Raw genomic sequence first — 279,549 nt, 5'->3', positions numbered from 1 at the left:
CACTGCACCCCGGCCCCGGGGCTCTGCCGCTCCGACTCCCCGGCACCAGCACCTCCCCGCGGGCCCCGAAACTGGGGTCACCCCAAGCTGTGTGTCGTGTCGGGGCCTGGGCTGATGCTCAGCTCCATCCATGGGGCAGGAGGGGACTGGGGTGGGGGGCAGAGACCGACTTTGCAGGGCCCCGTGAGGACAAGTGAATGGGAGGGGGAAAAAGCCAGGGGTGGGCATGGCTGGGGAAGTGGGCAAAAGCATCTCTCAACCTGTAATTTGGGTGGGAAACACAGGCTGAAACACTGAGCAGCTGCTGTAATTAAACAGGGGGGATAATTCCTGAGGGATGGCCACACTCACCCCACCTCAAGAGCCAGGTATGAAGGGGATATTGGGGTGCAAGCAATGGCATTACCTTGGCTGGAGCAGAGCTGTTGCGAGCAGTGGTAGGACTGCTCCACACCACGGTAGTGCAAAACTCATGTGCACAGGGCTGGGGCTCCCAAGCCCCCCAGCAAGCTGCCTCACTGCTCCCTGCCTCAGTTTCCCTGGCTCCAAGGAGCAGGGGACCCAGCATGCCTTTGCAGCACAAACATGCTGTGCATTTGTGTCTTGCTCCTGCTGCTGTGCCGGGGGGATCCCACAGCCACTCCCCTCCTCCAGGCGAGGAATTTGTGGGATTTGCTTCCCCGGTGAAGCTCAGTCAAAGCAAAGCATTGCAGGACTCCTCGAAGGATCTGGTTTCCTTCACCACACTGCAAAAATCTGCTTTTGCTTTCCAACACCCTCCTGCAAATTCGTTCCGGGCTCTGGGGCTTTTGCTCAGTCACGTTGCGAATCCAGCCATGGCTAACGATGGAAAATGCGCCAGGCTTTGGCCCCCCTAAATCCACCTTTGCCGGCCAAACCTCCCCTCCAGCCCCCCGCCGCAGAGGGGGGTTTCCTGCCGGCTCTGCCTTCGGCCTCGCCTCCCGCTCCCCCTCCATGGCCCCCAGCCCCTTGGCTCAGGGCTGCCTCCCTCCCCAGCTCCCCTCGCCCAGCCCATTGAGCGCGGTCCCTGCATGCCGCAGGTTTTTGGGCCCCGCATCCACGAGTCGCGGAGCAGCTGGGGCTGCAGCTGCTTTGGGAGCCGGAAAAAAGTCAGGGGGAGCTGAGGTTTTCCTACATGCACCCCCAGAGCTGGTTCACAGCCTGAGCAGAGAGGGGACAGGCTGTAGGTGGCCCAGCCAGGGGTGCTGAGCCCCCTGGGCTGCCCCCCATGCCCTGCTTCCCCGCCTTGGGATGAGGCATCGCCTGTGCGTTCGGGCATCCCTGCGCCAAGCGCACCCTCGCCTGCCCCTGCGCCACGCAGGGGACAAAGCAGTGGGGTGAGCCTGGCCCCAGAGGCCACCTTCAGCCCACACGGCTCCTGGCTGGCACAGAAACAGAGCCAGCGCTTAAATCCCAGGCACTGCTGAAAAGGGGGGCCAGCGATGGTCCCCGGTTGTTTGCTTCTCTTGCCCTTGGCAGGGGCCAAGGGGGGACAGGCCCCGATGCTGCTATCCTTCCCCACACACAAGGGCCCCAGCCGTGGCTCCTACTCCCATGTGCCATGGCCCAGGTGCCTGGTGTGTCCCTGTCCCCATGGGGTTACCATGGCCTCCGGGTGGCCAGATTCATCTGAGCATCACTGCAGCATCTGCCACTTGCAAGATGGGGAGAGGCCACATCTCCAGATGGAGATCCCCTGGCCGGAGGTGAAATCCAGCCACAGATCTGAGCGGGGAAAGCTCCAGCCGCAGTGCAACACAACCCAGCACCTGGAAACCATGGCCAGCACAGCTCAGTGCAGCTAAACAAGATGGAGCTCAAAGCTGGCAGGTAATTAAACCTCCTGCTTAATGAGACTGTTGAATGTGCTAATAAATAGTAGCAGCTATGAATGAGGGGTGGAAGATCTAACCTGTGCTTAATAAGGAGCTGTGCTCAATCACACCTCAATTCAATCAGCATGGCCCCTGGCTGTGCCCGAGGCTTGTGGCTCTGGTTGCTGGGAGCAGATCTGCGTGGCCTGGCACTGGGGTAAATCACATTCTCAGCTCCCCACCCCTGCTGGCCAGTTATCCCTCCTTTCTCCTCACTTGCCCTGAGCCCAGTAAAGCTCCTAAAATTGGGCTTTGAAAGTGCAGCAAGCCCTGGTGGGTTGCTCCCCATCACCTTTTCCCCCTCCCCTCTGATGGTCCTATTGAAGCCAGGAGTCTGTGGATGCTCCCAGCAGACCCACAGCTATGGCATCCCTCCAGAGCTCTGTCATCAGGATATGCCCTGACAGCAGAGCCATCACAGCTGGTCTGGGTTGCCCCACTGCTCCTGGCCCCACTGACCCCTCCCCGGCCCCAGGCTGATCTCCTGGACCACCCCATGGGGATCTGGGGCTTCCAGCAGTCGAGGCCAAGGAAAAAAACCCACCCTGGAAAAAAAGCCCTGGGCCAAGTGACTCAACGCATGTCATGTCAGGGAGGGTTGGCAAGCGGCGTTGGGGCTGGCGGGGATGGGAATTATGGGTTATGTCACGGCAGAAGCAAATGTCACCGGGACATGCTGGGGCAGGGGGTGCTGCCGGCACACTGCCTGCGGCCGCGGGAATCTCGTTCTGATAATAAACCAAATCTCCCTGGTTTCGGCTCAAACCTCGGCTCCTCTCTGTTTCCCGCTGTTCGGAGCAGCCTGACACAGTGAGGATCCAGCCAGCCGACCCCAAGGCCACACAGATCTCGGGGGTCCCAGCCATGTCCCGGGGGTCCACCGTGGGGACAAGGGACGGGCAGCAGGCAGGTCACTCCCGCCTGCCTGCCAGGCAGGACCTGCGCTGGGAAGCAGCCAGGCTCAGGTTTCTCCAGGATTTTCCAGAGTAAATTCCTCCCAAGAACAAACCCGTCAGCAAATTCTTGGGGAAACGGTTGCAGCTGCGAGCAGGAGGGACGGGGGTCTCTCAGGCTGGCCCCCAGGAGCGGTGGCCGGGCGGCGAGGGATGCTCCGGTCCCCAGGCTGCCGCGGTGTCCCCAGGAGCCGCGGCTCGGCGGGACTGGATGCGGCTCGGCTCCTTCCCCGCAGGATTTCCCCCCGCTTTCGCTGGGATTTTTCCACCAGCCCCATCCAAGAGCAGATCGTATAACCCGGGGCCAGGAACCAAACGGGCGGGGGGGGGCTGCATTCCCTGGGATGCCCGTCCGTCCCCCCCCCCCCCGGTGACACGGCCGTGCCAGCTTTGACACCTCGGGGCCGGCTTAGCGCGGTTCCCAGCGCCCCGCGACGTGCCGGGCGCCCCCCGCACCCCTGACCCCGCAGCAAACAGGAGCACCCCCTAAACGCCCCTACCCCCCCGCAGTCCCTGCCTGCCCGCCGCACCGCCTGAGAGGAGAAGAGTGGCAGAAAGGTGCAGGCAGACGGTGCAGGCAGGCGGTGCCGGCAGCAGGCTGCGGGGTCTCTGCTGCCACCTCCAGGGCACTGCTGGCCTCGTCCCCGTCCCCTTGCCGTGACACTCTTGTCCCTGTACCTGGGGCCTGCAGGTCCTGGAGCAATGCATGGCCACCTCAGTCCCCCCATCTCCCTGCACCCCAAAACAAGCCCCCCCCCCCCCGCCATGAGCCCACCCTGGGGACCCCTAATGCAATGTAGCGTCCTGAGGGGCTTTGGGACCCTCCTGGGGTGCAGGGACCCTCTGCTCAGCCTGTCCTGGGTACACGGGGCTGCACAGCCCCCCAGCCAGGGAGGGTGCTCCAGAGGGTGCTGCCAGCTCGGTGGCACGGTGCCCTGTGCCTGCTGTCCCCTTTGCCGCCCTCCCTTTCCCCAGCCTCCAGCAGTGCCAGCGGGGCTGGGATGCAGCCAGGGAAGGTGACCCACTGCCAGCGTCCCAGCACCCCCTGCCACTGGGGATGGGCGCTGGGAGGGGGAGCCTGCCCACCCCCCTTGCAAGAGGCTGCCCATTTCCAGGCGTCATTAAAGAGCAATTAGCTGGAAATTAAGCTGAGAACAAGTATTGATTAGCTCATTAAGGCTGGGGGAGCCGGCTGTGGCGGTAGGAATTGCTGCTGCTCGCCCTCATTATGGGCAAGGTTAAAGCTTGCGGTCGGGCAGCTCATTAAAAATGCCAGGGACCAATCGATGTCCCCAGCCCAGCGCCACCCAGCACCCCCAGCACCCCTGGGGACACCCAGCCGCTGCCTTTCGGGGACTGGCCCGTGACCTCTGGGATGAGCCGGCTCAGGAAGGGACCGAGCATCCTTGCTCCCCCGCATCCACTGCTGCATCCTGGGCTCCCCCGCAGAGGCAGCAGTGTTGCCTTCGGGCTTGTCAACCCCCTAAAACTTGCCAGCCAGGGGATGATATTTCTCTCCCCCCCAACCAGGGGACCCAAGGGGACAGGTTCCTCCTAGCCCAGTGAAGTCACCGAGTCCATGGGCTCTCAGCAGTGCTGCCAGCTCTGGGACAGAACAGCCAGTCTGGCTGGTTTGCAGGGCAGCGCCCCAGAGCTGCTCCCCACCACAGCTGAGTTTGTCAGGTCTCAGCCTAGCAGTGCCAGTTTGTACAGGTGGGGAACAGGCCAAAGGGGGTCTCAGGGGTGGGACGAAAGCAGTTGGAGATGCAGGGACAGGCAAAAGCCACCCAGAGACTCTGCAGAAGTGTGCTGCTGTGCCACCCTGCCCTGCAGCCTGGTTCCACAGCTCTGGGGACTCTTGGGGTGAGCCCAGACCCTGCCTGGCCATCTGGCCAGATGCAGCCACCCCAAGCCCCTGTGTCTCCAGCCTCCTGTCCCCTCCGGTGTCCCTCCCATCCCCATCTCTGCCTCTCGCAGCCGCCGGCAGCTCAGGGCCAGCTCCCAGCCGGTGCACGCACGGAGGGTGTCCCCGCGCAGGCTGGTGGTGCGGGGCGGGGCAGGTGTCATCATTATTTTTGTTTTCTTTGCACTGCCCTGGAAATATATTGTATTCTCAGCTAATCCCGTTCAATTACACCACAATAAAACACATAATAAAAACGTAATTCATTTTTCCCGAGCGCTCCATCTCCCTGTGTCTTGGCAAGCTATTAAAAATTTGTCTTCATTTTTCTGGCAAGAGCCTTGTACCTTTTCATCTTTAATTTATGAGAGCAGAATAGCTACTGACAAGCCCTTATTGCGCGACGAGGGGCTGCATTATTTATAAGCCGCCAATGGCTGGCTCAGGGGAGACATTTGCAATATGCCGGGGCCGGCAGAAGGAGGGGGACAGATCCCCGATGCGCCTGTCCCAATCCGCTCCCCCACCCTGGGTGGGTGCTGGGTGCAGGTGTCCTCCTGGCTGCCCCCGGAGGGAGCACCCCCTGCCCTCCCTCTGCCAGCCCCTGCCTGCCAGGGAAGCTACAGCACAGGGTGGCTCTGGGCTGCCTGGCCCCTATCTCACCAGCTGCTGCATCTGCCCATCTTTGGCTTTGCAGTGACTCTCGCTCCTCCGTCTCGGCTCAGCACAGGGGCTCTGCAGAGCGTGGTTGCCTCCATCCCTCCTCTCCTTGCATGGACATCCATCGCTCCTTTTGACTGCCCTGGCCTGTGGGTGACACAGCCGCTGCCTGCAGGCTTGCCAGGGTCCTGTGACAGCAGCGACATGCTCTCCGATAGCCATGCATAGAAAGTGGGATAAAAATATCCTCGCTGGAGAGGCAGGCGGAGGCCTGGGGCTGGGATTGAAGCAGAGCCGCCTGTGAGCAGGCTGCGAGAGGGGGTGGGAGAGTGGGCAGAGCCGGGGGCACGCTCCGGTCTCTCCAAACCAGCAGCATCCAGGACAGCAGCTTAGCAGAGCCCTCTGTGCCGTGGCGAGGTGCAAAGCCCTCGATGCTAAAAAAAGCCCTCCCGACAGCTGGATGAGCTTAACCACACACTGAGCCAGCCGGTGCCGCTGCAAAGGCAGCTGGCTGGAAAATGGGGAGCAGAGCCCAGCCCCGGGGGGCACAGGGGCACCCCGGCAGCTGACCTGCCCGTCCCTCCTGCTCCCATCCTCACCCTGATAGCAGTCTCTTTCCACGGTATACAAATTGGCAAGCAACATGCTTGTCTGCTTTTGGTTTTGTATAAACAACCCGCCTTTATTATTTGGTATATATAGGTACATTATATGTATATCAAAAATAACTAGAGGAAACCATGGTGCACTTAAAGCTATTTGAGAAGGTCCACCTGAAAGCAAGCGCTCCAGGAGGGGTAGAGTGACTCCTCAAGGGGAGCCCAGCCCTGAACAGAGATGGCGTTAAAATGAGAATATAAAGGGGGACTCTGCTGGGATTAAAATGTGCCATTTGCTCTGGGGATGGAAGGAGCAGAAAGCCAGATTAAATCCATAGAGCAGCCCAGAGGAGAGCAGAGGGTGAGCTGAGAGCGCACACCCGGGCTGGGAGAGCCCCCCCCTGGGTTGGAGCCACTGTGTGCACTTGAAATCATTCACCCTTGTTTTTTTAGGGGGGCAAGTTTTCCTCTCCAGGAGCCACTCTGCCATCCCCAGGGGCCAGCCACCGAACCAGTGGGGAATGCGGGCGCCCGGCACCATGGGGGATGAGAGCGGGGGCTCGGCACAGAGGGATTCAGCCCTCAATTGCTGCGATTGTCTGCTGCCTCCTAAAGCTGGGGAGCACCGTTTTCTTCCCCACCCCACATCCCCGCTTACAAGATCCCTGGTGCCACTGCCCGTGCTCCCCTGTGTGCTCCACACAGGGTGGGCACGGGAGAGATGCATGGTGGTGCAAGCCAGGAGGTCCCCAGAGCGGGGCTGAGCCCAGGCCTGGGGATGGGGTTCGGCGCAGTGCGGTGCTGTGGGCATCCCGGGAAGCAGGGCTGAGCGCCTGGGACCTACGGACACACGACGGCCAAGGGAAAGCGGCGGTGGCCCCGAAGGGATCCAAGGGGCGAAGCTCAGCAACGCGCTGGCCCGGCGGCTCTGCAGCACGCATTTCGGCCACCCCGGGCCACCTGTTCAGAGCCCTTTGTTGAAGTAGACGGTCTCCAGCCGTGGGTCTTTCTCCCGGATCTGAGCTTGGACTTCAGGCTCCAGGCGGCTCACGGCCATTGAGCTACCAAGGGGACATGGATACAGAGGATGGAGAGGGGATACCCACCGGTGGCCTCGGGTTGGGAAACCACCTGCTGCCACCCCTTCCCCACCTGCACCCCATGGGGACATTGTCCCCATGGCCCAGCGCAAACCTTTGGGTCCGCACTACTGCGTGTGCAGAGGGACATGTGTGTGCAGTTTCAAGCCTCTGACTGCTTGAAGGAGCAAAAGCATCTCTTGGGAGTCAGAGAGCACAAGGAGCTCCCACAGCCCCTGCCTGCACCCCATGCCCTGCTCCACAGGAGCCACACATGCAGGCAAGGTGCCCGTCCTTACCTTTTCTGCGGGAAGAGCGCACAGCACAGCGGGGTCGCGAACACCAAGCTGCAAGGGAAAGACATGGAGAGGAGAAGCTGGGCTGTGTGAATCACCTGCTCCCACCCGTGGCCTGACCCCAGAGCAGCAAGGAGGCAGCCCAAAGGCATGCCGGGTGCTCAGCCAGGAAAGGGGTAAGGAGATGCCCTCTCCAAGCTCCAGACCCTGCATTCAGCTCCTGAAGTGGGGCAAAGCCTGTCCCCCCATCAGTGTGGGGGAACAGCAGTGCTGACCAGGCTTTAGAGACACCAAGATGGAGCAAAACAGCTCCCGGCCCCAGGACCTCATATCCCATCCCATCTGCCTGGGGGGCACCAGCCTCGCCGAGCTCCGGCATCCCCCCGAGGAGCTCTGGGGTGGCTCTCGCCTCCCCTGCCAAGCAGACCCCCAGCAGCACCACTCCCCATACCCAGGCTTGGTCTGCTCCCAGGACAGTGATGCCTGTCAGCGAAGGGTGACTTACCAGAGTCCCACGAGGCCGACCTGCAGGGGAGCGTTCAGGTACGGGTACCGCTGCCGGCGACAAGGAGAGGCCATGGATCAGTGGGGCAGATGGGGCGGGAAGGCGGCTGCTCCCCAACAGGGTGCCAGCCCCGAGGGGTGCCAGCACTGTGACAAGCTAGGGGGGTGTCCCCCTGCCCACCCTCCTGTCCCAGAACCACCAGTACCTTCAGGAAAGCTCTCTTCTCCAGTGCGTTCATGATCACCGGGGGGATGGCTGGGGCAGAGGGGAAGGAGATGAATTCCCAGTGCTCACAGCCCCCTGCCAGCCGTGGGACCCTGTCCCGTGCTGCCAGGGACCGGCTGCAGCCCCCAGACACAGGTGGAGGAGGGGACACTCACCCATGGCCGGGGCTGCCATGCCGATGCGGGACACCACCACCTGGAAAATGGCCTTCTGGGCTGCGGCCGTGGACTCGCCCAGGCGGTTCCCGTTCTCATCCGTGACGGGGATCCCCAGCTTGAGCTCTCTGCAGGGAGAGCGGGGGTGAGGGGGCCCCAGGGCACATGGGTGGGGGGGGATCAAGGGACAGGGCAGGGACACAGCACAGGGCCACATCTCCAAGGGAGGTTGGCATCCTCCTGTATTCCCCGTCCACTGCCTCCATAATAAGTCGGGGGGGTCTCAGGTGGACCCACATTCACACTTGGGGTGTCCTCAACAGGGCTGGATGGGGATGGGGAGTTCACAGCCGGCTTAACCGATAACCCCTTGGGATGTAACCAGGTGTTTGTACCCTCAAACCAACCCCCCAGGGTAAGGGGTGCCAGCAGGGCCGGGAAGCAAGTCCCCCGCAAGCCCAGGGCACTGCTCCCCACGTCCCCCACCAGTGCCTGGTGAACCCCGATGTGAGCCCAAGCACCCCATCCCAGCCCAGGGGCTCACCTCTGCCTCATCAGCGGGATGTTGATGCAGTTGGCAGCAGCCACAGCTGCGAAAGGCACGTACCGGCCGATGATGGCTGGCAAGTGCTGCGGGGCAAGCAGGGAGCACGTCACGCAGAGGGTCTGGGTGCAGAGCTGTCCCCAGATCTGCCACCGCCCCCCTCTAAGACCCTGGTGAGTCCCAGCCCCACCAGGGCAAACCGTTCCCTCCTCCCCTGCAACTCCCAGCCAGGGAAAGCTGCACAGCCCATGGGGTCCGGGGGGTCCCATGTCCCCCCTCAGCCCTGGAGGGAGGCTGAGGGGTGAAAGAAGCCTGGAGAGATCCAGCTGGGGATGGAGCGGAGATGGAGGGACAGACCATTTCCAGAGCCATCCCTGGGGAGAGGGGCTGCCCCCAGGAAACCCCTTTCCTCCATTTTCTCCCCTGCCCCAGGTGATGGGGTGAATCCCTTGCTCAGCTCAGAGCTCAGGGAGACCCCATGGGGAGGGTCCAGGTGCCCCGGCCAGTGATGGGTCACCTTACCTTGGTGAGAGACTTGAGCCCCAGTGCTGTGACAACTGCCCCCGTGGTCGCGCTCACATAGGCTGTCCCCAGCTGGCTGCAAGAGCAGGAGGTGACACTGATAAGCCAGGGTCCCCCCATCCCACACCCCCCCCCAAAGGAGGGGACAGCATGCCCTTCAACAGCATCAGGACACCCGACACCATCAGGGTTCCTCTCCCAGCTCTACCACTAACCCTGACAGCCCCACTGGTGTCCATCTCTGGCTCTGCCAGCTCCCCAGCATCCCATCTCACAGCCCCCCGCTATTGAAGAAGTTTTGGGGTGCCTCAAGGACCTGGTCAGAGGGACTCTTACCTGGGGGTGATGGGTGCATCCCCACTACGGTTGGTGTAGTTGACAATGGCATTGAAGGACTGGTTGACCCACTGCCAGAACAGCACGGCCGGCGTGGTCCTACCAGAGAGAGGAGAGTGCTGGTGGCACTGGGGGATGCCACCCATGGGTGCACTGCTGGGGATGGGACGTGTGTCCCCTCCTCAGCCCAGGGCTGAGGAGGGGACAGGTACCTGTAGAAGGTCAACATGCAACCGGTGATGGTCATGTTCATGGGGACCTGGGCGGACATGCGTCCCACGAGGAGCATCTTCTCACCCGTGTCGGGGTGGAAAGCTGAGTCGTAGATGTACTTCGCCCGCCAAAGCTGGTCCTCCGTCAGCCCCGGGGGTACCGTGCCCGCCCTGCCAGGTAAGGGTAGCACCCGTTGGGAGACCCTCTGCCAGCACCTGTGCCCTACCTGGTCCCCCACCCCATGTAGGGCCGCTGGGAGACGCCTTAGGGACCAGCCAGGCAGTTTGGGGGGCTGGCTTTGGCCAGGGGGGGCCAGCACTGCTCCCGTTCCCACCCCTGGGGGTACACCGCCCCCCGGTACCTGTACTCCTCCACCACCCGTCGGGCCTCCTCCAGCGTGGCCCCCGAGAGCAGCAGGTTCCGGGGGTCGGTCACCATGAAGAAGTGCTTGGCCCGGCCCTGGAAGGTGCTCTGGTCCCAGCGGGGCTCCCGGATGTTGATGGTGGCAGGGAGGGACGGTGGCATCTTCTGGGGGGGGACACGGCTAAAAGTGGGATGCGCTGCCCATGTCCGTCCCCCCCCCATCCCTGCTGGGGCGGCTCTGGAGCTCTGAGCACCCCCCGGGTGGGGGACAGGGAGCCCCTTTGCAACGGAGCTGCGTGGGGACCCCCCAGCCCACCCAGCCGCCGGGGCAGCTCCCGGGGGGGGGTGTGTGTGACCACCCCTCACCCTGCAATCTGCCAGTGGGGACCCCCCAACCCGGCTTACACCAGACGAGACAGGGACCCCCCCGCCCCAGCGGGGAACCCGGTCACGGGTGGGGGGACGGGGACCTGCCGGGGGCCAGCGCTGCTGCCAGTCACGGGGGGGCGAGGGAGGGCACGGGCGGGAGGCACCCCCCCTCCGGGAAGGCACCGAAACACGGCCCCGCCCCGTTCCCCGCCCTTCCCCGCCAGAAGCGGGGCTCTGCTGCCGAGCATCCCCCCCCCCACGCGTGTCCCCCCCCCTAAGGGCCCGGGGCACCCCACGCACTCACGGCTTCCCGGGCAGCGCCCGCCGTGCCCGCGCCGCCGCCGCCACCGCCCCGCTCCCTCCCGTCACGCTGACGTCCTGCCTCGTCACGGGGGGGGGCGCGGCCCCGCGGCCGGGGGGGAGCCGGGCGGCGCCGCGCGGGGGGCGGCGGGGGCCACGCGGGACCGGGACGGCGGCGGGGGGGGCGGTACGTGCCAAGCCGCGCGCGGCGCCTGCTCCCCCACCCCCGCTTGCGCGCGTGGGTGCGCGCGCGGGAGTACTCGCGCGTGGGCGCGCGTGCTCACGTGGGCGTGCGCGTGGGCGCTTGCGCGCGTGTCTGTGCCCGCGCGTGTGCGTTCACGTCGGCTTCCGCTCGCGGCGGGTGCTCGGGTGTGTTTTCACGTGGGTGTTCGCGCGCGTGTTCCTGGGCGTGGCAGCGCGCGTCAGCCGGGTGTGCCCGCGGGCTCACGCGGGTGCTGGTGCCCGCGCCAGCCGCGCGCGTGCTTGCGAGGTCGCGCCCGCGCGCGCCGCGGTGGTGGTCACGCGTGGCACGGCCGCTGCGGGCGGGCGCGCGCGGGGCAGCGCCTCTGCAGAAGCGGGCGGCTGCTTGCGCGAGGGGCGGTGCGTGCGGGCACACGCGTGTGCCCCGCTGTGCCCGCGTGCGTGTGCGTGTGCGCGAGCGGGGCTGCGCGCACGCGTGTGCACCGCTGCGCGTGCAGCGGCGCTCCGTGGGTGTCTGTGAGTGCGCGCGCAGGCGGGCACGGCCGGGCTTGCACGCGTGTGCCCGCGCGGGGGTATAAACACGCATGTCGTGGGCGTGCGCGTGCATGGGGTGCGTGTGCGTGTGGGTGCGTGTCCCCACGCCGGCCGTGCCCCCCCAGCCCCTCCCCCCGGCGCTCCCCCCCCGCCCGGTGTCCGGCGGGGCTGCCCCAGGGCGCAGCGCGGCCCCGGCCCGGGTGGGAGTGGGGGGACCCCCCCTCCCCGCTCCCGGGCCCCGCCGCCGCCGCCCCGCCGCCCTCCCCCCGCCGCCCCCCCGGCCGCCCCGCATCACCTGAAACCGCCGCGGTGTCGGGTTCGCCCCGGCGGCGCCGGGCCCCGCCGGGGGGGGTCACGGCCAGCCCGGGGCGGAGGCGATGCCCCCCCGTGGGAGGGGGACACGGGGGGACACCGGCTCGCATCACCGGCCTGAGCGGGGGACGACGCCACACCCCCTCCCGCGGCCGTGCCTCAGTTTCCCCTGTGCGCCCCCGGCACGCTCCGCGCTAAGGGACGGGCTCGGGGGGGGGCACCACATCCCTCGCCCCACGCAGCCCCGCGTGGGGACGCGCCCCCCCCCAGCCCCACCACGCCGTGCCCGTGGGCGGGGGGCACACACACAACGCTCCCCCCCCCGCCCCAGCTGCAAGGCCGGCCCTGGCCGCTCTTGATTGACAGCTCCCGCACCCGATGGCCGCGCCGGTCCCGCAGGGGCAGCCAATCCCCGCGGGCGGGGGGGCGGGAGGCGGCGCTGCCCCCCCCCGGCCTCTCCATCCCCCCCGCGCTGCCCGGTGTCTGTCGCAGGTGGCACCATGGGGACAGGTGAGGAGGGCACGGGCCGGGGGGGACAGGGCGGTAGGGGGGTCCCCAGCGCCCCTTCGGGGAGGGGGCACAGCCGGCTGGGGCCGGGGGGAGCTGAGGGGGGGGCTGGCGGGCGGCGGGGACATCGGCGTGTCCCCCTGGCCGGGGCCATCACTTATTTATTGAGGTCAGGCTGGGGCGAGCGGGGGACAAAGCGGGGGGGAGGGGACGGGGGACCGTGGTGGCGTTTCACCCACGCCTGGAAAATCCCCGCGGGAACTGCCCCGGGGGGCAGCGGGCCCGTCCCTTGCCCCATGGCACCTCCGGGCGGTGTAAATCCGGAGGGGCTCCGGGGAAGGGCTCTCTCCCCCTCCTGCTGCAAAGCCTCCCCAGGGAGGGGCCGGGGGGTCAGGTCCTGCTCTCCACCGTAAAGCTGAGGTCTCCGCGTCCCCTCTCTGGAGCCTTTCTGGATTTACACTGCCAGGTAAAGCCCCTTTGCACCCCATATTCTGGATTTACGCTGCCAGGCAAAGCCCCTTTGCACCCCCTATTCCGGATTTACACTACCAGCTAAAGCCCCTTTGCACCCCCTATTCCGGATTTACGCTGCGAGGCAAAGCCCCTTTGCACCCCGGCGTCTTTGCCCCAGGGCCAGGCAGCCCGTGCCTGCCATCCCCATAGTGGTAGCCAGGAGCCCTGCAGCAGTTTGGCCCCCAGGGTGCGATAGGACAGGAGGGGACAGGGGTGGAGAGGGGGTCACGAAGCTCCTTGTCCCCCCAGGCTGTGCCGCTGTGCCCGGGACCCGTCCTGCCAGCGCCGAGCACCCACGCCAGCCGGCCCCAGCATCGCGCTGCTAAGAGGGAGCAGTGCCCGAGCCTGGGCATGTGCTGCTGGACTATGCCATGTCCCCCCTGGGCTGGCGGGCAGCCCCGGCCCCGTGAGGACGCGGCCAGCCCCGAGCCAGACGCCGGGACGCCGCGGTGCCCAGTGCCACCATGGCGCAGGGCTGGGACGCGGCGCTGTCGGGGATGACGGTGGGCAGCCGGTCGCAGAGCTCCAGCAGCGAGGCCAGCCTGGCTCCCCGCTGCCTCCTCAGCAAGCAGAGCCGCCTGCTCAACGGGGCCGCCCGGGGCAGCCGCACCGCCTCCCCCATGGGCCGCGTCATCCTCATCAACACCCCCATCGAAGGTGCGTGGGGCGTCCCCCCAGCCCTCTGCCCACCCGCATGGCCCGGGGGGCCGGGACACCTGGGTTCCCCGGGGTCTGGGGGCAGGGAGAGTTGTCCTGGGGCTGGGGACATCCCCAGCAAGAGAGACACCACCACCGCAGTTGCTCACACCCAGCCCCGGTGACACGTCCTGTCCCCCGTCCCCACAGCCAACAGCAATGAGAGCGACATCATCAACGCCATCACGGTGGAGAAGAGCGTGGACGGCAAGTTGGGCTTCAGTGTCCGTGGCGGCTCCGAGCACGGGCTGGGCATCTTTGTTAGCAAGGTGGAGGAGGGCAGCGCTGCCGGTAAGTGGGACGCGGCAAGGGATGCTGGTGGGGACAGGCATGTGCCAGCACGACCCTCTCGGGAAGCTCCCAGTGACACGGTGCCGCAGCAGCAATGCCACCCTTCATGGTGGCAAGCCACCGTTCGCTCCCTGCCACCTCTGGCCATGGGGTTTTCAGGCTGCCCATGGAGAAGGGCTGGGGACGGGAGTGGGCAGCCCTGTGCTGATGGCTCTGAGCTCCATCCCCAAGCCACAGCGAGGTGACAAGCCCCCTGTGCCTGCCACGGCCTCGGTGCGATTGCCAGGCATCCCCGCCTCTGTTCCCATGGGGTTTGGATCAGGCTGGGGACACATTTAGGGAGGGGACACCAAACAAGGACATTGGTGCCGGGTCAGGTGCTCAGCCGAGCCGTGTGCCCCTCACAGAGCAGGCTGGGCTGTGCATCGGTGACAAGATCACGGAGGTGAACAGTGTGAGCCTGGAGAACATCACCATGAGCAGCGCCGTCAAGGTCCTCACCGGCAACAACCGTCTCCGCATGGTGGTCCGGAGGATGGGCCGCGTGCCAGGCATCAAGTTCTCCAAGGAGAAGACGGCATGGTGAGCAGGGTGTCCCTCATGCCAGCACCCCAAAGCCCAGCCTCATGGAGGGCATGGTGGGGAGGCTCGGTGGGGGATGCTGGGGAGCAGGGAGGGTCCCAGAGCTGGAGGACCCCCACGGTGGGGGGCATTGGAGGTCTCTGACAAAAGTGGGGAGAGCCCAAGGTGGGGCACAGGATGGGATAGGAAGGTCTGGAGCAGGCAGGGTGGGTGCAAGCCCCATCCTCAACATCCCCCATCCCCATCACCCCTCTGCTGGGTGACACCAATGGCCCCATCCTGCTGTAGGATGAGAGCCGGAACCCCAAGCTCCCCCCCAACACTGTGCCCATGCTCCAGGGTGGACGTGGTGAACAGGCGCCTGGTGGTGGAGAAAAGTGGCTCGACGCCATCGGAGAGCGGCTCCGAGGACGGGCTGCGGCGCATCGTCCACCTCTACACCACCTCTGACGACTACTGCCTGGGCTTCAACATCCGCGGCGGCAGGGAGTTCGGCCTCGGCATCTACGTCTCCAAGTACGGCTGCCCCGGGGGGCACACGGCACCCCGATCCCCGCTGTGCCCACAGTGGGGCTCAGCACCCCCTCCCTGGCTGAGCCTCCCACCCTCATGACTGTGAGCAACCCCACCGTGGGTGCTGGGGCACGGGGGCCACCCAGGTGGAGGCGTGGGGCAGGAGCAGGGCTCCGACGAGGGCTTGGCCCCATCCTGCCCCCCCTCTGCCTTCCCTAGTGTGGACCCCGGGGGGCTGGCGGAGCAGAATGGCATTCGGGTGGGAGACCAAGTCCTTGCAGCCAACGGAGTCAAGTTCGAAGACATAAGCCATAGCAAGGCAGTGGAGGTGCTGAAGGGGCAGACCCACATCATGCTAACCATCAAGGTACCCACACCCGGCCCCGTGGGACCCCTGGGTGAGGTGGGGGGGTCAGTGTGTCCCCGCGCTGGCGCTGCCCCAGCTCGGCCCAGTGCCCGTGGGGCTGGCACGGCTGCCGGCTGGTTGGGTTTCAGGTGGGTGGGAGCAGGGGGGATGCATTATTCATGGCTGGCACCGGATCAGGTTCACCCAGGGCGGCCGGCGTGCACTGACCCCCACATCCTCTCCCCCTGTGCCTAGGAGACCGGCCGGTTCCCTGCCTACAAGGAGATGGTGGCCGAGTACTGCTGGCTCAGTCGCTGTAAGGGCGGTGCCGCATGGGTACTGACAGGGACACTGGGCTGGGGCATGGCGGAGCTGGGATCCCCATGCAAGGGGCATCCAGCCCTGGGGGGGAGGGAGAAGGTCCTTGTGCCATGGGGTCCCATAGCCTTGGAGGGGGCATGAAGCTCCCCGTGCCACAGTCAGCATCCTCATGGTCCCCATGGCCTCGCAGGGTCCCACCTGTCCCCCATTCCTCTAGGGGACATGAAGAGCCCCATGCTGTGGCCAACAGCCCCATGGTCCCTGTGATCCTGCAGGGTCCCACATGTCCCCATCGTTGTGGAGGACATGAAGAGCCCTATGCAATGGCCAGCAGCCACCTGGTCCCCACAGCCTTGTGGGTCTCCACATGTCCCCTGTCCTTGGGGTGGAAGTTGAGCTCCCCGAGGCCCTGTCGTGTGTCACCCCATGTCCCTGCTGTGCCTTTGCAGTGACCAACGGGCAGCTGCAGCAACTGTCTCAGGCCTCAGAGACCAGCTCCTCAATCTCCTCCTACTCCTCGGGACCGGTGCCAGGGGCAGTGAATGGGCTGGGGACGGCCACCCTGGGGCCTCCCACCCGCACTGTGGACGTGGCCATCTCCACAGAGGATGGGCCACGGCGGGGCTGGGCGCGGGAGCGTGCCGAGCGGGCCATGCAAACCGAGCCGGCCACCGACGGGCTGCCAGAGACACGGCGCACAGTGCGGCCCCCTGAGCTGCTGCGGGACACAGCCATCCGGGGCCAGGGCACTCGCGAGCCCCCTGGCACCCACCCACGCCGCACCTTCGCCCACTCGCCCAAGACGGCACTGCTGCTGGCGCTGAGCCGGCCCCGGCAGCCCATCACGCGCTCCCAGAGTGACCTCACTGTTGCTGGTAGGCACCGGGGCACGGCCCCATGCATGGGACTCACCCCTGGCTGGGGTCCCCCTCCAAACCTGCACCCCCAGCCCTGGGCATCCTGTAGCTCAGCCTCTGCCCCACACGGAGCCTATAGCCCGTGACCCACATGGACACCTGCCCCCCCACTCCTGGGCATCCTGTAGCCAAGTCCCTGGCCCCTAGCCCGGTACCCTGTAGCCCCCACCCCATGTGGACACCTGGCCACTAGCCCTGGGCATCCTATAGCCCTGCATAGCCCCAGTCCTGTCCTCGGGGCTTGCAGGGCACCCCCAAAGCCCAGCCCCATACCACTGGAGACCCCCGGCACCCCACAGCAGGTCTCTCTTCCAGTCAGTGTCCCCCAGTAGCCCCCCCACCCCCCCAGGTTCCCAGCCCAGGCCTCTTCCCAGCCCCCAAACACCATTTGGGGTGGCATCCCCTGACCCCTCCACTCTAACCCCCACCTCCCTCCCCAGAGGAGAAGCGGAAGAAGGAGAAGCCGGAGGTACAAGGGGCACGGGGAGCTCCCCCGGGGCTGCACCGCTCCAAGACCCTCGTCAACCTCTTCTTCAAGGGCGGCCGTGCCACCAACCAGAGCTGGGCCCCACCCAGCCAGGAGCCCCCCGCCTCCGACCGCCGGGCACGCGCCAAGTCCCCGGGGCGCCCTGATGGGGACAGAGGTACTGGGCTGGGGGACAGGGCGGAGAGGGACCCGACCTGGGACTGGTCCCACCTTCCGTGGGCACCATGGCCCCATTGTGGCATCCTTGGCACGAGGGGGCATGGGGAGGGGGTCCCCAGGCATGCTATTTTGGCGATGGGCAGCGATGGTGCTGGCCCCCCCCAGATGCTCACCCCCTCTCCCATCTCCCTTGCAGTAGGCGCTGTGCAGAAGTTTGTCATCCGGAGCCTGAAGCGGGGTAACGGGGGTACCCGTGTGCCCGGGGGGGTTGCGGGGCAGGCTCTGCATGCGCCTGGCCCCGTGCTGCGTCTGTGTGTCTGACTGGTTTGGATCAAGCTGGTGGGGTGGGGGGTGTAGGGGGGTTTGTGGGGTGCCCGGGGTGGTCCCTGCCCCGCTGGCCACCCCTCCTTGCTGTGCCTCCCCAGAGAAAAGCCGGCGTGCCAGCATCCTGGGCCCCACGGGCATCGCCACCCTGCAGCCCAACGGCAGCGACCCCGAGGCCCGGCTCCCGCACATCCAGGACACCGCCGCACGCCTCCTCAGCCCCGACGAGGTGACGGCCGTGCTCCGCCACTGCTCCCGGGTACGGTGCTGTGGGCAGGGTGCAGGCAGGGCATGGGCAGGGCAGCACCAGCAGCTCCTGCATCCTGGGGGGGCACTGTAGCCAGAGCTACGTGCCCACGTTAAGCTCTGGGAGGTAAACTGAGGCATGGCGGGGAGCACCCGTCCGCTGACACCCCTCCTGCTCCCACAGTACCTGCACGAGGGCAGCGTGGAGGATTTGGTGCAGCCACTGCTGGCCATCCTGGACCGGCCTGAGAAGGTCCTGCTGCTGCGGGATGTGAGGTGGGTGGTGCCGGAGGGTACCCCGGGGTACCCCAATACCCCCAGCTGGGTGGGACAGACCCAGAGCCCCACATGCGCTCTTTGGCCCCAGTCACGCTCCATCCCAGAGGTGGCCACAACCCGTCCCCCCTCCTTTGCCCTGGCAGGAGTGTGGTGGCCCCCACGGACCTGGGCCGGTTTGACAGCATGGTGATGCCCCTGGAGCTGGAAGCTTTCGATGCCCTGAAGAGCCGCTCAGGTAGAGCCTGGCACCTCAGGGACCTTGGCCAGTGGCGGGGCAGCGGGCAGGGGTGGGCACAGCCTGGGGAGGGTGACCGGTGGCTCTCCCTGCCCGCAGTGCGCTCGCCTGCCCTCCGCCCAGCCCACCATGACATCCCCCCCAAGAGACACCTCATCACACCAGTGCCTGGTGAGTGCCACCCCATGGGGTCTGCCTGGCCCCCCCGGCTGCACCGTGCTGGGGGGGCACCAGGAAGGGGTGGGGGGTGCAGGGTGGAGGGGGTACGGGGGCAATTTGCAGGAGGAGAAAGAGAGGTGGGATGCCTGGGTGCAGGGAGTCCCAGGGGAGAGGGGGTCTGGTGTCCCTGGGTGTCCCTGGGTGCTGGGAGGTCCTGGAGTAGCAGGATCTGTGGACCCTGGGTGCCAGGGGGTCTTGGGGAGGAGGACCAGGAGTCCCTGGAGAGAGATGGGGTGCCTGGGGGTCCCTGGGCGTCAGAGGTCCTAGGGAGGGGAGCCAGGGTGCCTGGGCATCCCTGCAGAAGGAAGATCTGGGGCCCTTGGTGCCAAGGGGGTCTCTGGGTGGCTGGGGTCCCAGGGAGTGGGGCTTTGGGGTCCTGGGGGGAACCCTGGGTGGTGGAGGTCCCAGGGAGCAGGGCTGTGGGGTCCCAGGGGGATCCCTGAGCCCCTCTCGTTGCAGACTATCGGGGTGGGTTCCTGCTGAAGCCAGCAGGGGCCCCAGAGCTGGCAGAAGCCGGGAGGCTGCAGGCGAGCCCGGCTCGGCCACGAGCCTCCCCGAGCCCCCGACGGCTTCACCCCCGCACCTACACCCCGCTCCCCGACGTGCCAGTGGACGCCTACGCCTGCGCCAGCCGCCCCCCACCTGCCGCCAGCCCCCAGCCCCCCAACTGGTTGCTGGCCGAGCTCCCCCCGGGCGAGGGGCGTGGGCGCTCACACAGCCCCCGGCCCACCTGGCACAAGGAGCCCCCGGGGTCGATGCCTGACGGAGGGGCCGACATGCTGGGGAAGCCCCGGCAGGCACGGGCCCCCCTCGCTCCCCTCTTTGGGGGGCCAGGGGGTGAGGCAGGGGCTGAGGCAGCCACCAATGGCCCTGGGCATGCTGGCAGGGAGGAAGAGGAGGAGGAGTACCAGTTGCTCACCGTCACCCTCTCCAAGCTGAAGCACTCACTGGGTGGGTGGCATGCTGGTGGAACCCCAGGGGTGGGGATGGGGTGGGGACCCTCCTTCTGGCACCAGCATCACTGGGATGGGTGGGACCCCCTTGGCACGGGGCACCCCATTTAGGGGATAGGGGGGCAAACCTCCAGGAACTGCCCCTACCTACTCCTCCAAAACTAGATGGGGAGGAGCTGCCACTGCCCAGTGCCCTTGTCCCTGTAGGACCTACCAAAACAGGGCAGGACAGAGGCACAGCTGCCCAGGGCAGGGGGTGCCGTGCCCAGGAGCGGGTGGGGGTCCCAGCCTACCTGGGTGCGAGGGTCTGGCGGCTGCCTTGCAGGGATCAGCATCTCTGGCGGCATTGAGTCACGGGCACAGCCAGTGGTGAAGATCGAGAAGATCTTCCCCGGGGGAGCTGCATTCCTCAGTGGCGTCCTCAAGGTACAGGGGGAACCTTGGGGGGACCCAGCACACCCCAGGGGGTGGACAGGCATCCAGACGCCCCCATCCTGCGGTGCTGCTGGGTGCTGGCAATCCCCTGGCACCCCAAAATTGGCTGTACTTAACCCCACTGCCTTCTCTCACGGGGGCCAGGCCGGGCAGGAGCTGGTGTCGGTGGATGGGGAGAGCCTGCAGAACGTCACCCACCAGCGGGCCGTGGACATCATCCGCCAGGCCTACCGCAACAAAGCCAAGGAGCCCATGGAGCTGGTGGTGCGGGTGGCTGGAGTCCCCTCGGAGTGACGCTGCACCCCCCACTTTAAGGAGCCATCCCACGCTCTGGAGGAGCCGGAGAGCTCATCCCTGCACCAAGCTGTGGCCGGTCTCAGCGCAGGCAGAAGGCATGAGAAGCAGAGCTGCCCCATGGGCATGCAGGAGCTGCCTGCAGCAGGACCCGAGGGGGAGGCAATGCTGGCGAGGCAGGAGGGGGACAGGCAGCCCCAAGCCCTGCTCTGGACAGACGGACGCAGCCTTGAAAAAAACACAGCCAGGGGCTTGTTTTTAATGGGCGTTTCCAGGTGGTACACAGGTGAGCCGGGCTCTGGGAACAGGACACAACCAAAATAAAGTACAAAAATACCCCCCCGGAGCTGGGGGCGACCAAGCCAGAGCTGGGCACAGCTAGGCTTTTCCTTTGGTTTGACTCCCCTTGGTGCCCAACTGGGCCCCCAACCTCTGCCCACCCCCAGCATGTCCCTGGGGTGTCCCCAGCTGGCACCCCTGGCACCACACCCCTCTCCCCTTCTAGGCTGGGCATCACAGGGGCATGGGCCAGGCTTTTTTTGGGGGGCAAACAGAGGGATGCCAGGGGCAAGGGCGTGGGAAAGGCACTGAGGGCAAGCTGCCCCATGGCAGGGGTGAGAGGGCAACAGGCAGGCGGGGTGTGAGCTGGGAGAAGGTGATATGTTTTGGTAGGTCCTATAAAAATAGAGTTATTTAAAATGGCACAGAAACCAATCCCCTGACAAACACACGGGGGCCGGGGGGGAGGCTGGCACGGGCAGGGACAGGGCATATGCCATCCCCTCTGGAAGTGGCTGGGTAACAGTGCCCAGCAGGGACGAGAGGGAGGGGACAAGCCAGCCCTCCCCCTGCCCAAGGTGACCCTGGCTGAAGCCAGCGCAGCTAATCCCCTGGGCGCTAAGAGGATCAGCGGGAACCAGCTCCGGGCGGCTCTGAGGCCAGGACTCAGCACCCACCTGGCCCCGCATCCCACGGGCACCCCCCTGCTGCAGCGGGTGCTGACGCACTCTCGCCCCAACAACTCCATGCTGGGGAGGGGGCAGTGCCTGCGATCCCCTCTGCTCCCTCCCAGTGCCAGCGGTCTCTGCAGAGCTGGGGGGAGAGCCGGGATCCCCTGCAGCCCCATGGCTCCCAAAATCCCAGGGGCTGGAGGCCCCCCACCCTCCGAGCACAGGGTGAGGGCAGGCAGCGTCTCAGATCTCGGTGGCCGTGATCTCCTCGAAGGGCGGGTCAGGTCCAGGGGGGTCGCAGGGCTCAGGCAGGGGGTCCTCGCCCTGGAGCCGGAGATGCTGGAGCCGCTGCTCGAGCCGCCGGTTGCGGCGGTACATCTGGATGTAGCTGTATTGCAGCTGCTTCTGGTAGCGGATGACCCGCTCTTTCTCGCCCTGCCACGTGCCGCGCTCCTGCTCGAAGGCATCTCGCTGCTCCTGCCCACGCCGCCGCTCCAGGGCCACCTCCGCCCGCAGCCGCTCCAGCTGCTGCCGCAGCCCCGCACCGCTCCGGGGCTCCTCGCCGGGTTGGGGGCATCCCTCGCCGGGTGGGGGGCATCGCCCATGGACGGCTTCCCGCAGCCCCGCCACCTCCTGCTCGAGCCGGCCGGCTTTGGCGCGGAAGAGGTCGGCCTCGCTTTTGCGGCGCTGCAGTTCGTTGGCGCAGACCTCCAGCTCCAGCGCCTTCATGCGGGCGGCCTCCTGCAGCCCCTGCGCCCGCCGCTCGCCCGCCTGCAGCTGGGCCCGCGCCTCCCGCAGCTGAGCCCGCAGGCCCAGCAGCTCAGCACCCCGCTGCGCCAGCTCCGCCTGCGCCTCCTTCAGCTGCTGCTTCAGCAGCGAGATCTCCCCCGACTTCTGGCACACCTGCGGGGACGATGGGGCTCAGGCGCTGGCTGGGACCACCCCCCAGCTGGAGCCTGAACCCCCCAACTTGCCCAGCGCCATCGGGCGACTCACCTCCCACTTGGTCTCCTCCAGCCGGGGTGCCAGCTCTGTGCGCTCGCGCTGGAAGGAGGCGCAGCGACGTTCCAGCAGCTCCCGCTCCTGCAGCAGCTGGGCGAAGTCCTCCTGCAGCTGCTTCTTCTCCTGCTGCAGCTGCAGCACCTGGAGCTGCAGGACCTGCTGCCCTCGCTGCGCCACCTGGGCCGCCTGCCGCGCCTGGGCCGCACAGCGCTGCCGCAGCCCCTCCAGCTCCTGCTCGCAGCGCCGCTGCTTCTCCTCGTACACCTGGGGCAGGAAGGATGGACATGCTGGAGGGGGCGGCACAGAAACCGCCCCCCACTTCTGCTGCCCGCCCCAGGATGGGCACCCGCTACCCATGGGGAGGTGGGGCTTCATGTCCCCTCCTCAAGCAGAGGGGTCCAGAAGGGGTGCGATGTAGTGGTGCCCCCCCTCCTTGTGCTCCCCATCCCTCAGCATGCTGGTCCCCCATGTCAGCACCCCCAGAGTCCATAGGGCTCGCCCAGCCCCACCACTAGCAGGGAGAAGCTCCAGGTGCAGCCAAGAGAGGGCACCCCAAGACAAGGCACCCCAGTCTGTACAACTGGCCCCCCAGACAAAATGAGGGTCCCCCAGGGACTATATAGGACCACCCACGAGTGGGGAAAATCGCCATTCCCAGACCACAGAAAAAAGTATCCCCATACAAGGGTCCCCACAGGGGCTCCCCCACCCCCAACCGGGGGGGACATCCACACAAGATGCCCTGGGGAGGGGGACAGGGACAGGACAGGGGGACGCCAGAGGCGTACCTGGCAGATGGCCACCTCGTTCTCGTCCAGGCTGTCGCGCAGGAGCTGCAGCTCGGCCTCCCTCTCCCGCAGCTTGTCCTCCAGCTCCCGCACCAGCATGGCCTCCTCCCCGGGCAGCGGCGAGCGCCCGCAGGAGCCGCTCTCTGAGGAGGGCCGGCCCCGGCCGCTCAGCGAGCCTGTGCTCTTGCTGGAGGATGAGCGCCCGCTGTCCGAGTTGGAGGGGCGGCAGCCCCCCGGGGGGTCGGGGGGACCGTGGGGGGTGGCCGGCAGGGCACCCGCCTCGGGGTGCTGGCTGCAGCCCGTGCTGCAGGTGGGCAGGCTGGAGAGGGAGTTGCGCCCCGAGTCCGAGAGGGTGCTGGCGCGGCAGCTCAGGGAGCCAGGCTTCTCAGCACCCAGCAAGTGGGTGAGGCTCACCTGGCTCTCCGAGAGCCCCGGGCGTGCGCCCGGCTGGGCGCTCCGGAGCTTGGGCACCACGGGCTTGAAGGCCATGGGGCGGATCAGGGTCTTCTCCACATTCTGCCAGGGGAAGAGGGGAGAGTGGGGCGGGCTGGGGGACACCCGCTGCCCTCCCAAGGGGCTGCCTGGGGTGGTGACAGGGGGGTGCCCCCAGCCCCGATGCCTTCGCACCCAAAAGGAGACAAGGGCCGGTCACTGCCCACTCTGTCCCCCCTCCACGGGGTGCCCAGGTAGGCTCCCACACACACCCCCGGCATGAAGGAGGGGACATCAGGGGCACAGAGACCACCACATTCCCAGGGACACCAAAAACGTGGGCATGTGGCCCAAGCGTGGCACAGGGAGCAAAGCTGAGACCCCAGCACGCACCCACCCCACTGCCGCCCCCCCCTCACCTCCTCCAGCTTGCCGGAAACTGGGACGAGCTTGGGGGGTGGTCCCCGGAGGTGGCCGCTCGCTCGGTCATCGAGGGGCTCATCCGAGTCGCTGCAGGGGCTGGTGGGAGAGGGGGCGTCGAGCCAGTCGCCGCAAAAGCCCCCGTTGGCATAGGCGTGGGTGACACTGGGCATGGCAGCGCAGGGCTCCTCGGGGGACGGGGGGTCCTTGGGGGTGGCCCGGAGCAGCCCCTCCTGCTTGCGGAAGGAGGCGGTGGGGGGCCCCCCGTCACAGGGCTGGCCAGCATGGTCGTGGCGGGGCCGACCGGGCAGGAGGCTGCCAACGCTGCCCATGGTGGCGGGGGGCGAGTGGGCAGCGGCACGGAGCTGTGTGGTCCCCTCAGCGGCGGCCTCGAGGGGCACCGGCAGCGTCTGCACGATGGCCATGGCGGGGGGGCCCCCGGTGGGCAGGAGCGCGCAGGCAGCCTGCAGGCAAGGGAGACAGGGGGTCAGAGCAGCAGGCACCACCAGCCATGCCCTGCCAGCATCCCTGGCTGGGCACGGGGGCACCCCTGAACCCGTCTGCCCTCCCCAATCTCGTGGGCATGGGCTGGCCTGAAGGGAAGCAGGCAGTAGGAGATGCCAGATGAACCAGAATAAAACTGGGATTAGCTAAGGGGGTGGCATCAGCACCCCCCAAACCCGGCTCAGCACCCCAGGGGTGCCAGGGGCTGCGGCATGCCGGTGGCACCGTGGGGCAGCGGTGATGCGGTCCTGCCCCCCGGTGTGCCCCAGAGTGACCCCTCCACAGGAAGCGTGCCAGGGCTGGAGGCAAATCCCGAGAGGCCCATGGAGAGCCGGCTCCTGGGCAGCTTGCCTGCCTGCCTGCCTGCCTGCCCCACGGCGCCTGCCAGCGCAGCTCCCATGGAGAGTGGGAGGCAGCCCCACACACTGGGGAGAGCCACTTCCCCTACCCCACAGCCCCCACCTCTCTGCAGTGACCCCACAAAGGGTGTCCCCCACCCCCAACCATCGACAGTTGGGTGCAGGGTCCCCCAGAAAGCCGCCAGCCCCTGCCCATCTCCTCGCCAAACCCCCACCGCCCGGAGGGCCAGGCAGGGGGTCTCTCCCCTGACCCACCACCAGGGTGGGGGGGCCACACCACGCAGCCCCCTCTGCTACCAGGGTACCAAGCAAGTGGGTTGGAGCCCACACAGAGCAGCACAGGGCAGGGGGCTCTGCCTTAGGCACCCCCTGCTCGACCCTCACCGGCCACCCTCTCCACTGCAGGGGCAGCTGCTGGTCCAGGATGCAGGCACCAGGCTCTTTCCCAGCCCCAACACATGGGTGCCCCTCGTTCTTGCCCCACACGTCCCCCTCCAGCCAGGGGGGCTCTGCCAGTGCCCTGCTGCAGCCCCCCCTGCCCCAACCCACACCATACGCCTGCGTGACGTGAGGCAGCCGACGGGCCGGATCCGTCCCCCGCTGCCTCATCGCATCTCGCACATGGCTGCAGCTGGCACAGGGCACGGGCAGGGGGGGCCGCTGCCCGCATGGTCTTGCCTGCCGAGCTGTCACCTGAAATCAATCCGCCTGCCAGCACCCGGCAGGGGGGGCAGCAAGGAAGAGATGCCAGTGAGCCAGCCCCCCCGCCACCGTCGCCCCCACCGGCACGTGCCATCCCCAGGCACCGTGACCTCACGCCGTGTCCATGACACCCCCGGTTGGGAAGGTGGGTGACCCCCCCCCCCACTCCCCGCACCTCTCCAGCTGCTGCCCATCCGTCCGGTCCGCTCGGGCCCCCGCACCACGAACACGGCTCCGCTGGCCCCTGAAGTGGGAAGGAGAAAGAGGAGGGAGTCAGGGTGCCAAATGGCAGCAGGGGTCCCTGTGCCCCCCACAGCCCCCCCCTGCCCAAGCGCCCCGGCCAGCGGGGCCAGGGTAGGCAGTGCCAGCGTGGCACAGGGGGCGGCAGGGGAGCCCAGCAGCAGGGACACTGCTCCCAGCGCTCAGGGAGGGCTGCGGCCACACCGGGAGGGGTGGTGGGGACAACGGCCCCCTGTGGGGACCTGATGCTGCCGGAGGGACAGGAGCAGGGATCAGGGACCAGGCAGGGACATGGAGACCCCTGTCCCAAAGGGACACCTCGGTCTCCCCCAGCTGCAGCCAGGCAAGGCGCAGCACCCCACCCCAGCGAAACCCCCAGGACGTGTGGGTCAGGGGAACCCGGACAGCCACAGAGGGGACACTGCCACCGCCGGGGCCCTGCGCTCGGCGGCCGGGCTGGGAGGCAGTGGGAAGGGACTCCATCTTCTCCCTCCCGCAAGCCCCAAGAGCCTGCCGAGAGGGTCCCACCGCTGCCCGAGGCGGGGGCAGCCACCCAGCCGGCTGCCAGCGCCCTGCGAAACCTCCCTCCAGCCACCCAGTAAAACCAGTCAGCGACTGGGGCGGCGTCACCACCAGCCGCTCCGGCCGGAGCGCAGCAAAGCCAGATCCCACCGTTCCGACCCCGAAACGGCAAGGGAAGGCTCGGCCTCTGCTCGGCCAGACCCCGACCCTGAGCTGCTGGGTGTTTTGGGCCTCCGGGGACCCCCACACCTCGATGGCACCTCAGGACCCCCCCCAGGGCAGGGGGAAGCAGCCCCTTATCCCTCCCCACACACCCGGCATGTGTAGGGTGGACACCCCAACATGTCCAGCTGTGCCCCCCCTTCCAGGCCCCCCCCCATCCCAAGGCTCCCCAAGTGATGCTGCCTCCCTTGTCTGCCCCACGCCCCCCCCCCTCCCACCCACCCCCCTGCTGCCCCACGGAGCCCTGCAGCACCCAGCCTGCCCCACAGTGCTTCCACCCTGCCCGGCCCCATGGCTCCCCTAAGTGCCCCATGGCACCCCTCGGCCCCCACTGCCCCACAGCTCCCCCGAAGTGCCCTAAAACACCCCCAAAAGTTCCCCCATGACACCCCCAAAGTGCCCCAGGGAGCCACGGGGCCCCGTACTGCCCCACAACACTCCCATACTGCCCCACGACACCCCCAAAACTGCCTCACAGAGCCCTTGGGCTTCTGCTGCCCCACAGCTCCCCCAAGTACCCCTAAAGCACCCCCAAAGCGTCCCACAGAGCCTCTGGGCCTCTGCTGCCCCACAGCTCCCCTGAAGTGCCCCTAAAGCACCCCTAAAGTGCTCCAAAACACCCCCAAAGTGCCCCAGGGGGCCCTCGGGCCTGCACTGCTCCGCAGCTCCCCTAGAGTGCCCCTAAACCACCCCCAAAAGTGCCCCGCGACCCCCTAAAGTGCCCCACAGCACCCCTGGGCCTCTGCATCCCCAGGACACCCCCAAAGTGCCCCTGAAGCACCCCCAAAGCGCCCCGCGGCCGCCGCTGCCCCACAGAGCGCCCCGGACCCCCCCCCCGCCAGGCGTCCCCCGCGGGGGCCCGGCCCCCCCAACACCCCAAGTGCCAGCAGCTCCCCCCAAGCCCCCCCCGAAGAGCCCCCCGGGGCCCCCGCGCCTCGGCGCGCCCCCAGCGCCGCCGCAGCCCCCCCGGCCCCGCGGGACCCCCCGGCCCCGGCCCCGGCCCCGGCCCCCCGCACTCACCGCGGCCCCGCTGCCGCCCTCCCGCGCCGCGCCCGCGCCGCGCCCCGCCGCCCCGCCCCGCGCCAGGCCCCGCCCCCGACACGAAACCACGCCCCTCCCCGCAGCCACGCCTCCCCGTGGGGCACCGCCCCCCTCAGTGAGGCCACGCCCCCCGGGCGGGATGGGGGTACGGGGGGGGGCTGCGGGGTGCGTGGGAGCCCCCCCCCCCGTGGGTCACCCTCGCCCCGCACAGCCCCAGTCACGTCGGTCCCGGGGGACCCCCGGGCTGAGCGGGGCTCATCCCCTTCCTCCCCCCCCGGGGGTCCCCATCCCCCCAAGCAGCCCCAGACCCACGGGTGAAGGTGGCCCCCGAGGATGTGACCCCCCCCAAAGTTGTGTGGGGAGCCCAGCACGTCGCCAAGGGGGCTGGGGAGGGTCTGCCCGTCTGCTGCCTGCCTCCCGCCATGGGATGGTGCAGCTATTGCCACCCCTGGCTCTCCGACTGCCCCAAATTGGGGGGAAACAGAGCGGAAAAACCCCGCATCAGCCCACCCGCAGCCCAGGAAGCCGTGGGTGCCCACCCGCCCCGCGGGGGCTTGGCATTACCCAGGATCCCCCCCCCAGGCTCGGCTCCATCACCCCATCCCAGCCCCAGGGAGGGATGGGTGGGAGATGGGGGTGCCGGCCTTTCCCACTGCCCCACTTCCACTCCACAGCACTGTGTCAGCACCCACCCTGGGCTAAACCGGGGAGAGACGGGGGCCGGGGAGCCGGAGGGGCCCCCGGGAGGACACCCGCAGCCCCGACCCACGCAAACCCTGACCCAGCTGTGCTGGTGGCCTGGCTCCCCCCGCCCTCCCCCCGCCTTACCTCCGCTTCCCCGGGACCCCCCTCTGCCATCCCCCCGGGCAGCCCCGGGTGGGGGGCTTGCACCTGCGCCGACAGCACCCAAGGGTGCTCTCCCGGCCCTGGAGAGCCGGAGCACCCCGGAAACCCGGGGCTGGGTGTGTACCGCCTGCCCGCCCCGGCCCCTCATTATGGCTCAGGTTAAAACTATGCCCGGCGCGGAGGCTGGTAATAACCCGTGTGCCAGGGCCGGGGCGGGATGCGCTGCGCAGCTGGGAACCTCCTCTGGCACCGCATCCCCCCAGTCCTCCCCAAACAGGGCCCCCCCCAGCCCCTGGGTCCCCCAGTCACAAGGACAGGGGCACAGGAACAGCACTCACATTTCGGCTTTAATAAAACTGGGGGGGGGGGGGGGGGGAAGAGGGATATTAGACCAAGATCCGGCCGCGGATTCATCCTGCCACGGCCGGGACTGGCCAGGTCACAGTATTTGCTGCCCACAGGCCAGAGGGCACGGGGGTGGCCACCCCCCAGCCCAGCAGAGCAAGGCAGGGCTGCTCCCCCCGAGATTTAACCGCTGGTGATGCTCCCCGGAGAAAGGGGCCGGGGGAGACCCTGAGCAAATGGGGCTGGGGCTGGTGTCAGCCGAGCCGGCAGAGCCGGCGAGCACCATGTTGCACAACGCTGCCAGCGCTGCCTTCAACTCGCCGCAAGCAGCAGTGCCACAGGGGTCCCGCGCCCACCCTCCCACCACTTCCCACGGAGAGCGCACTGCTCCACCCACAGTCTCCCATGCTTCCCTCCACCACCTGCCCCTCGCTGGCTCCATCCCAGCCAGGATTGAGCCCAGAGACCCCTCCACCCATGACGGGGGGGGGCGGGTTCCCCACCATGTGTCCCTCCCACCAGGATTTCAGTTCCATTTTAGCCACAATTTAACAACCTGCCCTGGATCCAGAGATCCCCAAGTCCTGGGGCTGCAGGTCACTGCCCCCCGTCGCCCAGCCCACGCTGACTCCACTTCCCTCCCCGTGCTCCCAGCACTCAGCACCAGTACGGAGCAGCCAGCGTTTGCCAAAGCACCCTCCCCTGGCCGCTCTTCTCTGGAACGAGCCCACTCCTCCTCTCACAGTGGCCCTCCATCTCAGAGACACCATGCTGGTGGCCAAGAGGCTTGTTCATGCAGGAGAAAGGGCCGCTGCTCCCAGGGGAGAGGTGCTGGCATACCCAAGCCCTGTGCTCCCAGCACCAGTCCTCATCCCTCCTGACGGACCGAAGAAGAGACCTGCCGAGCTCATGGCTTCTTGGAGGTTCCCGAGCCTCCCGGAGCCTTCTTGGCTAAAACTGCCTTCTCCTCCTTCATCTTCTTCAGCTTGACCTTGCTTTTGCCAGAGGATGAGAAGGTGAGTGAGGCCTTGCTGAACTCCAGGGGGAAGACGCCCACGTCCCCGTCGAAGCGGTTCTTGGATACCTGCAGGTAGCGCTTCCCTGGCCCCGTCACCAGCTTACGGTCCTGCAGGATGAGGACGTTGTCGGCCTCCTGACTGGCCTGCGGGGAGGAAAACATCTCCAGGAGGGTGCTCGGGATGCAGCCAGAGTCACAGGGCTCAGAGGTGCTCACGGGCTGCCTGCCCAGCTCCTTCGACTCTGTTACGGGGCATCCCAGGCCACGGCGACTCCAGCACCTCCCTAACACCAACCCCTTGTCCTCCCCCGGGACATCGCAGCGACCCGCCGGGCAGACAGGCTCGAGCTGAAGCCGCAGCACACCTGGGGGAACAAGGGAGCACGGGAGGGCCATGCACACTCACAGAGCACCTCCTGCCCACCACTGCAGGGTCGTTCAGCATCACAGCAGAAACTAGAGCACTGGGAGAGCCCATCCCTGCACCCTCCCTGGCTCCTGTTTTAATTATGTCATACTACATCCCACTCACAGTCAGTGAGCATTAATTAACTGCACCTAAAGCCGCAACAGAACTTTAGCCGGCAAAGGGTTTGCTCCCTGTCTGCATCTCCCTACCAAGGCTTGGCCAAATCGGTACTCTGCACGTCTTCAGCAGGTGGCAGGAGTCCTGGGGACATCCTGCCCCTCACAGCACCTTTCAGGTCCCCAGCCATGACTCAGGGTGCTGGTGGGAGCTGCGGACAGCTGCCAAACGTATCCCAGCCCCTTCCTGGGAACACGCTGTGCCCGAGGGATGGGAAGGGCCACCCTGGCCCAGCTCACCTTGGCGGAGCCAAAGATGGAGGCCGTCTGCAGCTCCTTCTCGTCATCCTCCTTGCGGGGATGGATGACCAGTGTGATGTGGCACGTGTTGTCCGTGGCGAACTTGCGGAAGGCACCGACGATGTAGTCCTGGGCAGCGAGCCTGCCACAGCAGTAAGAACAGAGTCAGGGGCTGGCACTGCTCGTCGTGGGGGACAGCAAGGTGCTGCCAGGTTCAGCCCCACAGCAGGAAGCACCCAGGGGTCCGGGCTCACGCTCCGTGGGGCAGCCGTGCCCACGCGGGCAAAGGGATGGGGCATGACAGGGATCGCAGGTAACCAGCTCACCCTTTCCCACCTCTTCCTCCCCAGGGCAGTGATTGCCCTTCAACAAAACAGGGCTGCCAGACAGGACTAAAGGGGACACCCTGTGTGGGTCCCCAGCCCCTGCCGTGACACATGACAGGGCCAGCTCCAGCAACGAGGGTGGCGGAGGAAGGAGGGGACAGCTTGGAGAAGGGCTACCTGTCCACAGAGAGGTGCTCATGTCCCATCATGAACTGGAGGTTGTCAACAACCACGTGGGTGATGTCGTACATGTAGACAGCATGCTGCATGGTGTCAATCACCGTCCTGGGTGAGGGGAGACTGGGATTAGCCACAGGGATTAGCAGAGGCAAGGATGGGAATGCTAAGCCAGGCACAGGGAGGGGGAGAGGCAGAGTGGGGAGGCACCAGGCTGGTGCCGATGGCAGCTGGCCGCTGACCACCAGGCCCTGGGCACGTCCCACATCCCATTCGTCACAGGATGGGGGCAGCCCCGTCCCACAGGTAAGGGCAGCTGGATCAGGAGGACCCAGCTGCCGTCCACACAGCCCCTGCCCACTGTCCCACGATCCCTCCAGTCCGTGGGGACACTCAGGGCGCATGGGGATGTGTGCAGGCACCACAGCGCCTAGTGAATAAAAGGAGTTGGATGTGCCCATCCTCCCTCCTCAGCAAAGAGCAGCGCTGCCAGGCGAGCAGGGCATGGGGGGACACATCCTGCCAGGGGCAGAGGTTGGTTTTGGAGCAGCCACCTAGCACAGGGACAGGTCCCCTTCCTTCATTCCCACCCCAGAAGGAGGCTGTCACAGTCTCCGCGCCAGCAGGGATGTGGCCAGTTGAGCCACGCAGTCCCCATGTGCCAATTCCAGGACTTGACCAGCCCCAGCATGCCTCCTGCTAGCCCCAAATCCGCAACCCACTGTGGGAGAAGAGCCCCGGCTCCCCAGGGCCCCGCAGCACATGCCGTGAGGGGTAAACGCCACCAGGGACGAAGGTGTGGGACCATACTTGATGTTCTGCTGGCCGTGGAAGGTCATGAAGTAGAGCGGGAGGTCCTCGAAGCGATCAGCCCACTCGTCGTACAGCTCTAGCTGGTCCTCCAGGCGCTGCGCAGCAAACTGCGTCAGCATGATCTTGGCCAGGCGGACGTTGTTAATCTCAAAGCTGCCCCACAGCGTGCACACCCCCTGCATGCACAGGTCCAGTGCGTACTCGCTGATAAAGGTCGTCTTCCCGCTGCCCGTCGGGCCTGGCGCAAGGACAATGATGGGAAAAATTAGCTGGGGGAGAAGATCTGACCTGTCTTGAACGCACCAGGGTGTTGTTTAGAGGTGGAAGCACCAGGGAGCAGACTAAGAGTGGCGCATCCACAGCACTCCCACCACAAACACGCCAGGATGCGTGCCCAGGCATATGCGTGCCAGCTCCAGCAGCCAGCAGGTCCCTGCAGGGTGCAGGGAAGGGCTGGGCAGCCAGTGGGGGGGCACAGAGAGGGCTCAGACAGGAGGTAGCAGATGGGAGCAGGGGGAAGGGACACCCCAGGAGTCCCTGTGCCGCCCGAGGCACGGAGCTCACCCTCACGCCGTTGTGCCTGGCCCCACCGCACCCAGAAACGCGCCCCAGCCTCCCACGCAATACCACGACAGGCTCAGCCAAAGCCATGAGCAGAAAGTGACCAGGAAGACTCGTGAGGCGTCATCCCCAGGAGGGTGAAGCCACCAAAGAGCCCTCTGCTCCTCCTGTCCACCAGCCATTTGCCCATCACCTGTGAAGACGGTGAGCTCCCCTCTGCGGTGCCCTTTGAGAAGCTTGTTGAGCTCGGGGAAGCGCGCCCACTTGACACCAGCCACCTGCTCGGTGTTGACCAGCTCCCCGAACACCTCCTCGCGCAGCTGCCGGAAGGAGACGATGGATTTGTGGCTGGCGGGCAGGGCGGCACGCAGGATCTTGGTGAGGTTCAGGCCCTGGTTCAGAGCCTCCAAGGGCCGGGGCTGCAGGTCACCAGGGCGCACCAGGGAGCAGCGTTTGAGGCTCAGCTTGCGGGCAAAGAGCTTGGCGGCTTCCCAGGAGCGCAGGTCCTCGCCCAGCCACAGCGTGATGCGCTTGAACTGTTCCAGGTAGGGGAGGAGGGCGGGGGGCAGGCAGGTGGCCCCCCGCGGCAGGGCCAGGCTGGCCACCCCCGTAGCTTGGTGCAGGGCCAGGGCGTCCAGCTCCCACCCAGTTAAGACCAGCTCTGTGTCTCGGCGGCCGATCAGGGGCAGCCCAAAGAGATTGCGATAGGAATCAAAGCGGGGTAAAGTCTCTTCCACGTAAGTTATCGCATCCCCCTTCTTCTCCACCCTCACGAGCTTCAGGCCTTTCAGGGTCGCATCGCGGGGGCTGAACCAGGGGAAGACGAGGGACTTGGCGGTCCTCAGATAACGCACCCCGAAGCGTTTCAGGGTGGCGTCCGTCACCAGGGAGATACCGAACATGGCCTTGGTCTTGTTGGTCTCATCCTCGTCCAGCAGCTCCCAGAGCGGCAGCGCCCGGTCCCAGATGCAGCGGGCATCCTCACGAGCCCGTCGCGTGTCCTCCTCCGGCTCCTCCGAGCTGGCGGGGGGAACACCGCGGTGCCGCAGCTCCACGTTGGCCTGGAAGTCCTGCCAGGTGCCCTCGGCCAGGGTGGCCGTGCACAGAAAGCTGCCCGTCGTCTTGTCAATGAAAAGCGTGTAAGGGGCACTGGCAGCGGCTGCCGGCGGCTGGTCCTCCCGGCCGTCGGTGAAGAGGCTGGGGGTGTGGAGGCAGCTGTAGCCGTCGTGGAAGGGGATGCCCTGGGCCCGCAGGTACTGCCGGATCTCGGTGATGGAGACGGAGGGCACGGGCCCCTCGGGGGAAGGCAGCACGTCCTTCTTGTAGCGCCGCTGGGCGAGGCGGCCCGGCACCCCGGGGCCGAGGGAGGCCCCCTTGCTCCTCGCCCCCCCGCACAGCAGCGGCAGAAGGCGGCCGGCGGCTCTGCAGGGCCGCAGGGGCACCACCGCCATCCCGCCCGCCTCCGCCCGGGCCGCCCCGGCACCCGCCCGCGCCTCTGCCGATCTGCATCGGCGGCGGCCCCGCGGCCCCCGCGGTCCCCCCGGTCCCCCCCGGCCCGGCGCCGCTCAGGCCACCCGCCTCACGTGGAGCTCCACGGACGCCGCCATTGCTGACCCCGACCCCGCCGCCGCCGCGCTCTGCGCGTCACTTCCGCGCGGCGCCGGAAGCGGATGTTCTCCCCTTCCCGGCGCGCTTCCGGGTCCGGGTGAGGGCTGCGCCATGACGGGCCGCGGGTCGCCCAGCCGGTTCCTGGCGGCCGTTCTGCACAACGGCGTGGGCCGCTACGTCCGGCAGCTCCAGCGCCTCCAGCTCCTCTTCAGCCCCACGGCGGCGGACGCCCGCGGCGCCAGGTACGGTCGGAGGCACTGTGACCCCTCCCCTCCCCTGGGCGGGGCAGCGGCGACCCCACCCCTGACCTTTGCCCCGGGGCGGGGGCTACGGTGACCTCCGCCCTCTGACCCCGCTGGGGCTGACCGCCCCCCCCAGGCAGTTCGTGGAGGAGGCGGCGCTGGACTTCGCCCGGCGACACCCCGACGTCGTCCTCTATGTCAGCCCCCGCTCCGGCCGGGCCCCGGTGCTGGTGGCCGAGTACCGTGAGTGGGGCGGGGGGCTCGGGGGGGCGGGACGGGGGAACAGCAGCTGCCCCCCCCCCCCCGGGGGGGGCTGCGGGGTGTGGGGACCCCGGCCTGACCTTCCCCCCCACACACCCCGGTTCTGCCGCAGTGAACGGGACAGTGCGGGAGGAGCTCATCGCCAGCAAGACGAGCGAGGAGATCGTGCAGCTGGCCACCAAGCTGGCCGGCCAGTCCGGCCTGGACATCATCCGCATCCGTAAGCCCTTCCACACCGACAACCCCAGCGTCCAGGGCCAGTGGCACCCCCTCACCAACAAACCCTCTGCCCTCACCGTCCGGGGCCCACGGCTGCAGCCCCAATAAAGCCTCCGCCCCACACCTCTGTGTCCCTCTCTCTTCTCCCGCCGTCCCGCGCCTGCAGAGATGCCACCATACCACGTCCAGACAGAGCCGCGTTTATTGCCAGGGGGCACGTGGGGCTGTGCACGGGGGGTGCCGGACATGGAGGGTGATGCCCCTCCTTGGCGGAGGGGTGTGCTTGGGGGTGGCTCATCCCCCTCCTTGCATGAAAAACAAGGGTGGGGGCAGGATGGGAGAGCCCAGGCATCCAGCTCTTGCCTTTTCCCACTGAGCCTCGCTCTGCTGGGGCAGCAGGGCCTGGACTCCAGCCCATTATGGACCCCTGGGGCTGCCCCCTCCTCCTGCCCCCCTGCAGGGCTGAGCTCCAGGCGATGTCCTGATCCTGGAGGTGCCAGCAAGGAACGCAGAGGGGAGGACACATCTCGGAGCAAGTCTGTCCTTCCTTGGCTTCTCTGGTGTCACCTCCCTGTCCCCAGGGTATGAGATGCTCTTGTCACCCCAGTCCCTCGGCTTCCCTCAGGAGGCGGCAGGAGCAGAGGTAGTTGGGGGGATTTCGGGACAGTGGCTGTCCCCAGAAAGTGCCGTGAAAAGCAGGAGGCCCGGGAGGGAGGCAGGTCCTGGTCCAGGGCTCCTCTTCCTTGCTGTGCCAGGATGTTTCCCCTGCCACATGTTGTCCCACGGGGACAGGGCTGCGCCTGAGCCCCAGTTCTCCAACGGCACCACGCAGGAGGGCAGAAACACGTGGTGCCAGGGGCCACGGGGGCACTGCGGGCATCAGGGGGATGCGGGTGCTGCGCTGGTCCCTTGCCACGCTGCAGGGCATGGCGGTGGCTGCTCGTTCTGCTGCCAGTGCATCTTGTGCCTGCTGCTGCATCCCACTCTTACCCTGCAGCGCCCTGGGGAGAGGGGGCAGAGCCCTGTCAGGGTGGGAAGCCCTGGGGGTGCCACCTCCCCAGGGCACCCAGCCCTGCCTTTCACCTGGGGCCTCCTCGCAGAGGGCACGTGCCGCTCCACCAGCTCCTCCGGGGTGTATGGGGACGTGGGCTCCTTGCCCCGGCTCCGTCCCTCGCCGAATCATCCTCTCCCGGAGAGGAAACCCTGGGGGGGCAGACGTGGGAGAGCGGGCAGGGGCTGGCAGCCACTGAGGCCACCCCCCCCGCCACGTGAGATGTGTCCACGGCCCCTCTCCTGCCTGCGAGCAGGCAGCTGGGGGAAACCCCCCCGGCTCCGTGCCGGGAAGAGACCCCACACCCTGCCAGAAGTGCAGGCAGCGCACGGCAGCCCCCCTCACCCACCTCTCAGCAGCCATCTGGCTCCCGTGCGCTGAGGGACGCCCAGCAGGGCAGGCGGAGTCCACGCATCCACAACAGCATCTCTCTCGCACGCCTGGATGGACAGACAGACAGAAACTCTCCCTCCCCCCGGTGTCCACCTTCAGCCAGGTGCCAGCTCCTGCCTCCAGCTCGTGGCCACCGTCAGTGGGTTTTTATACATAAATAGAGCTCCCAAATTTAAATAGCTTCTCTTTCTTTTCTTTTTTTTTTCTCTGTACAGCGAGTCTCAAAAGTGAGTGAAAAGCCAAAGGAACGGCCGAGCCCGGGCCCGGCCCGGCTCTGCCATCCAGGAGGTAGTTTCGCCTGAGTCTTGTAACACTGCTGGCAGGGGGTGGGAGAAGGGGCCGGAGGGGAGGACAGTCCCACTGGCAGGACCCCCCCCCGGCCCCTACACGGAGCTCTCATCCAGCTTCTCCACCAGCTGCGTGTGTTTCCGCTTCTCCAGGATCTTGCTGAGCTCCTCGGTGAAGGACGCGCTGTAGAGCGGCGAGGCCAGCGGCTCCTCCTGCTGCTGCAGCAGCATGTAGCTGTTGCCGTTCATCTTGCGGAGGACGTTGGGCAGAGCCCCCACGCCGTTGGTGAGCTCGGCCGGCAGTGGTGGTGGCGGCGGCAGTGGGGGCACGGCAGCTGGCAGCTCCTTGACCGGGGAGGTGGCAGCCGTGGGCGCCTCGCCAGGGATGATCCGCAGGCAGCCGTCAGGGTAGGCCAGCTCTTCCTCCTCCTCCTCCTCCTCCCGGCGGCCTTTGCGCAGGCAGTTGGCCGAGACAGTCTGCAGCTCCACGCTGGCTGGCCGCGGCTCCCCCAGGACATACTTGCCCTTACGCTTCTCCAGGCAGGACACATAGAGGAGGACGGTGCTGAGCACGGCGCACAGCACCACCAAGGCGACGATGGCAGAGATGTAAGCCACCTTCATGTCGTTGGCCGCCTGGCTGGCGGCGTGGGGCCGAGGGACGGCCGTGGGGCCGTGGGGCAGCTCGGGCAGCACGGTGAGGCTGTAGGCAGCCAGCAGCGTCCGGAGATCCCGCTCCTCCCCGTAGCAGCGGTACTCGCCGCTGTGCTGGGGCAGCGTGTCCGTCACCAGCAGCCCGTCCACCCCCACGCGCAGCCGGTCCTGCCCCGCGCCCGGCACCTCGCTGCCGTTCAGCAGCCAGACGGCTCGGGCTAGGTTGGAGCGCTGGTCACAGGGCAGCAGCACGTCGTCACCCTGCAGCACCGTCCGGTTCTTCGACGGCAGGAAGCCTGCGGGGACATGCACCGCCTCGCACCCGTCCCGGCCACCCTAAGGGACGCCAGAATCCCCTGCAGTCCCGAGGGACGATGCGGACTCACCCCGCCCGGAGCTGCTCCGGCATCCCTCGTTGCCGCTCTGAATGTCTTGCACCAGCCCTGTGCTGCAAGATATGGGTGGCTTCAGCCACACAGCCCCGGCTGAGCCCACCCTTACGGGGTCACGGCCACCGGCAGACCCTTGGGGGTGGCACTGGGGGGACTGTGCCAGGGGGTGATGTGCAACAGCACGAGATGGGGCAAGTGGAAGGCTCACGGGGACCGCGCCGGGGACGGGCAGCCCATCCCTACCTGTCGGCAGCGGCGGTGGCGCGGCAGGCCCTGCCGTCCCAGGCACAGTAGGGGTCCCGGGCGAGGATGCAGTCGTAGCAGGAGGCGTACCTGGCGCAGGAGGCCAGGGGCACCTGCAGGATCCCGCTAGCTGCCCCCACGTACAGGCTCCTCTGGGGGAAAAGGGCTGGCTCAGCACTGCCCTGGCCCGGTCTGGCTGGGCTGTGGGGTGCCTCGCGGTGCCCAGAGACCCCTCCCAGCCCCACAGCACAGCTCTCCCTTGGTGGGGTGCACGGGGAAGGGCCCCCAGCTCCAGTCAGTGCTGACGGCTGCAGCTGGCACCTGGCAAGGAGGTGGGGGCCAGGCTGGTCCCTTTCCCAGGCTGCCTGCTGGGCTCTGGCACATATCCCGAGCTGGGGTGACCCAGGAGTCGTCCCCCCCCATCCCCCAAACAGTCCAATGGCAGCTTCACAGCACAAACGTGCCCCATATGCGGTGTCCCCCCACTTCTTCCACCCCTCACCTGGGCGTGCGAGATCACCAGGCTCTCCACGGGCTGCGGGTCCCTGAATACCTGCACCTCCTCCACGATGTGGATGCCGGAGCCCAGCACCACGGCCTTGTGGATCCAGCCGTCCCCTGGAGAGCAGAGCGGGGGGTCAGGAGGGAGTGTGGGGTGTCCCCCCTGCTCAGCAGAGACCTGGAAAACTCATCCCATGCTCACCCGTCCCCATGAAGAGCACATCGTAGGAGTGGCCGTCGAGGGCCTGCACCCTGTCGACGGCCAGCTGGCTGTACGCCACGCTCTTCTTCACCAGCAGCGGCTCCCCGCCGGCTGGCTTCACCTCCTCGAACATGAGCGGGTGCAGCTTGACGAAGTCCAGGACACTGTTGGGCAGGTCCTGCGAGGAGTTGTAGCCCTTCCTGCGGGAGCGGTCCGTGATGCACTGCCCAGGGGAGATGGGGGTCAGGGGGGGATGCAGCCGCCGCACACCCCCCCTGCTCCACACGCCCGAGCACTCACGGAGCCGGGCCGGGGCTCGGGCACTGCACCATCGTAGCGGGACCACTTGCGAGCCGAGTCCTGGTACTCCATGTAGGGGCCCTCAAAGGCGTGCTGCACTGCCGAGATGCTGTAGCGGCACACGGCTGAGGCCTCCATGGTCCTCCTGGGGGACAGAACCCCACCTGAGCCCGGACAGACACATGGGTGCTCCCACTGACACACCCCGAGGTGCTCAGCACCCGCCTGCATGTCTCCTTGAGCATCTCCGGTCCCCCCTGCGCCACAGACTTTTAGCCCCAGCAGTTTTAGCCGCTGCCTCGCTCACCACTGTGCTGAGAGGGTGAAGGCGGCGTAGAAGACGGTGCTGGCCCAGCCGCCCCTGTCCAGGCTGCAGACACTGCGCAGCACCTCATAGTAGGGGATGTAGCAGACCAGGCGCGCCTTCATGAAGGACGTCCACTTGCGCTGCAGGATCTTCTTCCCCCCCACGTCGCTCTGGGAGGGTGCAGGGAGCATTTCTGCACAGGCTGGTGGGGGGGCGTGTGTCCCTCTGCCCGTGCCTCAGTTTCCCCCAAGGTGCAGGCACACAGCCCCCATGCCGGGAGGAGCAGTGTGTGGTGCCCTGTGGCTGGGGACATGCCTACCTTGCAGACACGGGCCACCCGCGCCACTCGGGCCACCTGGCTCTTGTCGAAGAAGGACGTCGTCTCCTCGCCTGCCCGCTCCGTGAAGAAATAGTAGATTTTGTCATCGTCACCCACGGGGCTGTCCTTGCTCTCCCGGACCAGCACGGAGGCCACGAACTCGGCATCTGGGGGATGCGGAGCGAGAGGTGGAGATTGGGGACCCACCACGGGATGGGAGATCCCTCCCTGCCTCGGTTTCCTCTCGTGGCAAACCACACGGGACCCCGGGGCCACCCCCACCCCTGCTCCACGCTCCCGGAGGCGATGCACGCCGTCCCACGGCCTGTTACGCCAGTCCCGGGGAGGGAATGGGGACGTCTCACCATTCAGCCAGTGCAGCGGAGACTCCTCCGTCTTCAGTGGCCGCTGGTACAGGTTCCTCCGGATGTCAGGAAGGCTCCGAAACTCGTAGCGCGTGGCCGTGTACAAGCCGCCATCTGGGCAGGGCAGGCACCCGTCAGCACGGCTCCGCACCCCAGGGACAGCCCCAAAAGCCATCAGCATCCCCATGCCCCAGGCAGAGAAGGAGGAGGAGGACCAAGTCCTGGCTTGCTAAGGCCCCTGCATGCAGAGCCCACCTGGCTGGGGACCCCCCATGGGGGCACTGGGGATGGGGCCAGGGTCAGTGGCATCCCACATGTCCCCACCAGCCCCGGGAAAGGTGCCGCTTACCCACGATGAGGCCAGTGTAGCCACGGGCAGGGTCGTATGGGCACTTCTCCTTGCCTTCCTCAAAGTGGGACGGCAACGTGAACCTGTTGGCATCCTTGAGGGGGACAGGGGACCGGATTAGACAGGAGGGGACAGACCCTCCTTGCCTGCCAGCCCCAGGCTCTCTGCGGAGGCTGCTAGTGGGGACAAAGCGATGCCCATGGCTGTGCCCTTGTCCGGGCAAGACAAACCCCCTCGGGCACCCTCTAGCTGGTCAGAAACCACACGGACAGCCAGAGCCCCCAGCCAAGAGCAGGAAGAAGGCTCGGGGTGAATGGGAGCCCCAGCACCCCACTTTGGCATCGTGTGGGCACCAGGAAGGAGCCAGCCAGTGCAGCCGATGTTCCTGGGATGTGCTTGGCCAGCAGACGCTGCCCAGCTGGGCTGGGTCCCCCCGGGTGATGTCCCTGTCATGGCAGGAGTTATTTTCTTTGGGGTTTGCAGTTCAAAGTGCGTCAAATAATGACGGGGCCCTTCCAGCTCAGCAGCTCCTCCACCTCACTCCCAGGGCGTGCAATGGCCAAACCAGACTAGTGGCATGGCCGTGGGAACGGGCACAGTCCCTCTGGGGCTCCCTGACCACGCTGGGGACATGGCCCCAGGCCCCTTTGCCCCCCAGCTCAGGGAGGGAGGTGGGCAAAGGGCAGCCGAGTCACCGAGGAGCCACCGCATGGGGGTGAAAGTCCCACTGCCGGGCGACATGGCTGCCCCCGGCCGCTCTGCTGTGAGTCACAGCCACACAGGGACCCCTGGCCTGGCCCAGCCCGCGAAATCCCTGGGGAAGAGCCGCTGAGTCAGCCCTGCCACTGTCACCCTCCCTGCCACCAGCCACCATCCAGTCTGCGGCCCTTGCTTTGGGAAGGGACCCTGCAACAGCAGGGGCTGGGGACCAGCTCCAGTGCTGGCACGTCCCACACTGCTGGCCCCGCTGAGCCCACGTGTCCCCCCCACAGCACTGATCCACCCCCAGCCATCTCGCTATGGGGTCAGAGTCCAACCCCAGCACCAGGGTGGGGACTCTGGGCATCTGCGTCACAGTGGCTGTGTCCCCAAACTGATCCACCCCAGCCTGGAGGTCACTGGCCTCCCCCCTGAGCCGGGGAGGGGCTGGGACAGGGGCAGAAAGGGAGTGGGGATGCGAGTGGCGATGGTGGGAGAGGACAGGGGCTGTGCCACCCCGGGGTGACATGGTGGCAGGGGACAGGTGACAGCCACGGGGCCGAGCGGTACTCACGATGGCAGCGCAGAGTGGGTGGAAGGCGTAGGTCCCGCAGGCATAGAGGTGGGTGCTGTTCAGCCTCTGCAGAAACCGCACGTGGTTGAAGCACTCGGTCTGCAGAGGGGGAGGACAGCCGTTACAAGCCGGGGAAAGCGGCAGCAGCCCCCTCAGCACCCGGCACCCACCCACCGGCTCTACCTGGTTGTTTTTGCCCTTCTGCAGGCAGTCCATCTGCTTCTCCGGGGAGGCTTCCCAGTGGATCTGCAAGGGGAAGAGGGACTGCCACTGCGTGACCCCCCCATCACTGCGTGGTCCCCCCCGTCACTGCAGGCTCCAGCCTCTGCCAGAGCAGTCAGAGATGCTAAAATCCTCTCTTTTATTTAGAGAGGGGACAGCTGCTCAGATCATGAGACAGCACCCTGCCCACGTCCCCCCCAGCCCAGGGCGAGAGCGGTCCCACACCCCAACCTGCGGGCAGAAACCCCATAGCACCCACAGGAGCCTGGAGGATTTTGGCGTGTCCTTCCCAGGGGGAGTAAAGGGGTGCCCTTCCCCTGCCACCCTGTCCCTCTAAGCTCGGGGACGTCTCCCACCACTGTCACCATGCTGCCTGGCTGGGGAGAAGGACCAGGCGTCCACAGGGGATCTGGGGACAGACCTGGGGACAGCACCACCAGGCAAGACCCGAGATGGTGAGTGGGAGGATGAGCAGGGATAGGGGGGCCACAATTTGGGCAGGGACCAGGCAGTGTGGGACAGGAGAGGACAACCAGCCGTCGGCGGACAGAGGCCGGGCTCACCGTGCGGTGGGAGCCGTCGGCCACGTCACTGGAGTTGAGGGCGAAGATGGCTCCCCTGGCACCCACGTAGAGGATGCCCCGGTCGTCCTCCAGCAGCAGGGTGCTGTAGTTGAGGGTGTGCGCGCTGAAGCGCCGGACGCCCGACAGCTCTGCAAAGGGAACAGGGGGCTGAGGGAGGACCCTGGGGCAGGCACAGCGCGAGCCACCGGGGAAAAGACAGAGGATGGAGCTGGGAGCGGGTGGGAAGGCACCCACCGAGGTTATCAGGCAGATGGTGCCGGGTGCCAGCGGTTACAGTACGAGGAAAGGAAGAGGGGAGGTTTGGTATGAGGCAAAAGGCACTAATTGGGCTCAGGCTCACAGGGGAAATTTCTCCCTGCTAATTAAAACAGCAGCTCAGGCGTGGGAGCTGCAACGTCCATGCCCAGCATGGACCTGACACGCTGTTTGGGGAACTGCTGGAGGAAGCGAAAACATGCTGGCAGTGACCCCGGCTCGGAACCGAACCCAGCCAGCCCAAAAGGACGCAAAAATCCTGAACCAAAACTGCCGTGCAAGGGGAGGGCTTCTGCAGCAAGGCTGGGCTCTCTCTGCCCACTGAGCCAGAGAAACCATCCAATTTGGGGTGCTGAGAAGTGTGAGGAGGGACTCAGCCCTGGCCAGAGGGACCCCAAGCCAGGCTCGGACCCTCCTGCTGCAGGAGGAGAAAGTCCCGTGGGGCTTGGGACCCCAGAGGCAGCTGGGGAGGGAATGACCCCCCCGAAAGGAGGCATTGCCTGGGAAGAAAACGACACCCCAGCTGCAAATTAAACCCTCTCCTGCCGTCAACTGCTGAGCTGGGCTTCACTAACAAGGTCAATGAAGTCGTGTGGATGCCCAAGGCACGATGACACTACAGGGCTGGCTGACACCACAGAGGCTGGAGGCCAAAAGCCCAGTGGCAATTAGAGAAAATCACGGAAGAAAGCTCCCTGCCGACTATTTGGGCCAGGAGAGCCCAGCCCGGGTGTGATGCCTGGCTCAGCACACCCCGCAAGGGCTGCTGGGCAGGACCAGGGGCTGGCCAAGGCTGGCTCCCTGCAGGTCCTTGTTCCTCCTTGGCTTTTGGGGAGATGCCTTTGCCCAGCTCCATCCCTTGGGGCACATCAACTCCAGGCACCCAACAGCAGACAGCCACACAGGCTCTGATTTCTGGAGCCCAGGGGAGCGGAGGCCCCCCTGTAGCCACCCCCCCATGCTGAGACCCCACTCTGGGGGGCTGGCGAAAGCTGGATGCGATTCACCAGACCCGGTGTCAGCAAGATCCCAAACCTCACCGCCACCACCTAGACCCACACTCCCTTACCATCAAAGGTGACTGTTGTCCTGGGGGTGGCATCCAGGTCGGTGGCAGACCGCCGTGATGGGTAGCCCATCGCTGCTGCCACCGCCATGAAGAGAGCCGTCAGGAGCTGGGCCGTGCCTCCGCTCATCTTCCCGCTCCCCCGGCGAGGGCAGCCGCCCAGCCCGCTGCTGCCGGGCTGGCACAGCCGATCCTCAGGATGGGCTCCCCAGCTTCCTGGGATGGGGCCGGCCACCAAACCCTCCTGAAACACAGAGCACTGGGTCAGACACTCCCACTGTCCCCAGCACCTCACAAGCAAGTGGGCTTGGGAAGGAACCAGCCGTGCACACGCATGGACGCTTGACCAGGCACGGCCTCAGCCTGAGGATGGCTTCAGGGAAAAGCAAACCCTCATTTGCCAAAGGGGAAACTGAGGCACGGCACAAGGCATCAAGCCTGCAGCCAGCACAGGGCAGGGAGGGGAGTTTGAGCGGAGCGACCCCCCCGCAGCATCCCCCTGGCTCAGCCTCCGCTCCCTCGCAGCAGCGGCAGTCGCTTGCTGAGCGCTTGGTTCGGTTGCTCAGAGGCTCATTTTCCTCCAGGTTTGCTCTGAGCTCCTCCTTCCTTTGCTCCCAGCCATCTCTTCCTGCAGCTCCCCCTGACCGAAGGATATGCTTCGGCAGAGCCAGCTGATCCCCCATTGCACTTTCACACCCAAAAAGCGGGCACATTTACCCCCCCAAAAGCAGAGAGCGGGACTCAGGGCCAAGCCCCTCTGTGGGTCTCTTGGCACACTGGAGTACCCTAAGCCCCGCTCCCCGGAGCGGCTGCAGCAGGACGGGCAGCAGGACGGCTCCCGGGGAGCCCAAGGGCTCCGCTCCTCCTCAAGAGCACAGCTGGCCGTCTCCTGCCACGCAAGACACTTGTCCCCAAAGTTTTGGCCCTCCTGAAATGACAAGACTCCCGAGGACAGAGGCATGGGGAAGGATGCTTCAGGCACGCAGGAAGCAGGGTGAAGGAAAACCCATATAGGAGCCGCTTGGCATCTTCATCAAGTCTTTTGACGCAAGAACAGTTTTTCCCCCCAGCATTTTTCCGCGAGATCTGTTTCTCTTTCATCCCAAACTGCCTTGAAGCTCAGCATCTACCTCAGCTCTGGCTTTCCTGCATCTGATCCCTCCCAAATAACCCCCTGCCTCTCCCGGCTGCATCGAGCAAAGCCACCAGTTCATTTTGCAGGCGCTGAGGAGGAAGGAGATGACTGGGTATCTCCAAGCAGGAGAGCTCCCCATAAGCAACCAGCACCTATATGTTTGCATAGGGTTTTTTATATATATATATATAAACCAAATACCTGGCCCTGTAGAGAAGCTGTTCAAACACGCTTTCTGCAGATGGTTTCCCTGAAACAAACACCTCGCCGAGTCTCAGGCAGAGGGGAGATAAAACCAAAGTGAAACGAAAGTGAAAAGGGCTTTGGGGCTGAAAAGGAGAAGCAAGGGGCCAGATGTGGGATCCAGTCATAGTCCTGGAGCCTGCATTAAACCACTGTTTACTTCAGGGGGGGTTCAGACCCAGACCTTGCACCTGTGCTGGCCGTTGCCCCATAGCATCCCGGGAACAGGGCAGAGGGGAGGTGTCCCCCCCTGCTCCCCCTGCCCCCCAGGCGCCGGCCCAGTGCAGAGCACCCATAGAGCACCCAACCCCGGGAGCAGGCAGGGTGCTGCCTGCAGAGCTGAGCTCCCCAGGGAGCAGAGGACGACAACCCGGAGCACCCTCCCTCCAAGGAACTCCTGTTCCCAGGACAAGCCCTGTCCAGACCGAGGGCCACGAGCGATGGGCCTGGCAGGGCGATGCAAGCAGGTGAGTGGGGATGGAAGTCAACGGGAAACAAATTGCCTCAGTGGCACCATGTCTGGCATGAACCAAACCCAGCAAGCCTTTTGGGCAATGCAAGTGGCAGGGTCACATCTGGAGCACCAAAGCACCTGAAAGCCCTCCGGCCAGCCCCGTGCTGACACTTCTCCATCCCACCAGCAGGACCAGGGCTACCCCAGCAGCTGTGGGGACCCTTCCCCAGGCCTCCGTACAGGGACATGAGCCCAGAATCACACACAAGCCACAAGAGCTGCCACGCACCTGGGCTGGGAAAGCAGAGAGGAGGAGAAACCTTCTTACGACAAGGCAAACAACGATTTCTAATAAATGAGTAACAGCCCTGTGAGCTGCCTGCATGCTGCCAGGCGTCCTCACCTTATCTTCCCCAAACAAACAAGCCCTGAACTTTGCCTGCTGCCCGGCTCCGGGCATGACGGGGACTGGAGCCAGGAGCTGGGTAGGGAGGCAGGGACGCTGCTTATTGCAGGGCAGCATTTAACCAGCGTGAGCACTGAGCCAGCACAGTGGGGAAAAATAAAAATAACAAACTAAGCTGTGGGGCTGCGCAGGGTTCCCAGCCGGGCAGGGGCGGGGGGAGCAGCCTCCTCTCCCACCAGGGCCGTGCTCCTCTGCTTTTTCCAGGGGAGCAGCTACACCCATTTCCAAAGGCTCCTTTGCCCAAGATCAGATGTAACTTTGTCCTAAAGGACATTTAATCACTTAGCAGGAAGAGCCAGTTAATATTTTACTTGAAGGGAAGGGCTGATCTGAGCTTCTCTTTTTCTTTTTATTTTTCATACCTAGGGTGGGGGAGAAAGAGCAAGAAGGAACTAAAACCATCCTTGGCCCCGCTCAGATCATCACCCTGGGCTGCAGCTGCCCCAAACCCCCCCAAACCCATCACCCTCCCCTCAGCAGGGTGCAACTTCAAAGCTCTGGGCAATGGCAAGGGCTGGGGGCTGAGGCGGGAGGCAGAGGAGGTCTCGGTCCATGGGACCTGCCATTTGGGCTGGGGACAGTTGGTTGGCTCAAGCCCAGCTCTTCCATGGCAAGCAGGGAAAAGCCAGGAGGGGAAACACCGCAGAGAGCTTTCTCCAGGGGAGGGAGACAAAACAGGGAGAGGAAGAGGCTGAAAAGCAGCAGCAGCTCCAATGAAATCTGGGGTTTACATGAAAAACTGCCCAGAAAAGCCCACGCCATCCCCAGGAGCGAGCTCCCAAGCCCTTCGGCTCCTCACCTACTTCCCAGCACAAGGGGGACCAACATAGGACCCGAAATACAGCCTCAGCTCCCACCCTGGTCGGCGACACTGAAGGAGAAGGGTGACAGAGGCAGGATTTGGCCACAGGGCTGACGGCTTCCCCGGGAGCGGGGCAAAGCCAGGAACCGGCCGCTCTAATCGCAACATACAATGTCTACGGGGGCCAGAGCCCACCCTCCTACCGCCGGCTACCGGGGCGCCCGTGGGATGGAGCCGCAGCTCCCGGCACGGAACCAGGCAAGCCAGACCCAGGCACCAGCTCCTGCCGGCGGGACAGGTTTGCTGGTCCCCTGGGAACGCCAGGAAAGCGGCGGGGCGGCGGAGGCGTGCGTGAGCGCGCAGGGGAGCGAGCGAGCGAGCCCTGGTCAGGTCTGACTGGGTTTACTGGGTCACGATGGAAGCTCTGCGAGCGTGACTGTGCTGGCCTCAGCCTCCCACCGGCAGCCAGCCGGCACAGCACACCCAAACGAGCCGGCCCAGTCGGCACCTCCTTAAAACCCCCACGACCAGCGTCTCTGGAGGCACAAAAAGCTTTTGATGAGCGAATTTCCTGGTGGCAGGTCTCACCACCCTGGATCTGGCCAAAGAAACCAGCAATGCCATGAAGCTGCCACACCCCTCGACGGCCACTGTGCCAGGCACTTCTGCTGGCCACAGTGGCCCGTTCCCGCTGCCCCGTGGTTCTCAAAGCCACGAGGCAGCAAAACCTGGGAGCAAGAGCTGGCTGCAAGCCACGGTGCAGGGAAGCTGCGCTGTCAGTGGGGCTGGCAAATATGGAGGGACCCCAGCCAGGGTCTTATGGGCCCCCCCCCAGCTGTCTGCTCAGCGGCACAGTTGGAAAGCAATGCTGGCTTTTTAATTTAAAGCGAACCCAGGAGAAAGGATGGAAACGCCAGGTGGGAGCAGCCCTTCTCTGGCTCACCCCCAGCATCCATCCTGGACGGTGGGACATAGATTTGCAGAGCGGGATCGGATGCTTCCCCATCCTGCCGCTCTGTGGACAGCTTGTGGTTGCTTCACCGAGCTCTAGCAAAGCCCAGGCAGGCTCCCGGACCATTCTCCCCTCCTCATGGGCTGCCCCCCTTGGCATCGTGCACTCCTACAAGCGAGCGCTGCTGGCTTCCCAGTGGGGGCCAGGATTTCCAGCGGGTCTCCTGCGGCTTACGGGGTTGCAAAACAGCCTTAACAAAATTCCCAGCAAGGACTGCAGCAGAAACTACCATTTACACCTTGCTTTTTTACAGCAGCCCAGCCCAGGTGCTCCAAACCCCGCGTGGCCGATTCAGCTTTACTCATCGGGGCCAAGCCCAGCACGTGATCCCCCCCGGCCCCCTCGGCTCCCCCGCCACTCGCTCCCCCAGCCGCATTCCCACTGGCCCAGCAACATTTTACCCCCCCAGGGACCCACGCAAGTTGCCCTCGGGTTCAGCCGAAACAGCCTGACCCGTTCCTGGCGCGGCAGGGGGAAAAGGCACCCGCCCTGGGAGACGAGGCGGGGAGAGCTCCCAGCTCCCAGGCGCGGGAAGAAGCCAAGGAATTACAGGAAAAGAGCCATCCCCAGCGAGAGGCGAGCCTGGCCCCTGCCTGGCTGTGAGCGCGGCGCGTTTTGGGCCCCCCTTCCCCAGAGCCGGCAGACCTTGGGTGGGAAATCCTACGAGATGCGGGAAGAGGAGCCGGGATGGAGGTTGCCAGGCAACTTTAATTCAGCCCTTGACGAACTTCCAGCACTTTGCTTCTGCGGCGCAGTCCAGCCAGCAAATGATAAAACATCAGGTCCACCTCAAGCCCGCGGTGTCTGTCCATCCATCCGTCCCTCACAGGGGCTTGCTCATGGCCCAGAGCCCGGGCTGCCCTGCAAAGCAGTGGGTCCCCCCCGGCAGCATCCCTGAAGGCCAGCCCAGGATGAGCTGCCCTTCCCGGCAGAGATTTGCAAGGGCAGGATTTGACCCGTGGGACTGGGCTGGCGCTGCCGCACGGATATTTCTCAACCAGCTGGGATTTTTGTCAACAACAGCAAGAAAAAAATGCTAACGTGCTGGAAGCCCTCTGGGAAGAGGGGATCCGTGCTCGGTTTGGGGGCTGGGGACAGGGGGGAAGGAGCACAGTGACCTCCTGGGAGCCCCTCAACGAGTTTATTTTAGTTCCTTTCTTTAAACAAAACCATGCTTGACCCCGAGGTGCTTCAGCAGACACGCACGAGAGCTTTGGTGATTCGGAAAGCAGATACATCCCTCCTTTACCCAAATTCGGGATTCGGGCACAGCAGAGGGGAGGGAGAGCGGCGACATTGGCTCCTCTCAAGGAGCACCCTGCCCCACTCCCACCGCAAAGCCCCCACGCATGGCACAGCCGCCGTGGAGCCAGGGGGGCGGGCAGTGGGCACCGGCGGGCCGTGGGAACGGGCTCCGAATTCCCCCGGGCTCCGAATGCCCCCGGCACGGCACAGCCCCCATCCGCCCCCGGCAGAGCCCAGCGCATCCAGCAGAGGAGAGAGCCCAGCTCTGATCCCGCCAGCGTCACGGCGGGGAGGAGGCGCGTCAGGAGCAAAGTGATGGATGGGAGAGCAAGCGGGGCCGGCTGGGGACATGGGCCTGTTTAAGGGGCACTAGTGCCGGCAGGAGCCAGACATCTAAACATCCCTGAAAAGACAAGCCGATCCGTCAGCAATAAAACTAACAAGAGCCCAATTTCCGACAGATTTGCCTCGCTGGCCCCTCAGCACTGTGCCTTTATCTCCGTCCCCCTGCAACATCCCACTGGGGGATGCTGCCTGCCCAGCAAGGGGCAGGGCCCAGCCATGGTGTCCCTCTGCATGGCTGCAGGGATCAGGGCATTTTAGCTTCTCCCCAGCTCCCCGTTTTCACTGTTCTTACAAGAACTTGTTCCTCTCCTCCATCAGGTCAGGTCTGACATGGGGCGGGAGGTTCAAAGGGGCTGCCAGGCAGCGACAGAGCTCACTGGCAAGTCCCCGTGAGAGCTGTCCTGCCATTCCCATCCAAAGCCACCCAAAAAGACCCAAGTGAGAAAATAGGAAAAGCTGCTCCAGCCTGTGCCATGGGCAGGCATCACCTGCCTGCAGCTGCCTGCCAGGCACAAGGACGGCTCCTCTCCAGCAGCTCCCAGAGCGCCGCAAGCAGATGGCGAGAGCACGGTGCCCAGGATGGCAGGACAGAGCGCTCCTCCGCTCCCCATCCACATGAAAAACCCATCAACACTGGCCATAAGTCAAAACAGCTCCATCACCCCAAAAGCCTTACTCAGAGCTGGCCTGGGAAGGAAGGGTGCAAGGAAGGGAGGCTGAAGGGCAAACCCTTGCAGCTCAGCAGCAGGACCGGGTGCACTAAGGGATGCCCCAGCCAGCCCAGACCTGGCACCCCTGGGCATGGCAGCAAATCTCCCCTCGCAGGAGCAATTCCCCACATGCCGGAGGCTGTCTGGCTCTCGCAAGCCAGCGGTGAGGACACAGTCCCTGCGGCTTTTCCCTCCCATCCAGCACGTCTGCCCCTGCAGAAACCCCACAGCAGCAGCCCTGGGTTGGCCCCGCAGCCCAGGAGTACCTGAGAGCTCAGCCGGGAGCCACGCAGGAACTGGGAAGTGAAACCAGAGGATGCCGAGACGCAGTGGCCTGACTCTGACTTCAACCCGCTGCCAGCCCAACCCCACGTCCAGGCCACAGGGGAGGCAGAGTGCGGCTGCCAAGCCCCAGGACGCGGGGTGCAGACCCTCGGCACACAAGGCAGACCCCCGGGGCTCCCACCTCCTCCATCGCGGGGAAGAGGCACGCTCGGCGCTAGCAACATCACCCCCAAACCCCAACATTTTCCATCCTTTCCCACCTCCGCTGCAGCAGGCCAGGCTTCGTCGCTTGCTGGCAGCCCCTCGGCAGCCTGGATGGACAGATGGACAGATGGACGACCAGCCCTCCACATCACAGCGAAGTTTCCCAGCGAGGGGGCGTTCGCATCCAAGTGGCTCAGCACTGGATACGATCTGTAATTCAGCCTTCAAAGGCTTTGTGGCTGAAGCACATTGTCTCCACGGCAGAAGCAGGAAAATAATTGTAAAATTAAGTTCCCAGGAAAAATTAGAAAGAAAATGAGAAAAAATCCCAACCTTAAATGTAAAGGGACATTTCAGAGCCAGCAGATTTCGGGGCTTTTTGATGCAATTGAATCCATTTGCTCGTCGCCGTGACTGCACAGTGTTTCATTTCACTGGGCTCATACAATGCAAGACAAGGAATTAGCTTGGGTGTTTGTTTAGAGCCGGTTTGTCTTCCAGTTTTTTTCCAAAGCCAGGTTTGAGTTTCAAAGACGTTTCTTGGCAGTGCCCGGGGTTCCCACCGTCGGCCTGGTGCAGGGTTTCCCCGAGGGGAAACCGAGGCTCAGAAATTTCGTATGACCTGGGGTCCCCTCTGAAGCGGGGCGAGAGCTGGAGCACAACCCAGCTGGCCTGCCGTGAATGCGGGGCTTTCTGCTGCAAGCATGTCCCTGTCCCTGTTATTTATTCCAAAGATAAACTGTTTTCATTTCAAAAGTCCAGCAAAACCAGATGACGGGAGCAGTTTTATGGGTTCCAGCTTTAACAACCTCTTCTTGTTTTCTTCGCTTTCCCTCCAACGAAGCTTCAAATTTGGGGTCAGACTCAATTTGATATTCAACTTCGCGTTCAAAACTGCACGGTGCAAGGCAGTAGCACCTGGCCTTTCCCATAGCCGTTTGCATACCGCCAGCTTTACTGCCCCAAAATCAGCTCCCCACCTTATTTGCATGTGCTGGGCTTTGCAACAGGCAAACGAGAGCCCTCCATCAGGTAACGGGAGGTGGGGTTGTACCTGGTGGCAGCTTTTAAGCAACAAGAAGAGCACAAGCCGGAGCACACCCTGAATCACCAAGCTGTGTCCCCACACCAGTTGGTAACATGGTGCCCGAAACCCTTGGCTTCCTTTGGCTCTGGATGGCGGAGCTCGGCCCCCAGGGGTGGGTTTGGTGATGCCCTTGCTATGACAAAGCCCTCGTGCTTGTAAATCACCAGGAGCGGTGGCACAGCCAGGCAGGGAGGGACGGCAGCAGCGGCATTTCCTCCCAAGAGCCAGGAGGGCAAGGAGCTCTCACCTTTGATCGGGACCAGGCGCCCGGCCAAGACCCGCAGCAGCAGCTGGCCACTGCGGGGGGGACTTTCACAGCAGGGGAACATAAAAAACTCTGTAGGCATTGTCCCCCCTACCCCCCAAGAGGCAGCAGGTCCCCCAGGACCAGCTCCCCCCCCACCAAACCACCCATCAAATAAGCTGCTTCCCAACAAGTCCCATCACGATGCCAAGCGGAGCCGGCGGGCAAGCGCAGGGAGGGAAATTCCCCGCACGCAGCCAGGCGAGGCTGGCGCTGCATCTCCACTGCACCCGCCGCTGCCCTCCTGCATGGGTGCCGGCAGAGCCCCCCCTTGCCAGCCTCGCCGAGCACACCTGGATGCTTTTTCCCGGCACACGACCTGCCAGATTTGCTGAATAAACCTCCCGGCTCCGGCAAACCCGCTGCATTCCTGGCGGGGAAAGTAGTGAAAGGTTAAAATGGATGTTGGAAAAGGCAAGGGAGGGGAGAACAAGCTTACGACACAAAGCCCTCATCTGCAGGAACCGAAAGGGTTGTTGGGGTTTGTTTTTTTTTTCCCCTCCGGTTGCAACACAAAAACAAAGTCAAGATAGGGATCACGGCATGCTGGGGGCGCAGCTCCCTGCCCCTCATCCCTCCGGGCAGAGCGAGCCCGGCCAAACCGAGACGAAGCAGAGACGCATCCCGCGGGACACGCGCGCAGCATTGCCGCGGCCGTCCCACCTGCGTTTGGGGTTCAGGCAGGGGCTCCCAGCCTGCGCCCGCCGCGGAGGGAGGCAAAGCAGCCTCCCGCGGTGGTAGGCCAACTAGCACAAAAAATGCTGTCGTTGTTATTAATAATTTCCCTGCCTCTGAGGGAACCTGCACTCCTCATCCATTTTGGGCAGTCTCTTTGTCTTTGGAGACTGTTTTCCTTGGCACCTGAAGAGCCCTTTCGTGGTTCCCCCTCCCACTTCACGCTCTCGGTTTTAAAGGCCAGGCACAAGCCACTAGCCCCACTGCGTACTGCTGGGGAGGACAGAGAGCCCCAAATCCCAGAGCTGCCTGGCAGCACGGCAGGTCCCTTCTACCCTTGGATCAGCAGATATGAAGCTCAACCCCAACGCAGACAAGCCCCCAGCACAAGCCGGTCCCCTCCACCTGGGAGCATCTGCAGCCCCCCCAGCGATGCACCCCAAGGAGATGAACCCCAAAGAGCCAGGGCTCAGGCAAACCACATCCCACAGCCCCCTGCCTCCCAAGGGGAAGCAGGGGGGAGGCAGGGATTGCACTGCACCACCTGCATCAGTTTAGTGTCTTGTCCCAGCTGGCTGAAACGCCAGCTGCCCCCAGGTAACACTCAGCCTCCCCAAATACTGCCAGCAGTCCCCATCCACGCAGACCCCTGATCTGCTGGGGATTGGGGGGGCTGTACCTAGCCCTCCCCACAGGAGCTGGTGCTCTTTGTGGCTGCAATTCCCACCATCATCTTCCCTCACCCCCTCGGCATGTCCCCCCGTCACTCCTGCTCAGGTCCCCCAACCCCGCCTCACCCCAAACCTGCCCCCAAAGCCAGCTACCTGCACTGCCACCAGATCCTGCATGTCCCCGCCTCCCCTCCAGCTTCTCACCTGCATCAGACCTCCCCTGAACCCCAAGGCTCTGCCCCCCTGTTTCCCCCAAGGCATCGTTCCCTGGACTTCCACCCCAGCCAGTCAGACCCCTGCTCCCCCTTCTCCAGATCCTGCCTGAGGACTCAGCACCCAGACTCAGCACCCCAAACCCTGCCTGCAGAACCAGACCTGGACCCGGACCCAGCACCCCAGGCCCTACCAAGGGACTCTACCCCCAGATCCAGCACCCCCAATCCTGCCTGTGGACTCGGCACCCAGACCCAGCACCCGAGCACCCAGAGCCAGCACCCCCAATCCTGCCTGTGGACCCGGATCGAGACCCAGCACCCGAGCACCCAGACCCAGCACCCCCAATCCTGCCTGTGGACCCGGATCGAGACCCAGCACCCCAAACCCACCCCACCCCGACCCTGCCCTGTGGACTCAGCACCCAGACCCAGCACCCCCGATCCTCCCTGTGGACCCTTCCTGCGGATTCAGCACTCAGACCCAGCACCCCCGACCCTGCCCTGCGGACTCAGCACCCGGACCCCAGCACCCAGCGCCAGCTTTCCGGATCCTGCCTGTGGACGCGGCGCCCAGACCCAGCCCTCCCGGCCCTGCCTGCGGACCCGCACCGGGACCCGGCACCCCGGTCCGCACCCAGCACCCAGCCGGCGGCTGTCGCCACTCGCGTCTCCCCGGCACTTGCCTGCTGCGGTGCGGCGCGGTGCTGCTCGGCGGTGCAGCAGGTGCGGGCGGACCGGCAGGGACCGGCGCGGCGCAGCGCAGCCCGGCGGTGCCCGGCCCCGCCGTACGGAGCCGCCCGCACCGCACCGCCCCCTGCCGGCCGCGCCGCGCCGCGGAGGCTCCGGTAGGCGGAGGCCGCGGTGGCCGGCCCCGGCCCGCAGCAAGCCGGCCGCTCGCAGGGGTCCCGCGGAGGAGGAGGAGGAGGAGGAGGAAGGCGGGCGCGGCGGGGAGGGGAGCCGGGGCTGGGCTCCCCTCTGCCTGCACGGGCAGCCCTGCCTGCGCTGGGTCTCCCCAGGAGAGGCTGGGGGGCAGCGTCTCCCTCAGCGGAGCCGGGGCAGGCAGCGAGGCCGCCGCGCAGCAGCCGGGGCGGGCTGGGGGTTCGCTCAGCACGGCCGGGTGGGGTTACACAGCCCCAGAAGGGCCCCTGGCAGAGCGGCCTGGGTGCAAGCCCTTTGCAAGGCCAGGGAGGCAAAGGGCTGATAACTTAGGCTTGTGACTATAAAAAAGCGTTACCGAATGCAGGTAGGCTTCATCCAACACAGCACAGGTGCTGTCACCACACCACAGCCACCCAGCCGCTGCCGCCGTGCCCCGCTGAGGCTCCTCGCTCCCCAAACCCACCCCGGCTCCTCGCATCCCGCGTCGCACACCCGACCGGGGCGCCGTGCCCCATCTTCACCCTCCTGTAACACATCTCTCCCCATTTAGCCTGTGTTTACCCACAGTGGAAGCTTGTTTCGAAACATGGGCAGGCAATGGTTTCTCTAGGGCCCCGTGCGGAGCCTTTTTGTCCTGGGTGGCTTCTGCGGCTCCTCCCCACGGGCAGGAGCTGCCAGGTTCGGGCCTGTGTTTGCTTACCTTTCGCAAGCTTTCAGCGCCTGGCCAACCCTCTCTCCTCACCCGTCGCAGGAGGCGGCAGGCCTCCCGAAAGCAAAACCCCGAGTGCTGTATGTAATCAGCAGGTTGGATCTAGGGCAATTGGAAATCAGCTGGAGCGGGAGGCGGGGAGATGCTGTACCTGCGCACGCTGGATCACAGCTCCTGAAGCTGGCGGGGTGGCCGGGTGCTGCCGGCCCATGGTCACAAAGCCACGCGGTGCCCAGTCCCAGTGCTGGGCTCATCCCCGCTGCTCCGCACCAGCCCTCCGCGAGGGGCGAGGCCTCCAGGAAGGGGACGAGGGTCCCCCCGGCCCCTCACCCTGCAGAACCAGAGCCGGACCCACGGCAGGGCTTAGTGCTGAGTGGGTTGCGCTGAAGTTGCTCAGCACCATCCAGGTATGAGGGTCAGCCCCGGCTGAGCCCTCCCCATCACCTGGACCTTTTGCCTGGGGAAGGGCAGCAGGGACAGGGTGCTCCCGTGGGGATCCCAGCTGACATACCACTCTCGGGACCGCTAGGTGCCTGGTCTTGCCTCCTAAAAACACTGTGGGTGCGAGGGAGAACAGCGGGGGCTTGAATCCCCCCAGTCCCCACACATTGATGGGTCTCAGCCAAGGAGGGACCCATCTGGGCACTCCTGTGGACGGGGTGGGTCCCATCACCCTCTCACACGTTCACCAAGCAGCCACCATCCCCTCGCCCGGCACAAGATGCCGGGACCTGTTCACTGTCCCCACTGCCAGGGACCCCAGGAGAGCAGAGCAGAGACGATACCCACCTCCTCCAGCGCTCCCCGTCCTCCCGCCCTCACCTCCTGTACGCTCCAGCAGCTAATTACCGTTTCCTTCTGTCCTTGGGCAAAACCCAGCGTCTCCTCCACGCCTCGCCGTGCCTCGCCTCTCCACCCACCCCGCGGAAGTGGGATGCCCACACACCACCGGGAGCCGGGCTCACCCACAGCCCTACCCGGCCGGACCCGGAGCGCTGCTCGGGCAGCAGGAGGGCAGGCTGAAGCAGCAGGCGCTGCCCGCAAGGCAGGGATGCTTTTGGCCAGGCTGTCTTACCCAGGGATGGGGGGTTTGGGTGCTGTGAGGTGGCCGGTCCCCCGCAGCCACTCCGAACCCCATCCCCTGCCTTAGCAGAGGCGCAGCTGGAGGCTGCAGGGCCAGTTATGGGGAGAACTGGTCCGTGAGCACTGGGGAAGGGGGTGCCAGGGCTGGGAGGGGGCTGCCCAAGGCTCCCTCCCTCTCCAGGGCGCCGTGCACATCCCATCGGGCAGCAAAACTCCCTGCCCGTGCTGGCAGCGCAGGCAGGAGCCCTCCCACGTGGCTGCAAGCCGAACCCGGCACAAATTGGAGCCGGTTAGCTCCTGGCCTCGCAGTGGGGTAATTAGTGCATGAGCAAAGAGTGAGCAGAGCCTGGCGCGTTCAGCACTGCGTACTTACAGGCCCGAGCTTGCGAGGCTTTAATTAATTAACACGAGTCATCGGCAGCTGGAAACAGATCTATTTTCAGAGCCTTCGCCTGCTCTGCTGCCCCCGTGAGATTATCTAAAGGAATTTAGGGCCCCGCGAGTTTGAAGGCCAGGGCCTTGCTCTTATTTGTACGGCTTTCCCAAGAGCCAGAGCGGGATGCAGGCGGCAGCAGGCAGGAGCCGAACCAGACCCGACCCCCTCCCACACCTGCGTCCCTCTGCCCCGCAAAGCGGTGCTGCCGAGCGGGGAGGTCTTGCTTGTGCCCCCACCTCAGCCCAGAGCCAGCAAAGCGCTGGAAAGGGAATTTCCCATTGGAGCAACCCTGCAGCCCCCGGGATGGCCTGGAGCAGGGGGCCCTTTGGGTCATGCCACGGCACCTTGGGAAACTGCCCTCCGCATGGCCATGCAAGGAGATTTTATGCCTAATACTCTCTTCTCCCTGTTAATCCAAACGGCCTTTAAGAAAAGGAAATGCTTTAGTGCCCTGATCACCAGCCCAGAGCCTGGTTACTGTTTAATTTCTTCTTGTTGTCACTTAAACACCTCGTCCCACGGACAGAGGACTGGGCAGAGCGGGTTTGTCCCGTAGGACAGCCCCATCCGCACCAGGGCCAGCTGCCCTTCGCCAGCGCTGGCAGCTGCCCGTCACAGCACAGCCCCACTGCTCCGGCACACGGCCAAGCCAGGCAGATGCCCATGGTGCCCACGCTCAGCCGGCATGTTTGGGTTTGCCCACCTCTGCCAGATAACCCCTACCCACGGCAGTGGGTAGAAACACCTGTGGCCAGCCCCTTGCACCCCTCTGATGCCCAAGGAGCCAGGGTGAAGCCACAGCAGCTCTCGTGTTTCACTTGGCACCGCACCCCCATCCCAGCCGGCATCCCAGATGACATGAGGAATTATAACAGGGCCAGAGCGCTGTGAAATATTGATGGGATTAGCATGGATCAGCTCTCCCAACACACATGCCACACTCACCCCGAGCTCCAGAGCCGGTGACCCGCACGTGCTTGGGTTGCAGCTCAGCGCCGGGGCGGCAGCGCTGCCAGGTGCTCCCTGCCCAGCCCGCGGCAAGAGACATTTTTCCAGCCACCAGCCTCCCTGGGGAGGACGTGGGGGACCCCGTTACAGCACAAGAAGACATGCATTAAGTTGCTTAATGCACGACACCCCTGTGCCTCAGGCTCTGCTGGGGCTGGTTTGGTTGTAGCTCAGCACACCCACTGCCACCCTGGGCCCCAAGGGACCCCCACCCTGCCTGCAGCCCCAAAACATGCCAGCCCCCAGGCTCCATCCCCTCCATTCCCCTTACCCCCTCTCAAGTTCATCCCACATGGCCAGGACCATAGGGGATGCCCCATGCATGGGGGTGTCCCAGGTGGCTGGCAGGAGACCCCTGCCCTCCCCACCACTGCATGCTCCCGCTCCCACCACTGGGAACCAGGTTTGGCTGGGAAGAGGGTTTCATTATGGATCACAGTGGCATAAATACAAACAACTTAGCAGGATGGAATAACAGCCAGCATTAAATTGGAAATACGCGGGCAGAGGTGCACACCACAGCAGTGGCGTGGTACGAAGCTCCCCGTTTTGGGGTTGCAGCGCTGACGGGGTATCGGTGCCTATCAAACCCAGGATCTGCAGCCTTTGGTAGGAAACTGCTTCCCGGGGCAGGTCTGGCTCCTCCCCAGCAGTGTCTTCAGCCTGCCTTTCCCTCGCCCTGAGCAAGAAAAGCGAGATAAAATCCCAGCATCTGGGACTTGGTTTGCCAGCCTCTGCGGTCCGAGGGGCAGCAGTCCGCTGACCATTTCAAGCTGCTCTCCAGACTGGTTTGAAAGCCAGCTGGGAGTTACAAAATCATGGCACTCCAGGAGCTGGGGATTTATGAAACCCGCAAAAGAGTTGTGAAACTTATACTAAAGCCATGCCAGCCCGCACCGTGCTGAGAGGCATGTTATAATGTCAAAACCCCCGGTGGAAAACCGGGTACTTTTCCCTTTTGACATGAGAAAGTAACAACGAGCAAAACAGCCTTTCTCCAGGCCCCCTCCTTCCCCTAACCACACTGCGAGACCCGCATCGCCACTTTGCCTGCCTCTGCGGAGGAAAAGCCCAGTGGCAAGCACACCAGCCCCACACCGTGGGGTCGGTCTCACTGCTCCAGCATCCATCATCTCAGCGGTCCCCTCTGCCCGCCCCAGGACCAGCCTGCCCAGGCTCCGGGCTGGCAGTGCTGCGTGAAGCAGAGGAGCAGAAAGAGCCGACGGCGATGCCTGGAGCCCGGCGGCGGCACTTGGGGCTTCCCAGCAGCTGAGTACACGCTTGCCAGGCTTGGCTTTGTTTCTTGAGAGCGTCATAGACTCATCAAGCCAAGCGTGATGCTCCACAGATTAGCCCCAGGGAAAAAAAAATATTCCAGCAGGCACAGAGCATGAAAGGCTCAGGAGCCTCTTCCCTTCAAGTCATTGAGCAAACTTTCCAAACCACTGTTTCTTCGGGCTGAGAGCCAGCAAGGAAAATTACAATTGCAGAAAAATTTGTCTGAGAAAGTTATAATGAGCTGGAAAAAGGCAGGGGCAGGCCAGAAGGCAGCCGAACGGCCAGCCCGTGCTGCAGCTGCTCCAGCACAGGGCTCGGTTTTGGGTAGGGATGGGACTTTTTCCCCCAGCTCAGTACAGCAGTGGAGTTGCTGCCCCAGCTTCCGGCAAGATCAGATGCTGGATTTCTCCCCTGTAAGTGTTTGGCAGTGGAAATTGGGATGTTTTGCCCAAGGCCATTTTGTTGATGAAGGCTGCCAGGTGCTGGCAGCCCCAGCCGCGGAGCCGAGCATGGTGCCAGGGCGGATTTTCTCAGGGGAGAAGCAGCTGAGTCACAGCAGCCTCCGATCTGTTCCCACAAGCCCGACTGCGAGAGACGCGCGGGAGTTCACAGAGGACAGGCACTCGCACGGGGAGCCGGCAGGGTTTGGTTTGCTCGTCTGCAAACCTCTCCGAGCCGGCGGAAAGCATCTCCCTGGCTCGGGATCTGTCGGCAGTGCACCTGCGGGGAAGGGCTGGCGAGGCTACGGGAGGGCAGGCTCCTGACCTGCTTTTCAACCGAGCGGGGCTGCTTCGGGATGCTCCTGCAGCATGGGGGGCAAATGTCAGCAACCACTGGGAATCCCATGGGAGAGGTGAGGGTGGCGTTTTGGAGCCCGACGCAGGGTCTTGTCCCAGCTCTGGGGCAGGACCTGGGCGGCCGCAGGCAGGGAAGGGGCAGAGCCACAGCTCCAGCCCCAGGAGGTGATGCGTGGCTCCAGCCCTGGGAGAAGTGTCTGGCTCAGCTGGACATCGGCAACTGCTCTGCCCACCCCAGCTGCTCCCAGTAAAAGTAGGTGGGCTCCAGCCTGGCCGGCGAGCGTGGGGGTCTCTCCCTGTGTTTCTGCATCCCCCTGCGTTTTCCCCAGCATGGCAGGTCGTGTCCCTGGCACACGCTGCCAACAGCACCAACACACAGCCCCGGGGATGCACAGGGGCTGGAGCAGCACTGGTGGCTTTTAAGAGCTGCCCTTTTGGGTGAGCTAACCCACACACCCCCAGAGCTAAAGCCAGGAGGGTGTAATGGCCCCCAGCACCCTCCCCTTCTGGGCCCCCAGCACCCACCCTCTGGCCAAGCCACCAGCCAGGATCCACATCCCCACGGCTTCACCTTTTGGCCATCTGAGCCCCCGTGCCCAAGCCACCTCTCCCCACCCCTGCCTGTGCCAGCCCAAAGCTCGGCTGACCCGCGGGCAGCCTGCCTCTCTGTCCCAGGCACCAAACCCCAACGCTGCCATTGCCGTCACCGAAGAAGAAACAGCCCAAGCAGCGCAGTAAATAACCCCCCACGCACAGGCAGAGCGCTGGCAAGCGGAGCCGGGCGCATCCATCACTCTCACGGTTTTTCTTTGGCTCTGACACTTTGATAGGGGCGAGGGGGTGGGGGAAGGAGAGGAGCTTCCAAAATTTATGAGCTCGGATTTAAAAATACATCTCCTAGAAGTGCTGCAAAACCCGGAGATGGCGAAGGCGAGTGGCTTAAAAGCTGCCTTTGGGAACAAATGGGAAAGCTGTGCCTGCCTCGGAAAGAGAGATTTGGGAGACCAGCGTGGCTGATGTTGCAAACGGTGTCCCCGTTGGGATCGTTTTGCAAGTCACAGCTCTCCGTGCTGTGCATTGCAAGTGAAATGAAAGGTAGGGATAACAAATGACGGGTTAAAATCCCTCCAGCCCTATGGTAATGTCAACCTTAGCACAGACAGGATTTGGACTGTCACCTTCAATCTCCCAGAGTTTCTCTTCTACATCCCTGACCTCCCGCTGCTCCACACATAGCCAGTCTCCCAGCTCCATTTGGAAACAGATCCTCTTATGCAAAGAAAAGAGCTCATAGCTGTAAATTTAGCTGAAAACATCTCTACCTCAGGGAATCACATATCAAATAATACAGCCAAATGAACATCAGGAAGAACTACCACGATATCAAAGTCCTTGGTCTTTACAGATGGACTCTCCCTCAGCAGGGTGCTGCAGAATAAGCAGCTGAAAAATGTTCCCCGGTCATTAAAAACATCTAAAAGTAATTTAGCCTGAGTGACAATGATGCTCAAAGCAAGTTATCTGTCTGATGAGATAAAACAAGCTATTTCAAGCTTGCCTTTTGTTGTAGTTTTCTTTTAACGTCGGAAAGAACTGAAAAAACGCTGAGCTGACAACCTCCCCGGCAGAGCCCTGGCGCTGCGGCAGTGGCACGGCGAGCATCACCGTGAGCTGCCCTGATCCCCGCAGCTGTCGTGGTCCCACCTCCTCCAGCAGGATGCTCGGAATGGACCGGGAAGATGGTCCCCGGGGCCACCGCCACCTCTCTGCTGAGTTACAGTGCCATTTAGGATGATGGTTTTGCCATGGAAACATCTCTCTCCTAACAACAGATCTATCAGCACATGTCCCAGAAGCAGCCCAGCATTCATTACATGGTAATTTTTGCTTCCCTGTGAGGGAGGCCGGAGTCTTACTCTTCCCATGCTTTTCCTTTTTTTTAAAAAAAAAAAACCAAACTCAAACTTCTGGGTTAACCCATCGAAAGCATTGTATGAGCCCAAGGTTCCTCTAAAATCTCCTCATAAGGAGATTTTTGGTGGGCTCTTTAGATACACAGAGCATTTCAAATGCCCAGCGTTAAATATTTCAGGTGAAACATAACTCTTTCACTCTTTCACTCAGGTGAAACATAACTCTTCTAAGTGTAGCCAACCTTGCTCTGAAGCTCCAGGTCAGTGAAATTTCTCTGCAGCCTTTGGGAATTGATTTGCTTCTTGCTGGTACCTTCTCCCTGTACTGTTCAACTGAGTTAAGGTATTCCAAAGCTTGATATTTCCCCCCCCCCCCGCTACGTAATCAGATTTTGGGAAGCTGTGGTGAGATGCCTTACAAGCAGTTTTTGTCCTCAGGTTTTTCCAAGGGAGCTGCATCCATCACACCCTGATGTTTTAGCACATCTCTGTACAAATGGTACGCTCAAGAGTCAGCTGAATTCCTTTGATTCATGTTCCTGCATATCCATATAGTTAATTTACCTTTATAAAAAAAAAAAAAAAAAAAAGAAAGAAAGAAGACAAGAAGAGGGAGCTATTAAGAAGGACAGTGTCAAAGCCAGCAGAGCGAGCGCCGGAGGGCTGGGTTAATGAGCTGCGTGGCCGCTGCTGTCCGAGCACCCAGGCTGGCTGGAGCCAGGAGCTGCTCTCCCAGCAGGGCTGACCCAGTCCTTCATCGGGCAGAAACAGGCCGCAGACTCCTGCACCCCTCTTTCGGCTACCCCCTAAAGCTCCAGGGTCCGTGGTTAACCCCGCTCGCTCCAGCCTCCTCCGCCGGTGTTTTCCTGGGGGAGTTCCCCCGTGCGTTGGGCTCGGGCCAACCCAGCCCCAGCTGCATCCCTGCGCTGCAGGGAGAAGGTGAAATAGGAACAGGGATAAATTGATCTGCCCTCGCATCTCACGCAAAGGCTGCTCCATTCACCTCCCGCGGCCGGACAAGCGCGCTGCCTCCCCCTCTGCCTGCGCCAGCAATGTCACCGAGCTGCTCCCTTGCAAGGACACTTCCAAGGCGAGGGAGCGGGGATTTGCAAGATACCCGTCATGATCATTTATTCTTGTCATTTCTGACCCTCAGGGTAAGAAGAACATCAGAGCACTGCAGGCACTAAACAACAAGCTTTGTAGGTCATATCAGCGGGTAAAGTACCATTAGGAACCACAGCACGAAGCATGAATAATACTGCCTGTATTCCACCGTATACCTCAACGCCCTTTAAATAAATGCAAATGGTTATTTATGGACAGGGTTTGTATGAGATGCCTGCTCAGGAACACAGGGCTAAAACGGAGCTGGAGCAATAAGTTTGCTGTCTCCCCTATATACCAGTAACCGCAGGGCTGATAGGCTTAGTGATAGTCCAAGGGATCCCGAGCAAAAGAAGAGCAGGGAGATAATTGTAAATCTTCCTCGCACAGATTTATGGGCTATCCATTAAACTAGAGCCGCAAAACACACGTCCTTCCCTGCCGCCCTCCTCTCTGCGAAGGACAGCAGGGCAGGAAAAACTTTGAAGGACTCCAAGCCTGAAAAGGGACCTTCAAGAACCAATTGCATCATTTCTGAAAAGCCACGAACAGTCAACCTCGACGGCTTTCCTTAAATCCTTTCAGCAAATAATGACCTCGATTGCCAAAAATGATCTGATAATGCAAAGGCAGCGAGAGATGCCCAGTGAGTCGTCATCTCCCCAGCGCTGGATTTCTCTGTGCAGGGACAGAAGCCACGCTCCCCGCTGAGCGGGGTGAGGTTGCCCCCAAGAGGCAAATCTGACACAGCAACTAGAGAGGGAAAATGCTGAGTTCTCTTCTGAAGATACCACATAGGATGTTTTTTTTAAAAAAATTTTCCTCCTATGCCCTTATTTTTACTGTGCCACCAGCTGAAAACATCTATGGATGGGGTGGGAGGGGAGTGGAAGGAGGTCAGCTTTGGCATGTGGTTGGTTGGGTGTTACTGTGTTCTGCTGGAGCTCCTGAACCACACGACTTGTTTTCCTAGTCCCTTGCAGTGTCATTAGAAAGATCAAAAAAAGTCACTGGGTTTTCTTCAGCCACGCAAGGCATTTGATCCCATGCACCTCACTGGGCTCCTTCTGAGCAAGGGCTGGCGGCACCTTCAACAGCAACCTCTGTCTCGGGAGTGGAAGGAGAGCCACAATCGTGGACGCGACAGTTTGGAAACTGCAAGAAGGCATGACATGAAATCCCTCAGCCGTTCACATAAAGCATGCAGGCAACCACCCACACTGGACCAAAAATCCTAGCGCCGTGCAGGGGGTGCAGGAGCAGGACGGACGCCTGGGGTGCCGCCCCGGCACACTCGCTCTCACCCTCCGGGAATCAGCAGCCTGAAGCTTTCTCACCCAGGGACGGCCGCTTTGATTTCATAGACCCTGATGGATTTTTCTGCTGCAAAATGCTCTTTGAACCTCTAAGCTTTTAGCATCCACGACATCCTGAGGCAAGCAGCTCCCCAGCTCCTGTCTCCTTTTGGTTGCTTTGAGCCTTCCTCCTAATAAAAGAACTACAGAGTCTGAAGCCAAATTACAGAGCGCCATTGAATAACTTCTCTCTGTTTACCCTTTTTGAGGCCACTTGATCGTCGAGCTCTCCATCTTACTTTCCACATTACAACTGTTTCCGAGCAGGAGAGACTCAGCCGACTTAGGGCCACTGCAATTTGTTCCTGTCCTATACACACGCATGCAGATTCCCTCCCAAAGGGCTAAACCTGTGATATAATCCAGACTTTAACCATTCCTGGAGCTGCTTTACAAGAGGACACGGACAGTTTAAATCCCTCAGCTGAGATGTACCCAGGGTACTCACTTCTCCAGCGCCAGGCTCCTCGTGGGTCCCCCGGCCCCGCTCAGCCGGAGAACATCCCCTCATCCCAGGCACCGAGCCCCTGCCGCAGCACTCCGGCTTACTGTCAGCTCCAAACTGGAAGCGTCATCTCCAAAATGACTGTCGCGCTGGCTCCTGCCAGACTCTTAATTACGAGGAAGGCTGACACAGTTTCTCGGCAAACGGCGTTCACATACTGTGGGGAAAAACAGAACGAGGGCAAGAGGAAAAATAGGCTAATAAGAGAAAACCAACTGGAGGGAAAAACACGTTGTGCTGTGCAAACCTTACCATAAGAATGCTGGAGCCCAAAATATTGGAAAAAAAAATAGGTTAGTACACAGGGGAGGCAGGCAGTGCTCCACAAACATGGAGGAGAGCTGACACGCAGCGCGGCACCTCGGCATCCTCATCTGCCAGGCCTCTCCCCGCAGCTTGGGTCAGGGCAGAGGGGACAGGTTCGGTTTCCAGCATGCAGATCAATGTGTCCGGGAGCCCACACCCGCCCTGCATGATTTACATCGCCTTTATAAAAGCCTGCAGCGTGAATAAAGCATGAAACTTAATGCCTGGCCATCCTCTCCCCACTGCTGAGCCTGGCAGCTTTAAGCTATTATTTTTATTCCAACCGCAGCCTGGTGGTCGGCCCGGAGAGGAAAGGGACCCCCTGCTCCTGCCTGCGCTTCCAGAGCCAGGGCTTTCATCTCCAAGCAGGCTTTGAGAAAAGAAATCCCGAGACCCAGAGGTAAAGCCGTGGAGCCTGCAAGCTGAGCCCCAGCTCACAGCACTCACCACTCGGGTGAAGGATGCTCACCCAGTAGCACAAAAGCAGCAAAAATCTATTTACCCTTTCTGCTTTTCTCTGCGAGAGGGAAGGAGCATCGCTGGCCCGGCGTCAGGCAGCTGCAGTGGTGCATGCCAATCCGAAGGGAAGCACTGGGAGAAGGGTGTGTGAAAATGGCCCCGTATCCCGTGGCCAGGAGCCCTCCCCTGCACACCATACAGGCCAAACCTGCCCTGAAGAGCTTTAGGTCTCCCCCCAGGCTGATGGCAAAGACGCCTTGATGACAACGAAGGGAACAATTCCAGTTTCCATCCCCTCCCCTATGGCCTCCCTATAGGGAACTGGGAGGTGGCAGGGAAGCTGAGGATGAAACACCTCCCCACGCAGGGACAGGGGAGGCATCCAGAAGAGTACGACATATCCAAATGCTGCTTAAAACTCACCTGAAAATACACCTTAACCAGCAGCCTGGAAATCTGGGGACCAGCTTTCAGCACCCAGACTAAAATATCACAACGGGAAGATGTGAATGTTTTTCCTCTCTCACCACCCAGCGCTACTTTTGATACCAGATAAAATATTCCCTTTCAAATTCCTTACGGCAAAGGCGAAGCAACGCTGGCTGAAAAAAGCAGCAGTCAGGCAAAACTAAAAGCACCTCCGCAAGGAGAAGCCCTTCCAGGAATTTACTTTCTCCTGCTGATCCTCCCCATCAGCAGCCCGGCACTGAAAGCCCTTTTCAACACTAGATAAGAAGGGGCCCCACCAGTAATGCTGGCAAAAAATTCACAAGGCAAACCGGCAAGGTATTTCACAGCCCCGGGGGAAGATGGGAAAACAGCAATTTGAACGTCATTAAATGCGTTCTGATAACTTAAACCACAAGGAATGAGCTAAATCCACTAATGATTGTCTGACCTCTCTGGGCAGCTCCTTTGGAGCTCCAAGGGCAGATCCCGCCGCAGCTGCCTTGGCTCCGACAAGCTCCTCAGGCCTCTCCTCCGCTCCCCACACAGCGCCCAGCCAGTCCCGAGAGCCTTTTCTCTTTGTCGGGATGCTGAAACAAGCTCTGATGTGCCTGTGCCGAAAGCCGCCCCTCTGGCACGGCAGGGTGTTTCCCACTGGGGAGCTTTTGGTGAGAAGTAGTTTCTGAAGAGCTCCTAAGCCCAAGGACCAAGTCCCCAGAAGAACAAGGAGGGTCATCTCCAGCAGCACCCTTTCCAATTTGCCCCTTCCAGTGTAAAAGAAAGTCACGCAAACACTAAAAGCCACTGGAAGGGAAAAAACCAAGCCAACAAAACACAAACCCAAGCCGTGCTACGCTGTATATACAGTTCTCCTGGGAAAGAAGGAAAACAAACATACAAGACCAGCGTTCTTGAAGTATTCCTGCTAGTGACAGGGTCAGCAGAAGAGTCCTCTCTGTAGCCTAACGACCCAGAAGCACTTGCCTGAATCTCCAAGAGAGCATAGTCTCTCTCGCAGCCCACGTGCCCAGCGCCCACCCCGGGCTCGGCCACCTCTGAAGACCCAAAGCTGGCTGCTTGATGATGCTAAGCACGGGCAGCTTTGATGGAGACAGAGCTGGCTTGTCTGTGCTCAGAAAATTACCACTGCAGTATCCATCACTCATTATTAAAAAGGTCTTTTTCCACCCTGAAATGCTACCTCTAAAGTCCTATCATGCGGCAATCTCACCGGCCGCTCCGCCGATAATAACGGCGCGCTCCACGTGTTTGTGCCAGTCATCTGCTTCTCCCGGACACTCTCGGCTCAACGACCAGCGCTGGGGACTTCAGAGAGCTCCTGCAGCCACCGCGACAGCGAAGCGTACGTGTCCTACTGACCTTCAGCCAGACCTACCTGCACGTCGTTAATCACTTCTGAAATCCCCATCCATTACCAAGTTCCACAACAGGAACAGGGAGAATGAGATGTGCGAATAGTTTCGCTGGCAGGTTTCTTCACCTTAAAGCCAGAAGGGTTCGGCTTTTTTTAAGCCATACAGAGGCTTGTCAGAAAATTTAAAAAAAAAAAAAAAAAAAAAAAAGGCAAAGAGCCACAAATGTATATTTTATAGTCAGCCTTTAATTTTTTGTCTGTGATTACTGCAATAAAGTGCACCTAATTTCACATGAAATGAGATAACATGGCTCTTAATACAGCCAACATAATATCAACAGATAAATCTCAGTGCAAAATGCTTATCTGAAGACAACCAAAGCAGTTAAGACATTTACTGTGCAAACAGCCTTTTCCGATGCACGTAACTTCTGGCTGGGGGCCAGTAAATGAGTCAGCGAAACGCAACGGCAGCGGGTTTGCTACTTCATTTCCAGGAGTCCTGAAGCACTGCTCAGCTCAGCAGCCCCGTGTAGAGACTCTGCAGCGGTGCTTTGGGATCATCTCTGTAAGGACACCGATGAGCTCCGAATTCAACCCACACCGAGACTTAAGCAACTGGGGAATTACTACTCGGCTACAAAACAGATGGAAGAAAAGTCCAGACAAAGCAGGAGGGGGAGAGAGAGGGGGAAATGCCAGAATGGATACACAGGCACTCAGCATGAAAACACGGGACTGGCTGAGCTAAGAATTACTTCAAGACCTTCTCCATGTATAGTAAGCTCATCAGCTGCGAACGCAAGAACTACGACGTGTGCTGTAAGACCAAAATAGTACCCGCAGCCATTTTTTTTGTGAAGCAGCTGAGGCATGACCATTTTGTGTAGTGACATTTAATTAGAAAAGCAGAGCTGGTTTTATTTTTTCATTGTTCTATTAAATAAAAGTAAATATCAAAGTGGTTATTTCATCTGGAAAAAAAAGCCAGCAGTTTCAATGTGCTTTGAACTGCAGTACAAAAACTGTTCATCTCAACCCCTCCCCTCTCCTTCTCCAAAATATACAGGACAGCAACTTCAACTTCAACTTCACATGGTAAGAAAATATATACACATTACATACAGTAAACATATTCTGCCTTTTTTTTTTTTAAACTTTATACAACATTAGTGAGGAAAAATATAAACATTAATAAAATTACATACAATATATTCAACATAGTAAGCAACTGCTACCAGAGCAAAGGTTGATACACTATCAAAAGACAGCCAGAGGAAAGGATAGTGTTGCCATACCAATATAACGACACATCATTTTTTTTAATAGCTTAAAGCAATTCTATTGCCAAAGAAAGATACCCTTTGAGGTAGATTCTTCCAATTCTTAAACAACACGTTGAGATTAAAAAAACCAGGGATTTTCTGCCCCCCTCCCCCGAACAATGTCACGAGCATAACTTTTGTTTGAACGAAGATAAGCTGATTATCCTGTGAAGCGCAGAGACGCTGCAGTCTTAGGCTAACTCTCTAACACTTGAAATGAAAGACAAAACATCTAATACAAATTTCCAAATAAAATACCTTCCCTGTAAGACACGTGTCCATAATACTTCCTTTATATGTAATATACATACTTAAATTTGAAGGGTTTGGGTGGCGTTTTTTCAGCCTTATTTTACATTCTCATCTGGGAAAGTTGTAGGGAATTTATCATACAAGACAAGACAGGGTAATCTACAAAAATTAAAAGGAAACAGTATTATAAAATGCACATGTTGATATTATTAAAAATCTCACTTCTTAAGGGAGTCCCAATTGCTGCTTCTACACGATACTTTAACTTTCTGTTCATATATACACACATCCTACAGACAAACCACAGTGTAGGGTTTAAATGATGGCATTTTCACAGAAAGCACAAAAGAAGATGACATCTTCCTTTGATTATTTCTCAAACAGCTCTCGGAGCTTTGCGCACATACAGCGTGTGCGGCAAGGCTTCACACAAAGGAATTCAGACCTCATACGGCTTCCACAGTTTTTACATATGTGGCCAAACGCTGTTCTTCTCAAATCTCCACTGAGCTGGTATGTCAGGAATAGTATTTTCTCCATTTAAAGAAATTGCTGAAACCAGATAACAAATACAGACGTGCTTGTTTCTTAAAGAACAGCACAACGATACTACTGGTGTAATAAGATCTCATTTGTAACTTGGTCATATAGAAACACTTCCTGTGCAGTCACATTCACTGCATGAATAAATTCATGTCTGAAGATGAGGAAGTTAAAATGAATGCATCGCTGTAACAACAAATTCTATTTTATTTGATAAAACACAGCCACAGAGCAGAGGCATTCACTTAACCTGTTTGGGCACAGCCACTCTTAAGCTCTGTTTCCACCCTCAAGTAAACGCGGGAGCAGTCACTTGTTCACATTCAACTGCTGTATTTTTTATTTTTAGAGACATTGGAGGGTCATACCAATTCTGCTTTGCAGATTAACATGTGCAGGCAATTTTGTTCTTCAGCCCACTTTTGAACCACTTCCTCACCTGCTCGCATCAGGGGAGGTCTAATACTGTTTCTGAACTCACGTTCCATGTCACAGGGCAGTTCTTTCCCAGCCATCCTAAAACAACGTTTGCAGGTGTGTGCTGGCAAGAAAACTCATACATATGGTTTTCAAATACCTCTTGTGATTAACGAGAAAACTTCCCTCATCTTTCAACGTGATACAATATTTCCAGCCAACTCAGACAGGGCTATAGAAATAGCTGGGGGTTTTTTTCAGTTTACCCACTTCAATTTTTGAGAAGTAGTGTATTTGCAGTAAAAGCAATGTTAATCAAATTAAATCCTTGTGTTGTTAGTATTTGGCTGAATCAAGCTCAAGTTCTAACTCAGGTGATTGATTTCTTCTGTTCTGACCAAGGTGAAGCTGCATTCATTCTACACCTTCCTTGGTTTCAGAGTTTTTGCTGTTATCTTCCCTGAACTAGGCAAGATTTCATGAATCTGGCTCCCAGAAGTCATGCAGTTTTCCCTAAAGAGCAAAAACAAAATAGTAAACACGTCAGAAACCCAACAATAGAAGTAAAGAGTAGAGTAGGCAAGTGCTTAGCTTGAGATTGCCACAATGTGTTGCAAGTCCCTAGAATTTTATTTGGAAACACTTGCTAGTTTCCCCACATGTGGATCAACTCCAAATATCTCTGAAAAACCAGCTCTGAAAGAGCAGCATCATTATCAGCCTTCACCAACTGGTAAGTAGCTTCTGCAGTTCCCTTCCCCCTCTATAACAAGAAATGTCACACGCACTATGAATTTTGTCTTTTTTGCACATTGCTGGGAACGATTAATAGTCTTTACAGACAAATGGTTGACTACCCAGTTTTTAACCGAAAGCAATACTAAGCATATATGTATGATTTAAATTTTATGTAAGTGGAAAGCTCCAAGCTTTTCCAAGACAGGTAGCTTTATATTCCAAGACAGGACTCAAACAGTTGGTCTGATCACATTACAAAAGAAACCTTACAACCCTAGACTGGAAGAAACAGCTCTGAACTCTGGGTATCAATAGAAATTATCCACCTATTCCACCAAGGCCAGCTAGGTATCATGAAGGCAAATATTAATGAGACTAATCATGACATTATTTACTACTGCACACTTTTACAGAGCATGAAAGGCTTTTCCTAATCATTGCATGAAATTCAACACATTCAAAGAGGAAGGAGTTATCAAGAGCCGTTAAACATATGCAGATAGAGCCTTGGACCCAAGCAGTCTCAAAGCCACACGCCGCCAGACCACAGCAGGAAGTGCATCACTGCATTCCTGCCCCAACGTCCTTTTCGAAGCATGTGCTAATAACTACAGAGACAGGCCCTGTGACTTGACTCAGTACTAGCATTTTAGTGTATTACGCAGGCCATTTACAAAAGCAGCACTTTTAAGGATGAAGATGAAATCTTGGGTTTACCGAAGCCAGCAAAGTAAGAATTTTAATTAAAATCTATTCTAATACATCTAAGTGTATTCCACAGCCATGCCATTTATGAAGAAAAAAAAAAACTCCTTAAAAGAATATGCTATTTTCAAATGCTAAAAAGCGAGTTAAATGCACCCTGCAATACGAAAAGAGAGAAAAAGGTTTCATTACAGTACCTGAGTAGGCCGAGTGGTTTGTATCATATCTTGCCATTTGCCATATATCCTAGCAACTAAGTCTTTCACCTGCAAATTCAGATTGATTAGTTTAGCCATTTACAGAAAAAAAAGCCAAAATCATACTTCCTGTCTCCCCCCAGCCCCAAACCCACGAAAGCCCGGATAACCCAACACCCAAGGTTTACTGGAAGGGAACAATTTTACAGCCAGCACAAAGTATCACCACCTCAACTCCAACCAGATCCCTGTAATTTGGGGCTCTGAATTCAAAGTCATGTACTCCACACAAACACATTACAGGCACACGACTCCCCACGTTAAGTGCTTGGAATCAGCACACAAGCCTCTGGCCTCCAAACACCCACCTCATCCTTTGGGTGAGTTAGGCTTGTTACACAAGTCTGACTGTACCTAGAAAAGGTGCCTGCAACTGCAATCACAAGAAGCCAACTATGCAGCACTGTCTGCTACTGAAATTAATTCCTTATACATAAAAGTGTGCTTTTTCATAACCAAATGACAAGCAGGTGTTTAATCCAAGCCATTCAGAACTGAGACTTGCTTCATATGCTCTGTTAAAACCCAGCACAGTGGCGTCCTCTGGAAGTTACCGTAGGGGAAAAACAGAGTAAGATTTTCCCCTCTCAGTTCAAGGGCAATAGAAACAAAAGTGAAAGTGACCTGAGATACAAAAATCCAAGGCAAGAGTAATTAACTTGTTAAAAGGATCCATGCTCTACTAATCTGGCTGAATAAAAAAGAATCTTCTTGAGAGGTAAGGATGCACACAACCACAAGTGTTCGATTTAAAGCTGAAGAAGCCAAGGCTTTCCAGAGTTCAGGTCAGTCACTTTACCACTGATCTGATTTAGCTTGCTATGACAGCATGCAAAGCATGAAAGTCACAAAATTAAGACTATCGTTAGTAAGTACCACACCACGAAGCAAATGAAAGGCAATTATCCAAACTTGATGCTACATCACATACACTGTTAGCTTAAATCCACAACATTTTTAACTCATTAATTTGAAAATAAAACAAAAACACGTGCAAGATAGGATAGGTTTTCAGTCCTCTGTATCCTGTCCTGGATGTAGCCTCTGCTCTTAAAAAGTAGTCAACTATCAGTGACTACCAAGAAAAGAAACGGAGCAACTCTGTGGGTCTAAAAGTTGAGATGCCTGGCTAAAAGGAAGACAAGCTCACATTTTACAGTTGTTGAGAGTCCTGTTGTTAGCAAAAGGAGCATTTTCAGTGCATTAAAATGGGCATATGCTTACGTACATGCAAAGACATGATGCAGACAGAGAAACCAGAAAAAAAACAAAACCATGAGGAACTCTTAGAATTTCCAGGGCTGGGATGAGGGAACAACACACATCAAGAACAGTAAAAACCACTCTAAAACAAACAAAAAAACCCCAGCTTACATGTCTTACCTTAGTTCGATAAAACAGCCTTGCATCTTCTCTAATATCACATTTTATATGCTTATCTAAGGCACCACAAAGCTTCAGTAAGTGTTGCTGAATAAAGACAAAAGTGTACAGCTATTTAAAACCTCCATGTCAAAAATAAAAGCTTTCTTCAAATATTATTTCAATTTAAAAATTATATGCTTCAGATTGCATTTTTCTCAGAAATATACAGTAAGGAAGGGGGAAAAGAAAGAAAACAAGATCACAAGATCCTCTATCACTTGCTGGTATGCACCCGGTAAACCAGGTCTAAGAGCTTTAAAAAATAGTCTCAAAGTATAGCAGAGCTATGCATCGCAAATTTTAAAGTTCCTGCTAGCTAATTTGTAAATCTTCTGTCCGAAGTAGCAAGCGCAGTGCCATTCAGATCTTTTATCAGCGAAAAAAGTTCTGAAGTTACTACAGATAAAAATAACCTTTTCAGTAATCATAACTCAGGTCATTTTCTTTTGTAGGGATTGGCTGAGCATGTAAAACATATCCAAGGTTTATGCACTGATCTTTTATTTCTCTCTAAATTTCTGATTACTTTTATTAAAGCTGTTTTGCAACTTCGTAATCTTTTGATAATGGCTCCTAAGATCTTTCACATTCTGTGAATTTCTTCATAAAATTGCTGTTTCCAGTCCCTCACTGAACAGCTGCAAAGAGGCTCTGCTCTGCAGAACAGGTGAGACATGCTGAAATTCTACTTATAAACATTTGCTGGTGTCTCAAGACCATGACAATTTACCCCATCTAACTGGAAGACAACCAGAAATGAAAGAGTTATATCAATCTTATACAAAGTCTAGCCTGGACAATATTCAGCCACACCTCTCCTGCCACTTGATGGCTAACAGGTCAGTGAATAATGGACTCTTTCCTCATTAAGCAATACAGAGACGTTAAAAAAAAAAAAAAGATCAGGTTCTCCACAGATCTTCAGAAAGACAGTTGTAAAAAACAAATCTCAAAAGATCATCACAATATAATCATTTTCTTTACCAAAGATGATTTTGTTTCAGATTACACTCTGTGATTATCTTTTTGCATTGAGTAGGAAACTGAGACACTTAAGCCCTGAAATGTAACCAAACATTACTGCTTTACCTCTCTCAAACATTTCATATGACAGATTTCTTAAAAGCCAAGAGTGATTCCATGGGGCAGAAGGTGTACACAAACACCTTGCAGCAAGCAACTCACAGCAAACGATCACAGAAATCTGAATAGGATTACTGAAAGGCTAAGCAGAAGGTATTACTTAACATGTTCACATCACGTGGCACAAAGGAACTATCACTGCAGAGAACAGAAGAGATACAGTCCTAGCTTTCACTTGCTGCACGGCTGTACTCCAGCACAGAAAACCATGATGTGTTTCAACGTATTTTACTGCATATTTTCAAAGTGGTTTTCTTCTAGACTGAAAAATTTCAACCCTACTTCGAAAATTCATAGGATCATTGCACTTCTTAGAATTTCTGTGTTGAGTTAACCTCCGGTTACTTTCTGAGAAAGACTAACAAAATAGATTTCTGCTGATCCACAGCCTTACATTTTAAGGTAGTTCCATTTGCAGAAATGCAGAAGAGGTTTCTTTCTCTGCAGTAAGTGCAGAGAAAGCTCTTCTGCATTTACTTTGCCCCGGAACAAAAGTTTCCCCCAGTGTTATTATCCACTGGTGATCTTCTATCACATGATAGCTCTTACCAAAATAGACCAAGTGTGCACGATAAACAGTCTTCTAAAATCTAAAGATCGAGCCACTGAAGTTACTTACCCTTTGATTAGAATTTACAACATCAAAGAAACTAGCTTCACTGACTAGATGAAGGAGGATGTAGATTAGGTAGTATGCCTGGAGAGAAATCAAGAGCTTTAGCTGTCAAAGCACAATCATACCTCTTCACATCTAGATACAGCACTATCTTTGCTTTCTGGAATGATTTCTCCAACAGCCAAATCAATGGACAAGTATGTCTACACATTTGCCTAAATAACTGATTTGAAACAGGACATTCATATGTTAGAAACATTTTAAAACAGTATTACACTGTTTTAAGTTACCTAAGTAACATAAAAAACTTTCTGTAGTTTTAATTACTGAAAATTAAATTCAGCCATCGGCTTTATTTTCCCATCATCTACATCCAGATCAAAATGCTTGCTAAGAGATTCCATGATAGGTGCAAATAACCAAACCAGCATTCAATTTTTGGATGGATGGAAATAGTAAATCTTTCTAATATTTCTTTATGAGAAAAGGTTCATATAAGATTCATAAATCTCTTTTTGAAGCCTGCAGGTGAAGGTCTGGCTCAGCATCAGCTTCCACTGGTTACATCAGAAGGAAGAGAGGATGGTCCTCTGATTACAGAGGACAGGACTCATGACATCCATGTGACTTAGCCATTCAGAAAATCTGATGATTTCCCTGTTTGTAAAACAGCCTAATACAGCTTCCTCCATCACATGCTACTTCTTTCCTTCCTCCATGACTATAATCAAAATTGAACACGAGTAGTATTTTAATTATACAGATGAACAGCGACAAAATAGCGTACGCACAATTCCACGTACAGAACCGCCCTCAGTTAACAGAATTAAAAGAAACATTCTCAAAATTGTAGAAGATGCATAAAAAGACCAATGCAAAAAAGCACTATCAGCTATGTACCTCCTGTTCTAGTTCTGTATCAAGGTGGTCTCCATTGGCATTCTGCTGCTCCAGTCCTTCTCCCATCTTCTTTAGTAGATTAGAAGGTTTCATGTACACCAGAAACTGATGCAGAAGAGACATCTACAGATACAAACATTAATGAATTGGACTGGTTTACTGGCAACAGAAAATTGGAAAGCAAGTGCCACTACACTATTATTTGTCCACTAAGACAAGAACATAAAAGGGATTTTTAATTAAAATGGAAGTTTTCATGCTTTGGGTAATTTTTGATTATTCACAAACTAAAGCATTTGTACATTGCCTCAATAAAAGATCAGCCGTACGAAAACAAAGAGTGACTCTACATGAACACAAAAGGAAGACTGAAAGAGGTGTAGACCTCTTTCCAACATCCAAAATGAATGTTTAGGCAGATAAACAATACTACACTTACAAGCTGCAGAACACTCAGGTTACACATGTTGCAAATATACTTTTAATACTAACCTAAACTAAAAATTACTAACTGGTCATTTTGCAAGGTTCTTGAAAATAGGCTTACATTATTAAAACATAAAACCCAAACACAATAATATACATGCTTTCTAAACTTTCAAATTATACACACAAAACACATATACGCAGTACCTGCTTGTCACTGTCATCAGGTATTTCTATATCCTTTTTATTAAGAAGCTTTGAAATTATCACTAGGCTAAGACGTCTTCTTACTTCCCTGAAAAACAATTAAAAAAATTATTTCCCAGAGAATTTCTTACATCTACAGGTTTCTACAAAGTGTATGAGGCTATGCATGGCTTCCTTAGACATAAACTTGCCTACAACTATTAAATTAGATTTTCTGAATATAGGTGCTATTAAACTAGTAAAAAGGCTAGTAAAATATAAGTACCCTTATCTCATTGCAGCTGTTCTTCTGCACAAGTAACACTGTTAGATGCTTGCCTCCAAGCCTGAAATTGAGGACCCAATTCATTCTCCTCGCTCAGATATGTTACAATTTACTCATTTCAAAGATACAAAACTCATAACAGATTGACACTTAAAAGCAGACATAAATCACCCAAAGAGAATTTAATTTTTAGTCATTTAGACAAGAATTAGAGTAGGTGATGGTTGTCAGAATCTGAAGTTTTTAAGTCTTTCTTTACTATAGGGCATCAGGAAGTCCGCAGCCCAGAAAACTACATATAGAATGTAAAATAACCCTTTTCCACAGCAGAGGTGATCAAGAAGCTATATATACACACAATAAGAATTGCATATACATCTGTAATACATGAGAAAACCCAAATACTTTTTTTTTAAAGCACCATGTAATACCTATTGCATTTATCAGACTTTGAGCTTATACAAATAAATCAGCTGTTAATGATACAAATAAATTAGTTGTTAACGATACTACATATTTCTGATGTTACAGTGTCATTACCGTCCACGTATTATCCAGCTAGGCACCAGCTGAACTAGCCACAGGAGATTATGGTGATGACTGGAGAGTTCACTCACTGCCAGGCAGAGCTCAGGCATCTTTAAAAGAACAACAACAAAAAAATCCCAATACTGAAGAACGGGTATCGTGGGCATTTGTTTTATTTGTAGAGGAGTACACATCTACTCCCTAGAAACATACACAGCACAAATGTCAAAAGGAATTGATCTAATAAGAGATGATGTGCATAAAACTATTTCTGCATTGCACCCATAGTTAAGTCTGCTAAATACTATTTTACAGTAGGATAGTTGAGATCAGATTGCTTTTAATGATATTTTATCAGTTTGGTGCAATCACTTCTTCGTTCTTTCAGAGAGCAATTTTAAACATACAGCTATTTTAGTAAATACAAGATGAAGTTCAATACAACAGTCCCCTTGCAGAAGGGGACAGGCAGGCATAATGTCACATGACAAAAAACCTCTCAGTCTACCCACCCGCTTCCTAAATCTCACACAAATCCAAAGCTCCCAATTTTTTCACATTACATTTTCAAGCAGTATTTTTCTGATATGTCAAGAAAAAATGAGAACTTCAAACCAGAAGTTTCTTGAGAATTAAGTTCCAGTTTCATAAATCTAGTACAAGAAAATTATTTATGAAGTTACCTTTGTATCCCAGTCTTTGATACTTATCAGAAGCTTTATGAAAAGGCACTGAAAATCCACCAAAGGAATTTGCTTTAACTGTTTCTCCAAGCTTATTTTAAGTAGCAATAGAAGCAGCAGCAATATATCTTGATCAGTATATCCACCTTGAATTACTGTTGTACAGAAACCTAGAAACTTTAAAAGAAATAAAAAACATTAAAATCTGAAATTGGTTTAGCTTGTTTTAAAGTATGATGAGAACTTAAGTTTTCCACCCTCACATTACAATGCATCTCAAATGATATATTGTTCTTGCAACACTTGTGTACTAACATCTCCCCATCTCCCAGTAACTGCACTCTTTTTTTCAATACCTGCTGAAGGCTCATCTTCTGAACAATGGCAATATTCCCTGGACATTACAGGAGTAGGAAAGATCTTTCTCCACTGCACAGATGATTCTCATCTAACTGAATGAAAGACTGACAGACTTTCTAAATACACAAGTAATACTGAAAACATAAGCAAGGGATTTTTCCCAACCCAAGTATTATCACATGGGTTACTTACAATATGGGATGTGTGTACAAATGAGAACACAAATTAATCAAGATATGTGTACTCTGTTTCTAGTGGAGATGCTCCAAGTGCTTCCTCTTCAACTAAGTGACTTTATAGTTAAGAATCTCTAAAGAAATGATGTTGGGAGTACTTCCACAAGGAACTCTGAAATCAGTTATAAAGTCAGTATTTTCACCATACAGCCTTAATCACAGAGAACTTGTGAAGTGTGAGCAGCACTTAGTCAGCCGACGGTCTCACGGGACACAGTGCATGGATCTAACAGCTCACTTCCACAGGAGAGTCACAGCTCCGGCTGCCCTCCATGAGCTCTCACCTCATTCACCTTGTGCTGCACAGGGACTAACAGTGTACCTCAGAGCTGCACCAATGCTCTGAGGCAGCACAAAACATACCACCCAACATCAACTCCCCTTCCCGTTTCCACTGGAACACAGAAATGGATAGTTTCTTCTACACGAGGGAGCAAAGACATTTGGTAAAGTGTCACATCGGGAAAAGGGAGGCAGCAGAACTGTGCAGCTGTGAGTGAAGCCAATGGAAGTCAGGAAACTCTAAAGCCTGCAATAATCTCTGCTGAATGTGAAGCTGAAACCCCAGGATAGCATCTACTCACAAAACATGGCCAGGACTAGATTTTTTGCTAAAAAAAACAGAACAAAGCAAAAAGCCCCACCACCACCACCCCCCCAGAAACCCCACCCTCGCGAAATCTCACCTTAATCACATTAATTAAATTGTTTTCTGGTAGACTGGAGAAGGCTGGACTGGCAGAGGTTAGGTCTCCTCTTGGCTGTTGTTTACTCACTGTTTCTTGCATCTGACTTCTAATAAAAGAGACACTAATCTGAGCAATAAATCAACAATTTACAAGCCCACAAAGGCTTATTTACATCAAACTGAAGAAAAAAAAACCCCTGCACCTTCAAATCAAAACAATCCTGAGTTACAGAGCACGCACATCTATCTCAACTTGTGACTGATTACTTACAATTTTGCCCAGCTATTTAGGCAACAATGTGGAGGACAAAGGACAACGCTCTGGTTTGCTGAATCCTTACCTGGCAGGCATTGTTTGAAGTTCTGGCTTATTTACTCTTATTAAGACCTGAGCTGAGAATTTAAAGAAGAGCATGGCTTGATGGAAGGGGGGGGAAATAAAGGAGAACCTTCTGATTCTACATTCTAAGCACAAGGCTTGCTTTCACAGGATCTAAGCAATAAATATCAAAAGGAAAACACTTACAAAATATCACACTCGTTAAAGTTGGGCTGAAGATGCTGCAATGGAAAGAGAGATCTAAACGCAACACCCATATTGACAAAAACAGCTGACACATCAGCTAGTGAAGGAATCCATGGTTTAGACTGTTCATCACTGATGGAAGCTACAAGTAAAAGACATGGAATGGATTAGTTTTAAATTTAGTTCTCAGCATTAGTTCCTTTTAAGGGAAACAAATAAGCTCAGCAGTCTGCATCAATTCTACCAGCTCTCATCTCAGAAGAGCTGGTATGTTGAACGATATGCTTATTTTCAGAACGATAGGGCAAGGGGGGGAATAGTCTAGCACAGTATTTTACACTAGAGAAATATCTTGCCTACGTAACAGGTGAATTACTTTAAAATTCCACTCATTATCCCTTACAGCTCTCTTTCATCACAAACAACAGAATAAGCAAGGAGGCATATTTACTTTTAAGAGAATACATAAATTACCCTTCTGTGTAAGTGCAGGTAAGAGGGTGTTATCATAGTAGGACTGGAAGTGGAGCGAAATAAGATTTGAAAACAGGCAAGGTTTCTAGAACAGAAGTGCTAAACGGATAGAATTTATTTATTTGATAGAAATAAGAAACAATGCTCACTGCAAAAAGGACTGATTTGTATGATGACTTGTATCTGAAAGTCTGCAAACTGTACAGAGGATTCTCTATAGGACATTAAACTAGCACAGTAACATCAAACTAGATGTAGTGTTTTCCAAACAGTGACAAAAGTTACTAGAATTCTGAATTGGGTCAATTTTGCGTCTTAGAGCTAAGTTTGCAAGGAAAAAAACAAATATAATGGAACATAACACTCCAGACACTGCAGGTTCAGGTTTCAATGTTCAGTAAAAAAACAACAACAAAAAAGATGCATCCTTAGTTAAGCACTGGAACAGAATGTCTCAGAATGGTTTAAAGACTATGCAGTGGGCAATTTTAAAGTGGTTAGACAACTTTCCAGGAGCAACTGTAGCCTATTTGATCCTGCTCTGAGGTCAGAGATCTGCTGGGATCTCTCCCAGCCTTAATTCTTTGAATTCATCAGCTTGAACTGTTCATTCAGAATCAAGCTTAATGCCAGCAAAGCACAAAATAAAGGAGGCTACATTCCCTCTCGCATCAGCTCACAGACTGATTTCAAACAAGATTCAAAGTATGGGGTACAATTTGGACAGACCTGAGCAAGTACTTCAAGAGAACTACATTACTTTAATGATGTTAACTGGCAGACTTAAATGAATTAATGACTTTTGATGGATCTGAATAAAGTGAAGACATGGAGAACATACAAAGGAACTTGCACTGGAGAAGTACTCGAGAGTACAGATGAAGGAAGGCAAAACACACAAGACACGAGCAGCAGTGTGGGCTGAAGCAGATCCTTGAAAGTGTTTTTGTGCAGGCGTATGATTCTTTTCACTTTTGCCATTTACCTGGAAAGTAAACTATGCAGTGCTACATACTGGGTATGACTACGTGAAAAACATCTTGTAGTCCTTAAGCTATGAAATGAATGTCTGCATCTTCCAAAGTAAAAGATGGAAAGGAGAGTAAACTTTTGAGCAGACCGGTCTCCTCTTCAGGTCAATTCTATTTGTGAAATAACAGAAGCGAGTTTAAAAGGCTCTGTACCGGACGCACTGCTTTGCAAATACATGCCAGGACCACATCCTGTGGCACAGCCTGCACACACTCAGTGAAAACCAACTCCTAGCATTTGTGCATTACATAAGTAATAGAAGAGCCTAAATTCATGCCAGAATCACAGAACAGAGACAGTGCCTTTTACTTCCTCCCCAATACCTTTCTATACTTAACAGAAGGGAAATGCCTGCAATCAGGTGGTCAGTTTCCCATCCTTCAAATACTCACCATTTTTTAGTGTTATCTCCATCAATCTGTCTAAAATCTGGGTGGAAACACAATAGTCAGGATGAACAGACATCATCTGTGGAGAGAAAAGAAGCTACATGTCAAACACCAAGTTGCATGACGGCATCAGTTTTCTTTTAATTAAAAAAAAATAAACGAACTCTTTGGTAAAATAAAGAAAGAAACAGTAACAGGAAAAAAAGAGCTCCAAAGCCTCTAAGGCAAGATACACCAAGGAGAACAAAATACTGTGAATATTTATTATTTCAAGCAGTGCACAGATGCTATGAATAGTTTAAAATGAATTATTTGCAATATCAGAATGCTGTAACCCCACACTGAATCTGTTGGTCCATAAGAAGGTACTGAGGGTTAAGAGAATGGAAAGTATCATGTATCCCTTTGGAACCCATTTGCATCTGTGAGCAAGCTGAGCTCCTTGATCAGGAGCAGGGGCAACAGAGTTCACTACAACGTTTTCCAGTCATGGGCAAGTTGAACATATGCAATACTAAACCAAAACAATGAATTCTTAGTTTTTCATAGAACTCTCAACTACAAAAACACAACTACAAAGTACAGTTCAGGCTTCCTGGAGCACTTCTCTAGCCCAGCAAAAAACTCTTCTTTTTCTTCCCCAAGTGCTGGGCAGTTTCCTGCTCCGTAAGTGAGCTGAATTGGCTCACACTTCCTCCTTATTAGAGGAACACCAGGGCTCACAGAAGGGGTGGAAGGCAATTTTTTACTGGCTGGAGGGAAGGACACAGAGGTGCAAAATGTTTCCCTTTAGGCAAAAGCAGAAAGCCAGTCAACAGACCCAGGCTGCAATTTGACAGGTGGTCATCCAGCTTTCTTTTTTGTTTCAGGCACAGTTAGAATGTAGTAAACAAAAAAGAATGGAGATTGGAAAGGGGCATTTTTGTGAGTAACAGAACAATGTAAATTCCTGGGGATTTAGACATGGACACAGCTATCTAGAAAGCAGGCAGCCACCACACTTCCTTTTAGAATGGCTCGACTTTTTCCTGAGCCATAGTGCACGTTGACCTTTTCCAAATGAAAATTATCGATAATGCAGGCATCTCTGATGATTTACAAGGTGATATATGCAGAAATGGTACTTTTGCAAACTGGAGCATGTTGGGGGGGGGGGGTGTTTGTTGTTGTTTTTCATGGGTGGAAGGAAATAAGATTAACATTTGCTTGTGATTTGGCCCACACTATTATATCGTGAAATCTCTCCTCACCTAGCATGTACTGTGCCCTTTTCAAATGCAGTAACACATATGAAGATGCACAGGCATGTGCAGCTTTGCAGTCACTCAGAAAGTGTGGAGAAAAGTTATCCCTAGTGTTTTACCCCTAATGACAATCAAAGTATTTCAGATGGGAGAACAAATCAGAACCCAGAAAGAAAGATTTTTTTTTACTTATTTAAAAGTTGTTAACCTAACGCAACAGATTCACAAACTTGTTCTGATTATTCCTCCTACAACTGGCTTCCAGGAAGAATATTATATCTGGACAGAATATAACTGCATTAATAGTATAGCCTTACCTGGAAAAGCCACTTCAGAATTGGTATGGGACACAAGATACAACTGTAAGCACAACTTAGAAAACCATTAATAGCTAAAGAAAGCTGCTGTGTTACACCAGAACTGTAAGACAAAGATGGGGGTGGGGAAAGAGGAGAAAAATCAATTAGTGGTTGAATCAATACTTTCACAAAAGCCTAAGAACTTCCCCACCCCTCAGATCATCATCAACAGCAAACAAAGATCTGAACATCCAAAACAGATATTATTCTTACGCTCTTACCTATATGAAGTACTACAGTAATTAAACCTTATTTGTTATTTAGAACAACTATCTTTTTCTCCAGAATGCCATACTATAAAATTTGGAAACATTTGAATTATTAGATAATAATAGCTGCAAACAAACATTGATTTACACTATTGTACTATGAACCATTATGCCTGTCTACACAGATGGACTGCTATGCCCAATGAGACCAGTGAATAAGACTGTTTACTGTCCAATGACCATTGCCAACACTTTCGGAAGAAAAGAGAAAAAGCTTTCTTTGAAATTTTTAAAATAATCTTTGAAATTAAGAGTCTGGAGGCAAACTAAAGCAATTAAAATCAGTCTAATCTCAGTGCGCAAATTTATGAGGTGCAAAAAGTAGCTGTTGGAAGAACAGAAAATGTGTCATTTTTATTACTGAATTATTTTAGCTTTAGTCTTCTTTTGAAAGTCAGGTATGTCATACACAGCTGAATTAATGCTATCCAGTTTCCCACACACCCTACCTTTGGTCTGCTCTATTCTCAGTATCTACTAAAACAGGTAGCTCTATTGAGAGATCTGTGTCCTAACTTCTCCATATACCCTCTACTTGTCTGACTGAGCAAGTGGCTAGGAAGACATCCATGTGCCAACTGGACAGTCAGTACACACCAGCTGTGCCAACTGGGCAGAACGCGTAAGCAATCAAATCGGAATTGCCTTCTGCAAGGGATGATTCTTTTAATTCTCATTCCTCCACTCACTGACTTACAAGATACTTTTGAAGCTTATATCCTTGTCATCTTCAAAACATTATTAATAAGAGGCCTGAAGGCAAAGGAGTATTTCACAAACATCACCTCAAGAGACGAGGAGAGGCCATCCTCCTCCTCTTCACACCCACAAGAGCAGATACACGTGTACACAAAATCCTTTAAGATTAAATCAATTCTCTCAGTTTCACTGATGCAAGTTTGGAATAAAATACGAACTGAAATAACCAGAGTTTTTCAGGATTTCCACTTGCGGTATTAGGCAAGAATCTGTCCAGCTATTTGTAGCCTGACAGCCTCAGAAATATAGAATACAAGGGATTTGTATGAGTTACAGAACAGTTGTGTATATACACAGAGACACACTGCTAGCTCAGTGACTGAATCTAACAGATGTCAGAAATCGTGACTTTCTGCAATCCTCATTAAGTGGAGCCCTAAGTCCCAGGCCCATTTAGGACAAAAGCACGTAAAAGTCTTTCTGCAGACATAATGCAACATTAGTAGGTCACAAATGAGTTCACCACAAAGGTCCTCTTTCTGTCTTGGGATAGTTAAGCTTTTGTTCATTGTAACGTTTCACTTCTGCATTTATCTTCCACAAACTAGTCAGATTATCAACAATAGCCCAACACAGGAGAAATACAGAAGAGGCCACAACACCTATTTTTTTTTTCTTATGTCTCATATTAATTTTTTTTTTTCCCAAGAATTCCAGTACAGGAAAAGGAAGCTTCAAGTAACAATTCACTGTTCTGTAAAGCCAACCTGGAAAGGAAAATTCCAGGGAAAGGGAAGTCAGTCTTGCCTACTTATTAAGACAGAGCTCATTCGCATGCAAAGATTTTATCTTAAAAACTGCTAACACTGAGGAAAATCATACAAGTACACACAACAGAATGAAAAGGATATTCTTACCTAAGAAGGAGCTTTTCTATAGGATTTTGAGGGATGAAATGAAAATTCCTCAAGTCAAGGTTATGTTGATTGAAGATTTTCCCAGAGGTTGATAAATCAAATATATCTTCTCCAGGGTGGTAGTCAGGTATGGCATGAGCTATTACTGAAAATCTCTTTATAAATGCCCTGTAAAATTCAAAATAGCTTTTATGAATTTACACACCAAGAGGCTATTTTCTGGCTGAGAGAGTTATTTTCAGATGAACACATCAGCCTTATGTATCCGCCTTATGTATCAGCCGTATGTATCAGCTTATGAAAGCTGAATTGTTAAAATACAGTGGTGTTCAAGAAAACGCGCCCAACCCCGAAAGACAACAAAAATGGTTCACATTAAACATATTAACAACAACTGATGTAAAGAGAGACATTAGAAAAAAAGGCTAGAAAAGTGAAGAACTAGATTTAATTGGTTTTGGACTTGGAAGGACCTATGCTCTTCTGAGAGATCTTCATCTCCACTGGCATCCTCCTCATCTTCTCCATCTGAAGAATCAGTTTCCCTTCCTTGTATGTCTTCCTGTAACCGCTTTTCTAGTTCATCTACCCTGAAATAACAGTAGCAGCAGAACATATCATCACCATTTAATATTTACAACAGAAGATAACAAAATTTAAGCTCTGAATGTGAACCCAGGGATCAACAGCCAATTACACATGGCAAAAGCACGTGAGACATTGCATCTGTGCAAAAAACAAGCATCTTGCTATTCCAAGATACAAAGTGGATGTTTCCCAAAGCCTAATGAATTCCCAACAGCACCATCAATCACTAGTTTGTCAGAGACAAATACACTCAACCAACTTCTGAGAGAATTTTTTGTAACTGCACAAAACTTTCAATCTTCTGGATATTTTTTTATTTTCTTTTTAAACGTCATACTAGTATTTTATTTGTTAAATAGTTTTAGGTATAGGAGTATTCAGTGCTCCATAGTCAGTCAGCACATAGTTACTAGGGTCAGATTCTTTAAAAAAACCAGTTAATCACACATAGATACCCATCACCACCACTTGCCATTAGTACATACACCACATTACACTTTCTACCCAAAAAGATCTCTTGCAAGAACACTCGTTAGTTCTGTTCACCGAACTGCATAACTACTCAGATACTGATAGTCTACACAACTTTGAAAACCAAAGCTGAGCTACAAATGTGTTTGAAGAAACTAGTACAGTCAGTCTACATAAATACTTCTATTTCATGCCCGACCAGCAGCTGGTAGCTGGCTCAGTAACCTACAACAAAGGCATCAGTAAATCTAGTCCAGCTTTTGAGGCGTAGACAGATGTATCACAAATCACTCATTATTGCTTGGAAGGAGGCTGTCATTCAGCTTTTACAGTTAAGTCACACTTGTAGGTCCTGTCAGAGGTAGGTGGCACCAGCAGGCAGAGCTTAGCTTGCTGCTACCCAAAATCCCATCAGTTTCGGGGAGACAAGGTAAATCTAAGCTTCTACAACTCCAGCCCAAATTTTTCAAGGCAGCTTTAAGAAACAAACCTTTTAGATTCTTCTTTCTCTTTCAAGAGATGTTCTAAGCTGTTCACATATGACACCTGGCTAACAACAGGAGGCTTAGAAAGCTGTAAATGAAACAGTAAGAAATTAAAAAAAAAAAAAATACCACAAGCTATCAATTCATTCAGTTAGATAATAAACATCATCAAAACAGAAACCTCTTCCAATTTTAATGATATTTTACCTGAAGATAAAAACTCAAAGGAGACCCTGAAAAACAAGACAATTAACAGTTTAGGTTTCTCAGTCCCCTGACAATTTTATATAATGGTCAAATCTCTCTCAGTGATTAATTTAGAAATAACTGTGCTTCACAATGGATCTGAACAGCAAAGCAAGTCTCTGTCTCTCCCTGGGGCTGACCTCCAGCTAACCTTCACAAAGAGCATTAGCATCAGAAGCCTTTTACCTCACAGCTTTATTATTGTCATCCACTGAGACCCTGGGGGAATCCCCATTCTCTTTCATGAGACAAGAAAGTCCAAAAATGATTCAGTACCTCTTTGTTACTTTCAGGAGTCCCTAGGGGACAAAGCACCAGTGTTTGCTAAATCACTTCCACAATCATCAGGCAAAACAAAGCTTCCAATCAAAATCCTAATACAAACCCAAATTAAGGAGCTAATAAATAGAATTAAAAACCAAAACAATGCATAAAGAAAGTCTTAACCCCTAGCAAAATTAGTTTGTTTTTCAGCAGCCAGTGTTTTATTCAGCTAGTAGCAGACAACACAGATTTGAAATCTTTTATGGCCACGATTCAGTTCTTTGGACAAGCAGTGCCCTCCTGACGCTGCCTTCTTAAACAGCAAGCCTCTTACAAGTGACAAAGCTTCTTCCTATAAGCTCCTGCATTTTAGGAGAACACAATTCACTAAGAGCATACCCTCTCTTTGCGGATTTTCTATTACCCGAAGGTAAAAGAAGTTAGTTTAAGAAGTTAGTGTCCACCTGCTAATAAAAAAGCCAGTTAATACAGCATTAATTTTTGGTATTCAGAGAGATCTTTCAAATGTAACAAGCAGCATGTCTTTGTGAGGGAAATCTCATGGGAAAGCCAATGACCTCTTACCTTATTTTATATCTGGTTAATATGCTTAAAACAACTTTTGAACTGAGGAATCAAGACTTCGTTCCAACATGCACATATGCTCCTTCTTACAAGACAAAAGAATGCTAGTATATGCAAAAACCATGGTCATGGAAATTTTGGGACAGTTCTTGACTGTTTTGTCTTACTTGGCCACTAATTATGCAGAAACAGGATAGGCCAAATGTTGCAGTCACATTCATGTTCCACAAACATTTGATCTAGGCTGCATCTGTTTATCAGTCTTAACCATTAATTACATAGACAGATTGGTTAAAGATGGTGGAATACGTATGTAACCACAAAAGTCTGATCTATATTGTGCTTGCATAATTAATGGATAAAGAGCGGTAAAATAATTATGGCTGTTCCGTATCTGCCTACAGAGATACTCTTTAAGAGAAACTCAGTTATCAAATAAACCATTTCAGAGATTTAAAAACAGGAGGAGACAAGTACAAGAGTATTAACACAGGTATTCGGCTAACAGCAGGTTTGTTTTCTACTGCAGGAAACAGTGGTGGGCTGACCCCAGCCAGCAGCTAAGCACCACACAGCTTGTTCAGTTCCCCTCCCAGTGGTGCCAGGGAGCGAACAAGAAGAGCAAAAGCAAGAAAAGTCATGGGTCGAGATGAAGACAGTTTAATAAGTGAAGGAAGGGGGAGTGAGGGGGAAAAGAAAAAGTGATGCAAAGGCAATCACTCAGCACCTCCCACAAGCAGAAGGATGCCCAGCTAGACTCCGAGGAATGGCTACGTGCCAGACCAGCTCCCTCTGCTTGGTCTTTATTGCTAAGCACAACACTATGTGGCAGCGAATATATCCCTTTGGTCACCTGGGATCAGCCGTCCAGGCCACACTAAGTCCTACTGCAGGATCTTCCTAATTAAACCATTATTTTACAATAAACTTCAAAAATCACAACTTATTTGACAAGCTGTTATTGAACAAATAGGTTAACAAAAAAAACCCCACAGATCAGTTTAAAAACACAGATCAATTCACCATAATATATCTTGTAAACTGGGATTCAAACACTTCTTCTACCATCCCTTGTGAGAAGTCATTCAGCTTTTTGAAATCCTTTCTAAAATACTTCCAATTTCCATGAAATTCAGCCTCAAAGAAAACATCACACTTGCAGATCAAGAACTTGTACACAGATTTCTGACAATCATAGACTGTGACAAGGATATATAACTCAAGTCTAACACACAGATCTCAACAAATAGATCAATTGCCTCTAGCTAACTTCAACTCATAAAAATCTTACCTGACCAGGAAAATGAAAACATTAGATCCCACACATCTTCTAAATGTAACCTCCTGCCTTTTTCTTTAGGGCAAAAAAGCAAAAACAGAACTCCTAAAAGCCACCAGAAGGCATACAGCTAATGCAATCCATCTTTCAGCCATTCCAAGAGCAAGCATAGTAACAAGCACACTTTCTCTGACTACATTGCACTGTACAGCACAGGACCCTTAAGTAAGCTGAGCAACCAGTTTTGCACGCAAATAACTCTGAGTTTTCATGAATTATGAATAAAGGAAAAAAATCACACCAAAAATACAATATAACAAAGATGATGCAACGCTTTTTTTGGTTTTTAGCCACTTACGTGAAGCTTCAGTAATGGAGTCACAGTGTCCTGAGAAAAACTGTCAAGACAAGATTCTTCCAGGGTTCCTGCCTCTGGCTTGGGACTTGAAGACAGAATTTCTTGCAGTGGCATGAATACATCATCATCATCATCATCATCATCTAGATTGCATTCTAAACTCTCATCTTCACTATCAAAGATGCTTTTTGCTTTTCCATTCAACTTGGACTTGTCTGTACAGGTGCTTTCAACTTTTAACTCGCCTGAGAGTTGTGAAGACATATGGCCGCTGTCCATGCACCCTTCTTTAAAAGGCAACAAATGGGGAATGCTTTCACCAGTCTCTTCTGAGAGTGCAGGTTTCCCAGAACCTTCCACTGAACAAGAATCAGAAGCATTTTCTGAAGTCGTGTTTTTTGTCTTTGAAAAACTGTTGCTAGATTGAACATTGTAAGCTTTACCGTGTGCACGTCTTTCTGGTCTTTTCCCATTTTGCTCCTTCTGAGCATCCAATACCTGAGATAAGCCAGCATTCTGGAGATGAGAGTCTGCACCTTTTGTTTGTGTTAAGTGGTGGAAAGAAGGCAACACAGTACTTTTTTCCTGAGAAGAAGGAAGGGACTTTTCCAAGAAAAAGCATGAGTTAGCCACCTGCAATTGGTTCTCTTTGGTATCCACAACAGAAACATGGTTATTTTTACCAGGACTGTGCCCAGAATATGAAGATGACAAACCTACAGAGGAGCAATCATTTTCCTCATTTTCATCACTTGAGTTGAGGTATTCCTCTGGAAGAGCAGAATCATGTCTAGGTAGAGCAGCAGCCTCCATTAGTTGCACAACATCACCACAAGTAGACTTTAAAAGGATATTTTTTACAAAGTCAGACCTCTTATTTTTGCATTTTGCAGATGACCTACTAAAAGCAGGGTCATTCAAACTTGATAATTCAGATTGATTTGAGCTGTCTGCATCCACACTCACAGCAGTGTGTTTTCTTTTCCCAGGGAAGTCTATTTGTTTGGATTGCCCAGAAGACATCTTAAGTCTAAGGCAGTGTGAAGGAACAGACTGGCTCTTCTGCATACCAGCAGCCATCTCAGATGATGTCCTCAGTGCATTTGGAGAAGATGCCTCATGTTTTGAAACCTGCTTTGGCTTTGGTTGAGATAGGTCATCTATGAAGCATTCAAGAAAAAAAGTAAACCACTGTTCTCACGTTTAAAAAAAATAATACTAACAACAAAAATTCAAAACTGTAACAGCTTACCCTTTAAAAAAATAACTTCTGTTTTTAAGTCAACTATGACTGAAATTTTCATCAGAAACTACAATAGTTCCATTCTACTTGAACACAGTGGACCACAATTAAGATTTAGCTGATACGGCACTGCTATGTTATTATTGTAACTAACTTGGAAATTAAATTAAATCCTTTTATTTTAAAGCAGCTCAGTAGCCACCGCAGAACACTTTTTCTATACACTAGAATCAATCAGTCTTTGGAAACGGACGATAGCCCAGCCAAGGTATGGGACTGGAAGAATGTTTCTGTAATTACATATAATGGTTATAAATAATGAACATTATGAAAAGTATTTTGGAAATACTGCAATAATTTTAACAGTGCTCATAAAAAGCATTCAGAATATCAAGAAACCTGTTTCCAGCCTATGGCTCTACGGCACCAGAGCCCACCTTCCTCACCACGCTTTTCTGCTTCCTGCCTTAAGCTGGCACCGACACCTGGACACTTCACAGCAAGCTACTGCATGGAGCTGATGTGGCTGAGAACTTCCCAACTCAATTTTCAGCCAGATCAGCTCCTCGCACTGCTGGCCAAGTCCCAGTGCTGGCACAGGTAGAAAGTGAAGCATAGCAGCAGAGGGTCTGACAGGTTTACACAGCCATGGACCCACAACATGGGAATACTGAATACTCTCCTTGTTTAGCCCTCCTCTTTTTTTTTTTTAATCATCCCACTGACCTAGCTCAAGCTTCTATTCACGTGAGCTTTTTATAATCAGTGCTACCTACTGTAGAACAAAATTATGTGGTTAAAAGGGACAAAAAGCAACAAGAATACCAGCTAAACTTTAGTGTTCTGTTCAACAAAGATGTTCTTTTTGGATTAAGCTGAAAGGCAAAATTTGTTAACTACCACAGTAAATGTGGATTTTCCAAAATGCAAGAGAAACCATAAAAATAATCGGGGATTAAGGGTTTAAGGCAAAGAAATATCATGACTTAAGTTACAAACAACCTCTTTTTCACTAAACTCCCAAATTATTTTTAAAGCTCTTCAAGCTTGCCATATATTAGAAATAACCTCGACTATGCAGCAGTAATTTTTTTTTTTGAGAGAGAAAACAGAAAAACATAACTTCTAGGAAAAAAAAGCCATTAAAGAGAGACACTAAGTGATGAACCTGATTGTTTAATTAATTCCATATTATCAGCACTGCTTCTACCTGAGGCAGTCTCCCTTGAACCAGAATGTGGTATTTTTCTTAAAGGACATCCATTTCCCTGAAAATAAAGACGGAGAAAACAAAAAAGTTAATTGCATAGTTTTCAAAAACAGGATGTTGACATCTTGAGCCAAACACTGAATCCAGCACAGACTTAGTTCCACACATCCCCAGAAATATGGCAATATACTTCATTTCAAGACAAACGTAAAACACAGCTGCAAAGATCTCAACAAAAGGACTCTCCACAACCCAAATTTTATATCTTTTCTTCAGATTGGCCTCTGGTTCTAATCTCTCCGCTTTTAGGGCCATTAGCCACTTGCATCCCTGGGCTATATGGCAACATAGCCCAGCTGGCTTTCCTCAAACAAGTCATTAGAAACTTAAATAACAAAATGACAGAAAGCACAGACAAGCAAATACAGAGGGAGGGGTGCCAAGGCGAAAAGGAAACACAAGCTAAACAATCTTTTTTGTTCCATTCATAGCACATTATGGAGGGACACATAATGATCTTCCTTGCAAGTAACCTTTTAAAGGGTTTTCTTGGTTGGTAAAAGAGTGAACATAATGCAACCTGTAATGAAATACTACATACTTAACAGGACCATCTATCTAAATACTGTGGCTTAAGCGCATAAATCTGAACTGCTATTAACTGCAACTTCAAACTAGCACAAATTTGCCGGGCTGTTCCCTACCCTACATTGTAAGAAAATACAAGGTTATAAGACATTTAAGATAATAAAGACATTTTCTCTACAAAATACAATTTAAAGTTACAACGTCCATTCCATTTTCATGCTTGCATCTAACCCAGAACATCTCCTCTGCATTTGAACAAGGATTTCTCATTTATTGTAAAATAGTTAAGAATCAGCTTACCCAAGCATGACCTAAGATTTACAAAGGAATAGCAAAAGAGCATAACCTTTTGTTACATCTGAAAAAGGCAGCACCAAGAATCTCATCCTACATTGAAAAAGAAAAAAAAAAAAACAAACAAAACACCAACAAAAAACCACATGCACAATGGGTCACTGATTTCCACCTTTAGCGACCCTTTTAAACACACCTGATGTGATAGACTTGTTCCTGAGAACGGCTTTACAGGATGTGGCTTAGATTGTTTCATTTTATGCTTCTTCCGCTTCCTTTCTCTGCGGAGAGCTTCCAGTGACAACCTAAATTCAGAGTCAGTTGGAGTGCAGGACAATTTCATGGGAAGCCCTGGGTTTTGGCACAGAGATGCGTTGTTCGCAGTGCCGTTATTTCTAGCAGAGGCTTTTCGAGAATCAGCTTCTGATGATGAAACCCATTTGTCCGAGTCTGAACTAGTGTCTTCCAGATCCATACAGTCAGTTTTCTGTTCCCAACTATTTCCACAAGACAACGGTGCTCTTGTTACACCCAGAGACTTCTCATTTCTTCCCTGTTCTGACTTGGCCAAGAAACAGCTGCGAGACCCTGCAGTAATAAGGAGTTTTTGAATCACAACTTTTGGGTACAATGAATCCAGTGCCTTGCATGCTCTGCCATTCTCTAAAATGTTTACACTGTCCTTTTTCTTCTTAATTCCTCTCCGAAAGGCATCTACCACAGGACTTGTGTTTGGTGTTTGGTCTGGCATCTTTTTTCTTCTGACCTTCTTTGGAGAAGATATTTTCTTTTCAAAACGTTCAGCGCATAAAACTGACAGTCCGATTCCTGCATCTTTTACATTTCCTCTGTCTGGTGAACACAACACAGTTCTGTCTTTATGGCCAAGGTCTAAGAGAGAAAAGAAAAGACAAATTATTCACAATCACAATATTGGGGGGGAAAAAAAAAATCTTATTGGACTATATTACTTGATATTTTACCTCTCACATGCAATCCAAAATGAATTTACTTAATCATTCAGTTTTGCTAGTGCCATGCGCTTTATTTCATATAAAAGAACTGCATGATCTATGTTACAGCTTCAGTTGTTATAAACAACCTAGCTTAAGCATAAGACAATAACTTGAAATAATAATTACATCACTATTTAAAGAAATTAATTTTAATTTAAAAATAACATTTTCAGTTATATTATTAGAAAAAAATTTTAAAAGTGCTCAGTTTGACATACTTGGTAAGCTATACTCCTTATATTGCTGCTCCAATTTGGAATGAGATTGGACTATACTTCTGCACCCTTATATAATTAAAACTCATATAAATATATTCCATTTAAAAAAAACATATATTTACCTTGGTTTAAAACTGGTTTGAAGAACTCTGTAATGGCGTGGTTTCTGAAGAGAAAACATAACTTTATCTTTTTAAAAGAACAATACCTAAATACCCATACAGTGAATATTGATAAAACTAAAAGGCTGTAATTTATTTCTACAGATTGGTTTTTTTTTTTTTTAATGTGAGCAGTTCTTATTTCTGATAGCTCTTTCTGATAGATCAGAGAAAGCATCATCCTCCTCATTGCCTTCTAGCCTTCACTCTGCTTGGCTAATGAAGCCAACCTACCAGTTTCCTCGCTCAGACTTTCCTTTATCATCCCAGTAAGTCTTAACCACCCTTCCAGCTTAAACCAAGCTTCCTTAAATGGGACTGACCTCACCTGTATCCCATATTCCAGATGAGACCTCACCAGTACCTTATGTGATGGTGTTGACAGCCTCCCCATCTCCACTGTCAACACTTTGAGCTGATAATTCCTACTATAATTTTTTTTTTTTAAGGTGTTATAGTGGTAAGCAGCTGGCCTTATCAATACCATCAGTGACCAAACCCTCTTCAATGCATTATTAGTTGCAACCAAGTCTAACCACAAAGTTCTAGCTGCAAGTTGTAAAGTTCAACTAATCCTGTAACTTTCTCCCTGTTGTCCAAAAGCCTTTGTACACCACTGTGTGTTGCTTTTTCACACATCTGGTGCCAGGCTGGGATGCAAACTCCTATCCACGCTATTACCAGACTTCTCAGCAGGAACTTGTACCAGCACTGCCCCTTAACAAAATACACGTGTCAGTGGCATCCCTCCCAGCACACATTACGGGCATCTTCTGGCTTCTAACAGGAACAGCAGTCTACAACCACCTTATTTTTACACGTACACAACAAGATTATTAATAGCTTTAAATCAGAGGTATTTTCCCTGGCAAGAGTAAGTAGGATGTGAGAACACCAAGGCATTTCTTCGTGAGAGAATGTCACTTCTAAAAATGGGCAGATTGAGTAAAGTACAATTTGAACATTAAAATACATCAAGAACTATGAACTTGCTATCTTCATCTTCTCCCACGTAGCAAGGAAGTTTACTAACGACTTCAAGGTTATACTTCTGCCTGTTTTGGAAGTTTCTCTTTAAGTTCCAGCAAGATATTGCTGTGAGAAAGCAAGAATAATACAGATTTGTTTAAGAGCTTCTTTAACCTTTTATAATCTTTCTGTGCCTTCCAAAACAAAGCTATATCTTTAATGTTTGTGTAACAGTGATTACAAAGGCAAAACTTATTTATTCCAGATTCTAAGCTAATGTATTCAAGCATCCATACACGACTGTGCTTTCACAGACTTAATAACCATTTTTGAAGTTGAGGCCAGAAGAACCCACTGCCCACTTGTTCAGATTAAACTTGGATTTAATTTTTAATCTTTCCGTGAGCCTGTTACTTTCACTTTTGCATTTTCTACATGGCTTCCGCATTTTTAGCACCTATGCAAACACAAAAAGCTGTTTATAATGCACTGATACTTCTTTAATCAGGCTATTGGCAAGCAGTGATGTTTGAGTATACCGTAACTCAACAAAAAGCCACCTGTAATCAGAAAATGTGAGTACATAAAACTGTCTTTTTGGCTTACCAAAGAGAGCAGAAAAACTACTTGTCAAAGACTACTTGCCTCCAACCTGTCCCAGCTTAATTTGATGTAGGCCAAAATACGCCCATTCTTCCCACGTGCTGAAGCAACAGCATCCCCAAATTTCAGTTCAATGCAAGAATCAAAAGGCTAAATTTGCAGGTTTATTCACTGTTATTGCTGTCACTGACTGATTTTTCTTTCTGCCCTAGACCACCTACCACTCTGACACCCTGACCTCCCCCTCTCACGGCAAGCCTCTCTCCTCCTCGCATTCCTCAGGACACTCCCAATGCTTGCTTGTGATGGCTCCCACAGCTGCAAAATCACCCCCTGCCCACAGCTTCCTGCACCGCCTATCTTTCCAAAACCCTCCTATTTTCCTAACTAAGCAATGGTACTTCTTCCTTCCAGGTTAAAGCCCCATCTGCGATACCAACCACTGTCAGCAATCCAAATCTCATCTTCAGTTACCTCTCAGATTCCTCTCCGCACTTGAGCCTTGAAGACAAACCAAAACCAAAACCAAAGCCTTCTGCTATCTTCTTCCTTCCGCAACTGCTGATCTCGAGCGACTGCTTATCTCCCTCCCGCGTTCGCTCTCTCATTGTGTCTTTTTGCTGTCTTTTATTCTAAATGCAAGAGCTTTGTAACAAAATTCACGTTTGTTCCATAATTATACAAAGCCTTGTACAACGTAACTGAGAGAATGGAGGCACTGCTGCTAAAAAAAAGGGCGTGAAGTTTAAACTTGCATGGAGAGTGATTTGTCTCAGACTACTTGTTTTACAACAGTCATCCACTGACATTTTCTACTTTGCATTCTACTGCTTTTCGGAAGAACAAGGGATAGGAACTGTCCAACTAAAATAGAATAATAATTTCCCGAGTGCTGTATTGTGCCTCAGACAAGGAAGTGTACTAGAAACTTCAAACAAAACCAAGGGTGGAAAAAAAAAAAAAAAGGCAAGCACGTGACACAGTACAAGGAGCAACATGAGAAAGTACTGGGCTTTCCAACCTGCTTTTCATAGCTATGAAAGTACAAAAAGAACATGTGATTTTCTATGTGAACAGGACTATAACTGTTCACAAACTATTCATAGGAGTACTTCCACTATTATTAAAATAAAGAGGTCAAATAATCAGCCCTAAAAGAATGAAGAACTGATGAAGCAACAATAATTACTGGTTTTCACTCTTTTTTACCTGACATGAAAGTCACAGTTGTTTAATGTATCTTTGTCAACAACTCCATAGCTCTGGTTAACGCTTTTCAGCGAAACATATAAATTCAGGAAAACATATTTATCCCTACTAAAAATTATTCCACCATTTTTTCCTGAAATCTCATCTTAACAGAGACACCAGGGAAACCACTAAAAAACGCAGATAAGAAAAGGCAAAACCCATAAATACATGATCTCGCTTAACAAAGAAAAAAGCCGTGGAGCCAGCAGATGCACCTAACAGACCCTTCAGGTCTTTCAAAATTAAGGGCACAACCTGCATGAAAGAGCAAGGGAGAAAATTGTTTTACTTGTTTAAAAGGACAAACCCCTGAGTATTCTTTTAAAAGTAACTAGTGTTTACAGCCATATCAGTGGTTATCTTTGACTGGATAAAAAACGCACTTTTAAAAATCTGTGCCGGAAACATGAGCAATAGCTCAGAGAAAGCAAAGCCACACAACATAGAAATAAACTATAAAATGTAAATAAATCTTTGACAGAATGGGGCATCTTGAAAAGCACTGTAGAAATAACAACAAAAAAACAAACCCAGAAAAGAAAGTCGCACCTAAAACTTCACAATGGTCTTTTAGATGACCGCAGCAAAACCAAAACACAGAGTGGTTTCACTTTCTTGGGCACAAAACAACACAGTAAAAGAACTGAACTTTTACCTTCTCCCTTCAAATGTCAGGGCTATCAAAAAAGGGGATCAGCAGAAATGAACAAAATAAGGTGCTGCTAATGCCATAAGAAAACTATCACTTGCCTCATACTACAAGAGACAAGACTTATTTAACTCCGCAGCCTCTGAAAAACCTCATCAAGTCTTTGACGGAATTTGGATTTCTAGTTGGCAGACAGGTTCATCATGTCTAAAAGCTGTCACTGACCGCCACTGCCTTCACTAGAGACCTTGTCCTCCAGCACTGTTGGCCGTACAGTTCACAGCTGGAACAGGCTCGAGAGCTGAATCAATGCCAACTGAAGCTCTCCATAGAGCCAAACTGCTGAAGCCTACTGAGCTCTACAGGTAGACTTGCTAACGAACACCAGGACGTAAGGTGGGAGGACGTATGGACACAGGCGGGAGGACTCACGGATTTTGAATGATGTGCTGCAGATGCTAGTCAGTACTTGGCCAGACAACTTCCTCAGTTTGTTTGCATGCCGCCAGGTTGCCTGGCTACCAGACGCCTTTCCCCCTGGCCAACAAACTACCAGCACCACACGAAAACACGGGCCAGCGCATCGGGGCTGGAACGCCCGGCGGTGCGAGCACGGCTGAGGCGGGCACCGGCCGCCCCTGGCGGCTGGCGCACCGCCGTGCTGCCGGACGGCCTCACACCCCGCTCTGCCCAGCCCGGCCGGGGGGGAAAGGCCGCAGCCGGGAACAGCACCCTGAGCCTCCCGCGGAGCGGCCCTGGCCCCCGGCCATGGCGCCAGCCCCTCCGCACGCCGGGAGCCGCCCGCCGGGGGCGCCCCCTGCCGGAGGCGCGCTGCAGGCGGGGAACCGAGGGGCTCCCCGCCGGGCGGGCACGGTGCCTCCCGCCCGCCGCCTCCCGCGCTCCCGGCCACTCCTCAGCCGCTCCCCGCCGGTACCTGAACTCTTGGGCCATCTCTCTGGCCGCGCCCGCCGGCGTAAAATGGCGTCGGGACCTGGTAACGGGCGGGCCCGGTGACGGCACGCCCACGCCGAGCGGCCGGGTCATGGCGCGGGCTGCCCGCCTGGCCCCGTGCCGCGGAGGGGCCCGGGGACACCGGCCGCGCCCGGCACCATAGGAAAGGCCGCCGGCCCGAGCGACCCTCGCACCGGGGGCTGCGGGCGGGCGGCGACGGGGGGTGTATTTTTTTTTTTTTAGGCTCGGTCTCTGATTGGCTGAGCGGCTGAAGGAGTAGCGCCTCCCGTTGGTTATTTGCCGCCAGGGGCGGGACGAGTAGACGGAGCGCGGTTCTGATTGGCCGCGAAGAGAGCGGGAGGTGCGGAGCGTCCTTCGGCGGCCGAAGGAGGAAGGGCGGTTTGGCGCCTTGGTCTCGTGCCGCTCACCCCCCCCCCCCCCCAACTCCCGCTCTCTGATTGGTGCGCGCAGGGCGGGACCCAGCCCCGGCGCGAGCGCGGGGCACCGCCCGTCTCCGTGCCCCCCTCAGGCAGGGGCCGGGGCCGCGGCTGCGGCCCGGGGTGGGTTTGCCGCCCGCAGGCCGGGGACAGCCCGTGGGCCGCAGGCCCTGGGGCTTGGGCTGCACCCGTGGAAAACCCAGACTGCCTATCCGCCTCCCCAGCCGCTTGACAGGGTTCCGGCTGCCGGGAGGCTAAAAAGTTGGGAAGAGAGTAACTGTTCTGAACCCCCCCGCATCTCCACCCAAACAGCACGCAGTGCTGTGCCTTCCCCCTCACAGCCTGCCCTGCAAGCTTCACTCTGTACCTTACCCTACACCCCCCCCCTTAAAATGCATCCTCACTGCGATTGCCCTATGTGCTGCACTACCACATTTCAACTGCTTTAGCCCATGGTCAAAAACCTGGACAAGGTGACCTGACGAACCGGATCTGCAAGCTTAGAGAACCCCAGCACTGCTATCTGTAACCTTCCGTGCAAATTTACCTAATCAGTCTCTATAAAACTTAGCGGTATGAAAATGTCTCCACAGTAGTAGCTCTAACAGTTCAAAGCAGGCACTGCACAGATACAAGCTGATCTCTGCCCTTGGTCTGCAGGAGTAAGAGATAACCCAACACTGCCCTGAAGGGTATCTGGGACAGGTTAGGCTGAAATCTGGTTTGCTGGCTTTTGGTGGCATTTTTGTTTGAGGTTTTGTTTACCACTTTGCCTAAGAGCGGAGATGACCAAGGCCACTCTTTTCCTAGTATTTTTCTTGGATCCAGAAACCTGAGGGGATAATTCACTCAAATGGAAAGGAGTGACCCATCTGATGTCTCTTTCCGCACCCTACCCAAGGTAGGCTGGCCTCGGGCAAGTCTGCAAAGCAGAAGTAACACTAATGCAAAACTGAAAGCAGAAGTCAAAATAGGAAACTGTTTTTTGAGCATCTGAAGTGTCCGAGTCTGCCATGTATGATGCACTCCAACCCACCCCCATCCCTCAGTCTTTCAAAAGCTTTCATCCGTGTAATTTATGATGTCTTCAACCCAGCCTCAAAAGAATAAAACATCGGCTGCCATCACATCACATGCCTTCCTCCTTTTTTGCTTTAACCCATCCTACGCACATTGCCTTCAGCTCTCTGCCCCAGGAACCATCTCTGACCATTACGCTTGTAAGAAACCTACCAGGAGGGGATCCCGCTGTTTCACAGCACGCTTCAAGACCCACCATACACAACAGTACAACCAACCCATGGTTACGCTTGGTGTAACCTTCTTCAGCAACAAATGAAGAACAGCTGGGCTTGCTGTCATATAGATTTGCTTGAACAGACAACAGTGTTTATTTGAATTAGTTTTATAGTGTTACAGCAAAGTCTCATGCCCAGTGTTAGTCAGGAATTCCAGAAATACTTTTATGTCACATTGAAGGAGCAGATGAAATTGAAGTAATGTAAACATTTGCTTTACCTTTCAGTTTAATACTTCAACCCTGCAAAAATGCAATAGACCTAGAGGCATTTTTACAGTTACATGACCTGGAGATGTAAACTGTTACAAAACACAACAAAAGAGTCAGACACAGAATGCATTGGTAAGTTTGCAGGAAATGTGGAGACACCACACAGCTTCTACAGAAAGTCTGATTCGAGCACTGGTGATGGCAAGGTGAATCTGTTTCTCATGAGGAGACAGCAAGGACACAAAAACCAGTAATTAATAACATGGCTTATAATAACCTGCTTACGGCAAGTGCCTGAAATACAGGAACTGCAGAAGGTAGGATATTGTGGCACCGAGGACAGTGGGGGAAGTAAGAAAAAAGTAAGAAAAGTAAGAAAAAGGTGCAACAGCTGTAAATGGTATAGGCTTGCTTGTTTGTTTTTTTTTTCCCCCAAACAGGAGAGTTGTACATACACACATGCTGTTTAAACTAATACATTCCCCACAGCAGGCGTTAATTTCAAATAAATAAATAGCAACAACACTCATTAGGCACACAAGTATAGCTAACAGTAAGTAATCATAACACTCAAACTACTTTTTAAACTTGCTTTAGTTAGAATAACTCCTATCACTATAGATACTAATTATTCCCAAGAAAGAGGGAATCTCACTTTCCTTGACAATTTGGGAGCACTTCACTGCTTACAATTCCCTTCCTCCAAATTAAACAAAAGTTAAAAGACGCTTACCTCATGCCTTGCTTCAAAGAAGTTGGAAAATCATTTGCCTCTTGCCCAATCCCCCTATGCTATTGATTTTCATTTCTATTAGTCCTTCCCATCGTGCAGTCTGAACACCCACAATTAACCAGAAACTTTGAAAAAGTACAAATCTGGGAAACTTGAGAAGGTTTTACAAGTAGATCTGGAACTATACTGGGGGTATTATGCAAGTCAATCTTTGCTATTTATTTCATCTCCTCCTTAATTGCCTTCCAGAATGACTCATGCTTTTATTTTCAAGCAAAAGCAGGAAGTATCCCAGAGAGCAGAGGTTTTAAGCAGTATCCACAGGGAAATGGGTTGCCCACCAGGCAGCTGAAACATATCAGTCACAACCATGTGTTCGTTATTATAATATTTTAATGTAAACACTCTAAATAGAGTTAAAAGCCCTGAATCTGAAAGGGCACATATGCTTTTGTCAAAGAAACAAAGGAGGTGAAATCAAAGCACCATTTCTAGTCTGTGGAGAAATTGCCCTTAGGCTTTTGAAAGCCTAGCTGGACTTCAGGATTGTTCAATTTTCATTTAAATACATCAGTACTTTCAGCCTTTCTTCTAGAAAACCACCCATCACCACAGAATTACCTTACTTGAACACTAGAAACTAGGTATTTCTGAAGTCATAGAATGGTAGCTGAAATCATACTGTAAAAAACCACATCAGTTTCCTGAACAGTTTAAGTTTGTTTTCAATTTCAGAAGCCACAGAGATAGTTAATACCTCGAATTTATTTGTAGAAAAGGAAGAAGGTTGTTCCTTCCCCTTGTAGATCCCTCACACAAGGAGTTCTGTGGAGACACCTGCTCCTCAGGCAGAAGAGACCCACTTAGACACGCTCCAGCTTCCAGCCCTCCCAGCGACTGCAACCACCAGCTGTGTCAGGCTCTTCTGCTTTGGTGCAACGGAGCAGCCACCAAAGTGGCCACGCGTGGCCGATGTACAGGGAGCCAGCAGATCACTCGTGGAAGAGTACGTTTAGGTGCACGGGCCATCACACATTCACAGCCTTGGGGCCACCCTCAGCAGTCAGAAGAGGCTATAACCCGTGTTCAACCATTAACTCAAACTTCCTCCTCAAACAATTTGTGAGAAGAATACAGTTTTCCAGGGGGTGATTTGCAGCCCTGATCTAAATGAAGGAGGAGGTGCTGCGGGTTGCAAAGTCACATAGCACATGACATGCGGGGCATTGCGCATGGATGGCCATCTTAAGCTATGAACCTGCATCCACTTTGTAACATGACTGCTTCAAAGCTCCATATGAAATACATACCCTAACCACATTCTTTGAAATTCTGGGGACCTCCTGTCTCATTAATGCGTCTGTTCATTTCCACCTTGTTTCAATCATAGAATCATAGAATTGTTTCTGTTGAAAAGGACCTTCAAGATCATCGAGTGCAACCGTTAACCTAGCACTGCCAAGTCCATCACTAAACCATGTCCCTGAGCACCACATCTACCCATCTTTTAAATACCCCCCCAAGGATGGGGACTCAACCACTTCCCTGGGCAGCCTGTTCCAGTGCCTGACAACCATTTCAGTGAAGTTTTTTCAAATATCCAACCTAAACCTGTCCTGGCACAACTTGAAGCCATTTGCCTCATTAATTAATATGCCTGACCTCACCAAAAGCACAGCAAAAGGTAAGTCATTCAAAATCATTGACCTTGTGCTACCTCAAGGGAATCAGAGTGAAAAGACAAGATAGTTTTCTGCAGTGGTAGAGGACCTTGAAACTCTCCTAGAACATTAAGAACAGAAGCAAACACAAGCAGTGAGGCTGCAAAAGGAAGATTTCTCTAAGGAGCCACGGGGAGTGACAGGTAAGGGCAAAGACAGGTATCATCATAAGTCGTCTTCCCTTGGAGTTTAAGTGTTGTAAATTGCCTTTTCCCTGATACAGACGCAAGTTTGTGGAGAAGCAGATCAACCAATATTTACTAGCATACCTTTTATTAAACTGTTATAGTAGACTTATCAATAGCAGATAACTACCCGGACAGTAAATTCAATTATTCTTTCATGATTCACACACACGCAATCATTCATCGTTAGCCAGTGGGGAAGGGGAAGCTGACCGCAGTGGTTTTCTCAGATACAGAGGCTCATACTGATGTGCCAGTGGCTTCAGGGTCAATGCTCAGAAAGTCCATCTTTCTGCACATCCACATGTAATCCTGTAATCTGTGTCGGTATACAGCCACCACCCCCTTCTTGGATATGGCCTGAGTTACATGACCCATTGTTGATGGCGTGTGTGCTGGTGGCCTTGTGTAGATTCATCTATGTCCTGGGATCATCAGTTCCTGTGGATTCAGCAAGACCTCTTGGCTCTGGAGCTTACCCGTTCCTGGGACACTTTCGCACACTGCCTCTCAGCATGTATTTTTCCTCTCTTCAATTTCCTGTTTTCTGGTAACTATTTCTCCATCCATACGCATCTAGATGTACCTATAGAGTCTATTTAAACTCAGAAAGGAGTTTAGAGACACAAGCGCTCCAGGTACACTGCAGGCTGTTCCTCCCAGGCACAGCACAGGCAGCTCTCTCCCACCAGCCACTATGAACACAGCTGGTCACAGTTTGCAGCACAGATTCCCAAATCTGTCTCCAAACCTGGATCTTCCAGAACACCGCTCACCCACAAAGCTCAGCGTGCCACCACTCCAGTCATGCCTTTCCTTTATTTCAGTAGCAGGAATCACTACACTGTGTGTTGGCAATATAATGATGCGCTTTGGGGGCAGCTCAACTCTCCAGCACCCCAAACCCAAAGATTCTCATCCGTCGTTCTCCTTTATAGACATTTAAATAATTTCTTATACATTGCATGATGCATTTTCCTGCTTGTGATTATCTTCTACCACACGTTTTTTCCATCAATTATTTTCACTACATGTGGATTTAATCATGCTTTCAAGCTGTATCTAATGTTCAACTACTAGTAGTTCATGCTGTATATCCCAGTGCTATATTCAGACACTATCCTATAGGACACTATCATATCCTACCACGGGCGTTCTCTGACAAATACTGTTATGGTTGATGGCTGCAGATACCTGCACGTTAGTCTTACCTAGCTGCTTATTAGTCATGCTTTCAAGCTTCCTCTTATTTCAGCTAAACAGCTATAATAACGAGGTTTCTTATCCTCCATAGCATTGCTTCAGTTTACACACACAACAATGGCAGAGACAGGGTGGGACAGGACACAAAGACCAGCTCTGTCTCAGCATCCATTCATATATCATTTTATGTGGCACATATGAGGAAAGATAGGAAGCAATAGAAAACAGGTGACAGATTTGAATGTGTATATGGCAAGGAATGGATAGAGGCAGGAAACGTTTAGAAGATTTTTTTCCTGGGAGAACACAGATGCTGCGGAGCTGGTGGAAGAGGTAAAACCCACACTCATGTGGAAGTGTTCTGATACGGGCAGCCGTTATTCTGTGCATGGCAAATGTAAAGGGGACTGCGGAATGCTATGCATTTTTTTTTAAAGTAGAAAAACACTCATTCATGAAAACAGAACAAGGATGTTTTCTTTAGACTTAGGCTGGCTTCCTCTGACTGAAATGCATACCTGAGCATATAGCTGGAAGCACAGCTGCAGCTCACACAAACATGTCTAAGCTAGGACTGTGTAAGCTCATCAAGTTGATGTACTACTTTTCCAGGCACCTGCAGACCCGGCTTCCTGGCTGTGCCTGCCTCAGCTGCTCCTTGTTCCCTTCACCACTAATTTGCTGTCTGGTTTCAGCACAGCCACAAATTACAGCACAGTTCAGATACAGACATTCCCTGGCATTCCCAGTTTCCTTTTCTTCCATCTTTCTGGAGGACCTCTCCCCTTCCCACTCTAATTCCCAGATGTTATCAGATCAGATGCTCGGCGAAATCCCTGCTGAGCATTCCAGGAACCAATTTACACCTCCTTTACCAAGCAGACACTGATATCCTGACATGCAGCTCATGGAGCAGAAGACTGCACTTTCATTTAGGTGAACATCTGGTGAGACTATTTATGGTACCAGTTTCAACTGCAATAATGGTTTAATCAGTGGGGATTTTTCATATCTCAAGATTGTGAAGTATTTGCTTTTCTTTCAGAGCCTGCTTCATCCAGGGAATTGGCACCTCTAGCCAGGAACTCAACTAGCACACTAGTTCCCTTGTTTTGACTGGACAAAAAGCTAGCAGCATTGCACTGATATGTCAAGGGGACACATTGTGTAGAAAATATCATCTGTCCTGACTTTGTGTACCATAATAATTCTACTACATTAATATACATTTATGAATCACTACCTAGTTTGCTCACACCTTTAACATACACTGATCGTTCTCCTGACATGCGTATCCGTTTCCACAGTCATTTTCATGCAAAACTTCAAATCAACCTAGGTCAGTTAAGTTCCACCTATTCTACTTCTCCTATACCCTATCTTTTAATTAATTAAGCCTTTCAAAGTTGCCAGTGCCAGGACTCTCAATACTTAAACTTCATAGGCAAGAACCATATAACCACATACACAAAATTACCTCATCATGAGCACTAGAAATAACTTGGTTTACAGCTTAAGCAAATTAAAGTAAAAATGGAATTGGCTTTCACCTGCGGCTTCTTCAGCAGACATCGTCTATCACGTTAACATTCACCAAAGCCAGTTCCTGTCCTTGCAGATCTGTTTCCAGAGAGGCCGTCTCTTGGAGAAGAGCAGTGCTGTATTCTTGGTAAACATCCTGTTCATCGCTGATTGTTTCTGCAAAAATTAATCACTCTTGACACAAAGGTCAAACAAAATATAACGATGAGGGGCAATCCACTGCTAGCAGTCAATGAAAAGGGTTTTCCTTTGGCAGCTTATCAATGTTTCTCTGGCCTTTTCTCCACAACACGAACACATTGCTTTCAGCATAACATGCAACAGAAATTTTAGTTGGTAAGTTCAGTCAGCTAATCAAAGTTGCCAGACCTCTCTCCTCTTCTTCCACGTACATGTTGTGCTACGACCAAACTCTTAACATCTCTTTTGGAAATATTGAAGGAATCCCTACATCAGCCTCAAATGTTATCTATCTTTTGCAGTCAGAGATCTAATGAAGTCAGGGGCTGCTCAGCCTGAAAAATAATTAATTGGGAAATGCCTGCTGGGACAGGAGAAGAAGAATCCCAGCCTTCCTCAGAAGTAAGCAGAGACAGGAAATTTGATGTCTAGTCAAAGTGAGTGAACACTTTGTTATATTTCAAAACCAAGCCATGCAGTCAGTCAGTAAAACCCCTTACGCTGCCTTACTACTATTTTTAATCTAAGTTCCACGTCTGTGACTGGACAAATGGAAGGCTGATATATCAAAAGTGGCAAGTACTAGCAAATCTTTTTTAAAGGACTTTTTCATTAGTAAGCAGCTAAGTCTGCAGCACCAGCCATTTCACCTAGAAGCCGGGGACCGCACAACTGTCACTTCAGTGAGGAAAAAGCCTAGTGGATGACATCATCACGGCTTGGTGAGAGAGGAACAGGCTTTGAAAAAGCAGAAGAGAGTTAGACGTTAATAGAAAAAAAGGTTAGGCCAGCAAATTAACCAGCTGGGCTGTTCAGATCTGTGCTGGTAACAAGGAAGTTGTTTGGTTGGGTTTTTTAATTTGTCACTGATATCACAAATATGCCTGGGATACCAGCTGGCCTTCAGAAAACCGACATAATTACTCTAGTAGAACGATTAGTTAGGGACATTTAGCAAACTGGCAAAAGCCAATGTCTACTTAACACAAATGCAAGCTGTAAGTGCTAATCTGGAGTCTCTCAGTTTTATGACGGATACCAGGGTGGCAGCAAGCTTTGTCAACAGCCTGCGAGGGACCGCTTCCTCCTACACCAGTTCTAAGAGTTATTGCATACCTACAAAATGCTACGGTTCATGATACACCACATGCATCTACCTGTTCCAGGAAGGCTGGCATTCAGATAGAAAGGCAGATATTTGTAGCAGAAATACTAAGGTTGATATGAAGGAAAGCACTAGCAAAAACTATTAATCAAGCAAGGGCTAGAAGTGTGGCTTGTGTTGACAACCAAGAACATGATCAACAGCAATCAGACTAAAACACTGACAGATGAGATGTTTACATCATGAAGCCTGTTCTCTGATAAGGCCACAGCAGAAACGACTCATCAGGAGACCCATGCTCCGATAACAGGAGGATGGTGACAAGGTGGTGTCACCTTGTACGTGCCACTGCTTTCTGCTGTCCTCACGGGAAGACAAACTGGCCGTAAGGATACTCACAATGAGACAAAGGCAATGGGCAGCCACATTGTCTAAGCCTTATGGAGGAAGAAGAAAGATTCTTAGGGGAAAAAAATTCACTGCAATAACTTTCTGACTTCTTAAGAGAGTAAAAGACCTTCCAAAAAATTGGTTCAACCCAACTCAAAAACTAGATCTAGTACGATCAAGAGGAACCCAAAAGATGGAGCAAGGATCCAAGAGACATCATCTTATCCTTTGTGTTACGCAAGCGATCCTTGTGAGCTTTGACACGTCTTGGGTGTGCGTGGGTGTGAAAATGTGAGTGAAATGTGCAACGATATGAGCGAGTAAAATAAGTTTTAAAGTAACCTTCCCCTTTCATAAAGATTCACATTAAATCATGTTACATTAATTTTTTTTACAGAGAAGTGCAGCATATATCTCATCTTCTTCACGAGGTGTCTCATACATCTCATCTAGAACCTTGTATATTTTTCTACACCCTCCCAGTCTTGCACTCCAGCAAGCTCCCCCATGCTGGCCCATATCAGATAGCTGAAGTGAGTCATAAGCTTTTTCTTAGATCTAAAGCCAAACCACCGCTAGAAACACACAAAACCGGGCAGCTGTACTGGGCTTGCGTGGCAATGTTTTGGTAGCAGGGTGGCTACAGGGGTGGCTTCCATGAGAAGCTGCTGGAAGCTTGCCCTGTGTCTGATAGAGCCAACGCCAGGCAGCTCCAAGACAGACCCAACACTGGCCAAGGCTGAGCCCATCAGCAATGGCGGTAGCACCTCTGGGATAACACGTTTAAGAAGGGGGGGGCGGGAAACCTGTGGCAGTGCAGCTGGAGAAGAGAGGAGTGAGAATATGTGAGAGGAACAGCCCTGCAGACACCCAGGTCAGGGAAGAAGGTGGGGGAGGAGATGCTCCAGGCACCAGAGCAGAGATTCCCCTGCAGCCCCTGGTGAAGCCCATGGTGAGGCAGGCTGTGTCCCCCTGCAGCCTGTGGAGGTCCACGGTGGAGCAGACATCCACCGGCAGCCCGTGCAGGACCCCACGCCGGAGCAGGGGGATGCCCGAAGGAGGCTGTGACCCCGTGGGAAGCCCGCGCTGGAGCAGGTTTGCTGGCAGGACTTGCGACCCTGCGGGGGACCCACGCTGGAGCAGTCTGTTCCTGAAGGGCTGCACCCCGTGGAAGGGGACAACGCTGGAGCGGTTCATGAAGAACTGCAGCCCGGGGGAAGGACTCACGATGGAGCAGTTCGTGGAGGACTGTCTCCCATGGGAAGGACCCCACCCTGGAGCAGGGGCAGAATGTGAGGAGTCCTCCCCTGAGGAGGAAGGAGGAGCAGAGACAGCGTGTGATGAACTGACCGCAACCCCCATTCCCCATCCCCCTGCGCTGCTGGAGGGGAGGAGGGAGAGAAAATCAGGAATAAAGTTAAGCCCGGGAAGAAGGGAGGGGTGGGGGGAAGGTGTTTTTAAGATTTGGTTTCATTTCTCATTACCCTACTCTGATGTGATTGGTAATAAACGAAACTGATTTCCCCAAGTCAAGTCTGTTTTGCCCGTGATGGTAATTGCCGAGTGATCTCTCCCTGCCCTTATCTCAACCCACGAGCCTTTTGTTATATTTTCTCTCCCCTCTCCAGCTGAGGAGGGGAGTGATAGAGTGGCTTTGGTGGGCACCTGGCATCCAGCCAGGGTCAGCCCACCACAGCAGCATACAGGGCTGGCTACAACAATTTCCACCTAAGAAAGATCAGGTACAGCCCACCACTAATTGCTCTCCTCTGAATTCCCTCGAGCGATTCACAGCTTTCCTGAAGAGCAAAGTGCAAACCAGCACACAGTACTCCCACGGCGGCCCCGTGTAGAGCAGAAGCATCTATCCCCACACCTGAAGGATAAATTCCCACTCATGCACCTAGGATTTTCCCCACCCTCACATACAGTTGTGATGTGCTATAACCTGCAGCTCATTTCTGGCAGAGCTGTTGCTGAACAGTTGCTCTCCATCTGACAGTCTTGCAGCTCATTGCTTTAACTCACTGCAATCCTCTGTACCACTCCTTACTGCATTCCTGAGACTATTTCTCAAGATTACTTTTAACTCCAGTCCTGCTCTCCGGTGCTCACCATCCCTCCCAAACTCACAACAGTTTAACAAACATACTCCACAAACATCGTGAGTATACCTTTTGTGCCATTTTATGGACTCTGAAAACATTGAATGCCCTTGGACACTGGACAGGTTCTGTAAAACTTTAGCCAACAAATCCTCCTCTTCTGGCAAGGAGCCCTTAGTAACTCACCTAAGTACAAGTAAGCACAGCATAGATACAGATGGCCAGGAACTGGTGCAATTTAGGCAAAAACCCCTCATGTCAGTTTTGCAGGCTGCATGTCAAGACAGACAGGTCCCTAAATGTACGTGGTACGTGCTCAAATAGGCAAATATACCTTGCCACATTCTGTTCTGCAGGGCTACATCGTTAGGGATTTCTGAGCTTGGTAGTCTGAAAGTTGTTTCAGGTATACTTATGCTAGTTGGAGTCACACTTTATAGCGATTATGTGTAAATATACTCCTAGTGGCCAAGTCAGAGGGTAATTGGGCAGCTAAATGCAACACAGCATTTGAAGAAATCAATCTGCTTTTTGCGAATGTTAGAGATATGCAGGCATAGTGAAAACTCAGTTAAATTGATAAGCCAGACAGTGGACGAATACATGCACACCGAAATCTCAGGTGACACCTATCAGAGGCAGGATTTGGAAGAAATACGGAGGCAGCTGCCTCCATACAGACACCTAGCAAACAGAATATAGTGCTTTTAGCACTTCCTCCTAGAAATTTGGTATTCTGTAGGTGATAAAATAAAAATTAAAAATACCCCAAAGCTCTGATACAAACCAAGTATGCCTTTAGTAGCTGAAGTAATGAAGCCTTGCTTCCTTTATCATTGTAATTTTTGTCCCTAATTCCTTCATGACTCCTTTATCTCTTATGTTCACCCTCCCATTGGGCAGGACACAGCATGTTTTGGAGCCAAGCACATGCTGTTGAATGAGTGCAGACATGTGGTTGCAAGTGCATATACACATATGCATCAGGGAACAAGAGATCACTGTGACAGGAGTGCTTAGACTGATAAATCATACCAGTTTTAAGCTTTAAAACAACTTTACTATATTGGCATTCACTGACAACACTCCTCATGCCAATAATTCTCACACTATTGAACATTATCACTATGTATTAGTTTTAAACATAGAATGGGTTGGAAGGGACCTTTGAAGATCATTCAGTCCAAGCCCCAGTGATGATCTACATGATCATCATATATTCAAATCAACCAGTCCTTTATCCTAAATTAGCTGCGAGCATTCGGTACCATGGAGCTGACGCTGTACCGTCGATACTGGCAACTATGACCTGTGACAGTCTAAGTCATAGATGTTTTCAGGCCCCAGAGCTCTTCAACAAGGACAGCCAGAACTGAAGTAGGCACCCTTTCTTCCCCAGCCCAAACTGGAGATCTTATCCCTCTGAGCCTGTTGAATTTCTAGCTGGTGGCCAGCCCGTGGCCTCTGCCTCCGGACAGAGTGCTGCAAGGCTCCCGGGGAAGGGAGGTTACTTTCCCAGGCTCTGGCACATGCTTTTATCACATCCCTGTCTGGGTTTGTTCCCCCCTCCTGCCTTGCTAAGCAGCTTCTTCCTTCCTTAAGGCAAAAGCAGCCTTTTCCCAGCTCTCAACGCTATGCTTTTTCAATAATCAATCATGAATAAGTCGTTTATGGTTCCTTCTCTCTCTCTGCTTTCAACCCATGACTATTTTCAAAGCCTTTGCTGCTATCTCACACAAACTGGGGACCATAACAAACAGTGCCTGGTCCCAGGCTCCACTTTACACAGGCAGTCCTCGTAGCAAACTGATAACTAGTCTAACAAGCCAGGACCAGGGCCTTGCACCATCTTCTGTCTGGATTGAAAATAAACATATACTGAAGTTTTAGCCTGTTTCTCTTATGGGTGCAGCAGGCACCCACTTCGGCTGCAGCAGCAGTTGGGTAGCTGGCTGCAGTTCTGCCCCCCAGCCCTCTGGGACCTAGATTTGGAAGAACTGTCAATTGTCTTGCAAGCAGTCATTTTTCCAGAAGGAGCTTTAGGTATATTGGCTCAGGAAATGAAAGAAAAAAAAAAAAGCTCTTCTTGGATTATTCCTCACCTGCTTCTCTTTACTGTTCAGTTCCTACAATCAGTATCTCCAGCTTGGCTAAAGAGGAGAGATAATTGGTATGTCATGCTCTACTTCATGTTTTCATCACTCCGAGCATTACTAAAACAGGCTCCTCCACTACAGCATCCTGCTTCCAACCAAACCTGGTTCTGGCTAATTTCGGAGTTACCCTGGAGGGCCACCCTAGGACACCCACAGGTTTTTCTCTCAGTAGCTTACATGCCACTGAATGATGAACTGTTGACTCTGGCATCTACATAAACAGTCTGTGCTGATCCACAGGTCAAACCCTGAGCTAAGACAAACTGGTACAGTTTCCAAATAAACCTTGGGAAATATGAGTGACCTTCTAAAATGCCCATTGACATTTTAATCCCCAGAAGCTCTATTTCTAGGTAGAAGGTTAGTATTTTCAACAGGCTAGCTGAGTTCGATTATCTGAATGTCATCTCTGATAATGAAATGGTTTGGAGCTCAGCTATGCCTTTAAGTTTATGTGACAGCCCCAGTTCATCATTAACTTGTAATTATTAACATTTTGTCTTGTTTATAGAAAAGTCATAGAGGCTCTTTAAAACCTTTGTTTTCATGTAATAGCCTTGAAGAAATTGAGGATTTTAATATACAAAGCACAATACAGCATGAACCAACCTAGAAAGCATTTCCTATATTAAAACTATGAGATGGTAGAGTTGAGTCATACAAAGCATGAAACATTTACAGGTTCATTAAATGGGCCACCAAAATGTAAGAAATGGTTATAACTTCATAGGTATTCTTGCACCTCCCTCAGCTGGGCCAAAGGAATTCCCTTTAATTCTTTCTTAGGGAAGAGTTTAACTTGTAAAGATAAGAGTCTAATCAATTCAATCAATTAGTTTAATCCATGTTCCCTACCAGCCACAGCTATGCAAGGCAGCTCCTTGCCCTCTGCTGAAGGCTGCCACTGCCTCAGCTCCCCTGTCCTAGTCCTGTAAGTGCAAGTTCACCCATTTCCAAAGTAGCCTTTCCTGGCTTATTAAATAGACCTTTTGCTAACCCAGAGCGTTTTGGCTGAAATGAGAGCATGCATGTAGAAACAAAGATCTTCCTGCATTTTCCCCAATAGCTCCAGCTCATATGTGCTTTAATTTAACCAAGTTTCCGTAAGTTAATTCACCTTTGCCTCAGTTGGGTTGATCCTGGCAGAAATACTTATCTCAAACAGTTCGTGCATGTTCCCTCTCCCCATCAGCCAAGCCCTTGAGGAGGAACAGGGTGTACATTTGCAGTATGTGCTTACTCTTCCCATATTTCTGCCCTCAGAGTGATCAGCTGTGGCCCTTCAAAAGCAAGGAAGTAAAACCATTTTCTTGTCAGCCAAGGAAGGCATTTTTCACTCTCATACACTCAAGAAAGCTTGATTGCTTCATTAATATTGATAACTGTTTTGTTACTGTTTCTTATGTAGTGCTGCAGACAAGGCTGGTTGCGTTAGGCACTGGCCAAACAGAGCAGCCTTTTGCTTTTATTTTAATTTGAGGACTGGAAAAGCATCCCTTAGCAAAAGGCTTCAGTGGCAGTTTGATCCCTGAAAGGGGGCTCTGCTGCAACAACATCCCACCTGGAACGCTTCCAGCCTCCTCCTCCTCACCATGCCGGGCTCAGCTCTGTACCACCAGACATCCATACAGCCCTGCGGCAAGCAGACGGCAAATAACCCAGAGGCAACAAGAAGAAAGTTTATATATTTCAACAGAACCAGTTCCCTGCCCTGCTGCATTACAGGGCTGCATATGTGTGGGTGTGAGAGGAAGGGCACGAACCAGCTGCGAGGGAAGGGAGGGGATTTGCTTTTTCCCCCAGCAGCAATAGCACTAAACCCCAGCCTTCTGCAAAACCAAGACAAATTGTAGAGATTTAATTACCATACCCCACATTCTGAAAAGAAAGCAGGTACTATTCTAGAGGACATTTTGATTTACTCCTGATATCTATAACAGGGACTAATGTTTAGGATCAGAAACCAGACAGACTGAAATGAGACCTAAGAAACAGGAAGAGAGTGCCAGTGGCTAACTAGTAGAACAAGTTATCAGGGGGAAATGTTGGTTTTCTCATTTCCTGATATCTTCAGAGCTGTCTTTTTGGAAAAAATATGTACTTTAGTTTAGCATAAATCAGCGGGCTAATGTCAAGAGAAACACGAAGAAATTGCACAGCCTGTGAAAGATGGGAGGTCAGTCTATGGGGTCTAATGGTCTCTGCCTCTTCTGCAGAGCTGAACTCCAGAATAAGAAGTAAAGGGTTTCTTTTGCACGCGCACGCATCCTGCACATGCAGAGCGGAGACCCGCAGGCAGCTGGTACTCAGTCCCACGGGGGGTGTTTCACCGCTGACCCCCGCAGCCACGCACAGCAGTCCGCTGCATCTTCAAAGCCACATGCCAGCTCGTTTCACATCCAATTCCCAGCCCTTCTGCTTTTCTCATTCCAGGAGATGAAACAAATTCAGGTTCTTCTCCCTCCTGCTCCACACAAGCAATCATCCCAGACAAAACAGATCCCAGGTGTCCTACATACCCCATTATCCCTTTTACTACAATACAGCTTTCTGTAGTTTCTTCTGTAGTTTGAGTGTCAGATTAGACAAGGAACCAACAAGCACACATCACTTTTTGGGGTCCCACTTAGACCACCACACAAACACACAAATATTTCCTTCAGCAGGAAAATACTAACTTTGCCTCTTATTTCTTACTAATATCAGTAAGAAGCTCCTACAAAGCAAAACCTGACTAGCAGTTTTTTCCCCCCACTGATCACTCGGCTGGTGGGACAAGGTAACCAACAGGCAGCAGGTACAGGCAACTTGGGAAAAGTCTGAGCAGCCTTTCGACAAATGTGTTTTTTCTGAATTCCAGCATGCCTAACGTACATATTCCTTTGCAGCCCCACATAGCAGTCTTTCCAGCAGTACCTCTGGGTACCCTATTCCAGTGGTTAAGCCTCAGTTACACACTGCTAAGTATTACTGTTAACAGCCTCTTTTGGATCACAGTGATCTTTCAAGATGTCTTAGCAAAATACTCTCGTCACAAACATTGTTAGAACTCCATCCGCTTCAAATATCGCACACACATTTAGGGAATAAATCTGAGTTTTTACCTAGCAAAATCAAATGCCTTCTATATGAAAGGATAATCACATCTCATGCTGCTCCCATTACTATTATATCAGCTAGCCCATCTCCCAGGCAGTTTGGCTTTGGGGGGTGTGCACAGATTCCCTTCTGCCCACCAACACCAGCATTGCCAAGTAAATCTGCTCACCGTGTCGCAGGAAAACAGAGGTCAAGTACTTCCATAAAGCCACATCACAGTTCATCCACCAAGCAGTAAAAAAATACCAGTCAAACCCCTGCTCCCACTTGCCACAGCTACGCTCTCCCTGGCCTCCCCCAGCACGAGCAACTCGAGCCATCACACCTGCAGTGACCCACCAACACTTGGTTGCGTGGGGTTCAGGGTACTTTCTCACACGCTTCCCCCACCACTCCACTTTCATAAAGGCTCTGTAACAACCAAAAAGGATGGGTTTATTCTCATCAGAAGATTGATACGAGTTAAACACTGCTAAGAGAACGCAATTAAGCTCAGAAGAGTCTTTGCAAGCAACACTCAAGATTTATTTTCATGTGAGGGGAAAATGATGCTAATCCTAAGGATTCAATGTGATTTCTAAAGTGACTGACCTGCTTTTCCCAGGTACAGTTTACTGAAACATAGATCAGAGATGACAAGTCCTTAATCTGGACTGAAACTGAAAGCTTCAGCTTTCAAAGAGGCAATAAATATGATTATCCAGTCTGATATGATATCAAGCAAATCTGATTTAGGATTCCATCAATGAGCCTATGCTGACAGTACAATGAAATTGAAAATATTCTTTTATTGGAGGAACACAAACCCTCGCTAGTGCTGTGAAAACTGTAGGGTTTAACTCACAAAAGTACTAATGAATCCTCCCAAAGACACCACGAGCCTAGCGTGGGCAGGTTGATTTTGCCTAATCTCCCAAGCAAGTGCTGGCTTTTTCTTCCCTTACCTTTATCTCTACCAGTACCCTGAGCAATATCTGCAGACATTCCCTCATCCCCAGCTATTCCTGCAGTTCTTTCCCCACACTCCATTTACATCAGGCTCCTGGGGACAGAGCCATTGATTTTCCTTTTTTCCCCTGGCCAGCCAGGTTAATACAAGGTAGGACGAGGCAGGACTCCAAGCCTGATAAGCTCATATGGAGATCATATCTGACAGATGCCTTCTTCCCATGCCGCCAACACCTTTGAGGACAGAGGTTTTATTTCATCCTCTCCCTCCAGGGTACAAACATGTGTGGAGTGCATCAGTTCACGCTGTCGCTGCTGTATACTTGAGGATAGCCCACATCTCTCACGAGGGACCTGAAGATTTACCCATGTGCTATGTGAAAGAAGCCAGCCGTACTCATCAAACGCTGTTTGCAAAGGCAGAGGGGGATCTGGTCAGAAAAGCAATGCTGTTCTCCCTGGGCTTGGTGCCTCCAGCAGGTCTCAGAAGTGTTTCACAGAGCAGACCTCAGCTTCAAAATGAGCTGGTTCATTACAGCAAGGCAAACCAAGGAAAGGAAGGCAGGTTAAATTTGCTGCTGCTCTTGCCATATGACACAGTACCCCAGCCAGGACGCTCGACAGGAGACAAGAAGCAAGGCCTTGAACAGCTCTGCTTAAAGGAGGGGAGGCAGAGAGAGTCCTTCAGTACTTACCACACAGCTGAAGGCAAGAGCAGGCACCAAGGGGAGCATTTCCATCCTCCACTGTCAGCAGCAAAGAGCAGGAAGATGGCCCAGAGACAGCGTTCACCCAGCTAAAAGCAAACATCTCACCTACTTTGAGGTGCATTAATGAAAACATCATGTTTTTCACAGTCTGCTCCTGGCCAGGGACAGCACCTTGATGGGGACACAGGGCCCTGAAGATGGGCTGAGGCTGCATGGTCTGAAGCTTGCTAACGCAGGTTTGCATGCAGGATCTGGAGGTGACTTCTGACAGGGTGCTCAAACTGCAGCCAAGCTTTCATCTTGCATAGAAGATACCCAGGATGTCAGGGCAGGTCCACCTACAAGAGTGTAGGCACACCAAAAGATTATTGGGAGGAAAATGCAGGAGAACTGCATCCGAGGGCTAAGGGAACAAGGCAAGCTCAGCACACACACCTCAGCTTCAAGCCCACACACAACCTGCTGCTTTTCACCTTGTAAGTTTGCTTAGGCAGCAGCAGCAGAACTTGGGGAAAGCACAATTAAAATGAAGAAAAAAAAAAATCACGACCTTGGCCATGTAGTGTGCAATTACTATTTCTTCAGAGTTATTCACTTCTCTCTATGGAGTCACCGAGTCTAGCAGAAGTTAAGGAGGATTCCCAGGCCAGGCTGTGCAGTGTGAGACACCTCTGACAGCACCAGCGTGGGTGTGCAGCCCTCTAGTGCCCACTCCCAGCCATGCTGCGGCAGGACCATCTCACCAACACCAGTGGCCGTGTCCCTGCAGAGGGGCCGCATCTTTCTGCCTCTCTGCCATGAGGAGGACCTGTCACTCCCCAGACCACTCCTGATGGGCAGCAGGTCACTGGCTTTGCACCCTGAAGCCCATGGCACCCTTTTTTTTCTTTTTAAATTTCTAACTTTGTGGCTTTCAGCTGCAGTCTTCACATGCAGGGTCTGCCCAGGAGCTCTCTTCTCCTGCACCTTCTGCTGTTCCAGCTCCATCCAGCCAGAAACCTTCCCTCAGCACACAGGGCTGATACACCTGCATTTGTACTGAAGGGTAACATCCCAAATAGCCCACAATTTTTTGATTCCTCTAATTTATCCATGAATGCTGAACATTTCCTCTTTGCTTGGGGCATCAGCTCTGGCTTGGGATGCAAAGAAGCCCAGGCTTCCTAAGGGTCTCTGCTCCAGCTTCACAGCTGCTGCACTTCAACACCCTGCCTGGGATCCAGCTGCTCCTGTCCCCTCTGGCAGCTGTAACCCCACTAACCCCAAAGGGGCCCACAGCTGGGTCAGGGCTGCAGCCCCTTGTGCAAGGTCAGCCCTTCACCACCCACTCAGCACCCATTACCACCCCTGCCTAGGGTCCTAGCTGGCTTCTAGGGGTCTTCTCCCCTTGTATCTCCACTTACCTCCAGCTTCTGCTCCTGGTGACTTTCTAGAGACCCCAGAGCACAAATCTAGGAGACCCAGCTTTCCCCAGAGCCACACCAGGGATCCAGCAGCAAGTTACTAAGCTTGCCTGCCATGACTTTTATTTGCTGGCCACAGGTGCCTGCAGTCTGCCCTTCCCATCTCCCATTGGAGGATCCTAATGAGACCCAAACCCATCCCAAAAGCTCTCCAGGTGCTAAATGAAGCCAGCATCACCCTCCTCTTCTGCTGCAGCCCTAGAGGCACAGCACACAGGTCTCAGCACCGGGCAGCTTGGTTTAAGGCCACACGTGTGGGGAGAGTGGTTGCTCCAGCTGCCGCAGCTGGAAGGTAACACAGCTCTCCATGGACACAAACCCTTTTCTCACCTGTCATTTATTGCAGATGGAAGCAACCCTTTCTCATGTGTTATGCTGAGGGCTCAGTTTAGCTGCCTGAGCTCTGCCTGGCACCAGAGGGCATCTGAGACAGCCCGGGGGCTGGCAGAGGCATTGGAGGACCCCAGCAGACCCATGTCCATCTGGAGGCCAGGTGGAGCACCCCAGGCCCTCTCCAAGGGCTCTGCACCCCTGTGCTTGGGCAGCTGTAGCAGCCCAGTCCTTACAATAGCAAACCCATATCCAGACCGATCTTCTCCTTCTCCTGTGTCTAGAGAAAAGCATTTATTTCCAAGTGTCACCTCTTCCCTGCCAGCCAGGACATCTGCCTGGCAAAGCACTTTGGGTGCTCCCCTGGGCTGGCCTGCAAGGAGCAGAGCACTGCGATGGATTTAGCCACCCTTGCTTATTGGGCTCGGGTAGGAACAAGTGCCCTGTGCCAGCACACAGAGCCTCCACGCAGTGCCAACCCTCGCACCCATCCCCGGGGCGCCTGGGCTGCTGAGTGGGGTCTGCTCCCAGTCAGGTGCTCTCCTGGCAGCTTTCACTTGCCCGGAAAGCTTAAAAAGGCCCAAGTTTGGTGTGTTTTCCTTCCCCACACAGATGATTCACTGCACTTTCCTCTGTAAACCGTGGGTGGATCCCAGCTGGATTTCCGGGAGCAACACGGCACCGATTCCCGGCTTGGGGGAGCCGCGGCTCCGTACCTCCTTCTCCACATCCTCCCAACCTGTCCTGCAGCAAAGCACAAGTGCAGGAGCAAACCTGTGGTCCACACACACCTGCACAACGCTTATGTGGTGCAGAGGGGAAAGAAAGCCCCAGCGTGCCCTGAGCCGGGTCGCTGGATGCAGGCGAGCTGCCGTGCGTTCTGCACCCCTCGCTGCCATGCACCCCTCGCCGCTATGCACCCCTCCCCTCCCACTCAGCCTCTGCAGGCTCCTTTCCCCACCCCAGCAGGAGAGCAGCCCACCCGGGGAGAAGCCCAGCATCACGCTGTCTGCAAAAAGCTTGATGCTAGCGAAGAGCTAACCGGCTTTCACCTCCCACTGTGCCCTAGTTACAAGATGAGGGCACTGTTCGCAAAGAGAAGTGCTGGCTAAGCCCAAAATCTTTATTTTTTTTTTTTCCAAGGGACTAACTGCAAAGCTAGCAGAAAGGAATTACTTAAGAGATGAGCTGACATTTCCCTTGGCGTTCCTCATTGGGCATTTGTGGGCACAGAGCAGTGTGGGAACCAGCACGATGCCTGCCCTGCACCAGGCAAAAGCTTCCCATCCCGTGTACCATGGTCCCTAATCTAAAAATCCCTCTGCAAAGCTCCATCTCCTCTCAGATGAGATCTGGGGCAGGCAGGAGCGTCCCTGCCAGGAGGGCTGGCAGGGACTGGGCTCACCCACCCAATGTCCCAGCGTGGGGGCAATCGGGGAGGAAGGGTCCCCCTGCACCCCTCCCTGTGCCCCAGCCCAGCCCTGGGCGATGCCGGGGGCAGTGGGAGCACTGGGCAATGCTGGGATTTTAGCCGCTAGAGGGAGGAGCGGGAGGTCGGACGCCGTGGAGATGATGTGCAGAGCTCCAGCACTGCGCGATGGGTCCCAAATCCGGACATGGGCACTGATCTCTCACCCTGAGATGCCTGAGCCCAACCCTGGGCTGGGACCCATCCCGGGACCCATCCTGCTCCAGCCACACACAGTGCCTGACCCTGGCCAGGCACTTTTCAACCAGGAACATGGTTTTTCATATCAGGGGGATTTAAACCTTGGGGAAGCATCAGCCGTGGGTGCTGAGCATAGGGAAGAGGCAGCATGACACTGCCTAGGGCTCACCAGCCTTTTCCAGCAGGGAAGCCCAAAATGCACCTTGTGCTCGTGCTGGGCACCCAGGCCTCCCGCTGGCGTTCCCGGCACCGGCAGCACCCAGGCAATTTGGGGGCTGCACCAGGGGTGGGACATGGGGGAGCACCAGGGTCACCCCCTGCCCCCCTGCAGCTCCCTGAGACATTTCTGAGGGCAAAGAGATGCCCTTTTGCTGTGCTCTTATTCCTGGAGAAGCTATTTCTACCCTGTGAACTTCAGGGTGGCTCCTCCAGCCCTGTCAGCCCCCACTGCTGGTGGGAAACTCCCACCCTGCCACCTCTCCTCCAACCCCTCTGCCACCCCTGCCAAAAACACAGGCTTCTGCTGGTGCTGGAGCAGCATTTGGGGTGCTCCCAGCCCCACATCCTCCTTGTAAGCTGCTCCTCAGCAGCCTAAATCCCCGGAGCAGCATCCGCTGGGCTGGGGCCACCACCTGCAGACCCTCACCCCAAACCCTGCCCTGTTTGCTAATGCAAAGCTTGCAGGGGGACCGCCCCCAGCCTGCTCACTTTTGGGAGATGCTGAAAGCCAGTGATGCCCAGCCAGCACCCCACGTCGCTGTTTCTGGTAAGAGGCTCGGCTTCCCCGTAGCCCCGCTCGCCTTTGCTCTCACTTCTGCTTCACCAGCACAGCTTTCCCCGTTGGGAAGCCTTCCTGCCTTCCGATGGAAACCCGCCGGAGCCGGCGGCGGATGCTGCCCGGCTGCTGGCCGAGCGTGACCAGCCAATGTTCCTGTAAGCTGCCCCGTGATGCCCCGCACAGAGGTAGCGGGAGGGGGGCTCGACTGGAATTTGCCCAGATGCAAATGCTTTCAGAGGAGTGACTCAGCCCTGCGGTTTTCCTCCTTTCCCCGCCAGCAGATTTGGCTTCCAAAGAGTTTCAGGGCTGCCGGCAGGCAGGGCTGTGCTGGCAGCGGGACGAGAGGGCATCTCTGCCTCCCCATGCCCCCCTGTCTCCAGCCCTCCTCCATCTCCCAGGCTCCTTCAGCCCCAACCATCCATTTTGCTCCCTCCGCAAAGCTACGTGGGGACGGGGAGGGCTGCCAGCATCTGTGGACCAAGGCTGGAGGGGAAACAGGAACCTTGAGGGGAAAAACAACCCGAGAAACTCCCTTCCCCCCCGGCCACGCTTCCTCCAGGGCTGCCAGCGCAGAGGGGACTGGTTTGTACTGCTGGAACACACTTAGCGGGGAGCTGCATGGGGTACGTGCTGCCTTCAGCATCTCTTTGGGGGCAGAAGGAGTTGCTCCAGCGAGGTAAATGCCATCTCTGGCAGTTGCACCAGCCAAACTCCTATGCATGTCCCCCCTTCATTTCCATTTCTTCCCCTTCCTGGTAATTTAGGAAATCTCACCCAATTTCTATCCATGTGGCCAGAGGGCAGAAGGTCTCAAAGGATGTGAAAATCTGACGTGGGATAAAAATAGCCAGGCAGGTGGAGGGGGAGCCCGAGCTCAGAGAGATGCAGCCTGAGCGAAACCCTGGCTGCGTACCGAAAGCTCTGCAGGGGAGAGAGGCAGAGCGAGTCCCCGCGGCAGGAAAATACCCACTGCTGGCCATGCCTTCGCGGGGGGAGATTTCTTGCAAGACGTCACTGATGGGTATAACCACAGCTGAGCTCCTCGGAAGCCGTGCAAACGCTCGGCGCAGGGTTTGGCAGGCAGGAGTCCTTCGCACCAGCATCCCTGGGGCTGCCGTCTGTCCTGCCACCCTGGCTCTGAGACCGCTGGTGCGGCCCCTCAAACCCTGTTTCGAGGGACCAGGCTCTGCAGACGAGCCAAGGCTGCTTGGATCTTTCAGCAAGGGCATCTCTGGCCTCGTGCTGTCATGGTTTCACAGCGGAAAAAGCACCTGCTGAACCCAGACTGCCCCAAACACCACATCTTGCATCCCAAGGGCAAGGCTGAAAGATGTGGTTTCCCCCACGTATTACATTTTCCAGCGAAGGAACGGGGGCGTGCAGGCAGTTTGCTGGCTTAGAGGAGAGAGAAAAGGAAAGAAGCACAAGAGCCAGACACTGAATCACACGAAGCCCAATGTCTGTAGGTTTAGGTCTGGAGACGGACTGAGCCTCAGCTAAGCCTGAAGCATGCGATTAGCTCTGTATTAGACACCTGCGAGTCCACACCAGAGAGAAACCTTGCCTGGGGAGGGGCAGCTGGTGCTGGCTGGACACGAACCTGGATCTGGGCTCTCCTTTGGGCTTCTCTAGTGTCTGCTGAAGGGTTGAGCAGCAACTGCTGCCCTGCAGCACCTCCAGCTGCAGCCTCCCTGCTGGGCACAGCCTGGGGCCGCATCCTGCTACCCCCTCCCTGGGAAGGGACCGCATCTCAGCCTCAGCCCCGGAGCTGTGGCTGGCCACTGGGACAGTCCCGCAGGCCGCAGCCGTTTCACTGGTGCCCTTTCCAGGTGCCCTCCCCGGGGCACTGGGCAGCTGCATCATCTGTGGCCCAAAACCCCACAGTACTGCGGGGCTCAGGCACTCGGAGAGCACACGGCAGCCCTTCCCTTATGGCCACTTGCTGCTTTGAGCAGTAACACTGCAAGGTGTTTTAATTGCCAGCTCATTTCTGAGCCCTAAAACGCACCTTGGTCCTGCCAGCTAGCTTTCTCTGCAGTCACAGAAGCTCAAAGGTTTTTTTTTTAACTGGCTTTCTTTGGACAGGCAGGAAAATCCATCTGTCATCTCTTCCTCTGCCCCCTCCCCAGAGCTGGAAGGTGGATTTTCTTTCCCCAGGGTGAAGCCCCAGCCCTGCAGCAGTCCCCCTGCCTCCCCTCCCATGGGACCCCGCGAGGGCGAACCCCCCGTGCTCAGCGAGGCTGCAGCAAGCTCCCGCTTCCCCCCAGTAAACGCCGAGCCGCCGCGCTTCCGCAGGGAGCAGGGCCAGGCTGCTCCTCGCTTGCGCCCGCCACCCTTGGCCAAGGGGAAACCAGGGGGAATCTGGAGAAACAGGGACTGGGGACAGCATCGAGTCTCGGCTGCTCTAATGTCACGGGGAAGGGATGGGTCCCACACGCTACAGGGTGAGCCCTGGGGTCTGCTCCTGCTCGCCCACCTCTGCCCAGGAGACCCACAAAAACTGGGAGCCAGGTGGTCAAAGCTGTGCACCCCCTTCCTCCCACCCCTGCAGGGTCAGAGCTGCCCTGCTGCCTTGCTAACAGCCCATCCCCTTGGCCTCAGGCCTGCAGTGGCTTCCCTGTTTGCCCCACTTGTGCCTCTCTCCTGCCTGCTTCTTCCCCCCTCCCCCCCCGCCCCGTTCCCTGGTGGTTTTCTGACTCAGGAACGGGGAGACACCCAGCCCTGCAGTGTGGGACTGGGAGCTGCTGGGGCGATGGCTGCGGGGAGGGAGCGGTGGGTGCTCGTAAGCCGTGTCACGCCCCGGAGGGTGACCCAGCCTTGAGAAATAGGAGATATTTCAGCTCACTGATTCACATGCCAAAGTTCCCGTCCAGCCCCACCATGATGGAGACACAGGGCAGAGAGCGGTGGCCACACAAAGCTGGGGCATGCGGCAAAGCCCACGCCTGGCCACCTGAAAATACACCCCGAGACCCTGAATTGGTGATGCCAGATGTTTTTCGTGGCTTGCATGGATAAATCTGTGGCTCCAGCTCGGTCACCTCTGTGGCGCAGCCTTCCAGGTGCTTTCTGCCCCAGAAACACACAGCAGCCCCCAAAAGACAAAACCACTCCGTAAATGTTATCTAAACCCACGGAGTGACTCTCAAGCCCGGGCAGGGGTGGTGCAGGCAGACAGGCTGAGGCATCTCGCCATCCCCCTATCAATTTATTTTCCATTTTATTTATGGATTTGTTCACTGTGGCGCAGGAGGAGCAGCGGCGCTCGCCCCGCCATCACCTCAGCACCACAGCCTGCGCCAGAGCCCCAGACTCTTGTTTCCAAACCGCCGGCAGAGGGGAACCCCAGGGGACCTGACGTCATTTCTGAGCAAAAACAATGGCTGGGCAGCACCAGGGGGGAAGGACGGGAAGAGGACGCTGGCCAACGGGACCTTACGGAAAAGGGAGTCCTACTGGGCACATGCATTCACCCTGCCAGAGCTGGTGGTAACCAGTGGGGGCTACCTGCAAGGCCATAATGTCCCAGGGGACATCACCTATAGAATGTCCCAGGGGAAGGCAACCAGCCCCCTGCGTTGACAACAGGCGTGCTGCTGGATTGAACGCTGGCCAGCGCGTTGCTGGGCCCATGGCAGCGCCTGCTGCTGGCAGGGCTCTGCAGGCTGAGGATGGACACCGCTCACCACAAGTGTTAGCGATGTGGAGGTAACCCCAGCCCCAGCGCCGGCACCACTTGCAGGGGCACTACGTTAAAGGAGGAGGTGGATGGGCTTTGCCCGGCTGAGGCCAGGATGTGTCTGAGTCCCAGGGGGGGCATTTTCACTCCCAAAGGGGGAGGCTGAGCTGGTCGGGCTGCCACCCTTGCGCCTGTGCCAGGGAGGCAGCACCCAGGCGTCCCCTCCGCTCAGCTGGGGAGGAATATCCCCCCAACCCAGGGGGGTCACGGGGTGCTGGGCAGCCCGGTGTGAGCAGAGGGGGCTCCCTGGCCATGCTGCAGCTTCCCAGGAAAGCAGCCCCCTCTCCAGCATCCGCCCCTTCCCGGGAAGCAGAGGCTGCTGGGGGCCGCGGCCCTGGCACGGGGATGCCGGTTGCTCCCTCCCACAGCTTCCCCTTTTCTCAGAAAGCCTGGAAACCAAAGGTGAAAGAAGTGGGTGGAAACTCTGCACGCTGCCGTCCAGGAAGAGAAGTGAGTAAGTCGGCTGCAATATTTAACAGTGCCTCCAGCCCCACCGCTTGCAGACTCGCCTCGATGGGAGCCAGAGCTGCCGGGTGAGTGCTGGGGTCACGCCGCCGCTGCAGGAGGGTCTGTGCTGGAGCAGGGGGTCTGGTCCGGCTAGGTGCAGGGTGATTTCTTTGCTGCCGCTCTCCCCAAGGAGCCACAGCCTGGGCGCTGCGGCGGGCAGCTCTCCCCATGTGGAGCAGCGGGGATGTGGTGACGTTTTGCGGTCGATGGCAACGCGCTCGCTCCCGGCTGCGGGAACAGGGAGAGGACCAGACCCCACGCGTGGGGCACGAGCATCTTCACTTCTATCCTTGGCTTTTTTGGTAATTTGCAAAACTGGACCCGTTCTGCTAATATTTTAAAGGGCGGGGGAGGGGAGGCACGTAGCTGTTCCTGCAGACTTCCCGGGAAGACAAAGTGAAACCCCCTGGATTAACGCCCCAGCCACCACGGCAGCGTGGCGCCGGTGGCTGTGCAGCACCCACGCTACTCCGCTCCTTGGCCCCGGGGCATGTCCTGGCTAATCACTGACTCCTGGGCTAATTAGCTGGCAACACCAAAAGGAGAGCACTGCTTCTTGGGGGTCCTGGCAAGGCAGCCGCTCGCGCTTTGCCTCCCCGGGCGCGAAGGAGAGGGCAGCCCTCCAGCCTGCCCCATGTCCCTCCCGGGAGGAAGGGAGGGCGAAAGCAAGGAAGGGCTAAATGCGACCAGCAGCTCAGGGCTGAACTGGTGCGGTGATCTCTGGGTGGCGGGGTTGGCCATGCGTGAGCGTCTGCTTTCCCCTGTCCTCCCGTCGCCTCCCGACACGGCTCACCGTCGGGAAATGCGCTCGCGTGGCCGTCTCTGCTGTGCTCTGAGGGCCGGGTCAGGCTGCTCGGCTGGGGTATGTCGTCTTTGCTGATAGTATTTCCCCTAGTTGTTGCAGAGAAAGGAAACTGGGGTTTTACAGAGAAGGCAAAGTGTACCTCACACAGCCCTGCAGAGGTGGGTGCTGGACACGCAGGGCTGGGGGGTGCCTCCCTGGGGTGGCTCTTGCAGCAGCTCGATGCGCCCATGGGTGCTGCTGTGGGTCCCCTCCAGGGCCCGGCTGCCCCCAGCTCCCGGCTGGCTGTTTCCAATCCCAGCTGCCCTGGAGCCTCGGAGCCTCCTGCCCCAGGAGCAGGGGCTGTGAGGGGCTGCAGGTTAACTCAGTGCAACACAGAAAACCCCACAGCAGCAGCATCCCGCTGGGCGCCCACTTGCCTGAGGTGTCTCTCAACTCACCAGCATTTTCGGTCAGGAGCCTTGAAGAGCTCTCAACTTCTTGGCTCCTGTGCTGGAGCCCATCTTTTCCCCGGTACCCACTCCTGGGCATGTCTGCCAGCTCCAACAAGCTGTCCCCTGGCTGCCGAGATCAACGCCAGGGTCTCAAATCCAGACCTCTCCCAGAGGCAGGACAATCCCGGGACGGCCAGCACCAGAGGGGGATGTGTACCAGAACCGGCATGGGGACCCTGCATGCCCCAAGCCAGGCAGAAGGGAGGATTTAAGCAGTGCAGGGTGCCAAGGGCTCCTGCCCTGGAGTCAGGGGAGGCAGATAGCAGTGGGGCTACGAAACCCCCACCTGCATGGCAGGCAGCTGGGCTGACGCAATCCTCCCCAGGGCTGAGCTGGGGCAACGGGCTCAATACGTGCTGGTCACCCCATAGCTCAGTGCTGCATCCTGACACGTCCTCAAGAAAACACAGGGTCGAGCCAGGGCAGGGCACCTCCACAGCAAGAAAATACCCAGCACCCAGATGGCTCCCGCATCTCTGTTCATCCCTGACCTCCCTGGCATTACCCGGCGCCCCGCTCCAGTTCCTGCCTGGGTGCAGGAACGCGGGGCAAAGCTGGAGACGGGAACACCAAGGAGCAAAGACAGAGCCTGGAGGAGATGTGCCCGGCACACGCAGTGCATAGGAACCTGCGTGAGCATCCCAAAACCACCACAGAAGCATCCGCTCCTGTGAGAAGGGACAGGTCTGGAAGCAGGAGGTCGGGTAGTGCCCTCCCTTTGCCTGCAGTACGGGAGCCCAGCACCGCTGGAGGGGGGTCTCAGCCTCCCGCACCCCACGGCTGCCTGCGGTGCCATGCCCCGGGGAGAGCCCACGTCATTCCCCACTCCTGGGGCCCCTTGGTCCCAGGGGTGCTGTGGATGCCATGTCACGGGGACACTGCTTGCAGGAACAGCCAGGAGTGAAAGAAAAGAGTTGGAGCTTGTCTGAGTTTGCATTTCGACGCCTCCTTTCCCAGCTTGGCCCCTGTGGGCTTCCCGTCGCACCCGGGTCAAACTGCCCCCGGTGCCTTTTGGCGAGGGGGTACCCCTGCCCCAGCACCCACAAGCAGGACGCTGAAAGCAGCTTGCTGGAGCTGCCCCTGCCCCATCCTGGGGAGGGCAGGGGCACAGGGCACGGCGGGACACAGGCCACGCAGCCGCTGAGCTGTCCCACGCAGCCCCAGCACCACCCTCACCTCCCTGGGGCCATGGAGCAAGGGAAGGGGATGACTCCTGGAGCACCATCAGCGAGGGCTTGTTGGGGTTGACCTCCACCCTGCTCGCCCACCTGTCTGCTTGAAACCCTTCCCCTTTCTTTGCAAACCAGCCCACGGAGGAAGATGGGGAGGAAGGCTTTTCCCTCGTCTCCACCTTTCATTTCCTGAAAGCGGAGATTGCTCAGAGCAGCCGAGGGCTGCAGGCGGGTGGCCGGCACTTTGAACAGCAGCGATCCTTCAATCCTTTTGGGGTAAATGTGTCGAAGAGGAGGTTTACAGCTTAAAAAATGAAGCAGAAAGGCTTTCCATGTGTGAAATAGCCAGCCGTGGCATGAGCCAAGGAGCAGCCCCAAAGCACCCCATCCCTACCAGCCATTGCAGGCTGCCCACCTGGCTGCAGCATCCCGGCAGGCTGCCCTCCTGCCCCGCTGCCTGGCACAGGTGCCTGCCTGCAGAGCAGGGCGACGAGGAGGAGGGGGGAGATCACCCCACTTTTCTGAGCTCGGGGGGCTCAGCGCTATTGAAACCTCTCTGTCATGCCACAGTGGTCTGAAAAACAGCCTGGTGCACAGCTGGGTCCCTGAGCCGCCTCTTTGACCCCGACCATCCGCTGCAGGGTGGGGGGACCCTGGTGTAAGGCTCTGCTTTACCTCGTCTCCCTCTGCTGCTGCCCCTCCAGGTAGCCCCTGCGGTACTGCTGCACGTGGTCCCTGGGACGTGCTGGGGCTGGGACCTGCAGCCTGGGATCCCACGGCTTTTGCAACGGGGCTTGGCTCCTTTGGGACACACGCTGCCCCGACTGAACTCAGATTCCCCACAGATGGATTAAAATAGAGCCCCGGGCTGGCTGTTGAGCAATCGCGGAGTTAGCTCCTCGTGCCGACAGTCGCTCGGTGCTTCCCCCATCGAAATCTTTGCCTGTGCTCCAAAGCATGTGTGTCATTTCCCGTCGCTTCTGCTGATCCGTCAGACCCGAGGGCTCCCCTCCTGTGCTGCTGGCACACAGGCAAAGGGCTGTAACCCTCTCCCAGAGGTTAGTCCTACCCGAGCCACCCTGAGCCGCTGTCGTCACAACTATGTCAATCTATTGCCGAGCCAAAAAAAAGCCTCTCCCTGCCTTTCAGCTACCAGCTCAGTCCCTGGGTTTGAAAATGAACATCTGCTGAGAACCGAGGCTGCCCAAATCTGCCAGCAGTGTCAGCACCTCCACAGCTGCTCCTGGGGGTCCCCACGTGTCCCCCGAGTCTGCCCCTCCATGCACATGAGCTTTGCAGCCCAAACTGGAGGGTGGGGGTAGCAGGCAGCAAAAGGCACGTGTGTAGTTGTGGGATGCACCAGCAAGTCCCAGCTTGGCCCAGACCGAGACCAGTCCCTCCCTGGATCTGCGCTCTGAGCTGCCTGGAAAAGGCCTTTCACTGCTTCATTTTAAGCTGGAGAATTACCCTCTGTCCCTTCCCAGTCCCAAACGGGCAGGCTCCGCTGCGCCTCGTGGTCCGCCCGCAGTATCACCTGCTGCACAAACCATTTCCATCCATCAGCTGGCATGGCGCAGCTCCAGGGATTCCCGCAAGTGCTGGTTTCGGTATGAGCGGAGCAGAGGGCTGGTGCCCGGGAGCGCTGGGCTGCCCCTGCAGCGCTGAGCGTCCCCCCGCTGCCGCCGGCACAGCTGTGCCCCGTTTTCAGATGCACAGGCAGAGGAACAGTTTAGACCGAGGGATGCGTTACCACCCACGCACAGGGCAAACACGTAGGTGGGATTCCCAATGCACCTGCAAATACCCACCCCATCTGGAAGAAATGGTATTTCTCTTACAGCTCCAGCAGGTTTGCAGAGCTCAGGGCTGACCTAAAGCTTTGCAGCAGCTCCAAACAACAGGACGACACGTGGAAGCAGCAGAAAAAAAAAATAGCAGCCAACTCGAGCAAAGTTTCCAAAGAAAGCCACGGCTGCGCGTGCTGCTCCTGGGGCAGGAACGAGAGGTGCCGGAGTCCTCTCCCTGCAGCAGCTCCATGTCGCCAAAATCTGTGTCAGCGACATCATGAGCTCTTTGCTATTTTTTTTTTCCTCCCCCTGCAGACGGAGACGCAGCTGGCTGGGGCCGGGGGAAGCCGACTCACACTGGCTGCTTGGCTCTGAGAACTGAATTCCATAGGCGTTAAAGTCTCCAGAAATGCCCTATGGATTCAGTTCTGCAGCTGGGCAGCAAATAAGCCTCCAACCTTCAGGAAGAGCGTGGCCATGAGCTGTTCCTGCAAGGAATGTGCAAATCTTTGCTCCCACACAGAGCCCAGAGTCGGGATGGAGGTGAGTTATGGCCACCACAGGAAACCCTGCGTTCGGAGAGCTGCTGGAGGCAGCGGCTGTTTGTGGCAGGCTTTTCCTCAAGGGAAAAAAAGCCCAACTACAAAATGCTTTCTTTCCTCTGGAAGTGAAATGGCACTTGAGAAAATAAATACGTTGCTACCTCCTGATGCATGCGACCATAGACCTCTGCTAAAAATACACATTGTCAGAACAACAGCCTGGGTGTGCCCAGCAATCTCCTGTTCAGAGTCCGGGCAGCAAAACCAAACAAAACTTTGGACAGGCTGGGTAGAGTTAAGAGTTGTGCCTGCTCCCTCCTCACCAGCCCTGGAGACGTCCCCAGCAGGGACAGGTATTTGGAGAAAATTTTTGTGGGGGCAACGGGTTCTCTTTCCACCCATCCATCGTATACCTCTGGGAGACCCTGGCTGCCCGCCTTGAGTTTTGGGGACATTTTCCACTATAACATGGTACAAAGCTGCCACCAGGAATTTTTTGGCTGGAAGAGTGGTATTTAGGATAAATTATGTAAGTCCTGGTAATTTATGTAGCTGTACCCTGCACCAGCTACAGGGGATGGGGAAGAAACTCCTTCCAGCACCCCATCAGAGCACTGCACTGCCCACGTAAGGATCCGATCCACAAACTCTGGGTTCGCCGCTGAAGCCGCTGCCCAGAGGAGCGGCTGCCACTGGAAGGACAGGGAGCGCAGCGCCAGCGCTGCAGCAAGGCTGCTGCGGACCAGGGCAGCAGACATCTAACTGCACATCTCTACTTGTGCAGGATGCCCTGCTTCACCAAAGAGTAAAAAAAAAAAGACAGGAATTGCCACGTTTTTCCTATACTGCATCACCAAGGGCCACCAGTCGTTAGCGGAGGCCTTTTCTGGCACATTCAGCAAGTCCCACAGCCACCACTTGCAACACAGCCAAGAAGCATCAGCTTGGTCTGAGGTTTCTGCAGCAGTTTTTCTGGTTCAGCCCTCCTGCAGGTTTATCTGGCAGCAGAGTTAACCCATTTCCAAGAAGCTGATTAGGGAAGGGGAAATCCAGATAGTTGCTGAGACATTCTGGCAATTGCTTAAACAAACAAAAATGGTTGCATTAATTTGAAAAAAGAAAGAAAAAAAACAAACCACTTGCTTTGACTTTATAGCAATTCAGAGCCACCAAGGGCCTCCAAGTTCACCCTCACAGACAGTCTCCTTTGCTGTGCAGATGCAGAGCACCCAGCTCCCTCCTGCGTTAGGCAGCCTTTCTCCCACGCGGCATGGCAAGGAGGCTTCAGGGGGACAGAGCAGGTCCCCTTTTTCTCCTGTATGCTTAGAAAGTCCCTGCTGGTCCCCAAAGAGGAAGCTGTCAGACAACAAACTGGGGCAAGGCAGGATGCTGCTGAGCGGAATAACCCACCGCAGCTGGGCAAGAGCAACAAGCCAGAAGTCATCCCCAACTTTGCAAAAAGGTGTCAGATCAGGTTGCAAGTTGTTCACAGGAGAGACTGCTGTCAGGTAGCTAAAAACCAGCAATATAAGCATTTGCATTTAGGTTCTTTTTTATTGTTTATTTATAACCATTTAAAAGGTACAGAAGTTTGCAAGCAAGTCAGACCCAGCCCCTCACAATACACCAGCTTTCCAGCACAACTCTCTGAAGTCCACCCTTCCAAGAGACTAAACTGTGGAAGTGCTGTGGTTCACACAACTCCAGTAACCTTGCTGGAGAGCCAGTGCCTCCAACCAGAGCCAAGTCAGACCCAGAGCAGGGCCTCAAGCAGAGATTTCAACAAGGACACGTGGCCAGGAGAATCGAGCACCAGGTTACCAAGTGTTAGAGGATGGGGACACCAGGATCTTCCGCCAGCGTGTAGGAAAGTGCTGCATATAGGCATCACGTGGTGATTAAGCACAATGGTATGGTCATAAACAGCAGTGACAAGATATGCAGACAATTGCTCTTTACAGTGTTCAAGAACCCCTCTCTCCTCTGGGATCTGTGCTACCCCCAGCCTGGAGGAAATCCTGCTTTGATCTCCTTAACTGAGTGCCAGGAAGAGAGCCAGCTTCCAGGATCTTCCCCTGGACAGGGTAGGAAAACACCAGTCTTCTAATCAACGGCTGTTGTCTGGAAATCCCCCCACCCGACTGTGACCACTCAACCAAACCAGTGGAAAGCAAACATTCATTTCAGAACCAGGACCGACAGACAGTCAAGTGCCATGTGCCTTCTTCACAGGATGGGCATTGTGCATCAAACAGGGTAAAGCTGCTGTAAGCTTGTAAAGGATGGGCAGCAGTTAAAAGCCAACAGGAGTGATGGCATCCACTGCTAGTGCTACTTGCCAACTGGCTCCCACAAGGGCTCTGGAGCATCTGTCCATCAAACAGCTGATTACATCAACGTCTTAATTTCTTTTTCTTCTTACGGTTCCGGTCCTCACTGCTGTCATCTGCCTCGCTGGCACTGGGGGTCACAGCCCGCTGGATGACTTTTTTTTCCACTGCATATTCCTGCTCTCCTACCTTGGGGTCTCCCTTGACCAAGAACTCCCCTTTCCGGTAGGTTATGGAGACATTGGTCCGTGGGTAGGTGCCATAAACCCTTCGGAGATCATCCTTCACAAATTCTGGGAGGTCTTTCCTTGGTCCAAACACCTTTCCGAGCTTCCCCCACTGAAGCTCCCCTCTCATTGTGAAGCCTTCTGGCCACGTGTCTCGATACTGGTCTGACCTCTGGTAGGCAGCATAGGGACTGTAGTTTGCATAGGGATTGTAGAGAGGGATGGGGACCACCGGAGGGAAGTGCCAGGTGTAGTACGGACGGAAGTAGGGATTGGAGGCACTGTAGAGATGATGATACTCCACCTGCCCTCCCGCATAGTCAGGGTAGCCGTTCCGGTCCACCACAAAGGTGATGGGTTGGCTGTAGAAGTTGTGCATATGGATGGGAGGGAACATCACGGAGCCGGTCATGTCTTCCGCTCTCCCAGTCCGCAGCGGTGGGTAGGCGTAGGCAGAAGGTGGGATCACAGTTGGGTAGTACTCCCGCGGCACAAAGCCAGACTGGTACATGGTACAGGAACTGGGGTTTTACACAGGGGACATTTCTCCAGAGCAGTTGCTGAGTCTCAAAAGCTGGAGGAACAGAGGGGGGGAAGAGAAGCAGTTTACATTGGTTATATACATTCCAGAACCAGGCTGAATACGGAGATATGCCTAGCACTGTAAGCATGCCAACTAATTAATAAAAGGAGTTTCCTGCATCTGCAGCTTGCAGGGGCAATAACATACCAAGAACAAGTAGAGCCGCATTGCCAGCAACTGCCTGTTAGCTGCTCATCATTTAACTCACCCAAATCTTGGAGTTACAAGGATGGGAACAAGCTGGCATAAAAACCACTGAGGGCAGAAGAGATGGCCTCACATCCTCGTGACATGGTTTTGCACTGCTGGGAGGCAGCAAGACAGACTGCAAGAAGCTAAAGACCCTTGAGCAGGCATAAAAATGGGGAAGGCAAGCACAAGTGAAAGAAGTCCAAAAATAAAGACAGCAGGCAAAGGGAGGAAAGAGGACACAGCCCAGCCTGGCTGCAATCGTTTCAGCTGCCATCCTGCCCAGATAAGGAGATCTTAAAAAAAAAAAAAAAAAAAACAAATTTCAACTGTCCTTAACTCTCTCCCCATCCTCCCAAAGCACTGCTTCTATTCTGATAAGCAAACAAGAGCTGTGCCTACTATTTGTTTCTAGAGCAAAATCCAGGCACATCTACATTTCCTCTGACAAGTTCTCATGTAAAGGCACCTCATTTTCATCTCACTAGTTCTCATTCACATTTAAGTGTGCATTTACCTTGAGCAACACTGACCCACAGCTGAATTTGTTCCTAGCCTGCCCTCGCCAGACAATCCAAGCACCCTCCAGGGCATTAAGCAATGTCCTCCCATGACTCACTGTCCTCTCCCCAAGGGCAGGAAAGGAAGCTGTACATAGCATGGGGTTTTTAAAAAAGTTTCCTACCAGAGACAGGAAAAGACCACGCACAGTACTAAAGGCAGCAATTTGTTGTTTGTTTGTTTTTTCCCCATGGAGTTCAGATCCTGTAGGCTCTTTTTGCTTCAGCCTTACCTGCAGAGTTGCCTCTCACACAGGTGTTGACCAAGAAGGTAAGAAGAACTCATCCCTCAGGCCAGTGCTTTCCTCCAGCCTAACAGGAAATTTGGCAGTCCCCTAAGAACGTGCCTGCCACAAGCAGTACTGGGTACTACACAATGGAGGTTTTTCTTTTTTCAACCACCACAAGTTGTTCCCGTCCCTTGAGGTTCATAATCTGCACTAGCTCAAGCTTGCTTTTGCCATGGGCGCAGAGATAGAAGTCTACCCGCTGTGCAGGGGAACAGCGCTAGAGTATTTAGCAAGACCAGGCAGTACCCTTAAACAAGAGCTGCAGCCTAGGAGCCAAAGCCCATCATAACCATCACCTCCCCAGACAGGAGGGGGAAGGAAAAAAAAAAAAAAAGTTCAACCTACTTCATGAAAGCCCTTACACAGAAAGCTCAAACAGCTTTGGCTGAGGTCTCCCCAGCTCACTAGCAGGTGTTGGGGAGGAGAACAGGCACCATGATGTTCCCTGCATTTAGCCCAGCTTACAGAAGGGCATAGCTCAGGCACTCACCAGGCAAGGACAGGGCTGGGTACCCTCTGTGCTCGAGGGCTCCTAAACATCTCTTCCTGAGTTTGCCCAACCGCTCTGAAGAGGTGTAGAGCTGAGCCTCCTGCAGCAAGGTGTTCCACTGCACCCTGAGCACACTTCATTAGACCTTTATTGAAATGAGACTATTACAGTTTCCAAACACATTGCCTGCCTAACTAACTCAGAAGCACCACAAAAATCCAGAGGGGTATTGTATGTCAATGGCAACACGAGGTGGGTAAATGGAATAAATGGTCTCTTCTTAAAAAAAAAAAAAAAGAGTCTCAGTGCCTCTTTTAATCCAGTTCAACTCTGCATCCCTACTGAGATCCACAAGATCACTTCCATAGATCCATCGTCCACAGAGAAACCACGTAGCTATTGCATCCATTGAGCAAAACAAAGCAAGCCCAGCTTACCCCTCCTGCGGGATCACAGTGTGCTGCTTCATGCCAGTTTGGGACAGCCCCAGGGAAGCTGTTACCTCAGCTAGCTGATGACCAGCTCTTGCTCAAAAAACTACAAATGTTCCATCTACCATCTGCTGCAGCACCCTGCATTTTGGCTGGTAGCATCAGTGCTCCTGCGCCTTCCTGCCAGCTGGGGGAGAAGGGGGTAACGGGCTGCCTAAATCACTCAGCTTTTAGCACTGAGGCACCCTGAGCACAGCTATTAATTGCTTTGATTTTGCACTGGAAAATGATAAGGGGAACAAGCTGGTGGCTCAGCCGGGCAGGATGGCCTGCAAGAGGAAGCAAATTGAAGCGATAAGAGGGGGAATGAGATGAGGATTAAGCAGGGCTGGGAGCGCTTCAGGGCAGCATTGTCACATGCCCAACCACAGAAGTCAAGCCATTTCCCTGGAAGCAGACCACCCGGGAGGCGGGTGCTGACAGCCAACAGAGCGTAGACAATGCTTCACAGCCCTGGAGGAAGTTTGCAGACCTGTCAGGGCAAGCCGTGGCCTGCTGGCTGGCGCTCTGGCTGGCTTTGCTTTTCCTGGGCTCCACTGCACAGATGCCCGGTGCTGCCCTGTCCCTGCCTGCTCCCCAACGCAGAGCTCTCGCCCTGTGCCTGAGCACCAGAGCACTTGGGACTGCCCCGATGCAGGCTTACCTTTGCAAGCACAAGAGCCCAAATCCCAGCTCCTGGCTTGCAGGGCACAGCACTGCTCTGAATCATTAGGTGTGCTGCAGCAATGTTTTGTATGCAGCAGGTACAAGGCTCCTGCCCTGCCCTTCCAGAGCTGCAGCCTTGTGCTCCCAGGGGCTAATGTGACTTACCCCACCATTACACCAGTGCCTGTTCATATTGACCTTCAGGCTGCTCCAGCATCCTGAGGCTGATTTTGGGAGGCCACAGCTGGAGAAAGCCCTGCTAGACTCTGCAGGGCTGAGCTAGGGTGTGACAAAACTACGTGCACAGGAGGAAAGAGGGCTTTGAGAAAGCCAGTACCAGCTTGCCTGACCCTGTCCCATGCTCACCGGGAAGTGAGAGCAGGTAGTGCTTCAGGGAAAACAGGATTTGCCAGGAGGGTGATCTTTTGTTAGGCCACCTGATGGCTGGAAGGCATGAAAAGCCAGATGCTTAAAAAAACCAACTGCCGAACACCAACATTATCTAGTTGAGGAAACGGTCCAACCTCCATTCAGTCTCTTCTCCCCTTCCTTTTTACCTGTTCCTACTTCCCTTGTTTCTCCAGTGCCAGCATCTAGAGGCTGCTCTGGCTTTGGAAGTAAACATTTAACAGCCTCCAGCTCTCTCCCCTGCTCTTCAGGGGCTGGAAGCTGTTAGATGTAGGACCAGAATGGGAGAGGGGATGCTGGCTGATCTGTCTCTTCAGGCTACCATCCACTTTCTTCCCTTCCTCCAGTTTCAAGCTCTGCTATGCCTTGGGGAAGGAAGAAAAAAAAAAAAATCACCACATCCATTGCCTGGCACCTGGATGTCCTGAGCAAGAAAGGGCAAAACAGTCCTTAAAGCTCAAGCTGAGCTCTGCTAAATGCCTCCTTGGTCCTAAGAGCCACTAACAGCCATCAATATACACTAACTCCTTGGTGGCACAGGCTGAAATGGTGGATAGGCAGGCACCACGCTGTCTGTGCCTGGGAGCCAAGCCTCCCCAGCCAGGGCACCGGGAGCTGTGGTTGCCAGCGGGGAGCAACAAGGGACCAACCCAGTAAGAAAGGCCCCAGCGAGAGACAAGGCAGCCTCTCCCTTCAAGCCTTTCCAGCAATTTTGACCTTGCTGGAAAAGAGTTCAGCCCCACTTGGCTGGAGCTGAATGAAAAGTCAGGCACAAAAAAAAGGAGAGAAAACTCCCAAGAAGGTCACAGCCGGCTGAAATGAGATTGTCATGTCTGCTTGGTGAGAACATGATACTTCAGACTCTTCCCAGCCTTGCCAGAGCTGACTCCAGCAATTCCCTCACCCACCGCCCAGCCATCTGGCAGGGCCTCTCCCTCCTCACACATCTTGGTGCAGGTCAAGGAGACTGACACCGCAGCTCCCAAAATACCCGATCTGCCAGCAAAGCGTGCTTCAGCGCCAGCCGACCCAGACAGAGTTGCTACGGAGCCATCAAGCAACGTTTGCAACACAAAGCCAGGGAGTACACTTGATAGCTCAAGTACAGAGAAGATTTTGTTTCACCACTCTATTACACGGTTACTACAGGTGATGAATCCACCACTAGTTAATACAGAAATGCCCAAGGCTGGCAGGGCTTTTCTAGTATCTAAAGCAGCCAAAATTACTTCCTAGTATTACAGAAGACCGTGGTTTTGCTGGACATGCCTCAGGGGCAGCAGAGCTTTACTGTCACCCAAGCTAGCTTTGAATTTGGGGAGCTTTCTGTTTAGGTAGTTGTGGAGCACAAAACCCACTAAGAGCTGCAAAAAACAGAGGAAGATGTAAATATTCAAGTCCACGCCAGACTGCACAGTCCCTAGGAGAGAGATTAAAGTGAGCCTGACTGTAGCACGGGCACAGACCAACACACAAGGTCTGCCACAGTACCTGGTGTGTGAAACTTCATACAAGTGTCTCACATGCCTGGAGAGATTGGTTTCACCAAGACAGGCAGTTTAACAAGTGTCACCAAGTCTTTTGTCCACCTGAAGCAGCAACCAAAGTTAGCTTGGTCCTCAGGTCAGGCTGGCAGTTTGAACACATTTAGATGCTTCCTCGGGGACCATACTGAAAGCCAATGCAACTGTAGAGACATTTGGCCCACAGGAGAGGATGTGGCCATCTATTTTACTCTGAGGGTTAACCAAGACTATTCTTTCCTCATGCCATTGCCCTGTGATCAGCTCCCAAATGAAGAGAATGGGCTGGAACTAGATGATCTTTAAGGTCCCTTCCAACCCAAACCATTCTATGATCCCACCTAGCTACCTTTTCCTCTCCACTGTTCCAGCACCCAAACTTTCAGACTCTTCTTTCTGGCTTTCTTCCTGCCCTGTTCTTCTCCCCACCCCACAAAAACCACAGATCTGTTGCCATTGCTCTGTAGCAACTCCCAAATGTAGAGGGATGAATACTGCAAAAGCAACATTTTCCCCTAACCAAGGGGATGAAGAAGTCATGAGTTATTTCCAGTTAGTCTCCCCGTTTTGAGCAGACTCTGCAAAATTGTTGCCATCTGACAAAGCTTTGGCAAAGGCCTCCCTTTAAAAAAATAAAACTTCAAGGACTGCCCTGGAAGTAAGAGGTTAAAACCGAATATACTCATCGAGCTAAGGTTTGTCTTCCAAGAGTCCCATAGGCTTATCCAGCATCCTGGTAGCTGGAGATAGCACATGGGAGAAGATCACAACAAAAAGGTTTCTTATTTTTCATTGTCACTTCCATCCCCCTTACTGCCAACATAAGATCATGCTCTGTTCGAGGTCTTTGAAGAAAAACTCACCCAGGAGAAGACTCTCAAGTACTTCTTGGGGAGGTGGGAAAGCAGCACAGAAAGCCATGCAGCACAACAGGATAGCATTGATCCTCTGCCACCAGTACTGATCCTTAAGACAGAGGCACTTGGCTGCCCTCCTAAAGGGGATGCTCGCTCAGCCAGACTGCCTGGCAGCAACACAGGAACTCAAGGAAAGTGCAATAGCTTGTTACAAGCTGGGGCCTTTCAGGCCTTAATTTTTACCTAGGGGAGCAGATTCCCACACCAGTGCTGCTTAATCATGGAAGCACTTTGGGATTTTGTGCCTGCCGTGCACCTGCGCCCCCCCCCCCCCCCCAAGGTGAAACAGCACCACAGGTTTTTGCTGCACCCTCCAAGAGAAAAGGAAACCCACACTGTCCCAGCAAAGCACTCCAAGGAGCGTTAAATACTTCCACAAGAAGTTACTACATCGTGCCTAGTACAACAAGGTGCCACAAGGCAGTAGCTGATTAACAGCAGTACAAACCAGGTCTTGCCTCCCATTTGCCAGGCAGAGCCCAGCACAGCCTGAGGGGAGGGCTGACTTCTTGGAAGAGGCAAGCTCCCATAACCTCTAGAAAGGGAGAAAGATGCTACGCGGTGGGCTGAGGTGAAGCGGGGCCATTTCTGCCCCGCTCCTGCGCACACACTGCACCCCGTGGCCTCTTGGGCGGCCCGGAGCACAGCAGCCTGCCAGCTCCCACGCAGAGCTGTCTGCTTCAGGCTTGAGCCCCAAGTGTCACCACCACGGTCACAGATTTCTGCACGCAATTCATTTTCTGTAAAGCCACGGTGCACGTGGCAATAACCTGCTTCCTGCAGGCAGAGCGTGCACCGCGTACCAGGAGCCGGGCAGCTGTTACACACCAGCGTCTCCTGACACCGATCCTCTCAGATATTTCTAGACGGAAAGTTTGATGAGGCAGGAGAACATGCAGCCTCTGCTTCTCAGAAAAGGGGTGAGGTTATTTGCCACGCTCCCTTGTGCTGTCTAGTGGTAACATGTAAAGGAGGATAAGGGATACTGAAAGCAGCTTGAGAACAGCCCACGAAAAAGAAAAAGGGCTTTGCAGAGAGGAGTGGGTACTTTGAATGAAAGCTTAATGATGCCTCAAAGAGTAGTAAAGCTACAAGGTGGGAAAGGTTTGAGAGAGAGAGAGAGAGAGAAGTGTGACACGTTATCAGTAGAAACAGAAGAAACCCACTACTCCAGTCAGTTTCATACATTTATGCTAAAAGGTGCTATTTTGGTGAGATCCAAGAAAGCAGCAGCACAGGGCGGCAGGCAGATGGGGATGGCTGTGTGCCCCCCGCTTGCCCCCGGGGCGCAGAGCCGGGCAGGAGCGGTGGCTGAGGGGCGACACCCTCACCTCGGCAGCAGGATGAGCAGCCCAGGTGTCCAGACTGGACCAATTCCTTCACCCACTCACCTCTGAATGTGTCTAACAAAAATTTAGCTTTATGAGCACAGCTGAGGAGCCTGGAGCAACCCTGAGCAGCAGGGCATCAGTCTGTAGGCTTTGTAGAGTGTAAAAATGCTGGTCTACAGGGCTCTTCAGCCAGGAAGGTAGATGTTTGCTCCTCTGGCACACCGAGTGGCACAACTGGCACCAGACGAAGTTCTGCAAGCAGCCTCACCCCCTTCCTCTCCCCACACCACTCACCCAGCCCGAGAACTCCCCCAGCAATGCTGCAGATCTGAGCCAGCCTCCCCCCACACCACAGGAGGGACCTTTCCATCAGAAGCTACTTCACTGTCCAAATTCTTACAGCTGCCCAAGCCAACTGAAAAGATACCATGAGCACAGCTGATACCAGAGCTCCTTTTGGGATGGACAGCCTTGAGGACCTCAGACACACCAACTCCCTCTCCAGAGGGGAGCAAGCTGCCACCGTGCTGAGAGGGCATTCATGCAAAGCCTACTGCACGTGATGCTCCCCTCCAAGCGATGGGCTCAGAACCACGCTCTGCTCTTGCGCCATGAACAATCCCTTAAGTTCAAACAAGGGGGAGGATTTAATTCTGAAGCCAGAAGACCCCAGTCCTCACCCTGCTCCCTCTGAACTCTGATATTACTAAGTGCACTGTGAAGAAAAGATCTCCAGCTGGCACTAGTAGCTGCGGAAATAGCAGTTAATGCGTATTACAGTCAGTCACCCCTTACAAAGGCCCTTTGAAGAGGGAGTAGATCCGTTTCAGCTATTCAAAGCAGCATTCCCAGAAAGCACTGAAACCTAGTATGAGTCTGGCATTTATTTCTGAAGTCTGTGCAAAGCCCAGACTCTGTATGAGGTCAAAACACCAGGAGAAGCCCTAGTCATCGCAGAGTGAGTCTTTACTTGACTCCGATGATCTAAAAACCACCCCCTTGCATAACTCTGCTCAAATAGCAGTCAAAAGGCAACTCGCTGCTGACAGAGAGGTTTGGAGCAGTCATTCCTCCTACTCTCACTGCAGCTGCTGGATAACACAGCAGGTCTGAAACAGCTGCACTACCGAGAATAAAACATGGTGAGTGTTACCACAGGGTCACTGCATCAGCAGGCAGGGCTTTGGAAGCCACCAAGGTGATCCTGACACCATCACCCCTCCAGCCTCTCCTTGGCTAGAGATGTCTGCTGCACCAAAGTCTAGATTTTGGACACAGACACATCATACCCCTTTTTTTCCCCCCCCTCCAAGCTTTCTCCTTTCTTGACACATCTTCCTTTCCCCATAGCATAACTTGTGTTATTAAAGTTACCACCACCACCAGTCTCATCTTCCTAGTAACTGCTGCAGCCACCCTTTGCATCAGGTCTCCCTCACCCAAGGTTCAGATCCCTCTGCCCCGTGTCTCAGGATCCCAGTCTGCCCTGCCAAAAGCTGCCACCTTTTTCCTCATCTAAACCCTTTCCCAGAGACAGCTGTTTATCCAGACACAACTCTTTTCTTTAATCAAGCATATTTTCATCTGCACTTTATCGTGTTCACAGTCCCAGGGATCCCCTCCATGTTCAAACACAGCCTGCACAAACAGATCCCCTCCTCCTCTCACTCAAGAGATCATCTGATATCCATCATCTCCATCCACACACCCTCTTCTTCAAACAGAAGATCTCAGTATCAGTTAGCTCAAGCTTCCAAATTGGGAGATCCTGGACAAGTCCCCAGCTGTCATTTCTTCTGCCCAGCTGTCCCCCTTCAGATTGACTGATAAAAGTTAATCTCCTGAGTTAGTCGTCTCAAGACTGCAATCACACCAACAGGTCATCTGAGTGGTCAATAACCTCACTAACACACCACTCGTACCTCATGGTTATTTATATCATTTTGCACACAACTATAAATCTACTAATCAAGTTTTACAAACCACACATGAGTGCTGTCGAGTTACAGGTGTCACCCTTCCCTCCCACACCACTTAGTGCTAGGATGCAAGTCTGCCCCTCTTTGCTCTGCCCTCCCACACCAAGTCTTTCCAACATAGACCTGATGGAGAGTCCAGCAGGTTGTCCAAGGAGCACCACTCCAGCATCCCAGTGGGTCTGGGTCCTCAGGCTTCATTACCATCCGTAGATATTTGCACTCCTGTGGTCAGATGATCCCACCTTCCTTCATCTTTCTTCTCGTTTTATACCTTATTCTCTCTTTCTCTCATTTCAGGATTCACTTTTTTGCTGTGCTCATGCCTCCCTTCCCTCAGCCAGTCTCCTCCCAAGTAGACAATCCACCCCCAAATTACTTCTTCCCCATTGGTCTCAGTTTTGCTACATCCAAAACCAAGTCTGGTGTTTCCGATATCGTTACCTAGGCAGTCTCAGCCTTACATGGTATTACTGATATGGTATGGGTGGCCTTGCAAGGTTCTACCCTACAAGAGTTGCTTCAGACACCCGTATAATTATCCGGCTCCTCCTGGTTATATATAGTTTACATACTCCAAGACAAATGATTCTTCTTCAGCCTTGATTCCTCTGCCTAGCTCCAGTTACCTGCAGGAACTTTCTTATCTCACACACAGACAGTTTGCATAGCAGAGCAAGATGTTTTGCACGCTGTTTTGTGCTTTCACAGCATCCCGCTCTCTCAACTGCTTGATCACAAGTCTTTGACCTTGAAGTGTTCTTGGGAGAGTCTCCTGGTGTCCTGCAAAGGCCTTCACAGGTTACACAGCCTGGCTCCCCAGAGGGGCTTCATGTTCACAGTGGGTTTCTTCTAGCTGTTGACACACACTGGTGTCCAATGTCACAGCAAACCATTTGCGTTTTAACTTGTTTTAAATACACTTGCATCCCATTCCTGTGCATCCTGCATCTAGGATGTACACTTAGAAGCAAGGAATACATAACTTCTTATGCGCTTGTACTAGATCTTCCCATGGGATCAACACCCCAAAAGGTGGGACAGGGCAGGAAACAGATTATCCAGACTTTGGGGTTATATTACATATCATCCCTTTATGCCTTCTGTTACAACAGCAACACTCAGTGTATTGCTAGCTTAAGTTCAAACACCTGAGCTAGAATTACCCATGGGAATACTGCTCTTATTGCACCCCCCCAGGCAAACAGCTACAGCATCTGCTGATCTACGACTCTGTAATATGTTTTAAAAAAAAAAAAAAAATCCAACTACCTTCTGTTACAGTCTTTAGACAATACACAACATAGCTTACAACTAACATTATTGATTTTTTAATGGGAATCAAAAGGCAATCTTGTGTTTCCAAGAACACAATCACTCAGAGAAGCCCTTCTGTATAATTTTTTCCAAACTAAAGCATTTAAAAGCTATCATCACAGAACATTAACAGTTTACATTAGTATCTTTCACAAGCAGGAAATGCCAGGAAAGTTACAGGCTAGAGTGCTGGTGCAAATCAATGCCCCAACTGAGTTACACTACTATAGGTGGACTTGCATCTACTAGATGGAAGAGCGGACGTGCTGGGGTGAGAGAGAGAGACGTTGCCTGCAGAGGGATTTAAGCATTTGTATTTCCAAAAAGCCTAGAGAAATGCAGAACACCTCAGTTGTACACTACTACTACAAACATTTAAGCTAGCCCTAGTACTGTTTTGCCATTGTAACTGCTAAAACATTCCAACATAAACAATCTTTAGCCAAAAGTGCAGAAAGCAGAGACACAGACTTATTCAGTGTGTGTGTACTCACATACTGAGAAAAACCAGCCAAGAGGATGCCTTCGCTTTACTGAGGAGCAAGAAACAGTAGGATACACAACCCGACCTTAAGAAAGCAGCTTGCTTTCTACAGTCTCTTTTTACTGACGTGCCTCAGTGACACATACAGAGCCAGGAGACACACTAAAATACCACATCACACCTTGCAGGAGCTTTCCCATAGTAACCAGGGCTGCAATACCTGCCTGAACATGCCGTCGTAGCTAAGGAAAGCAACAGGAAGCTCATTTCTTCAGCAGTTATATTACGTGCTCAGACAGGTAACTCTAAGCCTAGCTATCTATGGACAAGGCTACTAAAACTAGTGCAAGGTACATGTCCTAGCTAGCGAGATGCCTTACAGAAAAAAATAAAACTTGAATATAAAAACTTGCACATAGCAAGGATAGAGGACACAGGTAAAGGCACAGATGAAGTCAGCATATGAAGCCAGCATGGAAAATCTTCAAAAGCACTCACCAAAACTTCAGGTTCTTCCTCAAAGCAGCAAAAACACCATTAACAGCACTCAAAGAACTGTAAAATTTAAAGTAACTGACTGAATAGCACAGAGAAATGCCTACCACCGAGTGCTTTGAAAATGAACCCTCCTTTTTCTTTGCTTCCCCCTCAAGCTTTTTTTTGTTCACACTCAGCTACAGACAGCTAAGCAGGTATTTGTACTCACTGCTCATTCAGTAGGTTGCAATTAAGTAAGAAGCCATGCAAATGGTTCCCATCAGCACTACCTCATTTTAAGCACCTGCACCATCGTGAGCCTTCACAGATACAAACCCCCATACAGGTCAAAAAAGGGTGACTCGGTCTGTAAGGTCAGCGCCTCATTGCTCGGCACAACTGCTACAGCAGAGCCTGCTCCTTAAGGATGATTCATGCCTTGCTCTGCTTCAGGTGATCTCAACAGCTGAAGCTAAATACCTACAAACCACCCTTTAGTTACAAAACCTGTTGCCTGTAATTACCTGGCCTCTATGAATTTATAAAAATGATCTGTTTAGGAAGCTGTTAGTAAGCATAATACACAAAAATGTTGGGAAGTAATAGGATGCAATGATACAATTAGGCTTTCGCCTCTATTTTCCCTGGTGAAATTTGTGAGTAGTTGGATGGGAGCAACTGTTGCGGTGAGAGGAGGAAGGCGATGTGTGTGCCAAGAACCGGAGCTGCTTCTCTGAGAGAAAGCACCAAAGAGAGATCTTCAGTAATGAAGGACAATGACAGGCTCTAATTTCTAAAATATTTGGGACGACGTCAGCTGACTCTTGGAGGGTAAGTGTAATTAGCTGCTGACTAAGACCAAAGGCAAGCAGGGTGTTTGATGGATTACGGGGAAGGCTACCTGCCCCTGAGCAGCCACATTCGCAGCCTCAGCCTTTCCCAGGGTTGTTTCACTTCCACTTCACCGTTTAGCAGCTTGGCACAAGGCTCTTTCAAGCCTCCCTTGGAGCACTTCGAGGCGTTTAAGGTGAAAAGACACCAGCAACCACCTTGTGCTTTCCAAACCCGTTTCTCCTCCAGCCCCCGGTGCTGCGGAAGCGGGCGGCCTGCCCGGTGGAGGGCAGCACGGGGGACGAGGCCTGGGCCGCGGTGCCGCCACCGCCCCGCTGGCACTGGCGGCAGGGCCGCGCCCGCCCGGCCCCGCAGCGTTTCCATGGCGACAAGCGCCCCGCAAACCGGATGGATCATAGAGGAGCCGGCCTGCTCTGGCTAGAAAGGCCCCCGGGGAGCCGGTCCCCGCTGCGGCTGCTGGTCGCTGAGGGGCGGGGCTAACGCAAATGAGGCGCGGTGCCCTCACACGAGATGGCGGCCGGGAAGGGGCCGTGGCTTCACTTGCCAGGACGCAAGATGGAGCCGGGGGCGGAGCGGGGCCGGGTGGGCGCTAGCGGGCGCGCATGCGCGGAAGTGTCGCTCGGCGGCGGAACAGCGGGGGCAGCGCCGGTAACGGAGCAGGTAGGAGGCGCTGAGGGGATGGCTGCGGCGCCGTGCCTCCCCCACCCCAGTGCCGGCCTGGGTCTGTCGTCTGGGTGGGGTGGGGGAGGCCCCCCTCAGTGCCGTGGGGCAGTCCGGGGGGTGTCGGGGTTCCCCCCCCCTCCCTGCGTTGGTAGGGCCCCGGCGTGTGCTTCTCCCCGTTACCCTGGACGGTCCCGCGTGGCTGCGGGGGGTCTGTCAGTGCCCGTGGGCCTCAGTCCGTCTGTCCCCCCCTCTGGAGCCGGTCGGGGTGTCGCTGCCTCGCAGGGTCCCGGCAGGTGGAGGTGGCCCTGGCATCGCCCCGTCCCCCGCCGTGGGGCAGGCGGTGAGGGGAGCCCACCCTGGAGGCGTGGACGCCGTGTCCTCGTCGCACCTTCCCCTCGCCAGGCCGCGTCCGAGCGGCCCTCCGCCGCCGCGGAGCCCGCGGGGCCGCCCAGGCGAAGCGGCGGCCGTGCCCCTGCCCGGCCACCGCGCCCGCTCCCGGGGCTGCTAGGCCTCCCCTCAGCACGGGGGTCCTGCCAGGCGGCGTGCTGGCTCGTCTCGGTGGCCAAAGGAACGGCGTCCGTCTGTCCGGCCTCCCTTCGCAGGCGTCGCCTGCCTCCCCGCCTGCCTTCCCCGCGCGTGGGACGTCGGCTGGCGACCAGGCGTTGTGTTTTTCAGGTCTGAACTGCACAGAGCTCCCCCGTGGCCTCAGCGGCTGGGCTTCCTTCAGTCCCTTGGTTAGCGGCGCCTGGCTGGTGGCCCGGGCTGGTGGGTTAGCAGGCTGCTACGGCTTTGAAAGGTTTGCACAGGTGAAAAGTCTCCCTGGTGAGAAGGTGGAGGTAGCGCAGCAGAAACTCCCAGTTGCCACTGCTTGGGCAGAGCTGTAAAAAGGACTTCTCGCCCTGTGCTTCCTATTAAGCCTTAACAAGAACAGGCCCTGTCTGTGTAGGAATCCCCTCTTCTCGCTTCTATGATTCCACTCTTGGGAGTTGTTTTCAGTAAGGGTTTCATATTTACTTCCAAATCTGTAATTTGAGGCCAAAGTTACCTGGCAGTGGTCCCTGTACCAGTGCTGTGAAAGTCCACTGCAGGATTAGCACTTACACTGATGGTAACATCATGGGAAACCAGTTCTTATCTATCTAATACATTTTCCTTACACTGTAAAACAATGAATCGTTTAGAAAAGGGATGCAGCATGCTGTTAAGTTAAATGCCTTACCAGATTCCAAGACTATGAGATCTACCCGGTTACTTCTATTAACGAACCTTGTAATCTCATTAGGGAATGAGATCTGATTTAATGAGATTGCTCTGCTGGAACACAGCTCCACAGAAACTACCAGCTGGTTCAAGATGTTAATTGTCATCTGCGTGGCAGTTCTGTTTACATGTATGAACTCCAAGGGAGTGAGGGAAGCACCTGATGGAAGCACATGATTGCCTGTAATAAGAAGGGTGTTACCAAACCTCATGATAGGGAGGCATCTGCGATTGTTGAATTGGTAAACAGTACTGGGAAATGCCCTCACAGCCCCTTTGAAGCGGCACGTTTCCATGCCTGACCCGGGTGGTATCAGGTTTTCAAAGGCTTCATTGCTTTACCGTTCAGATACCAGGCTGCTGGGAGTCTGCTTTTGGGGAGTTTGTTAATGTTTCATGTGGAACTCTGTTTGGTGTTCCCTCGAGACTCTCTTAGCAAGTGGGTTATCTGAGGAAATGTGGCATTAGGATTTCAGAAGTAGTACAGTGGAGAAATTGAGAGTCTAGGAGATATATCTACTTCTAAGAGGGTGCATGGGATAAAAGTTTGGTCAGAGGAGCCTAAATTTTGTGGAGTTGTGTGTCTAGATAGGAGCTTTCGTGGGATAGGAATAGGATTTTGAGACTTTTTTTAGTTTAAGTGGAGGCGCTCTCAGTTTCATTCAGTGAAATAGCTCCATGGAGGGATTCCCCTTCTTACTGAACAGAGTCCTGACAGAATCTAAGTAGCTTCATGAGGTGAGGACCCACGGAGGTGTCTGCGCTTCGGAGGCTTCCTGGGGTACCGTGCGCGGGGTGGGAGGGAGTGTGCACGACCTGGTCTGTGCTTACAAAATGGACTCGTCGCTGACGGATAAGCCTGACCAGATGAAGGCATCCATGACTGTTTCCTCTGGCTGAGAATGTCACTTACGGGGCCTGTGAGGAATTGACGTGCCCAGCACCAGGCGCTGTGCTGGGACAGGTCACAGGGCAGCAGCTCTGTCATGGGCGCAGCTTCAGCCTGGCTTCCCTGTGGATGGGGCTGGACCACCAGCAGCCCAGTCCTGTCTGGCTGTGAGGAATGTCTAGGAATAGGGTTCCCTCTTGGGTGGCTTATCCAGCTGGTGGATTTATTGCGTAGCGGGTGCAGAGACACAGAGCTGGTATTTTTTTCTGGCCCTCTGCTTTAGCAGAGTCCAGCTTTAGCAAATCCAGAATATGCAGCAGAGTGACGGCTGGAGCAAGCATAGACATATCCTGAAGTATTATTTGGGATATTCCAGCCTGCATTACCCATATAGTGGAGAATGAACGGAAGAGTCATCCTGTTACTGCGGTCAAGTCTGCAGATGGCTATTTCAGGTTCCTGAGTGGCAACTTCAGCATATAGGAGTCATCTGGCCCTGCTTAAAAGACTGGGTTAGGCCAAGATTCATGTGTATGGCTCTGCTGCCAACTCAGTACAACCGGCTTCAGCTGTGGACGGCTGGAGCTCAGCCTTGTTGTAAGGCCAAAGGGCTGCTGAATCGCCACGGGACACAATGACTTGTGAATCCAGCTGTGAGCTGCCTAGGAAGTTAGAGCAGATGTGCGAGCCCCAAACTGTGGTGTGTTTCCAGCCGCCATACGCCAGCACTCTCAAACAAAAGCAATGCTTTCCTGGTAGCCAGTATTCAGACATCCTTCTCAAAAAGATAAGATCTGCAAACGTCACTGGCAGGAGCGACGCCAGATGTCAGATGTGGAGGTGGAAGTTTCTGAAATAAGGGCTATTTGCTTTCTAATTTATGACCTTGTTGCTTTATGACTGTGCGTTAGAAGTTCAGCATGAGTGAATGATAGCTATTCCCTCCTGCAGCTCCTCTTCCCATTACTACTTGAAGCCTAATGTTGAAAAGTTCTGACATACTCCATGAGTAATTCTCCATTCCAAGGAAAAGGTTATGAAAATACCAGCGTGGCAAGCTTAAATAACACAGTGCTTTGGATGTAGAAGCAAAATCTACTTTTTACGGACAACTATGATTTGTTTCTTTTCATCTGTACATTTGCAGATGGGGAGGGAAAATAAAAAGTAAAAAATGACCTAACAACTATCCCAGCAAAGTGAAATCACTTGCAAATGTCAGCTGGCGGGAAGGGTTGTGCATCTACGAAGGAGAAGGAGGAGAGGAACTTCACCTTCTTTAAACAGCGCCGTAGCATGTAAATGACAAAATGAGGTGTCTCTGGAAACTTCAGCAGCTGTGGTTTGTGCAACATGTGCTTAGTGAGGCATCGTTTGGATGGGTACACGTGTAAAGTGTAGCGCTAAGGACCAGGCCTAGGGCAGGCTTTGCTTTCAAACAGGCGTTGGGTGGCGAAGTCAAGTCCAGGTTCAGAACAGCCCTAGCAGGTCAGACCGTTGGTCCGTCTCGCCCCGCGTTCTGCCCCGCGGCTGCAGCAGATTTATTTAGGGGAAGAGCACGTGAGCCCAGCCACTGTCTGTGGGCCTTTCCACTCGTGCACCCCCAGCATGCACAGCCCTCGGATTAGGGATGCTAAAGGGGATTTCCCTGCCTGTTCCCTTTAGTAGCTCTTTGTGTGCAGCTGTTTTCCATGAATTTGTCTAATCCTCTGAACCTGCTGCTCATCTCTGCAACCTCCTTTGGCAGCAAATGTTGGATGTTTGCTACCTGCCAGGTAAAGAAGTATTTTCATGTGATTTAAACTGATTTCCTGCTAGTTACAGTGAGTGCTTCCAGTTCTTGTGTCCTGGAACACCTTCACCTGATCCACTGCATGTGGGACTCTGTAAACCTTGATCGTGTTCCCCTTCAGCCCTTCCCCTCTGCCTGGAGTCCCAGCTGTTTAATCAGCTGCCTCAGTCCCTTGATCGCTTTAGTTGCCCTTCTTTGCTCTCCCTCGTCTCAATGTCTCAGCAGTTTTGTAGTCAGGTTAGATGTGCACGCAGTGGTCAAGGTCTGGATTCACTGCGGTTTCATACGGTGCAAAATGGTGCTGTCCGCTTGTTCTCCATCCCGTTCATGAGGGTGCCCAGCACTCTGGTGGCTTCATCTGCCCTTGAGCCAGGCCTCCACGGAAGGCTCTTGGTGAGAGACGCAGGACCCATCGGTGGGTCAGTTGGCTTAGCTCTCCCTTCTTCTTTATCTTTACACATCACGAATTCTTGATTCCTTTTCAATGGATGACTGCACAAAATGCAGTTTCCCCCTTGAGGCTTGTCTGTCTTTAATTATACCTATAAAAGTTCATTGTCTGGCTGAATTCCCCTCCAAGCAGTGTCTTCCTTTTATCTGGCCGTGGGTTTTGGCATGGCGGGGATGCAGCATGGTGGCTCCGCTCCACAAGGGCTCTGCAGTTGGATCCAGTTGAGGTCTGGCGCTTTGGCTGGGAGCGGAGCCGATGTGCAGTTTCAATTTAGTGACGTAATTGATTGGAACAAATGCTGTTCCTGCTCCTTCTGAGATAATTATGAGGAATTCCTTGGGCTAGGCAGAGCGGAGATTATTTTTGCTTTTCTAATCTTGCCTAGAAGTGGTCATACTCACGGCTTCTGGGAAATGCTGAATGGGACTGGAGTTTCATCAGGTTTCGTGCCCAGCAATTTATTCTTTCCCTTGATCTTCTGCGCGGACTGGCTGCAGCTGATGTTGCAAGCCCAGGAAGGCTGGCTTGGTGCGTAGTTTCCCGTTTCTGATGTGCTCATTCTAACCCTGCATTTTGAAGTTGTCCCCACGACGTGTCTGAGTTGGGTGAGTGCGGACCCTGGAGGGCTGAAATGGGAGTGACTTCCAGCCCTTTATCTTGCTTGTGACAGCGTTAAGATAGCGACGCTGCCGTCACCTGTCGTGTGTACGCTGTGAACAGAGCTTCTTAGGATGGCATGGGCTGGAGAAGCTGCCTTACACTGGTTTAAGAACCCTCAACATCTCACCAGATACACGAGTGCATCTGAAGAGGTACCTTGTGTTTTGCCTTTGGTCTGTAGCAACTTGAGTGTGAGAGGGGGCTTAGTCTGAAAAGCAGGAGAGTACATTGCGGGAGGATGATGGTCCCACCTCCTGTCCATGCCAGTGTGAGGAGTCCCCCCCTCTCACCTCAGCCCCTTGTGAACGTACAGTGACTTGTTCTGGTAAAGACTGCTGTTTCCACTTGGTTTATTTCTGTATATATTGCTATCCAGCCAAAGCATCTTTAGTTCAGACACCGATCCTAAAATTCAGGCCACCCCAAGAGAAGCTGGACAGCTGCTAAGAGACTGTTGGCTGGCTTTATCGCATGATGGCAGCATGTCATCTGCATGCCGTCGTGCTCCGGTCGTGTCTTTTCATGCCACAAAGCAGCAACGGTGCTTGCCATAAATAACTCCTGTCTAAGCCAGCCCAGGTGCAGTCAGCTGTGGCTGCTGGGGGAAAGCGGTGTGCATGTGTGAGATTACATCACAGCTGTTGTATAAAAATTTACACCGGTACCTAAAAATGTCAGTGGCTAGGTGTGTTTTCTGAAGGCTGCTTTGTTGTTTGCAGCTATCTAGCTTGATTCCTCCTGTGGCCTTGCCTTTAAAGAGCTGGAAAGAGCTAATCGGCTACTTGCTGGATAACAAAGAATATTACAAAGTAAAGGACGGGGCAGCCTGCTCAGGAGAAGACAGTTTTACCCCCAGGAGCCCACAGCCTGGCCTCAGCGTAATGAAACAGCTTTAGTGCAGCAGACAGCTTTTAGTCTCTTAAATCCCCTCCAATCCACTTTTGAACAGCTTCTCAAAGCAATATGAATTCTGATCTCTGTTGGCAAAGATTACCAATTAATTTGATTCAACTTTTAGTTCATTTAAGCAATTAAATCTGGTTTCATTTCATTTTATTTTTTTTCTCTCCTGCAGGAGCAACAATGGATTGGCCCCAAAAAATATGTAGCAGGTGTTGGGAGAAGACATCCCATTTGAAATGGAGGTGATCGAGGGAGCTGAACGCTGACTACACCAACATGGGGTTGCGACTGTTGGCTTGTCTTTTTAATTTGCCCACTGCAGTGATCTACGGGTCCCTGTCGCTGTTTGTTTCCATTTTGCACAATGTATTCCTCCTGTACTACGTGGACACCTTTGTCTCTGTTTACAAGATTGATAAACTGTCCTTTTGGATAGGAGAGGTTAGTCTTTTCCATAGATTTCTGCCCTCTTAAGTAAGAAATCCTGAAATCAAGACTGCTCCGTGCTAGCGGTGTGAAGAACGTTAGCTGTAATAGCAGTGCTCCCCTTTGGAGAGGGAGCGAGGGAGCCTTCAGAGTGCTACCTTGGGCTTTTCAGTTTTCCCCACTTACACACAGAGAACAAGCTGGGATAGAAAACCCAGAGACTTTGTTCTTAAGGCTGCCTTTCCTCTGGGGACGTCGGGGTGTTTCACAAGCAGGGAAAACCGCTGATCTTGCTGTGTTAATCTGGCAGTTGCCCCAGACAGAGGAATTGTAGAGTGGTGGTGGGGCAGGGAAGGTGCGCTGGGACGGTTCCTGCTGATTGTTCACCATGCCAGCTCAGCGCTGCTTGCTTCAGTAACAGAACTGAGTCTTTGTGGGAGCTGTCCTGTGGTTTGTTTCATTGTCCTTGTTTTCTTTCCTAGACAGTGTTTCTGATCTGGAACAGCCTCAATGACCCTTTGTTTGGCTGGCTGAGCGACCGGGTGTTCCTTAGCACACAGCAGTAAGTTAAGTTCCACTTCCAGCAGAGGCTGGGAAGTTGTTTAGTCTCTGGGGGAGATGATGTGAAATTGGCAGCTTTAACATGATGGCACGGGAATGGTTTCTAGGGCATGGAACTCTTAAATACCTCCTTTTCCTGTCATCTTTGAAGTTGAGTGCTCTTTGCATGTTATTTCAGTACCTGGCTATATAGGGGAAGTCGCACGCCTATCAGGCAGATGTGACCCTAGCCCTTAACAATCACGAGTGGTACAGAACCTAAAACAGGAGCATCTAAAAATCTCAAGCCCCTGCTATATGAGCAAGCCTCTTAGTGGGGAGTTAGAGAGTGTCTGTACATGGTTTGGGAGACACAAGAGGGGAAAGGACAATTATTTCCGCCTGGAATGCCTCAGACCAGTTGTTCCCAGACTCCCTGGATCATGGATCACTAATGGCCATTAGCATTTCTCATGTATTTATGTCAAGCTTTTAATGAAAATCATGGTGTGGCTTCCTGCAACTAGTAAAAGCTTCAAGTGCTCATTGAAATCATTTACGTTGTGCAAAGCGCAGACAGTGCAGCACTATCAGGGAGAGACTTGCTCTGGAGAAAAAAAAAGTCCCTTTCCTTCATGCTTTTTGGCTGCCTTAAACCCATATTTTCAATGTATTCACTTATTAGCTGAGAAGGTATCTGATGTGGATGCTTGTTGCATGAGCAAAACTTGTATTTGTGCCTAGGCTGCTTACATGACTTCTTCGGAGAGGGAAAATACATGGTCGTGCGGGGTTTTGTCCAGGTGTCTAAAGTTTTTTGTCTTCTGTTGCAGGCCAGGAGCAGAGATTTCCTCCCCAGAAGTAGTTCTGAAGAGGCTCAGAGCACTAAGCCACAATGGCCCCCTCTTTGCCGTCTCTTTCCTGGCTTTCTGGGTTGCCTGGGCTCATCCTGGTTTGCAGTTCCTTCTTTGCCTTTGCATGTATGACAGCTTTCTCACCATGGTCGACCTCCATCACAACGCCTTGCTCGCAGACCTGGCTGTTTCAGCAAAAGACAGGACTAGCCTCAACTTCTACTGCTCCCTCTTCAGTGCCATAGGCTCCCTCTCTGTCTTCATGTCCTACACAGTGTGGAACAAAGAGAACTTCTTTTATTTTCGCATATTTTGCGTTGTGCTGGCCCTCTGCTCCATCGTTGGTTTTACCCTGTCCACGCAGCTGCTCCGCCAGCGGTTTGAGGCTGATGGGAAAGCGAAATGGGACCAGGAATCGACCCTGAAAGAGTAAGTGTCACTGATCCTGTGGCACAAACAAAGGCCTGGCCTAGATCTGTAGGGTCCTTTTATGCACTGCAGCAAACTAAATGTGTGGGAAGATACAGGACAAGGCAAATTTTTGTTAATCATCTATGGTTCTTGTTTGTTGATACAGTTTTCAGAATCACCTCTGTCACACTGGCTCCTAATGCCCTCTGAAAATAGGACAAAACTATCTCGTGACACCCCTGGCCCAAACTGGAGGCAGAGCCCTGACCTGCTGTATGGCCATCCAGTGTTTGGACATGAAATGAGTTAATATCTAGAGCACCCAGTGAGGCTTGTGAGTGGCAAAACGTCAGAAGCAGCTTATCATGAAAGCATTCCTGCTTGAGCATGAGGCCACCTTGCTGCCCATTCCTATGGAGTTGGACAAGCGAATGTTTCTTACCCTTTCGCTTGCATTAGTTGCCTGATGGTGGCTGGGCTGTTGGTGGGCCACGATGCAGCTGCTTTTTCCCGTTCAGTTCCCTTGCTTCTCCTTGAGCTGCCTCACTTCTTGTCTCTTGTTACGAGCTGCCAGCATTATGCTGTACTAACACAGCAGATCCTGATGAGATCTGCCAGGTGAGCTAACCGCAGGGATCTGGAAGAGGCATGTTTGCAGAGCAGAATGGCTAATAAGAGGAAAATGCTTTTGTGGACAGAAATCTGAATTTTGGGTTCAGAAGACAAATGTTCTTTGGGACACCCGGTGCCTGTGGTTATTGCTAGCAATAAGCGAACATTGTTGTAGATTCTACTGTTCTGGTTTGGTCCAGGGAGAGGGAAGGTTGGGATGGGAGCTGAGGAGAGACAGCTCTGTATTTACACAGGGCGAGTTGGGGGCTCTCTCCTGCTTGATGTGAGGGATTCACAGCTGTTTTTTCCCTCCTCTCCCTTTAGGCTGTACATTGAGAAACTGTCCGTCCCCCAGGAGAAGAGGATCACCCTGGCAGAGTATCTCCAGCAGCTCTCCCGGCATCGCAACTTCCTCTGGTTTGTCTGCATGAACCTCGTCCAGGTAGGCGCAGCAGCGACATGTTGTGATTCAGAGGATGAGCGCTGGCTCTGGCTGTTTGAGGTGGTGATTGAGCAGTATGTGAATTCCCCGGGAAGGGCAGAGGTGTTTCCAGCACCCACTTGCTCTTGGAGCCTCCTGCACCTACTGGTCGGTTCAGCAGCTGGTAGCCACTCTCCCTGCTTGTGACCCAAAGATGCTGCTTGAGCAAGCTGTGGGGTGCTCCTTCCTCTCTCCGCAGCGTAGGCTGGATTACGGGGGCTGGCTGAGCTCTGTGCAGCCCCATCTGGGGTGCAGAAGCACAAGGCCTGGCTCGTGGTGGGGATGAGTTCAGGAGTGCAGTTTGCTGGCGAGACTGTCAGCACAGTCTCCTCCTGCTTTCCTGAGGCTCACATCACTGTTCTCGCTGTCCAGCTGGATCCACCTCCCAGCTGGCTTTTGCCATTTCTGTTCTTCATCCTCTTCAGTGATTACTACCAAATGCCAGCAGCCTGCCCAGCTTTCCTCGTGTGCTGCAGTCACAGCTCCCGTCTCCCTGGGGATCCCTCAGTTCCCCTCAGGCAGGCTCTTGATGCTGCTCTGCATCTTTGTGTTCGAGCCTCACTGCCACCTTATCCTTATCCTCCTGACAGCTGCCTCCTGTCGTGCCACTGTCCCCCCCAAACCCTTGTGGCCACCTCCTTGCCCTGCCTGCCCCAGCAGCGCTGTGTGCTGAGCAGGTGCCCTGTGAGCAATGCCTTGGCAGCTGGGAAGCGGTACTGACCCCAGGCGTGCAGTGGGCACGGCTGGTGGTGTGGCAGCTTTGCGGTCTCAGCCTACGGCGTCACAGACTCTGCAGCCAAGCTCTTGCTCTGCTGAAGTACTCCAGGCCCATACTGCACGGTCCCTTGGCACAGGGCTCCTAGGATAACAGAGCCCAGAGGGCTGTTAGCTTTTTTCTGTTCTCTCTTACTGCTGTTCCTGCTGACCAGCTCATCTGCATGCTGCCTTCACAGGTTTTTCACTGCCACTTTAACAGCAACTTCTTCCCTCTGTTCCTGGAGCACCTGCTGTCAGACCAGATCTCTGTCTCTACTGGATCCTTCCTGCTCGGTGAGTCTCAGGTGGGACTGGAGGGAGCAGCCGGGTTAGGACCTGGCCTGAGTCTGGATTCACTCTTCCCAAACTCCATCTGGGGAGAGGTGTGTTCACATGCCGCTCTCTGGGCTGTAAGATTCACACGTGCTCACACCCCCCATGCTTCCCTGGGACCTCCAAGTGGTCCCTCCTGGGCACAAGAGAATTAACTTGGAGCCTTTTCTACTGGTGATGAGCCCAATATGCTGGACTCAGGCCTAGGCACCACGGAGGTATTGCTCTGAGCATTAGTGGCTGCAGATAGTGTCCCCAGGATGCAGCAGGGAACACAGCCCTGAATTTAATCCCTTTCTCTTCACTGGCATATGGACCGTTTCCAGGCTGCCACAGATCTGTTGGCACTGGTTCTAGAGTTATGCTGGGAGGGTTCTGTGTGGGCCAGGTCTGGTCACGCTGTCCTGTCCCTCTCGTTTCTGGTCCAGGGCTGAGTCCCAGCCCGTGTGACACTGGGCAAGTCTTTTTTCTTCCTTCCTGCCCATGAGGTTGATGGAAGAAGGCCTCCCTCTGTAGGAAGAACGTGTGTGTTGTGCCACAAAGCCATTGAGTAAATCTGCTGCAGCCTTCTATATGTGCGTGGGGGCTATTCTGTACTTTGTGTCCTGCAGCCCTGCTGGTGCCCGCCAGCTCGTCCCCTCTCTCGGTATCAGTCCTGGGGCAGGGTGGATACTGAAACTCCCTCAAGCTATTTGTGCCTCTGTCTCTGCTCAGGTGTTTCCTACATCGCCCCCCATCTCAACAACCTCTACTTCCTGTCCCTCTGCCGCCGCTGCGGGGTTTATGCTGTGGTGCGAGGACTCTTCTTCCTGAAGCTGGCTCTCAGCGTTGTCATGCTCCTGGCAGGACCCGATCAGGTGTACCTCCTCTGCATCTTCATTGCCAGGTAGGCAGGCAGCGCCTGCTTCCCCTGCTCTCTGCCACCTGGGAGGGGAGATGACTTCTCTCTGTTTTACGGAGAAGCGTGGGAGGCGGGGAGCAGTAGCCAGGGTCGCACAGAAGCCACGTGGCTCCCAGCTCTGAGTGCACCCGAGCTGGGGACGGGTCACTGCCAAATCCACTGGCTGTGCCTGCAGCAGGGTGAGGGAGGCAGCAATGTTCAGGACAGAGACCCAGCAGGGCTGGTGGCTGCCTGCAGCAGCCTCTCCCAGCTGCTGAGCTGAGCTGCTCTCCTCTGTAGCCTGCCTGCGGCCGTAGCCCTCAGCACGTGCTGCAGCTGCCTGTCCGTGTGGCAGGTCAGGACTGATCCAAGGCATCGCTGCAGGGTACATGAGGCTTATTGCTAGCCATGTTCCCCTCCTGTAGCCTTCTGAAATTCTTATTTTAAGTGTTGGGGAACCTTTCTCATCCCTCTCTCAGTTTTCTCTGATCTCTTACCTACTCCCATCCTTTCTTGGTGCCCTTATTCAGTGCTTTGCCTGTTGTTCTGCAGCAACCGGGTGTTCACAGAAGGGACCTGTAAGTTGCTCAACCTGGTGGTCACCGACTTGGTGGATGAAGATCTAGTCCTGAACCGTAGGAAGCAGGCGGCCTCAGCGCTGCTCTTTGGGATGGTGGCTCTGGTCACCAAGCCAGGCCAGACCTTCGCCCCTCTGATCGGCACCTGGCTGCTCTGCGCCTACACGGGTAAGGACGCTCCTGGGGAAGGCAGCGGGGTGGGAGGGGGCGGACCCATGAGTTCAGCGTCCTCCACCATGTCCCGTGCCCTGGGTGGGTGCAGAGAGCTCTTCCAGTTGCTAAGTGGTGCCTGGTCTCCGCATCTCCAAGGCCAGTCCCTCAGAGAGAATGGACGAGGGTCTATCCGCACTGTCCCCAGTCTCACAAACTCTTCTCTGACACCAGGCTACGACATCTTCCAGCGCAACCCCTTGAGCAATGTGGTGAGTGCCCAGCCGAAGCTGGAGTCTGCCGCAGCCTTGGAGCCGACTCTTCGCCAGGGCTGCTTTTACCTCCTCGTCTTCGTACCCATCACGTGCGCACTGCTGCAGCTCCTCAGCTGGTCTCAGTTCAGCTTGCACGGGAAGCGTCTGCGGATGGTGAAGGCTCAGCGCCAAAGCCTGACGCAAGGCCGAGCACCAGAGGTCAAAACGATCTAGGGGTGCCCGAGCCCCCGGGGAGCTGCTGGCGCAGGACGGCAGGCTAAGCACGGGGATTGCGGGCTGAGAAACCCCGATGTTTACGGTTCAACTGTGAAATGCTGTAATGCCAATGTTTACTCATTCCAGGTGGTCGCTGGGGAAGGCAGAGAAGTTCAGCGTGTTGAGGGCCCGGGGTAGATCGCTTGGCCACAGGAGCAGGAACGTTTTACCCTAGCCTGTCCCAGGGAGCAGAGGGCTGCTCATCCCAGCAGGGAGGAGCTGGGTTGCAGCGTGTGCTGGAGACGGACGCATCCCCGGTGCAGTCCCCTGGCCCTGGGGAGCTGCAGCCTCTCTGGCTGAGCAGGAGGAGACGGCACAGGGAGTCCTTCCTTGCTAGAGCCCTGCAGCTTTGGGGAGTGGAGTGGGAGGCTCCTGAGGGCCCAAGTGACCAAGGAGGGCGATTGCAGGACAGCAGGAGCAGGGATGGGAGGACCCTGAAGGCCTTCCCCAGTAGCTGGTACAACCCCTCCCACCTACAGTGCTGCGGTTCTTGGACCAAATCTGCTCTTAGGCATTTCTTGCCCCCATGACAATATCCTGCGCAGCCAGGGTCTGCCGGCTGCGCTTGTTTTACGCTGAGGCTCCCTCCTCCATGGCCTTGCAGTTGTTGCTGGGCTGGGAAAGGTGCGGGGCTTGAGCTGGGCTCACAGCCTTGAGCTGGAACATCTCATCTGGCATCCCGTTGCCTGTGTGTATCCCTGCTCTGCCCTCCTGTCAGCGCTGTCCCGCAGCTGCGCTGTGAGCCCCCTCCCGTGCTGGCTGGGGCTGTGGGGCCGAGGTCGGGGAACCGACCCCTAACCCAGCTGCTGGCAGTGCCTCCCTGCCCCGGGCCGGCCTGGGTGAGCTGGTGAGGCAGCCTCGCGCCTTCCCCTATTGCAGGGGGAGAGCACAGCCTGGAGGAAACACCAGGTCTTGCTTTTGTGCCTTCGATTCCTCTTGGGAGCCTGTCTGACACAATGCTGGGCAGTCACAGGGTTGAGATTTTACTTCTGTGGGGAGAGACAGATGGCTCGGGTGCTCTCTGCTTGAAACGGTGCCCCAGAGTTTGATCGTCTCATCCAGCTGCTGAGCCATGGACCCAAGGAGGAGAGCAGGCGCCTTGCTCTCCCTGGTCCTGGCTGGGAGCAGAGGGGGCAGGCGGTCACCAAAGGGATCGCTGAGGTGAGGGAGCGTCTCCTCGATCCCTGCACGGTGTTTGGGGGCAGGCAGAGGAGGTGTGCCAAAGCAGAGCTCTGCCCGGTGCGTGCCCGCAGGAGCCGGGGCTGCGCAGGCAGCGTTGGAAGGCCGTTGCGTGCTTAGGGAGGTGCTGCACTCTGTTTAGTGCCAGGTTCCCTCTGGGGTCTCAGCCCGCAAACCTGCCGTCTTGCCTCAGGACACGGCTGCCTTCTGTCTTGGACCAAGATGTTCCTGCCGTGAGGCTTCTGTAGCTCTGGGTGATTCAATCATAAGTTATTTGTGCGACTTCTAACAAAGTCTGAGAATGATTCTTCATATCATAAATTAAAGATCTTTTCTGTACTGCTCGGTGATTTTTCTAGCAGGCGGATCAAACCTGGCTGGGCTCGCGCAGTGCTGCAGGGGCACAACTGGGGTGGTGTGGGAGAAAATGGGACTGTTCCTCTGCAGCAAAACTCTGGGCCTGTTTCTGTAGGGGGCAGAGAGGATCAGCAGGCTGGCGTGTCGCCTTCCCCTGCTGCTTCGGGAGGCCCCAGGCACTGTTCGGGGACAGCTGCTGGCCTGGGCGCTGCGCACCTTCCCCGGCCCCCTGCCTGCCCTGGGAGCAAAGTTTGCCACGTTGGTTCTCTGCAAGCGCCTGGGCTGGCACCAGCGCTTCTCCCAACGGTGGCTTCGCTCCCGCCGCCCTCGCTCAGCCAGGGCTGCCCTCACCAGCCCTCGCTCACAGCTTTTCTACGCCTCAGCTGCCCTTGACCTGTCGGCAGGGACAAAATGAGGTCTCGGGGATAATGGTTGCTGAGGAGAGCAGCTTTGGACACCACCAGTGCAGGCCACAGCTGCGCCCAGGGGTCTCCTTCCTCAGCTCAACAGCCAGACAAGGAAAGAGGTGCTGCTGGCCGGTCTCTGCAAGGAGACACCAATTCTGCACAGGCAAGAGAAGAACACAAGTTACCTCCTTAAAATTGCAAATGTGGGAAGATGAGGCCAGGAGGCTTGAGGGTTGTATATGAATGACTTTATTTAAGTATGCTGGGCACCACCAGGCAACATGGTTTGGACAGTGTGCAAGGGAACAGTCAGGCAGATCAAACAAATGCTAGTTTGGAGGCAGCACCTTTCTGTCCGGTCACTGCAGGTTACAAAATGGAGCGCTGCTGCTTCTGCAAGGCCCGCCGAGGGCTGGGGGAGCGGAAGGGAGCACTGGCACTGCCTGGGGCACACGGGAACCGAACCTGGAGGGGTTTGCTGCTGCCCCTCTGCACGCTATAGCAAACCAGCAAGAACGCAACCCATTTTCCAGCAGAAGGCTGAGCGTTGATAGCTCTTTTCTACCTGACAGGTTCTTGCTTAAAAAAACCCCACAGTCTGCTTCGATGGGGTAAGTGAACAAAGCAACCTGGCCTCAGCTGGGAGGAGACCACCAGCCCTGCCTGCCTGCAGCCCCTCCGAGCCCAGCGCTGAGCCCCGGGAGCCTGGCTCCCGCCGGGGCAGCACGCTGCCTGCTGCTGCGTACATTCATCTCAGCCAGGGCAAGGCCCCGGCTTTCGCCACGCCTCTGCAGCTCTTACCCCGTCTCTGTGCTCGAGGGTGACCCCCAGGTGATGTGTGGCAACAAGAAAGGAGGGGAACAGGGAGGAACTGCCACCACTCTGCTGCTACTGCCAGCTACTGCAGAAAATCCACATTTGGGAAAAAAAAAACCCACCACCAAATAACGCGTAAGAAAAACCTGAAGGGGAACCAGTGGCACAACCCCACGCAAGCGGGTCTGCAGGCCTGCCCGTCGCTGAGAAAGCGGCAGAAGCGAAGCAGCCACCAGATGAGCAGAAAGGCATACGCGCTGGAGCGGAACACAGCCGTGGCGACAGCTTGCTGCTCGCAAACCTGCCGCCCACACCAACGTCCTGGTACAGCTCCTCGTCCTCTCCTTTAGTGTATTCACAGAGAACAGCGAGGCTCCCTAAGAGCAGTTACGGGGTGGTGTCGCAGGGCCGGCCGGCTGTTCCGCTAAGCGTGCGTGCTGTAAACAGTGTTAACGTGGAACGACGGACGGCTGGGTAAACGGGTGTTCAAAGAAGACCCAAAGCATAATTCCCAGGTGCTGTGGTCAGTATTTGAGATATCCTCAGACATTTCAATAAATAAAACAATTCTTACATTACAATGCACCTTTCCGATTATTATTTTGCCCCAGAATGGATAAAGTACACAAGAGTTATGCCTGGCTGCAAATACATGCTCCCTTTGCCCTGACACGGCAGGAAGGAGGGAAACAGCCTCGACGCTTACAGAGAAAGAACATGAGAACTCAGCACTGTGAATCTTGGCAGGTTGAGGGGGAACACACAAGTGCCTTCACCCCCACTCTGGGGCACTTGCTTCCAGAGGAGAAAAGGTATTTAAAACAAGGTATGAGAGAATAACCGTCTAGTACAATGATAGCTGATTAGATTTGCTTTGTTCTACTCCATGCAATACAAACTAAGTCCTATCACCAACTTCTCCAGCTGTGGTGCAGACCCACGCAGCAGGCTAAGAAGTTACGCACGCATACACACACTCACACACCAAAAACAGTGGGGGCAAATGGGCTGAACTGTTGAGAATCTGCTTTCTCTTAATAAAAAATATATTAAAAACAACTTCAAAAACCTACTGATGGTGAAGACACTGCTGAAGAAGAAAGTAGCTATGGGGCCTCAGCTACGTGTTTCCAGACAATCCAGGCATTGCAGTCGGGCTGACTAAAGCCTGCGTGAGCAGTCTGCAGTGGCTGGCTCCCTTCTGGCTTGCTAGGCAGTTTCTATACGCTGTTCCCTTTGTTTTTGCTTGCTTGTTTGTCTTACAGTGACAAATGTGATTGCGATACAGAAATTAAGGTACTGAAATGAAAAAGGAATGGGCCATTCTGGAGAAATTCAGACTGGTATTTTCTCCTTTCCATTTAAAAAAAAAAAACCACAACAAAAATAAAATAAAAAAATAAGAAGTTAGTAGTACTAATACAACCCTCCTGCTGCTGTTGTCTTTGCTCAGTGACATCGGGGCATGCTGGCGCACACACACACACACAGGCAGCTCTCAGACACTCGGACTCAGAAAAGCGAGTTTAGAACTGAAGTGAGTCTTCGGAGGAGACTGAGGACAGGTCCCAGGGCTAGAAGGTTTTTCGGTGGAGGGCACGAGCTCCGTCTTCTTCATATTCCTTTTTCGAAACCCACATTTTCTTAAAGGTGTCCAGTGAGGCCAGGATAGAGCCACTGGGGAGAGACAGGCATGTTACGGGTTAAAGGAAAATGTTGGGGGCACTCATCCCATCTCTGCAGAGATGAGCTGTTTCTATTGCGTGACACTTCCCCACGTCAGCAAGGTGCTGAGGCTCGCAGTTATCTACAACAGAAACGCTCTCTGGCCAGTCACTTCCTCTCCTGTTTGCCTCAAACGCACCAGCACTACAGAGCCTGGCACCAGCCGCCCCCTCCCAAACGACCTGCTGATCGCTGCGCCAGTAACACGCCAAGCATCGCGCAGCTCAACGATGGAACCCTCCTGACGCACGGCATCAGAAGGGGCAACAGCGTGAGTGCCGCCAGGCTGCGCCTCCCCAGCCCCCATCCCGCAGCAACACGTACCCAATCCACGTGGAATACAACCTCTCCTGAGGAGCTGATATCTGGGAGAAAGAGAGAATCGGTCAGTGCCTTCCCCAGCTCCAGTCGGCTCCTGGCATGCTGCCCCCATTGCACTACAGCTAACAGCTGACAACATGGGTATGATCTCTCCCGCCACGACAACACCCAGCAGCCCCCCCAAAAAACAGCCACTGTGGTCCAGGATCCTGGACAGGGGTCATGTTGTTGTCAGAGGAGCCACCTTCTCAGCGATGGAACCAAACAGGTTTTCATCACAACAGCAAATACCGTTGGGCTGGCTCAGGAAAGTCGTTTCTGGTTTGAAGCAAATGGCAGCTGCACTCTCAGCATGGTTCTTTAAAGGCCACAGAACAACACATGTAGAAAGTGATAAACACCAAAGAGACTGCTCCTACCCTGATTTTGACGTCCTTCGGAGCTAGTTTCTTCACTTCGCTCAACAGCCTGTCACCAAAGCCTACACAAGACAGAAAATGTGCAGTGAGCCCCTCAGCAAAATCCCAGGTTCCATCTACTAACAACGTGGACGCGTCCTATGCAGTCCTGTTCAAATATCCTGCTCCAGACCCCACAGAGACACCAGTCTGGAGAGGCACAGAACACAGCCAGTGAGATAATGGGATCCTGTCTCACTCACAGACCTCAAACACCAGCACAATGGGCTCTATCCCTCAGCAGCAACTTGAGACAAGCAAACACGATTTTTAGCTAGGACCTCCCCCTTCCCTGGGCATTCCTCCTGTGTCCGGCCCCTTTGTACAGGGAAGCAGGGTTTGAACGGGAAGACCAGGACCTATCTGGAGACGTCCACCTGTGGATAACAGGCTGACAGGTTCTGCCAGAGGATATCTTTAAGCTGATGGGGACCATCTGAGCTCTGAGGGGATGGGTAGGAAGCTTTCTGCACACTGTAGCTGACACCATGCAGTACCAGGACCGTTGGACTCTCTCACACACCAGAGACCTACAGGAACCTTCGGAGGTGCAAAAGCCTGTTAGGCACCTGGTATCAAATATCCAAAACTACAGCAGCAGGAATGAACACGGCTATTCAGTCCTGACACAGGCAGAGCGATAGGAGGAAAACAATAAAAGCCCTTCAAGCCCAGGAGGTGACGTACAAGGGCAGAGGTGTCTTGCGCACCCAGAAGGGTATGACAAGGACTCAGGAAATTAGACAGTAATCCCCCTGAGAGAGCAGAGGTCCCACAGCCCTCACCCCACAGGACAAGTTGGGTGACCTAGGTTATCTTCCCAGCTGCACACGAGAAGGAAGCAAGAGATCAGGTATGTCACAGCCCACTGAAAGAGGAGAGGCAGGAACCTTTGAAAAGCGTGGAGCCTCCAGACAGCACAATGTTGGAGAACAGTGTTCGCCTCAGGTCCATGTCTGATTTTTGAATGGCAAAAACGAGCACCTCATGGAGTCCTTCACATTCCTCCCCTATCAGGTCTGGCCGGAACAGGAGCTCTGGGGCTCGAAAACGGGCAGTGCCGATCTGCAAGGGGAGAAGTTAGCATGGGGGAGAAGAGAGAGCAGTGTGGCTCTGTTCACTGCCTACTGTTTGGGCCTGCCTTTCTTAGGTGAAACTTCAGAGTAACAAACAAGCTCCCAAGTGAAAGCCAGTTTGGTCTACTGCTCCTAAAAAAGGCCCTATTTCCATTTTGCAGATGAAAGAGATGAAGAAACTTGCTCAGCCCCGTACAGCAGGCCACTGGCAGAAAAGGGAGCAGATCCACCCCTGGTGCTGGAGGTAAGACCTGTATTTCCTCTCCTTCAGCCATTCTATAGAGGGCTCAGTCTTTGGAGGAGCATTCCTAACTCACTCTTCAAAGCAATTGTTTCTGCACCTCTAGGCAGGACAAAAGCCGCATACAAAACCACTGCTGAATTTAGTGAGCTGATAACTACCCACACTCCATACCTGATCCGCATAAAGATTTGCTAGATCAGAGCCCGCGCTCAAGCAGCTCAGAGTCCCCACGGTCATGCTGCATCCTTACCCAGAACTTCCAGTAGAAGTTGTGAGGTTTCTAATAATATTTTCCTCCCCTAAAAACTCTAGTGCCCAGTCAACAGCCTGGGATGAGTTCTGGTCTTCTACAATTATGCCCTCCCACCTAACACTGCATTAAATTTCCCACCGCTAGGCAGGAGGCTATTGTGGAAAGCCTGTGCTTCACATTAGGAATCCTCTGAGGGTGGTCCTTACAAACCTCAATAGTGCTTCCATCTGGCAGGTAGTACTGTGCCTTCTCGGTCTCCAGAGTCTCATCCTTCTGGGGGTTTATTGACAGGTAGCAGGCACGCTGGAGAGGAAACAGAGTCAGGAAGAGGGAGATGAGAAGGGTAGACCCAAATGCCTCTCATAAAATGCTTTTCTCACTAACAGTCAAAATCTGTGTGTCCCTCGGGGAGACCAATTTCAACAATGTTTTGTGCTGGGGAAAAGACCTTTTGGGTTCACATCAGGTAAAATACCTATTCACGCTACAGCTCCATGTGATGATTAGAGACATCGAGGATACTCACATCCCCTCTAGCTGCTGCTCACCTCTTGCTCTCAGTTCTCTCTTACTGCTTCTAAGTTACCTCCCTCTAGCGCAGATGGGGTAACTATCCTGTGAGCGCTTCCAACCTACTGTAGGGCAAAGTAAAACACGCACCTGAAACACCTTTAGGGACATTAATCTTATATAAGGGGGGCTCAGGTAACTTCACAACAGGTCAGGAACATGAACAAGGTCCATTATTACATTTCAACAGGGTAAACGATAACTAATAGCTAATGGCAAAAATTTCTTAACATGATCTAAGCTGCTCACTTCCCATTGCCCACCTACATTTTAAGTTACAGGAAACAAAATACTTTGACTTTTCAAACTTCTCCAGCACCCCATATTTTTTATTCCACAGTAAAGCTTTGCTATTCCAAATTGTTACCATTTGGGGATTAAAAAAAAATCTAAACAGAATCACTGAAATGTTTAGGTTGGAAGAGGCCTCTTGAGATCACCTAGTCCAACCCCCCTGCTCAGGCAGGGTCAGTTAGAGCAGGCTGCCCAAACCCATGTCCAGTCATGTTTGGAGTACCTCCACAGATGGAGAATCTACAAACCTCTTTGGGCAACCTCTTCCAGTGTTTGACCACTCTCACAGTAAACCAAGAAACAGAGAAAAATGTTTGCACTGAAGTAGGTATTAAGGATTCCCCTTTTAAGGCAATTTCTCCTCTAGACTTTTCAACATCCCCACATTTCTTTCCTAATATTTTTCCCCTTAAAAAAAAAAAAAAAAATCTATAGTCAGACAGACTCCAACAGATCACAAGCAGCTTTTGGGACTGAGAAACTCCCATGTCCAGGATCTGAGCTTTATGCTTGCCACGGTGCATTCAGGCTGCACATCCAAACTTCTCCTGAGGCAAGAAAGCTGCAAACACAAGAAGCCATGCTCAACCCCTCAGATTTGCAAATCAAGTCACAAACGGCACCAGCATCAACACAAATCTCACTGCAAGTTCCAGGCACATATATCCTAGAAATCTGCAAAACTTTCTAACTTAGCTAAAACTAATCTTAAAGCAAAAGGTGTAGGTTGGAGAGTGAACATCAGGTTGTTTCCTCCCTTCTTCAACAGCCTCACTGGTGAGGGCAGTCAGTATGCAAAGCGGGACTTGGCTCACTTTCCCCGGCTCTTTGTTTCCCTAAGTGTATAGTCCAGAGAAAAGATTGCACTGGTGCAACACATTGTGTTAAACAGTCAGCACAACATCTTTTAATAGTTTCATCACCCAAGATGCAAAGGGAGCCTTGGCCATTTATGAAGAGTACAAGTCTCTTGCTTTGTCCCATAAGGCCACTGCAATTGCACTGCAACTGACGCCTGGTACAAAACAGGCTTCTTCTGAAGCAAACAGTTCTCCAGCAAGCCTTCTGGTCCACAGATGCTGCAGCTGCACACGTCAGCTTTTTTCTCCCATTCAGCAATAAGCACTTGTAGAACAGAGAGAACAGCTACCAGGTTAAAACCTACAACCCTATGAAGTCTCCTGCTCTGGGCAACAGGCAGAAGACATTCAGCTGTGCTGGGAGGTGAAGTACAAGCACTGCTCCCTCAGCACAGCCACACTGAGCCATAGCCATGCAGAACAAGCAAACTATTTCCATTATGGTCCTTTGCTGGTAGGTCACAGGCTCAAGAATAGCTCATTAACACTCCCAAACCCTGGCACAGGCTGCTGACTCAGCCCAGAGTTATCTGCAGCAATCATAGCTTGTGATGGGAGCCCGCAGCATGGCAGCAACTGCCAGGCATCAGCACGCAGCAACCAGAGCCAGTACCGATCTGAGGACTGACCCCACGTACTGAAGGCACGGATGCGCAGGCAGCCCCGAGTCACACACAGCCTTGCTGAAATCAGAGAGCAACTTGCCTGTCGGAGCACAGCAACACCACAAAGCTGCTGGGAGCAGTCCCCAGCTCTGAGCTACTATTTACTGTCCCCCCTCTGTCCTCCTCTCTTGGCACACAACAGAAGCCAAGGTAACTGCTTTGCTAGGGATCTTAGGCCTTTCCACGCTGCTGCCTAGGCTCTACGGTCACTAAGCACTGCAGACCCTATAAAGAAGGGAAGCTTTTGTAAACGTGAACGCTGTGAGTGAATTCTTTCACGGGGCAGGGGGGGAAGCAACTTGCAATATCCTACTTGTGATCCCTACCTGCCATGGATTTTACAGAGCCTTGGCCAGAAGGGTAAACAAACACTAGCGAAAGGTATCATCAGACCCTGAGAAACTGCAGCACAGGTAAATGCAAAGCAGATTCTGAACCACCAGCCTGTCTTCACCTCCATGCCAACAGTCCCTCCGTAGGGATTAGATGTGACCCTTAATAAAGTCTCACAAAATACCGGATGGCTGAGGTTGCAAGGGACCTCTGAAGGTCATCTTGTCCACCCTCCTTGTTCAAGCAGGGTCACCTAGAGCTGTTTGCCCAGAACCATGTCCAGATGGCTTTTGAATATCAGCAAGGATGGAGACTCCACAACTCTCTGGACAACCTGTGCCAGTGCTTGGTCATCCTCACAGTAAAAAAGTTTATGTTCAGGCAGAACCTCCTGTGCTTCAGTTTGTGCATCTTGCCCTGTCACTGGGCATCACTGAAATAAGCCTGGCTCTGTTTTCTTTGCACCCTCCCTTCAGACATTTATATACATTGATGAGATCCTCCCCAACCTTCTCTTCTCATGGCTCAACAGTCCCAGCCCTCTCAGCCCTTCCTCATACGAGAGATGCTCCAGTCCTTTAATCATCTTAGTGGCCTTAGTCTCCCTCAGGTAGATAAGGAATGAGGTGCAGAGCTAGGTAAGCTGGCATTTCCCACTAGATTTCATGAGTCACAACCTCCCTTGGGCAGAAATCCCTTTTTGGATAAACACAGAAACAGACAGTGCATCACCTCCTTAATGGTCTTGACAATCTCAAACTCGGAAGTTGTGTGGAAGTCGTAGCCTTCCTTCCGGAGATAGAGACGCAGGAAGCGTGAGACATCACGGCCAGCAATGTCAATCCGCATGATGGAGTGAGGCATGGCAAAGCCTTCATAGATGGGAACCGCATGAGTAACGCCATCCCCAGAGTCCAGCACCACTCCTGTAGTCCTCCCAGTAGCGTAGCTAGCAAAGGGGCAAACAGTCAGGTCAGAACAAGCAATTCAAAGTGACCCCAAGCATGCAGCACATCCAGGCTCACCTCAGGGAGCAGAGATTTCACATGAACAGGGGCTAGAAAAAACCCAAAAAACTAGTTCTCATCATAGTTCAGCAAATTCCTGTAAACTCTTTATTACAGAAATTAAAACTGAATTTCAGTTCTCGCTTGAAAAGGGGGTAAGTCAGACATCAGTGTGGCCTCCTACGGGTTTTTTGGGTTTGTGAAAAAATGGATTTCACAGCAACATTTCACAAGCACAAATCAAAACCAAAACACACTTACAGGCTAAGCACAGCTTGCATGGAGATGAATAGTGCTGGCACATTGAAGGTCTCAAAAAACACCTCGGCAGCACGCTCTCTGTTCTTGCGTGGATTTAGGGGTGCTTCCGTCAGCAGCACGGGATGCTAGTAAAGAAAAGAAGGAGCTGTGCTGCAATAACCAGGAGGCAGCTAGATGTGTGTTCCTGAAAATTTCTGCTCTGCATATTTATTCACTTCAGGAACCACTGGTGCAAGAGGACAGGTAGAAGGGGATCATTTCAGGTACTGAGCTGTGTTAGACTGTGAATAACCTCTATTAAGCTGGAGGACCAGCATGGCTCTGGTCTAGTTAGGAAGAAGTGTTAGAAAATCTACTCTGTGAGTGACCCTGTCCTGTGAAGGATGAACAAGATGACTCTCAGTGCCAAAGTCAACCAGATTAGCCAAAATACACAGACCCTAAGAAAGGGTGAAGGCATACAGTCTTAGCACGAGCAGGCAGAAATATTCCTACTCCACATATACAACGTATTGCTTTCAGTCATTTAATAATTTTTTGGTCAGCTCCTTCCAGACCACAGGATTGGGGTTTTCTCCTTCCTCACTTCATATTCTGTCACTGCTGAGTGGATATGCCTGATGCACAGGCAGAACAGGAAAAGTTAGAAGCACTTGGCCTACAGCAGAATCATTAGAGAGTGTGAATAACAAATGTTGAAAGCCATATTTTCAGTCAGGCCAGAACATTAGACCCAGGGAGAAATTCTGCTTGGACACTTCTTGTGCAGTATCTCCTGAGGGATGAAAGAGCCCAATTTAACAACAGACACATTTCGAAAGAAAAGCAAAGGAAAAGTCCCATATATTTCCTGGAGTTCCAAGGCTCCTGGTGTTATATGCACAGAGTGATGCCTGTGCCATTACATACTGAGGTAGCTCACCTCCTCTGAGAACGTCTGAAGCTGGTCTTTTGAATACACATACTGCCAAATGCGCTCCATGTCGTTCCAGTCCTTCACTATGCCGTGCTCCATCGGGTATCGGATCGAGAGGAGACCTCTGTGCTCCTGAGCAAACAGAAATGACAACAGAGCATACCTGTCAGAGACTCAAACAATCACATTGCTGAGCACTATGACTATGATTTAATCTGTTAGATTCACTTATTTTTGATTCCACTAAAAGACAACTTATCTCTAGCATATAGGGCAAAAACTGAACATTAATCACAAACACCTCTCCCAGAAAAGTATTCACAAGATTAAACAAGGCCTTTTTATACCAAACAGAAAAGTCTGGCACTTGCAGAGCGCATTCCATCCTAGCAGTTTTCAAGCCGAGATACAGACACCTATCAAACGGTATCTTTGTTTTACCAGTTCAGTCATGATACAAAACGTTAACAGGGTGGTATTGGGGAATGTAGTTCAGAGGGCTCACGAGAAATGCGAGACCATACGACTACATGCTGACAAAAGCAGGACTGTGGAAAACGAGCTTCTTGCCCACACCAGGGAGACAAAAAGCAACCAAGTAGGGTCCATTTCTAATTATCCCAAAGAGATGGGGATGTAACCATACAGACCTAGAGGTAGCCTAGAGAAAAAAGGATATAGAAGGACTTGGGAAAAAGGTCTGTGGTCAGCAGGTTGGCACAAAAATTTCATGAAGCTTCCCACTCCACCTTGGACACACTTAAAAGCGACAATCTATTCCGCTCTTCAGATCTATATGCTGATACCAAGGAACCACAGCCCTTTTAAGCACAACTGCCACAGCCCCTCCTTACAGCAGCATACCGAGATATATGGAGAAGTGCAGTATACGGGTTTTCTTACCTCTGCCTTTGGACCAATGAAAATGTCCCCTTCTAAAGCACCAGCCATAACACGAATGTGCTTTGGTCTGCCCACACTAGAACAGAGGCAAGAGTATAAATGCTTCGAGAGAGAGAGCTCAGATACACCCAAGGATTAACTACTTTGTGTTCCTCTCTCTCCTAACCAGTACTTTCTAAAGCAATGGGCAAGTCTGGGGCACTACCAGGTGCAGGCAGACCCAGGTTTGCTCCATCTGAGCTAATCTCAGAATCAGAGGTGAAGAGAACAGATTGTAGACACTTCTGAATTGGCAGGACATAAGCCAGCTGAGTCTGGCCATGCTTTCCCTGATGATTCAGGACTTATTTGTTCCAACAATGCCTGGGGTGAGCATGGCTAGACTGAGCAATGGTCTGAGCTGACAGATCCACATGGTGTTGCCTGACCTCAGGCAGGCTTCTCAGATTAGACATTTATAGTCCCATACCCCACCTCGCCATACAGAACCCACTGCTCAAAACAAAAATATACTCATTAAAAACCCACCCCATTGAACATAAAAGCCAGTGACTATTCAGAGTTCCTGATCCAGCAGTCCTTCTTTCAGTAAAACTCTCAGAAAACTTCCAAGGAAGTCTGGCAGGAATCAAAGCATCAGACCACAAATCAAAGAAATAGAGAGATCTTCAAACCTCTCATCCCAACTTTGTCTTTTTCCTTGTGTCCTAATGTCTCAAGACTAAAGGATCTTACAGCTTTGGTTGCATGTTGAGCCTGACAAAGTGATAAGTCATCTTTTATGGTTTGTTTTTTGCTCCCCCCCCCCGAAAATCTCAAAGTGCTTAATGGCAGAGATCTCCTTTCCCTGATGCTCCTGTGCAGAATAACTCATTTCTCCAGGTACAAAATTGGACCATTCTTCCCCTCTACATATCAAAGAATTGGCACAAGGTACTAAGAACTTACCAAGACCAGCAGAATACTTACTAGTTTGGAAAGCAGTATTTCGGTATTTGATCGCCTGCAAAACCTGCTTTAATCACGCCCGAGCCCTGTGGGAGGAACATATAAATATGTAAGCTGTAGGCCTCTCAGAAGTGGAAGATTTAGAGAGGCTGGATGGAGGGAGGGTGGATAAAGTCAGAGAAGGGAGTAGAAAAGCACCATGTGAAACAGGTTGGAGTGGAGACTAGGGAAAAGAAAATCGGGTGCTGGATAAACTAGCTAATGCTAAAGAGGCAGGTCACAGAAATATGGTTAGAAAAGACACTGGAAACTAAACCAGACTGGAGTCTGACTGGCACCTTTGTTATTTGCAGACTCCCAAGGGGAAGGGCTGGAGGCAGGGAGAGTGGTTGGCAGGATAGGACTTGTTTAAAAGGGACAAGGAAGAAGGGATTAGGTGTAGCAGTCAGAAAGGTGCAAATCCAAAAAGCCTTCTGCAACATTCAAAGCAGCAGAAGCAGCAAACACAGAGTGGGTAAAGCCAGCCGCAGGGAGGCCCTGGCAGGGAATCAGTGAGGGCATCTGGCCCCACAGATCCCGTCCCCGTCGCTATCATCCGGAGGCATCCTGGGAAGCCCATCATCAACTTGGATCCGTGCTGACTCCTTCCCCTCCTCCATTTCCTCTCCCTGAACAAGGGAATGACATCTTGAAACAATGAGCAGCTTGCAGGAACCCAAGTTTTGCTAAGGAGCGGATTTTCATAGGATCTCCTCAGATAAGCTGTTTCACTGATAATCCCAGACTACCCTGGGAGCAAGCCCTCCTGCAGAAAGAGGAGCAGTTCCATTTTATCCTGTACTGGGAGCAAAGCATGCAAGTTTGCACTGAAACCAGTGGCCTATGAAGTGCCTGTTCACTCTCAAGGGTTCTGCAGCAGGACTGCTCTGTTTATGAAGCCAAAAAGACATTTTGGCTGCCCCAGAGCATTTTAAAATTACTAGCAATGCAGCTCCTCCACTGCTTTCCCCGTCCCACCACCTCTGCGTGGGTCAGCATCACTGCTTTCACTTGGAGGCTGAGGCCAAATGAGTTGCTCAGGGCTCTGCCAGACAAGCTCTGGCTGCAGCAGTTTCTGATACTGCCATCCCAGCTGCCGGCCCCGTTCTGGAGCCAGAGGTTACCAGCCAGAGCAGGCTCAGCAGAAAGGAATGCGGGGCAGCCCCAGCCTCTCCAGTTCACAGCCCAGCACCTTATTCCCAAGCTACTTTCATCAGCAGTTTCAGCTGAGGTGCCGGGCTTTGCACAGAGCATGTGTGCTCTGCCACCCGGGCCAGGGCCCTCCTGCCTTAAAACCGCCAGAGTCAGATTTGTCAGGATGCCTCCGTAACAGATGAGTATCAGGGACATTCTGCAAACCAGACCTAGCTAATTATAAAAGACAGATCGCTCGAATTCTCATCTCCTGACAAACGCCTGCAGCCAGGCCAGCTCAAGGAGCACACCCAAGCTGGCACCTGGGCAGGACTACTCCCTCTGGGCAAGAGGGACTCCCAATATCTGCACTAACAGGTACCGCTGCGACAAAGTGGCCTGTGAAGTGTTAAAAAGACTTCACTTTAGACAGAATCTCTTCTGGCTATTCACTTCAAAGTCAAGCGAGGAATAAAACAAAACCACTATTTTGTTTTTCCTTATCATATCTTATAAACAACGCTATACCTGCAAAACAATACCATCCTTTGTCAAGCCTTGTAGCAAAAAAGTTGAATCAAACGCAGTAACGTAACCACATCAGAATATTGTGCTTATTGAATATTTTATTCAAGATAATGACTGATCTTGCTGCCAGCACAGTCTGCTGCTGCGAAGTGGTTTGAGGAGAATAATGATGCTCCTAGTTTAATGCAAAGATCAAAACTTCCTTATGCCAGGCCAAGAATTACCCAGCGTGTCCTGGTGAGATTCCCAGCAAGTTATGCATTTTAGGATTCACAAATTGCAGTTCAAAGTTAACCGAACGTGTCGGTAGTTCAGAACTCCTAGCTGGAGTCGAAGACGAATGACTGTTTTGAATGTGCCGGTAGGATGGGACCTCAACACAGTTGTGCTTCCAAGTGCCTGGGAATAAACCGAGCACAGCTGTTTGCTATCTCTGCACTACAAAGACCTGACAACGCTTTCTGACCTATTCAATTTTTCTTGAAAACATTTTACTTCTTTGAAGATGTGTGCACTGAATAAATCTATTTATTATAGACCAGTTTGAGATTCCTATACAATGAGAGGAAAAGGTTTAAATTTTGAAATAACCTGGCTGATTCAGATGGTTTAAAGTAAAGACCTGCTTTTTCATCTTTGTTTCAAATAAGCAAAAAAATTGCATCCTCCCTTCTGCTACAAGCTCTGATTTATTAAAACTTAAAAGGGAGTTTCAAAATTAACATCCTTCCACTAGTAACTATTGTGGCTGGGCTTTCATCCCACTTTGTTTGTTTTGTGGTTGGTTTTTTTGGGGGTTTTGTTTTTTGGGTTTTTTTTTGTTGTTGTGTTTTTTTTGGTTGTTTTTTTTTTTTTTTTTTTTTTTTTTTTTTTTTTTTTTTAATCTGAGCAAAAGAATATAAGAAGAAAGAAAAACTACATGTCAAATGTAAAGGTCAAGGAAGATATTCTCAGGGAAAATTCTCATGAGTGCCTTGAAGTAACTGAACACGCCTCTTCCACTAGCCCTGTAGCTAGTCAGTTAGCGATTCATTCATCTTGATGCATTTAGGACTGAAATTTAAATGGAAATCACCAAGAGAGTCAATCTGCCATGTAGCACTTTTTATGGAGAGTGCACGTTTCATACTGCTGTAAAACTACTTTATTAGATACACATTTTATAAGATCAAGAACAAACCAAAGACACAACGGCCCTTACTGACAGCTCAGCTGTTTAAAATGCCACCACTTCAGACTACAAAGTCAAATTTTATCCTCTTTTATGTAAACAGAGACAATTCCATGGAGGTCAAGGAATTTGCACTTGCTTAGGCCACAGCTGAACCATGCTGTCTATTTACATGTGCATTACGTTCATCAGGGCTCCCAGACCATTTATTTCAGAGACAGCTTGTTGGAGTGCAAGATGGGAACACAGCTCTTAAAAGTTACTTATTAGACAATGAAGAGTATTAAGGCTGTGCTGAGGTACAGCTCCAGCCTCTCACTGTATACTACAGAACTCTCCCTGCTGAAAACATGAAGCTGAGCGTACTGTTTGGTAAGAAGAAAAAAAAAAAAACCTCCTTGTTGAGTTTTTAGCTACATACCTTAATGTCCTTTTGGAACACGCCGAGGTACTAGAGCAGAGCTGGGATTGGGGATCTGGCTTGTTCACCAGCTCAGTACCTCATTTCCCCTCCCATACACACGCATACACGAGAGGGGATAACATTCAGCCTGGAAAAGCTGCCTGCAGCTCTCCGAGGAGAAGCGGCAATGAGGCAGCAGGAACAGCAGTACCTGCTCTGTGCAGCTCCACTTCCCATCCTGCCTGAACTCAGAAGAGCACCAAAAATGCAGTGTCACCACAAGGCTCCCCGGCTGACAGCCTGCCCGCGTTAAAGGCGGAACTCACAACTGCTTCATTCTACTTCTTGTACAGGGAGGGGGAGGGAGGGAACTCATTTATCGGCGAGGCAAGAAGAATTAGCTTTTATAAGACCAGCTGATAAAATGAGAAAAGAAACGGAGTCAGTTGCTGGCACATGAGCCCTCCTTCAGGTCTGAAGCAGGGGCGGCAATCATTGCCCTAAATAACAAAAGGACAAGCTGAAATTAGATATAGGCTGCTATTATATGACTATAGCACAACAAACTCATCCTCACAGTACCAGAGTGCCTGGAAATAACTTTAACGGTTAGCTAATCACTTGGCACCACAGCAGAGTTACTGTTACTACAGTCATTTCTAAGAACAATCAACCTAACTTATTCTTTAATGTCTCCAGTAAAGAAGATAACATGTTTTTCTTCACAGAGTCAGTTCTACTGCCTGATCTCCTTTTCCATTAGATATTTTCCTTCAAACCTAAATCTCTCTGCTATGATTCCAGGGGAAGAAACAAAGCCAAAACTGTATCAGAGCGCTCAAGCTGTAAAGAGGAAATTGGGATCAATAAAAAAGAAGGGGTTAGAAGAATAATTAGCTTGATCTGAGAAGACCTAGAATCATTCAGCTTATGGGGGGAAAAAAAAGCAATAGGTTGAGAAGTGCTAGGCCAGCAAGTCCACATGTCATATGGCAAAAAGATCCAGCAGAAATTAAGTTGATGGAGAAAGAAGGGAGCACAACACTGACTGTCTGAAACAACAACAAAAAAAAATCTGAATCACTGGCAGTAGAGGTCAGAAGGGAGGAGCATGAATTTGTGACTCAGTACACTGAAGGAGGCTCGCTCCAAGATATGCCCTCCCGCCCCTTCCTGGACAGTCCTTTCTCTTGGGAGGCCAGCATGGACAGGGCAAATCAGAACTGGAGCCAGAAGTACCTCGCCAAGGCACACAATCACTCTCATTCATCTCCAGCTGAGCTATTACCCTCACAGGTTGAAGGTCTGCTTTGAGCTAAGGCGAAGCGTTATCAGCTAAGAGCAGCCATCTGCGACACCACACCCCACCGTCAAACTAAAGCTGATGCAACCCTTGCTGGGAGCAGTTCCTTCAGGAGCTCTGCCTCCTGTGGGCTTCGGCAGAGGAACGGGCACCCCCTTGCTGTGACCGCTAGGCTGGGTGCGCTGGGAGGAGGTGGCTGGCGCTGAGGGCGGCCGTCCCCTTTCGCCCGGGCCCGTCGGGGAGCTGGCCTGGGATGTGGGGGGTGGCTGCAGGGTCCCAGCTCCAGCATGAGGGAAGCATCGTTCTCCAGCAGAGAACAGCAGGCCTGTCCCCGGAGCACGCCGGGGGCCGCCCGAGGCCTGTCCCCCGAGCACGCCGGGGGCCCCATTGTCCCCCAGGCACAAAGAGGGACAAGGCGGGGGTGCAGCCCCGCCTGACGGACAGCTCCAGCGGCCAATGAGCACAGGTGCTGTCCGCGAGGGCGGGGCGGGAGGAGCCCCACTTCGGCAGGTAACGGCGGACTGCCCCCGCTGACTGACAGCCGCCCCGGCCAATGGGGTCGCCCCGCCCCGCCCAGCCAGCAGGCACCTCGGCGGCGGCGGGGGCCTCTCCCCACCAGCGAGGGGCAGCGGCCCTCCGGCGGGTGACAGGCAGCCCCCCTCAGCCAATCGCGCTGCGCCGAACCGCACCGGCCCCGCCCCGGCGGCGGCCTGCGAGGACGCCGCGTACGGCGCTGTACGAGGGCCCGAGGCGGCGGCCAGGCCGCCGGGGTGGGGGTGGGGGCGGCGGGCGGGGCGCGGCCGTCCCCGATGACAAAGGGATTGCGGCCCGCCGGCCCTTCCCGCCCTCCCCGCGCCCGGGACGCGCGGTCGCCCGCACTCACGTTGTCTATCACGACGGGCTGGTTCGCTATCACGTCGTAGGACTCCATGGCGAGGAGCCGCCGCAGCCACCCGTCAGGGAGCAACAGCCCAGCCCTCGGCGGCGCATGCGCGGAAGGGCGGCGCGCAGCCGCCTGGGTGATGTATTCCTCCGGCCGCGGTGCCTGCTGGGAAATGTAGTCCGGCCTCCGCGCGGCGCCTGACGGGAAGGCGCGCCGGGAGCGGGGCATGCCGGGAGATGTAGTGCGGAAAAAAGGAACCCGCACAAATATCCACAGCCGGGAAATTGCCTTTTCGGCGTGAAACACGCGTGGGGCGGCGGGTGCGGTGTTCCAGGGGTTAACTGTGCGCTTCCACCAAGAAGCACTGGGTTTCAATCGGCTGCTTTCCAGTTTAATTGATTTTTTCCCCCTAATTTTTCTAACAGGAAAAGAGAAAAAACAATCCCATCACCTTCTGTAGGGGAATCTATCACTGACGAGAGCGTCTTACCGTCCCATCATGTCATGGGATCGTCTCTACGAACTGCTGGTCATAACGCACCCGTTCTCTCCGAGTATTACCTAGTTCCTCTGCATTTTTTGAGGCATTGCAACCAGAAAAGCAGTGTCGGTACAAAAAATGCACATAATGGGCATTATAGCGTTCAACAACGTGTTCCCTGTTGTTTTCCACTTGCTATATGTTCTAAAAACACTTTGAATAACTGATGATTGACAAAGACACTAAAATGATACGTTTACTTGAAACTCTGAGCAACAACACTGGCTCCTGAAATTAGTTAAAATGAACTTCAGCGCCAGTAAGCGTACGCGAAGGCTGGGTCAGACCTCACCGTCTTGTCCCGCATCTTTCATGCGGACGCTGAGACTTTTCTTCTGTAGTTTCTGCCTTTAGACTATGAGCAGATAGTCTCATCTCAGATATTTATCTTCAGTGATTTTCACCATTCACCTAGTGTAAAAGAGGGGTTTTTTGTATGACAGGATGGAGGGGTTTAAATTATTTCAAGACCAGTATTGTATCAGGGTAGTAAATACCAGGAGAGATTCATTGTGTGTGTATTAAGCCAACAGAGCATTTGGTACATGACTCTGTTATATTTACCTTCTCAGTCGACTGTAATTGACTACAAGAAGTAGTATCACAATAACGGGACGAGGAAATATTGTTCGCTGTGGGAGGCAGTGATTCATGAGAACACCAGCTACTCACCTCCTTTCTTGGTGGATAGCCCTCCGTTTGTCTGCTTGCCAGCTTCTTGACTGTATTTGATCTCCTAAAAGGTATGTTGTGAACAGTGATTTTAGAATAAACTCTCGGCTATTTAAATGTGAAATGCAACAAGCAGGAGCACTCATCCCATCCTCTCAGCGCCCTACAGTTTTTTTTTTTTCTCTACGCTGATTAAAAAGCAGGACACTGCTCTAGCGAAGATATATAGGACTACTGAACACATGCCGACTCACACATACATACAAGGCTTTGCATGACCACAGATGTCGTTGCAACTCGGGAACAAGCTGTATCTTCAGCTTACACAGGTTAAGATCCTTGATCAGACAACCCTTGAACTTCAACTACTTTGCATTGCTTCCCAGCTGCCTCTGAGGTACCCACAAATACAGAAGGGTGTGTGAGGAGAATAAAGGCGCCGTGAGGATTGGAGATGGTATAAAGATAGCGGTAACAAGAGCCGTAAGAGCAGGAGGGAAGGAAATCAGGCTGTTAGCTGGCCACGTCTTGGAGCACAGAGCCACAGGGTTGTGAACAGCATGTGGGGGTGCGAAGCATCAAACCTGGCTGGGGCCCTGCCCGCAGCAGCTCCTGAACCGCTGCCATTTACAGTCTCACTGCTTAGGGAGCACGGACACGGGCTTGAGCCTCAAGGCTGGGGGTGGCCGTGGCCGGGGAGCTGCCCCAGGCCGGGCCCCGAGCCCCGGGCGAGCCAGGCCCGAGGGAAGGTGCCCGTCAGGCCCCCGCCCCAGGCCTCAGCGCTGCCCGGGCCTCGGCGCTGCCCCCTCAGGCCGCCCCACGGGGACCCCTCCTCTCCCCTCAGGGCCACCTGGGTGCCGGTAACCTCCGTCCCCCGGGCCCCCTCCAGCCCCGGGCCCCCCAGCCCCGGGCCCCGCTCCCCTCCGCGCCCCGCCCCGCCGCCGCCGCTAGAGGGCGCGCTCGCGGCGTAGCGCGGAGGGCGGGGGGCTGGGGGAGAGGCGCGGCCGCTCTCCGCGCCGCGCGTCGCCATTGGCGGAGCCGCCGCGTCACTCACCGTCGCCCGGGCAGCGGGGCCCGCCCCCTCCTCCCGCAGCGCCGCGCCGCGCCGCGCAGCGCCGCTTGGGCCGGGCCGGGCCGGGAGCGGAGCCGAGCCGAGCCTGAGCGGGCCGCGCCGGGACCAGCCGCCTCCGCCGTGCCGTCCCCGCCGCCGGGACATGGAGGGCGTGCGGCCTGGCGGGGGTCCCCCCGCGGGCGGGCCGGGTTCAGGCTCAGGCTCGGGGTCCGGGTCCGGGTCCGGGTCCGGGTCCTTCCCGTCGCTCTTCCCGCCGGGGCTGCACGGTATCTACGGCGAGTGCCGCCGCCTCTACCCCGACCAGCCCAACCCGCTCCAGGTCACCGCCATCCTCAAGTACTGGTGAGGCGGCGGGGGCTGCGGCCTGGAGGGGGCCGGGGGCCTTGTGTGGGGCTGGGAGGGGAGCAGTGGGGCCGGGGGCCTTGTGTGGGGCTGGGAGGGGAGCAGTGGGGCCGGGGGCCTTGTGTGGGGCTGGGGCGAGCAGTGGGGCCGGGGGCCTTGTGTGGGGCTGACGGGGGCAGTGGGGCCGGGGGCCTTGTGTGGGGCTGACGGGGGCAGTGGGGCCGGGGGCCTTGTGTGGGGCTGACGGGGGCAGTGGGGCCGGGGGCCTTGTGTGGGGCTGACGGGGGCACTGGGGCCGGGAGCCTTGTGTGGGGCTGGGGGGGGAGCAGTGGGGCCGGGGGCCTTGTGTGGGGCTGACGGGGGCACTGGGGCCGGGAGCCTTGTGTGGGGCTGGGGGGGGAGCAGTGGGGCCAGGGGTCTTCTGTGGGGCTGGAGAGGGTGTGGGAGGAGTACGGGGGTTGGGGGAGGCTTGGGGGCAGTAGCAGCGGGGCTGGGGACCCCGCATGGGGTGTGGGGGGGAGGCAGTGGGCCTGGGGAGGGTTGCAGCAAGGGGAGAGGGACTGGGGGTTGCATGCCGAGTTTGGGGTGAGATGCGAGAGATTTGGGGGTTGTGCAGTGGGTCTGGGGGAGGAGGCATTGGGGATGCAATTGTGTGCCTGGGACATGTGTTTTGGGGAGGTTTCCTAGGGAGCATGCACTGAAAGCAGGAGGAAGGGTCTAGGGAGGGATGCACTGAAGACAGGAGGATGTATTGGCCTTTCTGGGGTGATTTGGAGCTTCCCTGAGGGAGGGATGGCTGATGAGGGCCTTGGCTGGGGCAGGTCATGGGAAAAGGGAGTGTGTGGTACTCAATGGAGGGGTTCCCACAGAGCGGGGGGGCTGGAGTGTCCCCTCCTGGACAGGAGGCACAAACTCCGTCTTCTGGCCTGGAGCGTGGCTAGCACTGACCAGAGTGACCCTGCTTTCCAGCCTCCGAGCCGGATGCGTGCCGTGCGTGTACCTGTAAAACCCACGGGGCAGAGCCAGCTTCTCTTGCCCTTGCGTAGCCATGTGTTATCGCAGACTGCGAATCTGCTGCTCACCATCTCTGCTGACACAGTGTCTGACACCAGTAACAGCAGTTGTTTATGTGGGAGAGTGGCATGAAGGAAGTACTTGGATGTTTAGCTATCAAGATAAGTGTCTAGCGTCTAGCCCTGTGCGAAGAGGAGTTCTTTTTGCCTTTTCTGTCACTTTGCTGCTCAACCCCTTTTTCTGGGCTGAAGGAACACGATCAGGTCACCCCTGAGTGTTTGCTGAACCTGACATTGACCAGTCCCTACTCCAGCACTTCGAAAAAGTTTAGTAAATGCTCAACTTCTTTATTTACAGTTCATTTTAACCTGTGTGTTTCTATTTGGTTGAGTCCTGAGCAACACCAGAATAACATCCTCCCTGTGTTCTGCTCTGACAGCCAAGCTATTGCTCTTGTCGTCCAGAGAAGTGTTGGTTTTTTATGCGGTTCTAGCCAGAAATATGTCTGTTGGCCCTTATTGCTCAGGGGTGTTTTTTGTACTTAAACTGACACAGTGGGCTGAGATAAGATGTTACAAATCTGAGACCTCAAAATACAAATAATTTCTTAATCATGTGTGGGTCAGTACTGCAGTACTTTGGTAGTGGTCTGATCAGTCTGGTTTTACACCTATTTCTAATCTTAGATATTCAAGCTTGATGAGTTTCACCTTGATTTGGGAGTCAACAGCTTAAAACAATACTGACTAGAGTGGTGTAAGATTTGCATGGGATGGAGGGAGATTTAGGTCTATAACAAAGAATGGTAGAGACCCTTGTTTGGGAAGAAACCTTGCTTCTTTTTTGCTTAAGGCGTTGATTAGGGCTTCACTGCAAACACTCGAAAAACTGCTATTGGCAGTGATGCCCGGTTGCAAGTAAGAAGTAATGTGAAGGCCTGTTTATCCTGGCATTTTCCACTTAGCGGTTCTTCCGACTGTCAGCTCAGCCAGCAGTGAGAGCCAAGAGCTTCTCTGGTAGAAATCAGGTGAGCTTCGTACTGCTGTCCTGTGCACAAAATTCTTGGGCGAGGTGGAGCCTATGTGGATGCTACAGGTACTTTCTCTCCCTTTGTTAGGTGAGACTTGGAGCTTGGTTTTGTTAAGTCTGGTAGAATGACTTCTGCCACCGCTGGCTCTCCGCTAGTCTGTCCTCCTCTGCCTGGGCTGCCAGCTCTAAGTTGGTTTAGATTAGGAGAGGAAATTGCTAAACAACGTTCCCTGCCTTAGGAGAAATATTGTAACACTAATCAACTTTTAATTATACCTATCAGTTTCTCCATGGTTAACAGCATTTTTTTTTTTTGTTCAGGGAGCTGAAGTTGTATTCTTCGGCTTGCACAGCAGAGCAGATCCTTACTTCGTAATGTTGGAGAATCTGCCGAATCGCATACCTATTAAATGAAGGGGTTTAGCCGCGTGGGTTATTTCATGGAACTAGTCTTTTTTTAAACACTATTTGCATATCTTGGGAGAGCGTTCGTGATTGCAATCGGAACGTCTTGGAAAACTTCCTGGCTGTGTTTATAAAGGCCATGTGCTGAGAAGGAGTTTCTCTCTGTTGATATCCAGTATCCGCTTTTATTTTTAAAACGTGATTGAATATCTCTAAGTGAAATATCTTGATGCATAAAATTGCTGGTGAAAAAGCAAATTTGTACTTTCCTTGCTTTGTGATACGTTTTGAAATAGGCAAAATTTGGGCTGGACTGTTGTTTTTTCATCACCTGTCTTGAACTTAGGCCATGTACTCAAAAACCAGTGCACTGGTCTGCAGCTGCTTGGGAATCACTGCTTCTGGAGGCTTGTCAAAAGGTAGCTGTGAAAAGCAGGCCTGTTATCAGCTGCTGGGAGGCAACTACAGACAATCCGCTAAGGACTTTTCAGGGTGAATGGATTGGGAATTTTCCAGTTTTGTTCCCATTGTGGAGCTCTTTCCTCTGCCCACTTAGGGTTTCTTCTTCCACAGAAACTTCAGAGCACTCTTAACATCAGTCAAAAGAAGACTCTTGGTGCAGATGCAAATACCGGTTTCCCCCGAGGCTGCCCTTCTTGCTCCTGAATGAGCTCCATGAATAGAGAATGTAACAAATTTGTACTGTACCTCTGGCTTTGAAGTTGGGCTCTTCCTAATAAAATCCTCCAACGCTTCCAGCTCTTTGTGTGTACTGATATGTAGATTGTGATACAAGGTCAAAGCCTGCAACAGCGGCTGTGGGCGGGAGGGTGTACCACAGCAGGCACTAGCGGCACTCGACTAGTTAGCATAGCAGTGAAACCTGCCGCCGAAACTGGATAAATATCTGTGCTGACTAGCCTTTGCTAAGCGTTATTGCCATGGGTACGTTACTAGCTGTGCTCCAGGTAGCCGGTTTAAAGCTAGTGCTGGATACTCTCGCGGTTGCAGCGGTTTTGGGACAGGTATATGTCCTGGATGTGTATTTTTCAAAATTTACTTAGTTGCAGCTGCAGGCTTTTTGTCTGATGCTCTTCCAAGTCTACCAGATTTCTCAGGGAGTAAAGATGGTCTGTCTGGATTGTCACGCAGCACGTAAACCGGTGGGTAGCTAACTCTGGCCGGGTCTGCCCTGGGCAAGGCAGAGCTCGGCTCCCCCGAGCCAGCTGGTGCGTGTTGCTGCAGCCGCTTCCCGGCTAGCACGGTGCTGCAGGTCCCCAGAGAGCCTTGGCCTTTGGAGAGAAGCGCGGGGTGGCGGGCAGGAGTGAGGGAGACATGTCAGGCTCGCCTGGTGCAGCCTAGGCAGGGCTTGCTTGCTGTCTGCATCAGACCTGACAAAAGCGTTCAAGTAGCCCTGGGGAGGAGCGTGCTCGCAAAACAATCCCTGCCCTGAAAAAGGGCAGTCTAAGGGTTTGTCTTGTCTGTTGTCAGTGTCAAGGTGCCTGTGTCAGCAGTGTTCCAGTGTGAATCGTTTGACATCTAAAGCGTTATTAAACCCAGCTTGGAAGCAGGTTTTGTGCATGTGGGAGACGCTTGTTGCTTAGCAGGTGGAGGTGTTTTCCCCGCACTGCAAATCCTACGCATCTGCTCCGACCACTTGCTAATCTCCTGCCTGGTTTGCTAGTCGGTGTATTGACCTCCCTCGCTCTGGAGTCTTCCCAGTCCGGTAACTTTGAATAATTTTGCATGGCCACTACTGTTCACTGCCGCTCCTCAGGGGCGAGTGACTGTCCTGGCTGGAATTGCTTCCACCTGGCTGCTTCCATCACGGATCCGGGAGTTACTGTCGTGGGGAGCCTGAGCGCTGGCCAGGGCATCGGTGCCACACTCTGAACGTAGCCACCTGAATGGGCATCTGTGGCCGAGATCTCAGCCTCCAGTGTGACCTGGTGCTGGTGAGGAGGAATGGAAAGGCGGGTGGAGATGTGCGTCAGGGGGGCTTGTTTTATCTGAGTGTTTCAATCCATCACTAGACTTTGAGAGTGGGTTTGCCCAGGCTGCCATTGAGGATCAAACTCTGCTCCATCTCTGGGTCTCATACGCGTTCCTTATGTTTGCTCACTGGTTTGCTTTTTATGCCTTAAAGATGCCATTTGTCATAGGAGAGGGCTGCACAGTTCTGACTTAGCCCGTGCCCATGGCCTGAGTGCTGTTATGGGGGGTGGGCATCCCACCCCCCCTGTCCTGCCCTGGTATCCTGGGCTGCATCCTTTGACTGACTGCTGCGGTGGCCTTATGTGGCTTAAGAGGAGGGAAGCTGTCCTAGGGAAAGTCACTCATGTTAGATAACCCTGCTCTGCTTTTTTTCTGCACTAAGAGGAGGCAGGCAGCACAGCATACTCATGGAGCGAGACCACAGGTTTTTTAATACAACAAGCTGATATATTACTTTGTACAGACTTGATAAGGTTGGACAGCAGGAGGTGGGCAGAGGATTTCAAATAGTGTAACACTGTTGCTAGAAATCTGCATAGAGTACATAGCCACCTTCTACAAACAACAGAAAACTTGCTCTCATGGTCCCTCCTGGCACCATCTTCCCTACAGGTGATGAACTCGGGGAGTCCCCATGTGCATTAACCCTCCCAAGAGCTCACCCTGGAAAGCACCTTCTTACAGGCACTTTGCATGTCAGCTTGACTATGTTCTGGCGTCTTGCCAGGCCGATGAGCTACCAGCGAGGGTTGGATCCATCTGTCCAGCCACAGTGACTACTCTGGAGAACCTCGCATGGAGGTGACCGGGTGCCACAGCTCTGTGGCGAGGCCGGTGCAGAATTGCAAAGTGACTTTTTAACAGCTCTGTTCTGCAATGCCAGCTACCTGAGCTCTGGAACACCCTGTTGTCTGAAGGATCTCTCCTAAATGAACCTCAAGAAATTGCTGTACTGGGTGAATGTGATCTAGGAGTAATTGTGCAAGCTTAGGGTTAAATCTCTTCTGCACTGATTGCCTGTTTTCTGAAGCTGGTGGGTGTAACTCCAGCTTTACTACCAGCAGCCTGGTTAACACTCATGCCTGAGGATTGAAACCCTTGCCAGTGTTTGCTCTGTGCTGCTAGATGGGACTCTGAGAAGGGTGCTGGCCTTAAGTGGGATAATTGCAATTAAGCTTTGCTGTTTGATCATCCCAGAGCTTCCTTGTTAAGGCAAGGTAGGGAGCTCCACATGTGAAGCACAAACACTTCAGGAGGCATGCAGCAGTGGTAGCAGAGGGTGCTACAAGAGGCTGACGAGCAGGCTAGATGCTGAGAAAGTATTTCTTGCCAAGCCTGCCAGTGTGTGATATAAGGCAGCGGTACTTTCATCAGGGAACAAAACTGAGGTGCTCAAACGCATTTTGTGCAGCAGTTGTGGTGTGCGTAATGACGATACACAAACCCCCAGGGCTAGCGAGGGAAGCACAGGCATGCCCTGCAACCTGCAGATGATGGAGTCAGGGTCTGAACAGACGATGCAGATGAGGGGAATTGGTGTGTAATAAGTGATTTGAATGAAGGGGATCATCTTAGTTTGGATTTTCTTGTTTGGAGCAGTTGACAGTATTTTACTTGAAGAAAAAGTTAATTGGAGGCAGGAAACAGTTAAACAGCTGCTCACACTATTCCGTAAATGCTTGTGGTAGGTGGTTTACTGTCTTGTCTCTTCTTGCTTGCTTCTACCTGTGTGTTTTATGATTGACAGGGCGAACAGTGAGCAAAACAGTCTAGCACGTTCCTTCCTTCAGCGGGGAGCTGACCTGCCTCTGCGTGGGCAGACGTGACGGCGAGTGGCAGGAGGAGCGTGCTCTGCTGGCACGCCAGCCTTGCTTCCTCGTGCCTTGTAACGGGGAGGGTGGCTGCAGGTTTTGGTGATCGCTGTTTAACGTAGTCTGGCTGGCTGCATTGACTTTTAAGTAATGTTCTTCGAAGGAACCCTTTCTAATGCTGAATCAGAAGCTGCAATGACGCTTTTTACTCATTCTTGATTAATGCAGTTAGTGTATTTTTCAAGTTCTGGTGCTAGTTTTCCTGAATCAATGGTTTTCTCCTGCACTGTTTCAACTATCCTATTTATGTTCAGAAGTATGGATTACTTTTCTCAAAACTTAGCCATTTCAAATTCTGCTTTGAGGAATAGTGTCAGGTTTGTTTGGGGGTTTTTTTGGTGTGGTTTTTTTTGTTTTTGTTTCCTTTTTTTTTTTTTTTTTTTTGAGGTATGTGCCTCTGGACTGAATTAAGAGCTTGCAGTGCAGATACAGCTATTGCTTTTTCACTAGTACAATTTTCCAGTTTTCTTTGTGTTTTGTGGAAGCTTTAATATGGTTTTTCCAGAGGTGTTTATGCTTTAATGTTAAAAACATTGTAGTATGTTGCACACATGTACTTTGCCTTCCTGTGCTTGAAGCTTTCTGGACTTAACCTAACCTTTCTCCTCAATTTCTTTTAGAGGTAACCTGAACATGCTGATTTCATTTTTGTCACTAGCTATGTTTTAAGGCAGGCCTTTGTGCAGCCCCCTTGTAGCACCTGTGGAGACTTCCCATTTGTCTTGGATAAACTAACTTACTTAAGAATCTTTCTGTTTTTATTGCAGGTTGGGGGGACCTGATCCTCTGGACTACGTTAGCATGTACAGAAACCTGGGAAACCCAGCACTGAATGTTCCTGAGCACTGGCACTACGTCAGCTTTGGGTTAAGTGACTTGTATGGAGACAACAGAGTCCATGAGTAAGTGTCATTTAAGTTCTGTTGCTGCATGTTGTGTTTTGCATTGCATTTGGGGGAGTGTAGGTAAAACCCTGTCCTGCTGTTCTTATTATTTGAACAGCTGGTTTTCTGCTGAGAATACCATAGCCAGGGTCTTGCAAGGGGTGACGTATGCCTGTTCTTCGATGTAGAAGAGTTACTATGTTCCCCTTTGCAGGCTTTGAATGCAATATATTTCTTTGTTAGTGTTAAAAGTTGAGGGATTATTTTTTTTAACTGGTAGGGAAGCTTTTTTTTAAGTGAATGTCTTGTGTTTTTCACTCTTGGTAGTCTGTTATGGTCATATGCTTAAATCCTGACCCCTCCCTGTGCATGTTAAATGCCTTCCTCTGGAAAACTGCTGTAAGGGCATTTTTCCTGTTGCTGGCACAGCAGTGTTGCTGTCAGCGGACTGCCACCCCAGTGGCCGCTGTATAAAGCGCCAATCTATGTAACAGGAGCATAAAATTATAATTGTTTGACTGTCTTCTCTCCAATAATTAAATAATTATCTTAGCTTGCTAGTATGGATGGTCTTTAGCAGGCGTTTTGTATTAGACCAGGCAAGAAGCATGATCTAACCTTATTCTTGTCTTTTACTGATTTTGTTCCTTAACTCCAGTTAAAGTGAGTAGCAGTAGCCAAGCTGTCATGATCTCAGGGCTGTGAACACGGCCTTTTAAGCAGCCAGAAATGGCAGGAGGTTTCTACTGTTGCTGTTTCGTGAAACTGTCTTTGTGCTGTTTCGTAGTTGCAGGGTAAATGTCCTTGATGAATGGTGCAGCAAAGGCCCCAGTTTGTTCACCCAAGCTTTTCCTCTTTTGTTTGTCTTAGTTAAGATTCAGCCACCATTTTTTTCACCCAGGTGCTTCTGTTGTAACAGCAGCAGTCAGGCAGTTTCTTTAACCTTACCCATGTCCTGAAGGCAGTTTCTCTTGTGTTTGTTTTTTTTTTTTTCTCCTGTTTGTGGTTACAGAGCTGTTTTTCAGAAGACAAGTCTCTTAAGTTTATAAAGAACCCTAGTGTCACAGAGATCTGCCTGGGACATTTAACCAACACCTCTACTAGCAACAAACCCCAGTCATTAGTTGCTGAGGTAGGGGAAAGGTAGGGCAAGTGGAAGAAATGAAGAGAAGTTAAAGGCTTCCTTCCCTCACTTCCGCAAGACACCCTACCATGGACATGCAGGCCTTTATGTGGTGCCTTTGTTCTCAGATCGTGAGATTTCGTCTTTGCCACTGAAAACTTGAGGTTGCCAAGATTAAGTGACCTGTGTTTGCCCACCTCGTTTTGCTGGAATTTAATGTTGGAGGGAGTAAGTGCTGCACTGACTTACTCTCTTTGGTGACTTGTCAGCCTGAGGCTTTCCCATGTTGAGGCTATTCTCTTTGCTCAGACTCTTTCCTGATGGTTTTGTGTGAGAGCAGGGAGCGCACATGAGGGTCTCAGCTGAAGACATGAAGGGTGATGTTTTTATGAATGAAGAAGCAAACTATGTAAGGACACAGCCATCTTGGCCCTGGTACATGCTCTGTCTTCTCAATCCCAAAAACTGTCTGCTAGACAAAAAACTTTTTCTTTAGTGGAAGGCTTGGGGGAAGAGGAGTGAAAGTATCACACAGGTGGAATGTCACAACTTTAAATAACTTCCTGGCATAAGACCTCCTACCTCTTCATACTGTCATATGGGTTGGTCTGGAAATTTGGATTAAGATAGTGGAATGTGCAAAGGCACGTTGTGCTGGTTACCGGCACAGGAATTAAAACCCCATCTCTAGACATAGACTGCAGGCGATTTCCAAGGCCTGCAGAGCAAAGCAGGAGCTAAGTCTGTGCCATGCTGCGGGACGTCCGAAGTCCCCGGGCGCCCTGCGTGTGCGTGAGCCTGGGAGGAGGCTTAGAGAGCCGGTGTGCCTCGGCTGCCCTGGCACCGCGCTGCCGGAGGCTGCTGCAGCTGGGCACTGCAAGTGAACAGTGAAGCCCTCGCTGCTGTGCTGCTTTGCAGACGTTGGCAGCAACCTCTTGAGCATGGGCCTGCTCAGATCCATCAAAGTGATTTCCATGCCCTGGGTGCATGCATGTGTTTCCCTTCTCTCTGTGTGGCTGGAACAATGTTCCTGGCTCCACGGTGGAGTGTCCCTGTGTCACTGTCCCTGACATGTTCAGCTGTCTGCAGTCTGTCACCTTTTTTTGGCCTTGTCCTTGGAGCTACAAAGCTTAATACTATGTATGCTGTCGAGAAGGCTGTCTCTGCCTTTATGGCAAATAGTCTTAACATACAATTATGCATGTGGTAAAGGTGTCAGAACCTACGCATCTCTTAAACACTGAACCTGAAGTTATCACCTGGTAGGTGAGCGCTGTAGACAGGCAGAGAGAAGATTTTCAAAGGAGCTCAGCCCTCACCAGCAATTCTTACTCCCGACAGCACTCGCTGTTTGCTAACTACTCTTGAAACGCAATTGCCACGTGAACTGCACATCAACAGACCGGCACTGGGTGCACGCTGCAGGAATGTAGTGGTTTTCCTGTGTGCTCGGGAGGCCCTTGTTCTCTGGCAGGGAATTTAATAAAGCCCTTGTTTAAGAAAATGGGTATCAGTCTCTTGGTTGCTTGAAGGACTTCAGGATTCTGCTGTCCCAGGTAAAGCGTGCTGCGGGGTGGTTGGCAGGAGCATGGCGTGGCAGAGGAGTTGATGAAATCTTTGTAAGATTTCCTTTAAAGCTGGTGTGGCACTGAACTCTGCTCAACTGCCTTGGCCTCTGGAGACAGGGTTTAGTTTGTGGGGTTTTTTGGTTTCCCAACTCTCTCTGCAAAGAGCACAGAGCTGGACCTGCTTGTGACAGTCAGCAAGGTTCCTACAATATGGATGTGCTTCCATAACCTTGCTGTCCTTCTTCCTTTAGAAAGGGAAGGATAGTACACTGCCAAAGGTCTTTTTAATCTCCCAGCTTGACTTTGGGTAATGTATAGCTTATTTCTTGTGGACCTCTTCTGGTAATACAGTACAATCTAGACCAATTATAATGCAGTATTAAATGAAAGGGACTTTTTGATTTTTTTGAGTGAACCAATGCAGAATTGGAGGCCCCTATATTTTATTTATAATGGAATAGCAAACAGATGTAGCAAGTAACGTGAAAATGTTGACTTTAATTTATATTTTTTAATAAGAACCTGAAAAGTCTGAAGTGGAGCTCTCCCTGTGCCTCCTTGTTGACAGATTTATTTTCAGTTAAAGCAGCACTATTTCCTGCTCTGCTTAAATATCAGCTATGCTCTGCTTATAGAACTGGTCTGGTTTTAAGAGTCCACAGAATAAGATGGAAGAAATCTAAGAATTTCAAATGGGGAAACCTTTTTCATTTAAAACCACTCAGTGTTTCATGGTATAATGGCAACCATGACACCAGCTGTGCTGGGCTGATTGCTCTAAAAATCCTAAATCATGACGTCATGACAGCGTTAGGGAACCACAGGCCTTTCAGTGGGATTTCACGCCAAACTGCTTGCATGGAAATAAGTCTCTCCAGTCGAGCATGTTGCACAACTTGAGTGGCAGCAAAAATCCTTCCGGGGCATTTTTGCAAGTTATTCTTCGTTTGTAACTTTCTCTATCTACTTTAAAATCAAAACTGATGTGTAACATCTTGAATCTACTCAGCAGGGTTAGAGCAGAGCCTTTTTTTGGACTGTTCTGGCTTTCTGAAAGGAAGATTGTGTACTGCAGCAATGAGTGTGCGTGTAGCATGTGAGCACGCTGGCAGGGAGCGTCTGGCCTGGGCAGCTGAGAGAGAGGAGACAGGTCCTACTCCCTTTCCCACCCCTTGCTGGCAGCTATTGCCCCACAGCAAAGTCAGCAGCAAGGAACGTGTCCCCGTGTGTCCCCGTGCCTCAGCTGGCAATTGCAGATTCATACTCCGATGCCAGACCGTCAGCATAGCCAGGACACAGGCACCTGATCCTTCCTGAAGTTTCCAGGTGTGATGGTGACTGCTGCCTACGTGGAGAACAGGTAGGCAGTGTCAGCAAGCGTAGCTGGACTCGAACTCCATCATTGGCAATGCCAGCTTCAGCTACTGCAGTGTCACGGCATGCTCCAGCCCTAGGTTGTGCTGGCGCAGGCGTTTGCAGAGCTGTCCAGAGAGCTAGGAAGCGGCATGCGTTTTCACCAGACTGACTTCTGTCTCCAGTTCGCTGTAAGGCCAAGGCTGAATCTCCAGTTAACTGCTCCTGTAGTTCGAGTGCTCGCCCTTTTTGTTAACAGTTTAAAAAATGTGTGGAAAATGAAAACCACAATGCAATAGAATGCCTGAAAACATTGAATAGTCTTATCTGTATTAAAATTGCAAGGTTGTAATGCAGAGCCACAACAGAAATCAAAGCTTAAATTATGTCTGGGTTAAGAGGTAAGATTTGTGTTTGTGGCCTTCCCACATCCTGAGACGAAACATGCCAACTGTGTTTTGATGTTTAGCTTTTTATGCAAATTCCAATAATTGGGTTTCCTGATGTACACAAACTTCATATTGACAAGGGTGGTGTTTTTTGTTTTGGGTTTGTTGTTTGCCTTTTTTTTTTTCCTTCTTCTTCCTGGCAGCTAGCCAGGAGCTGAAGCTCAGCATCTCATTTGCACAAAACCTAAAAGATTACAGCTGCCTTCATCTCCAATACAGATGCAGGGTACCACCCGCAGAGACAACAGGTTCCAACTTGCTGTGGTCCTTTTGATTTGCGCCACTTACCATTTGGATCCGGAGGGAGCGGTGCATGCCGGGATAACGTGTTGTCTCTGTGGGTGGTGCCTCCCTATTAAAGGTGAGGGTAAGCATGAGCCTTTCAAGATCTCCAGTCCAGCTTGTGTTCTGCTGGGTTGTATAGATCCTCTGAATGACCTTAACTTGTAAAAGGGCAAGGATGCTTGTTAGAGCTGGGAGGAAGAAAAAGGAGTGCAAAACTGGATCAGGTAACAAATGCAAGGCTTGCAGAGGGGTGGATGTTTTCTGGAAGGCTTTTTCCGAGTATGAAAGGAATTTGAAAAGAGTATTTAGAAAATAGCCTGAAAGTTGGAACGAGCGCTCTCTTTCTTTTGAGTGTGTGCTGGCTTCTCCTTTGAGCCCGTATGAATGTAGGATGGAGTGGTGCTGACAGCTGTCACTTTAGTGGCCTCTTAGTTCTGTAGCCTTTCATAAATTTAATAGCTCACTGCCCTCAGCTTGCCAGCCTTTAGCCTTAAATTTTGGTATTTAATGGGTCCCTAAGTGCTTTATAAACCACATGCCTAAAGCACCGCTGAAATACTACACCAAACTCCACGGCGACAGTGAACGCTTTTAAAATGGTGGAGACTGACCCTGCCCCTCTTTGTTTTCATGAAAATGGAATAAAATAAAGGGCCTTTGGGAAGACAGTACATTAGAGAGGGGTAGTGGTAGTTGTGGATCCATATCTTATCCATCAGATAAGATTTTGAAACAACTTTTTTAGAGTTCACCATATCTACCTTGAAGAGATGAAAGATCAAATCCGTTTGGTTTCCGAGTTGAGCCTGGAATTCAAGGAAAATTATTAAGAACCCAAGGTTTTCTTCCACCTCTCATGGTGTATAGCTCTTTTCATGTATAGTGTTGAAGCATACTTCACACAGAGGAACCTGAGGACTTAAATAATAGATGTGTAAACCCTCCCTTCCTCATCCTAATTTTGTTTCACTAGGCTATTAGCTCTAAAGTTAAAGGACACCTGCTGTGTCAGGGCTAGCTGTGTGGTAGCTACTTCAGCACATGGAATAGGGAAGCAGGGTTGAGTTTTGGGGACATATCCTCAAGTTGAGAGTCAGAAAATAGTGGTTCTCCTCCTGGGTCAGACTTTTTTGAGGTGTGACTGTGATGGGTTGGTTGTGGGGAACAGCCACCACAGCAATGAAATTCTGGGGATTTACGGTTATCCTGAGGAGCTTCTTCCAGGTCTCCATGTCTTCCTGCTTCGTGTTGCCATGGCTTCCTCTGCGGGAACTGAACTTCAGCCAGAGCACTGAAGAAATGTTTCTTCTGCGTGCCGTTGCTGGAGGTGGAGCATCTGCCCCAGCTAAAGGGAATGACGTGGAAGAGGGCATTGGTTAAGCATCAGTTTAGGAAAGAGGTACAAGAGCTAGAACTTGGAGGAGGGAGAGTCCAAGATGGGCAGCATACTCTGGACTTCCTTTTTCTTCCTAGGTCTCTTGTTTGTCTATCAGAGATTGACCCCAAACGTAATGCTTATTTTTCCAGTTACTCTTTTTTCTGAGGCAGAGGGGAGAGGAAGGTTCATGGCAGATTGGGAAAGGAGAGGCCACGGAATTTGGGAGTTCTGTGACAAAAAAGGGTATTTCCTTTTAATGATAGCTTATTTGAGAATCCATCAAATTTGAAATGAGTAGTTTAGTTGCAGGGGGACAATAAGATCTGTTTTTTAATGGACTTGTCTTATGGTTGGAATTTTTTTGTGTGTCTATAAAGATATGAGTTAGACCGAGCTTTTCCCAAGATTAGGGTATTTGTAACAGCTCTCTTCTGTGTGGATTCTCTGGTGTCTAGAAATATGGTTGTGCTTCCACTGAAACTTGCTTGCTGGAAGCACCTATAGATCCTCTTCTGTCTGGCTGTTCATGCCTGCTTTGTAAAAAGGTGGTGTTTCGGGGTCAACTCTTCCTTTGAAGGACTTGGTTGAATTTGACCAATGAGTTCAAAAATTGTGGAGGTGTTTTAAAGAAGCACAAGTGGGATCATGTAAGGTTCAATTTCCTATTTCCCAGGCAAAAAACAGTTAAACCAAATGTCATGCCTATTTACGCGCCCCATTGACAGTGTCCCTCCGATGACTGAGGCAATGCACCAGGACTAAGACTTGTGTTTCTCTGCTGGAGGCAGACCTCCCTTGAAGCTATGGTCACCATGGGGAAATCTTTTTTCCTTCCTCTCGGGCAGAGTGCGCTTGGCTTCTAAATGTCATTTGTTGGAGGTAGTTAGCACCATTAATAATATGAAAGATGTAGGCCACCTATGGAGAGACGTCTGCTTTGTGCTGCAGCATATCAGTGTTTGCGTGCAGAGGTTGTGGGATGAGAGCACGCTTGAACTGTGCTAGACTTGGAAATTTTTTTGAAGCATTGAAGGAAATTCGTTTAACGTTTACAGCACGGTAGTTGAATTTACAAGAAGGACTGTTTTCAATAAAAAAAAAAAGGAAAAAGATTGAAAGTAGGTTTATAGCTGAGCGTTACTGAAGGCAAGCCCAGCATCCTGTTTGGTAGCGCATCTGCACGTGCATCCCGGTAAGATGAGCCTCTTGCTGCCATGCAGAGGAAGGGGCATGGCATTCAAACTGAATGATTTCTTTTTGTCAGCAGAACTTCGATATTTATGATCTTGGCATATGGGAGGAGAGTTGGCCCGAGACAGGGCTTCCTTACTCTCATCTCCCAGCTGGGTTAATGCTGAATGACGTGGGAGAGCTTGCAGTCTCCGCTCTCCCAGCGAGTTCTGCCTGCTGGGAAGAGGAGTGACTGGGGATCAAAGTTGAGTCTTCTAGTAAAAGATTGTTTTACTTGATAAAGTTCTGTTTAGGATGTTCTAAAGAGCAAGAATTAAAAGATAGTGAGCTTTTTTTCAGTAGGACATGAAGGTAGAAGCATTTTTTGAGCTGTGTGGCCATTCTGGCTGTGAGATCAAAGGAGGGTTGACTTTTTTATCCCTTTGCTTTGGAATAATGATACTAACAAAATGAAAGTTTGAAGGGATGCATCTGAATGCTGTTATTCAGACCTAATCCCCTTTTTTTCCTCAACACAGATTTAGCGTTGGGAACATGCATTCCTGGCTAGTACTAGAATAGTCTGTGTTTCTTGATGGGACAGTGGTTACAATTGGTAACCACAAATTACCGTTGGTAATAAAATTACCACTTTTTATTTGAAAATTTGAGCTGTTGGTATTTCTCTCTCCTAAGCTGGAAACGCCATAGTGATTACCAAACTTGGCTGCCTCTCTACTGTCATCTCAATTTTGAATCGAGGCCCAATAGGCAGTGACACCAGGCTAACAAAAGAGGGCTGCAAATCTTTGGTGGTCTCCCATTCAGATGGTATTCCCTTCCGTGGACAAAGGGGTGGCTAGGGCTCCTGAGTGCCACTCTGCCTCCAGGGATGGTAAACAAGGAACGGATCGTCTGGTGGGAGGCATTTTTTGATCAGTTGACAAAGCTGGGTAGATGGGATACCACCTGACAAAGGGCTGAGATTTAAAGAAAGATTTTGCAAGGGCTTTTAAGAACAACAAAAAAAAAGGGCAGAAAACTGTGTTTTGCGGGATGTAAACAGGGTGGGCGGAGGTGAAGGGGGACTCGGCCATTCTTGGGGAGCTCTGATTTAAGCCCAGAGGGTAGAGACAAGGGACGGAGGGAAGAGCGCACAGATGGCTCATTGTTTTGTCTAGCTCAGCATTCTTGCACTGCCGAAGTGAAGGGCAATTGTTTAAAAATCCCTTTTGCAAAGAGTGCTGTTTGCTTTGCAGCTATCCCTTGTCCCTGAAGATGCAAACTGTAAACCAGAGGGGCTGGTCTTTAAAACCCATTTGTTTTGGAGGGTCAGTGCTCCGTCCGAGGGGCCCTGGGCAGTTGCTGGGCTGCAAGGCATCGCTCCTGTACGGGAATGGGGAAAGAGCGTGCGCCTGGGAAATGCGCTGCAGCAGCTGGGGAGAAGGCGAGACAAAAGTATGCTCATGGAGGGGCTGGTGCAGAGCAGAGTCTGGCTTGGGCAACTTTACCAAAGCTAGGAAATGTGGCATAAACCTGGCACGTACCTTACCTGCAACGATATCTGATGTACAGCATCGTTTTCTCGCAGCATTTACCTTTTTTTGCAGCAAATAATTCATTAGCACAAAGAAGTACTGCCATTTCTACACTGTTATTCTTTCTACCGCTCCTGTTGCACTGGCAAAGCTCCTTCCCCTCTTCTCCTGTGAATTGTTGTGGCCCTTCTGGAGCAGGGGCCTTTTTTGGCATAGTCGACAAAAATAAACCATAAAGGCGGCTGTTGTTATGAATAAGGCTCAACAGGGGAATTTTACCAGTAGAACTACAGCAATATAATTATACTGGTAGACTAGTTACAGTAAATTTCCTCATGAAGACAAGCCTTAAGTTGACATTTCCTAGCTAAGTTGAATCCATATGTATAACTTTATTACACAAAAATAATATGTCTCTGGGCCTTGAATTCTTTTTTTACCCAGAAGAGTAACATTAAGCAGAAAAGCAAAGAATTTAGTGTTCAGAGATGGATGGGGGATTTTCTGTAACAGAGCGGCTGTGATGAGCTGTACGCTGAACTCTGTGTTTTACTGGATGGCTTATTCCTCCTGAAGCAATCAGGAACGTGAGGAGCGTGGTTGTGCTTACTGCGCTAAAAAGTAAGCGGTACTGAAATATGGGGCAAGTTGACATCTCTCTCCCAACTTTATTCCTGTTTGTAAGAGAAACGGAGCCACTTTGCAGTTTCCATAACTGGAGTGGTTTGGCTGAGAGGCAAAACTATTTTGCCGCTATTAAAATCTTTAGGGTTGATCCTGGACCCACTGAAACGAAGGGGAGGAATGATGCTTTCTTTCCTCCTTTGATTTACAGAGGCCAAGTTTTATTTTATCCTTTTGGATTTTGTCTTACAATGGGTGGAGTCCGTATAACATTCGCAAGCCAAGTGTTTATTTCTATAGATTGAAAATATCAGCCTATGATTCCCACCTCTGGAAGTTTCCAGCGCTTCAAAGGAACCATAGTGTTGCAGGAGAAGCTTAACACTTAAAGGCAGATTAAAAAAAACCCAAACACATATAGTAGACTTTTCATTGCAACTGTCTCATGTTTCCCTTCTGGGAGCCTTTCACCAGCAGTCTGGTGCTTTCTTTTCCCTGGAATTACGGCTCAAACTCCAAGGGCTTTTCCCTGCCTGTTTAATTGGTTAAGATCTGTTATGGTGCTCATTGGTATGTTTTTGAGTGCACCCTTTACAATGAAATGAGACTATGTAACAGCTCAGCAAGTAGGGGAGTATTGTCTTGATTTCCACAGCTAATGAAGTGAAACATCAGGGGCTAATTCCAGATCCAGGAGGATACTTGGGTGCCTGAACTCCTGTTGAAATCTGTTGGAGTTCAGGCTCCTAAAAGCTCCTAAATACCTGTTATGCCTCGAGTTCATTTATTGCACAGCTGAGAACTTAATTTTATCAGAGTCCTAAAAATGTGCTAGAGGGTGTGCTAAAGTTGTTTCTTGCGTGATTTTTTTTTTTTTAACCTATGTTCTTTAGCCAGCAGGAAAGTAATGGGAGACACCAGTGTTTATATTAAATGTAACATGTTGGAGCCCTGATCCTCACCTGAGACTTTTAGGCAATACAAAAAAAACCTAACTGAAGCTGTCAGTGTAGCTTCTGGCTGTGGGTCTTTCTCTTATTCTTTCCACCCTCCCATACTGCTTTTGAAAGCCGCTTTTGTTATGCGAATGGGTTCCTCCCAGCAGCTGCAGAACTTTCCACAGTAGGAGCTAGGAAGGAGCCAGCAGACACCGCAAGGAAAGTCGGTGCCCTTTTCCCAGCTGCTCACCAAGCACAGCAATACCATCCTTCCTGGCCACGCTGGCTCCAACTGGCCCTTGGCTTATGTTCTCTTGCCTGGTGAGGTTGCAGCTGAGCCCTTAAGTGAAGTTTTGGAGATGTATTGCCATTCCCTGCAGGCTATGCAAAGACCAGTGCATCAGAGCTAAGGATTCCGTCCCAATATGAAATGGGATCTGTGCACAGATGAAAGGTTATCTTTCCTAGTACACTGTATAGCGCAGTGACAGCGTGCTGTGTTTGCAGAATCACCTCCAGCTCAGGCCAAATGAGAGCACTGTCCTGCTGGACCTTGTAGAAATGAAGGATAAGTAGCTCTGAAGTGCAGCATAAATAGACAGCTTAAGAAAATTGTTAAAGTACAGATCTTGATAACTTGTTTTCTTTCTCTCTAGTTCCCTGCCCCTTATTCTGTGAATGCAACTGTAAATCCTTATTGTGCTCCTAGCTATTCTTTCCAGATCCTTTCAGTGGGCATTACGATGATGTAACTCTGATGCAGCTTCCCGGGGCCATTGCAGTGAGGCTGTTTGCGCTTTCCCTGCAGTGCCAAGAAGTGCAGCCACACTTGCGGTGCTAGCTGTGCCCGCGGCGTGCCGCGGCCGGCGGTGTGGTGCTAGCTGTGCCCGCGGCGTGCCGCGGCCGGTGGTGTGGTGCTAGCTGTGCCCGCGGCGTGCCGCGGCCGGCGGTGCGGTGCTAGCTGTGCCTGTGGCGTGCTGTGGATGGTGGTTGAGAACCTGCTCTCGGGGACACCTTGGCTGGGTTGGTTCTGCTGTGAGGTGGGAAGCCCGGATGGCTCCGTAGAGAAATGTGTGAAGCCCTCAAGCTGAAAAGCATGGCGAATCGTCTAGTCACTTGATTTCACATACTTTTTTTTTTTTTATAATTATATGTTTTAGGAATAACAAAGATGAACTGGTTTGCTCTTGTCAGTTTACTTATGACTGTAATGGGAGATCAAACCATCACCTACTGGTATAGCTACATCCATGCACCATAAAACTGAGAAAATAAAAAATAAACTGCCCTCATGTGGACATCTTTTGCTGGGGTAGAGTGTGACATATCCCATGCAACCTCCTGTTTCATATTTTTTTGTTTTAGTCATTTCCCGTGTTCAGTATTTGTCCATGCTGTGCAGAATGTGGAGTTAATTTCCCAGCTTTTGTGACCTTGATAGATGCAGTATATACGCATTTCCTATATGATGAGTGTGTCACATTACTCTTTGAAGCAGGGAAATATCATTATTTTACATCTGAGAATCAAATTCCTAAGTAACTTCTTGAGGAGGATGGGAAGTTTGTAGCAGACAAGGGATTCAAACTTAGGTCACCCAGATGCTGTTAGTTTCTTGACTTAGTGTTAATAATGAAGCAGATAGATCTCTCTGGCACCATCAGGGCCATTACAGCCTTTTGCCCTTAATCTACGCTCACTATCCTTACATGTATGTCTGTGTGTTGGCGCTCTTCAGAATGAGACGATAATGCTTCCAAGCCTCTAGAGCTCAAAGGGATTAACCTCCAGCAGCTAGGTGGGATCCTGTTGTTCTTCCAGATGCTACTGCCTTCATGGCATGGACAGCTGAACCTCAAAGAAGCAACCCCTAAATTGCCTTAACTTGCAGCCCAGCACATTAAGGTGACCTGAAAACTGATGGTGGTTTACTTTAACATGTTAGGCTGGAGAGAGCATAGTTCAGGAGCTGTTTCCCATGTGGCTGGGCAGGAGCTGAGTACAGTAACCACTTCTGTCAAAACAAGTTTAACTCTTGGGTTCTTGAATTATCAGCTGTGGGTCTTGCCAGCTCGGTTTTGGACACAGAGTACCAGTAGTAAAAGTTCATACTTGTGTCCTTGGCCGTGATGCTTCATAGGATCATTTGGGTTGGAAAGGACCTCCGAAAGTTTCCAGTTGATGCCTGCTCAGAGGGCCAACTTCCACAGCCTCCCTGGATCCTGTTCCAAGGTTTGACCGCTATCATGTGAAAAAGATTTCCAGATACAAGTAACTGGAATTGACCTTTGCCATTTTGCTGTGCATCTCTGAGAAAGGTCTGGCTCTGTCTTCCCTTGGCCCTCCCAATAGGTAGTTGAGCAATAAGATCCCCCCCCCCCCCCTTTAGCCTTCTTTTATTAAGGCTGAACAGACCCAGCACTCAGCCTTTCCTCATGTGATTTAGGTGACTGTGGCGTGGACCCATTTTAATGATACTTGTGTGCCAAATGCTTCTCACATGCCTGACTGATTTAGGTGTCTGAAATGTGGCCAGTCTGTCAAGTCTACAAAATGCACACAATTCCCATGCTGCTTGTGTCTAAAGCTGCTGGAAACCCGTACTGTATTATCGTGTAGTTCAAGTGACGCTATTTCTCATAAGACAGTTGTCTGCAGAGTTAGGAGTAAGGTTGACTTGACTCTCCAGTCTGAAGGTTTAGAGGAAAAATCAATTTCTGTTGCATCAACATTCATTATTTACGGAAACAATTTTTTAAAAACAAAACCTAAACTGTCACTCTCCAGGCTTCAGGGGCAAGATTGTCATCAGCTGAGTTTTGAAGAAGCTGAATAGTAAAATGTCTGAAATCAGTGTTGTGTATGGGAGTGAAACTTAAACTGAAGTCTCCTCTTCCCCCTCTGCCCCTTAACAGCACTTCACTCGCTGAATGGTAGCTCGGTGAAGCACAGTTCTGTTTTCATACTGGCCAGTACAGATCGATTCACAAATATTACTCAGATTTATCTCAGTGTGAGTTTTCTAAGCGGATCCTACATGAGTATTTTGGAAAGCTGAGAAACCCGCCTCCAAATAACTGCAGAGCGAGTGCCTCTGCATCTGTTTGGATTTAGATGTTGGAATAATTGTCTAAAAACAATGTAAGTTGCTGTTTCTAGAAAGGTTTTCCATTTGGTTGATGGCTTACACATTTGATATGATGTATTGCAAGAGCAAGCTCTAAGCAACAGCTTTGGGCATAGCCATAGACTGATGTCTCGAGCACCATGTGTCACTTGCTTTCCAACCTTGATTTTACATGAACAGAAGTCTTTGAGCATGTGTTCTTTTTGCATTTGTATTTGCCCTGCTTATGCATGAAGCTTTTTCTTAAATCAAGGTAGAAAGGAGTCCAGTAAGACCCTGCACACAGGTTTGGGGTGGCGAGAGCTCATGGAATTTCCTGTCGAGCGCTCTGAAGAGATAACCATCTGACGTCCAGATAACCACCCCCTGCTTCGCTCAGATGGTTTTATGTGTTTTTCTTTAAAATTGATGCTTTTTTCAATGCCAGGAGACAATCCGGGAGAATATGTGAGGTAAGCAGGTGGGTTTTGACTGAAATAACTTTTCTGGATGCTTTTTAAGCCTTTCATGTAGGGGGGTTGCTGTGCCTGTTTTCTTATGAAACTGTTTCACAGGAGCGTCCCAGCATGCCGTCAGGGCTCTCCAATGAGACACTTATATTGTTTGACAGCTGCACTAAACCCAACCATTTCCTGTTAGGCAAGATGCTGGGAGCACTAGGTAGGGTCACTTCCCCCCCCCCGAAGCTCTGGAATCTGAGAGTCGGTTGCCTACAGTGGGAAGACATTGTATACGGCACCTGGAGCTTGAATTCAGAAGACTGACTCTGCATAATCTTGTTTGGGGCACATCAGCTCTTGCCTGATGTCCTTCCCCAGAGATAGCGACACTAAGGTGTTCAACTCAATGACTGTAACAGCCTGCTGAAGGCTTCTCCTTGGGTTTTAGACAGGAGACCACCATTTGTGTTGGTTGTTTGTAAGCAGATGTGGGCAGTGAAAGGGAAACGCTATACGTCTTGATTTTTCTCAGGGAGGACCTGTGAAGTCAGTCATGGAGTATGCTTGTTACACCGGTCCTCTGTGTTGCTAATAGAAGTATCTTTGCTAGCTAATAGAAAACTCTTCTGATGGTTACCAGCTATGCAGTCTTACAACACTAGTGAGAGTTGGGTCTTGAAGTACTTTGGTCTCATCAAGCACTGCCCATCAGCTTGGTTTAACCATCTTCTCAAACTTCTAGAATGTCCTGATAGGCTGATCTGAAGTACCGAAAGCTATGGATTGACAATTACTGTGGCCTTTTTTTGGAGGGGGGACAGGACATGGCAGTGGTGATAGAATCAAAACTGCTTTCTGATGGAAGTAACAGCAGCTTTTCCTGATGCCAGGCTTAGAAATGTAGTGATACTGCATTTCTGCAGCCTTCAGAATGGTATGAGTGGCTCACCAGCGGCAGAGCAGAAAGCTTTGTCTTTGTAGAATATGTGGGGAAATGCAATTAGGGAGTTGAAGCAAAAGGCATCTTGAGTGGCTTCACAAAAGTAGTGGTGATGGAGCTGAAAACTGAAGGTGGGACAACACAGTCCAGAGTACTGTGAGCCTGCCCTCGCTTCCCAGAAGAGACCTGGTTTATCTTTCTGGAGTTGCTGGGAGAGGAGCTGTAACTTCTGAAAGTGCAGTCCTAACTATCCCCAAATACCCTGAAAGAGCTTTCTTGTTGTTCCCTGGCTGAAATAATCGTAGTGAAGGGCCAGCATTTCCCTACGTAAACTCCCATTTTCAGGGATTGGTTCACCTAATACATTTATATACACATACTCTTAAACTCTCAAAAAATAAACACCTAGTACACTCTGCTTCTTGTCCAGAGCTGTGTAGCTTTCAAAAGCAGAATTTCAGAAATACAGCCATTTTGCACTGCGGTGAAGCAAACCTCCTCTCGTTCCTTGCAAAAGTGAGAACGAAAATGCTTTGGCAAATAGCTTTGATTTAAACTGAAAAGCCTCTGGTTTTCAGAGCTGCTTTTAAAGCAAAGGGCTAGTTTGGCTTTTGATCCTCTTAAGCTGGGTTATTTGATGTGAAAAACGCCCTGGGTACTCTGCTGCCGAGGGGAGCAGCTTTTCAGTTCTCTGTGTGTGGCTTCAGCAGAGGGCCTGGCAGAGCGCGGGGTGGCGGGGGGCTCGGGGGGCCCGGCCGCATGGCTCTGTAAATAAAGGGGCCTCTATTTCTTTGGATTCTTTTGCTAGAACTAAATATCATGATCAGTGAAACTCTTACCTCATTAAAGGAACAAGCCAGGCTCCTTCAGCGTATGTGCAGTGCTGCAACGTGGTCTGTTCTGCTGAGCTGATTTGCTGAACAGATAAAGAGAGTTTTAACCCAAAGAATGGCATGTAATATACAACCTTGGGTTTCAAAAGGTTTATTTTTGTTCATGTGACAAAATAAGGTTTTAATATTAAATATAGGGTTAGATTTGACTTGGCATATACCGGAGCCTTCCATTACTGCTGTAGTCATAATATAAAACTATCTGATGTGTGCCAGTGGGCATGCAGCAAGCCAAGAATTTCTCCATCAATGTTTGTTTTTTGTGAGAACTTAGCTGGCTGCTTTGCAAGTGGGTTGGCTATAAAGGTGATGTACCCTCATGTTGGAGGGGGCAAAGCAGTGACAGGCACAATACGATCCATGCTGTCTCTTTAGTATTTTTGGTTTTGGGGCAAAATATGGGTTTGGTTTTTTTTTCCTTCTTAGCATTTTAGGGGTGTTTAAAAGAGACTTTCACTCAAAACTGCAGGGTTCAGCAGAACCAAGGTGTAAACCAAACTATGTGAAATATTCAGATCTGTTAGTACAGAAACTTAATGATGTGTTGCAGCTTTCAGTTTACGTACCTGGGGCCACGCACAGAGACAAAATACTAATTTTGAGGTTTTCTTCCTGCACACGCTCCATCTCAGATTGTCGTCATACTGTAAAGCTGAGGCACTTTTGGACTGCTGTATTGTAATTGTTTTGCTGAAGAAATTACCTGCAAAACACTTTAGTGTTGAGATGCTGAGCTCCAAAGCCTTTGTTCTAAATTGGAGGTAGTTCAATTGGCGGTTCTGAATTGGTCACATTCAGATTTTAAAAAAAAAAAAAAAAAAAAAAAAAAACCAAACAAAAAACAAGCCCAACAAAAAAACCTAAACCAAAACAAACCCAAAAAACCACCCCCAAACCCACCACCCCAGTCCCCACCTCCCTTGCTCACAAAGAAACCAACCCCAAGTAGTGCCGGAATCTTGCTTCTGTAGAACAAAAAGTGTGTAATAAAAACATGTTACCTCCGCAGTTGACACAGGAGTCGGGGTCAGGCTAACCTGCTGCGGACGCTTTGCTGCCCGCTTGGAAGGGAACAAGTTAGTAGAGGTGCAGGTAGCAGTGAACTTGGGGGATCGATGGAAGAGGTCACGAGCAAACCTGGCTTCCATGTGCTTTAGCAGGACTTCTCCCATCTATGGGTTATCCTCACCGCTCCGCTATGGAAGGGAGGCTTGTTCAGTCTGTCTCTTCTGGAACTGGGTTTTTGTTTGGGTTTTTTTGGTTGGGTTTTTTTTTTTTTTAGCTTGTTGGTTGACCGTGGCTGGCTGAAGGTGGTTGACTTTTCTGGAAGTTTTCTGGAATTTTGGTGAAAATTGGGAACTTACGGGAAGGAGCATGAGTTTGAGTATCTACAAGCCTGCAAGGTGTGATCCTTTTTTGTCCAGTTCCTCGGCAGCCTCCTAAGATAACCCCCAAGCAGTGGGGACGTACCCTACAAGGAGGAGGCTGCCATGGGAATCCAGTGTTTCTACATGGAAGTAATGAAACATCTTGGTGTAAATTAACTTGTTTATGGAGAATCTCACTTTATTAGCTCCCCGATTGTGGATGGGTTTCTTGGTTTTGATAGGTGCATCTTTTGTCTTGTTGGTAAGGCCTTGAACAAAAACAAACATAGGTGATTTGGGGGAATGAGCAGTTGCTTACAGCCCAGGTATAAGGGAAGAGTCTCTTTATCCTTGTGGGGGATAAAAAGCCATTTGCTTGGTCTTCCATTCGTATGATGCGTGTATCTGGAGGTCTTGGGCTTCTTACCAGGCAAACTCATTTCCCATGCGTTTGTTGGCTGTGGCTGCTACTTGCCTGTCCGCCAATGGACTGATGCATCCTTATCCTCACAAATTTTGGAGCTGGGGCTGGTGTAAGCGCTCGCTCCCTCGTGAAAAGGACTTCTGTAAGAGAAGCCAAGCTGCTAACTTGGCTACTGGATTCTTCTCTGTGATTTTCATTAGAACAAGGGTCAGAGGCATGTGTCAGGGTTATAAGTTTATTTAGTTCCTGAAGCTCACGCCTGCCTCCCTGCTCATGTACATCCTCTGAACCTCGGCCAGGAGCGCTGGTCCCGGATGATGGTCCGTTGTTCACTGGGAGAAATTTTATGGCAGCTGTTAAAACTAGATTCAACTTGCTTTCAAATACAAGACTTTTTTTTGAGGAATAAAAGCAAAAGCTTTGGCAAAAATGCTAACTGAAAATTACTCTCCTAATTGCATTCTGAATATTAATATTTCTTCCTATGAAAGACTTGTCTGAATTAAACATCAAGGATTTCTAAAATAATTGCAAGCTTTTAAAGCCACATGTGTCACAATTTCTTCAAAAACAAATTACCAACCTAAAATTAAACAGATCAAAGACTTTTACTTTATAGACTGTTACCTCGGAACAGCTGCACAATACAGGTGAACTGCGTGTATTTAAAATTTCACTGTAACAAAGCAGTGTATTTTCAGCAACCTGTGACCATTAACTATTCAAAAACATTTTCAATCTAACCTTTAAAATACAAATCTCTTACATGCAAATAGGATTTTTCTAAGATTTAACTGTTAATTTGAGAATTATAAACATTGTGTGCTGCTGCATTTTTTTGAGTGTTTTTTAGAAGAGATGTGTTTTGATTCTTCAGGGATTTTTTTAAATCTTAGAAGGGAAGTAACTTACCGCTCATTTCCTTATCTTTTATTCTATTTATTTTCTAGTAGTTCTTCTCTGGTTTAGAGTCTCTTTTGTTACCATACAAAAAATCATGTAAGTAACATTGCCTGTCAGTTTTACTGCTTTGCGACTACTGATGTGTTGCTGACCAGCAATGTTCTCCTAAATGCTCATCTTGCTTTGAATTTGATGGATACTCACCTGAACACTTCTGGTACTGAGTAACTTGCATATGGATCAATATAAAGCATGTGTGGTCTTCTCTTAAGCAGCTATTTCTGGGAAATAGAGAGATATGTGGAGTTCAAAAAAAAAAAAAAAAACACCAAAACAAAAACCAAAACAAACACCACACTAAACTCTAGCTCGATGCAATTAGGAGCTGTGTTGTTTCAGAACATGCCTTGAAAGGAGGAAATTCAATAGGGAGCCATCTTACTTTCCAAAAATTTTAACTGTGAAAGATCAGCTTGAAGGTTTTTTGTTAACTTTGATCCTTCTTAAAATTGACCCCTTCATAATGTGTTTCAGTTTCTGGTGTATGCTTTTTTCCTGGAATGAATCCTTGAAAACTACCCACTTTGAAGCATTTTTGTTTCTCCCCTTAAGAAATATTTCTGTTTTTCCTTTGCTATCTGATATGCGAAACTAATAAAACACTACAAGGGTGCTGAATGTACAAAGTACAACTTCACATTTGTGAGGCTGTTGCCATCCTGTACGAATCTTTTTGGTGGACCCGCATGCATGATTGCAGAACACAAGTTTCGCTGCACATCCAGATTCCGCTCCCTGGCTGGCTGGTTATTCAGTAAGCTCTTTCTTTGTTTAAGAACCAAATGTAATTATTTGACTTGTTGCTTAAAGGTACACTTGTTTCCTAAAAGAGGTTTTAGATGTACCAGTTGAACATTCTGAAATGCATTATCTGCTCTGTTCATAGAGAGTTTGCTTTGGTAGTGTATGTAATTCTCAAATTCTTTGGTGAGGATAGTATGGAGGGGGAAGCAAAACCAGACATGCTTGTATATTCTTATTCTGATGAAATAAAGTCTTTTTGATATATTGTGTACTCCCCTTTATTGTAGATGTCTGACTGACTGTCAATACCTGCTCTCTTGTTTTCAGTCACAGTTGTTCTCTTTGGGCTGTCCCATAGTTTAGTTCTGTCCTTGGGTACATTTCTTAACTACTTTCATTACATCATTTGAAAGTCTACCACAATCAAACTTTCCTTGAAGAATCCTCAAATAAAGTTACATTGCATGATGAAGGAGTTGCATTGATGCTTAAATTCAATCACTTTCAACACTTGTCGTTAGGTAGGGTCGCTGTAAAGCATTTCTGCTTCAAACCAAACTCCTTACTATGGGAACAATCCATCCGGGCTTGGAACTGGTCGCCGCCCTGCTGGTGAGCTATGTTTTTCAAATGGAAAGAGCTCTCCTCGCTTTCCTGGCTGCTCTGTTTGACTGTTTTTAGTAGTAGTACAATGTTAACGCTTTGTGCACTGTACCTTTCATATGTGCCACAAGGTACCAGCATCCAAGACGTTCACAAAGTTTCTCCAGAGAATTTGCCAATGGCTGCAGGTGTTGGAGATTTGAACTTGCAGAATGATACTGGTGTGTGAAAGCTTCTGTGGGGTGTCTTTATGCTCAGTGTAAATCCTTAATTCTTTCCTTTGCCTTTGTGGAACAGCCACAACAAACAAGTGAGGGATGCAAAGACAGTGGTAGAAGGGACACGGATGTCCCCAACTTGCTTTCAAGTTTGCCGGCTTATGTATTTGTCCATGAGCTTTCTCATTTTTTTCACAGGCAAATGTGGCATTTTTAGTTGTTGGGCACTTGGAACAGGCACTTTCCTGTATGTATAAAATACAGGATTCTCAAGGACTAGTTTTATTGAAGCAGAGAGCTGTATGGGGATATCCTCTATCTGCTCCTTTTTGTTATAGCCTTGATGCTTCTAATAAGACTTTTTTACTACTGGGTAGACCCTATCTGACCAAACCAGATAAATTGGCACCTATCTCTGTCAAATGGGGAAATGGCCAGACTACTGCTTCTTGAGCAGTAGTTGTCATTCAATGCTTTTTCCACTATTGTCCTCCTAGATACACAAGGAGAATGTGCGCAAGCATGTAGTGGAGCAAAATAAGAATTACTGCATTGTGTGAGAGGTTATTAACTTTCTGCCTGCATCTTCTTGTTTCCCTTCTCCCCCTGTGACCATCCACAACACAGAAATTGCATGCTGTACGTTAAAAATTCAACTGCTTCAACCCAGAAACTAGTACCCAGTACTTTCATTGCATCCCGCTTCTCAATGTGTAAAAATTTGAATTCACAAGGGTGGAATAACATTATTTTCTGTTGTGCGCTTTCTTTGGTGTTCCCATTTAATCAAATATAATCAGGGCAGCTATCGGTGCAAAACTTACAACGATGTTTTAAAAACAAATTCAGGATGCTGAAAATCCCACTGGTCCCAGGAAAGAAGTCATGGTTCCAAGACTCTGTTATTCTGTCTGAAAACACTACCATGATAGTTATCTTTGAAATTGTATTACATCAACTAACCTAACAATGTTATGCCATTTGAGCTAGAGTAGACTGAAATAAGAGAATTTCTAAACTTAACTTTTCTATGAGGAGAACACTCATGCTTTTTCCATGGTCCTAATCTTGCAGCCTGCTCTGGTTACAAGGAGTATGTTGTGACTTTTTGTTTTTCATTCCCTCCAGGTTTACGGGAACAGATGGACCAAGTGGTTTTGGATTTGAGTTGACATTTCGGCTAAAGAGAGAAACGGGGGAGTCGGCACCACCTACCTGGCCAGCAGAATTAATGCAAGGCTTAGCGAGATACGTCTTCCAGTCAGGTACTGCAGGGTTAAATATGCTGCCTCGCTTTTTGCTGCTTTCATTCTGAAGGGCTGCATCTGTTACATCAGCGCTCAATCAAATCTTGAGAATTTTCTTTGTGTGGCAAACCAAAAGAGTGTGTTCCTTCCATCAGCTCAGCTTGCTGGGGACAAAACCCAAGTGCCGTCCATGTAACTCCAAATCCCTAGTATGGAAAACCTGACAATACAGAACGGTTAGTAACCATAGGAAGCCTGCTCAGTGGCTCTTTGTTGCTCTTCTCCGTTGTTGCTTTCACCCTCTGTCAGTAGGAAAACCTCATTTTCTTATCCTGAAATGGTTGAGAAGCCCCCATCTGATAAGGCCTCACTTCTCAGCAGAATGGCTGTAACTTCCAAAACAGTTGCAGTTCCTTCACAAGCAAGTCTCTTCCTATAGTCTGTGCAGTTGAGCAGCAGCAACGTATGTAAACAAGGAGTTGCTGAGATGAGAACACATAAAAGTTATAAGGGATGCCAAGGCTGGGAGGGCTAAGGAATTAACAATTGGGAGTCATTAATGTGGATGGAGACTTGCCAGAAAATTGGGAACCAGAGTGCCTACAAAACATCCTCTTGCACTACTCTTCCTGGATTCTGTTTATACCGGTAGATTGAATATTAGTTTATATTGTGAGCACGTGAAGACCCATGGCATGGTTGAGTGCGTAGTGTATTTGAAAGGCATCCTCCAGCATCACAAGATGTGAATGAAAAATATTTGAAGAACTTTTTTTTTAACCTAGTTTGAGGTCCTTTACAGGTAAAGTACCTTCTAAATCAATGATTATTGAGTTTTTAACATTTGATACTTGCTCTACTAGTTAATAAATTGCTCAGTAACTTCTGATTCTATTGCTGGTTTTCCGTCAGCTGGCTGACCCTCAAAGGGGAAAGGTCTGGCTGAAAACAGGGTTGCTCTGGTAATCTCAGTGACAAATCTCTGAGGCAGTGGCAACTCTTGTGGGGTATTTCTTCTAAATGTTGACGGGCAGAGACCAATGCCAACACAGATGATCGTTTGTCTTCATATTGGGAGTGTCTCTTGTTACAGTTTGAAATGACACAAGCATTTTTTGGTAACCTTTGCTGTGTAGCTATCTTCCCCAGTTGCCATCTAAATTTGGGCTCACCTGTTCTTTTCTGTCTTGATTTTTGCTGCTCTTAAGCATCTAAATCCACAACTGTTGTCGGTTTTGCCATTATTTGAGGTTCCTGTCCTGCCTAAATTCTATTGTACAGTAGATTTTTGATACTGACCATGCAGTGATGAATTCATACTCACATTTTTTATGTATTGACTGCAGGGTCTGAAAAAAACATCTGACCCTAAAGTCTCCTTCCTAGATATAAAATAATATACAACATGTTAACTTACCTTACATAAAAGATCCCTTTTGAAGCCTTTTCAATTTTCTAGTCCAGTGTACGTTCTCATAAGAGTCTCTTTAATGCAGTAATTTCAGTGCCTTCTATTTGCACATTAAGCAACCTCTCTGTAGCAGTTGCTTGCTTGTCTAACCCTTTCCATGGATGAGAGGAGGTCTGCAGAGTGAAGTGGGATTTAGTAGGGTACTTTAGGACTAAGCTGGCACTCCAGGCAGAGACTTTCCTTGTGTGGCTTCCTGCACTAATGCAGTCTCATCTTTTTGACCTAAAAGCAAATTAATTGTTTTTAGACTGGAAAGAGTGGTTGTGTCCATGCATGTCAGTCTGACGTGAACTTCTAAGGGCCTTCAGTATTATCCTCAGCTTATCCATGCTGGTTTTGACTTTCTATCCACCACGACTCTTTAAAGGCACTGCTGAAATATACGTTAATGGATTCTAGCCTCTGGGTGTTTAGCTCTCAATTTACATTATTAAAAAAACCCATGTATGAATCATAAATTGACTTCTTTGAATGTGAAATTGAGTATGAGCCAACACTACGCCCATCGTGCAATAGGCAAGCCACATGCTGGGTTACCTTAGGAAGAACATAAGCAGCAGATTGAGGGAAGTTATTACCTCTTCTGCATGGCATGGGGGAGGCCTCAGTTAAAATAGTGTCCTGTTTTGGGCATCCTGGTTTAAGAGATGCTGAGAAAACAGGGTCCAGAGTGGTCGGGGTCCTAGAGCACACGAGCTATGAGGAGAGCTGGAGGGAGCAGGGCTGGTGTAGCCTGTGAAGAGGAGGTGCAGGGTGATCTAATGGGAGCCTACAGCTGTTGGGAGGGCAGTTACAAGATTGTGGGGTCAAGCCCTAGATAATACAACAAGGGGCTACAGCTCTGAATTGTAGTATCAGAGGTTCTGGAAGGGCTTCAGGGAAAACTTGCTCACAAGGAGGGTGGCAAAACACAGGGAATAGTTTATCAGAGAGCGGGTGGATCGCCGCTCCTGAAAAGGTTCAGGACTTAGCTCAACAAAGCTACAACGGCCCTGATCTATCATTGGTGATGGCTCCACTTCAAATAAGAGGCTGGATGAGAGACCTTCAGAGGCCCCTTAAAATATCACAGAAGAGTTGGATTTTTGTTTTTTTTCCATACAGCTTCATGCCCTTCAGCAAGCAGCTGTGTGCTGTCACTGACTATTACCAACCGTTCCTTGCCCTGTATAAAAGGAAATCGTATGCTGTTGCAGCAAGTGATCAGGCTCTAGTTTTATTTCAGTACAAACTTGTTTATCACTTGTCTCTTTTGAATAAGAACTTTTTCAGGCTAAAATCTTCTGGCTAATCATAGATGTCAGCTTGATCCTGACAAGATAATGCATTGAAAAGTAAGACTTGTAATGGGACAGACTACCATATTTCTTGATCTCTCAGGGCAATACCAGTTGACCATAGCTAGATGCAGTCATTTTCTAATTCAGCATAAGGTCGCTCACTCCATTGCTCTGCAGAGTCCCCAGTCCTGCTACATCTGCTGTGTCCTGCTTTGCTTTACTCCCACAAGCTGCCCGCTCTCAGGCTGGCAGTTTCCAGAGCAATTCCCATGTTCTCCCTTGCATCACTCCTGGGTGATCAGGCACTCAGTGCTCAGCAGTGTTATCTTTGTTCTGCCTAGTGGCATTTCCCCCGGTCCAACATGGCCACTCTGCAAAGCCAAGTGAGCTTCTGCTGTCATTTTTTTTCCTTGGTCTTTTACAGGACTTCTGTGGTCAGATGTTAAAACTTCAAAACTGAAGTATTTAAAGGGGTGGTTCTTCTGAAGCCCACTGGGCATTAGACAGGCTGTGGTGTGACAGTATTGTTTTACACGATGAAAGGTTTATTTTTGCTCAAGTTCTGTTGGCTGTACCATGTGGAGCATTTGTCAAATGCAACAATAAGTGTTGTTTGACTCTAGTGTACGTACCTTAATGTTGTCCTCTTCAGTTGTTTAAAAATCTGTGGAGTTTCTTTAATACTTTAAAATAGCGTTAAAAACATTTGATGAACTGAAACAACTTGAGTAATGCTTATGAATCCACTCTGAAGAAGAAGGAAGAAAAAAATAAAACTGGCAGGAACTTTTTGGATAGGCTCCAAGCACTTTGGCATGTCAAAGGATTGTTTACTTTGAAAGCTATGCTAAGAGCTAAATTCTTATCTCATGAATAACAAGCCAACTTTTTGGTTATCATAGATGTGCTTTGCTGGGTCTGGTTGAAGTTGGGGGAGAGTAAGGTATAGTTATACTCCTGCTGAGCCTGAGCATTTTCAGATGGTGATGACTGAGTTGGAGACTCATCTAGCAGCTACCGCTGTCCTAAATATTATTTCTGTGTATTGCAGTTGCAAAGCGTGTCTCACTGCAGTTGATGTATTTTTGCAACAAACACTTCTAGGCAAATGAATGTTACGTTCCTTTGTTTCCATCTCTCCTGTACTGTGGTTGTGCTTTAGAAAAGCAGTCTTCTGCATTGAATTTCAGACCTCTTTGAGCCTTGGCTTCCCTGTTCACTGTAACAAACACTTGATGCTTTGTGCTTTTGATTAAATTGCACTATTTCCCCTCGTTCAACAAAACCAAGCTTGCAAGTCAAAAAAATTGTATTTGTGGCTTTATCTGTTCTTAATTTTATCACTGTTTGACCATGACCACAAATTCCAACTCTGTTATTTTTAGTTAAAAAAACAAAAACAAAAAAATCTAAACCTGCAAACCTTGAAAATGAAACTTTGCACAATTCAGTGACCTTAGCTTGCCATGGTTCGTGGATGTACTGGGAATATCTCATGGTAGAACAAATTTATATTTCAATTCAAACGAAGAGGGAGAAACGCTCTTCCTATGGAAAGCTTATCCAGGGCTTTTTACAATTGTTAACTCTTTAGGTACTGCAGAATTATGGTGCTTGATCAGTATAGAGAGGCTATGGTTTGTGTTTTCCTGAAATTAAAATCTGCATATTTTTTTTTCTCTCTCTAAGGTAAAGTTAGGTTGCTTTCAAGGGCCTGCCTGATATACATCAGGAGGGCAATATATTGATGTAGCATTGAAACAAATGTGATGTGTGTATGAGTTCTTGCTGCTTCCATGTTTCTTGGCCTGAAAGGAAACAGCTGCAGCTGTAAGGTACAGGTTTGGAGAAATGGTCAGGAAAAACTCATCATGCATAGAGCCTAAACGTAACAGTATAGCGTATGTCATGGTTATATTCTTTGCAATGCATGAATTGTAGTGGGGAGCTAGCTAGTGAAACTAGCTTCAGAAGTATTAAGATGATGTCCATGAATTAGAGGTTTGCAGGTTGGCTGAGCATGATAACATTTACCCCAGAACATGTTGGCCTGAGCAGTCTGAGCCCCCGCCATTGCAGGGGGCAGAGGTGGCGTTACAGGAGGCCGGAAAATGGCAAATGCTGTTCTTCACCCCCACCCTCCCAAAAAAACCCCAACAAAAACAAAACAAACCTCAAAAATGCAAAAACCTGAGGTTTCTAATTGGTCAATCAGACTTCAGGTCTTAAGAAACTGCTAGGAAAAACAAACTATCTAGAAGGCATCCAGGGAATAATGGACGTTCCAGCATGGATTTATCAAGAATAAATTGGAACAAATTAATTGTGACAAAGTAACAGGCACCATGGGAAGCAGTGAATGTTCGTTACCTTGATACTAGTGAGACTTTTGACATTGTTCCTTCCAACAGGTATGTAAGCAAGCTGAGGAAATGTGATCTCGATAAAAAATAAAGGAAGGGGGATGCAATGCTAGGTGAATATTTAGACTCAGAGTAATTGTCCATGTGTTGTCATCAGCCATAAAAGATGTGTAGAGTTTGGATTCCTCTAAAATCTGTCCTAGTGCTTTAGTATTGACCAGGATGATGAAATACAGAGTATGGTGATGAAATCTGCAGACACTGCAAAGCACTATGGCGCAGAGGGCTGGAGTTCAGAACAACCTTTGCAAATTGCAGAAGTGGTCTGAAGTACTGATGTGCGGTAAGGTCAGGAAGGTGCAACAAGTGTGAAGTCCTGTGCTTACGCGGGAATAATCCAATGCACAGTTACCAGCTGGAGAAAGGCAGCAGTTCTGAAAGGAGAAGAAAATGATTCGGAGTTAATATCACCAATGGGCTCTACCTAAACCAACACTCTCTTCAGTCTGAGAGATAAGAAGCACAATTACGCTGATGTATAAATAGAAGTGTTCTGTGTATTGCCTGTGATAGGGTCCTTCTACACTGCTGGCAACACCTTGAAGGGAAAGGGAGAGCACTGTATCTCGTTTTGGGCAAAAGGCTTCAAGTCAGATGCATCCCAGTTGGAGAGAGTCTGGAGGAGAGCAATAAGAATGACCCAAAGGTCCAGAAGATACGACCTGTGGAGGAATGATCCAAAGAGTTATATTTGTTTAGTCTAGGGAAGAGAAGATGGAAGGAAGATGTGAGAACAGTCTTCAAATATGCAAAAGGTTGCTGTAGGGAATAAAGTAATAAATTTTTCTGTGTGCCTACTGGGGATATGAGAGGCCCATCCCTACTAAAATTTCTGTAAGGTAGGGTTAGGGTTTGTCATTAGGAAAAACTTCTGAATGATAAGTGCAGGGAAGCACTGGAATAGTTGGAGATTCCTCATTGCTGCATGGCTTTGAGAACAAGTCAAACTATTATTCATGGATATTTGTCAGGAAGAGTTGATCCTTCCTTTAGGTGAGGGCAGAGTAGGAGCCACCTTAGTCTCCTTTATATTATAAATATGTCTTGACTGACTAGGTGTCCTCTTCAGGTCTTCTAAACATAACTTTCTGTGCTTCCATAAATACATAATTTATCTTTTTTCATAGTTTCCTGATTACTGGTGCACTAGAAGATATTTAAATGTGAATTTTGAAGTCTCAACTGATTTAGAAGTTGAATTTTAATATTTAACCTTTGACTAGTAGGAAGTTGTTTGTGTCTTGGGGACTGCAAAACCATAGTAAGAAAATCTACAAGCAAAGGAAGTAAGCATGCAAGATGCAATTTGTGGGTGGTGATTTAATGTAGATTTCAGCTGATTACTTCAGGAGAAACTTGCTTATATGAATTATTCCTTAGAAAATTTGTTACACTTTTGAAAAGTGTATTGGACAGAACTAATCCCAGCAGGGACACAAGGAGTTCTACATGTTGATAACTACGTGTCAAAACAGTGACCAAACTAGCTATAGCTGATTTGTTGTGTTGGGTTTTTTTAGAATCATAGAATCGTTTAGGTTGGAAAAGACCTTTAAGATCATCAAGTTTTTCCCCACAAACACCTCTCCTGGCATGTCTGTCCTTTCTGCAATATTATGGTCAGGGATTCCCTTTTCAGAGGATAAGGTATGAAATATCTTCTCTTGTCCTTTAGTTATTTCTGTGAAACCTGCAGGAACTTGGTATCCGTGGGCTTCTGTCCTCTGTCATGATTCAAGTCCACAGGCCAATTTTCCTTAGTTACTGGAAGGAAGGATGGTTCCGACTGACGCATGCAAGTACCCAAGGCAGCACAGCCACGTAAGCCTTCAGCAACTAGGCTGAAAAGCAAGCCTAAAATGAGGTATGTCTAGCCTTCCTTAGTTACTTCTGACATGTCATCCTTTCTTCAGGTAGGAATTATAGTCTGACAGCTTGTCTGTAGTTTGAGGAAGCATGTACACTGTTCCTGCCTGTGTCATTGGCCAAGTGCATCAATTTGAGGGTATTATGCCAGCTCTGCGTGCCTCATTTTCCTCTTTGGTAAACAAGGGTGATTACAGGAGTTGTAAGGACTGCAGGTGTAGATGCACTCTTCTTACTTAGCAATTTCCATCTGATTCAAGTTTAGTCTGAGCCATGGATGCACTTTGCATTTGACAGGCGGTATAACTTTTACACTGAAAATGGGACTCCGTGGGATTAAGTGATTTGGCTGGGGTCACAGACCTGCAGCCATTAGGCCAGCGGATACCTTGACACCTGCTGCCCTGGTGTAACCACTAGACCTTGTCTTCAGATCTTCTGGAGTCCAGAAAGCTTCAGTGTGGTAGCCTCAGTGACTCTTTCCTTGCCAACAGGTTTTCAAACATTCTTGACACAGGCCAATTTTTAAAAAGGAGGGGGGAAAAAAAAAAAGAAAAAGAAAAAGAAAAAAAAAAAAGAAAAAACCAAAACCCCAAAACAAACTCCTTGCTTCCTTGAATACAAATGAGGCTTGTCTAGCTTGTTTGTAAAACAGTGTTTATTTCTTCCCAGTAGGATGACTGAAGCCAAATAACATCTCCCAGTAATTCATATATATTTTTCTCTGACTGTGCCTTTTTTTTTTTTCTTCCAACTCCAGGCTGATTTATTGTTCTCTTCTGGTTGCTATGGTTCTGTAAAATATATATATATTTTTTTTCTATCATCTGTTTGTAATATTGACCGGATTCCAGTGTAGAGCTGGCCCTGGCTCCTCTGTAGTATTCCAGGATTTTAGATTAAAAATGGGGGGATTAACTGTGTTTTTTAGTTCCGCAAAGAAGTATAAATCAACATCAATTTCATTTCAACAGAACCTGTTATGTAGTGAACTCTGCTGCGCAAACACTGAAACTGTAGCGCAGTAAAGTTTATCGAATAGCCGCCTGGCCTGTCGTTTGCCGTAGGTGAACAGGACCGAACGAAGCGCGCAGGCTGCGTGCCTTTATTCTGCAAAGGGGTATGGAAACATTAAGTCACTGGTTCCAATTTAACCCAAGTTTGTCATGGCCAAAAGCTCTCATCATCTGATAGTTATTCAGTGGTCCATGAGAAATTGGTTGGGTTTTAGCCTAATTCCTCTTACACGTTTCCCATAAAAAAAGCTGTTCTGCGAGCAGCAGTGCAGATCAAGGCTGGTCCTTTACGTCTCTGTGCGCTAGCCCCTCTACGTCCCACACCACCGCAATAAATTCACTTCTCCCCATACTGCTGCCTATGAGCTCACCTCCCCAACATTTCCCATCCCTCCCCCCCATCTCCTAAGCCGGCCTTGTCACAACCCCGAGCTTCCAGCTGGGATGTACGTGCCGGGGCTGGTACCAAACGACGTGCTGGCTGATAAAACAAACCGGTTGCTTGTGTGCAAAGCAGTTGGCTGACGTGCCAGGCACGACAGGCAGCTATCGAGCTCGTGCTTTGGTCTCCAACCTGTCGCTGGCATCCCCTAAAGCTGGCTGCAGGCTCTGAAGTTGGGGAGGGAATTGCCAAATGCAAGTCTTGTAAATTGTCCTGATAGGCATTGCAGCAAAGTGCTGGTTGCAGATGGACCCGGCCCTTTTTACTCCCCCCTGTAGATGACACATAGAGCTTGTGCAGCACTGCTAGTAATCCAGAGAGAAGCATCTGTCTGCAAAGCTGTCGATCAAACAGACAACACTGAAGAGACCTCATGGAAAATGTTTTTGTCTGCAGAAAGGATGACTCTAAGAGGAGACGTTTTGTAGGCACATAAATGCATCTTCTCTTGAAATACTGTCCCAGGGTTGCGCAGAGAACACGTTGAAGCTGGGACCAGATTTACTCTTACCATCTTGTTGCTGTTACTGCTTGGGATGATCAAGGGTTGAAACTTGCCTGCTGGCACTATCTGATCACCCTGCCCTGCCCAAAGCTGGGTGCCCGATACCTGTTGCATGTCCCGCTGGGTAAGGCTCATCCCGCTATTGCTGCTCTGCTCGTCTTGTGTGTGTGTGCACCCATTAGCTGACACACAAGGCAGTGCCAGTTGCAAGAAACCCTTCCTTTTGCAGCACAAGAAATGACAGCTTGCTCACGCCAGCCTCAGCCTGTACGTGCAGTTGTAACCCACAGTAACTTGATTGTGTATCTGAGCTCGGAGGAGAGATGTTAGTGTTGCAGTGTGGCTTCATGTGTTTTTTCTTTGAGTGTGCTTGAAGGAGGGGGCAACTGGACACCTATCCACTTTCCTGACGTAGCAACTCTCAGGCAAGTCTCAAGAAGCCTTGTCGCTGTTTAGTCTTTGGCATCAAACTTTTTTCTCTAATCCATTTTGGGTTTTTCTGTGACTGTTCTGGGTTTGGTCCAGCAGAGCTCATTGAAAGGCATTATTATAGCTCTTCTTTTCCCCCCTCTCAAAGAAACTGTAAACTTCCAGCGCCTGCTTTTAATGTTAAGATGGTCTCGCCAGCCCTTAGCAGGGATCTGTAGGGCTTATTCCGTAGCGATATTGACCGTCTGCAACATCCGTGTTCTTCGGTGGAGGGAACCTTTCACTTGGGAAGGAGGGAGAGAACTGTTCTTGGCACTGGTGACACAGAGACTGGTGTGTGGGTCAGCATGCAGAGGTGCTTCTGGGTTCCCTAGGCAAAATTAATGCGGTTCCTCTTTGCATGCTTGCAAAGCTTGATATTATCTGTCTATTTGTGTGATTGGAATTTTTGGGACCTTCAGAGACTCACTTCTAAGACTGGGAAACACACCCAGTTCCATTTTGTTGCTGTGTGCCGAGGCACAAGAGGCTTGCCAGTCGTTAGAGAGGAACTCTGTGGTGGCCAGGGCCGGGCTCAGGCTTCCGAGGCCGCGAACTCGTGCACACCTGGTGGCCCGTCCTTCCTCCGTGTGAGTCCTGTCTTGGTCAGAGTGGTTTCAGGTGTGGGTGGTAAACTAGCTGAGGGCACAGAGCAGAAATACATCTGTGAATGCTGCTGCTATGCCACCCCGCGGGTGGTGTGCTCCTATTCTCCTTCTTCCTGGCAGCGTAAATGGAGTTGCATGACCTTAGATTTTGGCTGACTAAATTAACTTCACTTCTCTTTCTGTTCAGATAGGCAGGGTGCTGCCCCTTTGCAATACTGGAGGCAGCCCAGTGCCAGGCTCAGTCCTGCCCTTTGGCTTGGAGCACTGTCACTTCTTCAGCTGCCAATGCAACAAGCTGGCAGTTATTGAGCTCTTGCTGGTTTTGGTGCGTGACATCTTCCTGGCCTTTGCTTGGGACTTGCTAGGACACTGTGCCACACCAGAGAATCTTTTCTTCATGAAATTCCTTTTGCTGCGGTGATAGAAAAGCCCCTGCAACCCTCTGGCCAGGTTTAAAAAGTGCTGGACACTTGAGGAGAGGGGACAAACACCACTGCTGTGTGACATTGCCTTTTGCTTCGTCAGCACTGGTGGTGTGAACCTGGACTGTGCATGAGGCTCCTCCAAGCTTCCTCCCAGTCTGCAGTTCAGCAGTAGGAAAGCATGACTGGGAACCCAGGAGTTTCCAAGGACACCTGAACTCTCATTTGCCTTGGGGGAGGAAAAGTCTATGGCTCATGTTGTCTGTGAGCTAGCTATGTAATATAAATTAAAGCCTTTTCTTCTCTACCTCCCTAACCTCATGGAGTTTGGGCTTTTGTCTCTCCTGCAGTTTGTCGTGGGTACTGGGTACTTCCCGTGCCTTGTCATGGAAGCCACTATTGTCTCTCCAGCTTCCAGCTCTCGGCTGAGAACAGGTCTCTGACCTTTTCCAGCCCCAAAGGGTAGGTTGACACTAAAGCAAGGAGAGACTTTGTGCCAGGAGCAGAGGCACAGAAAGTCTTTGTTCCTTATAAAAGACTTTGTTGAAATAGAAGGAAAGCTGTCTTCCCTGGACTGCTTTACAGATTGCATAGTATTTCTAGGCAGTAAGCGAGGGATCTCAGCACTGCCTGAAAGAGAAGGCTTGTTTTTAGCTGCTACTGCAATTTAGATAAAGCAGGTTTAGGCCCAGTTCGAGTTGGCTAGGTTTCAAATGATGCTGTCCCTTTTAATTCTGTCAGCTCATGTCCTGTTCCTGCCTGAGAACTGAACTTGGCTCGTTGCTTTTCAGCTGTTCAATGCAGTTCATTCAGTTGGTTTATTTAAAAAAAGGAGAAAAAAAAAAAAAGGGGAAAAAAAGGGGAAAAAAAAAAGGAAAAAAAAAAAAAAAACAAAAAGGGAAAAAAAAAAAAAGACCTGTCTTCTCTCTGTGCTTTATATCAGTCCATGTGCCCTGAGGCTGCTCCTAAATATCAGGGATGGACAAAGCAGCAACGCTTGTAAATCTGATATACGGTTGCATTTTATAAATGCACAAGTTGTTTTAGCCTTCATACTGCATGTGGGCTGCCACTGGGAGAGGGAGGAAAGAAACGGGCATGGAGACCCAGAGGAAGCTGCATGACGCATCTTGGTGCAAGGCTGCCGCAGCAGCCGAAGCGGTAGGACAGCCAGCAGGCCCCGCGCCCTGGGACGCTTGGATGCTGGCCCCTAGCAGGTGTTTATCCTGAGTGGCCGCAGTTCAAGATCAGAATTGATCTTGCTAATGTTTTCTGCCCAAGTTGGAGGGGAGCTGAGCTGTCTGCAGGAAGCCTTTTCTCCATCCTACCCAGAGCCTCCCTGCTGCAGGAGGGTGAGGAGGAGCCCACATGCTGGGGACCAGCAAGCCCCCTTAAGAAGAGCATCTCTGACTCCTGGGGTAAGGAAGTGGGGGAGAAGCTGCACATGGTCAGCCCAGCCTCGGACAAAGGCTCTGTCCCCTGTACTGAAGGAGGAATGCAAGACAAAGGAAACAGCTCAGGGAAGGCAGAAAACTCCCCCTTCTGCTGGTGTGAGGTCCTTTGGCTTCTTATATATGAGGTCTTTGTCCCACCCGGCCTTTTCTGGGAAACGGAAGCAGGCGCTGTAATAGTTAAAGGCTTCTGCACAGAATAGTGTTGCCTCCTCCTATCGAGGAGCTGAAAGCCACAACAGAGGGATTGTTCTGCAGTTGCAGGAGCATCCTCTCTCGCTGCCTGTGTGCAATTGTTTGGGAAGCACAGAGGAGAGTTTGAAGGTTGTGCGTACCGAGTAGCCTTGTGAAAAGGACTAGTTTTTTCCCTCGATGGCTGCCAAGCCCATGTTAAATGAAACTGCAGCGAAGAGTGGACTGAGCTGGAAGTGGGGTTCACTGTTACATATCCACCTTCTTACACTTTCTATTGAAGATCTGTGCAGCAAGTGGTGTTCAAACTGTGCTTTCTGCCTAACCCACTCTGCCTGCGAGAGTAGCAGTACGCAGAGCTCATTACAGACCAGCTTCTGACAGGCTCGGATGCAAAGATCTTTTGCAGCAGCCCGCTCAGCCAGGAGGCAGCAAATGGGCACAGCAGGGGAAGCGTTTTGTTCTTGGTGGGGAGGAGAAACTGGGAGAGTGTATTCAGAGACTGCAGGCAGCCCAGAGCCTGTGGAAAGTGGACTCTCTTGCTTTTTGGTTTAAAATCAGGGCCTTAAAGGAATCATCTCAGAACACTTGGGATGACATTTCAAAAGGTGCTCCATAAAACAGGCTGGTCATTTTGCATTTGAACCGTAAATATAGCTCTTGGACTAAGTTTGTGTGTTTCTCTTGCACTACTGGAATACATTGGTAGAGCTCAATGCATAGCTAATATTTTACACAAATATGTGTGAATACAAAGTTGCTCTCTTTCCTGCCCTTTGGCCTCCTGCTTTGCCAAAGTAAAACAAAAGTTTGGCCTGTGCAAGCTTTAAATTCCTGAAAATTTAAGAAAAAATAATCAACCACTGAGAAAAATGTTACAGCGCGCTCTCAAAGGCCCCCGCCCTTCCTGTCTGTTACAAGCCCCAGAACTAATGCCCAGGTGACTAGATAACTTTTCTGAAGAGATTACGATGTGACAACTCCGTAGGTGTTTTCTTACAGACCGTCTTCCCTTTCTTGAGTAATTTTTGCTAAAAGGGATACCCTAGTGCAGTCTCGCAGTCTTTCTGTAAGACATCTGTGCTCTGAAGGCTATTAAAAGAAGCTGCTTGCATCTTCTTTGGGTCCTTCAGAGGAGGACAGTGCCTTCGCTTCCCTTTCAAGCTCCTTGAAAGCTCTTCAACGCAAATGTCTCATAGATAGATATCTAGGGGAAGACCACAAGTGACTGTACAGTCTCATGGTGCTCCTGTGTCCACCTAAGCATCCACCCTTCTCGGTGGCTTGCACAAATATGTAGGAGGTTCACAAGCAAGGAAAAAAGTTTTCTTCTCCTGCTGCAGTTCTCTTCTGTGGCTGAGGATGCCTAAAGATTGCTAAATGCTTTGGGTACAAGTCTTTGTTTTAGTTGCACCTGGCTGGGAAATTCAGGTAACCATAAAACATTCTGGCTTTCATGTGTCAGAACACAGGATAGGGTTTTTAAATGAAAGGCAAGTATCTCTTCAAATTAGCCATGTGGGACCACATAATCTGTAAATAAAGTGTCATTAAATATGTGTTTTGAGCCGAGTCCTTATCTGACAGGAGATCTTGATGCATCCTTTCTCACTCCTGGGCCTCCACCCCATCCTGAGGCTATTCAGTTTCTGAAAGTATTGAAGACCATCTTTTGAAGGGGAGCTGTAAAACACGTCTCGTTCAGGTGAAGGATGCAGAAAGCTGGTGGCAGCGCGGCTGGACAGAGGTGGAAGGGTCTCGCTTGGCCTGGAGCTTGGGATTTGGCAAGTGCATCGCTCCTGCTCCGTTGTGGTTGCTTGGCTGGGGATGGAAGGGGTAAAGGAGAGGTTGTCCCACTTGCCCGTTGGAAGAGGTGAAAGCAGCCCAGCCCTGCAGCACCCAAGGGCGATTGGTTTGAGTGACGGGGCATAGAGGAGCAAGAGCTTGGAGCAGAAGAGTTTTGTGGGGCCGTGAATGAACAACTTGCATCTGCGTTCATTTTCTCTCTGCCATACTCAGCAGCGCCAGGTAAGTCCTTTCATGCTGCTGTGCCTTCCTCCAGCCTTTCCCTCCCTGTGGGAGGGAGCCTTGCAGATAAACCTGTAGATAGGTGAGAACTGTGTTGTTGCAAAAGCAAGGCAGGAGATGCATCCTGCCCCCAGCAGCGCTTATGCCGAGGGGGTGCCAAGCCTGCTGGATGTGCCAGCTCCTGCCTCTGCTGACTGCAGAGGCTGGAGAAGGCTGTGAGGAGCAGACGTGGAGGAGCTGAATGAAGTTGTGGGGAGGAGAGGAAGCGTGGGAGGAGGTGGCTGGTGGAGCAGGCTGTACGGAGTCAGGGAGAGGACAGGGGGCCCACTGCTTGCAGAGGGTGGGAGCGTGCCCTGGGCACGGGAGTCACTCGCTGGGAGCCTGCGTGAGAAATTCTCGGAGACTGCAGTCATGGAAATCGTATACGCACGTAGAGATGGGCAGGGAGAAGGAGCAAGCCAGGCACGCAGATGTGTAAGGGATGGAAAGAAATCTCCTGGAAAAGAGAAGAGGTAGCGGAGGCCCAGAAGCAAATTGGTTACTGTATGATCTTAGCATTTGTTTTTCAGCTCAAATATTACACTCTCCAGTGTCACATAAGGCATTCAGGTGTCTGGGATCTACTTTGTGATAAGAAAAGCAGCATTTGTAACTCAGTCAGCAGAAGCTGCAGTGCAGGGAGGCACGTTTTCCACCATCCCACTGCCAGTAGGGGTGAGCGAGGGCTCTGAGCGGGCACAGAGGGGTGAGGAATCACATTGTCCTGATGGTGATGTACCCAGGGGAGGCATGGGAGGGTCCAATTCTGGCCCCTTCATCAGGCTTTCAGTCCAGAGGACTTAAATGATCAAATAAGTTTATATATGCTTGCATAAATTGATGGGGCTGTTTTGAGAGGCTCATTAATTTTCCAGACTTAACAACCTGGAGCTGTGCAGTAACCAACTTTGTATTTTCAACCTGCTGATCAATTTTTTAAAAAAATCTACATCACACTTCTGTTTTCTGAAACTGTTGTCAAACCTCAGAGGTCAAGCAGTCCTTACAATATTGATAATCTGTTTTTTTCCACACTTTTTTTTTTTTTTTTTTAAAGAACCTTTTGCCTAGGCCCCTTGTTTCTAAAAGCCCAATTTGAATCCCTGCAGTGGAGCTATTTTTTAGTTGTACTCCAGGGATTTAATTCTTCCTAAGGCATCTTGTCTATGCTGCATGTCTGCAGCAGGCAGCAGCACCATGTGAATTTGCACCTCTTTGGAGTGCCTGGGCTGCGACAGTTCCTGTTTCCCAGACAGGAGATAAGGGGCAGCAAAACTGAACTGAAAAAGAACAACAGAGAGAAAAAGCATTTTTTTAATGTAATGCAAATATATCGTGGATATATTGGATTCTACTTGTATGTTCTTAAAACATGTTCAGCTTGAGTTGAAAATGTAATTATAAACTAACTGCCAGTGGGCCCCACAGATTATATCACAATTGTTTTTCCCCTTTACCAATCCATGTGTGCAGTCCTTTGTAGGTTAGGAAACCAAGCAGACAGGCTGAATTTAGCATTAATTTGATTATTCCTAGATTATCTTAATTTAATGTGGCTGGCAAATGAGTCTGAATGAAGTCTTTTTCTTTATACTCTGTTTTTTTTTTTTAAATTTGCATCTGTGTAATGAGTTGCAATAACAGTATTGTTTTGAGATTTTTAGGCATAATCTTTACGTTTAGCTTCTGTATGGGTTTATTATAGCTACATCTTTGCATGCATGCTTATATCCATTATTGAGCTAGTTAGAAATATATTAAGTAGCTCTGGTGAAAAATATAGCTAATACTGTGTTGGACTCTGCGTCTGCCCTTAGTTTCTCTCAATTAATTCTAGCTGTTCAGTCTGCAAAATGGTACTGAAAAACAGCATCAAATCTGATTTGTGACAGAATGCCAGATTACCTTTTTTTTTTTTTTTCAACAAAGCCAGACTGAATATTAAAAATGTGTTGGAGAAAATGCATTTATATAATAAATTATACAGACCGTGCATGGGGTAATAGTAATGCAATAAATTACATTGTTTCTGTAAGTATCGGTTAAGCTGCATTCAATTTAAGCGTCTGGCTGCATCACTGTCATGCTGGTCAGGAACTCACTGGGGGCCTTTTTAACATTCCTGCACCCGTAAGTCATGGAGTCAAAATCCCTCTTTGCTTTGCCCTCAAATACAGAATTTCTCTGACGTCTGTGAGTCGCTGCCTGCAGTTTAGCTGAGATCTCACAGTCGGATACAAAATGAAGGTTTGTACCCCTTAGAGCAGCGAGTGTTGAAGCCGCTGAGTGATGCAGATACTGTGGGTCTGGCTCATGTGAGGGATGTGGTCATCTTGTTTGTGTGCCAGCATCCCCAGTGCCACACACTGTTGCAAATTTATTGAGTATATTTTTTTAGCCCAAGCTAGCAGAGAAGGGCTGAGCATTGTGCTAGCATAGCTAAGCAACATTACTGGCTTGAGGGGGTGATCCAGGTAGCCGCTGCTTTCTCAGGGGAACAAGCAGGATTGTTTCTTTCAGCATCATCTTGCACATATCCCAGAATAAAGTGACTATGTCATGATGGCCTGGGTTTCCGCAGAAGCAGGAGAGGAACACAGAAACTTGCTTTTGAAGGATATGAGTGCAGTAGTGCGGCTGTTTTCCCAAAACCGAGCGTACTTAGTAGTTTATGTACTTAGGGCTTCTCCCACTCTGTGCAGTTATCAGCTCATAACCTGTAACACACTGTCTAGACGGATTTATCTGACCGATTAGTCAGAACAGTTTCACCCCTCTGTTGCAGATTTTAGCTGGCATTTTCGAAGGAGGAGGTGTCTTAGAAGAGATACAGAGGAATGGTCGGGCTACAAATCTGTTCTCCTAATTTGCAAATCTATGTAAAGAATCACATGGTGTGACCATGTCAGAAGGGGGAAGTTTCTGGCCTTTGGATGAACCAGGGTGATGCAGTCTGAACTGCCCCAGAGCCAGACTCAATCGAGGGACTGTATGCCAGGCCATGCACAGACAGGAGATATGCTTCAAGTTCCCTTGCTGTCTCCTTGCTGGTGGAACAGCATCAGCTCCTTGTTTTCCTCCATACAGCCCCCTACGTGCATGCCAGAGAAGATACTTGACTCCCAGATGCCTGAACAGCTATTTCCCATCTGCTCTGGGTGCAGGGTAGCAAGCTCCCTGGAGGTGTTCCCTGACCCAGATTCAGCCTGGGGCTGCCCTTTGGATGGAGCTCTCTTAGATCCTACTACTTGTCTCTGCTGTCCTTTTCAACTTACTCCCTGTGGCTATTCAAGGGAGTAAGGGCTCCTAGCAGGATCCTATACACACGAAACTGTCAGGTTTGAAAAAGAAATTGGAAATACAGTGGGAAGTAATCTGTGTTTCTCTCTAGAGCTAGGTAACACCTCTTGAGCATGGACTGCATGCATTACACTGTTTATAAAACATCTTGGGGCCAAAAATATGACTTGGGTTTATTTCTTTAGGCATCAGCTATATTTAGTCAAATTAAAGATGGGGGTAATGCACTCCAAGAAAATACATGAGCAGTGTTACACAAAGAAAATTTACTAGTCCACAGTGGAATGGTTCCCTCTGAGTTATTTCCTCAGTTCTCATTATAGAGCAGTTGGGTAGTAAAGTTAGGAGAGATTGCGCAGCTGAATTATGACTATTGCTGCATGGAGGAACCTCACCTGCTTTATGTGGGCTGTAAAGGAAAATGGATAATGACATTTTAAAGACTTCAAAATATGGGAAGCTTAACAGAGTGGTCTGGTATAACTGTCTTATAGATGCTGCTTTTGCATAATAGAATGGTACAAGAGCTGGTCTATGGGAAATTTATAGACTTCTCATTTCTGTGGAGCTAGGGAGAGGCTTCAGATTTGCTATTATAAATTATGAAATAAAATAGTAAGTTTGGAATGAAATGTTTTAATGATTTCCTTGTTGAGTTCTTATGAAATCAATACCTCCCTGTGAAGCAGTTTGATTTCATGGAATCAGCATTCCCTAGCAGAAAGGAAAAAAAAAAACAAAACCAAACCAAACCAGTCGTTTTTGTTAAAACACAAACTTGCTGAAAAAGAACGAGTTTCAAGTCTGTGAGGATGGATCACCTTGCTGCATTAGGTTTAAGGCCTGTTAGTGCCCCTTCCAAGCAGGAAGGGTGCAAGTGCCCAAGAGGTTGCTGTAAGCAAGCCTGCGTATTTACAACACATCCAGCGCTCCCATGGTAACTGCTGAAGGATGATATGTATTTATCCTGAGGCAGGTCAGGTAGCTTCGCTCTTCCTGCCATGGAGGGAACATGTAACCACCTCAGGTTTACTGTGAGGCAGAAGTGTTCAACAGCAGTTCCTGTGAATCAGCTCCTATGCAGTAAATCAGAGCTTACTCCTGAGGATTTGCTGATTTAGTCATACACTAAAATCATTTGGATTTAATTTTTTAACATATTTTCTTTCAGTTCCTTTGCTATTTAATTCCTCCTGTTGATGGCTAGATCATTTCTGTGCTTTGCCATCTGTCCTACGCATTTGACAATTCCCTGGTGAGGTCCTGGTAACATTTTCTGGTGACTGTTGGTTTTGCTGTGCTCACCTAAGGAAACAACGCTTATGCAGTCGTGCCGTTCTCCTGCCTAGAAGACTGACGGTGCTACCCTAATGGTGTTTGAACCTGTTGGCCAATGTCAAACAGACTTAGCAGAGTGATAAGGCTCTTGGAGAGACATGGTTCTTAAAGGATTGTAAAAATGAGCAGGTGGGTAAAAATGCTAACTGTGCCCTCTGCAGTGGAGAAGAGTGGAGATGTGTTACACTTGACCTGAGGCACAAGTGAATCTGGATAGGGTCCTTCTGTGTCTGCCATAGCTGCAGTAAAAGCTTCAGTCAGAGCTCCTTCCTCCTTAGGCAATGCTGAACCCATCCACAACGTGCAAACTCACAGAGAAAAGACCGTCCTTAGTTCCCCCATTTGTAGAAGTCTTCTCCAAGCTTACTCCTGAGCATGGGAATACACCAACTGGCCACTGGTTTGAGGCTTGCTATTTATTAGAAAAATACGTCAGACTTCTCCCATTATATAAAATGGTTTTCCTGGACATGTCACATCTCTTGTTGGCTTTGCTGTGGAGTCAGGTAACACCAAAGTTCAAAGAGGCAGAAGTCCTTGGAGCAGTAAATGATACCCGAGTCCCAGCAGACTGAATGTTGCCCTCTGGAAATGGTAGAGAAGGTGCTTGTTCAGTAGCAGCCCCTGATTTTTCACAGCTACCGCTGAAAGCCATCTCACTTTTTCCTGGATTCTGGACGCAAATGTGTTTTGTCTCATTAAGAAATACAGTGCAAAAGGACTTTTGTAACATCTGTTGTGCTTCAATCCCTCCTCAAAACCAGTAAGAAATGTTGCCTCAGTATGCTAATCTGCACAGCATTGCAGCAGGTCAAAAGGGCTGTCGTAGCAGAGCTTGTAAGAGTGTTGGTTGCTGTAAACGGACAGCATCAGTGTTGTGCTGGGATCCTTGCAGGACCAGCTTTGCTGCTGAGGCTGTAAACTTTCAGGTTTACCAAACTGAGATAATTTGCAAAGGAATGTTCCGTGCTTATCTGAAAGGGGAGTCATGTTTTGGCCTAACACTAGAAATTGTTTTGGGATGCTCATAGCAGTGAGTCCTGTCGGACTGGGTCAGTGCTGAATCTGAATTCTCTCAGTGCCAGGAGGCACACAAGACGTGAACATCGTTCTTCCACTTCGATCGGTCTTCGGCTGCGTGCCGTGCCGCTCTCAACCTCCACCATCCGACGCCAGGTCGTTTTTGGATGACCCCGCTTTCTTCTTCCCTCTGGAGTCCACCCAAGGGCCACAGCGCAGTCTTCTGTCGGTTTTTTCAGGACATGACCAATCCAGTTCCATCTCCTCCTCCTCACTTCGTTACTGATTTTCTCCATCCCCGCCATTTCTGATGCTCGTTGTTTATGCAACTTTTTATTTTTTTTCTGGGAGGCGGTAGTTGGCCTCCTGCCCAAACCCCATGACTTGGAGGGCCAGTGGTTTTTCTGTCAGGGTGGCCTTCCCTTAGGCTGCGTTGGTTCGCGGCACCTTCTTCAATTTTATCCGGTGCACCCTCCAGAGAGGGATCCCCTATCCACCACCCAGGGGACGTGCCTTCTAGCCGTGCAGCCCCAGCCGAAGGACTGGGTCAGTGCTCCATGGACATAAACTTCTTCCCATAATCTTTTATTTTTACATACAACATTTCTTTTACGTGTATATCAATACCTATTTTCATGTCTGTATTTTCAAGTATTTAGTATATAAGCTTCCAGTTGTGAGTGCAGGTGTCTCATTTGGTACCTGCAGTAGGCATCAAAATGTGTACTGGGAGGTGTGGCTATAAAAGCATGAGCGTTGCTGAGAGACCTATATTGGCATCGTTATCACTGACGGTCCTAGTCTCATCCTCTGTTCATAGCAGTGCAAAACAGAGACTTCAGAAATTAGTTTGGAGATGGCAGGCTGCTTCTCCGGGTAGTCCACATGGCATGGGAGACATGGGGATGCCTTTTTGGGAACAACAGGAGCTGTCTTTAGGCACGTCTGACTGAAGCGCGTTGCTCCTTGTAAAGTGTTTGTGCTCGTCATGTACCTGAGATGAGTGCATGTGTCCTGCGCCTACTCATCTCTTGGTTTTATGGAAATACGTATGTACATGTAGGAAATATTAGCACATGGTACATGTTTGGGGATGAAAGGCGGGTTGTACAAAGTGTGTTATTGACAGCACTGCAGGTGATAGAAAGGTGCAAAAACTACAGGAGATTCTTCCCATCCATCTGTGCTGTGATGACTTTGAGGATTTATCTGGATGTTTTCTGTTCTAATTCAACATCCATGAAAGCCCCAAATATAGTTATAAATTTACTTCGGAGGAATCATTTATGAAAACAAGGATTTTCTGGCTAAAACGTTGTTTAAAACTTAAATGCTTAGAAAGATTTTGATTGTCTTGTTTTGAAAACATGAGTGTGAAAGGTGGGAAGGGAGGATGCTCATCCCTGTTTCCAGCATGAGACAAGAGAAAGTGGTTATCTAGGCCTTTGTTTCTGTCATTTCTTATTTTCTGTGGCAACAAGTCCTGCAATTCAAGCTGTCCTCTGTGCTGCAATGGTCTCTGTACAAGAGCTGATCTTACATTCTGTATGGGTTACAATGCAGCAAGCGAAGAGCTGAGTTTCAGGCTGTAATTCTGAATTTCTTGCACTCTTACAGGTTTTAATTTGGCTTCATGTTATTTGCAGAATTTTTTTTTTTTCTGATTTAATTGAGTAGTCAGTGTGAATTTTGTGGTGTTCGTGTCCATGCAAGGGAGAGGGAGATTTTCTAAGTGTTCAGTGTTCACATGGACATAAACAGGTGGGTTTCCAGCAGAGACATTTGCATTTGAAAACCTGCTCTAAACGGGCCGGGCTTTCCCAGGAGAAGCAGCACCAGCAGTGAAACGCAGCGATCGATCAGCATAGAATTGTGTGAGCATTTGATGGGCAAAATGTTGTGGTATAAAGACAGGGCCCAAGAATAAGCTCTTTGTGGCTTTGTTTCATTCCTGAAAACTGTGACTGAGAGGCTTTTATCATTTAAAAAAAAAAAAATCAGCTACATTTTGGCTAACCTGGAAAAATATCACAAGATCCTTTGCGACATTCTAAGTGCTGTTTCTTTAATCCAATTTTGATACTAAAAAAAATCATGTTTTTCATTTCTGTCTGCTTATATTTCCCCAGCTCTAAAAGTAGAGTAACATCTGAACCACTCCTTTCAGTCGCAGAGCTGAAAGCGTGTAATTTAGTGTACATAACGATAAACTCTTTCTTTCAAGCAGCTTGCATTCGTTGTTTTCTTTCTTTCCTAATTTTAACTAAGGAAAACATTCCCTTACTTATCACAACACTTCTGTTACGTGCCTCGTTTTCCGGGCCAAGTTCCTTATGGTATTTGGAGTTTATTTTAATTCTTAATCAAATGAGCTGTCCAAGAAATTAATCTGAAAAAAACATATATAATACATGTTCAAAAACACACCAATGGGGACACCTGGTGGAGACACGACGAGTTGCCCAGGACGCCCTGCATTCATCCCATGACTGGGTGAGGATGAGTTAGCTCATCCGTGGGATGACTGCGAGTATTTTTAACTACAGCAACTGTGAGACAGCTCTCGTTAGTTTGCCTGCCTGCCGCTGATGGCTCCCTCAAAGCATCCCGCACCCGCTGCTGGCCAAGAGTACGTGCACACAGTCGTGGCGGTGCCGATGCACAGCGAGCGGCGTGCAAGCACCTGGTTCCTCAGTGGCTGGTGTTTAATGTGACTGGGGACAAAGCTGCAGTTACTGGCAAACGCTGTTTCTCTCTTGCTGCTGCAGAAGCTGCCATGTTCAAGGATTCTCAGATAAGCCCTAGAGATACTTATTTAAAGAGATGTCCTCATGACATGCGTTTGGAAGGTGTTGTGGGAAGGTTAGGTGAATATCCAGGACCACGTCTGCTCATAGCTGCAGGGCAGAGGAGAACACTCCTCTGAATTGGATCCTACTCTGTATCATATGAGATGCTCCAGTCTCGACAGACAGCAACTCAAGTAACTGCTAACATTTTCCAGTCTGCAGTGGAAGTCCTAGTCCTCCTCCAGTGGGCAAGGCCTCCCTTTTTGCTCTCCTGTAAGACTGACCTTGGGAGAGACCACGGTGAGGACAGCAGCCCAGACTGGCTTCATCAATGAGCTTGGTCAGGGAGAGGGACGCTGTGCTTGCCACTGACTTTGGAAGCAGGCAGGCAGCACTCGGTTCATCCCTGGGACGCTACACCTATGGCAGAGGGCAGACTATGGCTTCTAGGCTGTTTATTTGTGTGTGCTATAAAAGCTCTACCTGGAGTGGGGCAAGCACGAGACCCGAGGACAAGGCAGTCAGCTGGGCAGTGTTATTGCACACGTGCTCTAGGAACTGTGTGCAAATGGAGCATGCTTTAATTGGTGTGAAAATGGCTGTGGTTGGTTGTTTTACTTCTAGCTCACTCGGAAAGCAAGCATTAGCCTTTCCTGTGACGGGGCAGCAACGTACAGATGGGTTCTGGTGTGCCTTCTGGCATGCACCAGCTGTGGAACATGGGATTATCTGGCGGTTTTGTCTTTCTAAGTAGGAGAGGAGGAAAAGAAAGGAATGCTTACAGTCGTGAAGAGGGCAGGATAATTTCTGGCTCTTTGTTTTGATGCAGTCTATTCTGACATGGAGTTAAGTTTATAGCCTACTGGTTTTCTCATTGTTTGGGAAAGAAGGAACATATTAATTATAATTCTGCTCCAGAGCCACCAGACAATTGGGAGAGAAAGTGACTTTGACTTAGACCATCACAAGTTGGGCAGCAGACTGTGGATTTTTATTAGATATAGCAGAGTATTATCTGTGTTTAATTCACATTTCAGAATCTTTTCTCTGTGGCAAATCAGAGCTGCAAATTAAGTATGAATTGCCGTCCCTTAGGCATCCAGTATGGTCTGCTGACTCTTCACCCTCTCACAAAACAAGACTAATAGTAAATGAGAGAGAAGCTAATTTTATTTGTTGGTATTCCTGTGTTGGGATTAATGTCAAAGCAGGACACAATCTTTTGCCACAGGACTCAAGAGAGGGCAATTTTAAAGTTAGTGCTTGACTTCAGATGGCTCCATGAGACTCCTTTCCTGCTTCAGGTGCTTCAGCTGACTCGGAGACTCAGCAGAGCTGGCTGGGGACAGTCACTGTGAATGGCCACCACTGACTGTCCTGGCCCAGGCCAGAGGTCCCTGCCTGACAGCGGTCAGGAGCAGATGCTAACAGATGGAGTATTCTAGCAGACTTTACCAACTAATTATTTCTTGTTTCTCTGCCTTGCAGAAAACACCTTCTGCAGCGGTGACCATGTATCGTGGCACAGCCCTTTGGACAACAGTGAATCTAGAATCCAGCATATGTTACTGACAGAAGACCCTCAGATGCAGCCGGTGCAGACTCCTTTTGGGGTCGTTACTTTCCTACAGGTATGGCCCAGCAGTGGTGGCTCTGACTGTCACCTCCTGAGAGTGGAATGCGGCTAACATTACATTTCATTTAGCTTTGATAAGTCAGATGCTTATTATCCTGTCTTCCACCTTTCTTCCTCATTTGATTACTGTCGATCTCATCTTTGAGTTGTTACTCTGGAGGTATTCAGTAAGCATTTTACCAGGATTGAGCAATGGCACACTCAGCTCTCAAGACAGAGGTCTGTCTGATAGAGACAAGGTTTACACTGTGAAACAGACCCGGAATTGAATATTACATTACTGCTCTGAAATTTCAAACATGAACATAGGGGAAAAAAGCTGAGAGAAACACTTTTAGAAGGTAATGTAGAGCTAAATTCAAATTAATTCTATGGCAGTATTGGTAAGTGATCCACTGGTTTGAGTTCCAGGAAAAGAGGTGTTTGGAGCAGGACTCAGACTTGCTTTAGCATTATTTAATGGCAGAAATGTAGCTTGCAGCGTTGACACCAAGATTCTTTAGAGGCTAAGTGAGTTTTCGTGTTTTGATCTAAAGTTTAAGAAAGGTTCAGGTTTGCTTTGCAAAAGAAAGATTTAAAAAATCCCTTGTGATTTAACCCTACTGTTCAGTGAGAGGGAGCTTTCTTGGCCAAATAGGTTTGCTTGCTTTCCCAAAGTCCTTCTCTGTGATGTGTCTTAGATATGGGCTGCTTTGGGCACTTTTAAATTGCATATGGAGTTATTAACCTTAGTGGAAGAGCTGGCAATTTATACCAACTGCTGATTTCTCCCGGCTCTGTGGAAAAGCTTCCCTCCTGTGGGAAAATTCAAGTGTCTGTATTTTACAATTTAAGCTTCAAGTTGCTCCCGTTTGTGCTTGGCTGTAGTTGCAACATGTAAGGGGAAGGTGCATTACCACAGACCTGCACAAGGCAACCGCTGTGCAAGGCAAAGGCTTTCCTGAATTTTCTGAGGTGCCCAAAAGCCTGTGTTTTATCAAGAGATGGGTGTGGGATTAATCAGTGAAAGGTGAGTTGCGGGACCTGGAAGCAGAGAGAGAGAGCCAAGCTAAGCAGGGTGATTCGTGGCTGACTCCCCAGATAGTGCTGCATTAGTCCGCATCTCTTCTTTAGTGCCCAGCTGTCACGGATCAAAGGACAGTCAACTTGTTGGATCCTGACGGTCTTGGCCTCTAATCTTCCACAACACATATGGTTGACTTGTTTTTCCCCTTTGTTTGATGCTTGTTGTTATGGATTTATTTTGACCCATGAGTATAAATGATTGCAAAAAGAAAAGAATGAACACAAAATAATTTCCTGTTTAGAGTCTTGCTGTTTGTATGTAATTAGTGAGTGAAGGCCCAGGGAGGGGTGTCCTGAAGCGAGGGTGATTCAGGCTGTTCGTGGAGGAAGCCTGGGAGATGGGTGGGGATGAAATGCATCTCCAAGGGCTGGGTCCTGAGAAAGTGAGCTCTGCAAGGGGCAGGGGAGGTAGGGTGTGCAGGACTGGGTACATGCTGACATTGATGATTTTCCACACAGATCTCTATCAGTGCAGATATGCGCTTGCAGCAAAGGCACATCAGGCACTTCTGCTTGCTGCTCTTCAGAACTTAGTTTTCAGTTTTCCTCTTTTCTGATAAAACATCAGTTGAACAGATTTTGACCAAAAATCCAGTGTCGTTGGAAAAGGCTTAGAGTATTGAGGAAGAAAATAGAAGGCCACGGCTAAAATAATTTTTCATCCCAAAGAGTGAATCGTTGTGCACAAAGGCACAAGCCAGCGGTTGATGGATCAGGAAGAAACTGCCTTCCTCTATCAGCTGAAGGGTGTTTCACCCCTTCATTTGAAGCGGCTGATTTCAGCTGCTGTGAGAGGGACATCTGGCATTGCTCAGTGTGGCAGCTCCCATCCTGAAAAGCAAACACATCCTGCCTTATACAGGAAGGCAGAAGTCTGCAATTGCCTGCAGTGACAAGTGGATTATGTGATGTGTACGCAGCTTTACTTTATGGTGCCAGGTAAGATGTAACTAGTCAGCAAACGGAGCTGGTCAAGGATTTATGAGCACCAATGCATTTCCTTGTGGCCATAGGTCCCGTGCCTGATTGAAATTGCTGGTGCAGTATTGCATTTGCCCCTAGCAGTTGGCTGACAGAGCAGTGTTTTGCATGTGCTCAGACTCTAACCTGTCCTGTCGTGTGTGGACTGAAGAGTGAGAACAGACTAGTGGATCTTCGGTAAACCCTGATTTGTCACCAGGCCCTCCTCATAGTTAAGTTCACACATGCCATGCAAGATTAAATATTACGTGACCAGGGCACTTCACATGATGAGTGTAGAGAGAGGGCATAAGGAATTGCAGAATCCCTCTGTTGTCTCAGGCTCCATTTGTCCTCGCTCATCTAGTTAGTTTAAAGAAATGGTGCTTCTCTGTATCTGCGCTGTTTGATCCAGCACCGCTTGGCACATTTTCTCTACAGTTCTTGCACGGTTCCCATCCAGTTTAGTATCTCTGTTTTCATTTACTCCAGATTGTTGGAGTTTGCACTGAGGAACTGCATGCGGCTCAGCAGTGGAACGGGCAAGGCATCTTGGAACTGCTTCGGACTGTCCCAGTGTAAGTGCTCATACAGCCCCATATAGGGGAGCATTCCCGTAGAGAACAATTCAGTTGTTTGTTTTTATTAACAATCTTTAACTTGTTGATGGAACTTATTTAATCCTGAGCTGTAGCAAGAGTTGGGAATTCATTGCAAATCTGTTCTCACGCACAGGCACTTAGATGGCAAATTAATGCATGTGGAAGTCCATATGTTCAGGGTGAAATAGAATGAGGTCTTGAAAGCTTAATTTCCTTCCTCTTACGCCTGCAGCATTTTCTCATTGATTCTTCCTGAGAGAGCCGGGGTAACTGTTACTGGTGACCTCTCTGTGTAGTTCAAAAGAAAGGAAGGAGAGGGTCTGACTTACAGTGCCTAGCAAAGCTTGGGTACTGCCTGAAAGTGAGAAAGTCACTCTCAAACTGGCCTCACTCTTGGTGGGCCAATTTGCAGTAGGAGGAGTGTTCATGCAAGTGAAGTTCATTGTTATTTCTCCCGTGGCAAAACAAAGATGTCCTTGGGTTAAGGAGGAGATGGGTTTTAAATGTTAAATGATATGTTGATGCTTCATTTGCTGCCAGGTTGCAGCTAAACTTTTTTGGCTTGCAGGTGTTTCATTTAAATATTTTTATCTTATATTTAGTGGAAGTTATTGCCGTGTGATTGTAGCTCAAAAGATTTTTTTTAAACAAAATGGTTCTGAATACGTGTTCCTGGGCGCAATAGTACACTCTCTAGTGTCACAATGGCCTTAAATTGATTGATTATTTGGAAGAGTCCAGCCTTTGCTGCTGGATTTCTTAAACTTGAACTTTTCCCTTTTAGGCACAAGTGCGGATAATTCATGTGAATGCCCTAGAGTAGAGTGAATTTGTCCAGCTATAAGCTTTGTTTCTGGGACCCCAAGACAACAAACACTGCCTGCAGCTCCCTTGGCTCCTCTAAGTCAATACAGATATAGCACCCCTCTCCGCAGTCTGTTCTCATGTTGGTTTTTGGCTTTTGTGCTGTGGTACAAGCACCTTTCCAAGGATAAAATGAAACCTAAATGTGCGCGATTCCAAGGCAAAGCTGCAAACTACTAAGCCACTGATGTGGAGTCAGGGTAAAAGTCTCTTGCATCCCTGTGAGGGACTGAAGCAGGTGGCACCTCTGCAGTTAATAATTCACAGCTTCCAAAGTGATGTGACAAAAGAGTGGCTATCGATGCATCTGAAAAGCTATAAAATATTAACTTTTATTGCTCCCACTCCAAGTGCTTTAGGAGACTGTAACACAGACAAGGCCAGAGGAGGGGGCTTTTGACTGCAATAACAAAGTATCTCATGGAAAAAAAAGAAAATTTTTATGGCAATTCCAAAAGACTTCAGTTTTTACTTCAAATGAAAAGCACCATCTAAGGCTGACTTCTGCAGTCTGCCTGCACTGTGACCCAAAGTCAAGTCTCCGAGTAGTTCATCTTCACAGTAATCTGTTTTCTGTCACCTTTGTTGGGAAACATCTTGACCCTTCTGACTTTATTGCTAATGAAAACAAAGATTTCCCTGAACCATCTGAGTACTCGACCATTAAGTACCAACTGGGCAAAATATCTATTGTGAGGATATTTATCAGAGCAATAAGCTTTTTATGGTACTGAACATGACTGCTGATCTCAGCAAAAAGTGCAGTCCCAATGGGACCCTGCCACATCTTTAGGTATGTAATAGAGGTATAAATCTTGACCCCATGCCTTGCCCATCTTTCTTAGACCTAGGCTACACTGGACTTCTCAGTCCCAATTCAGTTACCTGTAAGATTAAAACCTAGTTCAGTCTTGTATGAGTAAGTGGGTCTGCACAGGGCATAGCCTGTGTCAATCCTGACTGCTTTGCAAGACTCTGTGGTGCCAGGCAGCAGGCAGATAACAGCTAGGTCGTGGAGGGCTTTCATTATGTGTTTGCGAAACGTAAAGGACAAATGCATGCTATGGGATGTATACACAACACAGAGGGACTTCTAGGCTTGTTTTAAACTCGATCTTTTGCTTCCTTTTTAGTACAGGTCCACTCTGAGGACTCTGTTGGGGAGTACTAGCTAAAGTGCTTATTTGGTTCATTACCTTTCTTTCTTTCTTTGTAGAGCTGGAGGCCCCTGGTTGATAACGGATATGCGAAGAGGAGAGACAATATTTGAGATTGATCCACATCTGCAAGTATGTCTTTAGTTAATAAAATGTCACGTCTTTCGTAGTAGCCAGGGAGAATTGGTTTAATGGTATAAAACAGTTCAATTATTTTCTATAAAGGTGTTGTGATCTTCTCAGTGTTTGCAATAATCCCGGAAAAGTCTTAAAGACTCCCTTTGCCCTCTCAGAGGTCATTCAAGAGTGCACATGTCTAGCCCCAGGTGGATGGCAGTTTTAGGAAGAAATTTAGAGAAGGGAGACCAGGAAAACAGAATCTTATATATGAGATAAATTGGTAAGATTTGGACTGCATGTTTTAGAAAGGAGGAAAATAGAAGAAGATAAAAGAACATAGAACAGTACAAGATTTAGAGATGATAGATCAGGAAATTCCTCCTTTGTTTTATATGCAAGCGTAAGGAGATATAACATGCAGAAAACTCAAAACCAACCAAGTAATATTTTTTCACAGTAAGTGTGACAGTGTAGCTCATTCCTGTAGAATGTCACTTGAGGCCAAGTAGTTAGTGTGGTCTGAGAAATAATGGAAAGCCAAAAGATTCTCATGCAGTTGTTAATAATCCATGCAGGAAGATACATTGAACCACCTTCTTCAGAGTTCAAGTTAATTTCTGAAGTTTAAAGATCAGAATAGGACCTCTATGGAGGGGTTACCATCCCATGGGCTACGGCTGATCCGTGCGTTTGGGAGACAGTTCTGCACCCCTTCGGCAGAGTTATGGTACTGGAGTACATGGGTCCCAGGCAAATACAGTGTGGTGCTGATCTTGTTTCAGTGAATCACTGAGTATTTGCCTTTAACAGAGAACTTATGGCTTAGCATGGTAGGGCACGTGCATATGTGCACGTTTTGTACAAGCTGTTGCATTTGTGTATGGTCTGCGTGTCTGCATCTGATTACCCTCAGTTGCCTCACAGCATCTTTTATTTTGAAAGCTTAAGAACAAAACCAAATTGTACTTTTACTGTTTTTAAGGATTTGTTCATCTAAAATAACCCCAGTCTGAGACACACAAAAACAAGTGTTCCACAGTGTGGGAGCTAATACAACTGCAAGTCCTGTAAAGTTTTTAGGCTCTTCAAAATTTTGCCCTCTCCCCTCCTGGAGGGTGTTTGTCTGTTCTCTGCACACTGGTGATTCCTAATGATAACAGGGTTTTCTTCAATTTACGGTAAATGAAAAGTAACTCAGCTTACTGGAATCTGAATCAGCCAAGGCAAGTTAAGGCAAATAAAGAGTACCTCTGCCTCACCAGTGTGTCCTGCCACTGAATGCTGCTATGTCTGTGGTCTTTCCGGACTTCCTCACATTGAAGACATTCCTGTTTCTGTTCTCTCTTGCCCTTCCAGTATTGCGTATGCGCAGGTGTGCGTGCACCTCCTTCCTGCTCTGCTGCCGCAGCCCCTGGGGATTCATTCGCAGGGCAAAACCTGCTGCTGCGGTGCCGAGTCCCGCAAAACGAGCCTTTGCTGAGCACGGGGAGCAAGGCTGTGCCGGGCTGGGTTCAGCCACGTCGTGCGCCTCCTGCTCTGATTAGTGGGAAAAGGATAAAGTGTCATTCGCTTGGCATTTTCTTGGTGGTGGTACAGGGTGTGTGAGAACTGAAAGGCAGCAGATAGGTGGAGGGGAGGGAGCAGGCAGAGAAAACAGACAACTTTCCCGGGAGCAGGCGAGCGCGTTGCCTGCCTGGGAAGCGGGCAGAGCTTGTTTTGAGGCTGCATTGTCTCTTGTGGGAATTGGTTGAAGCCTAAACCCAGCCCTGGCAGCAGCAGCTGTACTTTCTGTTCGAAGCTGCCGAGAATGGATCCCAACTAAGATGTCATCCCAGGATGTCGGCAATTAATGCTGTGGCAACGCTGGCTGTTTTCTGTTCAGCCAGGCTTCCCTGTAGGCCATTCAGATTTCCCTGGCAGCACTGTCAAACAATCCCTGTCGGTCCCCAGCTCTGCGCTGATTCTCAGTGCTTTGCTTCTGTTTTAGCAGATATCTCAGAAGAGAATAAAGCTGATTTGAATTTCCTGAGTTGTGGTTGCCGCTCTGCGGGTCACACTGCAGTGCTCTGGCTCGTTTAGAAAGGGATCAATGACTTATAAGAGCCTCAGAGCATCCCTCCCACATGCTGAGAGAAAAATGGGACAGAAACATCCTTTCTTTGAGGAGGGAAAAATCTGAACCTCCTTTGCCCTGGGCTCCTCCAACCTCCTGCTCAGGCCGCCCTTTCAAGGGAGGAAGAACAGCCCCTCAGCCCAGGCACATCTTTGTTGGCTAAAGATGGGGTAAAGCTGTGCATTGCCCCAGCTGAGAGTCTGCACTGGTTAGGGGTTTTTTGGGTTTTTTTCTCCCCTTCAACATCAATACTTGCAAGCGTTATAAAACAGGCATGCAAATTAGGCCGCCTTAGGCCAGCTCATTTCCATCAGTCCCCCTTGATCTCCAGGGGATGCCAACAGAGCAGCACTTCTTCCCCTGAGGAAGTGCTCTGCAAACCAGCTGAGATGCAGATGATAAGTCCCTTTCCCCCTCCCCAAGGCTCTGCGCGCTGTCCGGAGGCACCGACTCTGTCTGCGAGCAGGGGCCCTGGATGCAGGGGTGGAGAAGCACGTCCCACCAGAGCCACTGCCCGATGGAGTCCACCAAGTTTGGTGGCTCTCCCGTGCTTCCCCAATCACTGGAATGAAAAATAACCATGCTGACAAGTTAAACCTCCCCATGCCAGCTGATTTGGGTCCTCACAGAGCGCCACGGAGGGCTCCTGAAGGAGCCACGGGCTAACTCTCACTTAGAGCATCATTTGCATATGTAGGATCAGATGTATTTTTATTTCTTTTTCCACAACTTCTGTTTCTGGTTGAAACAACTAATTTTATGTTTAGGATATAACAAAATCCCAGCAGATTTATTATTTCTCAGATTTTCCCATTACGTTTTCATAGAAGCCAGTTTCCTCTGATGCCAGAGGAAGATCCCAACAAGGAGTAGTCTCTCAGGGAGAGAGGCAGAAGGAAGGCAATCTCCCGAATGCTTAAATCTAAGTCAGGACTGCTCTGGTCTTGCCCCCAGCCGCAGGCTTTTGCCTCTGCTCTTGGGCCAAAGAGCCAGTTTAGTGAGGTGATCCAGCTGGGAAAAAAAAAAACAAAAACAGTTGGCTCAAGGGAAGGGATAGGAGCACATGGAGGAGGGTGGGACTGCAGCCACTGCGAATTACATCAGCTTAAACTGCTGTGCAACCACACCCTGAGTGCTTGTGCTTATCTTTGAGCTGCTCAAATCCTCTTTTGAATGGCCACAAGAACAGGCAATGGTCTTTCTAGGGCCCAGCGTGTGCAGCTGGGCAAGGGGAGGAATGCATGTGGGCTTTAGTCTGGAAATTGCTTCTTAAGGAACAGATTTTGCAAAGCACTAGATGCTGCCATGGTCTCTTGACTCCAGTGGCAAGGTCAAACTGGAGGGTAGTAATGACGAGTGGAGAGATGCGTTCCCGTTGTGCATAACAGCTCTGCTCTTTCCTCAAATCTTCAAAGTGTCTGTCCCGCAAGCACTGGGACTTACCGCCTATTCTGAGGTGAACCAGATGTAAGCAGTGAGATGGAGATCTTGCTGGTGCCACTGAGCAGCACCAGAAGTGACACTCCAGAAGAGGGGAAAATGGCCCAGTTGATTGGGTGCCAGCACTAAGAGCTGGTGTAGCTCAGCCCTGAGTTTGTTCAGCTCAACATTACCCCCTTGTGGGATATAGGTGGAAATTCAGACTAATGCCAGTTCCCCTAGCAGGTAGGCATCCTGCGGAAGTTTTGGCTGTAGCTTAGGGCAGTCTTGCTGGCAACAGATGCACATGTCCTTGAGAAAATGCACAGTGTCTGAGAGCGTCCAGTTGCTTGTGGTTGGTGTGCGACACCTTCCTAGACCCAAACGGTTGTTACGTGCTTGGAAAGTCCAACTTGCAAGGAAGGGAGTTTGTGTATTTTGCTGATAAAGCTGTGCAAAAAGCTTTGACGTTGCGTACAGACCTGTGTCTCCTTGCACGTTTGTCCTTTACTGAATGCCCCAGCACATTGAAAAGCAGTGGTTGTCCAGGCAGTCTGCAAATGATGAACTCTTGTGAATGATGAGTCTTTCTGTGAGCTGTTTTCATTGTGGGGCTCCTTGGTAAATTTGGAAAGGGATCTTTAGTTATTCAGGAGTTTATCATTGACATATAATAGGCAGACTGCTAAGCTGTGCTTCATACAGGTGTATACATTGTAGTGTCATAAATATTTTGAGTTGGTGTAAACTGGAGCTAGCACTGAAAAAGGCAACTCTACATACCCCAGGCTGCTGATTTCCACCTCTGTCTGTGCCTGCCAGAGCCACCTCGTAAAGCAGTGGGGAAGGGGTAGGAGTTCAGACCAACCTGCTATGGAAAAGGTTTGTTCCAGTTCAGATGAGCTCCCTGATTTGTCTCAATGGGCAGTCACCCTTAGCTGGTACATCAAAGCACGCGGGCCAGAGAGTGGAAACTGGCCGCAAAGGGGGGATATGCAGGAGCTGCTGAAGGTTGGGTTGAGCCAGGGTGGGTTCCAGCTCAGGTTTAAGCCACACCCAAAAAAGTCTTGGGGTTTTGGATCTTTTCAAGCAGGAGAGAGTTGACAAAGGGATTGAGACAGATGGCTCAAACCTGAGTGGAGTGAGTGCCAAATGTGCCTGGGATGATCTCAGCCGGCCCCCGGAGGATGACGAAGACAGCAGGAGCATTTGCATTGGGACCCAGCCGCGGCGGCTCTCTGGGAAAGGTAAGACAGTCCTGGGCTGAGCCACTGTCATGGCCTTTCGGCTTGTTTCCCGATGGGTCTGGGCAGCGGGCTGAGTCATGCAGCATCTTGGGATTCATAACAAGCACCGCAGTTACTGGAAGGCTCAGTATGTCTCAGGGGAGCAAAATTAATTTTGGTGTGGCCTCTTTGAGGAAGGCAGGCGAGAGGAAAAGAGATCTTTGCATTGTTTTGTCTAAATGCTTCTTTCAGTTTTTAGGCTATTTCTAATCTAAATCTGCAAAGTTAAACTGAGCACTGGGTGAAACCAGGACTGTAAACACCTGCAAGGTGAAGCAACTGCATTTTCCCAGGCTGTGTTTCCTTATTAACATTGTCACTTCTTGGGTGGCAAGTTGGACTGACGCTGCACGTTGATGTAGCTGAACTCAAGCGATTCTTGCAAATACGGAACTCTGGAAAGGAAAAATAGAATACAGTGGAGTTCCCCTTTGCAATGAGATGCCATCTCAGGGTACAGATGTCATAGCCATTACACATGCTTGAAATTATGCATGTTACCTTGCAAATGGGTGAAGTAACGTAAAATTTGAGGGCTTGAGCTTTCCTGGAATTAATGATGGTTTCCACAGGAATGGTATCTTACTTGTTTTTAAGTCCATGGTAAAAAAAAGTATATGTAAATGCCTATAGGGTTCCTTCTGGTTTCTGTGCAAATATTTTGAACTGCACTGGATCTAAAAAGGCTATTTTCCCTCAGCTCTGCCATGAAAAGCCCAAGACAGGTATACATGGTGATATTTGTATATCCTTCAAAAGATTTTGAAATAATGTGGATTTTTTTTCTTTACTAATTCCCACATTTCTCAAAAAAAGATGAGGAAACTTCTAAGAGAGGTAGGAAAGCATCCTATTAAAGTATTTGGCCATTAGACATTATAGGAAAATGAAAAAGTAAAAAGACTGCAACTGAACTGCATAATTTGCAGTTTATTTTCAAGTGTGAGCTTGAGGCTAAAGTTTGCCCTCCATAAAATTCCTTTCTTTTGTGAATCTTGTTCTAATTCATCAGCAGATTTGCAAAGCCAATTGCAAAAACTCGGGAACCTCCTTGCACTCGTTTGGTAAAGGAACAAGTTCCTGTTACGCCTAATGGGAAAAGTGACTTCCAGCGCAAAGGCTGGAAGTGTCTGGAGGTTCTGTGAGAGCTGCAGAGACAGCACACACCTCATTTATGAAAGGACACAAAACTACTCAGAATTTCCTCATCAGGAGGGCTCAGTACCAAAGGTTCCAGCTTTCCTTGCCTGACATACCATCGCAGCCCAAACCAAGAGAATTCAAGCTGACTTTATAAAGGGAAATAACTCCTGAGGTGCAGGAAGAGCTGTTAAGAATTCACCCTTAGCATCTCTTCATTTCTTTCTGCAGGGTAAGAGTTTAGATAAAACACACCATAGAAACAGGCCTTTTTAAAAAAAAAAAAAGCTGACATCTCCTTGTGCCTGTGATGTTTCTGGGGACTCTAAATCATGTTAAAAAAAATTCTCTTTGCAGATACGGAGCAAATCAGGGAGACTTTGCGGAGAGGGCTTGAGATTAACAGCAAACCTGTTCTACCTCCGATAAATGCACAAAGACAGAACGGGTTGAACCACGACCGAGCACCGTAAGTTTCACCCTGCACACTCAGGTGGTGGGAGGAGGGAGACTGAAGAGCTCAGCAGGGAAAACAAAGTTTTAAAGCTGGGTGGGAAAAAACTTGGCAAGGGGAGAGGAAGGCTAGCAGCAAATACTTGAGCAAAGCTCAAGGAGAGAGGGAAAAGAGTTGTTCAGGTTGGGTTAATGGGCTAGTACTCAGGAGGGCAGATTTTGAGAGAGGTTTTGGACAAGCCTTGCTAATGCAGAGTGGCTCTGACTGTGTTCTGTAGAACCTGCTGTTCATGGTGTACAGTGGTTGAAATCAGACTGGACCGAGCCCTGTAAAACGTACTGTGGTGAATAGTGTGACGGTATCCGAAGAGCTAGGCGGCATAGATGAGTGTTTGCTGATACTTTTGCCTGAGCACTTTGTTTTCAAGCTCATAATTACAAACGTTTTGGTTAAAATGTTGAATTTTTTTTTTTTTAAGTGACTTTGATCTTGCCTTGCTTAAGCAGGCAGGTACTGGCAGTAATTACATGCCAATACCACCCTGGTCTCTAATAGTCTGTGGACTAACAGGTGATTTAGGTGGGATTAGGTGGGCCAATAGATCTCTCCTCATTTGTAACTTTTGACTTCAGTGAATCTATAGGAAATTACGTGCGGTTTCAAGCCATCTGCAGTATCTGCACTTCTGTCTTTTTGGGTTTCTCCCCTTCCCCTCTTAGGTTTATTTCAGTTGCTAGTTAAATGTCTTCCCATCAATTTTAATGTTTTCATCTAAATGATACAGAAAGGCATACATCTTTGCTGCACTCTTTCATCTTGGTATTTCCTTTGGTTTCCTAGTCTCTGATGAACATTTGTGCTTTCTTGTTCCAAGGGTAAAGATCATCATGAAATCAGCTCTTTCCTGTAGTGGCAGGCAGGGACAGCATCCTGCTCTGTTTCAATTCCTGTTTCTTTCTTGATTCAAACATTTTATGAGAAAAATTTTATTCCTCATACTTCGTTAGGATCTTGATGCCCTTTCTTGTTCTGTTTTGTGGGTGACTTCTTCTTTGAGTTGCCTAATCCTTTGGGGAGGTATTATGTCAGTTGCGGATGCTGTGTACTAAGTAATACAAGATATCGGTGCTTACAAAAAAAAAAATCTCAAGTGGCTTTATTATTGCTTCAGAAATAACCTTACTTTTGTGATATGGTAATTATATGGACACAGATTCTGACCTGACTCGGATTTTGAGTAGTACTTCCCTGCCTTGAAGGTTGCTCCCATTGGACCATGGGTTGGTCCCATTGGCCCCACTGAAAAAATAAAATGATACCATCTGATTTGCACGAATCACACCCAGCCTTGGAAGGCTCAAAACTATTGAGCAGGATTTCTCACAGATGCTGGGCTCCTGCATGAATCTGCATGCCCAGAAAAAGCTCTGAGTTTGCAGTGGTTAGGGACGACCAGAAACATTTGGGGTGTGCATCAGGTCAGGGAGGCAGCTGATGGGTAAGACTTAATGCTGGGAGGCAGTTGTTGCTTAGATAAGAAAGCTTTACGTTATTCAGGGTAAGATAAACAGAGATACGCTCAAGACAGAGTGGTGAAAGGTTAGCAGAGGTCTAAGATGAAGCACACAAATATTTACCTGGGTTTTTAACTGTTCTGAGGCAGAGAGGAAGGCAGGTCAAATTCAGAGCTTCCAATCTGTGACAGTGCTCTTTGTCGCAAATCTCTCTTACCTGTAGCAGCTGCACACCCACCCTACCTGAAGCCTGAGTGGTAGGAATGGCTGGTTCCCAGTGTTTGCCTCCTGGAAGATCAATACATTTCTCTGAGGTCTATGGTTACCACTGTGGAAACTGATAGCTAGCTTCTTTCTCCATAATAGCAATTCAGTTAAGGGAAGAGAGCTATCAGCTGTGTGTCTTGCCAGCGGTTACTCTGATAACAGTTAGTATCGGAGGGATAGAGGCGATCTCCTCAACTTAAAGCAGCAGTGTGTCCTAATACTTTCTTTATCTCACTGACTACTTTGAGAGGAGTTTGGAAAAGGTCTTTTTCTACTCGTGCAGTGGCTTCTTTTCTCCAGTTCGTGTAGCAGATACAATGGGACTTGTTCAATGCATTGACCGTACTGAGAGGGGTGGTTTGTGCTGGAAAGCAGTGTTTACTCACAACCTCTAACTAACTGGTACTTAAATCAGATGTGATGATTACCCGTACTGTGGCTAAAACTTATCAGTCAACATATTTTCCAGCACAGCGTGGTATAGATGAAGCAGAAGAGGAAGATCTTATTAGGTCTCAGCCTTTCTTAATACACTGTCTCAGCATGTCTTATGTGTTTGAGCAAAGTTGCTCAACATGCTATTAAGTACAAGAGCATGATCTGGAGACTCTCGTCTCCAGCTGCTGCAGAGGAATGTAACTGAGGAGTTCAGCTTTCGCATGTAGTAATATATCTACATCCATGTTCCCTACAGGTACCTGCAGGGGCAAAGGCTGAGACACAAAAGGCACGAAACCCAGTGTAGATATAGTCATTTCATAAGATTTACAAGCACCTTAGATGAGGGATCTGCACATAGATCTAGTCCTTCTGGTGCAATCCTTGCTTGGGCCTGGTAGGGCTGGGACTCAGTTCTGTCCTTCACTGTAAATCTTGTGTAATCAAAGACAAGTCATTTAGCTATTGAGCTTCAGTTCTGAATCTATAAAATGGGACTAATAACAGTGTCATCTTCTTGAGGCACCACAAGGATAAATACGTTAACGATTACAAGGTGCTGGCTGATGGGAAGCAGGCTTGTGTGTAATCATATCCTGCACTGTACACACCAGACCATAAAATATCAAACCCATGGTTCGTTGCAAGGGTCCTGTGAGTAACTGGTGCATTAGACACTCCTCGGGAACTTGACAGAAACGCTCTGTTGGGGCATGGCAAATTGTTCCAAATCTACTTTCCATAGGGACCACTGCAGAACCCCAGGCCATCAAATTTGCACCCAGCTGACATTAGGATGTTAAAGTCTGACATAGACTCTAATGGCTTTGTGCAGGAGAGGAATGTGCTGTTTATTTGTCATAGATTTGCAGCCACCAACTGCTTTCCTAGTAGCTTTCTTCCCTTTCTTTTATCCTAACCCTACCACCCACACACAATAATCTATCAGGGTTTAAAGCAGACAACCTGTTCTGCATTCAGCGTCACGAAATAGTATCAGAAACACTCAAACTTTCGAATATTTATTTGTATAAAATGCCGAGGATCCAGATTCCATACAGATTTCCCTGTCTTTTTGTAGTTACAGTTTTCAGTGCTTATGCAAAAGCCTCACATTGTTAGGTTGCAGATAGGGCTTGATTCAGTGTTCTGGCTCCAGCAAAGCATACTTACATGTTAAGCATGCATATTACCAGTTGTTCACTGCCCCAGAGTCCTAAAAAAAAAGTTCCTTTGAGAAAAAGCTGGTTTCTGTCAAAACCCTGTTGGGCAGCTGTGGTACTTTGATTCATTAGTGTTATTACTGTAGACTGTGTAGCCCTTTTTCTCCTAAGGATATGAATAAAAGCACTCTTAATGCTTAAAACTGCATCGGACATCTGTTTCTCAAAATGACTGTTAGCTCAGTTCATAAGCAGCCATTAAATCAGTTCGTACGCATTAAACAAAAGAACATGTAAATTAATCTTCGGAAACATGACTAATCATTTCGACCATAGGTAACATAATACTCTTGATTACTGCTTGGAAAAATGAGGCGTGTATGAATACAAATGTCCTTTACAGTGGCGCATTATTTATTTCTTAGGACCCATCAGCTTGGTAGGTGCTGCTCAGACAGACAGAAAGGCAAGGCTCCCGGTCTCCCAAACGGTGCAGATGCAGTCTTGTTGGATACAGCGAGCTCTTCCCAGCGAGGAACATTTAGATGTCAGACTAAACACTGCTGCTGCTAAGACCTCAGTGGGCTGGAAGCTCCAGATGTCAAAGATCAGTGACACTTGTGGAGTCTTCCTTCATTCGCTATTTAATTTCTTGATGTAATAAGTTCTGGGGCCGAGTCTTTTAATTGTCCCTGGCAATTAGCTCTGTGCTCTCCTGTGAGGTAGGTGAGTAGTATCTCCACTTTACAGATGAGGACAGAGGAGTTAATTTGCCACAGTTGCAGTGAGAGCCAGGGTTGGGATAGGGGAATTCTTGACCTTTTCCACCCCTCAAGGGTCCCCTTGATCACGCAGCGTTGCTGAAAGTGATGTTTTTCTGCCCCTTGGCTGACTCAGACCATTCTACTGCTCCTGTGAGCTGAGGCATGGAGTAGAAATGTAGAGCTAGCGTGCTGCATTACTGCACATGTTGAGGCTAAAATGACTAGTAATTGCTACATTTCATTGTGCCAGGATTCAAGTAATGCCCACGCGCATCCCCAGTGTCTGAAGGTGAGGCTTGAGTGGTGGAAAAAGGTGTCTCAAGGCTGTGCTACTTTGACAAGTCTTTTCCAGCATCTCTCTGCCATTCATCGCTCTTCCTCTTCTCAAGAAGGATAAAGAGGTGTGGTTCAACATGCCTGATTCCCATATTTCTGTCTGGGATTTCCCAGATAACTTTGCATGCACTGGCCCCCTCATGCACAGTGGTCGTTTGTCCAGGGACCCACAACGAATGCCCTAGAGACCTCAAATCCCATCTGCATTCAATTTCCAGGCAGAAAGACAGGTTGAATCTAGGGAAACCTGAACATATGGTAGCTCTGTGCCCATGTGCTAATTCCATCCAGCCCTGAATAGTTTCCAGCTGCGCAGGGAAATGAAGGCAGGTTCCTGGCAAACAGAGCAGGGAACAACCCTCCGGCAGGTGGGGCTGGCAGGACTGTCCTGGCTGTGACCTTCTGCTGCGCTGCACCCTGAGCATCTCAGGTTGTTGCCCTTCCCTTGTGGGAAGAGGGAGGAGTTGTGTTGCTCCAGAAGTCCTCCCGGGATAACCCCAGGCTGGCACACGGTGTGCCTGGTTTGGAGCGCATGAGTAACAGTGGCACCACTTGCAGAACTGGAGTTCACTGCCCATGTAGTTCCTCTGACTTGGTAAATAGGGCACGCTGGTTTCTCCTTTCAGTGAGTAGCATTGGGTTAACGCGCGTTAACAGGCTCCATCTGAGCAGCATTTCTGAGGAAGCTCTGACGGTAATATCAAGATGTAGGATTTGCTTCGAGGCGAGTCTGCATTTTGCTTCTCCCAGTTGCACTGGGTTTTGGTTGCTGCTTTACTTGGGCGGAGGGGAGCTGTTGTCTGCGTAGCTGGTTTCCTGTCTTCAGTTCTTGGAGGCAAACTTTTACATAAAGGGGAGCATTTCAGTGTTCTCTGAAACTGTCTAGTTCTGGCCAGACTTTCTGATTCTGCAACCACTAAGCAGTAAGTTTCCAATCCAGTACTGCTTATTTAGGCATGCTCTCTCATCAAGACACCATTCAGTGGTGTCTTGCTTGAGTAAGGAATGCTGAATGGGGGGAGGCAATATACTTTAGGGAGTGTCTCTCAGCATGAGGCTGAGTGCTGGGTGACAAGCCTGCGAACTAGGAAAGCAAATGTCTGGAAAAACAGTGTCAGTAGAAGTGCAGAGCGGTCACTGTGCTAATAATTTGCACTTCTACATAGCTTTCCCCATCTATGAATCTGAAAGTGCTTTGCAAACATTGACTTAATCCTTGCAACACCCCTACGTGGAAAAATGTCTGTTTTACAGACGGGGAACCTGAAGCATAAAAAGAGTTGTTTGACTTTGCCCATGAGTCTGCAGCATGCCAGTGGCACGGCCTAAACCTTTCAATCCCAGTTCAGCTGCAGGTCTGGAACAGTCTGGCCCCTGCAAGCACTGACAGTAGTTATTACGCAGCTTTCCAAAGGGATATGTGAGTGGCAAGAAGATTGTTGCTACTGGCATTGTCCTTGGAGCCCTTCCATGCTAGGAAACGCACACAGAACATCTTCACCATCCGGTTTAACCAGGATGATGAGCACCCAGGTCTGAGCACTCGACCTAGCCTTGTTTCAGTGTGACCACAGCAGGAGCTGTGTAACCGTGTCCTCCCCGTTTCTGCACTTGCCTCTGTGCGTCTGTGACGTGTCCCATAACTCTCTGTGCCAAGATGCTTAGGGCTCTTTCCCACAACTGCTGGTTTGCCCTTCAGGGAAAACTGTGGGAAAGCCTCTGGAAGATTGCCGGCACTTAAGTGATCTTTGACCATATCTTCATTAGGGAGTGAAGAGGTTTGAAATAGCCGTGGTTGGGAAGGGAAGAAAGGGGTGAAAAAAAAGTGGTCCAACTTTTCTTTCCCAGCTGTGTAAGCTTGCACTAATGGTTTGCATTTGGTAACTCATGGTGCTGGGTTTTGTACCAAGGAAGCAAGGAGGACTGACTGTAACTCAGGTTAGTGATGCAGTGGGCACCCGCTCCTACAAAGAGCCCCTGCCGTGGCCAGCTTCCAACATGTCCTTTGTGATTTCGGTACCTGGGAAGGTAACTTGGAAATGCAGCGAAATTATGCCCCATGTCACCAACAGAGCTTGGACGGGAACCGAGACGTCCTTCCGTGACAGATGCATGAGATCAAGTGCTCTGATCGTAAAGCAAAATGCAAATGCAAGAATAAATAAACCTTTCTTAATCCAATCAACCTGGTTATTCTTGAATCCCATGAAATAACTGCCAGTGGGGTTGCTTGAGAAGGGGTTGCTATAAACATGACTTATAAGGAGGGGACATCCAAACTTTGTGCAACCTAGTGATTGCATTGGCGATTTTCCAGGATCCCTGCGGGCTGCTGCTAATTGGCATAAAATTAAGCAGGTTACAGCCACCCTCATATTTAATACAAAGAGAGGGCCCCCGGGAGGCTACAGGTTCCAGCGTGTGGCTGCTCACATCACGAAGGAGCACAGCACGCTGGGACGTGTAGTCTCCTCGGGCCCTTTCTCCCTGTTTGACAGAGGTCTGGGGAAGCTGCAGGCCACGTGGACACCTTTGCAATGGTTTGACCACCCCCCTCTCTCAAAAAAAAAAAAAAAAAAAAATCAAATGTGGCTTTGGTTAACGTTCATGGACTGTTAATCAGCATTCACGAGATTTAAAAATAAAAAAACCAACAAACATCATTTCCTCCCTCTCTCCTCCGCCCAGAAGCAGGCTACTGGTAGAAACTGAAGCTGGAAAAAATAGTTGAAAGTCAGCTAAAGTCACCTTGGTAACTGCAGCAATACACTTGCCCAGAACAGGAGACATCAAACCCAACTACAAACAGCTTTAAAGAAACAAAAAGAATGTAATCATCTAAAGAATTAATCTGACAACTGCCCACGTTTACACCTCCCACAAGCTCCCAATCAGAGGGAAATGCGCTTTAATCTCCTCCAACTCCCCTCCAGTTTCACAAAAAACGAGATGTGCCGTCCTTAAACTGGGGCATTTCCGGCATGCTGCTTCCATTTAAATCTACTGCCTTTCCTAATGCAGCAGCCCTGGCTTTTGCAGACTTGTTTTTTCTGGACACTGAGAAACATGAATTTTTTTGTGTGGGTTGGATGAAGTATTAAATCTGGAATAGACAAAGTTTGCAACATTTTACGTGATAGTCAGCTAGATCTTAGTCATAACAAATAAAACTCCACTGGCTTTTGCTGATGATTTATTTGGTGATGGGGTGGAGGAAGCAAAGGCTTACGGGTAACTTACAGTCGTAAAAGCAGGGATGTTAGTGTTAGAAAGCAAACTTTTTCTACATTTTCTTCTGAGGCTGAAAACTACAAGCTGTGGATGGCAGTGTGTGTTACGACATGAACTTTTTATTAATAACAACCTAGAAGTCCTGCCAACCCTTCATCTGGGCCATCAACCTTTGGAAGGGTCAGCACAAGGATTTCCATTCCCAAAGGGAGAATTTTAATGGGTCTTGCCGAGTCCCTGTGTCATGCGACACGTTCCAGAGTCTGAAAGTGATGGCACTGTGGCCTTGTGCTACACGCAGTCCACAACGTGTCCAGAAGTGCCCACCAGGCAAAACTCTGGTTTAGAAAAGTGTAGCTTCAATAGAAGGTTATTTGGTTTTTCTGCTGTTGGAGTTTTGCCCTTAACTTTAAATAGCTGAAATTGTGCGCGCTCCACTACAGTGAAACAAGAAACAGAGAGACTGTGACTATTTTGGAAAAGGTTTGTGGAAAGGATTAATAATTTCATGTCATTCAAAGTATTAACTACCATTTTCCTTCACTCCTTCACCTTTTTGACAGAAGGGCTGGTTACTTATTAATGTGAAGTCATAATTATTGACAGCCTTAAAGTCATGACAGTTCCGTTTGATAGTTATACATTAGTCAACATCTTCTCTTGAGCATGTAATGACAAACAGCATTTGCTGTTTTTAATAAGACTTAGAAAGCTTTGCCCCTTGCCTCCAGAATATTGTCGTCATTCCTATTATTGCATTAACAACTGGAGGCTCTTTCCCCTCAGGACCGCGGCCCCATTGTGCTAGCAGCTGTACTGGCTAGCATGGTGGAAACCTAAAAACCCACCTTCAGCTCAGGGGGTTTGGAGCTCAGGGGTATGGGGAACTGTCCTGCGGCTGTCTGTCTGTCCGAAGCATCAACCTACAGCAGGGATTGCCTGGGAGGGTGTGTTATGGGACGTGCCTGGCGCGCTTGGGCAGTCCAGGTGAGAAGGGCACTGTCTCTTGTCTGTAGCAATAACATTGCTGTAAAACTCCTGGTCTGCTCCAGGGCGCGTAAACTCTGGAACTGCATTTAACGAGTGCAAGCTTATGGCCTGCTTGAAAGTCATGCATTGCTAATGGCTGACCCTTTCGGTAGGGATTGATAAATGAATGATTGGAAGTGGTAGACCACAGGCTGACTTTCCCACAGCTCTCTGTGTATATAAGATCTGATAAGGAAGTTGAGGCAAAGCTTAGCTTAAGGTCAACCGATCATTAATCAACTGTAACTGCACTCCTCAGGTAATCAGCCTGCAAAATGCTGGCCCACTCCACTCTTTGAAGACCCCACCTACAAAGAGCTGTAAAATGTTTGCTGAAGTAGATTAAACACAGCTTTAAGTGCCACCTATAGACTACAAAGCATGTTGTGTCTTTGCTTCAGGGTTAACCCACCAGACTGACACTCTGCTGCCTGTCAGTCCATCAGCCCACCCCATGCGTAAGCTGTATCCTGACCTACTGTGTCCTTGCTGGGTCCATTATTGCTTTTGTGTGGTGCTAAGGCAGAACACGAGACACATTTTACAGTTTTTGTCTTGCAGGGAGCTGAGCTGCTCTGATTTTTTTTTCCCCCTGCGTGTCTCTGACCTGGCCATGCAGGATATTTGCAGGAAGGCACTGTGTTACATCAGTTTAGCTTGTATCCTCATTTCAGAGTGGGCAGCTCAGCAGCCTGGGTGAAAGGCTCACCTGGGACTAGGTGACCTGGCAGAGGCAATGGGCTGATCTGCTTTGGAAGCCACACTGAACTGTATGACTATGTGTGTGGTGGACAGGAGTAATTTTGGGACAGCACCCAAATATAAAATTAAGTAGAGGTGTGATCTAAGTCAGCTCATAAGGGTCAAGCTGATTCTTTACAATTACTTCCAGATGTACAGTAAAGATGGCTCCGCTTGGGTGGAGGAAGGATCCAGACTTGTTTTAACAGTGTTCCCAAATGGAGCCACAGCCTGATAGCCTTGTTTGGCTTTTGGTCAGTCTGGCACCGTGCAACCACATTGCAACATGGTACCTTTCAGCTCCCATCTTACTTCTGTGAAGTTCATGTGGAACGCCAGGTCACAAAAATATAAATCACATATCAGACACATCGCATTAGTCCATGTCATCTGCAAAAATCGTAAACCACCCCCATCCTTCGTTCCCTGTTCTGGACTATCAAGTAAGGGATTATGATGATGCTCTTTGAACATATAAAGTGTTTATGGTCAAGTATTTTGAGATATACCAGGATTCTGTCTGGCAAAGTTCCTAATCATGTAACAACATAACCTTTAGTCGTAGCTTCACATTATGCTGGCCTTGCAGAAATGAATGAATAAATAAGAAAGCAAAGCTGCATTGTCTTAAAGCAGCCCCACTTACAAGGGAAAGCAATCTGTGGATGTCCTACTCGTCAGACGTAGAGCCCATCTTTTGGCTGTTGCACTTGATGCTGGTGGAAGCAGAGTGTTCTCAAAACCTTTTGGTTGAACTGTGGAAAGAAATGATTTGGAGAAAATTGTAGGGATGCCTCAGATCTCAAAGATATTTGAGCAAGGGCACAAGGGACTGGACAACTCTTTCCTGCAGGCCACTGCCTAAAAAATCCTGAAGATAAAGCAAAAGCAGGAGGGAAAGCACACCTAGTAATTCTCCCAAGCCATTTGATAGTGGTTTAGGGTTTTGGAGAGTGTAGTTTTGCTCCAGTTCTTCCCAGAAATTTTATTTCTTATATGCTGGGAAGGGATGCACCATGTGTGTGCACCAATTCAGATCCTAGGTCATCAAATCAAGGAGAAGGGCTGCATGCTGTGACCGGTAGTCTGAGAGAGGCTGCGTCTCTGTAGGGGTGATGAAAACTCACGTGTGTCTTCGTAACAGTTCGCTCCTGCGTCCTTCAATATTCACACAATCGCTCTGAAAGGCCCCAGAAATAGCACACAGCACCAGGATCCTAAATATATGCGTTTTGTCTCTTCTCTTAGAAGCCGTAAGGACAGTTTAGAAAGCGAGAGCTCAGCAGCTATCATTCCTCATGAGCTAATCCGCACGAGACAGCTGGAGAGCGTACACCTGAAATTTAACCAGGAGTCCGGAGCTCTCATTCCCCTCTGTCTAAGGTGAGTGAAGCCGTCCTCCTCCTCAGCTTGTGCTAACATGCCGCTTTTGCCTTGTGGCATTGTTTCACCATACAGACATGCATGCAATGGGTCTTTAAAGGCCAGAGCTGAGATGTTTTGCCAAAACACATTAGAAACAGATGATTCTTTGCATGTGTGTTCATCGTGGTAAGATTATTTCTCATTCTTTTTATGTCCTCCAGTGTCTTTTGAGTGCTGAAATAGGACAGGGTTAGCATAGGGGCTTTTTTATTAGCCTAATGCTGGCAACTCTGTGATAAAGAAGGGATGTTTTAGTATGTTCTGTCAAAGAAAACTCTTAAGTTGTTAATTCTGGCTTATGGACTCAGACACAAGTGGTTGTGCAAAGCCTGTTTGCAGTCAGTTTATGCATGCAAGTGCGGTTTTTAGACAAATTATGTCACTTGCATGATTGAAGGAACAAAACATTGCGTGCATACTCTACACGTCATCTTTGGAAGGTTCAGGCTGCACATACCACTCTGAGTGACTTTTCTAGGTTTCCACAGTTTCAGTCAGCACTGTTTTTAAAAATACCTGTGGCAAATGTAGTCCTTAACATAAAGACGAACTGTGGGGTAGAGACAAATGATTGCAGGTGATTAGCTTAATGAGTTACGTCTGTAGTATCAGAGTTATCAGCAGCAGGTGCACACTTGCCTGTGCCTGTTGAGAAACCAATGGGATAGTTAATACAAACATATTTTATTTTACATCACAAATGTGTGAACAGTCTGTCCTGATCAGTTACCACAGCTCAGCTGACAGTCATCAAGCAACTGTGACTCTGTTAGGCGCTATATATCTTACCTGAAGTTTTCCCCCTTGCATGTTGGAAGCCATACATGCGTGTCACACATGCTCTGAGCCTAAATACCAGAGCCATGATTTTCCCTCTGGAAAGCATTGAATGAAAAAAAGGGAAGTGATACTGTAGATGGTCATGTATGTGTATTTTCTAAGCATTTGCTTAAGTAATACAGGTTACATTTGTCAAGCACCAGGGAAATGTGTTACTAGGTATTGTCAAGGTAGGTAAGTTTGTCCCCACCAATGAGCCTGCTTAGGAATGCATCCTCACATTCCCACGTGATGTGGAGTCTGGATTCTCTTCTGCAGTTTTCATCTTACTGAAAGACTGGCAGTCCTCTGCCCTTAAGTACATCATGGGGATAGGCATGCCGTGGGATTTAGATGTATTCTAATTCTGTAACAAGGCCCTGCGATTAAGGGGGGAGATAAGGGGGAACTCCCTACCTCAGAAGGAGGCTTGTGACCTGCTTTTTGGAGCGAATCATTCATATATTTCTGAAAAAATAATAATTGCTGCCTTCAAAATGGTTTCCCATGCTGATGGCAAAAGCTGTAGTGATATACTTCATCATCCTGTTGAATGCTGCTCGCGCCCTCTCAGTTCATGCACGTATGTTTCATTCCCCAGGGGAAGGCTCTTACATGGACGGCACTTTACATATAAAAGTATTACAGGGGATACAGCAATCACGTTTGTATCAACGGGAGTAGAAGGAGCCTTTGCTACAGAAGAGCACCCTTATGCAGCACACGGACCTTGGTTACAAGTGAGAGAGCCTCCTTCCTTTTTCTCCCCTTCCTCCTTTACTGTGTTCTAAAAATGATCCTGCTAAGGGCTTATCTGGTTTAAAAGTGTAACAAACCTGTATTTTCTGCTGCAACATCTCTCATAGCTCTTGCGTAATATTTTCAGTAATTATGGACTCAGAAAATAATGGTGAACTGTTACTATTTATATTAATGGAGCTCAAATTGATAGGCAGTGGCTGGAAAGTTCAAAAATCATCTGTGAATACAGTAGTGTCCGTTTCCTGGAGTCAGCGAACACTTTACAGGCTGTATTTACTCTTGATTTCTTCCAGAAAGGAATTTGGGGAGGCAGAGTGGAATGACCTAAACAAGAACGGAGCCAGGGCGGAAGAGCTAGAAAGCTGGGGGCTGTGATCCTGCAGAGCCAAGATCTCAGTTTTACATCGTCCCTAACAGGAGAGCAGCACAGAGAGCACAGCTTCTTTCAGTTTTAGCTCTTTCCTATTGATTCTCTGACAAAAGCTTGTGGTTGCTTGAAGCACCCACACGTTTTCTGCACCCAGATTTTTTCTGTGTCACATATTTTCCTTGGAAAGTCCCCATCTGCTTGGTGCCGAGGGTCAGCCCTACGGAGCAGTGATGCACTAATGATATGATGGTGCAGCGCTATTCTAACCTTGAATTTCTTCATGGTTATAAACATACTGCGAAAAGAAAAAAGCTTTGGGGAATGTGTTTATTCAGAAAAGCCCATCTCTGAGAGACTATATGCATGCAGTACGTCTCTCCATTCACTGTGGCACTCCTGCCTCCCCTTCTGTTTGTAAGGCAGGGGGTTGTTTCAGCATTGCAGTGTTGCAGTTAACCTTCCAATGACTTGTATTCAAGGCATGCCACCGCCCGTATTCATACGTCTGGAGGACATCATACCTTGAAATCAGTACAACTTGTAAAGGAGCTGATCTTGGCTAGAATCATCTTGTGTGTAGGGATTTTCAAAGAGCTTGCATGCTTTGATTGCACTGACTGGAAAGTGCAACGCTCCTGTAATGATTAACAGCAAACGGTCAGGTTTAAGGGTGGGTCATTTGCTGTTGGTTCCTGCGCTTGCCAACACATGATACACAGGATCTTGTGACTGTGTTAACTCCAAACATAAGAGTGTTTGTTTGCATTTACATCACATCTCAAAATGTATTGATGTGTAGTCAGGTAACCTCTAAACAGTGAAGAATGGCAATAATTAGGTCACCATTCAGACGTGTAACTAATATTAACCCCTATGAACCTGTTTGCTTCCATGCTTGCTGAAAATTATGGAAGTTTTTTGGAGTAGGTGGGAGGGAAAGATGGAGAATTGCTGGCTTCTGAGAGGTGGGAAGAAGCAAGTTCCCTCTTTTGTCTCCTACACAAGGTCAACTGATTGGATCTTCTCGTCTGATGTGACCGGCTCTGCTGCTGGCTCCTGCCCCGTCCTGTGATGAGAATGAAGGAGGACAGACTGGGTGGGGGAGGAAGGGAGGCTAAAAGCAGCCTGGGACAAGAGGAGGAGCGCCCGGTTGTGAGAGATACATGTGGGAGTGTCTGAGGCTCTTGGCTTAATACGCAACAGGAGGCTTGATCCGTGCTCAGCAGTCCCTTGTGGTGTTGGGAGCGGAGGAGGGAGGTTCATGTGGCTTTACTTCAGAAGTAAAAGAAGTTGTGGTGCATAAAATTTCCAAGGAAGCGAGCTGTGTTTGGTTTAGTCCCTTGCAGCCTGGGCTGGCTGAGTTGGCAAGCCCCGCCAAGCTTTCACAGCAAGGCCCAGAGAGGATTTTCCTCCTCCCTCGCTTGGGACCCCAGGCACAGTGATGAGCTCCAAGGAGAGTTGGCAGCTGAAAGCAGATCACTGCAATGCAGGGGCTTGTTGCAAAGACAAGTAAATGGAGGGACCATGGAGAGGAAGAGAGATGGCAGGCATCTCCTCCTGTGGACTTTTTCCCTATCTTACGGGAGGAATGAGAACCTGAAAAATCCTGGCCTCGACTCTGCAGCAGCCAGAAAGTGACTCCTCTTGAGCCTGAGGTTTGGTACAGTGAAAGCCCAAACCTACAGACTAAACACAGTACCTCCTGTTTACATCTCGTGGGCTGGAGTGGAGCGTGTCCAAGGTGGGACAGGCCGGAGAGCTGCAGCACAGTCTATCAGCCCCCACTGCCCGGGCTGAGCAATGAGCTGAGAGTCGCTGGGCTCCGGTGGAGGGTTAGCAGATGACAGGAGTTTGGCAGGTCCCAGTGCCATTCCTACCAGACAGGTGTCTGTATCACCACCGCAGCTGGTACTCAGCGGGAGCCATTTTAGCAGTCTCAGCAGAAAAGGCAAGGAGTCATTAGACCACGGCGATGGTACACCCCATTTCTATCAACAGTCTTTCCAGGTCACGTTCGAGGCATGTTAGTAGGGGAAGCCTGTCCTGCTGCTGCCCACGCTCTGGGGATGATTAGGTTATTTCATTCTCCAGAGCTGTCAAATTGGCACCTTTCCCAAGTACTTGGATTTTTTTTTTTCTTCCCCTTCATTTAAGTAACATTTCATTAGTTCTAAGAAGCTAAATTCTATTAAAGGTCTAAGCATGTCAGGCTGGTTTATTTGTGAACTTCTTCCACTGTGTCATGTATTGTTGAATAGGGAAATTGCTTTGACTCAGAAATGTACAAACATATTCAAGAAGTCCTCCTTGTTAACACTAGGCTCCTGTTTATATGCTAGTTACCGTGGCAAAGTCTCTGATGTGTAACACTTGCATTAACATTACACACGATCAAAGGCTTCCGCTGCTGGTTCTTCCACTCCCCCTTCCCCCAGTGCTGTGACAGCAGAGCCCCCACACTGCCTCCCAAGCACCTCTCTTTTCCGAGGGGTCGATGTTCCAGATGCACAGAGAAAGGCTGTGCAGGAGGTGTCTGGCCCCGTGTTGGAGGGTTAAGGATGCTGATCGTGCAGACATACTCTGACATTACAGTCACTAACTGCCCCACAGTGGCATTCGTATTCGTGGTGGAGTGTCCACGGTTCTTGGTCCAACATCTGAGCTGTGCCAAGCGTGCAATTCATTACAGATCAACCTTGTTTGTCTATAAACCTACCCAAAGCAAGGTGAGATTGTGTGTGTTCTCCCTCCCTCCCTTACTTATGTTCCGGCAGATGATAGAGACACTCTGTTGAAATGTGTTACTGATCAAGCCTGTCCCAATAAAGTTGCCTGAGCCTTTAATACATATTAATATTATCCTGGGGTAGTTTGTGTCAAAGCCTGTCAGCATGCATCATCCTTTGGGAATTACCATCATTAAGTCTCCAGTGATGGGAGTCAGGACATGCTTCTGCAAAGCTCCTCTGCTTTTATGTGGAGCTCTCTGCCCATCTAGCACAAAGCAGACTGTTCTCCCCTCCTACCTTGCTCACCTGGACTGCTTACTCTCCCCAGAGGGGAGGAGGAGGTTTGTTTAACACTACCTTTAGATAATTTCTGCTCCTGCTGCTTTAGGCAGTCATTGTTCTAGGGAAGAAAATGACACTCAGGTCTTTGATCATGTGCAACGTACATGTTACACATCAGATATTGCTGCAGACTCTGACATACAAGCCAATACAGTGCAGTAAAAACAAACCTGTAGTTAAAGAGTCCTCGTTAACTGCAAAATCTAGCACACAGAATTTAAGAAATATCTCTGCACTTTAGCCTTGCCCCTGTTACACATGTGTATTTCGATACTATATCTAATTGAAGGATCGTATATATTTTTTACAAAGCATGCCTGCCTTATTCAGTGCACAAAGATGCAGCGTGTTTGGGGGATGAATCAGGAGTGTGGAGTAAAGTAGACTCTTGCCTATAGGACTTCCACTTCATTTGTTTGTCAAAATTAGGTGTGTAGTGAATGAGGCAGGTAATTGCAGAAAAATCACAATAGTCTCATGGTGAAGCCTGTTAAATGTTGCCCTGGAGAATTGGATCCTGTCCCTGCCTCTACTACTCTCTTCTTTCTCAATGCTATTCCAAAGTCTTAAGCTAAAATGTTCTCAGGTGGCAAGTGAGTTTGTGTTCCTTGCTTTCTGGATGGCTGGCTCGAGACCTGAGGTCTGATCTGTGTTCTCAGCGACAGGAGGGGGCCGGGAGGAATTCCTCTGCGGATACCCCTGTACGCTGCAGGGCCGAGTGGGCTGGAAAACAAGGACCTGCAAGTCTTGAGATGGGCACCCACAACAAGTGGAGATTCAGACTCAGTTTTCTCTTCGCTAATTTCCCCCCTTCTGTTCAGGAGAACCTTTTTCCAGTCATCCTGTGAAGATTAATTCAGTGCTTGCCAAGCATTACAGCTCCACAGATGAACACCAGAAACAATTTCAGGAAGAGATTAAAATTCGTTCTTGCAGGTCAGGAGAGAGAAGGGATCTCTGTGGGGTACAGGTCAGGCTGGAAGTTGAAGACCCATGTTCAGCTCCCTGCTCTTGCAGATTTTCTCCGTGACTTTGTTAGGTCTCTTAGCTTCTTTTAGGCTCCCTCCCCCATCTGCTGCACGGAGAGGAGCGCTTCCCTGCCTCGCAGAAGTGTGAGGCTGAGCACGTCAGAGGCTGTGAGAGCGGTAAGGACAGTAAGATTAGGTACTTCCAGTGTAATCCATGCTGGCAGTAGTTGGATGGAGCCTACTAAATAAAGGGGAAGAGAGTAGGAGGGAACAGAGAAACAACGTGAATGATAATGAAAAGAAATGATGACTAATACTGCATTCAGTGAGCAGAACCATCCTGAGGACTGAGCAGGGCAGAGGTCTTGTGGGAGAAAAACGGCAGGAGATCCTGTGATTACAGATTTGTTTCGGCAGACGTACGCTGGGGCCAAATTAGCATGGGGCAGGCAATCCCTGTGCAGCCGTTTCCAAAGTTTTGTATGCCCGATGTTCCTGGCCTCTGAGTGTAGAGGGGTTTTTTCCAGGTAATTTACTCTGTTTCAGAACGAATCCTATTAGGCAGATGGAGAGTATGGTTCGTTTGCAGTTGGCACCCTCCATTTCTCGGCACAAGGTCTGTGCCTCCACGTGAGCTGAGGAGCTGACAGCGGCGGTGGGGTATTATCCTCTGGTACCAGCCACTGCTGGAGGACGCTCCTTGCTCGCCTCCCATTCACAATGTCCAGCAGACAGCGTGTGGATGCTGAGGCTGTGGAAATGGGGTTCTCCTCCAGTCTCCCTGCCCTTTGTGTTGCCTCCGGCTTTGGCCTCTGCTCTGCCCTCCATCCTGTTTTTCTGTGTCTCTGTCTTCCCCTCATCCTGGCCCGTCTCTGCTTTCCTCTCCTCCCCTTCATTCAAGTTGGCAAATTCCTTCTCCTCCTCCTCCACACGGACTGACTTCCAGCAGAAACGCTGAGAGCGCTGGAGAGTTTCCCTGCCTTTAGTCCTGATGTGCCATGGTGCCATAGCAATCCCTCGCCACTCAGAGGAATGATCAGAGGGAAAACTAGTCCTTAGCTACCTCTGCCCTGTGTTTGGGGCAGAGCTGCCTTGGGCTGGGACACGCTCCATGAAGAAGGGCTCCTCAGTACATTTTTCTGCCTTTCTGTGAAAGGCTATGGACAAACAGTGACTTTCAGAGGCTTCTGACTTGGCAAAGCATTTTCACGATTGGGAGAAAGATTTTCCCTTGACCTCCAGAGCACTTTTTTGCTAACCTTCATTGCCCTCCTCATAAGGGTTAGTTCTCCTGCTTTGCCACAAAATGATCATACGCATTTGTTAGTACTGTCAAAAAATACTTTTTCCAAAATACCTCTCTGAGATAACTTGATTCCTTTTCCCCTAAAAACCTTTAAAAAAAATTCAAAACCAAGGCATCCAGCATGGAAAAATAAGTTGAGGCTTAGGACAGCAAGGTCAAACTTCTCATAGAAAATGTTAAATGTGCCTGTAGGCAGGATAGGTACATGGAGGCTGTGGGAAGCATCCAGCATTCAGGAGCTATCAACACGCGCTATCTATGCTGGCAGTCGTGGCGGGGGCGGGGGATTACTGTGAGTGGGGTCATGGGGGACAATCCATTCTTTTGGTTTGGCAACCTAAGTGAAAAATCTGGAAAAGAAGATGAGACTGAGCCCAATCTTTAAATATTTTCAGTTTTTCTTGCTGAAACAAAAGCCTTAAGGAGACCAAAAGCTGAAAAAAAAATCCTTTTGTGTTGAATGAAACCAGAAATAGAAGGTTTTCTTAAATAAAAACAGCAAAAAAAAAAATCTAGTTTTGCAGAATGGAACTGGAGTTGTTAGAAGTTTTGCCTTCTCTGATCAATATTTGAGGGATAAAACACTTGCATAGGATATGAGAAACTCGTATTTTATTCCTTTCCTTTTATTTGAACCCCTATTTCTACTTCTTGGCTTCATGGGCACCACAACTATAGGGTATTTTGGTTCTTCCTCAGCTCATCCAATTGGAGTTGTTCCACATCATATAAAACACTGAATTAGTCACAGAGACAGAGAGCACAAGAGAATGACTCTGTTCCGGTAGAGTTAGGACATTCCCCTGGAAATGAGCACATCTGGTTCTTCTCTCTGCTATACCACATGTTAAATCATTTATGCACATTGGCATAATGGCAGCAGCAGAGGTTCAAAGCAACATTTGAAAGAGCTGCTCTGATGCTTGAGATGCTCGCTTGTAAGTGGCAGCTGTGGGTCAAGTCCTGTCCTGAAGAGATACGGATTGATTTTTGGTCTCCCCAAGGTTGAATAGATGCGTTACGCCTATCATAAGTGAGTTTAACGACAACAGCCACAAACTGGTTTAAGTCGTGTGCAACTACAGCCTGCTCTTCTCCAAAGCAGTTTTATGCATCTACCCCAAGAAAAACTTTTTCAGAATCCTTTGGGTGGCTTCCCCCAAATTCTTGAGCAGGTCTAGGAAATCTAAGCTAACACTTTTCCAATAAGTTTATTGTCCTCCCCAGACACTCCCCAAAACCTCACTGCACTATCCCTTTGTTTTCTTCTTCCTCACTGCTGAATGAGACACTGGGAGAAACTAACACTAGGGTAGAAATGTCCCGTTAGGTCATCACGATCCTCCCCATGTCAGCTCTCCTGCAGCATGTTCTCTAGTACTTTGTCCAGGCTAGTTTTGGATGAGTCAAGTTCTTTCATCCTTCTTAAGCCGACTGACTATCCTGCCACCTAATGCCCCTCCCTTCCTACTCAAACTACCTTTTGGCTACTTTGTGTAGGTTTTCTTCCACCCACTTGGAGCATTCCCTGAAATGCCTGTTCTTCCTTTGCTTTTTCACTCTGAAAGAATTCGTATTGCCTGTTGTCTTGGCTCCCTTGTCAGCCTTCTCCCCAGCTGAGCCAAACTTCATGTGTTCACTCAAAGCAGCCCTGCCTGCAAGACGGATCTCGTCAGGCTGGGCCTGGAGCCCAGGTCCCCAGGATCAGCCGCGTAGTTGGGAATGTCATGGAGAGATCCCACAAGGTCAAAATCTTTCAGTGTCATCATATACTTCCTCTTCTGGGATTGTAACATCGCGGTGTGAAGCAATAGGGTCCCTGAGGCATCTGTGAGTGGATGTTTTTCCTTTACAAGGAGGGTTGTGAATCTCCTGGAAAAGCAACAGTGGAATTTCCCATCAAAGATGTTTGTTGCAATACTGGTACCTTTGAGGCTGCAATGAGAGCTGTGGTGGATTCAGGCAGCAAGGTGGCCTCTTACGACAGTGTCAGGGCTGGGCGTGACATAGAAAGATGCAGTGAGAAGGCCTCTGCCCTGAACTGCTTGCAGTCAAAGCAAGGCAGTGCAAAGAAGGCCAAGCCAAGGGGAGAGCAGAGAGACGGGCTGGGGGATGCTAGTGGCACAAAGCGTAATTCGTCAGGGGGTTTTATTGGTAATGTTTAATTTCAACGGGAAATGCTGATGCAGTTTAACTTCGCTTTTTGCTGTGCTGTTGACAGGAATTAAGCTGAAACATTTTTAGGGCAAAGGGCTCCTAAAAGTTGCTGGATATTTGCAGATGTAACAGATGACATGGGGCTTAGGGTGCAAGTGCTCCACCCATTCCAGGCATGGCACCTGGATGGATGAACAGTTTCTTAGAAGGGTTGGTATGGTTTACATAGGGGTTTATTGCAATGTGTCCCCACCTTCTCTGGATGAGCCGTACAAGCCAGCTCTGTACTAAGTCCAGAACTAATAAAACATGGTTTCATTTCTTTGACAAACCTGCTAGAAAAGCCAGTGGCAGTGTTTAAAGCAAACAAAGCACTAAGGCAAAATGTGGGATTGTTTGGTTTGTTTCTAGGTAGGCAAGAAAATTGGGTATTATCAGTAAAAGCACCCCTGTTTAATTGTGCCTGGGCCAATCGGTTGTGTCTTGCCCTGGACAAAGCATGTTTCCTGAAGTTGGACAGAGCTGCAGCTCGATTCCTAGCTCAGCTTCTGAGGATCTTCCTTGATCAAAGGCTTGCCAGCTGTGCCAAGCTTTCAACATCGGTGTAACCTCTGGCCCCATCCAGTCTTTCCTGAGATAGGGAATTTCAAGCCTTCATGGTAGGGTTGAACCCTGTAGTGAGAGATGGGGTGTTAACTCTGGGGTGGTACCTATAAGCTGACTATAAAGTTTTTAATGTTCTACTAAGAACCGGTTGCTTTCAAAGTCAGCCGATCTGGTCTAGAGCCCCATGACCTTGTGTACATTTTTAGATCTCGGCTGTTTTCATACACTCGCAGCCACGTACCTGTAACAAGTCACAATACAGGTTTCTCAACTATCTGTGGGTACGAAAGCTTCAACACCAAAAGCTTCAACGCAAGCTCCTTCAGTTGACCCGTAGGTAAGCCCTGTAGGTAAGAAGGAGGTTTCAGCAAGCTCAGGTGGGACTTGCCACGAGAGGGAGACATCATGCACGCAGCCCGTGTGTTCCCTGAACACATCCACCTGAATGAGACAGCCTAGCCTGGTATTTTGTAACGTGTCTGGACACATGCAGCTGTTAGTGAGGCGGTAAGAACCCAAACTTCGGACCTCAGTTGTGCGGTAGGTGCCTGTGATAGAAAACAGGGACTTAATCTTTTGGCTAGTCATCATCTTCCAAGCATCTGCAGCATGACTAACAATCTCAGAGCTGCAAAGCACACAGAAATGGAGTCTAGACCTGCTAGCAATGGGATAGCATGTGTCCGAGCCTCTCTGGGTCAGGTCAGGGAGATCCTGGTGTGAGCAGGACCGTGCAGCGCTGAAGGAGATGTTTCAGATACCCGCAGCTGGCTGGCGAGGCCGTTCCCTGTTCATACTGCAAACAGCCATTACAAAGGCTGAGCTACACCCTCTAACCAGCTTCGGCAGGCTGGGCCGGCGGGAGTGTTTGCACAGAGCTGTGAAAACACAGCGCTGCGAGCGCCTGGCCGCTGCGGCACCCGGGATGCCCGCCGCTGCTTGGGAGAGCTCCTTTGCTTCCTCAACACCAGCTGAGAGATTTAATGGGAGAAAAGGCCTGTTCAGTGCCCACGGGATGGCTTCGTTTGCCCTCCAAATAGTGTCGGCGTTTCCCATGGCTGCAGCACAGCAGCGGGGCTCTGTTTTCCTTTGGGAAGGGAATAAGCTGCTTCATCATTGTGATCTCTGTGCAGTGTCCTGTTGATAAGATCAGTTAACAGCGTTGGAGGAAAACTCTAGATCCAGGTCTGAAATATAAAGTGAACGGGGCCTATTTGTTTAATTTGAGCTTCTAAGGTTTAAATCCCAGAGGAAATTAAATTAGGTGCCTAGAGCAATGGCAGTCTGTCATGTTTATTTGCTGGGAATGTCACCTTTAATATCATGCACATATAACGTGTGTGTGTTAATGTAATGGGGTGTCATACTGTGCAGGAGCAGGCATGCTACAAGAACTGGAAACCTGAAATATTGTGAGGGAGGGAAGCTGAGATGGGATTGGATTTATTCTCATCCTTCTCCATAGGAGCAAAGACTCACTCACCAGCATGAAGGTGGTTTTGCTGATTGCAGGTGGGGATGGCAGCCTGATCTATGAGCACAGGCCTTAATGCTCTTGGGCCGTTTTGATTGGGCTACTTTTAAGAGGAGAAATCTTGTCTAGACGTGAATCCAGGATGACAATACCTCTTGCTTCAAAGCCCTCTCCAGCAGCCGGTGTGCCACGGACACATGCCTTCCCCCTCATCCTCAGGAGAGCTCAGGAGTGCCGAGGGACATGGCTGCTTCTGCGTTTGGTTACACCCTCCCTTCGGAGACTCCCTTCTTCTCCAGGAGGGAGAGTAGGTCTCCCCAGCAGCGTGGGGTAGTAGGGTTTGGGGTGGGTTTTTTCTGACTCAGGCTGCTGAGGATGGGCTCTGAGTGACACACTGTATGAATGTCACTGCAGCAGTTTGTCATTGCAGCCTGTGATGCCTGCCCTCCACCAAAGTTAACTGTCTATGCAGGGCTTGCAGAACAGCGCTGCAATCTTTTCTCAGCATGCTGCATAGAGCAGGCTGCCATTGCTTTGATCCCACAAACACGGTCCACAAGACAGCTGAGCTGTGGACTCCTGTCCCACTGCATTTGTCAGGCCCTTCAGGGAGCCAGTTCAGCTCACTAAATCAGTGGAATTTGGGGTTTTTTTCAGCTGGATTACCAAAACTCACTGAGAGGGGGCAGTGAGCTGCAGACAGGCTCAGCCATCGCAGGGGGTTGCACCCCAGGTCAGAACTAGCCAAAGTGCTCCACGTAGGTTTGTTCCCTACTCTGGGAGCCTGTGGCTTAGCTGGGACCTGACCTGTCCCCCCTTCACTCTCTCCACCCTTTGCTGTTTACCCCTGCACACCCTGTCTTGTTTTCCTCCAGCCTCAGAGCAGCTGGCTGCCTTGCACACGTGGTTCCCATTTCTCTCCTGCCTCTGGCACCTTGGGAGCGCCCAGGGGTCTTCCTGCTGCGCTTGTCTTCTAGTCCCCCTGCCAAAGCTGCGGCTCCTCATTCCTGCTCTCTCACCCATCCCAACCTCTGGCATTTTTGCTCATCCGTGGATGGCTGAATATTCATTTCCTCCTTGCCTGATTGCTGTGAATACCAATTCCTCCTCCTTTTTCCGGCTGCTCTGTAGATTTTGATGTCTGCCAAATTGTTTTCATTCCCTCACCCCATTGCAGGCTGCACCTCCGCAGAAACCGATCTGCTCCGTGCAGAGCCCCAACTCCCCACCCAGCTCTTCCTTCTGAGCTGAGCGATCGGGTTGCCCTCCTGCCTCCGACACGGACAGACAGCTTCCTCCTCCTGCAAACAGTCAACAAACGAGTGTCTCCAGTTCAACAGGCAGAATAGTTACAGGCTCCTGCAAGGAGACTGCAGTAGTTTGCGGTGGTACTGCGTGTTTCAGTGCAATGTTTCTCAGCTTGCCAGTCTGCAGATTGGTGCCAGGTTGCAGAGCCTGTCCAAAGCAGCAAGCTCCTGGCTCCTAGCTGAAGCGGGGTTTTTTCAGGCTCGAGGTATGATCAGAAAGGCCTGATGGAGGTGCCTGCATCCATGCTGAGCAGCTTGGTCATAAATCCTGGCCTGGAGCCTGCTGCAGGTTGAAGCTAAGCAAAGAGGGGAATGTGGTGGAGAGGGGAGGTTGCAGTTTCCTCATCCCCTGCGAAATCTGTGTGCAATGGCAGCAGGATGGCAAGGCTGAAGGGGAGAGAACTGCAGACACCTGGGAGCTCTTTGATCTGGATTTGGTGTTTCCAGACCTCTTCTCTTGCCAACCAAAGGAAGAAAGGGAGACGAGAGTCTTCCCTTTCTCTTTCTGTCCAATAGCCCTGTTTGTGTGTTACCAAAATGGAGCCCAGAGGCTTCCACTTGCCAAACAGCCCTTGGCATGCTGGCGGTCACTCGCTCCCCACTGGTGTTACTGGGACCAAGGAGCTGGTGGGCACGGGAGGTGGCTTCCTGCATGGCGGTGGGACAGCCTGGCTGCCCCTCTTCCAGACGTGAGCTGGGCCAGTGGAGAGCGGTGGGGCTGGGCACTTAGCTCTGTCAGTGTTTGGTGCTGGAGCGGTCCCTTCTCTGGGAGCGAGCACGGAGCTTGTGGCTGGGGAGGACAGGGAAAGGGAAGGGTGAGAAAGGGGGCATGGGGATGGTGTTGCTTCAGGATGGAAAGCAACGCCAGAGACAGAGGAAAGGGTGGAGCAAAGGAAGGAAAGGAGGAGCAGGAGGGAAGAAAGAAACCTGTAGGCTGAAATGGGAATAATCTGCTGGATACTGCTGCAACCTAACTCCCAGGAATGCTGCTCCAACGCCCCCTCACTGCGTGGGGATGTTTGCCTGGTCCCGCACTGCTGTCTCTGCTCCTGTGCCAAGCCAGCTGGCCTGCCTGGAGCTCTGGCCTTTACAACTGTTGTGAAGAGAGGCAGGACGTGTTTGCCTTTGGCTATCACGTGCTTTTTTAAAAGTGGGAGTTCCTCCCTTTGAATTCCCGGGGCCGGTTTCCCCCCGGTGGCTCTGGTTTGGGGGGCTCCATGGAGCCAGGGTCGTGGCCCTCAGCCCAGAATTCTGACCCGTCAGCAGCCGCTTTCCTGGGCCACTTCATGCTTGCCAGTCTGGCCTTGAGATGAGTCAAAAGCTTTCTCAGCACAGGCACGCGCAATGGGCACGTGCGATACGACGTGGAGGTGCCCAGCGCCAGCACCTCTGGGAGCACCTCCCCTACCCAGCGTCTCGTTCGTCTGAACGATGTGCTGCACTCGGGTCAGAGCCCTCCCCGTGCCCAGAGCACCGGCTCTGTATGGGTCTCAGGCTCTCCCTGTGCTCCTGTTTCCTGATTAAACTGTGACCTTAACTTCAATGGATCAGATGAAAGCATCTCTGTCTCCCACTGTCTCTCCAACAGTTGTTATCTTGACTCCTTTTCCTCCTTCCCCACTCTGTCTGTCTAAAGCCGAGCCTCTAATTTTAGACTGAGGAAGATAATTGAGGGTCAAAAAAGATTGCTGTATAATTTTAACATTTTTTTGCAGTGGTTGGGGTGGGAGGCAAAGTTAGGAGCTCCTTTCCCTCAAACCTTTGTATTGTGGGAGAGAAGGACATGGGGGAAGGAGTGCGCTGGTACAGTCTGCTCTCTGCAGAAGTCATTCTGTTTCTTGGCAATTAGCTAAAACTAGGAGTGTAAAGGCGTAAACGACTGTATTTCCTTTGCAGATCCTATTGACCGAAGAGTTTGTAGAGAGAATGCTGGAAGATTTAGAAGATCTGAATTCTCCAGAGGAAGTAAGGCTGCGTCATTCCCATATCTCCCATGTACTGTCCCAGAGAGCTCAGCCCGTCCTGCAGCTTGCCTTTGATCCTCCCCTCAGCTCGCAGGCTGCAGCCCTGCCCTGTAGTCTTGAGGCCTTGCTAAACCTTCACATCTGCTGTGAACTAAGGCACTGAGAGAAGGGATTGCGAGAAATACAGGGCAGGGATGGGTATGTGGGACACTGCATTTCCTTTCCGCCAGCATCTTTCCTGCCATAGTATCCGAGTGCCCCAAATCACAGCGGTGCAGCACCGGGGCCAGGTGGCGGGGTTTCCTCCATGCCGTGCATAGTGTCCTCGGCAGCAGCTCCAGGCACATCACCTTCCCCGCTTTCAGAAAGGCTGAAAGTGGTGGCAGCACATTTACTGCTGAACAATCTGTTGTAGGGGCCTCCTTTTTGGGGTTTGGGGAGCAGGTGGGGCTTTTTCACATCTGCTACTTGGCCTTCACCTGCTGCCCCTGCACAGCGTGCAGAGGACCATCACCAGCCTGGAAGCGTTATAGCAGCAGCCAAGGGAGCTTTATAAAGCTTTGCTGTGTGGTGCTAAACTTCCCCCTGCCATGTGATCTCTTCCTGGGGAACATTTAACACTCTGTCTCCCATGCATGCCATATAAATATTCTGCTTGACTTCAAAGAGCAGTGGCAGAAATGACATGTAATATTTTTAATCCTATTTTTTACAGCTCCCTGCAGACTCTAAAGAAACTTTCCTGGCTTGTAGAGCAGCCCTCCCATCCCTTGCCCTGCTCCCCTCCCCCCAGGAAAATCTCAGGGCTTTAATTGTTTAATCCAGAGTTGATTTAATGCCAGGGTGTTCTTCACTGTGTGAGTGAGGGGAGCACGCTGCTGGCTGTGCGGTGACTTTCAGGCCAGCTTTTATCCCGTTAAACCTAATCCAAAGCTCATTTTTGCTAGTGAGATGGAAGCCCAGGAGCACTGTGGTTTGAAGGCCCTTTAGTTAAGGCTTTGGACGGCTCATGTTCCTTCGCTCTCCGCTGAGAGGCAGAGGCAATGGGCATGGCAGCTCCTGGCACAGCGAGCAGGCACTCGGTTCTGAGTTACTGTGACTTTGCTAAATTAAAGAGTGAAAAACAAACAAATGCAAAGGATGGCTTCTCCAAGAGGATTGCTTTGGAACCACTCCTGTTTATAAAAAGGAAAATACTTGAGATGAAATGTGATCTTTCAGCATCCAGATTCCTCCAAGGATTTGTAACTTGCAGGATCCTGGTTTGGGCCAACTGAAGGCGTTCCTCAGCAGCCCTGGCTGTTGGTGATGATATTCGTGTGGTAGAACGAAGCACTGCAAAGATAGTCTTTCCGTTGCTACATAGAGCCACCTGTGTTAAGTGAGATTAAGTGAAATGATCTGTCTGAGTATCTTTAGCATGTTTTTCACATACCCTAGACATTGAACTCAAAAGAATCCCCTGGGCAGTGTACGGCCACTAGATTATATGGTGCAAGATATACACAGAGCTTGAGTTTAAAAAAAAAACAACCATAAGTGGAACTTGAGCTGTTTATGTTTCCTAGAGGAGAAAGAGTGGGAGTTTATGGTAGCCACTATCCTGAACGATCCTCCTGCCGTGCCCCCATATCATGGGTCAGACCCTGAACGGCCAGCCCGGCATACTAAGGTCAATGGGTACCAACTGCAGGTTACCCTTGTACACAGCTGCAAACGGAGCAAGGTCAGGAGCAAATTCATGCTAGAGCTGCCCTTGCTGTGGAGCAGGCAGATGGAGGGGATCTCCTTTAGCAGGAACCTGCCACTGAGCGTGTGGTAATGTCCTTCAGAAATGGGGCACTTACGGGAAGAAAGACAAGTAATTGGATGAAGATGGATGATTTGCAGGTCACTGTCCCCTTGCACCACTCTCTAATTCACGTAGCCCCTGGGAAGCTTACAGCACTGCTGGCCTTGGTCTGAGGACTCTCCTAGGAGAGGACCACTGCATCTGTAACTGTTCTGGATTGTCACTGGTGGTGTGGGATCCCGGTGAGATTTCCCCCTGGGAGTCCCTTTGGGGTGTCAGGCGGTGCTGCACCATGGGGGCAACAGAGTTTTAAAAACAAAATCATCCTGCAAACTGGTTTCCAGAGCTGTCCACCACGGGTTTTGGACCCTCAGTCTGGGCACTGGGATTGCATGCAATGCTTGTCCAGAACTGGTTGCCATCCAGCTGTGGGGCAGATCTGTAGCCTAAGAGATTCCAGCCCCCACCTCCCACACCCCCCCACAGAGCTGTTTTTAAGACATCTGTGTGAATGCATGGGCCCTGGTCAGAGGTGGTTGTGAGAAGGGTTGGTGGTAAGGCTCCTTGGACCTCCATCCCCACACAGTCATGATTGGGATCAGAGGTGTTGGGGTGGCTTCCCAGCCTGCGGCGGGATGCCCTGGAGCAACGGCAGGACAGGACCAGTGCACTTCCCTTGTTTGGGAAACATTGGCCAGAGACAGTGCTGTGTAAACCAGACTGGGGCAAAAAATCTCCATTCCCTGTGCTTCAATCAGTGTTTGCAAAACAGCCCGAGCAGCCGGCTGCCTGTGTGAATATGAGGCATTGTACAGGCACTCTGCAAAGCCTTTTTACCAGAGGTGGGTAGGGCTGGAGCAGAAATGCTGTTCAGGCGCGCTGGCTCTCCCCAGCCAGGGTGGCAACGGTTTGCCCTCCTGGAGGTGATGGCCATTTGCAAGCCTGTCACCTGGCAGAACCATGCTAGCTCCCTTACATCCCACCCTGTACGAGCAAGAGTTTGAAAGCTGCCGTAAGTCCCCCTTTAAGCAAACGGGGGCTCCGGAGGCCGGGGTAGGTGAAAAGAAAGGGACATGGTCAGGTAGGAGGGGAGATACTTGTGCTGTGAATTTTCAGAGAGGTCAGGGAGGGGAAATGGTGATGGGGGCAGAAACCCTCCAGAATCCATTTGATGAAATAAACAGTGCTTGGGCTGAAATCTCAGAACTTTACTTTGGCAGCTGAGGCGCAGGCCACATTATCTAATGTCCACTGCTGTCCAAAACATACTGATGCGGAAATGTTTTCTTAGTAGCCTCTTGTTTTAAAAAATAATAATAACATGGGGCTGCCTGCCTTTACAACGGTTTTTCTGTGCAGGTTGCAGCGATATACATTAACTGGTTCTCTTTACTGTCTTACAGTTTAAACTTCCAAAGGAGTACAGCTGGCCTGAAAAGAAACTGAAAGTTTCCATCTTGCCAGATGCCGTGTTCGACAACCCGCTGCATTAGAGCTGAATTACACCCTTCTAACAACTGGGAGAGCCAAGTTACTGTCCATTACCCAGTGACTCACAGGATAATTAATGCAGTAAAAACTCTGCCTGCAAAAAGAGTTTGCTGCACAACCACTGCAAACAGAAGAGGAGCTACTCAGCACCAGCCCAGACCGAACTGAGCCCTTTCCTTTATCCTTCCCAAGGCTGAGCTCTCTGGGAACAGCCTGCGTATGTGTGAGTGCGAGTGAGAAATATTTAACTATGAAAATTAGTAGTAAGAATCCTTTCTCTCTCCTAGCTACAGAACTCCCCTCTGCCTTAGCCCAGGGTGTAGACGCTCTGCACGCCTGTATTTACACATGCATTTCTGCCAGGTGCGAGCCTATAATCCATGGATTAAATGTTCTTTACGTGACTCTGGAGTCCTTTTGTTAGCCAAACTTTTACTGACTGCAGAACTGTTCTTCCATGTGCTATTTTTTTTTCTTTTCAGAAACGGAATGGTATTTCCCCTGTTTAAAGGAGGCCAAAAGCTCACATGCTTGAAGCTGAACAGATTTAAAGATGAACTTTCTAGTTCAGTCAAGAAAAACAAACCCAGATCCTCCCTGCCCTCAAATTAGGCATGTTTTAAGTGTTGGTCTTGGTGCTATTAGCTATGGTATCGCTGCAAACAGAGGCAACTTTATTCTCGCGCATCCTGTCCTTGTGCCTGAACCCCAGGGAAGGTCGCAACCTCTGGTTTTGCACAAGCAGGAGGAAGAAAGCTACCGGGGCGGGGGAGATCTCCTGTTTACAGTGTGTTTATCTTTAAAGAGATACTGTCAAGTATTTTTTCCTTGCTATTGTACAGAATTTGAGAAGCTAGAAAGGACCATTTGTTCACAGGGACAACTTCAGCAGTTCTGCAGGATCCAGAGGGCTGCTTGAAAGCACATGAAATGGAGATCTCCACTGCCCTGGCATAGCAGAGAGGAGACTCAGCTTCAATAAAGCCAACTATTCTCCCCGTTCCAGCAGGGTCGTGTCTTAGTGCAGCTCCATTTTCCCCTCTAGCCTGGCTGTGGTGGCTCTTCTTGTTGCTGACGTCCCTCCTTTCAGATAGATTTGAACTGTAAAGCATTAAAATCAGTCTGAAAAGACCCTCTCTCTAGATCCCTGTGGCTTCCTCCTTGGAGCAAACGTGGTGTGCAGAGGAGACGGTCTCTGCAGGGTCAGGTTCTGTCTCTGCATCGAGATGCTGGCCCCTGTGGATATGCTGCAGCAAACCACCGCAGGCTTTACCCCCTGCTGCTGTTGCAGGTTGTTTCTGATGCTATTCCCCAGCCTTCCTCTGCCCATTGTCTTTTGATGACAACTCTTCGCTCCTTGTCAGGGGAGGTGCAGCTTTCCTTCCACCCCTGTCTGCCTACAAGCTAACTCGGTGATTTATGCGCAATTGCTGTGTGATCGTAATACAAGTATAAGAAAAGCTTTTAACACTTAACTCCCCTGATCAAACAGCAAAGTCCAGGAGGCCTCACAGTACCCCAGGGTTGGGTTTCTGTTTGTTTTCTGATTTAATTTCTTCCTGGCACAGTCAGCTTTGATGTTTTTTGCATATATTTGAGGCTGGTTAATGTTGGTCAAGAAGCAGAGCTAGGAGCCACAAAGCTTTCCTTGAACTTGCTACAGAATTCCTCTGTGGCCTGAGGCAAGTCACTCAATGTCTCTCTGTGCAGAGAGGGTGATTATTGACTAGACGGCTGTAGGACCTACCGAAGCATGCCAGGGTGTGCAGGGGAGGGCGTGCTTTGTGTACAAAGTAGTATTTGTATTATTATAATTGTTGTTATATTATAATTTAAGGCAGGCCAAATGTAGGGTCCAACACTGCTCGGCAGAACCTTCCTTTCTGCAAAGCTACGAAAGCAATTTACATGTAAATGAGTTTGTCATTTTGTCTGAACTCAGAGGATCATCTTAAAATCCTGCTGCGAAAGAACAAACTTTCAGATATCTGTATGTGCCAGCCAGAGTGATTTCTGTGCTGCGGCAGACTGCATTCATCCGTGGGATCTCTTGGCCAGTTTTCATTGTCCTGGTTAGCACTAAGCATCCCTTCTGTGCTGTAGATGTATATGCAGGGGACAGCGTGGGTGAGAAAGCGACATGAAAATGTACCAGTCCAGCTTCAAAAATGACGTGCCCAAGTGTCCCCCCGCAAGATAACGAACAAACAGACGATTGTGGCAGTCGGGAAAAGGCAAGGGCAGCAACTACAGTTTTGTCCCAAAGCCATCCGCCAACAGTAGCCCATGGACTGCTCTTGTACAAGCTTGCTGGGGGTGCCTGCAGCAGAGCTGGCCCGTTGCCACGATGCTGGCTGCTCTTCCTTGTTTCCAGATGCTAGCTCTCATTAAAAGGAGCTTAAAATCCACATCTTCGTGGAGAAGGGACATTTGGAAGGTCAGTTGTTGCTATTCCTGCAGAGATCAGCACAGGGCAGAGAGAAGTCCATCAGACCCTCTCTGGGCTCTGACACACATCTGGAAAGCTTAGGACCTCCTGCCCTGTGAACTCTTTGAGCCTTCGCAGCAGGGATGCGGTGCTGTATGCAGGGAAGGCACCTCCTCCGAGCTGGCTTGTGCTCCAGTTCTGCCTTTCTTATGTGTATGTTTTCCTCACCATATTTACTCTCATCAGACGCTCTGGGTTGGGTTTTCATTGACTTCAGAGGGAGCACGCTGAATGCATTTGAAAATCCACCCAGTATCCTTGTGTGTGTGTATTTTTGTTCCATGTCATGTATTTATATATAGTTCTGTGTATTTGAGTTATGAACAGGTGGCATGCCAGAAATCTCTATTTCTGAGACACTTTCTCACAGATCTTTGCTGGTAGCCAGATAACAATTGAGGGGAAGGTTTGAAGGGAAGGAAATGAAATCTTCCTATTTAGTTAAGGGGAAATATATTAGACAAATAACTGCTAAAATAGAAATCTCTGTCTTATTGTTAGACCAACTATAAGAGAGAAACTGGTGAAAGTCAGCCCTTAAGCTCCAGGGTCGTGTCACTGCCTCTCAACAGTTGTCTAAGAATAAGAAAGTTGCATGTTCCTCAGTATCGTGAAGAGCTGTGCACCCACAGGACCTTCCCTCCCCTGATTCACATCAAGTTTGCAACCGTGCCAAAGGCTTACTCATTGGCAAGTAAATGAGATCTTGAGCTTGGATATTTTCATCTTGGGGAAAGAGGACATGCCTGTGTGTGAAGGAAATGGAAAAGAAACCTTTGTATTTTAGTGAGCCAGTAGTTTGAAAAAGGGAAATGCATCAGTGTTAATAAACACCACGGTGTTTTCCTAGCCCAAACCTGCTGAGATGGTAGGTCCACTGGTGCTGATTTTTTCTAGATTGTGTAGAAGGTCTGAAGCAGGGTTGTATGAAACCAAAACCTGTGAGGCTTGTGTTGGCTAAAGATAGGGATCTGGATGGAAATGAACGCAGTTTAGAAGCAGCGAGTACAGATTTTCTCCCTCCTGGAGAAATCTTGTGATGCAGGTCGATAGGGATATTTCCAAAGATGAAGAGCCTTATGGCAGACCCTCAATGCCTTGAAAATCCAACATGTGACAGCAATGCTGAAACAAGAGAAGTCCCAAAAGCCAGGACTACTCTCCCTCTCAATTCGTGATTAAAAACAGGAGAAGGAATGTATAGTTTCAATATTAAAGTATGTGGGATACGATCCGAGCAGAGCAGTCAGTCTTGTAGCTGGTGTGACCTACAGTGATATTTTCAGTGGCTTAGATAGGTGGTGCCTGCTGTGTGTAATGTCTTTGAGGATGGTGATATATTGAGTTTACTGTACATAGATTTGCCAACAGTGATTTGAAATGATATTCTGAAGCTCTTCACTTCAAATATTCAGTTGCTCTTGGATGGCTTTTGAAATGACACCATCGGGTCATCATATGGTCTTTGAAGAAGTGGGGCTTGTGTTGTTTTTCATCTCTGACCAGTAGAAATATTTAGGGGGTGTAGCTTTAAAAAAACAAAAAACAAAAACAAACAGTTGAAAGCGATGCTTGGCTTGGAGGGGGCAGATTGCTGGGGAGAGGTCGTGTGGTGGGGGAGCAGGGTAGCAGCCTCCCTCCTGCACCCACAGCTCGGGCTTGTTCAAGGCAGCGCAGTTCTTGTGCGTCTCGAGCGCTGCAAGGGGAGCTAACGTGGGTGCAGGGAAGCTGGAAACCAAAGTGAGAATCATCAAGGCCTCGGCACAGCTTGGGATCCCTGCAGGCAAGTCCTCGTTTCCATGCCAGGACCCACTGAGCTCCTGCACGGGTGCAAGCAGCCAGCCACGCACATCCCACTGCGTGTTCACACTCTGGCCTGTACCCGCCGCTGATGGTGGAGGCTGCAGGCAGCTGCGTGAGCTGCTTCTGAGGTTGACTCAAAGATGGGAAGTGGCAATGTGGCTGCTTCAGTCTCATTCATTATTTTAATTAGTGTGGGGTGGGGAGTGGAGCTCGTGCTCCGCTGCCCCTCGTGAGAACCTCCAGGCTGGTCACTGAGCGAGCTTTATTGCTTACCCATCGTCCGTTCCCTTCGTCAAATGTCCCCCCGGCTCCTCACAAAATCCTTTCTCAGATGCTTCACCGGAAAATGTTTGGCTGACTGCATGTTTCGCAGGATGCTGGGATAGACGACAGGTCAGCATGGGATCGTGGCTGCTCGGCTGTTTATCTGTCCTGATGACTACTCCCTCCTCCTAGGTAGGCATCTGGAGTCCATGACCCGCTTTGCTGGCTTGTATTTGGCTGGGGCAAGGCAGCGTCATGTCAGGTGGGGGGGAAGAGATCCGCAGATCTTCAGGCCGGAGGAAACCCTTAGACTCGTGTATCCGATTTTCCCCTCGCCCAGGGCATGGCCTTGCACCCTGTGGCTCTGCTGCATGAAGTCTTGGGCTTCAGCCCCTGCGCTGTCATGGCCAGGTGAGGAAGGGGTCCAGCACCACAAGAGCCCTTCCACCTCCCAGAGACTTGATCCTCTACATCACTGCCCTCCGTTCAGAGTATATATTGTGCCTTAATTCTCCCTGCGAGTGAAGCTGCAAGGGCAGATGAATTGTCAAGCAACCAGGAATCCCTTTCTGTGCATCTGTCCCTATCGATAAATGCCAGCCTGCGCAGCAGCCAGACTGTATCCGAAACAATCTCGAAATGCACGTTTACCAGTGGGGTTCACCTCCCAAGATTTTAAAGCTGGATTTAGGTCTCTGGGACCGTGGCAGTTTTTAATGAGCTTTGCAGCAACCTACTATTTTTGTAGCATTTTTTTCTGTTGTGCAGTGTCTGCTTGTTCTCTTTTCTTAAAAAAAAAACCAAACCCTTGTGTTTGACATGAGTCCAAAATTTCAAATGGATAATAAGCCTGAGGTTGCAAATGTGTTTTAAACTCGGCCCTGCGTCGACCTGTCTCTCTCAGGCAGTGAACCTGTCATGTATCGTGCTTCACCACCTCTTCATTTCTACCATGATTCTGTTTCCCCTAAAATCGCTGACAGACCATAAAATCATCATAAGCGGCACATCGGTTCAGAAACATCATTTCTAGTCTGCCATGAAGGTAGCCCCTTCCTTTTCCCTTGCCAAAAGACCATGGCATCGTTCACTGTTAGGCTCACAGGGCCCCGATAGCAGGAGAGGAACATCAGCCCAGAAGGGGCTGCACGTGGCAGATGTGGCTGGCCGGTGCCTGGTTGTTTTTAAACTGTCCTGATGTCTCCCCTCTTAAAAAAGAGGAAGAGAGAGAGAAAAAAAACCCCAACCTCGAAAAGCCAGAGGAAAATTTCCTGCCGATTGTTGTGTTTTGCAAACACTGGTCTTTTCTCTTGCCCTCTCCCTCCGTTCCTGGCGAGGCTGGAGATGAAAATGGCTCCTTTGTTCCTTTCCCTGGGGCCCAACTGCAGCGAAAGTGCGGCTCCGGAAACCCTCCGCTGCATGAGCGGCGAGGGTGGGAGGGACCGAGCTGTCGCCGTGTGCGGTAGGTCCTACATAAACACGGCATGTGTTGACAATGCCGCGGGCAGGATGGGCGCAGAAGCGCAGAAGGACTCTGCGGTGCTGGCGACGAAGCTCCTGCGCCGCTCCTCCTGCGGCAGCAAGCGGGCTGCGAAACCCGCGGGGGGCAGAGGAAGGGGAGGCGGGCGTCAGTGGCTGTGTCGTCCCAGCAGTGACTGATCACGGGCTGGGGGGCTCCGGGCCCTTTTGTTCTCGGCTTATGGCTTTCCCCAAAGGGGCAATTTGCAGCCCCATGGAAGCAGCCGGCATCCCGCTGGGGGCTTGTACCGATGCCCTGGCCCCCGCGCCAGGGTGCTCCTTGCCCCCATCCAGCCCTGGAGTCCTGGTGCTCCGCGTTTGGCCACGGTCACGCTCCAAACCCAAGTTTAGTCATTCAAAACCCTTCTCTCATCCAGCCCAGGTTGGACACGCTGGCTTTTCCCTTTTTTTAAAGGGATGGAGGTTTTGCCGCTCACCAGGAACGCTACTTGTTTTGTGTGCTGCAAAACCTCGAGCAAAGGCAGCTTCCCAGGCAGGGGACACGTGGGGTGACCGGGATCGCAGGGAGCCCTGACCGCTGGGGCTGCCCTCGCAGCCCGGAGGTGAAGCTTTCTCTGTTTCAGCTGTGTGCGTGTGCGAGAGTGTGCGTCTGCGTGCGCGGGGTCGCGTCGAGCGAGGAGCCCGAGGACGCTACCGGCGGGGCTGGAAGGAGCCCGCATTTCTGCAGCAGGTGTATCAGTACCTTGTAGATGGCCTTTCTTCCCCCTCCCCTCCTTTTTTTTTTATAAAAGACAAAAAACAAATGGAAAGCTAAACTAGCAGAGGTTTTTAAATATTTTATATTAGTTTCTAATGTAAATTCTTACATTGTTATTGCAGTGCTGGGTGTGTTTCACCTGCACGTGACTTTTTGTAATATTTTTGTGAATCACTAAACGTTTTTTTCCTCCCGTGTATTCTAAGTGCATTAAACGTATTTGCAGAATTGTCGGTGTCCTTCTCTGCGGGCGCCTCGGCAGGACCGCCTGCCTCCCGCTCGGCCCCGGGCTGCCTCGGCAGCCCCTTCCCCTCCGCCGCTCCTCGTCGGCACCTTCTGCCCCGGCCCCAGGGGAGCGGGGTCTCTCGCCCAGCCCTCCTGAGTGCAGCCATGGGAGAGAAAGGGATCTTCCTTTTCCCAAAA

The 279,549-nt window shown here is 51.0% G+C and overlaps 10 protein-coding genes across 19 annotated transcripts; 4 read left to right on the top strand and 6 right to left on the bottom strand.

The window, feature by feature from the left end:
- Positions 1-6,148: 6,148 nt before the first annotated feature.
- On the bottom strand, positions 6,149-10,975 carry SFXN3 (sideroflexin 3). The gene is made up of 11 exons (XM_082308516.1): positions 10,922-10,975; positions 10,247-10,413; positions 9,885-10,055; positions 9,673-9,771; positions 9,337-9,412; positions 8,815-8,900; positions 8,271-8,398; positions 8,096-8,145; positions 7,891-7,940; positions 7,389-7,436; positions 6,149-7,071 (listed from the first exon to the last, which is right to left on the bottom strand). The coding sequence occupies exons 2-11, from the start codon at positions 10,408-10,410 to the stop codon at positions 6,975-6,977; spliced, it is 969 nt and encodes a 322-aa protein (XP_082164642.1). The 5' UTR covers positions 10,411-10,413; positions 10,922-10,975; the 3' UTR covers positions 6,149-6,974.
- Positions 10,976-13,448: 2,473 nt separating this feature from the next.
- On the top strand, positions 13,449-20,351 carry PDZD7 (PDZ domain containing 7; the record flags this gene model as incomplete). The annotated part of the gene is made up of 16 exons (XM_082308556.1): positions 13,449-13,641; positions 13,831-13,971; positions 14,379-14,553; positions 14,893-15,069; positions 15,286-15,433; positions 15,668-15,728; positions 16,183-16,608; positions 17,091-17,294; positions 17,493-17,534; positions 17,722-17,879; positions 18,051-18,142; positions 18,289-18,380; positions 18,480-18,551; positions 19,059-19,550; positions 19,878-19,978; positions 20,132-20,351. The coding sequence occupies 16 exons, from the start codon at positions 13,449-13,451 to the stop codon at positions 20,279-20,281; spliced, it is 2,724 nt and encodes a 907-aa protein (XP_082164682.1). The 3' UTR covers positions 20,282-20,351.
- A 190-nt stretch (positions 20,352-20,541) lies between these two features.
- LZTS2 (leucine zipper tumor suppressor 2) lies at positions 20,542-29,571 on the bottom strand. Of its 2 annotated transcripts, none has more exons than XM_082310361.1 (6): positions 29,495-29,571; positions 25,614-25,682; positions 23,873-24,337; positions 23,022-23,537; positions 22,228-22,497; positions 20,542-22,134 (listed from the first exon to the last, which is right to left on the bottom strand). In XM_082310361.1, exons 3-6 carry the CDS (start codon positions 24,296-24,298, stop codon positions 21,475-21,477), a joined length of 1,872 nt encoding a protein of 623 aa, XP_082166487.1. In that variant the 5' UTR covers positions 24,299-24,337; positions 25,614-25,682; positions 29,495-29,571; the 3' UTR covers positions 20,542-21,474. The 2 variants fall into 2 exon arrangements, with proteins under 2 accessions (XP_082166487.1, XP_082166486.1); XM_082310360.1 differs by lacking the exon at positions 29,495-29,571 and adding an exon at positions 27,443-27,469.
- TWNK (twinkle mtDNA helicase) lies at positions 29,562-33,839 on the bottom strand (the record flags this gene model as incomplete). 2 transcript variants are annotated; one of them, XM_082310358.1, is made up of 5 exons in its annotated part: positions 32,568-33,839; positions 31,811-32,051; positions 31,001-31,108; positions 30,498-30,639; positions 29,562-29,816 (listed from the first exon to the last, which is right to left on the bottom strand). In XM_082310358.1, the coding sequence occupies exons 1-5, from the start codon at positions 33,823-33,825 to the stop codon at positions 29,562-29,564; spliced, it is 2,004 nt and encodes a 667-aa protein (XP_082166484.1). In that variant the 5' UTR covers positions 33,826-33,839. The 2 variants fall into 2 exon arrangements, with proteins under 2 accessions (XP_082166484.1, XP_082166485.1); XM_082310359.1 differs by lacking the exon at positions 29,562-29,816 and adding an exon at positions 29,950-30,037.
- Positions 33,840-34,065: 226 nt separating this feature from the next.
- Positions 34,066-34,827, top strand: MRPL43 (mitochondrial ribosomal protein L43). Its single transcript, XM_082311206.1, has 3 exons — positions 34,066-34,224; positions 34,361-34,467; positions 34,598-34,827. Exons 1-3 carry the CDS (start codon positions 34,094-34,096, stop codon positions 34,810-34,812), a joined length of 453 nt encoding a protein of 150 aa, XP_082167332.1. The 5' UTR covers positions 34,066-34,093; the 3' UTR covers positions 34,813-34,827.
- Positions 34,828-36,435: 1,608 nt separating this feature from the next.
- SEMA4G (semaphorin 4G) lies at positions 36,436-43,650 on the bottom strand. Its single transcript, XM_082311173.1, has 14 exons — positions 43,471-43,650; positions 42,126-42,274; positions 41,524-41,586; positions 41,341-41,439; positions 40,068-40,161; positions 39,719-39,832; positions 39,354-39,520; positions 39,035-39,204; positions 38,728-38,872; positions 38,428-38,650; positions 38,227-38,342; positions 37,725-37,876; positions 37,476-37,537; positions 36,436-37,385 (listed from the first exon to the last, which is right to left on the bottom strand). Exons 1-14 carry the CDS (start codon positions 43,595-43,597, stop codon positions 36,532-36,534), a joined length of 2,535 nt encoding a protein of 844 aa, XP_082167299.1. The 5' UTR covers positions 43,598-43,650; the 3' UTR covers positions 36,436-36,531.
- A 23,574-nt stretch (positions 43,651-67,224) lies between these two features.
- Positions 67,225-98,122, bottom strand: SLF2 (SMC5-SMC6 complex localization factor 2; the record flags this gene model as incomplete). 2 transcript variants are annotated; one of them, XM_082310141.1, is made up of 20 exons in its annotated part: positions 67,225-70,027; positions 71,155-71,223; positions 72,598-72,684; positions 74,402-74,479; positions 75,299-75,421; positions 75,932-76,019; positions 76,737-76,834; positions 77,408-77,584; positions 78,690-78,798; positions 79,218-79,359; positions 81,116-81,191; positions 82,674-82,776; positions 84,601-84,768; positions 85,074-85,190; positions 86,150-86,232; positions 88,877-90,036; positions 91,330-91,387; positions 92,408-93,102; positions 93,568-93,611; positions 98,013-98,122. In XM_082310141.1, 20 exons carry the CDS (start codon positions 98,120-98,122, stop codon positions 69,992-69,994), a joined length of 3,621 nt encoding a protein of 1,206 aa, XP_082166267.1. In that variant the 3' UTR covers positions 67,225-69,991. The 2 variants fall into 2 exon arrangements, with proteins under 2 accessions (XP_082166267.1, XP_082166268.1); XM_082310142.1 differs by lacking the exon at positions 74,402-74,479.
- A 46,911-nt stretch (positions 98,123-145,033) lies between these two features.
- Positions 145,034-160,182, top strand: MFSD13A (major facilitator superfamily domain containing 13A). 4 transcript variants are annotated; one of them, XM_082310265.1, is made up of 10 exons: positions 145,043-145,086; positions 150,152-150,293; positions 151,217-151,485; positions 151,953-152,032; positions 152,844-153,293; positions 154,212-154,329; positions 155,322-155,418; positions 156,172-156,343; positions 156,890-157,083; positions 157,300-159,179. In XM_082310265.1, the coding sequence occupies exons 3-10, from the start codon at positions 151,321-151,323 to the stop codon at positions 157,551-157,553; spliced, it is 1,530 nt and encodes a 509-aa protein (XP_082166391.1). In that variant the 5' UTR covers positions 145,043-145,086; positions 150,152-150,293; positions 151,217-151,320; the 3' UTR covers positions 157,554-159,179. The 4 variants fall into 4 exon arrangements, with proteins under 4 accessions (XP_082166389.1, XP_082166391.1, XP_082166392.1 ...); XM_082310266.1 differs by lacking the exon at positions 145,043-145,086 and adding an exon at positions 160,111-160,182 and having other exon boundaries at positions 147,139-150,293; positions 157,300-157,337; XM_082310264.1 differs by lacking the exon at positions 145,043-145,086 and adding an exon at positions 147,139-150,009.
- ACTR1A (actin related protein 1A) lies at positions 159,801-176,754 on the bottom strand. Its single transcript, XM_082310267.1, has 11 exons — positions 176,650-176,754; positions 171,210-171,274; positions 170,241-170,316; positions 169,344-169,469; positions 168,422-168,546; positions 167,886-168,102; positions 164,642-164,734; positions 163,749-163,923; positions 162,820-162,881; positions 162,404-162,444; positions 159,801-162,031 (listed from the first exon to the last, which is right to left on the bottom strand). Exons 1-11 carry the CDS (start codon positions 176,695-176,697, stop codon positions 161,929-161,931), a joined length of 1,131 nt encoding a protein of 376 aa, XP_082166393.1. The 5' UTR covers positions 176,698-176,754; the 3' UTR covers positions 159,801-161,928.
- Positions 176,755-179,000: 2,246 nt separating this feature from the next.
- On the top strand, positions 179,001-279,282 carry SUFU (SUFU negative regulator of hedgehog signaling). Of its 4 annotated transcripts, XR_014228057.1 has the most exons (13): positions 179,001-179,276; positions 186,358-186,492; positions 207,748-207,884; positions 232,013-232,155; positions 234,678-234,763; positions 236,868-236,940; positions 241,551-241,707; positions 243,244-243,355; positions 254,072-254,206; positions 255,669-255,807; positions 268,985-269,053; positions 272,248-272,558; positions 272,818-279,282. XR_014228057.1 is itself a non-coding variant. In XM_082310696.1 (12 exons), exons 1-12 carry the CDS (start codon positions 179,077-179,079, stop codon positions 272,335-272,337), a joined length of 1,473 nt encoding a protein of 490 aa, XP_082166822.1. In that variant the 5' UTR covers positions 179,001-179,076; the 3' UTR covers positions 272,338-279,282. The 4 variants fall into 4 exon arrangements, 3 of the variants coding, with proteins under 3 accessions (XP_082166822.1, XP_082166821.1, XP_082166823.1); XM_082310696.1 differs by having other exon boundaries at positions 241,554-241,707; positions 272,248-279,282; XM_082310695.1 differs by having other exon boundaries at positions 272,248-279,282.
- The last annotated feature ends 267 nt before the right edge of the window (positions 279,283-279,549 follow it).

The sequence above is a fragment of the Platalea leucorodia genome (assembly GCF_965183815.1).
Source record: "Platalea leucorodia genome assembly, chromosome: 4".
Classification (NCBI taxonomy): Eukaryota; Metazoa; Chordata; class Aves; order Pelecaniformes; family Threskiornithidae; genus Platalea; species Platalea leucorodia.
The sequence above is the reverse complement of the archived record's forward strand: the minus strand, read 5'-3'. Positions and strand labels throughout refer to the sequence as shown.

Bases quoted from the DNA above. Each gene is read 5' to 3' on its own strand.
- MRPL43 (XM_082311206.1), top strand. From the start codon at position 34,094: ATGACGGGCCGCGGGTCGCCCAGCCGGTTCCTGGCGGCCGTTCTGCAC. The intron at 34,225-34,360 runs GTACGGTCGGAG...CGCCCCCCCCAG, and splicing joins GCGGACGCCCGCGGCGCCAG to GCAGTTCGTGGAGGAGGCGG. The intron at 34,468-34,597 runs GTGAGTGGGGCG...GTTCTGCCGCAG, and splicing joins GGTGCTGGTGGCCGAGTACC to TGAACGGGACAGTGCGGGAG.
- SEMA4G (XM_082311173.1), bottom strand. From the start codon at position 43,597: ATGAGCGGAGGCACGGCCCAGCTCCTGACGGCTCTCTTCATGGCGGTG. The intron at 39,205-39,353 runs GTAGGCATGTCC...GCACCCTCCCAG, and splicing joins GGGTGGCCCGTGTCTGCAAG to AGCGACGTGGGGGGGAAGAA. The intron at 38,343-38,427 runs GTGAGCATGGGA...TCTGCTCTCCAG, and splicing joins TGTGCTCTTCATGGGGACGG to GGGACGGCTGGATCCACAAG.
- ACTR1A (XM_082310267.1), bottom strand. From the start codon at position 176,697: ATGGAGTCCTACGACGTGATAGCGAACCAGCCCGTCGTGATAGACAAC. The intron at 171,275-176,649 runs GTGAGTGCGGGC...TTCCTCCCACAG, and splicing joins AGCCCGTCGTGATAGACAAC to GGCTCGGGCGTGATTAAAGC. The intron at 164,735-167,885 runs GTGATGCACTGT...TTTCCTCTCCAG, and splicing joins TTGTCAAGACCATTAAGGAG to CGTGCCTGCTACCTGTCAAT.
- MFSD13A (XM_082310263.1), top strand. From the start codon at position 151,321: ATGGGGTTGCGACTGTTGGCTTGTCTTTTTAATTTGCCCACTGCAGTG. The intron at 153,294-154,211 runs GTAAGTGTCACT...CTCTCCCTTTAG, and splicing joins CAGGAATCGACCCTGAAAGA to GCTGTACATTGAGAAACTGT. The intron at 154,330-155,321 runs GTAGGCGCAGCA...CTGCCTTCACAG, and splicing joins TCTGCATGAACCTCGTCCAG to GTTTTTCACTGCCACTTTAA.
- LZTS2 (XM_082310361.1), bottom strand. From the start codon at position 24,298: ATGGCCATCGTGCAGACGCTGCCGGTGCCCCTCGAGGCCGCCGCTGAG. The intron at 23,538-23,872 runs GTGAGGGGGGGG...TTCCCCTGGCAG, and splicing joins TTTCCGGCAAGCTGGAGGAG to AATGTGGAGAAGACCCTGAT. The intron at 22,135-22,227 runs GTGAGTCGCCCG...TCGTCCCCGCAG, and splicing joins TGGAGGAGACCAAGTGGGAG to GTGTGCCAGAAGTCGGGGGA.
- SFXN3 (XM_082308516.1), bottom strand. From the start codon at position 10,410: ATGCCACCGTCCCTCCCTGCCACCATCAACATCCGGGAGCCCCGCTGG. The intron at 9,413-9,672 runs GTAAGAGTCCCT...CTGCTCTTGCAG, and splicing joins GATGCACCCATCACCCCCAG to CCAGCTGGGGACAGCCTATG. The intron at 7,941-8,095 runs GTACTGGTGGTT...TGTCGCCGGCAG, and splicing joins AGAAGAGAGCTTTCCTGAAG to CGGTACCCGTACCTGAACGC.
- SUFU (XM_082310695.1), top strand. From the start codon at position 179,077: ATGGAGGGCGTGCGGCCTGGCGGGGGTCCCCCCGCGGGCGGGCCGGGT. The intron at 236,941-241,550 runs GTATGTCTTTAG...GATCTTTTCAAG, and splicing joins AGATTGATCCACATCTGCAA to CAGGAGAGAGTTGACAAAGG. The intron at 241,708-243,243 runs GTAAGACAGTCC...TTCTCTTTGCAG, and splicing joins GCGGCGGCTCTCTGGGAAAG to ATACGGAGCAAATCAGGGAG.